The 288,358-nt window shown below is 37.8% G+C and overlaps 5 protein-coding genes across 25 annotated transcripts; 3 read left to right on the top strand and 2 right to left on the bottom strand.

Annotated features, from left to right (window-relative positions):
• The first annotated feature begins 1,871 nt into the window (after window positions 1-1,871).
• Window positions 1,872-66,998, top strand: HEATR5A (HEAT repeat containing 5A). 4 transcript variants are annotated; one of them, XM_066188390.1, is made up of 38 exons: window positions 1,873-2,012; window positions 11,446-11,529; window positions 13,026-13,292; window positions 14,310-14,521; window positions 17,248-17,356; window positions 17,888-18,037; window positions 18,295-18,466; window positions 20,263-20,423; window positions 22,906-23,161; window positions 24,270-24,425; window positions 25,110-25,360; window positions 27,748-27,859; window positions 28,725-28,877; window positions 30,110-30,209; window positions 30,892-31,001; window positions 35,180-35,343; window positions 35,461-35,636; window positions 37,012-37,117; window positions 39,366-39,556; window positions 39,979-40,138; window positions 41,232-41,421; window positions 41,995-42,164; window positions 45,357-45,383; window positions 47,266-47,404; window positions 48,238-48,417; window positions 49,295-49,534; window positions 50,245-50,426; window positions 52,132-52,200; window positions 52,627-52,806; window positions 54,769-55,003; window positions 55,343-55,591; window positions 57,223-57,350; window positions 58,265-58,412; window positions 59,061-59,333; window positions 61,747-61,971; window positions 63,286-63,440; window positions 64,839-65,052; window positions 65,330-66,998. In XM_066188390.1, the coding sequence occupies exons 3-38, from the start codon at window positions 13,167-13,169 to the stop codon at window positions 65,629-65,631; spliced, it is 6,171 nt and encodes a 2,056-aa protein (XP_066044487.1). In that variant the 5' UTR covers window positions 1,873-2,012; window positions 11,446-11,529; window positions 13,026-13,166; the 3' UTR covers window positions 65,632-66,998. The 4 variants fall into 4 exon arrangements, with proteins under 4 accessions (XP_066044490.1, XP_066044487.1, XP_066044489.1 ...); XM_066188391.1 differs by lacking the exon at window positions 1,873-2,012 and adding an exon at window positions 2,511-2,604; XM_066188393.1 differs by lacking the exon at window positions 45,357-45,383 and having other exon boundaries at window positions 1,872-2,012; window positions 63,289-63,440.
• Window positions 66,999-84,849: 17,851 nt separating this feature from the next.
• Window positions 84,850-145,086, top strand: HECTD1 (HECT domain E3 ubiquitin protein ligase 1). 8 transcript variants are annotated; one of them, XM_066188383.1, is made up of 42 exons: window positions 84,850-84,961; window positions 86,980-87,259; window positions 101,257-101,491; window positions 102,402-102,629; window positions 105,158-105,439; window positions 105,739-106,009; window positions 106,330-106,406; window positions 106,493-106,591; window positions 106,918-107,032; window positions 107,578-107,752; window positions 109,076-109,214; window positions 109,398-109,568; window positions 110,636-110,858; window positions 113,351-113,614; window positions 113,730-113,806; window positions 115,196-115,330; window positions 115,551-115,697; window positions 116,068-116,162; window positions 116,556-116,661; window positions 117,586-117,720; window positions 117,806-117,945; window positions 118,432-118,755; window positions 119,173-119,339; window positions 119,507-119,683; window positions 122,433-123,269; window positions 126,689-126,910; window positions 128,603-128,736; window positions 130,879-131,035; window positions 131,885-132,107; window positions 134,560-134,614; window positions 134,854-135,036; window positions 135,388-135,598; window positions 135,682-135,767; window positions 137,304-137,431; window positions 139,127-139,328; window positions 139,473-139,610; window positions 139,869-140,476; window positions 142,002-142,080; window positions 142,195-142,288; window positions 142,596-142,746; window positions 143,592-143,736; window positions 144,133-145,086. In XM_066188383.1, the coding sequence occupies exons 2-42, from the start codon at window positions 87,120-87,122 to the stop codon at window positions 144,268-144,270; spliced, it is 7,713 nt and encodes a 2,570-aa protein (XP_066044480.1). In that variant the 5' UTR covers window positions 84,850-84,961; window positions 86,980-87,119; the 3' UTR covers window positions 144,271-145,086. The 8 variants fall into 8 exon arrangements, with proteins under 8 accessions (XP_066044480.1, XP_066044479.1, XP_066044481.1 ...); XM_066188382.1 differs by having other exon boundaries at window positions 113,351-113,626; XM_066188384.1 differs by having other exon boundaries at window positions 105,721-106,009; window positions 113,351-113,626; window positions 122,574-123,269.
• A 1,237-nt stretch (window positions 145,087-146,323) lies between these two features.
• On the bottom strand, window positions 146,324-166,316 carry AP4S1 (adaptor related protein complex 4 subunit sigma 1). 5 transcript variants are annotated; one of them, XM_066188379.1, is made up of 8 exons: window positions 166,236-166,316; window positions 161,004-161,149; window positions 160,469-160,553; window positions 159,122-159,323; window positions 157,644-157,730; window positions 156,503-156,571; window positions 153,414-153,437; window positions 146,324-147,056 (listed from the first exon to the last, which is right to left on the bottom strand). In XM_066188379.1, exons 4-8 carry the CDS (start codon window positions 159,257-159,259, stop codon window positions 146,928-146,930), a joined length of 447 nt encoding a protein of 148 aa, XP_066044476.1. In that variant the 5' UTR covers window positions 159,260-159,323; window positions 160,469-160,553; window positions 161,004-161,149; window positions 166,236-166,316; the 3' UTR covers window positions 146,324-146,927. The 5 variants fall into 5 exon arrangements, with proteins under 5 accessions (XP_066044476.1, XP_066044475.1, XP_066044472.1 ...); XM_066188378.1 differs by lacking the exon at window positions 166,236-166,316 and adding an exon at window positions 165,916-166,229; XM_066188375.1 differs by lacking the exon at window positions 166,236-166,316 and adding an exon at window positions 165,966-166,229.
• A 103-nt stretch (window positions 166,317-166,419) lies between these two features.
• STRN3 (striatin 3) lies at window positions 166,420-227,890 on the top strand. 4 transcript variants are annotated; one of them, XM_066188372.1, is made up of 18 exons: window positions 166,420-166,840; window positions 186,075-186,178; window positions 192,179-192,252; window positions 192,886-192,964; window positions 193,248-193,427; window positions 193,887-194,019; window positions 195,606-195,747; window positions 201,022-201,132; window positions 207,421-207,561; window positions 212,533-212,666; window positions 217,904-218,079; window positions 218,208-218,255; window positions 220,000-220,121; window positions 221,191-221,358; window positions 221,609-221,749; window positions 223,604-223,711; window positions 225,995-226,081; window positions 226,194-227,890. In XM_066188372.1, exons 1-18 carry the CDS (start codon window positions 166,520-166,522, stop codon window positions 226,361-226,363), a joined length of 2,439 nt encoding a protein of 812 aa, XP_066044469.1. In that variant the 5' UTR covers window positions 166,420-166,519; the 3' UTR covers window positions 226,364-227,890. The 4 variants fall into 4 exon arrangements, with proteins under 4 accessions (XP_066044469.1, XP_066044468.1, XP_066044470.1 ...); XM_066188371.1 differs by having other exon boundaries at window positions 192,883-192,964; XM_066188373.1 differs by lacking the exon at window positions 207,421-207,561 and having other exon boundaries at window positions 192,883-192,964.
• Window positions 227,891-236,098: 8,208 nt separating this feature from the next.
• Window positions 236,099-255,456, bottom strand: COCH (cochlin). 4 transcript variants are annotated; one of them, XM_066188367.1, is made up of 14 exons: window positions 255,339-255,351; window positions 255,214-255,258; window positions 254,535-254,608; window positions 254,216-254,310; window positions 250,052-253,185; window positions 249,543-249,699; window positions 245,881-246,014; window positions 244,722-244,787; window positions 243,834-243,878; window positions 243,594-243,741; window positions 242,573-242,676; window positions 240,971-241,197; window positions 238,776-239,292; window positions 236,099-238,148 (listed from the first exon to the last, which is right to left on the bottom strand). In XM_066188367.1, exons 5-14 carry the CDS (start codon window positions 250,146-250,148, stop codon window positions 237,973-237,975), a joined length of 1,671 nt encoding a protein of 556 aa, XP_066044464.1. In that variant the 5' UTR covers window positions 250,149-253,185; window positions 254,216-254,310; window positions 254,535-254,608; window positions 255,214-255,258; window positions 255,339-255,351; the 3' UTR covers window positions 236,099-237,972. The 4 variants fall into 4 exon arrangements, with proteins under 4 accessions (XP_066044464.1, XP_066044465.1, XP_066044467.1 ...); XM_066188368.1 differs by lacking the exon at window positions 254,535-254,608 and having other exon boundaries at window positions 255,339-255,369; XM_066188370.1 differs by lacking the exons at window positions 250,052-253,185; window positions 254,216-254,310; window positions 254,535-254,608 and having other exon boundaries at window positions 255,339-255,456.
• Between the last annotated feature and the right edge of the window lie 32,902 nt (window positions 255,457-288,358).

Raw genomic sequence — 288,358 nt, 5'->3', positions numbered from 1 at the left:
GACAGACTCTTACCCTTATGTAAGCACTGCTGGCACAAAGCAGCCCTAAAGCTGATGTACCAGAGATGGAAGGAGCATCCTACATCAATATGCCTTGTTATTCCAATTGATTCACATCAGTTTAGCATTAACAAAGCATTACTGAGATCTGATATCATGTGTCCTGGGGGGCTGGCCAGATAATTCTTGGGAAAAACTGAGCAAGTCCTTACTTCTTAATGAATGATGTTTTGTCTTGCCCTGTGTTCATGTAACACTCAGCATTATGAGATACTAATTTTGAGTAGGTCTCTGCCTGCTACCATAACGGAGTGAATAATAATAATAACAGCAATAATCTTCCAAAAATTATTCTAGATTTGGGGTTGTTTGTTTGTTTCTGAGTTAAAGATGATCAATCCTTCACAAATATTGACAGGACTTTCTAGTACCTCAGGACTGTCAGAGAGCCCTTGTTTTTCCTTATGGAAAAAGTAATAACGTAACAGTCTTTGAATATAAATTGTTCAACTGACCTTTTTGATAAGTGAATTGCAAACCACTGTATTCGTAACAGCAATTCAGTTCCTGATCAAAATGAGGTTAACTTAACAAATAATTCTTTCCTGGGAATGTATATGATTTTTTGAAAACAAGTTAACACCTTTACATCAGTAGGAGTTGGTTGAGTTGATTTCTGTGAAATGTAATATGTAAATAATTTCCTGTTTCAGGTGTGAGCCATATTCTTCATTACCACATCCATCGTCAGAATTTTTTTTAAAAGGTCATTGCATCGGTGCTCATGTTTTTTATCACAGTCAGTTTAGTAAAAATGAAACCAGTCTCCATATATGGTAACACAGCCTAGTGCTCATGGCATCTACAGCACAATGTAATCGGGCAGCCCTGCGTGTGCTCTTTGGAATATTTCTCAGCAGTATCATCTGCATAACTGAGTACAGATGTTCACAGAGGATCCCCTGCATGTAAACTTTACATATTGAAACTATGTGGAGTCGAATGTCGAAGCTTATGCAAGACACAATTTAGACACAATTTCTGCCCCTGTGGTTTTGTGTCCCAGGCATTGTTCCCTCAACACAACGGTTCCCTCTCTACAACTGCCTGGAAGGAGGTTGTAGCCAGGTGGGGGTCGGCCTCTTCTCCCAGGCAACCAGTGATAGCACAAGAGGACATAGCCTCAAACCGTGCCAGGGGAGATTCAGGCTGGACACCAGGAAGAATTTCTTTATGGAAAGGGTCATTAAATATTGGATTGCTCAGGGAGCAGGTTGAGTCACCATCACTAGAGGCATTCAAGAAATGTCTGGTACTTAGTGCTACGGTTTATTGTCATTGTGGTGATCAGTTAAAGGCTGGACTCCATCTTAAAGGTCTTTTCCAATCTTAATGATTCTGTTTGCACAAGTTAAAAGATAGTCCCAGAGAACACAAGCTTGTGGAGAAAATTACTGGAACCAGATTCCAAACATGGCTGGGCATCAGCTGGAAAACTATAATAAGATTATTGTTTGTTAATTTTTAAACTAAAAAATGATTGAGAGACATATGCTTTCCTCTTATTAAGATAGAACTTAAACTGATCACAGAATATGTTAAAGAAAATCCCTCCAATAGATATTTTTCTCATGACCAGTGAGTTCGCTAATGAAAATTTGGAAGGGTGAAATTAATTCCCAGTGAAAAAGCAACGTCCTCCAGCTGGACACCTATGCAGTAGGAGAAACGAGGTGAAATTCCTGAAGAAGTTTCAGCTGACCTTGCCTGTAAGACACAGAGTTACTCCTTGATTTGGGATTCCATATCGATTTGGGATCACAGCTTACACTGATGAAACCCAGGAGTAACAACTTCTGCAAACGTTAGGTTTGACGACCGCCTACTATAAAGGGCGTGTTCCTGTCACTGTCCTGTGCAGTGCCCAGGGGCCCTCCCAGGGAAATACGGACGTGGATGCCTGAGGAGTGGAGTGGAAATCAGAAGCCATGGAAGACGCTGATCACAGCCAGGTACAAGTCCCAGCAGTGCCAGCTGAGCTACCTTCACAAAGCATCACCAAGAGAGATCTTTTGTTGCTGTTTTCGGTGGGGCAGCGCTGAGCGCGAGCCCCCGTAGCGCAGAGCCGCTCACGGCCCCGGAGGCTGCGGAGCCCCGGAGCGCCCCGGGGCGGAGACTCCGTCCCCTCCGGCGCCGCGACGCCTCGCCCCGGGTTGCGCGCTCCCCGGGCCGCTCCCGCCCTCCTCCCGGCCGCCGCGGGCGCTCGATGGCTCCGGGCCCGATTGCACAGTCCTGAGCACCGGAGTGGCCCTCATACTCCTCCTCCTCCCCTTCCTCCCCCCTCCCCGCCGGCGGGCGGCGGCAGCTCGGGCGCAGGACCCGCCGCCCCCCCGCGCTGGAGGAGGGTGGGCGGGCGAGCGAGCGGACGGGGCCGAGCCCGCAGAGCGGCGGGGGAGCGCTGCGGCCGGCAGGTACCGCGGGCTGAGGGCGGCCAGGGGCAGCAGGGGCTGTGTGAAGGGGCGGCAAGCCGAGCGGAGTCCTGCGGGGCTGTGCTTGCCCGAGGCCTGCGCCCGAAGAGTGCAGGATCACCCCCGGAGCCGCCAGGTGGGTCGGTGGGTGTCACACACACACACACACACACAGCCAGCTCTAAAGCCGGCGGCCGGGCGGCTCCCGGGCTCCTGCAGCCCAGCCCGTGCCGTGGCGTGCCGTTCCCCGGGGCTGCGAGGCAGCCCTCAGCCCCGTAGCGAGGGGAGGGCAGCGGGGCGGCAAGGCGGGCGCCGCCCGGGTGTCGCGGGGGCGGCGGCGGAGCGGCCGTGCCCCGGGCTCGGGGTGCGCCGCCCGCGGGTGTGTGTGTGCCTGGTGCGGGGCCGGACGGACCCTGGCGCTGCGGGCAGCGCTTTGGCGTTCACCAGCGCCCGGGTTCCGTGAGTTTGGGGTCTGGTTTTATATTTTCTTATAAACCTTGGTAATTAAGAATATTTGGGAAGGGGTAGCAATATTGGACATTCTCATGTCTGGGAATGTTACCGCAAGCTTTTGCAGTTTGAATTTCTGGTTGTCTGGATAGGACAATGACTAAGTTTACTCCACGTAACTGTTAAAAACCTTGCACGGGGACGTAAAACCTGTAAAGGTGCATTAATGTTGACGTTTTTGAATGTGGGAAAGAGTAATATGTGTTGTAACTTTAGTTAAGAGTAAAGTTTATTGAGATATGGGTGGAAGGATGACAGGAGATGAAGAAGGCAGATAAAAGTTAAGTCCAGCTCTGTGTTTCTACAAGTGAAATTTGATATCTTTTGAATTTTGGATTCGTTAATTGTAGTGATTCTTTGAGTGTGGGGTTTGATTTAGTAGGATTAGGTGTTTGCAGTTGTGACCATGAACTGTACATTTATTTTAGTCTCGCATACCAGAAATATTTTCCCTGTCTTCAGAAACAGTCGAGCTGTATTGTATGCTTTAATGTTTTGCTACAGGATATGAAATATTCTCAATTCATGTATGAAATAACAGTTGAGACATAGAAGATAGATTACTTCTGGTTGTGTGATGAATGGAGCTTGGGTTTCTTTTCCTGATGGTTTGGCACAATGCAAAGGAGGTGGGGAAGGAAGCCAGTTTACTCTTACACTAAGTCTGGCTATACATTGAAAACTTGTCCTTGATTATTGAACATAGGATTACTTTTGTAGTCAGTAAAGTATCTGACTTACTAACTAGTTCGTGATGCTGTATGCCAATACATCAAAAACTTTATTAATCAGTGCAGGATGATCTTCTGTTCTAAGATTCAGAACACCCTAATGAGGCAGGAGATCAGAAACACCTTCTCACAGAAACATTTTCGGACTGTGGGATGCTTGTTTCATTCAGCTTTTACCTCTATGGTTTTTACTGGGTTCAGGTAGCAGAACCTTTAAATAGACACACGCTATATCTATGTCTACATTCCAGACCAAAAAGGCTTGAAACCTCTGGGCAGTTACAATTTTTGAGCTGTTTTGGAGGTGTCTTTGGGGAACAGCCACATAAAATACCTATGGAATGAACCATTGCAGTGAGGTATGTCAGTGATTCGTGCCCGGATAGTGATCTCTGATCTGCCAAACAAGTCTCCTGCAGAGTTTGCATCTGTGAGGGCTTCTGCTGCTGCTGCTAAATTTCTGTGTCGGTGTTTCAGTGCAGTTGACGTCTGATCATAGTAAAAACAATGGTGATTTTCAGGAAAAAAATACGTATCCTTCTCTGGGATTTCAGTGTATATTCAATAAAAATTCCCTGTGGCTTAATTTAATGCTAAGCTAGACTGGATTCAGCATTTACCTTAACAGAAAATTGATAGCTAAAATCAACCTGCTTTTTGAATAATCCATATACATATGTATCACCTACTGTAACTCAATTTTGTATTTCAACAAATAATTTTGTTTCCTGAAACTTCTGTCATTGTGACAAAAGACCCCCCAAATAAACAACAAACCTCACCCTCTCAGGAAACTTAGTTTGGTATATTTTGTTTATATAAGATAAACAATATTGTCTAGAGCTTTCTCAGGACTAAAGCTGTGTTCAGACGTATATTGGAATTGTTATATATTTTTGTTAGTAAGTGGATGTTTATACTTCTGTGGTTTTCATGCACCTGCCTTGCTATCACACCAGGTTTCAAATCTTCAAAGAAATAAACCCAAAGCATTCTATGCATTTTTATTCAGACTGAAGCTAGTTACTGCTTTTTGAAGTTTACTTAGTCCAGTTTGGGCAAAAAAGAACATGTTTTAAATACACTTTGTCAGTATCAGATATGATACTGTTTTTCTGACTATTAGAAGCATTGGTTAATTATTTATATGCAGTTTGCCTGGTTGACTGTAAACAGAATAATGTTCTGAGGTCCCTATAATAGAACTAAGTTTATCTTTTGGCTGAAACTTTCAGAAATTAACCTAAATATATTCAAGAGTTGTGAGGGCCAGAGAGGTCAGGATGTGCCAGTAGTGCCCGCTGTGAAGATGAGGAAATGGATGTTTATATTTCTCAGTAACTGGATGTTGTTGTTTCTTGGTTTCCTGGAATAATGCTTCTCATGAGAAGATAAAAATTAAAGTGAGAATAAGAAACGTGAAAGCAAAGTGTATGTAATTTTTAACACGATGAACGAATGTCTTCCAATTAAAAAAAAAAAACCCTCTTTAATATTTTGCATTGCTAAAACATCTATTGCATTTTCAGGCACTTTGTTCAGGGTGTTTTTCTCTAATTATGTCAAGCTTTGTCCTCAAAACTTCACAGAAATCATTCAGCATTCCTAGAAGACATTGTCTTGTCGTTTCTTTCACACTTCAGCAAATGTATATTGTGTTGTAGTTCTTATCAATGTCACTGTTGTGTGTAAGGACTGTGGGTGGTCACATTCTTTGAGTGAATATTTTTAAAACCAGGAAGCTCAGAGCAAGAATTCTGATAGATTTCACATAGGTCTTTGTTGCCTTTGAGCTCTATTCCTCTTACAGAGTAATTCCTCCAAAACTTGGAAATCAATAACATTTGATAAGCACTTAGGTAGGAAAACCAGTCATTTGGAACTGTTCCTGTGGGAGTAAACAAGTACTTTGTGTGAGCATCATTGTTCACAAAACATCAAAATACAACCCCTTTGTTACGCAACACAAATGGAAGTAGCTGAGAAGTTAACAAGAATTCTGTTTGGGCTGCATGATATTTGTTCTGTAGTACAGCCTGAAACACCGTGGGAACACTGCAAGACCTACATATGTGGAGCATGCAATATATGGAGATGCACTTGGTTTGCATCTTTAACAAGTCCCTGCATAAATACTACCAGATTTTCAGTGAGAGAATAGACACATAGCATTCCTGTGGCTATTTTCTTCATCCAGAGCACTATTAAGAGGAAAGACTGAAATAAATGTGCTTGTTTCAATATCTATGATTTAAGAGTCATGTTTCTAAGCAGAATAATTGCATACAAAAATATGATGTAAGTGGAAGTTGTCCTAGTCCAAAATCTTTAGCAATAACTAGAGGAAGTGGTTCTGCAATCTTCTGTTATTTTTTGTTGCTCGCAGTCAGACAGATTCTTCATTGCTTTTTGCTGTTTGGCATAAGCATGTGATGCAAGTGCATACATATTTTTATTTAAAATGAAGATTTGTGAGGGAAACTGAATTCCACTGTTGCATAGAATATGCAATAAAACATATGAGTACTCAACCATGAGATTTATTTTCTGTGTTTTTCACATGCTAATGCACTCAAAATTTGATATTACGAGTTATAGTTCTGCTTGATTTAAAGGCCTTAAAATTTTGAACCTTCTCCTCTGTGGCTCTGTGCTCTGAGTTGTGGTCTTGTGATGACTTTCTCTTGTGGCTTGTTCTTGCAAACTGCTGTCAAATGTCACTGTTGGTCCCATCTTCTCTGTGCTTGGCTTCAGATTTCTCTGCTGCTGACCAATGTAACATAACACTGCAAAATACCGGGCATTTTTATGGCTCTGCATTAATTTTGGATGAAAAGCACTTGTCAGTTTGATGCCAAAGGTAATTTGTCTCAAATTGATGGGACCAAACAGTGGCAAATTCAGGTATGTGTGTGTATGCATTGAAAGACTGGGCTCTGGTTTTGTAAGTTGTTCTTAAACCTCTTCATGAGATATTTAAACATACCAATGTTTCTGCTAAAGAAACAGTCTTCAGGGGAGTTAACTTTATCTCTTCCTCCACTCTCTTCTTCTTGTCTTGATGCTGATATTTCCCAGATTTGCTTGTATGTTTCTTTGGAAATGCATAGAAGAAAGCACTAAAAGGGCACAGGAAATTCTCAGCCTTTTTTTTTTTTTTTTTTTTTTTTTTTTTTTTTTTTAAATGAAGGGCCGAGAGGAATAAGCACTACTGAACATAAAATATGTACAGAGGGGTGGCTGTTATCTGTTATGTTGGGACCAGCAGTTACCTGCTCTTGCTTCGTGTAACTCTGTGGACCAAATATTTAAAACTTGTGTATGTAGAGAAAAGGTACAAGTTGGCTGAATGATGGGGATCCTGCCACACAAAGGATGTGGAAGTACTGATTCACTTACACTGAGGCTTTTATTTAGCTTTGCCTTCTCTAACTGAAGATTTTGAGGTAGACTTTGGTTCTGTGAGTTGGTAATAGTTTGTAGAAGTCAATAAGTAAACAAAGGCTGCCCTGTCTTTCCAGTTATTATAAACATATTTATGCGTTGAATATTCCCATTCCGACATATTTCCAGTGTCTAAACTCCATACTCATTTAAGCTGAAATTTTACTTCTTTTTTATTCCTTGTGAAGTTACTGAAATTCTGTAATTGTTTATTTAAATCAGATTATTTCTGTGTGTGCTTTAAATTTCCTGGGCAGGCATATCTCCCATTTGAAGTTGCTGGAGTTTGAACCTGCATTTTTTTGCCTTCTCCAGGCCTGGGGGCCTCTTTATTTTTGCCTACTAGCATAAGCAGTACACTGTAACTATTGGATTTTGGTCTATGTTTCATTCATTAGTAGCTGTGTTTGGCTGCTGCTTTCAGGTTTTTCTGCCTGGCTGGCAAAGACCATCATATTCAGTTTCTCTTGTCAGAAGTAAATCCAAGGGAGCTGGGCAGGAGTTTTTGTTTATGTTTGGAAGACACTAAACAGGTACGTGCAAGAGTGTAACAAAGGTTTGAGCATCTCTGTCTCTCAGTGCAGCCAGCTCAGATGCATTGCTAACGATCATCCCATTAAACTTTTAAACAGTGCTGCAGGAGCAACATTGATCTCAACTGTTAATGGCTGGAATTAAACGTGTCAGGCTGGAAGGCTTTCACTTAAACGTATTGGTTCTCTTGTTAGGCAGATGATAATAAATCTTGCTTTCTGAAGAAAAGAACGTGGATTTGAAGTCAGTTAAAATACCACTGCGGTGCAGTGAGGGTCATCTTGAAGCTAGCAAATGTGCTTCAGCTCTGTTTTGCAGCAGATGGATGGTTATGGTATTGATTGTGTAGTCAGCCCAATGGCAGCTGTCATGAAAACACTGGTTGTTATGATTACTGGTTATTTTTCATCTTCATTATTCATTATTCTTTTTTTTCTGTTACTCATTACTGTCAATGAGTAACAGCAGTTGTTTCTTAGAGGAATAATATGTACTTGTGTCTCTGCTGGATTAGTCATTGGTACAAAATTGAATCCAAGGTTTATTATCTTATGTCAGATTTAGTGCAGAATTATGTTAATACTTTTGAAATTAGAAAAATATAAATAATTATTACTATTATGGTAAGTTAAATTGCACTTTATTTTCTTCACTACAAAGTAGGTGTGAAAAACTCAGACCCTCCTCTAGACTGTGCACTAGATTCTCACCCGAGAATCATGCTCAGAGAATTGAGATTGGTCAGATTTCTGTTTGAGCAGCACTTGTTCCTGGCAAAGAGAGGCAAATTGCTGCTACAGAGATCAAATATGAGAAAAATTTAAAGAAAATAAATTTGTGAGTACAAACTTGGTCTGTGTGGTAGTTTCCATTACTTGTGTCAGTCTTCACTGAAATAATGAGCCCTTATTCTAAGGCTGACATTTTAGTGAGGAATCAGTTAAGAGTCTGCTTTATTGCAGATAACCTTTTTTTGGTACTTCTTTTTTTTCTTTATGCATAAGCAAAATATGCCAAGAGTTGGAAGGAAGAAGAGGAGTGAAATTCATTAAGTTTCCATTATTGCTCATAGCTTATTCGTTGGTAATGTTATAATTTTTGACTTAGGTTTCCATGTGAAAGACATACAGCAGTCTATGGTCTGCTTCCCTCATCTTTTAAAGCCTGAGGAGATTACTTGGCTTGGAATGATCTTGATCCACATAACAGATCTATTTGGGTTTTTTCCTCTGTTACAACTCTATCATGGGTGGTCTGTTGGTTCTCATATTTGAAGGACAGTTGCTGAAGGCAGCTACTCAGATCAGTCTTACCTTTTATTTAAAGACTATAGGTCCCTTTTTTCTCATTGCGGTTTGTCAGAAACTTCAAAAATACAATTGTTGTTGCCTTTTAGTGATTGATGCACCTCGTATTCCTTTCAATTTATGGGTTAGCATTCCGTCTAGTGCTTGCTCCAAGAGCTTTTCTGAGGTCTTTTCTGACCAGTCTTGAACAATCCTGCTTGTCAAATTGGCAATTGATAAATGAAAAAAAAAATTTTTAATAGTAAGTAGGAACAACTTCTGCCCTGGCCAATAAACGTTTCTGCCAGTTTTGAAGCATAGTGTAAATGTAAAATAAACTTAGCTCACAGGAAAAAAAGAAGAGGGATTTTTGATTGATCTGTTCTTATAGTACTGATGGAAAAGTAATTCTCATAATTGCTTCAGTTACCTAAAGACAAAACCAAAAGGATGGTGTACCATGTCAGTTGTCAAATGAAAATATCATCAGCCATGTATGCCTTTTTATTTTGGTTGATGGCATAGTATACATCTAATTTAATTAAATTTCACATTTTTTCCCCAGATTTCTTTTTCATGTTGAGAAGCATCAAAATTATAACACCAGGGGAAAAGCACTATCAAGTAATTCAGCATTTCTAAGCATGGGTTTCTTGTGAGGTGCATTTTTGCATGCTTAGGTTGTATTTGCATTGTTTTACTGGTGCTGATGCCAAGCAGCTCCAGTTGCTGACTGAACGTTCACTCTTTCCTGGTGCTTGACCAGCCCAGAGTGTGACTGTGCCACGCCTCCAGTTAGTGCAGAGGCCCACCCTGCTCTGGACAGTGTGGCTTTGGGTTTGATGTTTTATTCCGGACTTAGAAATTGCCTGGAAACGTCTTGTATACATAACAAGGACGTATTTATTATTAATCGAATGCAGCTGGTCCCCAAGTTCTGTGCTTGTGTTCAGCTTTGCACTGTGAGCACTGTGCCTTTTGCTCTGTTCTCTGCAAAACCACTATGCTGCAGGAGAACTTACTGTCCTACATTCTTGCCCTGCTTCTCCCAAGTTTGTATGCATGTGCCCTTCTTTTATCATTACTTTTGAACTTCATAAATATCCCTGGTGTGCAGGCTTACAGGTAACTGAAGGGAACCTCAGTGTTTGGAATAAGTTTTTTTTTTTTGCATAGGGTAGGGAGTATGCTGCTTTCCATACAGGTTCATGGAATTGAGGTTTGCTTGTTATCAGCAGTGGAAAAATCAAGTCTGGGATTTTTTTAAATTCTTTTTTACTGCATGGATGGTTCTGTTTCTACAAACCAATTCTTGCATAATAAGCAGTCAGTCTTTATAATTCAGTCCCAATAGTCTTTTCTTTGAGAAATGCTAGTGTTTCTGGCCATGTTAGCAGGTGTTCATTGTAAAGATCAGCAATTACACTAGAACATTTTTTCTTTCTTTAATTTAGGCTAAAAACAAATAAATAAATACATTTATATTGGCTTTGCAAATGTGTGCTTATACAATTGAAGTGTTTCATTTAGAGGCAAATTATTATTGTAACTTGAGATGGTGTTGCTTAGGGCTTTGTCCAGTCAAATGTTAGAAACCCCTGAGGGTGCAGGTTCTGTAATTTCTCAACATCAGTCCCAGTGGCTGATAATCCTTGCGGTGAAAATATTTTTTTTTTCTATCAAGAGGGAAGCTTCCTTGTTTTAATTACGAAGTAAAGAATCTGTCTTCATTTTCTTGGTGACCTTCCCTTTTGAAGGCTGTGAGGTCATTTTGAACCTCTTCTTCAGCAGGCTGAACACTGGTTCACCAGGCAAAAAGAAGTTTGGATTACTCTGATATCTACATGTACTTTTTATTTGGTTTCAGCGTCAGTCTTTTGAAGAGTGAATGAAAAGTGAATGCTTTTAAAATAACATGCAACCTGTATTTCATGTCCTGCCAGAATAAGTTCAAGTTGAAATGAGTTTTGAAAGGAAATGTTTTTGCCTGTGAATTCTAATATCAAAACTATATCTGGAGGCTAGGAGTATGGATTGATAATCCTCATGTCTTGTATTGATAGTATTGTACAATAGTATTGTACAATTTTTCAGAACAGTTGAATCACCTTTGCCAGTTCTGCTGGTTGTTGGATAATCTTTCTAGAAAATTATTATGGTTATGATGCTGTTTGAACTTATGTTTCACTGGTTTAGAATTAAACTGAGTTAACAAAACAGAAATGAGAAAGGTGATTTCAGTAGTTAAATGAACCCAGTTGCATGGTATATGTGGTGGGTCTGTCAAATTTAAATGTAGCGTATAAAGAGGTAATAATATTCATGGAGGTCCAGTCTTTTTTTGGTGAGCTATTACTTAATAAACATTGTTGGTATTGCAAGACTTTGGAATTCTTTTTTTTTCTGTAGAAACGCTTGTATCTTATGTGCTTTCATTCCTAACATTGTTCTTTGTATTAATTATTTTCCTAGAAAATTGAGTTCCTAACATCTTTTATCCAAAAGCCTGGAGCAGCAGAGAGACAGTTTTTACAATGAGAAGAAATTATCTGCTGAGTAAGTTAAGTGCCAATGTCAGGTAACAAACTGATCTTTTCAGTTAAGGAAAACAGCTGTGAGTTGTAATCCTGAGATGGGTGTGTAAATTGGATAAGTTTCTGTCATAGTAGGTGGTTTAGAGGTTGGTAGGCATTGGAACAGGCCTTGGGTGAGGGGGGAAAAGGAACATGTGTGACCTATACATGTAATTTTCATGCTGAGCAGGGATGAAACTCTACACTTGATCCTACTTTCTTTTGTTATGTTTTGAAAAATGTGAGGATAGAGCTAAATTCTGTGAGTGTTCTAGGAGTGAGAACTGGTAAATTGTGAACTTCTATGTACCTAGGCAGACAAAATATGTAGAGGTATAATGTGCTATGTATATTTAGATCTTCCTGCCATTTTATAGTGTGTTACCTTGTCAAATTACTTGGTTATTTCAGGTAGATTTGAAGTGGCAGTTCAGTATAGTAAATTAAATGTGACTAATTTTTTATTTGTGAATAAATTTTACATAAAAATATGTAGAAAGTGGTAAAGGTAACCTTCTGCTCTGTGTTGGATGACAACCTAAGTACTGAATTATTTACTAATGCTTTATATTGGCCATCTACTATCTGAGGGATCATTTTACACTATAATATTGTTACTGGATAGGAAAAACTGTGTTCAGCAGTCTTAGTGACCTCTAAAAAGGATAACTTGCTTGAGAGTTTAAAATATGGTAGACATTTTACCAGAATCTCCCTGACTGTTTTTATTTGTGAAGCCTACAGAATATTCTATTTTGTATTTTGAGGCTATATGGCATTTAGATACTGAGGGGAAGATATCATTAGAAATATTTTCTATCTTGGTTTGCTTATGAAAAATGTGGAAATTCCTGAAATAGTCTGAGAGACATAAGTAAAACATAACTTCTTTTGAACTTTGAGATTTGAAACCATCTTTTCAGGTTTGGGTTCGGGGTTTTTTTCCCAAACGAGATTATTAGAGGTTTGCTCAGCAATGAAGTTCTGGGGGCTTTTTATGCCTTGCCTTGGCACTGAGAATACCTGAAGTGTTTGAATAATCTGTCAGCATTTATATTTGTGAATATAATTAACAGGGTTAATTGTGGTTGCTACTTTTGCCGTACTTTGTTCTTGATAACAAAATCATTATGTTTGACTTTGTTCTTGATAACAAAATCATTGTTTGAGGTCAGTTGGTCATTACTTTCAGGTATATGATTAAGGACTAGAAAACCTCACTTCATGCAAAACAAGGTGAAGGAAAATCCTGATATATTCAGAAGTATATTTAGCTTCAACTGGCATATGACATCAATACCGTTATCTCATTTTCAAAAACATTTGGTATTACTAAGAACATATTAATAAAACTGACATAACTTCCTTTTTATATTAGGCTTTCCTTTGAAATTTTCATTAAATTAAGTCAAGCATGAATATTACGTATGATATGATTGTTGACTTTTTATTAACTTTTTTTTCCTTTTTTCTTTTTAGGTGTTCAAACTTCCAGTTTGCTGGATATTAATGAGGAAGAAAACTGATTAATGTAGTTTTGGTAGTTCATTGGAATTTTTTTTTTTTCATTTTTTTTCATACTTTTTGCACTGTTGGGAGATTTGAGGGAAATTTCAAGGAATGGAGTTAGCTCACAGTTTACTACTTAATGAAGAAGCATATAACCAGCTTGGTGAATTTCAAAAAGCAGCATTCATTTTTGAATGGTTACAGTTTTTGGAAAAACTTTTACCAGTGACTAGCAGGGTAAGTGTAATGAGACTTGAGAAGAAAAGCCTGTCTTTTTGTTATTTTGTTTAAACTCAAAGAGCAGTATACAATGTTCTTTGCCTCGTGTCCTGTATGCACAAGGAGTAAAACTATAGCAGTGTTAGCAGCAGCTTTCTGAATGTTCTAAGTTCTTGGTCACAGCCCTTCTAGTGACAGAGCCACTTGTCCAATAAAGGAATTTTAATTATTTTTTAACTCCTATTTTGGCAAGATTTTGCAACCCCATTTTGAAGAATATCATTAATGCTTCCACCTAGTGTTGCACAATTATTTGAGGCTTCTCTACCAAGAAGAAATGTAACATCTTTCTCTTTGTTTTTTTTTTTTTAAGTTTTCTTAGTCAAGTGATAAAAGATCTGTTTCCAGCCAACTCTCCAATTGTTTGATTCACTGTTTAGTGTATATTAAGTAGGTTATGTAGACATGTAAGAATAAACTAACCAAAATAATGCTATTAAAGGGTTTTTATTTTTGATGAAAATACATAAATGAAAAACAGTGCCAGGTTCTTTTTTTTAAGAGTATTAAAAAAATTATATAAGACTGGATAATTGTTTTAAGGGAAATTCTTTCTTTTCTAATGCTCAAGTTCTTAAAAGTCAACTTCTTCTTTAAAGTTCTTCTTTGCTACTAAAATTTCTATATATCTATGAAATCTTTTATTTTAAAGCAGGCATAAAAAAATAAAGAAAAGGCAGCTTTGTTTGAGAAGGATTGAAATATATATCATTCCACAGGGAAAATACACTTGAAACGCTACTAGTAATAATTGTGCTCTGATAAAAGTGTTGGACTTTTTTAAGAAGAATAAAATAGTCACAAACTTGAAATGTCCTTTCTTTAAGTATAAAAATGTAATAAAATATTCATTTGTAGTTCAGAATGTCATTATCAGAATGGTAATAATGAAAAGTAAAGATAATTTACATTAATTATTTGTAACTAACTTTTAAATTTAATTGAACTTTAACTGGTTACTGATTTTATTTCCAGGCTGAAATAAGGGAAAACCAGAAGAAACTGGTTGAACAATTGACTTCTTTATTAAACAATTCACCAGGACCTCCTACCAGACGGCTTCTTGCCAAGAATTTAGCTGTACTTTATAGCACTGGAGACACTTTTTCTGTTTACCAAACAATTGACAAATGCAATGAACTCATTCGGAGTAAAGATGACTCACCAAGTTATCTGCCTACAAAACTGTAAGTGTGTTTTTACCCTGAAGCTTCAAGTCCAGTAATAGGCTGGACAGGTTTAAGTGGTGAGATGCATCTGAGTTCACTGCCACAAATCATGTGAAAAACCAAAAAATTGTGCTGGTAGTCCATGTTGTGTATGTGCGTCAGGAACCAAAAGCATAGAAGACACTGGGTGGTCTTCAGCCAGACAATTGAAAATCAGACCAGGGAGAATACCAACAATGGACAACAGAGTTACGAGAGTGCAGGTGCTTCAAAAACAAGGAAAAGGTAATAATAGTGCTGAGAAGAGCAGTCAAACAAGTACAACTCCAGGTATAAAAAACAGTTGCTGAGTGCATTTCTTATTCAGATGAGAAACTGGGTATAGTTAAAAACATCTGAAGTGTTTGTAACTAAATACTGAAAGCCTAAGCAACAGAGCAGAGAAACATGAAATGTTACTTCAGAGTGGGAAGCCAGATCTTTATGTGCAGAAATGTTATGAATAACCTTCATTCCTGAAATTATACACATCTCTCACTATTGTGGAGCAAATTGAAGATGAAGGTAGTAAAACATTCTTGTGCATTAATGATATGGTATTGAAAGCGGAGTAAGATCTCTCATCCTTCTTTACTTCACATGCAAAACCTGTTCCTGACAACACAAGTAAAGATTCCTGAAAAGAGATTTTGCAAGGAGTCAGTTGTTTTTTCTAATACCCTTTTTTTTTTTGTTTCCTTCTTGTTCCAGTTGACCTCTTGTGCATTCTTTTGAGTTAAGAATAAGTTTGCTATAAAGGTCTTAGTCTTGCAAAGTAAATTACTGCTATACTATGTTCTTAACAATGATGTGCATTAACACTGGAGTTGACTTGTGGGACAGTGCTCTGCAGGTCTTCCCTCTTCAGCTGTGATGTGCCACACTGGAGGAAGTGAGATGATGTCAGCACAGCAAGGAGGGATGGGGGAGGCCATTGGCAGTAAAGCAGAAATGGGAGATAACCAAAGCCAGAATGCAGAGTAGCAGCAGGGGGGGAGAGAGAGAGGTGGCAGTGTACAGAATGTTCCTGGGCATGTAAGTAGTGGTAAGGAGAGGAAGAAAGAGATGAACAAAAAGGTAATTGTAAAATATGATTTTCTTCAATAAACTTTTGGTTAAGGGATTTCTGGTAGAACTGACATGGTGACAACAGGCTACAGAAAATAATTGGAACTACAGAACTGTGTGTTGAGTAAAATTTTTTGTCCTAGGCTGCAAGTATATGAAATGCTTGGTGTTCAGTGTAGAAAATCCTTGCTTTGTTTTGTTTTGTTTTGATCTCGATTAAAGTGTTGTCTTGCCATCTGTCCATATTTAGCATGCATGCCCATGTTGTCTCGTAGCAACACTTCACCATCAGTGTTCACAATATGTTGATACACCTGTGAACTCCTTTAAATACAGATTCCAGTGAATTGGTCTCTTGTCTCATAAATTATCACTTTTCTTCTTTCATATAGGTGGAAGACGAAAATGTTTTAGGCAAGCATTTTAAACACAACCTTAGTTAGGTGCTCATCTGCTACTAAAACTCAGCATGATGGGAATGCTCTACCAAATCAGATAAACAGGTCATGCAGCATGAGTGCAGCTTATTACTTTATTAAGGAGAGTACCTGTGACCAATTTAGAAGGGAAATTGGAAAATTGTAATTTTATGCCAAGGCACACCATGGACAAAATTTAAATCCAACTGTTGGTGTGTACTGAGTTGGATAAAAGCAATAACAAAACTGTGTTTTTAATGAAAGTAATATTGTGGTTTGATAAGAGATATAAGATACCAGGTTTGTTTTTCTTACTGAGCCTTTAGGGAATTACTGTGAATATTAAATGTATTTTTTTAATTAAGAATATGTTCAGTATGAGAGTTTAAAATTATGTATGTGGAACTTGAGTTCAGTTGGGGAATAAGAAAATGTTTTGTTGAAGGGGATGCTGAGCAACGTCTGCATATTTAAGTAGGTCTGGAAAAGAGCTGAAAGCTGATTAAACATACAGTTCTTTTTCTCCTTGTATTCAGGAAATTAATTGGTTTAGTTATAGGTCTGTCAATACAAAACCAAAGGAAAATAGAATTCAAAGGAAAATGCTCTTTCATTAGGCACCTCTTTCCTTCTTTTTTTCCCCTCAATATTAGCAGTTTTTGCTTTTGCTAAAGGAAAGGCATTGAGCACACAGGTCCAGTTGTCAGGTATTTCACCTGAATGTTAAATTCAGAATCTGTCTACAGTGAAAGGGACATGGGTTTATAGTTTCATTGCCTTCAAGGTATTTCGTTATTGCATATTGTCATACATAAATGACAGAATTGTAGTTACTAGACCATTTGCAGTCTACTGTCAACCATCAAGTTGTAAATAAACCTGTCCCTGACTACATCTGGCAACATCTGCTGCAGCATGACGCAGAGCATGTTTAGTAAGAAATTAAAGTTGAAAATTGCATTCCTCTTGTGAAATGTACTGGAAGATTGTATTACCTGAATTCTTGTATTTTCCAAGTTACTTTAGCAACCCTTGTATCTGCATTTCTTCTAGAGGGTATGTGCCACATACAGACCATTTTTTCCCTTTTGATGATCCACTTACATTTTTGGGACATCCTGTTTAGTTACTTTGCTGTTTGCACATTGATTACTTCAGATGTCTTTCATCTCTTACTGCATTCATTTTCACGCGTCTTTGGATTTGCTTTTGTTTTAGTGCTGCGGTGGTATGCTTGGGCTATTTATACAAAAAATTGGGAAGAATTTTGGGAAACAGTTTTACTGACACCGTTGGGAATGTGCTTAAAGCAATGAAGAATGCAGAGGTATTGGAACAGCATGTTTAAAAAATGACTGGAAAAATAAAAGGATTTTTACTGTTGGTAGCTGGACCAATGAATAAGAGAAAATGCATGATACCAAAATACAAAAAAAAAAAAAGTTGTGAAAAGTCAGATAAAAATCAGTGTCTAAATTCTAAAGAAGTACTAGAGTTAATAGATTATGACTATAAAAGGATGGATCACAGCTTTTCTTTATCTGATTTCATGAAAGTACTTGATTTAGAAAATTTAATGGCATTATTATTGAGAACATTTTTCTATAGCTCATACTTTTTGTTTTGGGTTTTTATAATTGTAATTATTGCTTTTCAATAGAACATATAATTACTTTTTTCCTTTGCTTATAGAGTTTTGGGGAGAGTACGTGTTTTAACTTATTTCAGTATAAATAGATGTCTAAAACACTCAACCATTTTTTACTTATTTCAGTAGTTGTATTGTCAGTAGGTATTTGGTATATCCAAAGAACTTAGGGGTAACAAAACTTTAACAATTCTCTTTTTCATTTTTCAGTCTCAAGGTCGTTATGAAATCATGCTTAGTTTGCAAAATATATTAAATGGTTTAGGAGCTGCTGCTATCCCTTGTCATAGAGATATTTACAAAGCTGCCCGATCATGTTTGACAGATCGATCCATGGCTGTCCGCTGTGCTGCTGCAAAGGTAAACTGCTCCAATAGCTTAGTAGCTCCCTAAAACATAAAATTCTGTTCTAGTGATTAATGAACACAGAAGTAAAAGCATTGTTTGCTTATCTGTGTTTCTTTGATACTAACTTGGCAGAAAAAATTTGAGTAATTTTGATGTGAAGCAAGGTGCTTATTTTGTTAGGGAGAACTCAGTGTATTATGTAGAAAACTAAAATTTTTACTGAGTGCTTTTCCATGTCAAAACACTTTTATTTCCCTTCTTTTGTCTAGTGTCTTCTTGAACTTCAGAATGAAGCAGTATTTATGTGGAGTACAGACTTGGATAGTGTTGTTACCTTATGTTTTAAATCCTTTGAAGGTTCCAATTATGACGTACGATTAGCAGTTTCAAAACTTTTAGGCACAATATTGGCTAGAGCTCTAACATCTAAGCAGAAAACAGGTAAAGTATGTGCTTTCTTTGCTGGTTCATCATCTGTAAAAATTTGTCAAATGGTAAGAAATTCTCAAGTTGTGTAGAAGCCTGAAGTAAAATCACATTGGAAATTTCTTCTGACTGTTCATATTTTTGGTTTGGTCATTTTTCTAACTTTTTTCTAGTGAAGTGCTGTGGTTTTGGTTCTATCTATCTATCTATCTTTGTAAAACAGTGAACAATGGGAAGTAGTTAGTAAAACTTTTTCTCTGCTATGAGATTGTTGTTGTATGGAGAGAGATTAGTTACTACAGGAATTTAAAAGCAAGACTAATTTAACCAGTTTAGAAATAACTAAGCTTTGAGGCGGTCTCTCTGTCAAACTAAAAAGTTAAGGATACCTTCAAGCTGTTTTTCTGCAGTAATTGATACAACATCTGGGTTGTCAGTGGATAGGAGTATAGATATGATCAGAAGCAGAAATTAGCAGGCAGTTTTGTTCACACAACAGCCATATAACACTTTTTTCTGACAGACAGTACTTGTGTTAGCTAAAGTTACCTGGAACAAAATTATCATCTCCAGTACTTCGTGTGATTCAGACTGAGTGGTTTTAGTCTTAGAAGCCTCAAGTTAAATGCCTAACTGTAATCTAAGCAAGGTGTAACAGAATGCAGGATAAGTGTGATTCAGACTGATTGTGCTGCTTTTAATGGCAACAGAGGAGACCTTCAGTGCAACAACCAGAAAATGCCAAATTTCATGCCTTTAAGTACAACGTACTGTCTTTCAAAATACTTGAGGCTGTGTATTTGCATTGTAGAATCTGAAGTCTTGGTTTACAAAGTATTTCCTCCAGAAATTTTTGGAGAGAATTACTGTGTTACAGAAAAAAAATCAGTACTTATCTTTTCTAAAAAAAAAAATATTCTGACCTCTTTATAGACTCATTAGTTTCCTTTAATCTATGTAAGCAATGTACTTGTTATTTCTAAGGCTCTAAGATAAGGTTATATAAGAAGCTTATAAATTATTTGGTTGGCTATTTCAAGGAGTTTTGTCCTTATTTTAGTTATTTTTAGTTAAAAAGAAGTTTGAGCTAAGTGGGGCAGAAGCTAGATGGGGACTGTAAGGGGCTGGGGGAGAGGTGGAGGGAGCAGTACATGAAGAAATTTGTAATCGTAAAAATGTGTGCATTGGGTCTGATAACCTGCTGATATTGAGGGGGGTTTGTTTAATTTTTTTTCTTTGACATCTTTATGTCAAATCCTCTCATTCCTTTTCTCATTTAAATCCTTGAGAGAGAATGAAAAATGCAGTGAAAATTCTAGGTCAGTTTACACAGTGTGCTGTCATTGTGCTAACTTTACATGTATATGTTCCAGCATGTATTTTAAATGAACTTTCTATCAAGAAATAAAGCATGGGAATAGGAATTGGGAATGGATAATTTTCCTAAACAATTGCAAGCATATTTTATTTTTCTCTCTTTTAGAGAACTATCTTAATGCTAAGGTGACTTGATATTTTTTCTAAGAGAACCTGTAGCTGTGCCTTTACCTGGCTAAGTGTAGCAGAAAGGGATCTGCCCTGTCTGAGGTTTGGAATAGAGGTTGTCTTTGCTGGTAAGCTGGAATATGTAAGAACCAGGGCTTTCGTGAAGCTGTAGACCTTTTTGCAGAGAGAGCACAGATAGTAAATACCGAGGGTGCTACTGAGTTTGTGCAAATTATTTTTACTAAAATCAAGAGAGTTGAAACTCTACTTCTAAAATGTGGCAAGATTTTTGAATTATTCTTCTAAAGATGTATATATGTTCTTAGCGTCCACCAAGCAGAACTTCCGCAGAATCTCTTTGGAAGATGTGATGGAGCTATTGGGAACTGGATTTCTGCGTGGAAGTTGTGGCTTTCTACGAGCCAGTGGTGATATGTTGAAAGGCACCAGTTCAGTCAGCAGAGATGTTAGAGTTGGAGTCACCCAGGTTTGGATTACATCAGTTATGATTTTCTGAGATTGCTAAGCATTTGTATAACTGCTTTGCTCTGTATATATCTCTTCTTTCAACCTTTTTTTGTATTTTTAATGAAATGTATATATTTGGAAATAAGGATTTATGTCTTGAGTCACACTAGAAAGAAAAGAAGATTTCTGATGTTTATTGTTTACCCGAGAGTTTGTCATTTTAAAAATTAAATATGTACTATTTGTGAAAGCTTCACATGATATGAATTTCAAATGAGTGATATAAATAAATTCCTCAATTTTTGAATTTGAAATTTATTTCCTTATGTTTGAAAATTAAAGGAGAAGTTACAAGAAATGTTTGAACTGGAAGTATTTTCCTTCTGTATAGGGAATTCCAAGTCTACTTCTGAAAGGGTGGTTCTGCTCTGAGGAAGTGCATGAAAAGTAAAAAAGCCAGAATTTAGTCGAAAAAACCCAACATCTATTTTTCTGTGTTCCAGGATGCTCAAAGCATAGACTCTTGTAAACTGAACAGGACTGAAGCCAGGCCATGTGGTGCCTGCTAGTAAAAACAGTATAAATTTTTCAGATAACATTAGGTTGGCTTCATCCTGTAAATATTACCTTAAATGTAAACATGTTGAATTACAGATATTCAAACGTGAAACCTGTGAATCAAGCCTGAAGGTCATGATGAATATTTATGTATCAAATAGCTGTGATTATTTTAGTGTGTTACAGTCCCGCAGGTATATGATAACCACCTTTGCCAGTAAGGCAGTTTGTCAGTACATTTCAACTTCTGTGCAAAAGATCTTTAAATTAGCTTGAATTGCTGATACAAACTGCCAGATTTTGCAGTGAAACAGCTAGAAGGTGCTACAAATTGTCTTCTGTGTGGAGGTTGTGCTGAGTGGAAGCGAGAGAACAGAAAAACTGGGAAACAATAATACCTTGACAGCTATTTGCCTAGAAAATGCATGCCAGAGATTCCTAGGGTGTTCTATATACATGGCAGTTTTATTAGTTTTCCAGGAATATATCAGGTATCTTGGTTCAATGTTTTGACTATTTGTAGTGGGTTTTGGAAGTTGTCTCCTTTTCCATGCATATCTATGTTAACACATCTAGTACACCTGTACTAGATGGTACACTCAAACTGTACCGGAACAGTTTAAATAGTGCAATATTTCTACCAAAAAAGCTTGAAAAATTGTGAATTTATCATTGGTTGTAAATAGAAAACACTTGCAGTTATAAAATGTAATAATTAGTGAGTTGCAGCTTATAATGAATTAAAAAAAAAAAAAAAAAGAAAAAAAAGAAAGGCTCTGAAGATGACTTCTTACATATGGAAGATTTTATATTTGTTCAAGCCAGGTTCAAGCCAGAGTTTAAAATGAAGCCAGGGCAGTATCACCCTTCACAAGTCTTTATCCTGTTAAATTCCTCAGGTTTCAAATCTGTAAAACCAGGGTGATGTACTGATGCATTATGAAGCCTAAGTGGTATTTATCAAGAACAGTAAGCTGCTAACAGGATCTAATAGTATAATTATTTTGTCTACAATAGTTCCCTTTCTTGTACATGAGTAATTTTGTTGTTAATGTTAGACACAAGACAAAGTATGTTTGAGGCAGATACAGAAATTAATTGATATAAGCAATAGTTGTGAACTTTCTTAAGAGGGATTTTGTGTGTTCATTTGCATATTCTCATTTTTTGTATTCTGTTTTCTTGATCTAGTCATTAAAAAAGTCCAACATATGCACATAGAAGGCAATTGTAGGGGAGCTTATTATGTGGCAAAATAAATGGTCTTGTGGTGATCAGATTTGTAAAGTGATTCTGCATTCTTTCTCTTTGTGGTGACAAACATAGGCTTTTTATGGTACGTCCATTGCAAGGCAAACTATTAAAATTCATTCGGTTGAAGAACAGTGCTTGGGGGCTGCAAATATTCCCTGATTCAGACCCTTTAATAACCAGATTTTCTCTGGGTTATGGGTTATAGTTTTGTAACATAGTAGTTCTTAAAATGCATTCATACATTAAATTTGGGTTTCATGTGCAGAATGTTAAATAGCTGGAAGCTGTTGTTCAGTGAGACCAAACACAATGTTTTACATAACAAGTGCCTGTGCAGGGTAAACTGCCATTTCTCACACTCTGGAATGAGATGACATGGGCAAGCAGCTTGAGATAACTTACAGTCAAAGCAGGCTGCAATATTACTAGTGCAGAATCACAGAATATGCTAATTTGGAATGGCCCCTTAATGGTTTTGATAGTAATTTAAATTACTGAAAAAAATTAAAATTATATATATATAAAAAATTGCAGATACCTCAAAGTGAGAACCCATGTGATTTATGGATGCATGAATGTATAAATATTTCAGTTTAGTGAGGATTTTAAAACGTAAGTATGTAGGATAGTTAGCAGCGAATTACCAGATATTTTGCTCTAAAATACATTTCTTTTCAAATCTCTTTCAGGCATATGTGGTATTTGTCTCTACATTAGGAGCACAATGGCTTGAAAGGAACTTCTCTGCCTTCCTATCCCATATTCTAGATCTTGTGTCTCAGTCTCACCCTAAGGCTGTTCAGAGTCCCATGGATGCTATCGGCAGTCGCCGGTGTGTTTCGTTCATCCTTCGAGCTACAGTAGGAGGCCTGCTCGGGGAAAAGGCTCAGATTGCAGCTGCCAAGGAGATTTGTCAGGCCATCTGGAAACTGAAGAAAGTTGTAGGTATGAGTCTAACAAGATTATCTATTCAGGCCTCTGGTTTTCCTTTTTTAAGTGATTGTCCAACTACCTAATCCCGAGTCTGCAGAAATAGAATATATAGTGCTGATTTGTTACCATGATAATGTGCAGGGCTTTTGATGGACTGGTTTGTTTTAAGCTTGGGCTGCTTATTTGCTTGTGAGTCTATTTTTTTTGTATGTGTGTACCCACACAAGTATTTACAGATTTTTTAACACTCCATTCCAGGAAATTGTAATTTTAGCCATTAACAAATGAAATAATTGCAGTAATAGTATACAGACAGTATTGTGAAGTAGGTTAGGCTGGCAGATAATGTATGTCTAGTCCGATCGTGCCTTCCTGTTTAGAGAAGTTGACACTACTGAAGGTTCAAAAAAGAAGCAATTGTTCCTAAATGACAAATGAGCATTTCTCCTGGAGAAAACAGATCTCTTGCATGATAAGGTCTTGTACACTGCTTCCGGAAAAAGCCTCTGATCTTCCACTGTTGTCCTTCTGGAGGAGAAGAAAGAGAATTCTGGACATAACCTGTTGTCCTCTGGTGCACAACCGCATGTTGTATCTGATTTAAGTATCTAAATGTTTTGTGTCTAAACAGGCATAATGATTTGTGTCTCAAAAGATAAACTTTCGAAAAACATCGTATTTTTCCCTCCCTCTTCATTCCGTGTCTCTACCTTCTCGCTTGCTCTTGCAAGATTTCATTCTTTTCTTCCCTTTCTTTTTTTCCTACGGTGCAGTAAAATCTGACAATTTAAATCAAAGCATGTCTTCTTCAAGTTACTGTTGGTAGGGCAGACAGTAGCACTCTTCTTGCTAGCTACTGTTCCCCATCATATAAAGATAACAATTTGGTATTTTCCATTTATTCACACTCTTGCCCTCACAGATGTTACTACACCATCCTTTCAGTAAAAGAAATGTACTTGTCTCAGTGAAGGTAACCCTTTATGAAAACAATAGTAAAAATAGTAATGTTAAAAGCTCATTTAGTAATATAAACTACTTGGTCAAAAAAACTTTCTCCCATCTGTTTGTTTGATTTTGGTAGTGATTTCATGGTGATTTTCTTTTATTGTGTTATTAGATGCTGCAATGAGTGATGGTAATCTGGAAACAAAAATTAATACAACAGATGTAACAGTGAGTCAGCATGTGCTTGTGTGTGCACTTCAGGAACTTGGAAGTCTCATTCATGGCTTGGGAACTACAGCAGCACCATTACTGCAAGACTCCAGTACAGGTACAAGCCCTGAATTGTTTTGTGAACCGGAGTAAATATTACATTTATATTTGTTTGTTCACTGTGATCTTCTTTGATTTCTTATGTGCTCAGTCTCCTAAACAGGATCCTCCATAGTTCCTGTATTATTTTCTGTTTTCTTCCAATAAGTCTTTAAAAAAGGGGAGGAGGAGGGAAAGTTGACTGTCTTACGTGCTGTAAGAAAATTTCAGACATTGCCCAAAGAGTTCTGTAGAAGTATGTTACTTAAAGAAAAAAAATCATCTTAATCAAATTTTACTCAATTAAGGGTTGTATTTAAGGTCCAACACTTCATAATGTTTATAATAAAGCAGTTAGATTGGGCTGGGTACCTTTATTGTTCTTATTTAGCTGCATCCATGGCATAGATTTCTGCTTCCTTGCAAAAGCTTACAGGTATATTCTATGCATGTTGGGGAATAACTGTGCAATATGTTATGTTTTCTCCATGGTGTTACCTTTCATCCAGGATAAATTTTTCTAAAAAGAACTTGAACTTAATTATTTAAATTTCTTACAATTACTTAAAAACCAGTAATACGTGTTCAAGAGAAGTATAGAAATTGGATTGTGTTACGTTTGCCAGTCCCTTGTATACATTTTTGCTTGTTTGACAATGTGCTTGCCTCTCTCTTAAGTGTGTTCATGCATTTTTTTTTTCAGGCGTTCTGGAAGCAGTAATTTCTGTCGTTCTTCATCCCAGCATTTCAGTTAGACTGACAGCAGCTTGGTGTTTGCGCTGTATTGCAGTAGCACTGCCCTCCTATGTGTCCCTGCTGTTGGATCGTTGCATTGAACGTCTCAGTGCATTGAAATCCTGCCCAGAAGCAGTAACTGGCTATAGTTTTGCTGTTGCTGCTTTGCTGGGTGCAGTAAAACATTGTCCCTTAGGAATTCCACATGGAAAAGGGAAGGTATGGTCTGAATACTTTACATATAGGCTGTTCTTATATTTTTTTTGCAGTAGTATTTGCATGTTTTCTTTGTGACATGATCATAATACCCAGTGATACTGATGAGATACTTCGGTTCCTCAAAAGAGGACTTTGAAGCATACCATGACCCAAAAATGCATGTATTTTTCTCACATGTATCAGGTGCAGAAGTTCCCGTTTCTTGGGAATGACTCTCAAATGTGCAGGTTAGTCAGTCTTACAGCAATAACGGCAATTATGTATTACCTTGAAAATCTTTGGTCAGGTCCAACAGTTGCGCACTTTTATTTTGTTTTCAAGAATATAATAAAATCAGCTTCTTGCATTAACTCAGTCTAAGATGCCAATCTCCTCACTAGTGCAGATAGAAGATGCTGTGCTCTGAAGTTTTAAGAATACGAAGCTGTAGAAATAAAGACTGGTGGAAGGAGCTGTTTCCATCTTATTGGGAACTTTATCTGCTGAGTTACTCATGTTTGGAAAACTCTGGCAGATCACGAATGTCAGCAGTACATGCCAATTTTTGCATAATGTAGAAACTTACACTCTTTCTTCTGAAAATAACTGTTTTAGCATCAGTGGACATTAAGAACATTCTGGACATTCAGAGTCCTGACTGATGAACTTTTCCTTGTGATTGCTGAAAGATCATGTGGAGAGAACAAAATGAAAGTACTTTTCCCACTTATATAGATAAGAAGTGCCATTCAAATACTATGCACCTAAGCAGAGCTAAAGTTTCTGTTTAACAGAGAAACGTAATTCTTAACAAAGATTTCTTTTAGAGGAATATAATAGGATGAAATAGGGCTAGGGAGGAGGTATGGGAGAGCACAAAAAGAAATATGGGAGGAACACTGTATTCTGTATTAAGCTGGCAGGGGGAAGAACAGAACAGTTGACAAAAGCCCTTTTCTGCTCTCTCCTAGGAACACTGCCAGATTCCACACTAGTTCCTCTTCTGAGGAGCGGGTAGAGACCACTGTTAAGTAGAGCAATTTTGAGAAGGAAGTATCAAACATAGACAATAGTGATCTATAGAGAAGCTGTTTTATATTAATGGATTATCCTTTGAGAGGGCAGTTAGAGTTGCAGGTGGAACCTAAAGAAAATAATATAGTGAGTTTATATATATTTAACGTTCAGTCCTATTGCTTATAATTCAGTTTAATAAAAATCCTTCAAATCTGAAGCATTCCTCCTAGTACACAGAGCAAAATTAAAATCATTAAATTGCATCCTTTCTAGCATGTATGTTTTACAGGTAGTTTAAGTATACTAAGTTTTTAGTGACTTTTATTAGTATACGTTTTAAAAGGTAATTTTATTTTAGAATCAAATGCATTAACTCTATCAGAAATCTGTACAAATATGTTTCTTCTTTTACAACCACCTGGTAGCATTATGGAATTGGGGAAACTAATACTTTCAGATTGGAAAAGACTTCAGATGAAGTTTTGGAAGTGTAAAAATCTCAAACATTCGTGAAACAAACTTTCATATGCAACCTTTCATGACATTTTAAGTGTGAAAAAATTTATATAAGGATGTTTTCTCTACTGAAGCTTTTAAATTATACTTTTGATAGTGACACTTCTTACTTGGAATACTGACTTCTGAGCAGTTTGTTTTGGAGAGTGGACATAATAAAATTGTAAGGTATTTTTTAGCATCTGTGAAACATAATTGAAGCAAACTACATGCAGAATATTTACAGCATTTGTAGCCATACTGTGGAAATTGTGCATGGGCACAAGGGTGTTCCTCCATGTAAGCTGTAGGTACCTTTTGGTAACAAGCAGAGTCACCTTGCATTTAGCACACAGCAGGCACATGCAATTATTCTGGAGCAGCTAAAATAGGATTAATTCTAACTATACTGTTTTAATATTTTTGTCAGTCATACCATTTATTGATTTGAAAAATGGTCAGAGAGAATGATAGACTTCATTCTGAAACAAGGATAAAAAGATAATTAATTCTTCTGAGCTGTAATTCATAGATGTCATGCATACGTTGTGACATAAATAGAATATCAGAACATTTCTATCCTTCCAATGCATGTTCCTGTGGAAATTTTCAGTTGTCCTTTTACTGCTGATAAAAGAACAAAAAAATACAAAAAAAAAAGATACAAAGCAGTAGCTTACCTAGTACTCCAGAGAACTGCTGAAGCCATCCCAGAGAAGTACTGAAGTCGGGAATTGCAACTTCATGAGCCTGAGTTTATTGCCATAGCATTAGAGGAAGATGGCATTCTTCCTCTTGGAGCAAGAGAGTAGGATGAGGCATTTTACCAAATAGTATTGAAAAAAATTTCATAGCTACCAAAACGTGATGCTCTGTTTTTCTCTTTTACTTTGAAGGTAATCATGACAGTAGCAGAGGATTTGTTGTGTTCTGCTTCTCAGAACAGTCGCATTTCACTGCAGCGAATGCAGGCTGGATGGCTCTTGATAGCTGCTCTCATGGCATTAGGTAGTAGCTTTCTACATTTTTTTCTTAATCTACATTAAGGTGTTCAGTGTTCTGTCTCTGACTTTTAGTTTGAGATTTTGTCTAATTTTGTCTAATTTACTGCTGCAAAATAATTTTTAAAACCCCAAAAGTTGGAATATTTAGAAAAACTTTATGAGACAAAAATGTTATTTCAAATTTGCTATTAGTTCATTGGGAGCAATGTCTGAAAAATAGTGATTGGAGTGGGACTGCTATTAATTAAATGTAGATAATAAATTTCAAAGTGAATCTAAGCAAACATCCTAGTGGTCATGAAGAATTTTAAAATATTTATCACAGCAAAAAAAGAGCTAATCATTTGTATTTCCCTCTTGTCAGGCATTTGAAATCTTACAGAACTTTCTAAGATGTATTAATGGTCAGATTATTGACTGTGATCTGTAAATTACTTATGAAGAATGTATTTTATTGACTTGGTCATATTTTTAATGTTTTCAGGTATTACTTGGCCCAACAACTCCATTTTTTTTTCTTATGTTATTATACTTAATTAACCTAAAAAAAATGTTTGCTTTTCTGAACATCACTGTCGGTCCTTAGATCTCTTTTATGCTGGTGATCCACAGGGTCTGTACTTTGTAAAACAGAGATTGTAGTTGGTTTGGTAACATACAAGTAAATGTGTCAGTGGGTATTAGTTATATATGACAATGAAGTACTGTAACAGTAAATATTTGAGAAATTACATATGAGAAGGCTGGGAAAGTAGCATATGGTTTTGTTCACTCCTGTAAAGATTTTGTGAACACATTAAATATAAGAAGGAAAGAAAATTTAGCTTTATTTATCCTTGCATTGGCCTGACAACTGCCAACATTTGCAGGTCCTGCAGTTGTCCAACATCATCTGCCACGAATGCTGTTACTGTGGAAGTGCATCTTTCCATTATGTCCTAAAGACCTAGAAACAGAGAAGACACGAGGAGATGCATTTACCTGGCAAGTAACACTAGAAGGTCGTGCTGGTGCCCTCTGTGGTAAGCAGGATTTACTGTCTTTCTCTGCATATTTACGATTGGGCTCTTAGTTAATTTTCCTTCTAAAAGAACAAGGACACTTGACCTTGATTTTTTTTTTTTCCACTGGATGGTACAGACTATATTCACTCCCCAACATACATGCTCGTATATCAGTATTTACATATAAATATATGTTTCATTTTTATGGAAAAAACAAAAACAAATAACAAAACAACCAACCAATAAAACAAACAAGAGACTTTTTCCTCTCCTTCTAATCAGTTGATTTTCAAGCAATAAATGGTAATCAGGGAGGTTTCTTCTCTTGTTTAGCAAACAAATCACAATAATGACTGAAGATCCAGAGCATATGTTCTGTTGTTTATACAGTCTATTATATTTGAAAAATAGCAGTTCTTTTTCCTGCCCCATCACTTACTATAAGCAAAATAGAATTCATGAGTCATTCAAACATATTTGTGAAAGTGGAAGGACTTGGGTAAAACTTAGAAATAGGTAGTTGCAATTCTCAACCAGGAAAGAGCTTTGAATGTGGCTGCTCTCTGGGAGGTTGCAATTTTTTATCATGAAATACTATGAAGTCGGGTTTCCAAGACATTGCCCCAGTGATCTTCAAATACTTAATGTGTTTCAGTCTTGTATTCTAGAGTAATAAACGGTTCTTTGCTTTCTGGAAATGTGAACCCTAGTATAGTAAGCACCCCTCTCCCTCACTAATAAGATACATCACAAAATGTGGAATTCAGTAGTAATTTCATTTTAGAAGTACATAAACAACCTTTAAATATTTTTTCTTTAGAAAATAGGTATTTAACATGGTAAGTTCTCTAGGTGCTTTTGGAAATTCAAATTTAGTTTCCTGTAAATTATATATATATTAATTGGTTTCTTGAGTATGGTAATTGAACTAAATTTTAATGGAAAACTAGTAAAGTAAGCAGTAGGTTACTTGATCATCCTCCTATTTTATTATTATGGAATTATCATGAAACCGAGTTACATACCATCACTTAGTTCATAATAAAATGCAAAAAATAACTGCATTTATGTATGCAATTAAAAGTCAGGATATGAATGTCCAAGCTGAGACCTAAAACAGTGCATCTGACTTTTTTCATTTCTACTTTTATACATTATTAGTGATGTAGTAATGTAATTACTTTGCTAATGTGATTTTTTTTTTCACCATATCTCACACTAAGTAAATTGAAATCTAATTCCTTTTCTAGCTATTAAAAGCTTTGTTTCCCACTGTGCTGGTCTTCTTACGGATGAAGTTGTTCAGAGACTTCTTCCTCCTCTCCCAAGTGCTGTTGATTTATTGACACAGTAAGTGTGTGTATAAAACTGTTATTTGAAAAGCTAGAGTAACCTGTATTTGATGAGTGCACTTTCTAAAGACCTTTCTTTTCAAGGGGCAAAAATCAGACTTTATGTGTTTGCAGATTCCAGTGTCATATGAAAAATCTAAAGAAGACTTTCTTGCAGGGGTTTTTTAAAGTTAGTTTTTATATACTGCTTTTTTAATTAAACATACACATTTGCACTTATATACCATTATTTTTTATTAAATAAGAAACAAAGTTCAAGAATATGCTTGGAAAAGCATCTTTTAGACATGGATATTTTTCATTTAATATCTAAGCTGGAAAAGGTTTTATTAAACTTTTGCCTTTTGAATATAGAACAATTTAATGCATTTGGGTTCTAAGCTCTAATCTAGAGAAATATATCCATGAAAGTTTTTTGTCATAAATATAGATACAATCAAAGCAAAGAGAAAGCTTGTTTATTTCTCTAGTATTAAATGAAAATAACACTTGGAAATGGACAGAAGACATTCTGTAAGGACATGTGAAATTGGTTTCCTTTTATTATTAATTATGGAAATCAAAATGTACTTCTAATATATATAGATTTTAAAAGCATTCAGTAGTGTGGTACAAATGAAACAGGGTGTTACATAAAACTTTAAATCCCTACTATCTCTGACATGCTTTTTTATTTTAAGGCTTTCTTCAATATACAAATCATATGGAAATTCCTTAAAAACACCATCAACAGTTTACAGACAGAAACTTTATGAATTACTAGCAGTATTGCCCCCAAAGGCCTATGAAGGTACGTATTTCCACACAAGGAGAAATCCATTAAAAATACTGTGGGCTCATTTTTAAGTTTTTGTCCAACATGTATTCAGCCAGCAAAAATTAGTTCCCCCTTTTCTAAAAAACAGATTTTTTTCCCTCAAGTTTAATGAATTGTAGCAAAGTCACTGCAGTTTTGAAAAGCTAGTAGTGTTCATGATTTTTTTTCCCTTTTAATACCAATACAGACCTCTGTTATAAATAAACACTTCTGGTTTTTTGGTTAAATTTGAAATTAGACAGTGTTTCAAATTCAAACTAGATGAAAAATTTCTTTTCTTTGATGTCTGTTTTATTTTTCCAGTAAATCTTAATTCCCAAAGGTGTAACTTTAACTAATTGCGTATAGACCTTTGAAAGAATTCAAATTAATTGATTTAACTAAGCATATATTACAGATATATTAACCTGATCCTGTGCAGATTGTGGATAAAAGGTTTGTATTTAAAGAACAATTTCAATGAAATCTGGGGATTGACTTACTTTTTATAGAACATAACAGAATCTAGGCCTCTGACCCATTCACTGTGCACTGTAGTAGGATGGGTCTAACTTTCAGCTAAAATATTTCGTATCTTTGCTGTCTTTAAATCATTTGCTGTACAATAGGTTATGGACTGCAGTAAGGAACCATAGTGTTTCTGTCAGCTGTAAAGAGAGGTACAGGGTATTCTTCAGGACAGAAACAATATGGAGCAACCATGCTTTAAATTAGCTGTGTCCTTTGTATCTTGGAGGGAATCCTTATTTAAATAATCTGCTCCATCTAGTGGTAACTGCTAAGAGAATTGGGAGAAGTCCCTGGCCTGTGCCTTAAGCTGTTGGCACATTAGAAGTCTATATATAATGTAGCATAGCGTGTAATACTCATTTGTGACTGAAAATTACACCTCCACCCCTGAGAGCAAGTTACTCCTTTTGTTCATGTATTACAGGAGCGCCATGTTACAGAATACAAATATTTGGGTATGGCTGGGTTTGGCAGTTTCTTGGTGTGTTTGGGATTTTTTGGGGTATGTTCTAACTTCATTGAAAATACGCAGTGTTTTACAGTGTGACCTGCAAAATGTACCTCTTGTGAGAGAGCAGCCTAGCTGAGGATGCTGCCTTCTAGTCCAATAAATAAAGAAAAAGCTTGAAAAGTTTGTTATAAATAAGTGAGCTATTTGCTGAGATCTTGAAAATAGCCTTAGAATCAAACCAGGTGTAGTCTCAAGAGGTGTCCTCTCATAAAATACAGCAGTATGAGAGTGTGGAAGGAATGGCAAAGCATGCATTGCCAGAACTTACTTTTCTGTATCTTAACATACAGGTATGCATAATTTAAAAACGCACTGAAAAGTTTCTAAGGTAAAGCTTGAAACAAATACCATTCTTTGCATATTATTTCCAGTATGATAGCTTAATGCAGACACTGTATGTCTTTGCAAATACTGGGAATTTAAAAAAAAATTCTTTGGGGAAACAATATCACTATGGAACTCAGGATGATTTTTGCAATGTCTAAATTTAGTCATTATAAATAGGAACAATATTAGGAGTATGCCTGTGTTGCACAGCAGGGCTCAGTTTACATGGCTCAGAGTGTCACACTGGTTGAGAAACTTTCTTCAGTTCGTGGTTTCATTTATTTGTTTCCCAGGTAGCTAGGCAGATGATAGAAATCTGTAAATTGTTTCTTTTTGAGAAAATTGATGATGGAGACATTTACCAGGAGCTGTAACTCAAGCTTTTAATATATGTAAATAATGTGCAAAATTGTTTTTCTTTGGTACAAAAGTACTTAAGAAACCAGAACAAAGAGGAACAAAACAAAATAGCCCAGAAAATTAACGGTTGAAAACAGACTATTCATATACCCAAGCTTCTTTGTCAATGCATGCCTTTAGATTTCTGAGGCCTGAGATATTACGACTGTTTGGGCTTTGCTTGGTCCTTTCCTGCTTACTTTCTGCCTTTTTGATGTTTCTTTTACTGCTTTCGGTCATCACTAAAAATCGTATCTGCTCAAGCAGCAGAATTTTGCAAAGTTTTACCATGAGTATGCATGAATCATAATTGACTTTTTGCATTATTTTTGCAGTGACAGATATGAGAAGAATATATTAGGTAAACTTGAACATCAGTGAAGTACATTTGACATGTTTTAGTTGCTGTCTTCCACTGTGTATGAATGGATAAGACTTGTAATTTATCTGATCCAAAGTATGAACTTGTTAAATGGAGGAAAGCTTGACAAAGATGACAAATCGTATTTGTGGTCATCTTCATGTGTCATTAGTTTTGGGTTATATTGTGCTCATGTGTTCAAAGTTAAATATTTATTTCTTGTAAGTTAATATAAAAGTTTTATATTTTCCAAATTGAAAATGTCACAAAAATAATTTCAGTAGCTTGAATTCTGTTAGATTTCTTGATGTTTTCTGCTGTCTGAAATAATTATGTTTTGTCAGACAACTCATTAGTGTTCTTTTCTTCAGCTTTTTATGCTTGTTATGTTTCACTGTTTAAACCATAAAATTGAATACAGGCATTCACTTCTCTTTCTTAATAGGATGAGATGAATAGCTAGAATGCTGAGACAGCATTCTGGCTTAAAATTTTGAACTGCTTTACTTTGGGGTAATATTGTTTGAAGTGCTGAGGATTGCCAACTGTCTAGGATTAAAATAAACCTTTATTTGGTTAAAAAAAATGCTGGGTATCTCCATGAAATTTTATTTCAAAAGGTGGTATTTTTCATAGGAAGGGAATTTTTAAAAGAAATTTTTGTCATGATGAGTAATAATGAAAGAACAGTTTCTAGTTGTTAACTATTGTAGTTGTTTTAAAGGCTCAATTTCTGTTCCTTTCACACATTATCTGTGTACCTTGCAATATATTTGATAGTGCAAACATTTTGCATTTAGATTTGAGTAAAGTATTTTGGAAAAATTACATACTTGCTTAATTAGTCAGGGGGCAGGCAAAGCAACAGATGCCTGCAGGGGAGACAGGCTGATAAGGCCAGGAGTTTGATGGGTAGGGGAGAGAAAGTCAACTTCTCAGAATAGATTCTGTTTCCAGGAAGGGTTAAGTAGCTGGTTGCAGCTGCCAGCTCTAACTATGCTAATAACTCTGCTTGTGCACATGAGGTGCTGAATACTTTGTTGTCTCACTTTTTGAAACTTCCATGTGCTGAAAAATTATAAGCAACTTCAGTGCAAACATGTAATTGTGTGATCAGCTAACAACAAAAGTGAATGCAAGGAATTGGATATGTGGTGTTAAGTGCCCATCTCTCCCCCCTCCCCACTTCTTGGTGCTGCTAATTCCCAGTTCATGAGGACTTGACTTTTCAATCTTAATGCTCTGGAGGTAAATTCTTATGTAATATTTGTATAAAGACTGAGTACTTTCTTTAAGATCAGTTCTGCAGTGTTTTTCAACACAATTACAAACCAGTCCTTTCTCACCACATGTGATTTCAACTGGAAATGTTCTCTCACTACAAAGACTATTTTAATGACCTAAATAGTCTGACTCAAAATGCCCAGTGTTGTTGTCTTTGTATTTTGTGCAACCTTGTCAGAAATATTATGTGCAAAAATATATGGAAGTTTTAACTACCAGTGAAATTTATCATAATGTAACCTACAATAAACTCCTCCTGCTTCGGGTTTTGCATGCAAACTCCTAAAATAGGGGACTGCATTCATGAGCTTTTGCTTATTTATCAAACCAATGGATGTTTTAAATTACTTCTGTTTGCCAAGTTCAAGTATTCCTTTGTGATTACGTAATTCGTTCTACAGCATTCATTTTCAGGAATTAGAAGAAAATATGGCTGTGTTCATAACTGCCATTTCCCCTCTCTCTTAATAGTAAATATAACTGATTTATTGGCATATCAGTTGTATGGCACTATACCTTCTGTAAAGAAAAAAGTCTCTGTTTTTCAACTTCTAGCTTGCTGTGGGTGGCTTAACTTGCTTATGTCAGGTACTGCTCTGTGGTTTCCCCTCTAACAGAGAGTCTTCTCTAATTAACTATTGGAAGACTAAAGAGAAATGTTACATGGATATTACTATTTCAGTATAAATATTTCTCCCAAAGTTGGTTGTGGCAAGTAAATAACCAATAGTTTTGAATATTTTTTTCTTTAATTTAAAGGGAACTTCAGTGCTGTTCTAAAAGAGTTAGTGACTGACCTGACTGTCTCAGATAGCCAGAGTGATGCCTCTGCATTCTTGCTTCCATCCCTTTGTCATGAGAACGATCTCCTTTTACTTGGTCCCTTACTGCAGGAGACTGACCACAGATTTATTGAAGAGCAGGTACTTTTTTGTTCTATTATGAAGGTATTCTTGTATTTTCATACAGTTGTAGTTATTTAGGTCAGTGCTCATTTAGACTTGGTCAAAAATATGGTTATCACTTTTTCCTTCTTACAGCTCCTTTTAGGTAACAGCATAGCTGGTGGCAGCCTGGAGTATGACCCTTACTCAATTTATGAGAAATTTGCAAAAGGGGATTCAGTTCCTAAACCACTACCTCCTGCATTGTCTGTTATCTGTGCAGCAACTCGACTTTTTGGAGTTATGTTTTCCCACATACCAGAATCTCACAGGTAAAGTAGTAACTGTAACTGCTGGGGAATTTAAGAGATGTTGTAAGATGGTCACAGCGTTTAACATTGGATGCAGAAGAAATCAGTTCTTAAAAATGAACTGCATAAATGGAGTCTGTAAACCATCTGAATAGCTTAATTCAGACAGTCAAATTATTGAGCTTTTCTCTTTAAAGTTACTGACAACAAAAAGGCACATCCAGCGAGAGGTTGCTGTCATAGCAAATCTGTGGACTCAGAAGAATAATGTTTTGCTTTGATAGCCACATCAAAATGGAAGCTATTTTGAGAGAAGCTATTACACAATTTTTGTGGTGCTTAATACACAATGCATTCTTTATAAAAAGTGGATAGGGAGAAACAAGAGGGCATGTCTCAACACAGTTCTGTCAAGGTATAAGAATGCTTGAAAGAGATCAAGAATGTCTCTTGGGTTTTTGTCACTCACTGCATACATGGCATTTTGGTTTGTTTCACATTTATAAGCATGCTGATTGCTAAGGTATAAAATTCCTAAAGATTTTTCATGCAGTTGCTTCTTCTGTGTGCTTTTGTGTGGTAATGCTTTTGAATGCAGCTTTAGAGCAGATGAATTATTTTGAAATTAAATAGCTTTATATTTTCAAACCCTGCTATAGTTAGACCTTGATCGTTAGATCTTGATCATTGTAGCTGGTGATGGTTTAATAGTTTCCTGTGTGGGATGTATGTTTAGTCTTGATGAGTCCTGAGTCTTGATATCTTCACAACTTTGAATGCTTGGGGTTTAGTGTAGGTTCCAGGCAGCTGTTTGTATATGAGAATGTCTGCCAATAACATTGCCAAATGATTTTATTTGTTCTTCTGACGTGTCATTACTTCTTTATTCTGTCTTCATTGACTGCTTTTATTATGGATTTTTTTCATTTTTTTCTTGCCCCCCCCCCCCCAATCTGTGACCAGCTTGTTGTTTGGTTTTCTTGACTTGTTTCTCAAGACCTGAATTAATTGCTGCGGATAAATGCATTTTCATTTTCTTTTTCCTTTGCCTCCTCCTTTCTCAATTTTAAGTCAAAATGCATTATTCCCATACATAGTTCCTTTTAATAATGTCTGTTCAATGTTACTTAGATATAAGTGATTATCTGTGAAAACATGTAAGGAAACAAATGTAAAAAATTCATCTTCAAATATGGAAGTTCATATTCTAATATGGAATACGCAAACTTTTTTGTAGTAGATGGGGATGCCAGTTGAAGGAAAATGCTCAAGAGTTAATTTATTCCACATCTGGTTTTATATATAGATTTTGTTATGGGTTTTAAAATTAAATTTAAAACTTTGATTTATTTCCTTATTTTTCAATTCTGTGGTTTCTTTTCTGATTTTGTTTAAGGCTCCAGGTGTTAGAACAGTTGTTGAATTCCATAAAGCAAACAAAAGGATCTCGACAACAAATAGTGCAACTACATGTTGTGTCAGCCTTTTCTACTTCCTTAAAGGTAAATCTGCTTTCTCTCTCTTTCTCTCCTTTGTTTCTCTCTCTCTCTCTGTTACTAAACCATAGCATCTCTTGGTTCAAATAGATCAATTGCTGTGGTTTAAACCCAGCCACACAGCCATTTGCTCACTCCCTCCACATTGTGATGGGGGAAAGAATTGCAAGAATAAACATGAGAAAATTCCTGGGTTGACATAAAGACAATTTAATAGGGAAAGCAAAAGCCATGCTCACAAGCAAAAAGCAAATCTAAACAAGGAATTAATTTCCTACTTTCCATCAGCAAGCAGGTGTTCAGCTGTTTCCTGGAAAGCAGGGCTCTATCATTCCTAACAGTCACTTGGGAAGACAAAAAACATCACTGCAAACATTCCCTTGCCTCCTCCCAGCTTTATATGCTGAGCATGATTCCATGTTAAAGGAAGAGCTGCTGTCCGAGCATTCTCACACTGTTCAAGGAGTCGCACACAGACCACCCGAGACTTTAACTGCTGGGACAGGAATCCCTGTGCAATGGGCAGCCCCAGTGAGCAGACTTTGTCTCTTCATTGTCAATACACTCACACTCTGGTGTGCTTCCTTCTTCTTCCAGCTTGACTCTGGATTTCTCATAGCAGAGTATCAGGCATCAGATCTATAAAACCAAGTTATTTAATAGAGTTATACAGCAGCAGTTCAGCTCAGGCTGGGTGCCTGTGGAGAAGTACTCAGAACAAATATCCCTAGGCAATTATACCCTGATGATTTATGCACCTACCCTTCATATGCTCTTTACGTGCCTTGCACATGTCTTTGGGTCCAGTGGTGATTTTTGGTAAGCAGTCTTCTAATATGTTATTGGGTTCTTTCCTCCTGTCTTGCATGTAGGTGGTTCTTGGGGAATTGCAGCTTCTACTGTCCTGATCTTCTCGTTTTCATTTCTGATGCATCTGCTCTCTGGCAGAGCACGGAAAGCTAAGAAAGCCCTAGGCTTAGGTTAACCATTACCTGGCAACAATTAAAACATCAGTGTGTTGTCAGTGTTCTTGTGCTAAAGACAAAACACGGCATTGTACCAGCTACTAGGAAAATTACTCAGAAAATTAACTCCATTGCAGATGAAAACATCTCTAGTTATAAGTTCAGAGCTATGGGCCCAGGGCTCTATCTAAACCAGCTACTCATGCTGAGCCAGAAAAGCTGGGCAAACAACATCCTAAACCACTGAGTATTTTACCTCTATGTAACTCATTCTACTTAGACTTATTTATGCTAAACAATTATCTCTTGCCAGCCATGTGGTCTGTTGGGGTCATCTGTCCCAGCTGTGTTTCCTCCCAATTCCTTGTGCACCCCCACTCCACTCACTGGTGGGGTGGCACAAGAAGCAGGAAAGGCCTTAGCTCTGTGTAAGCACTAACAAAACATCTCAGTATTGTCAACCCTGTGTCCAGCACAAATCCAAAACATGGCACCATGCTAGCTACCGTGAAGAAAATTATCTCTACCCCAGTCCAAACCAGCACAGTACACAGAAATTTTTGTTTGGATTAACAATCAAGGTGATCAGTCCTATTTCCTATGGCAATATATTTTGTGATGTCATAGCTTTTTGGAGTGTGAATGAATCACTGTTTAATTTTTCCCCTTTTTTAATATTAGATTTAGGGAAACCTGTTCTAGTACACTCTAGTGAAGTAGCATACATACTAGTGTCATTCAAATAAGAGGTATGGAAAAATTCTGTTTGTATCATTCCTGTCTTTGTCACTATCTTTTGTATTTCTTACTGTGCAAATAAAACGTAACAATTGGTAAAATAAAATTATCTCATAATTATCTGCTATTTGTTCATTTTCCCTGATGCTTTATTTGTATTTTTCTCTGTTCATGTGCAGTTTTCATTCTTCTCTTCTTAGGCAAATGTTTTGGACAAAGATTTTTTTTTTTTTTTTGGTGTTATTCTGTTCTCACTGGTCTTCTTCTTGATATTATTTCCTGAATTTTATGTTAATATGGTGGTTTATCTGGTTCTACTGCAATCTATCCAGTATTTCCTAAAATCATAATGTTGATACTGTAGTGTTGTGCTGTGATGTACAGTTATGTAGTGTTAGACGTCTCTCATAACAGCAAATTGAAAGAGAGGAACTCCTCAGACAAGGGGGAAGAAAATCAAAATCTTCTGGAAATCTTGTGTTTTTTGCATGATTGACAAAAAAGCACACTCTCATTACTAACTGTTTAATATATTTAATGTCTATTTTTAGCATTTGGCTAACTGCAAGGGAAGTTTAGGTTCAGAAGAAGTTAGAAGATCTGCCCTGATGTTGGTAATGGGTGCCTTGGAAAGCAATAATTCACTTCTAAGATGTGCTGCTGCAGAGTGTTTGGCCAGGTTGGCACAGGTGATTTCCGACAGTGCCTTCACTGCTGGATTAGCGCAAGTCAGTTTTGACAAGTAAGTTCACAATAAGCATGAAAAGGTACTGCTTGAGTTCTTTAAAATGTTTGAGAAATCTGCCTGATACCTATTACGTTAATTTCTAAAAGCTGGTTTCCTTCATGAACTTGATGTTACTTCAGAAATTAACAGGAAAAAGCACTGCCTGAGTTCTGCATGTATGTCTTAGTGTAAGTGAGCATGTAGACTTTCAAATTAATTCAATTGGCTGCACTTCTAGCAACATCATTTAAGCATATCTAAATTTTTTTTGGTGCCTTCTTCAGATAAAGACAATGTATGAACTAAGAATTTTGGGAATGTAATACTGTCTAATAAATTTTTTTGCTGATTACATACCAGAAGTTTCATTTGTAGATGTGCTTATTACATAGTAAGAGTCTTGGTGATTAAACTAACAACTTTGTTTCAATTAATAGGCTAAAATCTGCTAGGGATGTGGTATCAAGAACAGGTCATTCTTTGGCTCTGGGATGTCTGTATAGGTACCTAGGAGGAATAGGTTCTACTCAGCACCTGAATGCATGTGTTGGAATCCTTTATACTTTGTCTCAGGACAGTACTTCTCCTGATGTACAGGTACTTGTCACTTATATAAAAATGTTATGTTTCAAATTAACTGAATTGTATTCTGGAGTTTGAGGGTTTTTTTCTTGTAAGAATAACACTTCACAACCTTGTAGGCATACCTCACAGGTAATGGCTGGAGCAGCAAAGGCAATTTAGAAGACAGCCCCTGCTCAAAATCCACCTTCAACAACTTTGATAGCAAGAACTGTAATGAGATGTGGGAGGTTCTTATTCAATGATCTGCAAGACTGATAAAGATCTCTTCAAAAACAGTTTCTGATGTTTTAGGGATTGATTCATTTCACCTTCACCTGTATCTTGACTTTGACTAGATAGCACCTAGGGTTTTTTGTTTATGAGGGGATTTTTTTTGTTTGTGTCAGTTTTTGTTTTTTTTACAGTATTTACCTCACAGCATGTTTTGTGGAAGGGTCATATAGTAAAAAGGAATTTGTAGCCTGCATGCTGTAGAACTTGGTGGATATACATCCTTGAGTAAGACAAGAAATTTTGGATGTTATTTCTGTGGCTAAAACTGTTATCTATTGGAATAGCTTTAAGAGACATTGAGTGTATTTAATGTGTTTGTCTAAATATCAGTTAAAGAATTTTTAAAGCTTTTTGCACAGTATCTTTGCACAAAGAGGAACTGTTTGTTGACATGAAATAGATGTGGCTGTTGGTACAAAGTAACTGTAACTACAACAGTAGGTTATTTCAGAAACTGTAATATTTTTTTCCACAATTCTGTTCTTGCACAAGGAACTGTAAGAAATTTTTAAAATACTAGAATATAATAATCACTGTTAGACTAATTCACTGTTACATTCAATTTTTTGTTTATTAACAATGACAGATTTTAAATGGTTGTTTCATTGCACAACATACAGTTCCATGTAAAATATTCAAAATGGCTTACTCAACTTCAGATTCGTAAAGTTTCTTTGTATAACCTCTCTATTGGTTCCTTTGGAACCTAGAAGTGCAACTTCTGTTACTTCTCATCACTGAATATGACTTCCAACTATCAAATTTTTAAAAGGTCTTATGTATATAATGTATCTCATATAGAGATTACATTACTGCTTCTCTTGTTTTACAGGCATGGGCACTACACTCTTTGTCACTAATAGTAGATCTGGCTGGGCCCTTGTACCATGTGCATGTGGAACCTACCTTATCTCTTGTTCTCATGTTGTTGTTGAGTGTGCCTCCGGCTTACGCTGAAGTTCATCAAAGCCTTGGTCGCTGTTTAAATACACTTATTACCACTCTGGGCCCTGAGCTGCAAGGTACAGAGCATACAAATGTGTCAACTTGGTTTTCTGTGGCAACCAAATTGCTAAACATTGAAAGTGAGTGATTGCAATTGTAGCAAGTAAGCAGATCTAAGTTTCTTTGCATAGTTGTAAGACAGTATTTCATAGGCCATGACTTTATGCAATCAAGATGACGTGACTGCAAGTTTTCCAAAAAGAGTGTTTGACATAATTTCCTTTGTTTGAACTGGTTCTCTGAGGTTTACCTTGGGCTGAAATTTCTAGCATGAATTTTACATTTCACATTTCTTACATTCTAACATCTTATAATTTTAACATGATAACTGAAGGTGTTCATATTTCAAGAGTTAGGCACCCATCTATGTCTTAGTTGTGATGCAGACATTTAAAATTTGCATCTAAATCACCAGAGAGCAACGTGATCACTACTCTTAGACATCACAGTGTAGCACAGATACAAGGATCATCCTTTAGGAGGATGAATGTTATGGCTGGCTTGGGAAAAAGACAGGTTACCATGTTTATTAAAAATGAACATATGTTTTAAAAAGAAACGAAGAATAGCCTTCTTTATTCTCAATATAGGCAGCAGTACAGCAGTGTCAGCCTTAAGAACTTCCTGCCTTTTGGGTTGTGCAGTGATGCAGGATAATCCTGACTGCCTTGTTCAAGCTCAAGCCATCTCTTGCCTTCAGCAGCTTCACATGTTTGCTCCTCGACACGTCGACTTGTCTAACCTTGTAAGCTGCCTCTGTGTGAGTATATATTTACTAGTTTATATCCATGTATTTTAAAATTTGTTTGTATTTTTCATAAACGCTTAAAAAATGCAGGTATTTCTTCAAGCAGAGAAACTGATCACTGTGTAGGCATGAGGTGTTTCATGTTCTCCTACAGGCAAGTATTCTATATATCTTCATGGTTTTTTCCTCAGTTTCTGCTTCCCCTTTACAAGATGAGCACATTCTGTAGAAATCTTGGCCTTATGAACTGCTTGCAAGTGCATTCTGCGGTTCTTGTTAAGGCCAGTTCTCTGGCCAGAAATACCATTTATTACAACTTTTTGCTGGATTTTTTCCAGCTGGTTTATGTTGGCCAGTTTTTTCCCGCTGCTGCTTTTTTGCCTTGGTTGAAGGACTGATTTTTAAAAACTGTGTGTACTAATTACTGAGGTTGTTTAGTTTCATTTTGTTTTTTCACGATGCTGAAAATTTGTAGATTTCTCTGTTTTGTAATTTCTGTAGCATTAATGGTTCAGTATATTGACATCTTGGCAGTCACATAAGTTACAGTCAAATCAGGTCTTTGGAAGAAATAAAATTTTTTCAGCCCTATTTGACAAGAGGTGGGGGAGTTTATTTGCTGGGTGGGTTTTGGTTTTTTTTTTTTTTTTTGTGTTCTTTTCACCCAATATCTCTCTGGTTTTGAATAGCTGCTGTTCTGAAGCACTCAGTTCTATTAATATAAAACCAAAACAACAAGATAATTTTCTGGTAGCTATTAGCCTTGGTGGATTTAGGGGGCTGGCTGCAGGGGTAGGGAGGGTTGGTTGGAGGTTTTTGAGGTGTTTGTTTTATTGAGTTTTTTTTTAATACTGTCATGTCTCACTGTCAGTCAGAGAGAAACAAAAATCCACAGACAGTAAAGTGTGGTTGGATTTTGTTTTAATCTCATCTATTGCAACACAGTTTTTATTCACATCTTCCATTGGTAGCACTTGTGTTTCAATAATAAATATATATTAATTTTGTTTAAGGTTTAGATTCCTTACATTTTCTTTCTTTAGTTTGACTAGAAACATGATTGTGGGAGCTAGGAAAAACCGAAGAATGTTTTTCTGCCCCACACTGTGATACACATGGATATGCTAGTTACAAAAGAGCTCAAATTAATCTGAAGTGTTGTTTTAACGTACACTAACAATTATTTTCTGTTTGTTGAGTGAAACATAGTTTTTCTTACATTGATAAAATCACAACAAACCATGTCAGTCAGTCTCTTGCTTGGAGGGTGTGGCAGCATTTGGGAGCATTTGAAAGTCCATGTACAGTCTGCTTCTATCTCTCTAAGAATATCAAATACCTCCTAATAAAGAAGATGTCATGACAAAGTTGTCTTGTCTATGTAATATTACTGATTTTTATTGTTTTTACAAGTTGTCTCAAGGTACTTCATATAGCAGTTTATGAACTTCATAATACTAAATTAGTCAATTAAGAAGCAGGGGTTATGGCTTGAGTGTGTGTGTTCATGCATCTGAGTGTGTTCCCCTCTATCCCAGAAGTGACTGTAGGCTTCCTGGGAGAGGAGTCCACCAAGTCAGTGGCATCACATGGGGCGATCTTTTCTCATTCTCATTAGCTTGCACAAATAAGGCAAATTTTACTGGCACTGACAATACAGTAATGTCAGTGTGTCTCTGAAGAGTGTCATAAACAAGGTTTTTAGAGTGTGTGCTTTGCAAGTCTGTGAGAAGATAATTGCACAAGCAGAATTCTGCATTTTTAAAACTCGACATCCATCCATGTAGTTTCCATCCACTAAATCACCATCTCATTTGGGAAGCAGATCCAACAAGTTATTGAATCTGAAATCTGCACTTCACTGTGCTGTTTACTTGGAGAGTGACCTTCAGCTAGTTATTCTTCATGAGTTTAAATGTCTGCAGCTTGGATAACAAGGTGTGACGGTCCTCCTTTGCCTTGCATTTTGAAGTCTTAAGGGGAAGTAGCATGCAAAAGCTAAGCCTAGATCATGTGGATATTCTCCATTGCATTCTCTATTTAGGAAGAAAAACAGGAGATGCAAAGGATCTGCAGTCGGATGAGTGATCTTTTCCTCCTCCATCCATAGAAACATGAATTTTCTCTCAAAATCTTGAAAACAAATGTGCAAACAAGTTGTTTTTACTTTTTTTTTGGTAGCATTTGAACCACTGCCCCTCTCCACCCTCTTTCCGCAAGGATTCTCTTAAATGTTTGTCTTGAAACTTGCCTTTTTAAAATTCTCATTCTCCTGCCATTCCTCCCCACTTCCTCTTTGTCTCCTCTTTTACCTCCCTCCACTCTCTCATAACTCACTCTTTCTACCCTCTCCTCCCTCTTAATTTCTTTTTTCCATCATTAGGCATGCTAACACAATTTCTTGTGCAGGCAGCTGCAAGCTACCTCCTCCACCTGTCTTCCCAGCCCCTACAGCATGAGATGGTTCAGGTCTCCAGTGTATTTAAACAATTCAGGTTGTAACTGTGCTAGCACTCAAACTAGCAAAAAAAGTAAAAGATGACTTAGGCAATGGACACACTGCTTCAATGTCTCATGTTTTGTGGGCTTGTTTTGGTTTGGTTTGGTTGGTTTTTTAATGTTGTGTACATGTGCTTGTCATTATCTAGCTTCCCTTCTTCAGCTTTTGAGAGTGTTCCCTCTTTGTCAATTGGATCTCTCATGGGGCTTCTAACAATAATGCATATTTGTCCTGCTATTTGAATTCTTGACTCCAGCAGAATACAAATCGTTTGCCTTTAATCATGTCTAAATTTAGCTCTAAAACTAACTTAGGTGAGAAAGGACTTCTAAAGAGCTTATCTGTGTAAGCTTATGGTGTAGTACTCCTCAACACAGTGAATGCCAGTTTTCACATCTAAGATATTAACAATAAGATCAGTATTGAAACACAATAAGTATACAGTGTTAATAAGTATGCTGTGCTGTTGTCGTGGTACTGTTTAAGTATGAATTTTAGGGACAGTTGGATTGGAATTTAAGTGTGTTCAACATGAAAAATTAGAGAAATGGACTAAGCAAATTAGGCTTTTGGTATGTTTGAGATAAGATTCTGAATTTTACTATATGCTGAACTTACATGTTACAGTCTCCATGTGTGGTTGATATCACTGTGATATCTATTTTGGTTTTGTCATGACTGGCTGTCGTTTGTTTTTTGTGCAGGAAATCTTGTTGGATAATTCTGTGTTGGTAGGTCCCTGTGCCTTGTTAATCCTAAACTTTTGCAGTTTGCAGTGGTGTTTTTATTTCATCTTTTATCTTTCTTTTTAACCATTTTAATGTAATTTCTTTTAGCATGTCAAGTGATATTTTATTGTCATCCTAACCAGAGCCTTCCTAACTTTCTGCAGATGGCAGGAATACATTTCATTTATGTGCTTGGTGAGGGATAATTTTGTTTTTAATGTATAAAGTACAGAAAGGGAACTGTTTCTAAATTTAAGTTTTAATGTGATGCTTGCATTTTGTGTCTGTCATTTTTTCCTATCCCTTGCTTAGAATGTGGGAGAATGAGAGAGATGAAAAATGTGCATCTTGTGTTATTTCAGTAGCCTCAATTGGGCCCTCTGTTTTTTCCCTATTAAAAATGAGCACGGTATTTCTGCATGTCCAACTTGAAGTAGAATGTGTAGCCTGCTTGCATAAATGTTGCATTAAAAGTCTCACTTGTTTCTGAAATTGCAATTAAAGTACCTTGCAGTTATACCTATTGGGCCAGGTTATTTTCCTTGTAGAAGAATTATGAAGAGAGTATATCTTTTTGTGCATAATTATGTAGTTCTCAGTACTGTAGATTCATGTGCATGCATAGAAATTCCAAAGATGAAGCTTAGTTTTGTTAATCTAACAAAGCTAAAATTTTTATTGCTTTTTCTTTTTGTCCTTGAGTTGTTTTCTTTAAGCATATGTTAACTAATATATATTAGTCATTTTGACTAACATATATTGGCCTGTTGGTAACAAATGAGAAGCAGAGCCTAACACAAGATTTTCCTGCAGCAGACACTCAGCTCTATCTGTTTTAAGAATGGTAACATCTTAGGGTACACGACTGCTTAGTTGTGGAGAACAATTTTTTTTTAATGATAACCTAAACTTAATTTAGAAGAAGATGCATAAATATTTATGTAGCCATCTTGCCTGACCACAGAGCTAATTTATCATATCTTTAGGATTTCCTTCAGGGTTGTCTTAAAATTGAAAGAAGCAAATAAAAATCAGTAATCTCCACTCTTAACAAAAACCCTTGAGGCTATGTCTTGGGTTTTTTAAGTGTTTTTCCTTTTTCCAGTAATAGTGGATCTACGATCATGTATTTTCCAGTAAAATAACCCACGGATTGGCCTGTTGGTGTTAAAATATGATGGTACTGTGAACTTTTTTGCTGGAGACTGCTCAGGAGAGCTGTCCTGTCTCAGTGTCATACATTCACCAGTAACTCTTACCCTTTCTCTAAACTTCTCTAAAACATAATTTGTTGTAAACTGAGAATATAATTTTTTTCCAGTGAAACTGCAGCAGTGTTCTCTTTACCCTTTCTTATAAACTTCCTTTCATGCATGGAGTTCTGTTTTACTAAAGCCTGTTTGACTCTCTCACCCTTTGTTTCACTAACATTTCTCTAGTTACATCTGATGATGACTTGTACTGAGTTTTCAAGTCCATTGTATGCATATACCCAGTAGTCAAAGAGTTAGTTGTGCATTGAGACCACAATTCACCTGGCATTGAAGTTAATGGCAGGTTTTGTTCTGTATTGGTTGAGAGGTGGATTCAGCCCCAAACCAATATTGTAAGTTGCCTTTGGAGAGAAAATGCTGAAAGTACTGATACGTTTTGTAAAATTGATTACAGGACTTACAAAACATTTCATTTGGGTGTTAAAAACAAAAAAAAAACCAAAAAAACAAAAACAAACAAAAAAAAAAGGTGAGCAAAAAGAGCATCAATTACATGTTTACTGACTTGACAGATTTGCCATAGCTGCAAGTGTTCAGGAAATACCAGCCTTACTGAGGTATTGCCACAGAGGTTTGTTAGCCATCTTACTGTATCTTCTTGCATGTTTCAGATGAATCTCTGTAGCTCATACTTATTACTGAGACGAGCAGTGGTAGCTTGCTTACGTCAGATTGTGCAAAGAGAAGCTGCTGAAGTATCAGAATATGCTGTTGCACTAGTGAAAGAGAGCAAAGAAGATTTTACTCCAGGTAATGTATTGAAGTTTTGAGATCTAAGAGCTTGACATTGAGACAGTGAATTTTAAGCACACTTTGCTATGGGTGTGAAACGTTTTCTACCTCAGTTGTCTATATAGTACCAAATTATGATAAAATGAAAAAAATGAGGAAATGCAAGGAGAGTTCCAGGGAAACTTAAGCCTATCTAGCCAGTAGCTGTTGTATTAACTTTTTGCTAAAAGGCCTGAGAGTGATAACTAGTTTATCCTCATGTGCATTTCTGTGAGTGAGGAGTGAGTGAGTGGTGTTAAAAATTTATTTCACTTCAGCTTTCAATTCAAGCTCATTTGGAATTTTTCAGAAAAAATAGACCATAGCCATTTTTAAAAACTGCTGATATAAAATTGTAATATTGGTCAAGTAAAAATTGGTCATATAATATAATAAATTACTTCCATGTGTTTGGTTTTGTGCTTTTTTGGAGAATAGTTTAAGCTTCCATTTCAAGCTAAAACACTGCCTTAGAATTACCTTAGGAAGTAAGGTGAGTGAAATAACTTTTTTCAGGACCTGAATGCTGTGGAGATGGTAATGCTGTGAAAATCAGAGTAGGAGTCTTATTTTTTGCTGGGGTAATTTTCTTCCTGTTGTTACTATGTTTCTGTAAAAGCTTAACATTTGTTTTGTGTTCATAAGTTAGCTGTAGTGTTAAAGTGAAAAATATAATTGTTTCAAAAATATTTCAGGGCTAGTAAGTACTTGTTCAGAAGCTACTCTGTGTTCAACCTTCAGTGGGGTTTCTGTTATCATTACTTCAGTTTTGTGATGTACAGTACTCAGCTCACAGATTTTGTTCTTAGCAGATGTGAACATCAGAGAAATAGGCCTGGAGGGGGCATTGCTGGGCTTGCTGGACAAAGAATTGGATCCAAGATTGTGCCAAGATATCAAAGAGACTCTGACTCATATGCTTACTTCAATGGCAGTTGAGAAGCTCTCTTTCTGGCTGAAGCTTTGTAAAGATGTTCTTGCTGCCTCTGCTGGTAAGTCTTAATACACTGTAGTTGAGAACACAATCAAAATAAGGCCTGCAGCAGTCACTGTGTCACTGAGGGGAAGTGTTCAAGTTGCTTGAATGTTTGCCATTTATGAAGTGTATAATCATCATTGATACTGAAAGATTGGATCCTTTAACTTACTTCCTTCAGAGGAATGCCTTCCTCTCTTCTGATTGCCTTTTCCCCATTGAACAAGTTCATGTAAACATCTTAGTATGTGTTGTCTGTTCATATTCTTGTTGATTTATACTCCTAATATTAATTAATTTCCATATCAGGAATGGAAATAGAGAATAGGTTTGAGCTTGTGAATTCTGTGCAATTACCTGCAAGAAAAGTATTCTGAGCAGCTCTTCTGTTAGTAATAGAACTGATGCAGGTTTATTATATCATAATGGAACTCCTGACCACACAAAATCAATTACTGTGCCAAATATTGGCAGGGATGAAGAAAATTCTTTCACCTGCAGTGCAGGAGAAAAACTTCTTGCATTTAGACTTTTTGATTTGAAACAGTACTAGCTTCTAATGCATCACACTTATTTTAAAAGGGCTATTTTCTTTTTGGTTCTTTCACTGCAGTTCTTAATTTACTTTTGTGGTATTGATCTTGTCTTCCAGTAAGTAATATCAATCAAACATTGACAGTTTCATTGTATTTAAATTCTAGCATTTACTTTAAGATACCAAGATTGAAGGGAGTCATCATGAATTTGAGGCTACAGATAGACTTTGAAGAGATTTCTTTCTGTAGGTTTCAGTTACTGTAAGAAAGAATATTATGTTATGTTTGTTATATTATTTTATGTTAAATGTTATGTTATTTTATGTTATTTGTTATATTATATTCTGTTAAATACAGATTTCAATACAGTAGCATCAATAGATACCACTCAAGAAGAGGAAACTGTCAAAGGGGATGATGTATCGGTATTAACATCTGACAGTGATGACAGGTTCCATCCTTTCCGAAATCCACGATGGTCCACCAGAGTTTTTGCTGCAGAGTGTGTTTGTAAAATTATAAGCCAGTGTGAAAATGCAGGCAGTGCACATTTTGACATAACTTTGGCTCAGGAGAGAAAACAACGTGATTCAAGAGGTATGTGTTAAGCACTGGAAGAATTTCATAGAATGCAAACTATGCTTGAAATAAGTATTAGCTCTTTGCATCTTAATGAAATTCATCATAAATTTGTTGTTTGTAGTCAATGAAGCCTCTAATTACTCTGTTTGGAAGCCTGTAATCTTTAAAGTGTAGAGAAATTTTTATTTGCTAAAAGAATGGCATGACTGCAGCGTTTACACTCAGTTTCCTGGTTATAGTGCCATGGTGTATGTGTAGGTAGGCGTTGTTTCTGTGTAAGCACTGCCAGTCACAAGTGATAGCTGGCACCAGCCTACAGCATCACAGTTTGGTGTCTGAGAGTATGACTTTAAAAAATGCCTCTTTTTTTTCTTTCCATAATTTGCATAGCTACCAATGTCATTTTTCAGTGCCTCTCTGTTTATCTGGAGGTGTTTTCCTCAACACTCTTTTAGAAAATCTGTCTCATACATGAAGATATTTATACTTTCTTCTAAGTACTTTTTTTTCCCTACATTTAAATGGAAAGCAGACTAGATCAGCTAACGTAAGGAAGCCAAGTAAAACTGATCTATGTGTAAGCTGCCTGAAGTGAATCCTTGATACTTATTAAGGTAAAATGTAAAATACGCGTTTTGAAAACGTTTAGAACAGTCCTATAAAACACATTATGTCTGAATTTAAATCTAATGGAACTATTTTCTTTTTTAAATTTCTGTTTTCAGATGACTTTTTGGTATTGCATTTAGCTGACTTGGTCCGTATGGCTTTTATGGCTGCCACAGATCACAGTGATCAACTTCGTCTTTCTGGGCTTCAAATGTTGCAAATCATTGTTCGGAAGTTTGCAGCTGTTCCAGAACCAGAGTTTCCAGGTCACGTAATCCTGGAGCAATATCAAGCCAATGTAAGCCGCATTGATAATAATTTACAAAAGTTTAGAGTAATTTAGAGTTACAGTCAATTCTAAAAGATATTTCCATTCACAATGTGTAGGTACAGAGCTGGGTTTCAGTTACTTTGTTACTGAAGTATTGTTAATTTATTCAGAATTAACTTCCTTAGAAATCATCTTTTCAGTTGGCATATAATTTTTTAGCCCCAAAGTTTTTCAAGTTTCAGCATTTTTCCCTCTTGAATACAGCAAAACCAAAATAGATCATTGGTGGGGCTTTTTTGGAAAGCATTGGTTTTAGGGTGCAAAACTATTGCAAGAAGTGTTAGGAATAACTACAATTTTAAACTCTACTTAGAAATAAGTAGATTTTGCACAGCAGCCATCGCATTTGGAGGTCTTGGCCAATAAACAAGCTAGAGAAGTGTGGATGGTATTCATAAGGTCCATTTCAGTTAAGTCTTGGTTTAGATTTAGAGAAAAAATGTCCTGGTCATTTAGCATTCCAGACCACACTTGTGTTAAATATGACAGACAGCTGTGTTAAGTCTCATAATAGCCTCAATTTCTAGCAGACACTGAACAGAGCAGATCACTTTCTCTCTTAGAATTGGAGAGACACTGAAGACTTCTTGACCTACTTTGATCTTGGTTTTGCCCTTGTAATTCTATTTTTTTGGCACTCCTTCGTGGGAAGGAAGTGCCTTGGTCTAGTCTGAAGCTATCAAGGTAAAAACAAACCATCTGTCCTTGCTGTCCAAAACCATCAAGCAGGTCACAAGTAAAGCTAATAATTTTCCTTTTAAGCTTCAGTACCTTTAAAGTGTTTCTGCTAATACTGTGTACAGATCTCATCAGCTGTTTCATGTAAGTTTAAGAGATGTGAAACTGTTAAAAAATCAAGTCTACATTGTCTGATCTTTTTCCTTAAAAATATAATAATCCAGAAGAAGATGGATATAATTTTTCTGGACTTAAGTAATGACTTCCTAAAATCTTGTTCAGAAGTTCCATAAAATGAAATCTCAGCTTTAGAGGGTCTTAAGAAATAGTCATTAATTGCCATTAAAAACAAATCCTTCTCACTTATTTCACAAACATTTGTTATAGTACTTGCTCTTTGGGATGGAAATGTAGTACATCAAACTTAAATGTGAGTTTTCAAATATGTGCTAAAGCAGCTAGGGAATCTTTTATTAGTGAAATGGTTTTCAACAGTGCGAGTAGGTAAAATCTCTGTGTTTGTGTATTCTTCATTAGGTAAATGGGGCTTGTGCTCTCTCCTTTTTTCACTTTGCAAAGTTGACCAGCTTCAGTTGGCTGTTTTCTTAAATCTGTATTCCTTCTGAGTAAGGAAATGTCACTCACGAGGTGTATTGCAAGTGTTTCATGGTTGAGAATATTGCTTTTTCTTTTGTGGGCTCCTCATCAAGTCAAGCATCCAGGGAGGAAGACATTACTGTTTCTGTTTTAGACTGCAAAAAATAGTCAACTCTGAAGACCCTTCTCAAAGAGAACGATGTCTTCAGTGTAAGCAAAACAATAGAAGTGTGACTGAAACTGTTTCTCTGCTCTTTAATCTCACTGAATCAGTCTGTGAAAAAATGACGAAGGAGCTGAGCTTTATAAAGGAAAACTGTAACAAAGTCTGATTATGAAGGGTAAGTCTTTAGTTGATTGTTCACTGTGTATTAAATATTGTGTAACTTCTTTTTAGGTTGGAGCAGCACTTAGGCCTGCCTTTGCTCCTGAAACTCCTCCTGATGTCACAGCAAAAGCATGTCAGGCAAGTGTTGAAAGTTAGAGGTCTCTTAGGTAATAGACCCTCTGAAATTTTTTTTTGCTTGATATGCAACACAAGAAAAAGGAAAGAAACCCTCTAACTTTAAATCCTCCATTCACAAAAGATAACGTCACCTGTGTTACCTCTATATTGTGACAACTCAAAGATTTTTAAAGTCATTTTAAAGTCTTTTGAGAAACTTTGTTGCAGCTGATATTTTGGCCATTATTTGTGACACCCCACTAATGTTTTGGTTTTCACTGCTTAAGTATATACTAAACTGAGATGTCATGTAATATTTGTTATTGTCTGAGAGTAACTGTATCTTGGTAGAAATTAAATCTGGCTCTCATAATTTTAGAGATGGAAAAAAGAGTATCCAGTGGTGTTTTTCTCTTGTTCCTCATTGTTTCTGTTTCACAACACTAGGTATGCAGTGCCTGGATAGCAAGTGGTGTAGTAAGTGATCTTAATGACCTTCGAAGGGTTCACCAGTTGCTTGTGTCCTCTTTGCTCAAAGTGCAGGCTGGAAAAGAAGCACAAAATCATCAATATAATGAAAGCACCTCAACGATGGAAGTACTAGCTGTCCTTAAGGCTTGGGCAGAGGTTAGTATAGCAGCTCTGCGATGTTAGTCTTGATATCAGGTCGGTGAGTTAGAACCTTTCAGACAGAATTTTCAGGAATTTCTAACATTATTCTTCAAATAGATGGTACTGACCTTTTGCTTTGCTTTGCTACCTCTAAAAGTACATGAACTTTGTAAACTTGACAAAAGTGCTGGTAATTAAACTGGTTTTATTATACTATACATTAAGAATAATGTATCATACTAAAAAATATGAATTCCTTAATATATTCGAATAGTTCAATATTGATTTGAAATCGTGTGTTATAAATGGTTATGGTGATGGTCCACTCAGTGTGCTATTTTAAATAGGTGTCATTTTTTTCATTATCTGTTGGCATTTTATATTTTAGAAATAGATCTTTTAAACTAATACTGTCAGTTCAGTACTGCTTTAGTTAAATTAAAATCACCTCGTGTGAATGAATACTTGTTTTAATATGTGTAAATGCAAGGTTAATTATTTAAAAGTCAAAAATGTGAACCATGTACGCCACCTCCAAAAGATGTGGCCAAGATAATGGCCTTGGATAATGATGGTTGATAACCAGCTAAAGATGAGCATGTTATGAAGGTGGATGATATTTCAGTGTATACCTGGGAAGGTACTTTGGAGGAGAAAATAGGCAATAGGTAGTTTTTATGTAAACGTTTGTAGAAAAAAATTCCAGTGTTAAAAGTGCATATTTGGGAACAGATATTGACAAAATAACAAAGCCCTTGGAGATAAGCTAGCAGGTGGGAATAAAAATTTTGAAAACATTCTTACATTTAGAGGTTTAAATAGATTGGTCTGTTAAATGTATTCAGGAAAAGATAAAGTACTGTGATCAATTTAAAATCATTACATGAAGAAAAGGTATTTAATAGCATATAACAACCTTTCACTGATCAGAAGCCAGGACAAAATTCAGACCAGATGTGAGGCTCAACTTTCAGAAGTGAAGATCTGTGGATTGTTCCAGCCTATAAGTAAGATCACTAAAAGTCTTCAAAGGCAACTCTGTCAAGCTTCCTATAAGCTTTTGTGACCTGTAATTTACGAATATTTCACTAAAGCCCTAGGTGGTTCCTTCTCCTTTAGAATCTTACCTATTTATTGTTTACAGAAATTGAAGGAATTCCCCTATCGTGTTGCTGCAGGGAGGTGGGAGACAAGGACTTGGTGTGTGTTTATTTGCTGGTCTGGGACAGCCTCACTACAACTAGCAAACGTGAAAAAGATGCAGAAATCATAATTACAGGAGACTAGTATTCAACATAGCTGACTTGAGATTCTTTGAATCTAAATGTGTGCTTTATAGTTGAGAAGAGCTTCCCTCCAGGGGCATTTTGGAGAGACTACAGAGAGCTGTTTGTCTGAAACATTCTCAATTCTGTCTTTTTGATAAGCAGAGAGGTATCTAGGGAAATGAACACTGAAATTAACCCTATAGATGGTAACACCCAAAGTTTGCAAAGTATGCAAGATTGTACTCTTCATTCTTTACTGCTAACAGAAAGTAACATAATTTTGAGAAGTCAGTTTCAAGTGCCATATAGCATTTCAGTTAAAAAGAACATTTAGGAAGGAGTTAACTTGTTTCCAAATCATTATTACTGGTATATTATTTGAAAATTCTTGCGTTTTGTAGCTATAACAGGGTTTGATGGTTGGAAGCAGAAACTGGACAAATAATACATCAATTTTTAAGAACAGGGTACTTAATTACAGATAGGAATTTTAGTAGTTTTCCCCTTTTTGGGGATTCTTGCATCATGGTTAGCTGGGGAAAGGATTCAGAACGTTTAGAGAATAAGTGTTTGTTCATCCATGCTTGCTGGACTTGAAGCAGAAATAGATTCTAGGAAATCTCATGCCTGTTCAATAGGCAGTCGTGCTAATGATTACAGTAGTTTTCCAAGTATTAATATTTGTAACTCTATCCAAATATATCAACAGGTTTACATAGTTGCAGTTGAAAAGCAGAAAAACCAAAGTGATACAAACAAGCACTGTTTAAAAATTGCAAACTCCTCGGAAGAAAGCTACAGAGATGCAACATTTTCAGCCAGTGGTCTTCTGGAGTTGGTACAGACAGATCTGGGAACACTGAGCAAGCTCTGGCTTGCTGCACTTCAGGATTTTGCTCTCTTAACTTTGCCTCCAGAATATGCATTGCAACTACCTGCTGAAGGTAAAAAGGCAAATGAGTTGTGTTTTCATTTTTATAGAGAATAAGCCTACTTATGGACCTATTTAAAGATCAGGGCTGGTTTTGAGAGCAGAGGTTTCGTAGATGTGAAGAGTGGTTTGGTATTCTTATTCATTGGTTATCTTTATGGTTGAAAGAAGAAGTGGGTAATCTGTTGCACTCTGTCCAAATAAATCTAGATGAAGTGCCCTCATTGGTTTGAATTTTAGTACCAAACATTGAAAAAAAATTCATACACAGAACACAATCCCGTTTTAAGAATGAGAAAATACAGTAGTTGAAAATAAATTACACCCTTAAAACTATTTTTTTTTCTTGTAGGTGGTACATTTTATACAGCGGAGACAATTGAAAATGCCAGACCTCATTACTACAACTCCTGGGCACTGATACTTTATGCGACAGCTTTATGGCTCACTAGCACAGGTTTCGTTGTTCTTGATCCAGATGAAGGAGTTACAAATCTCTCCAGACCTGTTACCCCAACTACCATGTGTCAAGATTCTTCTACCAGGCCCTTGGTGAAATCTCCTGAGGATGTGAACACTGACAGATTTCATCTTATCTTGGGTTAGTGAGTGCATAGTCTTAGTGAGTGAGTGCATAGTCTGCCTAGATGCTGTAACTCAAAATGTAGATAAAACGGTTAGCCAAAAAAAAAAATTATTCAAATTTAACTGCATCATTCAATATTGCATCTTTCAGAAAAACATACAGTCAGAAGAATTTTAAGTCCTAGTAAGAAAATCATAAGGCATTTTCTCAAATGTGGTACAAAAACCACTGTGAGCTAAACAAGGCCTAAACATATACTTATTGCTCTGCTCATAACCATGCAAGTTCAAGGGTGGATTTTACAGTGTTTGTACCAGTACAGTTACAAAGTATATGGATTAGTTTCACTGAAATACAGTTATACATCACACAATAGTTTATAGGTTGATAAGGACTTGGGGAGGTCATTTTGTCCACCTCCTGCTCAAGCAGGGTCACATAAAGCCAGGTGCCCAGGACCATGTCAGCTTTTGAATATCTGTGTGGCTGGAGACTCAAGCTCTTTGGACAGCCTGTGACAGCGCTCAGTCACCCACACAGTAAAACGTGTTTCTTTACATTCATATAAAGCTCTGTTAAGCCTCCACTACTGCAGGAGCTAATCAGGTAGTTGAATTCAGTCCCAGTTTTTCTAAGTTTGCACAATCAGGCATTTCTGGTTATATTTTTTTCTTGATCTCTATTTTGTATCCTACTTTTGTAACCTCTTTTTGGAATAAGTTTGTGTGACTTGATGGCATGTGTCTTCTTTTGAATCCCAGTCTTTCTGCAGAGAGCCAGCTCCCTTTTGAGCTCCGTTGCTCTGTCAGTTAGAAGTGGGACTTCTGATATAAAAGCTGCTCATTTCCCCTTCTTCCTCTACTGCTTAGTGCATCAATTTTCATGCACTTGACCGTGGGTATCTGGCTTGTTTATTCTGCTTTTGAGTAAAATAGCATTTTAATTTTCATTCCCTACAGAGAAACTGAAAGAATTTAAAACTGCTTTTCTGTTGCACAGCTATTGTTTAGTGGACATTAATTGGTTTCTCAAGTCATCACACATTTTGGAATTACAGCTGTACAACTGGAATGAGAATATGGATTGTAGTTTATATGAAGGTTATCTCCAATAAGTCCTGAAAGCTAAGAAAAAAGATAACTCTTATCTACTCTAGGATTTGCAAGCTTTGGCTTCATGTAATTTACTTACTGCTGGTTATCTAGTTGTGGTAGTTAGCATTTTTAGGTTGTTTTTAATGGGAAGATAAAGCCTCAGCCATAGAGTTTGTGAACTACTGTTACTTTCAGCGTTTTCTTCTATTACATAAATCAGAGTGATCAGGCAATTATTCTGCTATATATTCATTTTGAATTGTCCTGTCTGCTCATTAGATCTCATATTTTATTCAGAAATTGCTGGGGGTTTATTTATGTTAGTAGGCAGTTATAATTGGTTCTTATACTGTCTAGATGGTGAAGTTTTTTGTATTGTTTGATGGAAATAAAGGTCTTACCCCAAGGTATTAGCAATAGGAGATGAATCCACTTAAAATGCTACTTCTGTGGTTGCTCAACCTTCTAACCTTCTGTGAGGTTACTTAGTAATGGAAAAAAATACTTAAAATTTCAAGTACACATGGATTTTTTTTTTTCTGATGCTTACAGGAATTAGTGTGGAGTTCCTGTGCTCTCCTCGATCAGATGCAGCAATGGAGAACATTATTGCCTGCTTACATGCCCTGCAGGCACTCTTCGAGGTTCCATGGCCAAGGTCTAAAATAGGTGGTGATCAGGTAATGCATAATGACCAAATGTCCCCTAGAATTAAGGCATAGTTTCAGTCTGGACTTAGTTTTAGTACTACTGCAATCTCTTGTATTTCCAGGAATCTTCAACATATAAGTAGTAGGTAAATTATATGCTTTACCCAAATCCAAAACTGTAGAGGGAGAAGATAAAAAAAAAGAACACAACATGGAACCTGTAAGGTGAGGGGCCGAGAATTTGACGACATTTCACCAGGAGGGAGTAATTAGATAGTAGGATGAGAGCGAGGTAAAGACAAAATTCTGGAAAAGAGAGTTCTCTTTCTCTCTATAAAGGCATAGTTGAATTAATTCTGTTGTAAAAAAGTTGATAAAAGGAGACTGGACTAAAGCAGTGATACTAAAAAAAACCAAAACAAGGCTAAACAAAAAAAAGAAAAAAAACCCCATACCACAACAGTGATCCTAAAAAGAAGTTGTAATCTGAAATTTCTTTTTTTTTATTCTTTGAATTAAGGTTTATACCATCCCATCTGCCATGCAGTTGTCTAACCCAGTGCAAGTGATAAAGCCTGTGGACTTGGCTAAATTCTGTGATTGTTGATGCTCTGTCCAAGGAAATACCATGTAGTAGGGGTACAGTGTAGTGTCCCCACCTTCAAGAGTTAAGAAACCAGAAGATAAAGATTACTTCAGCTTTTTTAGTTGCCCTATATCTTAAATAACTCTGATAACTGTTTTGTTGGGAGAATTGATAGGGACTGCTGGTACTGGGAGCCAGGAGCTGGATGGTGAAGAAAATGCCAACTCCTATGATTGTATCATTTACATTGTGTTTCGTAGATCAATCAGAGTAATACTGTTGGCTTTAACAAGTATGAACAAGTTCCTAAAACTCCTGCGTTAAAATTAAAATATATTAGATGTTTTTCTCACTGTAGGAGTTGGGGGTAGAGCTGCTGAATGTTTTGCATCGACTGATACTGACCAGGGAGTCACCTGATATTCAGCTTGCTGCCCTTGAAGTGGTTCGCTTGATTCTTTTTGCAGCTCAGGAACATGTGAAGGAAAAGCGGAGAAGTGCAGAAGGTACAGTACTGTATGAGATGTTTGACTACCTATTATCAGCTATTCAAAATTAAAGCAATTCTTTCTTTCATGTGTCTTTCTTGAAGTGTTTCACAGTTGGATTCTAATTCTATTAAGATGGTCCAGGTTCCTGACATTAGAAATTCAGGTGCTACGATAGATAGCAGGTGGTTTAGGTGTTGAACCGAGGACAGTGAGGAGAAAAACTGCAGAAACTGCCGCTGGGTGGCGTCAGGGAGAGAGGAGTCCTAGGGAAAAGCTGGGGTCAGCTGCAATTGAGCAATGGACAAACTGGGCACACACAGCTGTTACAAGCCAGGTTCCAATAGTTCCTCTGATTGTAACTTCCTAACATCCATTTTCTAAAAGGAAAAAACTGCGAGAAGAATCAAAATGCTTGTATCAGGTGACATCATATTGGCTTGGTGCCTCAGGATCTCGTATGGCACCCTTTTGCCTTTTGGCAATCACTGCACAGTTTGCTTATTCAGAAGGATGGGTGTTTGCTTGTAGAATTTTGAACACATACCCATGCACGTATATATGTGTCAAGATTATAATTTGGTGCTGACACAATCTTAAGAAGTAAACTTTTTGGAAACAAGTCACAGCCTGTAGACTTCTGCCATATTTTTGTTTTTCTTGCAGTTGATGATGGTGCTGCAGAAAAGGAAACATTACCAGAATTTGGAGAAGGCAAAGACACGGGGGGACTGGTGCCTGGGAAATCATTAGTCTTCGCAACATTGGAGCTGTGTGTTTGTATTCTTGTCAGACAGCTTCCCCAGCTCAACCCTAAATTAACTTACAGCCCTGCAGTTCCGCCTAGAAAACATCTGTTGCTGTCAGAAGATGGAAGTAGACTGGTAGCAGCAGCATTAGTTATTCTCTCTGATGTTCCTTCAATCTGCTCTCCTGAAGGTATGCTGTTTCATCACAAGAAAAGATAAATGAAAGAATATTAGGCCCTTCTCTCCCTTTCTTATTGCCTAATTTTCTTAGCCAAGTCTGGCAGCAAGTTTTGTTGATTTGCTTGTGACAATTTCCTTTTCTAATCATTTTTAGACTGTCAAATTGCAAAACAAGTTACAAAACTGAAGCAATTAAATTAGTAGTTGCTCTTTTCTTCCCACCCTAAAGCAGTGCAATTAATAGATTCATTTTTTACTGGGAAGTATACAACAGCCACATGATTATATGGTACTTGAATTGTCTGTTCTGGAACATACAATGCAGACAAATTAAATTTAAAAGGGAAATGTTACCTTTCCATCATTTGAGCATTAACAAACAGCTGCAAGGAATTACGGTTGAATTCTCAGATTACTTGACTTTTAGCCATGATTCATTTTGGATTCGCTCCAAACTTTAGGATGGTTCCCCACCACCAAGCCTCAATATCATGTTCATACGTATAACCTTTTCAGTACTGTTACGGCCACACAAACCATTTCTGCCCTATTCCTCTGTTCCCACCTTAAGTATTGTTGTTATACCTCATGCAAATTTTTGGCATTTAACACCCCTAAAAATTTATTTTTAAAAAAAGATTTGTTCTCTGTTAAATGATTCTTCTATAAAATATGATACTCCAAATGGAATAGCTGGCAGTCCTTGCAATCCTTATAAGGTGATGATATGCTTTCTCATTTCCATCTGCCGCCTGTTATTTATCAATTCAAAGTGAAAGGAAATAAACATAGCATCACCTAGATCTGAGGACAACTATCTTGTATGAAAAATAATCTGTGATTTTTTTCTCACTGTAGTTGTTTTTGTATTTACCTGTCCATGTTTTTCCACAAACAATTAGCTTGCAGAAACAGACCACAGGGAATGTTTACACTAGAGAAGTTAAGCATTTTGTTCAGGTGACTAAAAAGAGGAGCTTAAGCTTGCTTATACAGTCAGTTGAATAAGGAAGCAGCTCCAAAGGTCATCTCATAATCAAAGAGATGAGAATTCCTCTGTGGAATTGCATAATTTTTTTCCCTTTAGTAGGTAACTAAGTTACTCTACCCTACCTACCCATCCCCTTTAGTAGGACTGAAGTTACAGTCCTGTGACTGCCGTGTCTCTTACTTCAGGCACCAACATATCATGATATGTTTGCATAAAAAGATTTGCAAGTAAATTATGTTCATGACCTACATTTCCTACTGAATTTCAACTGTAAATTTTCAAAGACTTGGCTGTTCAAAAATAGATGTCCTCGGTTTCAGGAAGTACTTACACATAAGTCAGAGACCCTCATTATTCAAAAGGTCTCTCGTGAACATCAGTGTATTAAAATCTTAAAAGCATAAGCATTTTGCTGTTTAGGCAATGAGATAAGCATATTAAGTCATATGGTTTACTCTGTGCTTTGCTGCGTCATAACTTAGGACAGGAGGAACACATAAGTATGCAGGTTTCTAGATTGCCAATATGTGCAGAATTCTGTATTGCTATTAGATTCCAAGACATCAAAATAAGCGAAACTGCTATGCCACGTTATTCCTGTAAATTTTAGAACATTTTTAGGAGTCTCTTGCTATGACTGATCAACTATCAGATTCTCAGGCATGAAAATCTCTTTAGTAGCCTATGGAGCAATCTGCTTCTCTCCTTAGGTCTTCTCTTTTCCAAGATTTTTTTAGAAGTTTCTATTTAAATTCTAGGGGGTTTTATACATATATTTATTCTGAATTCCTTATTACCCTTACTAAATTCTTGACTTCAGTGATTTCCTGGAGCTATGGCATGCTTAGCTAACCACACATCATGTGGTAGAAGGATTTCCTCTTGCCAGTTTTGAAATTGACCCCTGTAATTTCCCTCACTGTATTGTCTTCAGGTGCAAAATATACTTAGATGCTTATACTTTGTTTTCTACTCTTCTTTCTATATAGTAGTATATACAAAGAATATACTATGTACCAGTATATATACTAGTATATACTGTATACACTACTATACTTTATATACTTCCATGGCTTCTCTTCCATGAGAACCACCTCCTCAGTGGTTCTGATCTTTCTGTTCTTACTTTTCTCTGAATATGACCTAAGTCCACACTTCATGTAATAAAATCATCAAGGAAAAGATCTACAATGCTTTTTTTAAAGGGGAAGAAATTTAAGTTCCCTTAAGCAGTCCAGCTCCCTGTTTGCTGCAGCAGGCCACATGATATTTCAAATCTTTTCTTCAAATTACCCGTTCATAGATATGCTTAAAAGTGATAAAAAATTATAAATAAAAAAAATAAATTCAAGAAAACTGCCTCAATTTTTAAAATATAAAAGGTACCTGCATTTTTAAAATTTCTGTGAAATTAATTTGCATTGTTTTACAGGAAGTGTTTCGGTTCTTCCTACTATTTTATACCTAATTATTGGAGTACTTAAAGAAACTGCTGTGAAATTGCAAGATGGCCAGTTACCTCTGACAGTTGCTGCATCTCTACAAGCTCTTAAAGGACTCTTGTCTTCTCCAATGGCTCGAGCAGAGAAGAGTCAGAATGCTTGGACTGATCTTCTACGTAGTGCTTTGGTCACAGTGCTTGACTGTTGGGATCAAGGTAAGCAAGAATTTTGGGTTTTTGAGTTAAGAATGAGAAACGTTTGTGTGAAATTTTGTTTGGTTTTATTTAAATTGAATTCATGCACACCTAAAAAAGACTTCTCTTTTAGTCACAGGAGAATTAGCTGGTTACCAAATACTGTTGAAACTGTAGTTTAGTCTTATTCCTACAGTCCATATGAGAAGTCACCATATATAAAAGTATAGATGTGGGTGTTGTGATTTAAGCCCAGCTGGAAATTAAGCACCACGTAGCCACTCACTCAACCCCCACTCCCTCTTCCCCCCACCCTAGTGGACTGGGGAGAAGAGTCAAAGTAAAACTTTTCTGTTGAGATAAGAACAGTTTAATAATTGAAACTAAAGTAAAATAAAGTAATAATGGTAAATGATAGTAATAATGAAAACAAAAAGAGAAAAACAAGTGATGCACTGTTCAGTTGCTTACCACCTTCTGACCAATGCCAGACCCCCCTTCCTGCACCAGAATCATCTGCCCTTCCAAGTAACTCCTCCCAGTTTATTTACTGGGCATGATGTTCTGTGGTGTGCAGTATCCCGTTGGTCAGTTCGGGTCACCCATCCCAGCCATGCTCCCTCCCAGTTTCATGTGCTTATCTTCTCTCTGGCACAGCATGAGACTAGGGAAAAAGTCCTTGACTCAGGACAAACACATCTTAGCAAAAGTCAAAACATCAGTGTGCTATCAACCCTATTCTCATTCTGAATCCAAAACACAGTGCTGCAACAGCTACTGGAAACAGCTACTAGTGTCTCTAGTGAAGCAAAGGGTATTAAAACAGTAGTGCAAGAAAAGAATCTTTTGTCTTGAATCTGTTTACTGTGTGCTGCTGCTTCAACTTCCTGAGGTTGTAGTATTTTCATTATTCCTTATGTTTAATCTCTCACGTTGTAATTTGTTGTTGGAACTTGTCTTTACAAAATTGTTTAAAACATATAGCAAAAGAATATACATTCTAAATGCAAATTTTATATTATTCTCAAATAGATTGTATTCTAATATGTCATACCAGCTCTTCAAAGATATTTATTGGACTTTATACAAAGAAACAATGGAATAGGAGTATGCTATAATTTCAAAATATGCATATGATCACCCCTGAATTCCCATTTTGGCCTTGACTTTTATTGCAGTAAAAGTCCATCTCAGTGTATCAGAGGATGTCATGTATTTGAGAACAGAGGTTCCTAAAGAAATGTAGACCTTGATATTTCTATTCCACCTCTTTGTACCACTTAAACTCATACGATTTTTAATGCAAATCTAACAATTTTCTTATTTTGTTGATAGTAGATGGCCTTCTCCAAGAACTCGATGAAGTCAGCCTTCTTACTGCTATTACAGTATTTGTTGTGTCTACCAGCCCAGAAGTTACTACTGTGGAGTGCCTTCAGAAGCGTTGTATTGAGAAGTTTAAAACAACACTTGACTCAAAAGATCCTCTTGTATGTACGGGTGACTATATTAGAATGTCACTACCATACTGAGTGCATATTAGCTTATTTTAGTTCTGTTGCTAGTCCTGTGTGTTGATGGAGGTTAATTCTCTCCTGACTATATCTGTTGTATTTTAAAATACAGTTTGGACAAGTGAGCAAGAGCATGTCCAGCAGTGCATTTAATCATTGTTCTGTATGCAGTTCTGTATTCCTGTTATTTTTTTTTTACTGTGTTAGACTCAGTGCTCTATACATTGCTAAGTACACATCACAGTTGTGTCGTGTTTCAGGCACTTGTCAAATTTTATTTTTTCATTTTATCTTCAACACACAGATACTGTCTTTTGCACAGGAAATCCCTCAGCTGTGAGTCTTTGGGAGCTGGAACAAGTACCACTACAAAACCATTACACTCCCATAAGTATCAGCTCCTGGCCACTGCTGGATGCAGCTTACTGAACTAGATTAATGCTTTGTTCTGACCTAGCATAAGTATTTTCATGTAGTGGCATTAGATTATAGTGCCACAATTTATGTATTACTGTCCTTCACCTAAAAAATATAACGTATTGGGGAAAAATAGTATTTATACAAATGGCTTTTTCAGGTGTTGGGACTACCTCACTTTCAAAGTTCAGCTCTGAAAACAACATGCATTAGATTTCATATTTGTTAGAATTCACTGTAAGCTGCTTTTCTTGCATCTCCTCTATATATATTTGTGTAGTAATAAAAAATTAAACAAAGTTTCATTTACTTGAGAAATAACTGTAAGACAATACTTTTTTATTTATCAGTACATTCCTAATATTGTAAACTTTGGTTTTCACTGTTAGGAAACTGAAAATGCCAAATATGACTGCAAGGAAATATTAGCATGCATTTGCAAATTTCATCCAAGTATTTAGGCATCAGAACTGTTCAAAAATTATGTGGGAACTTGGCAGTTTCAGTCCTATTGACTTCCAAAGAGATGCAAACTACTGCACCATTTAAGGCATTTTAAATTGTGCCTACAATTTGACAGGGGTGTTGGTTATATTTTAAGCACCACTTTTTTGGTATTATTGCACTTTTGCTAAGAAGAGAGTATTTTCAAAATAATACTAATCTTCAAACAAGAGTAGGGGTTTTTCCTTAACTCAGAAATGTCAGAAGATATAAGATTTGATGGAAAGAAACAGAATGCATTATCTGGTTTCTAATAATAGTTGATTGCAAGTTATAATGCTCTTATAAAATATTATACATGAGCAGCCTACAACCTGATGAATTTTCAAGTTGTGAGGCACATTTTTTCCCCCTCCCAAAAATGTTATCTGCCAAGCTGTTAAGATTTAGAACACCCAGAGATGTATTTTGAACTGAAACACTTCGTAACTGCAAATTTCATTTTCCCTTTAGGTACAGTGTAAATGCTACCAGCTGCTGCACTCCATCTTTCAGCATCCAAACAAAACTGTGTCCTACCCTTACATCCATTCTTTAGCACCATCCATTGTGGGGAAACTGCAGGAAACAGAGAGAGCAAAACCTGAAAATGCTGCTGAACTTCAAGTCATTCAAGAGGGAATAAAGGTGGTTACAGCTCTGACAGCTGCTGCTGAGGAACAGCACCGTAAGTTACTTCCATTTCTTGTACCCAAAGCATTAAAGATGCTCAAAGTTGCCATAAATAACAAACTAAAACCAAAGCGACCACTAGGAATTCAGTTCTGAACACTAATTGCAAACAAACTTGCTCGCAGGAATGTTGGGGTTTTTACCCTACAGTTCAGCTAACATTTGCAGCTTTACAGTTTGAATTAAATGCTCACTGAGAGAAATACTTCCAGTTAGAATTTCACACTATTTTTACAAATTGTGTATTTAAGTTCTGTTTTCAATGTTTATAGGTGCTCACTTGGTGGCCTGCTTTCTTCCCATCCTCATTTCCTTTCTTTTGGATGAAAATGCACTGGTGTCTGCTACAATCTCGGCAAAAAATCTACATGAATTTGCTTTGCAAACTCTGATGCAGATTGGTCCACAGTACTCATCAGTTTTTAAAAAACTAATGGCCTCCTCTCCAACTATGAAAGCCAGGCTTGAGTCAGCTGTTAAAGGCAATCAAGAAAGCATCAAAGTGAAGACTACTAAACAGGCAAAAAATCCTGGGAAAGGTTCAAGCATTCAGCTAAAGACCAATTTTCTTTAAATCCCCATATTGTCATTTTATGCACTTTGATATCAACAGCAAAAAAGTCCCTTTTAATTTCTAATCACAAAGGACTGTCTTGAATTGATCTCGTGCATTTCAGTTTGTATTGAAGTATTACAGAAAGTTTTTAAGAGAAAGCAAGTCTCTAGATAACTTTCTTTTAGTATAAGACTTCTTAAATATCTCTAAACACTAAGAATAAATCAGAGGTCATCAAATCTGTAATTTTTTTTTTTTTTTTTTTTGGACTAAAATATCCAAAATGCACATGCCTATGCTAAAAAAATATAGTGAACTTTACCACAGATCTATTTAGGAGCATCCCACACTTAGCCATTAAGTAAAGTTAACTATTTTTTTTAAATCCATATTTGTCGAAAATAAGTTACTGTAATTGGTTTTTGGATTTAGCTGGGACATAAATTTACTTACAGGTTGTAATCTATGCTAATTACTAATTTAACACACTGCATCGTTCATTAAACAGATTAAATATCCTTGTAAGCCTTATAATAGTTTATTGTTGATCTCAGAAAATTCAACTCAGTAAAGGTAATATGGATAGCTTTAATCCTAATAACATCTTGAGCTGGCCAAGATGTGAGAAATGCTGTGAAATGCAGCTCTACAGTGCCTCTCTGGGGACTGTGGTTCCTTCCAGAGTGGGACTGTCATGCATATGGAAGAATTGACAGGCTTGGTGCCTTGCTGCTTGACACAGTCTCAGTTTTCAGGATGTGTGCTTTGATCAGTTTGTGTTAGGGGAGCCAGGCAATACTTACATATCCTGCCCAGGACTGGACAGCAATTCTAACGTACTGTGCCTCAATTCAGACCTCTGCTCTATCTGGATGGATGTTCCCTGATCTTTGAATGATCGCTGATATGTATGTGTAACTTAATTTCTGTATCTCTGCAGTGACAGATGGAAGTATTTGAAGTCACCTTGTTTTGTGTCTATAAATAGAGTGCAGCAAACTCATAATAAGTATGTAATTAACGTTTTTAGCAAGGAACATATTTTAATAAAGAAAAATAACTATCAAAACGGCAATGGCTGTAAAGTATTTTCTAAGGACAATGTATTGACTTCTTTCTTAATACCAGTATTACCTAAACCAAACACTGTCAAACTGAGGATACTATTTCCTTCTTGAATCTAATTGCTTTAAAAGGAAGAAGAAAAAAAATATTTACAGAACTGAGAAACACACTGTGACTCAGGAAGAGTGTGATGTACTGTATTTTATTAGAAGTTTTGTATATAAATATAATTGTAAATTGTACAGTATTAACAATTTGACCAAAGTTCTAACAATTCTTTTTTCTAATTTACATAAATAAAGCTAATTTTCTTCACTTAATATTTGTCTTGGTTGTTTTATCCAATAGCAGAGGAACTCTGAGGACTTGTATATCAGAAAGTAAGTTGTTGTATGCTGCCTCAAGGAAACTAGTAATAAATGTTTGGGTTGGATGCATCAAGGTCTGTGACTTGACATTGCTGGTCTTCCTCTGCTGTGAGTAAATAAGTAGGATCAGGAAGATTTTTTTGTGTAAATCCCTGTTTTGTGCCAAATGCTAAAGTGTGCGGTCTGTGGGAAGATGGTTGAGATGCCTTCCATCTATCCCTGGAGAACCAGACATCCTTTGTTCCATCTCTTCATTGAAGCCATATTTGTAGCTGCTGGCTGTGTGGAAAGTGACTTATGTTAGATTTGGCACTTACTCATCTTTATCTCATTAGTATTTTTTTATCATGTTGCTTTACCCTTCCAAGTTTACTGGTGGGGTGTTTTGTTTTGTTTTGTTTCCCAAGGCTGCTTCTGGAAAATCATAGATTCTTAGCAAACTTAAAACCTTTAAATGAAACTCAAGTCATGTTTGCCATCAAAATGGCCAAATATATTCCTGAGGCAGTTAGTTACTACCAAAGGTATTTGTGGCTACTTTTTTTTTTCTGTCATGTTTAGCAATGTACCAACATTTTTTTAATGTTGAGAAGACAATCTATTGAAAACCTACTTTGCTCAAAAACTTCTAAGAAGCATATTCAAATTGCAGGAGCACCAAGGAAAGCTGTTAAAAGCCAAAAAATAAAGTTTAGTGCAGCTTAGTCCTAGATTTCTTAGAATGTCTTGTTGCAGTAGCTCACAACTGAGCCATTGAGAAGTGCCATAATTATGTGATTTGACATTTCTTGATCAAGTCTTGTGGCCACATGTGGAAAAGTACCATTTTCAACATGTCTGTGTACTGCAGAAGCAAAAATTATTCCAATAAAGAGAACAGCTGCTAATCCTAATGTCGGTTGTAAATTAGGACAAATGTTTGAGCTTTATTTACCCAGATAATTAATTTATTCATATAGTTAAAATACCTGTGCCCTGAGTTCTGCTTTCTTACGTACACCTAAAACAATGAGTTGCATCACATGAATGATACTACTCATTTAAAATTTTATAAAAGAATCTTACAGATATTATCTTGCTTCAGTTATGAAAAGATTTTGGCCTTTAAATATCAGGTGTCTTCGATGCAGTCTAATGAGGAACTTGCATAATTCTCTTTTTCCTGAAGAAATCAGCAAGACCACAAAGCAGTTTTGGTTTTAAATCCACTGGTTCTTTTTAGGCATTGCTTGACATGCAAGCCCTCATGTTTAGCCAAGCAAAAGAGCCAACATGTGTTTAGCCATAAACCAGAGCCACATTTTCGGCACTCCTGCTTCCTGTGTCCCTTGCCTCCTTTCTGATTTTTTTTGTGCCATTTCTCCACAAGGACCAATACATCTTTTTTTCCAGTAAATTGTCTTTGCAATGAAGCATGTGGCCTGCATGCATGTTTATTTTGTATGTTTCCACTGTTTATACAAGAAGTTTAATGGGGTTGTGTGACTGAAAGATCCTGTCTATGTCTAACCTCAAGTGCATATATACACATACGAGTACATCATGGAATGTACTATTTAAGTGCTATGCAAAAATTATTTGCAGACAACCAACCAGAATTGGTCAAAACTGTGCAAAAGCATCGCATAGCTGGGAATCCATCACACGTGTGGTTCTAACTGGATACAAGTCTGTAGCATTGCAGCTGAAATAGCAGCTTCCCTGTTAGTATTGCTCAGACTAGAGTAAGTCTGAGACTGACTGGTATATTCCAAGGTGCAGAAGTCACCTTCAGGCTGAGAGAGGTATCAGTCCAGTGATGCACATATCACCATAAAATAGGATTACCAAATGCATAGGAAGCACAGCAGATTTTTCTATTAATGGATGTCAGTTGCTAATTGGAATTTCCAAAGAGAGTTTTCCCCTCAAGACTGCCACAGCAGTATCAAAATGAGTTGTTGCAATTGCTGAAGTGATGGAGGGTCTAGGATCGTTTGCTGGTTTATCAGAAGTAACAGTAATACTGCTTAATAGGGAATCAGGTGGAAACTTCAGGAGCATTTCAATATAGCTTTAATTTGAATAAAATTGGATGGATCTGTGACAATAACAACATATGAGAGGTCTCTGTGACAGTCTCCTCTAAAGCATCATCCCTAATCTCAGCACTAGGTATACATGTTTTGTTTTCAGGTTCCTGAAATGTAACTCTCTTATCAGTAGACAGTGAGTCAGAAACAGTTTCCAACTGTTTCCAACATGATGTTCCTTGACCAGTACTGGTCTACTAAATAAACCACTTGTGCTTCCTGCCAGTGAAAACCCTAGCCAATGATACTTTAAAGTAGGCAAGAAAGCAAGGGGGAAAAGCCTTAGACAATTAACACTTTGTTTAGGAAGAACATACAGCAGAGTCTCTCCACTATCTCTTGAAAGTAGCATTGCTTGGTCAGCCCTGATCCCGTGGGTGATCCTAGATACCGCTTTTTGCACATGAGAACCTCTTATCCTAAAAACTGCCTAATAAACTGACTTTTCTGTAGCCAAGTCTTAAAAGAAGTGCTCAGCTTTGTCCACAGCACTCAGGCAGGAGCGACCCTGGAGCCGTTGCAGTAGATGACATTTCACAGAGGACTCCCATACAATTAGCAAGGAGTTGGAAGCAGTTCAAGCTGTTTAATGACAGTGGGCTATAGACTGAAAGACATAAAAATTAAAAAGCATATTTGGCCAAACATGACATGCTCTACCTGCCTTTAACATATTTAAAGTAATGAATACTGAAACCTGATTATGCAAAATGAAATAAGCCAGCTGCATTAGATACATGATGTTATCTGCACAAGGGAACCCTAAAGATGTCAGTGCTATGCAACCAACTTATCCAAAATGTTTGGTTAGTACTTTGATTTTGATGTGCAGTTGTGGATTTTTGAAGCTTTTTTTTCCCCCTAAAATATTCCCTGGATTCTCTGGAGAATAAGTGGTTTATTCCATATAACAATGGAAGGGGAAGTTACATCTAAATATAGAAAAAGTAGGGCTGAAGATATTGTCTGAGAAACAGGTCAGTGAAAAAGCAGGGTTTTAAAACCTCCTGCAGTAACCTCTGTTACATTAACCCAAATTCACTCACTCTGCAGCCAAATATCTGTTTTGGTCTATGGTCCTGTGTCACTTCCATACTCCCGTTTATCTGAAGTGCAAAATCTGACTCTAGAATTCTAGAAGGAAGAATATGGCATCAAATCCCCTTCATCTGTGCTTGAATTCCAGCTGCTTAATGGTGGCACATGCAGGAGGAAAAAAGTTGTGAGGATGAGGAGCAGGCAGAGCAGAGCATATGCACAAACTGTGCCTGTGCCAGTTTGCCAGTAGTGCCTAATATGGACTACTTATTGCACAGAAAAACTTATGTATATATAGAGGTTTGCAGATGAAGAATGATCTGTTTCTAAAAGTTGCTGATAAGGAGCTAAATTTGGTAATGACGAAGATTGATAAAGTCCCATTCTAAGCTACAGCCTTATGATTTGCCATTGTGTAGCCTAAAAAAAGCGTTTTTTAAACTAGTGTTAATATTCATGTATTAAAATTTATGTGAACTATCTCACTGCCAATACAGAATTACTGAGAATCCCTGTTGCCACTAGTGGGTATTTTTTTCTTATTATAACCACCTCTGGGGATGATTTTGTTTATGATGTTTTTGTAAGCATTTTTTCTTCCCACTACATCAGTTCTCTGTGTCCTTTTCCACAAAAAAAGAAGAAGGTTTTGTATGAGACACATTTTCTGTGGAAGTATGAAGTACAGGCCTCAGGGATTCTGGAAACAATTTTGATTTACCTCTAAAAATAGAAATATTATGCAATTTGGAAATACAACCTATCATTATGAAGGCAAATGCTCTTAACGTCATCTTCCCTCATGTAAAATTCATGTCAAACACCAAGAAAAAATTGTCACAGATGTATGCATGTTTTACGAGAAACACAAGGATAACTGGTTCAAGCTGCTGCCACCAAATTAACCTGAAATCCAGTTAGAGGAATAAAATAATTTGCTTATAAGAAAAAAGCAGGTACTTCTTCAAGTGCATATATTAATCAAGGATGGGATGAAGAGAGGAAATAGAAGAGGTAATACAAGTGAATGTGTTTTCCCCTCCAATCTCAGGCACAAGGCAAGCTGGTGTTCAGCTGCCAGGCCACATAGCAATGTGGCCAGGGGGAGGGTGGGAGGGTAGATGGGCTTATTTTTAGTCCATTCCTCCCAGTTCCCTTTTGAAACCAACAAATCTGGGTATAATTTACTTTCATAGATGGAGAATTCTTAAGCTGGTTGGAGAAGGAGTTTCAAGAACGAGTGGTCTTGAGTTGGAGCCACAACCAGTTGGAGCATAGTTCTAGGCACCCTCTAAACCATACAGTAAATGCAGATACATGCAGACGCTTTGGGCTTAAAGACTTGCAGTCTTCTATCCTGATTTTCCCACATGATTTAGGAGATGTGTCCCCATCCGCCTACGGGGAGGAAAGACAGTCAGTGGGCATGGTAGGAACCGCCAAAGTAGCTTTCTCTGTGTGAGGGCAGCTGCACCTGGGGACGATATGAGAGAATTTTTTCTGAGGAGGCAGTTTCCTGCCTTTCCAGTAGGCTTCTGTAGCCACCTGCTCCTCACACAGGCACTTGTGTGATGCCACTGGTCCGTCTCTGTGTGTGTGTGTGTGTGTGTGTGTGTGTGTGTGTGTGTGTTGCTCAGTCACTGACTGTGGCCCAGGTCTGTGCTGAGACTGTTTCTAGTCAAGTGCTACCAGACTGTGTGGATAAATTCAAATGATACATGGCAGTGAGCTGCTCTTCACATTGGTCTGGGCCGCAATGTAAGCGTGTCATTCCCTGAGATCCTTCAGAGCAGCAGTTCCTGAAGCCTGGCAACACACATGTATTTATCCACACAGTGTCCTGCTCATTCTCTGCACTTGCAACAGTGTTCAGAACCATCAGCTGCAATGATTTAGGACAAGAAGCACTCATTCCTAAAGACTCTGGGGATTTTCCTGGCCAAGGCAGAGAAGAAATGGGTATTTGAATGTATTGGCTAGAGAGCAGAGAGACTACAGAAGCAGCTACTGCCTGTGAAAAGCAGCTACTGCCTGTGAAATACGGCTGTTCACCCTCTAGGTTTGTAAAGCTGTGCCTAGACTACACAGAATTCCCCCAAAACAGTTGAATTTTTATTTTTTTTTTTTTAAATCTATGTATTTCTAGTAAATGGAAGGACTTAGGCAGACATGCAAGTATCTAAAATTCAGTTCGTCTTCTTGCTAAAACTCCAGAACTATGTGCAACTTGCTGACAGAGATCTTTTCTGGTTGCGTTCCTTATGTTCAGGTAGCCAACACCTGCCCATGACTTGCTGAGTGGCTTCTGCTGGGTACAGGTGCTAGAGGGCAATGTGCTCCAGGGAACCAGGAGAGATGGGGCAGCTCAGAGGAAAAAGCAGCAGGAAAGGAACAAGTACAAAGGCTGCTGAAGGAAGCAACAACATTCTAGGAAGATTTTTCAAATCAAACAAGTGCTGAAGGATTAGGACTGGACAGAAAGGATGGAATGGGGGAGAACAAGAGGCACATGCCTGGGTAGTAAAAGAAGGAAGAGAAAAGAATAATTAAATCAGTCACCTTGTTAATTCATTGCTTCAAAACAGCCTGTGTGAAATATAACTTATTATTTGACTGGAATCCTAAAAAATATTTTACAAATTAAACTGCTCTGATTTGTAAAGTTCACACTATTTTCTGTTACATGAGATTTTCTTGTTCTATTTTGTACTGCCTATTATTTGGGAAGAGACTGCCAACCACCCATGAAAATCAAAGCAAAACGCTTAGTAGTAGCAGCACAGGATGAGACAAGTTAACAACATTACTATAAAAAGTAACACAGTTACTTGCATACAATACTGGGTGTCTCTACCTGTTACCAAAACGTGCAAAGCCGCCACAACAGGATCACATTCTGTACAGTCTCCAAGTAAACCATGAAAACAGCCACTGCAATAAAGGAAACTTATCAGAAAGCACTACTTGTTACACACACACAAAAGGAAAATTCTCTCTATTATGCAAAGTAGGAGGACAAGTTAGCAGTGATGTAACTCATCAACTGCAAGAGCAGCCACACGCCCTGGTTTCCATTGCCCTTCCAGACCTGTGCATACACACTTTGGATGTTTACATCTACAGATTTTCAAATTGCTTATAAGGAGTGAATTGAATGGCAAAATTTTCACCACTCTTCTTAGCTTAGGACTTTGACCTAAATGAGTGGGTAGCCTTTGGAAATGGAGAGCATTCCTTGGTGGGTGTTCAGGAGCCAGAGGAAAGGCAGGGTTGGGAAGTGTCACTGTTCAGTGGCAGAGGAGATTTTCTAGGCCGGGTAGATGGGACCAGAGTGTGCTTACAGGTCCCTGGTTACTGTGATCCCAGGGAACTGCCAGCTGCCTGTAATTGCTGGCAACAGTTCAGGCCCTTCAGGGCAGGGAAGAATAAATACTTTCAGCCTTTAATTATAGCTTGTTCTTACTCCCCAGTTAAGAAGAAATAGAAGCTGCTGATAACACAGTCTGCACAAGGCCTGAGATTCGGGCCTACATCTAGGCCTGAGATGGGAACTGATTGTTAAAAACACAAATAAATGTGCTTGTTGTCCATTTGGGGAGAGAGGGGCAATGGAAACAAATCCTGGAGGTGACAGAGAAAACATTCCATGGAGAGTAAATACTGCTGCGCCCTTGTTTGTGCCTCCCCATCCCAACCCCACAAAACAGGGTCTAGTTACTTGCCAAGTGCCAGCCTTATCGACCTTGGCAGACACGCACTGAGGCCACACGGACCACTGGCATGCAAATAGGATTCTTGCTGTACAGGTTATCTGCTTAAGAAGTCCTAAGAGCAGCTGGTAGCAAATGCTGTCTAGAAATCAGAGCTTCTGAATTTCTTCACAGCTACAGCCAGGCCAATGAATTGGCATTGATAACAGAGTTGTTCCCTGGCAAAATAACGTTTGTGGAGTGGTCGAGGTTTTCAGCTTTTCCCGTTTCGAAATCCAAGATTATCCTGTGTCTTAACTGAACTGTCGGTGTTAGCTCCTATTCTACTAACGAGATTGCCAGAACTGGAGAATAAATTCTCAGTAATTAACATTGTACCAAGGTAAATGTTGTACTAAGTAAGACAGAATCCTGAAAACAAAATAATCCCAGGAAACCTCCAAAAATTTAATAACAATTTATTATTTGTAAACTTGAGAAAATTGACTATCACTACGTGGTAAAATATTTATGTAAGGTAAGTGTAAGGAAGATTTTTTTTTCCTGGTTTGTTTCTGGTCTAAAATCACATTACTCCATTTCTTCTTCACCTTTTACATTTTGGTATCTGATAATTTTGTTTGTTTGTTTGTTTGTTTGTTTGTTTTCAAGCTGGACTTTGTAGAACTGTTTAAGTACTGAAACATAGAAAAATGTGTTAGCTATTATTTTTTTTCCTGTAGGTCCACCATTAACTGCTTTCTTCAGACATCTTCTGGTGTGATCTGAACTTTGATGTAAGGTTGAGCTTAAGGTTATCCACAAAGAGCATCCTGACACCATGGCTCTGAAAGCTGAAAGCAACATTTAAGTGCAATTTAAATAAAATCCAAATGTTTTGGTAGCCAAACTTTGATTTTAAATACTGGAATTTCCTGGAATTTCAAGTAATTTTGCACATAAAGCTTAGTCTGGAGTGAAAATGGGAGAGAGAGAGAGGAAAAAAGATTTGACAGATTGGGTGGCAGAGGACAAGTGTACTTAGGAGTGCCTGCAAAGTGCAGAGGGTACTGTGGGACTCCCAGCTCCCTCCTATCCATTCTACCTGATCTTAATAGAAGTTTTTGTGTAGGATATGTCTGTCATCTGAAGGATGAGATGGGAGAGGCCTGTTTGAAAGATGGAAAACCCAATGAACAATTTTTCCCATGCAAGCTATATTTTTGGAAATCTATTTAAGGCCCTCTGGAGACCAAAATGTGTTTCCTTAAAAATCCTTTAACCTTCTGTGAAAGCTGCACCAGAGAGTTGGTATTAGTGGTATGGGAAAGGGGAGAGAAAATGGGAAGCTCTTGGGGCAGGTATTGCTACAGTCCCAGAAATACTCTACATCTGACATGAAAGGCCCTGAGGAACAAAATATTGTATAAGTCAGGTTTGGTCTTAAATTGACTGTGCCAGATAGCTCTACCAGTAGAGGCTACCTGAAAGGAAACCCAGCAGCATCACTGTGAAGTGATAATGAAACTGTAGTTTCTATTTACATAATTTATACTAATAAAATTAACTCTAATATTTAAATTGTCAGTCTTTTTTTATAATTATCCAAGGCCATCAGAAAGAGAATCCTTCTCTGATGCAGCTTCATATTTCAGATCAGTAGTAAAAGACAGATTAGTTTTACATGAGTTTTTATTGTGCTGTTCTATGTTTTTATAAACTTCGACTTGTACTGGCAGGACTGTCCTTTGATAATAATTATTAAGCTCGCTTTTAGTTCTCATCTGAGATTTGTGCTTAGTCTTGACAGCATAAAGCATCACTGAGCTAAGCCAAGAAATGTCAGCATACACCAGCACTGTGTTGGCTCCTGCCAGTGCAAAAAGCTGATTAATTTAGCTACAGAAGCAGAGTGGGGAGGGGAACAAGCCTGGAGTTAATGCAGAACCAGCACCACCATATTAATGACACACTGACCCAGGGTGCCATTTTCTCTTTGTTTAAGATAAATATGTAATGTACCTCACGGTACAATTCAAATGAGCTACCTTTTCATTAAGAACCATGAATGCAGATGGTGGTGGTGTTTTCAAATCCTCTTATTTTGGATAGTCTCTGCTATGTCCCTAGTCAACTATGATTTGCAGAACACAGTTGACAATGACACAAACACTCTACCTTTGAAATTCTGCTGCACAACTAAAGCAGCCATGTGGGGTGCCTAAAACTGCTGTGTCAGAGCACAACATCACCTTAGGTGCAGTTAGGTACAGGTTAATACTTGAAGGCAGCAAGGAGTCAGATATTTAGCTTATAGGAGACACAAAACTGTATCATTTTACAGCTGAGCATGGTTTGATGGTTGCATCTTCTAACCATTTTAGGAGACACCAGAGTATCAGTGTCTACCACAACTGTTTATCACGGTACAGAAGAAAAGCAGGTATGGCTACAGTCTTGAAGTCTTCATTATCTTTATTGTCTTTATTATTTAAAACAGGATATTCTATTGCTACAGCATAGTTCTGCTAAAGTATATGTGAGGCACCAGACACTGAACACAAAGATCTCATCTTTTTTGCCTAACACCACGGGAGGAAGCCTCTCACTTTCAAATGTGCTTTTGGGTTAATTTCTGCTCACATTTACATGCACAAGCCGATTGAATTTCATACATTGGTGGGGTACAATATTGTTATGGAGGGCACAATTTACCTCCAACTGTCAGTGTTAAGCCTGCTTCCTAAGGCTACCTGCTTGAGATAACTTGCAAGTATATTTGCATATAACTTCTGGGCCAGTAATGAATTGTTTTTCTTGGAATATTGCTTACTGCTTTCCTATCAAATGATAAATAATGCTAAACATTGGGCAACCTTACCAGCCCTGCCTGTGAGATGGGGCTGGATTCTGGCTTTGGTTTGTTGTCTAAGTTTTCCAATAAGGAAAGAAGCCCTTGGCTGATGTGACATCAGGAAGGCCAGCCCCCTTCCATCTGTGCTCCCTTTCTTTCCAGTGCTGAGACAGAATCCTTTCCTCTACGTCTTTCCAGTGCTGAGACAGAATCCTTTCCTCTACATGCATGTTCCTTGTCTGTGGGTCGCCCCACGGCCAGGAAGTGCAGGCTAGCTTGGAGCCATGATCCATTTAGAAGTGCAAATACAGAGCAGCTTCTGGTTTCCTCTTGGCTTTTTTTGCACAGCCAAAAGAGTTAGCTCAATAGAGTTGGGAGACCATTAATATGTAGACTTTGGAGTTAAACTACTGAGCATCTTATCAGCATGGACTGTGTTACTCTCTCATCTGCTTTGTAGCCTTTGTCTGAATTTTCTGTTTACTGTTAATTCTGAGGTGGAGATGTCTTTTATCTCATATGTACAGTGAGGCCTGAATCTTCACTGGGGCCTTTCAATATTTAAAATGTCTGTCAATGACACGGGTCCTCCTCTGTGAAATACTTGGGAATCATTAGCATAATATTTAGCAGCCCCAAGCTATTCCTTCTCTCATCAGGGTCAGAGTAGGGACTGGGGCTAATTGTTGTATGTGAAATGTTATTGCAAAAATTACATAGACAAATGTTTCTCCCCCAAAATAGCTGCTGACATTGTCAGTGCAGCACACCACTTACTTTGAGAACATGTTGTAAGCAGATAACATTTCTCGATCAAAATAACTGTCCAACACTCCCTATAAATTGGCTTGCAAGAGGCAATCTCAATGGTGCTTCTCACTGAGATACAAGCAAAAAGACTTTCAGGTGTTTGTACTCTTTGGATCTGCAACTTGCTGCTTCCTAAATGAACAGAAGAGAACTGCCACTAGATCTTGTCTGGGTCTCACCTTAAAATGTCAAGCCAGCTAAGAAGCTTGTACAAAACTTTAAATTTCTGTAGACTCAGTTTAGCTAAACTCCTATAATCAGTGCTAGTATTTGAGCCTAATCACATGCTGGCCCAAACTGGTGAGGCCTTACTGACATCTGTAGAATGGCCTTTCTTTACAAAGATGATTTGGCCTGCTGATCTGAAAGCTGGCACTGTATGAAAAAATGGGTAGAGTACATTCTTGCTTTGATGCAGATTGACACACAATACTTAATAATCATTTTAATAAGTTATCACTGTCCACTGAGATCAGAAATTTTACAGACAGAAAAGCCCCAATGAACTAATGTTTCACAGTACAAAAAATACAACCTTATAACACAGAACTGATAGGAAAAGCACCTGCAATATGCTTGGATAAGAAAATAATGCTTGTGTCTTACTGTATATAACTAAGAGTCAATGCAATCAGAACACTGATATTAAAAGCTTAGCTGCAGCAACTTGGGCTGGAACTGGACTGGAACTACTTTACAGCTGACTTCATTTTTTGAGGTGTTGGTACCAGGGGCACAGGAACTGAAATATAAAATCCTGTGCACAAATGGAAATAATCTGTAACCTGCTCATAGATATTCAAATTTACCTGCATAAATCAATGGGTCCAAAACAGGTAAAATGTAGGGTACAAAAAGAAAAATGGATATGAATTGTTTATCCTGTGCTACTGACTTACTCATCAGGTGGATCTCTGAACTCCTAAGGAGTAAAAATACCAGTAATGAAACTTTAAAAATATACATCAATAACCATGCCTTAAAAAAGAAACAACTTGTAGTTTCCCTTATGTTTGTGTTAGATAGCTAATTGAAAGCTCTTAAGCAAATGACCTGATAATTATACCAATTTTCTTCCATGGCCACTTATTGTGCTACAAAAATGCAGCTCTACCACAAAGCTATCTACCATCAAATCAAAAAAATCCCCTTAACCGACCTGGGTCACAGTTTGAAATGTAGTGAGCAAAGATAGTGTTTGGAACCTTCATAACTGCATATCCACATCTTTTCTCCCACCAGAAGTGCTGTTTAATCCAGTGCAGTCTGCCATAAGGACATTTGAGACATATGAGTTTCTCGTTCACAGTGTTTCTTCTAAGATCTTTCCTAAACAGGAATGTGTCAATTTGTGTCTAATGTCCTTGTTGTGTTTCCCATCCTTTTCCTCACATTCAACATAACAGAATGAATTTCAGGGCTTTGATCTTTAGAAGTTATTTCTGGTCTTTTAAAAATATTTCTGCTAAGGAAGTTTAAAAAAAAAATCAACAAAAGGAAAAAAAAAAGCTAAGAAATTAGGAGGAATCCCTACAGCATCATTTACTGCGTTCACTAGCAATTGGCAGAGAATGAAAATCTACCCTGTTGATGTGAAAAGTCCTTCATCTGTCTTTGCAGAATCAGTTCCCCATTTTCAGCCAGTTCTATTTAATACAGTTCGTAGCCTGGAAGTAAGTTCAAAGGTTACAGTAGAGGGCAAATCCCAATACATGCACAATGTGGTCTTCATTTATTAATAAAAAGTAATGAAGAGAAAACTTGGTACAGAGTTTATTGCCTGTAATACATTTCTTTAGGAATGTGCATTCTTTCCTTGCAGAAGTATAGACTTGAGGATGTGCAGAAACCTGGTTTCACATCGCTAGAAGAATTCGAAACAAAGTACAGATTTAACTTGTTTGAATGGCACCTTTCATACAAACCCAACAGTCCAAGCTTAATTGAGATTGCAAAGTGCTAACTTTCTGATAAAAAAAACATCAGTGAAGTATACTACTTTCCCATTTTCCCTAAATGTCATCACTGGGGCAAGGAAGTTTTCCTCTTTACAGTAGTAAATGATAAGATTTTCTTCTTGTCTGACTCATGTGCCCTAGGACAGTGCTATTATTGAATTTTGCCATGTTCTACCACATTATTCTGATTATTTTTCCTGGTTTGAGTGGATGATGTAGCCCTTTTCAGTTAACAACTTATCTAGAAATTCAGATTTTAGAAGCTCGACACTGTTTCTTTATTTTGTGTGTCAAGATATTCAATGGTGTTGAATAGGGCATAATTTCATGACAAGAATAGTAAAAGGCTTTAGTAAGCTTTTAAGTATGTAAAACTTACAATCTTTTCAATAAAACCCTAAGATGGATTTTTTTAAATCCCTGAATATAGAAGAATCATTTTGTGATAGACACTTTCTTCTTATTGTAAGTCTTCTTGTCAAAAAAGATCATTCAAATGAATTCATAATACTTCATTGAAGTTTTGGGAGCCACATCAAATGCTTGATAGGATTACATGTGTTTTAGTCCTGTAACAACAGAATAGAACTATGAGGAACAAATACCAAATCTTAATTAACCTTCTCATTCAGAAAGTCATAACATAGTCTGTGCCGTTAAAACAGTAAGAAGTCCTGTGATCTGAGTCACTGATCTTTCCTGGCATTTGTCTTGGATGAAGATTTGTTGCTGTTGCCTATGGTCCTAGTGGACAGGGTCGAGCTAGCAGCCTGCAATAGAGAACTCCTGCCTAAGTTCTGCCTCACTTTCCCCTTGGCAGTTGGAGGTAGAAGGGACATAAGGGAACCTTAATTTCTGTTTTCTGTCCGAAGTAGTGATATAACTGAAGCTAAACTGAGGTGGAAAGTAGTTAACTGATGCAAAGTTTACTTACTTCTCGCTCTTCAGACTGGAACAGCAAAAAAGTAAACTTGAAATTAAAAGCGTTTCATGAACAACTCCCCCCCCCCCCCCCCCCCCCAAGTGAGTTTACTTAGGAAGAAGCACTGTGATTTGGAGCAATAATTTCAGAAAGAAGAAAAGATAATTTCAGAGTATTCGCAGATTTCTGAAAAGCACGCACTTCTGTAGTCAGCCCTGAGGGTAGCTGACTGGGGAAGAAGCTTCCAGGAAGCGGAGCCTCTGCCGAGGAGGAGTCCCAGGAGCTGAGCAATGACTCAGCCCGTACCTCAGCAAACACCGGCATGTCCCTCGCATTTTTATCGCGTCAGCGTCACTCGTGTGCTCACCACATGGACGCGTAATTGCAAGAGCTGACCTCCCAGAGAGGAAACCTCTCACCCAGCTCCTGCTGCAGGGTTGCGTCAGAACCGCACCATAAACACACCCCGCCGTGCAGCAGCCCGGGATTGTTTGCCCATTGCCGCGGCTGCAAAGGCTGGCACGTACCTTTGGAAAGTCAAGACGCTGACACTATGTTTGTGCTCCCCAGGCTTGTGCAACACTGGAGTGGCTAAGAAGGGACTGTGGTAACGTGGGAGGATTTAAATCCAAAAAGCTTTTCACAACTGCATTTTTTATGTAAAAAAAAAAATTTCTTCACGAAAATCTTAACAATATACTTAAATAGCCACATTCTATAAACTAAATCTTACTTGGTACAGCAAGAAAGCTTCTGTAATATATGGCCTCACTGCTTTGCAATCTGTAATAAATATTTAGGAACTTTTTCTTTGGAAGTATAATATTCATCCAAAAAAAGAAATGTATGGATTGATTCATCTTCTGGATTTGGAGGAGTGGGTATTTTCAGTGTTTTCAACTATGTTGTTGTGTGGGTGGCAGAGAAAAGTGTTAAAGAATAAATAATCCATAAATAACCTAACAGTTTTATTTCACTGGGCACAGCCCTGATCTTCAGCATAAACTACTCCCTTAAATTTATGGAGGTGTTCAGGGTCTGCTTATATCACTCTCTGATCTATTTACTACAGAGGAGTGATATTTTTGGAAATATCAACTCGGCATGTACACCGAAGTAGGCAGATAGCTAACAAAAACATCAGTTATCCTGGCTTCTAGTTGCTGTATCAATTTAAAAAAAAAAATGAAGGAATCTGAGTCTTCTTGTTTTGTTTGAATTGTAGGTGTATTTCAGCTCGATTATTGGTTATTTTCTGTAACAAAAGCCCAATAATTCCAGTCTGAAACTTTCAGCCCTTACTATCACACAGTGACATTAAGAGTGCCCATGACATTCCTTCTGCTCTCAGCTAAAACCATATAGAAAACACCGGCCTGAATATAATATAAAAGCAGCAATAAATGTTATTCTTCTTGGAGCTGTAAGTGAAAAAACACTTGGGTCTTTTCCCATTGTGAGAAGATTTTGAGGAATCCTAGTCAAAAGTGACTTCTTTTCAAATCGAATGAAATCCTTTTGAGAACGCCTGCAGTGTCTTCTTGCTGAGAAGCTGTCTGAAGTGGGGTGTCCTTTACAACACGTCTTTTACAATCCCTGATCCTTGCTACCCTCGTGGCATATTTTACTGTTGTTCATGTGTCCCTGACACTATTCTAGTAATTGTGCTGACATTTTCTCTTTTAAAGCCAGGTTTTAATTTTCAGGTAAATACTCAGCAGAAATGACGGTAATTGCTCAATATAACACTCTACAAAGATCAATCTATGTTGACCCTTTGTGGCCTAATTTCCAAAGGCATTGTCAGTCACTTGTATGTGTGGTCTGCTCAAGTGTCGTCATAAATACATGGCATTATTTAAGACTTAATATAGTAACATGCCTCAGTAACTCACAGTTCCATAAGTGCTAAGACATTTCTGACTCCAGCATTACTATCTCTTCATTTTGTAAAGGAGGAAACAGAGAACACACAGTGATTAAGGGATAAGGCCAAGGTCATACATGAAGTGCATGCCAGCTAGAGTTAGCATTTGAGTAATTTTCTAACTCAATGAAAGATATGTACCTTGCACAAGCACTGGGAACAGGAGTTGTTTTTCCAAGTTTCACCCAATGCTCAGTGGGGCTTTCCTCAAAGCAGCTATGACAGTCAAGGTCCATTACTTGTCACTTGAAAATATGCCATCACTTGCCTTCCCCATCTGGCTGCACTACTCCTCATAAAGTTCTTCCTTCTCAGAAGGCTTAGGCCCAGCACTAGTGGAACGATAGACACGGGCTGGAAATTTGTCTGAACAAACCTACACTCATGTGAAAACTCAAATGAACGTGAGTAATTCTGTACAAAGGCAATTCTGATGTCTTTCTTATCTGCTAAGTGCACTCTTACTTGCTAGTGATTTCCTTCTTAGTAAGTGTTGAAGAGCAGTCACTTTTGAAGAGGCAGGTCTAGTCTGGATCAGTGCTGTACACAGAGGGAGTCTGAAACAGTAACTTCAGGGGTATCACTTGCTGTGTTGTATTTCAACGGAGTACTCTCTGACAAAGAGAGTGTCAAAAATAACTTGAATGTCCATCAGCCCAGGAAATGAAAACAAGTATGAATCAGTCAATGAAAATTAATGTATTGTAAGAAGTATATAATCAATGAAGGAGAAATTATTTAGTCAGCATTATTTTTCAGATTTGTTCTGGTGAGAAGAAATCGCATAATAAGGAACAAAAATCACTAGCAAACTCTTAAATATTGTAAGTGTATCAGAATGAGAAAAGATCCTGATTCCTGGTTGAAGCTGTAATACATTACTCAATGTACTTCTTTGAGTAAAAAAAAAATTGGATATATGAAATTGGGCAATTCATGCAACAGGACATAGAAGTATTTATGTTTCTCCTTTTAGAAATAGCTATGTAACTGAAAGACATTTCCAGTATTTAAGTTTTGTACTCCTGCTTAATAGTACTTTAAATCCATGATTCATCTTCTTTTCAAGTACAATATTTAAAATTTTGATTTTGTTCCTGAATTGATCTGTATTTTTATATCCTCATATTGTGTACAAATAACCATGTATCCATCCAGACACCTGAACCAGAGACTACATTCTATATGAAAAGAGTGAAACGTTTGTTTGATTTCAAGGTTTTTGGTCTTCAGAAGAAAATAATATTTCTTTATCTGAAACTTCTCTTCACAAAAAAAAAAAAAAAAAAAAAAAAAAAAAAAAAAAAAAGCGCAAAGGCAACTGTTCCAGCATCATGCAACACGAGTGAGGTCACTTAGCAGATGCAGATCTCATAAGCCTGGCCTAATTCTGCTGCTTCTGCTTTGGTGAAAAGTTAAAGAAGACCAAGTTTCTAAATTAAAAGGCTGTAGACTCAGTCCTCCTACTGCATCGTGTCCTTAACTCTAAGCATATCAGTCTTCCTGACGTCTGAAGGACAAGCATAGGCAAAGGATACACGTGTAAATCTTGGCTGGGCTGGAACAAGTTGCAGTTAACGGAGATGTGATATGGTAAGACATAAAGGCTAAGCTGCCTGAGAAATCAGAAACAGACAAAAGAACCGCTGTTCATGTGTTCTGAATAAAGATAACACTTTCTAGAGGTGTTATTACAACACTGACCAATAAAAATGTCGGCATTCGGCAAGTTTTAACCAAGCATGACTGCTATTGCCTTTTTGTTCAGTGTGTAGTTTTAGCCTCCTAATTACAGGAAATGTCAATGATGTAGGCAGGGGTGACATTCAAATGTACAATAATCTTATTTACTGTACTTATATTAATAGGCTTAAATTCCTTTGTGAAACATGTCATACTACATGGAATGAAATTATTTTGAAAATCCTTCATTTAAAATTTCTAGCAGTTTGCTTCCTTTGTCTTTTAATCGTTTGCAAGGTAATTGCACAGCATTTTGCAGCACGTATGGCAGCGGACCACTCTACTGCCAAAGGTGTCTCAAGCTACACGGCGTAGTCGCAGTACGTCGAACTCGGTGCTTGGTAAGAGCAACCCAACGCCTCCGCTCTGTAGGACCCGGCATTGCGGCGCTTCAATCCGCTCACCACATGGATCCCTTTTAATGGAGGTGCTGGAGGGGGAATCGAAGTGTTTCCAAGATTGGCCCCTGAAAAGTGTAAGTCCCACCGTAAATGTAAAGAACATTATATTGAAGTAAATAACCAGAATACGGCAAGAAATAAAATGACCTGTAAACCATAAAAAATATATAATCCCCACGCGCCAGCCAGGGAAAGGCCACCCGAGGCGGGAGGGCCCTTGGCCCCGCAGCTCCGCAGCGGCGGCGCGGGGCGGAGCGGGCCCGCGGCGGCGGCGCCTTCCCGGGAGGCTCCGGCAGCGCCCCCAGCGGCTGCTCCCGCCTCAGCTCCGCCCCGAGCGCGGCTCCCGCCCCGCCCGCCCGCCCCGCACCGGGCGGAGCGCCATGGATGCCGCTGGCCGCCGCCTGCCGCGGGGCTCGGGCTGCCGCCGCCGCGCCGTTGCCGCGGTCTCGGCGTGGCGCTGAGGAGGGCTCGGCTCCGGCGAGGAGGCTGCGGGAGGCTGAGGTGAGCGGCGGGGCTGGTGCGGGGCCTCTCCGGCCCGCGCCGGGACGCGGCGCCTTTCCCGAGCAGCCAGGCCGGGTCACCCTGCGCGGCCTGCGGCTCGCCGGGAACTCGAGCGTCGCTGTCCGGGCCTGTCGGGCCGGGAGGGAGCGGGCCGGAGCTGCGGGCGGGGGGGAGGCGGCGGGGGCCGGAAAGTCTGTGCGAGGGGCCGGGGCCAGAGCGAGGCGGCGCTGCCGGGGAGCCCCTCACGGCCGCGGGTGCCCCGTGCGGGGGCGGCGGGGAGGGGGAGGCGGTGCCTGCCCTGCTCCGGGCGGCGCCGTGTGGGGAAGGGGCCCAGAGCGCGGCCGGGCCCGGGGCCCGCCTGGTGTGTGCGAGCAGGCCCGCGCGGCGCGGGGTGAGCTGTGCTGCGGCCTGGCCGCCGCTCCGGGGCCGCTGTCCCGGGAGTCCCGGCCGCTCGGCACACAGCTCCGTGTGCCGGGGTTCCTGTGCAGCCCGGCTGGGGTGTGAGAACGGCAGGTGCCCGTGTTCGACTGACCCCGCTTTCTCTGTCTCTTAATTTTCTTGTTTCTCTCGCTGTCACCCATCTCCCCGCTCCCGGAAATAACTATTTAGTCGTGTTAAGGAGAAGTAGAATACTTACAATACGATCCTACTTTGGCTGCCCTAAAGTAGTTTTATGTAGGATTAGAGCAGGAAATGCTGTCTGTAAACATCTTGGAGAATCGCAGGCGTTGTTTAAAACACAGAAAATCAATTTACTAATATGAAATTACTTTTTAGGGTAAGATAATATGGAATACATAACTGGCAAGCAGTAGTTGAGTAATCTGTAATATTATGGTCCTGAATTATATAAAATCCCTATCTGTTGTATTTGTGTCACATCTTTGAGTTTGAAGCTATTGTGAAAGAGCTGGTTCAGTGTGTGTTTCTTCATATAATACTAATTTCTGATTCACTTTTGTAGACATGCCCTTGATGGAGTTATTTTTTAACTATTAACTCATTAGCAGCAAGTAAACAAGTAGGCAGACTTTGTCCAGATCAAGCTTTTTCCTCCCACATCACCTCCCCCCTGTTTGTGGGGACATTGTCCAGCTTTTAATATTTACCTATGAATTTAATAAACGAATTCTTCTTCTCTAAGCTGTATTTTTAAAGAGTATTATTTTTCCTGTATGTCTAATTTGGAAAGACTGGTTTGTCACCCATTAGTTTTTATGTGAAAATTGTCATGTTTGCTGAGTTTTTAGGCAAGGGAGGTGAATTTGACTGTTTCTTAAACATAGAGCACTTATGTCAAAAATATCTTAACATTTTAAAGGGACTTTTTTGGTCTTCAGCTTGCATGTACAGCTATGGCATTGGGCCAGCAAATAATGTTGTTTTCCTTATATGTATGTGAATTATTTAAATTATTCACCGGATTTTTTGGAAAGCTATAAAGTAAATATTTTTTCCAAAAAGTCCCCAAAATAACCCAACAAACCCCGAGCTCTTGAAAATGGAAGTGGTTCTTCAGTTGTCTTTTTTTATTCTTTGACATAAAAAGCCTGTTTTCCTTACTTTTGAATGCTGTTTTAAAAGGTGAAGGATTCATAAAAGGTTTCCAGAGATTCTGCAAGTAATTTTATTTTATGGGTTTCTATTTAAAATCTGAAAATCATTATCTTTCTTTATTTGAATATTTTCATGAGGAAGTAAAGCTGAACACTGTATAATAAAGTAATATTAAAGGAGGGGGATGGGCAAGACATCACTTTCTTTTAGCTTTAGTAGTACACAAAAGGATTAAGCACAATTTTTCTAGCTTTAATTTTGAGTTATCCTCAAAACAGAACAAACTCATTACTATATACTTGCTTATAAAGCAAGGAAAAAAGCCCCATTTGCTGATAAAATATGTGAAAATTTCCTTAATTTCAGCCCAAACATAGGCTGTACATTTTAGAGAGGACCAAATATAGAAAGCTCCACGACAAGTTGTGATGATGATTACTTTTTTTACTTTTTCTTGCCAGGTGAAAACTGCAAAAGCGTGAGGCTGACTGAAGAGAGAAGTTCATTGTGCTGAAGTTAGTCTGGCTTCAACAATTAAAGGATACTTTTGGTACTTTTTAATTGAAGTGGAGGCGGCTTTTTCTCTTTTTTATAAAAAACCATGGCAGATGTGGATCCAGACACGTTGCTGGAATGGCTGCAGATGGGGCAGGGGGATGAAAGGGATATGCAGCTGATAGCCCTGGAGCAGCTCTGCATGCTGCTCCTGATGTCAGACAACGTGGATCGCTGTTTCGAAACGTGAGTACTCCTGGCTTTCCTTTGTGGAGTGGGATTTTCCCCCTTCTGCAGCCCAGTGTAATATTTAACGTTCCTAGAAACTTTCAGCCTCAAACGGTTTTACAGGCTGAACTTCAGTTTAGATCACTGAAATCAAGTGTTTGTGTTAAGGCCATGTGAGGTGCCCTTGTCTGATTAAAAATGTAGTGTTGTTTGGGTGATGCCCGGTGCCTGTTCTGACCCAGGAGCTGACTGCAACTCTTAATACATTTCTTTAAATTAAATGATGTGGATATGTGTATGTGTGTGGGGGGGTTGGTTTGGGTTTTTTGTTTGCTTTGGTTTTGTTTTTTCGTGTGTGTGTGGGGGGGTTTGGTAGAAAAAAACCTTCTTTTTAATGATCATAATTTTTAATGATTGTCATCATCACCTGGATATATTTAAGCATCCATACTCTCACAGTACTTTTATCAAGGGGTATAGTAGCTTTGTTTGAGTTCTGTGAGTCCAAGCAAAAATCACAAGCAATAACCACTGTTCACACAAATATTTTGCCCCTTCTTTGGAGCATGTTGCTGTTCATGCCACCTTCCTTCTCAACTGCATTTGTACAAATCATATAGCACAGTCCCTGCACTCAGTCCTTTTTGTATTTCTCACAGCACAAAACGCTGCTGTAATCACTTCTGTTACTTGAGTGTTGCTGTGCTTGTTACACTACTTCCTGTGAGAGCCCAACACTAGTCTGGAAGAGGTAGCAAAAGTGTAAGCAGTCACAACTTCTACTTTTGTAGTTGGTTTCTTTAGTTCTGATTTTCATGCTCGTGCCTCTCTTCCTTTCCATGTTTTTTTCATCGTTCTCGCTTTCTTTTTGTAATAAAATATGGCTAGTGTTTTTCAGATACTTCTGCTTTTTAGGTGTATGGGTTCAGAAGCATTTGAAAAGGTAGCTGTCTGTTACACTGTTTAGTTTTGTAGCTCTGAAGGAAACAATTTTCAGGCTTACCTCTTAGGCTTCTAAGTTCTCCTGGCTGCATTTATTACAGGAAATGTAAAATTCAGACATCTCTAAAATTTGGATTTGTAGTAGTTGCAGAGCATTGAGCACAATTTAGTACAGTGCTTTAGAATGTGAAGCTGCCTGTTCTTTGCCTTGGGGAGCTTACAGGTAAAATTTTGACTTGAAAACCCCTACTGTAGTGAGATCCATTAGACTTCCCTGTCTATCCTCGTGCTACTGATACTGGGGGAGCCTCAGAATTCACCATTGTAGAAAAAAACTTGGTAGTTAAGAATGAATTTTGCTGATGAATTTGGGTGAAGTGCCTGCTTCAGGATATTCTGTTCTGTACTGGTGTAGAATTAGGCGTAAGCATTTTTTAAGTTATCTTCTGGGTATTTGAGAGTCAGGAATGAAATGTCAACTTTAAAAAATACAAACCAGTTGTGAGTTTTATGCATCTTAGTTCAGACTTTTATTTCAATATAAATGAATTAAATAGTCCAAGTACTTTTTTTTTTTTTAACTGTATATAATGAATGCTCTGTTATTGCACTGTTGTGGTTTTAAAATTATTTATGTCTGAAAGAAGAAATATTTAAAATGCTATTTGGCATTTTAATTTTCCTTGTGAGTGTTGGTATACTTTAATTTTACTGGTCTTCTAAGTTCTCTGTTTCTTTTGCTCTTGTAAATTTTCCTCAAAAAGAAGAGAATGAAATGTAAATAGGAGAAGAAGTTACCAAAGTTCTCTGCCTTGTGGAAGTGATTTTGCAATAATGTGTAAACTGCTACTTCTTATTGGCTCCGGGAATATACTGAGGTATATGATGTGGTACCATGGTGTTTGGTGAGCTGACATGGCAGCTCATTGCTTTCTTCCCTTTGATCACCCACCCTTTTTATTCCTCCCAATCATTGTCTTGTTCCTGCCACAGTCAGGGCTCACTGGGCTCTAATGTTCTGCAAGTGCAAGCTGCTCTCTGAACCTGCTGAGGAAGGTTGTTAGTTTGCTGCTGTTACAGTGATTTACAGCAGCTAGAAAGGTGTCTGATGAGTCCCAGAGGTGGAACTGCAGCACTGGAAATGTGGGAGAAGCAGAGAAAGGTAACCAGGCCTTAGTGGAGAACTTCTCACTGCTTGTCTCGGGTGCTTACTGGGGCCTGCGTTTTGAGGTGACTTTTTATTTATTTTGGAACTCTGTTAGAAACAGATGACACCTTGAAAAGTATTTTTAAAATCTTTCCAAATTATAGTTCAAATAGCCAAAATTGTCATGGACTGAGAGGGTATAACTAAAATAATAATTTTTTTAGTTCCCTTTCAGCTTGCTTTTGAAAGGAATTGCTGTTTGCTGAAATAGGAGATTTACTTGTGACAGAAGGGCTGCTTAACCCCCATTTTTCAGGAACTAATTTTGAAAATATTTTCAGTGCATGCCTGATCTAGAATATGAATGTATTTTTTTCTCTTGGTAAGAAAACCAGCCCTATACTTTACAATTTTTTTTTCTTCTACTAAGTAAGAACAGCATTTCCAAGTTTTTTGATGCTGTGCACGTGTTATTTGAAGATCTTGAAATTGTTTATTGCTATTAGCTATATGTTGGCAAAATGTTAAAGTTTTTCATCTGTGAAACTCAACCACTTTGAGATGGACTTTTGAAACAGTTTCTTGGAGAATGAAATGGGACATTTTTCACAGCTTAGTTAGAGTAACTTTAAATATTAAGTATTAGTCCACTTTTACATAGGAAATTATTTGCTTTTGTAATGTAAACTAAGAAAAAGCCTGTCATTTTAGTGAAGTACATCTGGTGATTAAAAGCTGCATATTGTGAGGACTGGCAAAGCTGTGAAACAAGACCACATTAAAAATTCTGACAAGAATGCTATGCACCATCTCTAAATCCACAACACAGTTTCCATACTGCTTTCTTAAGGAGTTAAGGGCAGTACACAATCTTACTTAGCAAAGAAAGCACAAAGTTGAACGGAAAAAAAAAAGCATTGAAATGTTGGATTCAGAATCTTGCACTTCATTTTTGCAGTGAAGTAACAGGGTTACTTTGCAGACATGTTCTGAAGGAAATAATACAGCTAATGATAAAACTAATAATTTGCTTTTGTACAAGAGTAATGGATATTGAAACTAGTGTTTCAGGTCAGCTCCAAACTGGAAGCAGGCACATGTGCAGGGTGGTGCATTTCATAATGTTCTTGCAAAGTTCTAGCAGCATCACAGCAGATTTCTGGGTATGCAGCTGATTGACAGGTAGTCCTGCCAAATAATCAATGTTTCTTTACTTATTCCCAGATTTACATTATACATCCAATTAAATTATTTTGCAAGTTACTCATATGTTAACATTACAAAGATCAGTGGCGTATTCATCTTCTGGTGATAATGAATCACAGACACTGCTAGTCACTTGGCATGAAGCATGGCTAACATTTTACCAGCAGCAAAAGCCACTAACCTGAACTACAGAAACTTAATAAATGAGGAGAAATGGTTTTGTTAAGTAGTTGAGTTGGAGTAAAACAGGTAAAAATTGTTGTGATTATAAGTGTTAGTCCCAAACTGTAGTTATACTGTGTGCTATTAAATCCACTTGAGCAGGAGTTTCAAGAATGAATTTAATAGAAATTTAATTGAAATGATGGGTTTCTGATTTTTTTTTTTGTTTTTAAAATTATCTTTAACATTTTAAATGTATATAGAGGCTCTTAGTTGCAATCTCATCTTATTAATGTAGCCCTTTTCCACAAAGGTGTTTCAGTTTATTCTTTTTTCACCTTGTGTGATTGTTTCACTTTTTTTTGGTGAAATAAAATTAGAACTCTTCTGGTCAGGCTTTCTCTTTACTCTTGTCTATCAGAGTAAAAGTACTTAGCAATTAATTCCAATGAAAATTTGTAGATTAAGGCACTAGCATAACAATGTAAGCCATGCTTAAAACCTTTTTTACATAGCAGATTAAATAGGCCTTATTAATGCTCAGAAGGAGAAAACATCCTTCTCTTTGGCTGTTCTTTAAGTTACCTCTGTATATTTGGTGTTAACAGATTTGGTAAGCAAAAAATTATCAGGAGTAATCAGCTCATTTGACAAATAAAAACCAATTGCACAAAGGGTCATTGGCTAGGGTTCTAATGTGTAAAATAGAAGTCCTTTCAGTTTATTTTTTAGATCAAATACTTTAATTCAAACTAAACCTTTTTCTTTCCAAAGTATCTATTCACTAGAGAGAAAGTATATATATCTTTATCCAGTATTTGCTAACAAGTATAAGAAGAAATTCTAGTGCACCAAAGACTGCTGATGTGAGCTAGTGAGACTGTTATGTGGAACAGTTTAGCTTTACCTCCACCTGCTTGAAACTACATTCTCCTGTCTTTATCAGGATTGTAATCTCCAGTAAATCAAAGTTAGATATATCGAGGAAAACAATTTTTCCTTTAGAGGTGAGTGTAGGAGTCCAAAGTGCTGGTTTTCAGGAATATGTTTACAATCTGAGCTGTCTTTAAAAGCATCTTTGTAATTCAGACAGTAAAGTGCTCTTTAACAGGTCTGACAATTGTGGAAAAACTTACAGGCTGAGAGAGCAGCTCTGTTGGTATCAAGGTGGTTTCACATTTTTTTTCCTAAAGATTTGCTCATTCTGTTATTTTAAGGAAAAAATAAAGTCCGATCATTGCTGCACTTTTGTGCCGGTGTGCAGCAGTGAGTAAATTAGAAAAAGTATTGCTGTCAACAATAGACTACAGTTTTCATTATTTTAAATATGAAATAGTGAATTATTGTAGCTGTTATAGTGACAAGTCTCATGTGATTCCTACTAAACTTTTTTTCTTTTAATGGGGGCAGAGGATATGGCAGCAGTGAAATACCAGTACTGGAGTAATTTACTCTGTGGCCTCCAGTATAGTGGGATCTTCAGCATCTTATAGAGGGATTTTCTGACATAGAAGTAGGGATGTGCTCTGTACTTTTCAGGGGGCAATCTTGTTACAACATAATGTTGAGAATTACTCCTGATATTTAGGGCTGTTTTGTTGTTGTTATTTTTGGGTTTTTTTGTTTCTCAGTTACAAGAATTTTAAAATACTAATGTCTTTCTGGTTGCTCCTTGTAAAATGGGAATTGTGGCCTCATTGTCACTGGTATTGTGGAGATTAATTAACCTTGTCTACTTATTTTGAGAACATCAAAGGTTGCAAAGGTGAGAAGGGAAGATTAAATTGACATCCTCTCTTCTGTCCTGGTCCTTATATTTGATCAGGTTATTACCGGATTGAGCATCTCCTTTGATACAAGCATAATGTGTAGCTAATGCTTCTGAGAGGGCATCCTACCTAATTTTACCCTCTCTTTGCTATTAAATCTGCTGCCTGAGTTGCCTTTGTTGTTGAAATTTACTTGCTCTTTCCGGTAAGAATTGGCCAGTCTGATGAATTCTAAATAGCAGTCAGTTCACCTTTTCCTATTTAGGTTAAAAACCAGTAGTGTTCTTATTGTGAATATACCTGCATGCAAAGATTTCATCAGCTGTGGATCTTCCTCCCCTTATCTAGTTCTTCAGTTTACAAGTTCTTCAGAAATACTTTCCAGTGTTGCCTTCATCCCTGCTGTTTATATTAGTGCCTTTGACTTTCTGTTAACGGTTAAACGTGCCAAGTTGAGTTAGTTGTTTCCAAAACTTTATACAGTAAGTGTGGTTTTAGTTAGCTGTCTTCAGAGTTGCTTTCAAGGATATGAGTGCTTGCTGCTTAGGTATGGCTTGATGCATTACCTACACTAAGATCTGTGACTTGGCATTTGTGTGTGTTAAAATACATTTTGTTTAAATGAGCCCGTGCCTCTGAGTATTCCAGACAATTCATCACATTGTCACTATTTACTAGTCTGACATTTAAAAAAAAAAAAATCTTTTTCTAATGGTATCGTCAAGTATCCTTTGTTTTTGTTCAGAATTTTTTGTGTGAGATAAAACTGTAGTGATTCTTTCAAGTACTGTGCAAAAGATGGGTGCAGTGTTAAGGCATCAGGTTAATGACCTTTTGAAAGTGTCAGCTCCTGACAGATTGGATGAGACCAGTAAAAGATGTTACAGGAATTTCAAATTGCAGGCTTCCTTTCTTTCATGACTACTGGTCAAGTGAGTTTTAATATTGGCCTCTTAAGAAGAAGTATATATAGCACAGATGTTAAGTAGATTGCTAATAGGGAAGTGGAAGTTTTCTGGTGTGAGTCAGTTCTGTTTTTGAGCACCTGGGAATCCAGTAGAAGCTAGTGAGGGGTATTTAGGCACACATACAAAATGATACTTTTTGTTTAAATTGCCTTTTTCCTTTTGAAATGTTGGTAGATGTGATATGTACTCAAAGCATTATCTGTTTGCACAATTGAGGTTGCTACTAGTGGAAATCATCGGAGAAAGACCTGTGGTTTCACATTCTTTAATTTATTCAGCTATTGTGGACTAATTGTCTGTAAAATATTTACAAAATGCTGGAGATTGGAGAACAAACATGTGGAATTATTACCCTGAGGTATGGTTTTTATAAGATGCTGAAAAATGCAAAAGGCAGCCTAACGCATCCTTTATAAATTCAGGAATAAAGCAAATGATGATCTATTTAGAAATACAGAAATTACCTATCCTGTGGAAGCTATTTCCTCATATGGATTTTTCTTAATTTTCATTTTACACAATGGATATTTATTGAATGTGTAGTTGAAGACTAAATGTCCAATACTAATTGTCTTCCTGCCTAATAATGAACCCTCAGAAGAGGGTTCAGCTCTGGAATTTATTTAGCTAAAAGATAGTTTGAAAGTGTTTTTAAATGTCAAATTCAAATTCTAATTGATTTCTTTCAATTTCTAATAAAGTGGGGTTTCTACTGGAATGAATACAGGATGGAATTGTTAATTCTCCAGCTTAATTTTATTGGTCTGGGCAGTAATTGCAATTAAGAGCAGAAATTCAGAGTTGTGCAAATTTTAATATTTTGTAATTCTGGTAAAAGTTTCTAAATTGCCGGTTAATTTTTAGTCGCTTTTTCCTTGAACCTTTAAAATACAGTATGGTGTGTCTAAAGTCTTATATATGAGTGATGTTTTCTGGACTTGTGTTGTAACAGTGCTATATGAAAACAGTGCAAAATGTGTTTTGGTAATGAATCCAGAAGAATACATACAGGCAGTGCAGGTGTGTGGGTTCTCTTGTGGATGGTCTTGATTACCCTGCTGCTGGTTTTGGTTCATATGTGGAAACAAAACTGTCTTCCAGCAAAAGAAACAATGAGGGAAAGTCTGACATCTCTTCCCATAGGAAGAACTACAGAAAGGAAAAGCAATCATTAATCAAAAATGAGTTGAAACTGCTTTTGCTTTAAGAAAAATTAGGTGTGCAGGATGTTCTTAACAGTGTCAGAGTTGTGTGATGTATTGTTGTAAATGTTCATCTGGTATATTTTTCCTCAAAAACTGTTACTAATGAAAGTTAACATCAGTATTTCAGTTTTTATTTAAAAATTATTATATATTAAGTAGTGTATACACATATAATCCCTTACTTTCCCACTTTTAACTGGCCTCAGCAGATGGTATGCGTTAAAGATCCAGCTATTGCTGGCAGGCAGCTGAGCTTGGTTTTCTGCCACAAGTCACATGTCTTGGAGCAGGCAGCTTCGCTGAAGGCTTTGTCACATGCCAGGGGCTCCGAATCGACTGAATCCAGCGGTTACTTTGAAATTGAGTAACACACCCTAATGCTGGCAGCAGTTGTTAACTGTTTTGAGGATGAACTGGACTGTCTTTTTTCCTTCTTTAAGTTTTTTGGGTTTTTTTTTAAGCACGGCAGTAGTGTAGTCTTTACTATCATTTCTGTTTTAGCTAAGGATTTTACGTGGAGTAAAATATTAAATGTAATTACAAAAATGAGTTTACAGTGCCTATTTTTACTTCCTTAGTATCTTTTTACATTGGCAAGCTGTAAAATCAGCTGAGTCATTTCATTAGAGTTGAAGGGATTAGCACTGACAGGAGCTTACCGCTGTAGCTATTTAAAAATTTTGTATCCCTATGGATATTTCTGTTCCTAAAGAGGTTGTGGGTGTGTGTGTGTGTAAAGGCTCAGAAGTGTGTCAGCATATGGACCTATGCTGATCACAGTGCTGTAAATTCTGTAGTAATATAATTATACTGACAAATTTTCTTAGCCTTTCTTGACATCAAGATGATTATGATAGTTAGAAATATATTTTTAGATTTTTTTTTGCAGAGAAAGAATGCATGTTAAAGAATTTGTCTATTGTGCTCTTTACAGCTTAATAACTCATTTTAGCACAGAAATTATGAATATATTTATTTAAATATAAATTATACAGAATCAGCTTTTTTTAGTGTGGTTTACTTCTTGATTTCAGTACAGGAAACAGAGAATGCTCTAGTGCCCTAATCTTAGTAGATCATAATATAGATGGGAAATATTGATAAGAAACATTACCTATTTTGGACAAATCTATCTTTCAGCAAGATCTCTGAATCATGGTAGGTGGAAAACTTGGAAGATAGTAACTAACAGCAGCTCTTCTTCTGGAAGTACAGGAATGAACTTGGGTGGACATTGAGAGCTGCAAGCCTTAGAGTAATTAGCAAGAGCTCTAGTGTGGGTTGTAGAGTAACCTCATTAACTTGAAGTCGGTCTTTCACTAAGGAGTAACACAGAGTGACCTCATTAATTCACTAAGTAGTCCCTAATCACTCTTTTGAAGTACACATTTTAAGTACTTTAGGAAGTGCCCCATATGATATTAATACAGCTCCCTAGAAATAAAAATCTAAAAAGATATTCCTTTCATTTTCATGTTTATTTGAAGAAGGGCCTAAATAGAAACCTGAACTTTGAGGGTACGTATTTGCCATTATTTTCTGATTTGAATAAACACTATTAAAGAAAACTCACCACTATCTTTTTGCCTGTTTCACTGCAAATAGGTCATTGTGAACAGTGATTCCTCTCCTACAACTTGAGGATTTTTTCTGTAATAGCTTTTTTTTTTTTTTTTTTTTTTTTTTTTTTTTCTTCTGAGATGTATTACTTGTAGTTAATATATGGTCTAGATAAAAGCGACATGTGAGCCTGGTTTTGATACTGGGATGTTTTAGAAGTTATGCACTTACCTTTCTTTTTTTCCTTGGTGGGTGTTGATGCTTGCAGTAGCTGCAGGTTTATGGGTGTATTTTTCTCTTGGAAATCAAAGGCATCATTTGTCAGTAGGTGGAAGTGCACTAAAAGCTGATCATTGGTTGCTATCCTGTTACATCAGTTCATTCAGTGCTGTAGCTCTGACCTCAGTTTCCCTTCTGTCCCAGGAAGTTTTCACAGTCTTGTTTTTCCCATGTAGACTGTTTTCTGAAGGTGAGTCCAATGTTCAGCCTTTGTCTGTGTTATGGACACTCCCAGAATGCTTTGTTTTACTACCTGTCAAAATACATTTTAGTTCTGAGCATAGCCTTAGTTGGAACAGCAATACAGTCTTTATTGCTGAAGGGCCCTAATAAAACAGTTTTAGGTCCTTTTGATCCATTTTGGCCTGCCTAAGAAAGCCAGTAAGGATTTACCTTGGAATTACGGTGCAATAGTGATGCATATATAACGTGATGGGTGTGATTCATTCTTTGGTTCCTGCTGGTGTTGAGTCCATTTGCTTACTTGGTGCCTCATTAAAAAGAGGGGCTGGTCCTGAGAAGGTGCTGTGCTTGGCCTGTTTGGTAGAATTGCTTCTAGGCAAGCACTGTATTTCTCTTCCCTCTGCTGCTTTTGCATATACTTTAGTGCCTTTACTTGGGATTGGACTGAGTGAAGACTCAAGGGCTACTCTGAAAACCCGTTTTCATAATGTTGAGGCATAAAGACCATCCACTGAATAAGGGCAACACTTTGGTCAAATGCCTGCACAGAGAAATCCCCAGTGGAGCTGTCTGAGCAGAAGGGAGATTTTTGTGTACTTTGGGCATTTGCTTTATGGCTCTAATGGTGTTGCACCCCATCTCTTATTGTTGGGCAGATGTTCATGCCTGCCCCTGTTAGTTCTTTCTCTGGCACTACTCCCACAGGCACATTCTTCTCCCTGAGACAACGTTGAGCTGATGCTCATCCAACCACAGGAGACCCATGTCATTGCTTAGTGCAGATTTGGGGATTAAAGGGTGATCCCTGTAAAGGTGACCTGTGTCCTTTTGTTTGTATGCAGTCATTGATAGAAAAGTTAGTTACAGCATAAAGACTGAAGTCCTTCAAAATGACAGCTAGTCAATTTTATGCTGTAATTGTTTAGCCACTTGTTTGAGAAGATCATGGCTGGAGCACCAGGGATGTGTTCATATATCCTTCTTGTCTGCTATCACAGGCTGAACCATTGATCTAGACTCTGTGTGAATGACAGAACTGGTACTTCTGGTCTCTTGTTTTCAGGAACTTTAAGGGAAGGCCTGAGGGAACTTTAACAAGCCAAAATAATGTGAATTTATCTGTATGGTCTGTGTATGCTTATGCGTGTCATCTGTATATCTCTGGATATGTCTGGAGAGGAGACTCCACAACCTTTCTGTTTGCAGTTGCCAAGCCACTCTGTTGCTCCCCTCTTCAATGGACAGGAGAGAGAGAATATAAAGGTGTAGGGTTCATGGTTGAGATAAGGTGTGGGAGAGAGATCACTCACTAGATACTGTCATAGGAAAACCAAAGTTGAATTTGGGATGTTAACTGAATTTATTACTAACAAAATCAAGGCAGAATAATGAGAAGTAAAATAAATCTTAAAAGCACCTTCTCCCCTGCCCTTTCTTCCTTCTCAATCTCTACTTCCTCCTCCACCAGTAGTGCAGGGAGATGGAGAATGGGGGTTATGGTCAGTTCATCACTCATTGCTCCTGCTGCTGCTCAGCAAGAGGAGTCCTTCCCCTGCTGTAGTGTGGGGTTCCTCCCACAGGTGACAGTCCTCCAGGAACTTCTTCAGTGTGAGTCCGTCCCGTGGGCAACAGTTCTCCACAAACTCCTGCAATGTGAGTCACTCTTCCACGGGGTGCAGTCCTTCAGGCATAGCCTGCTCAGCATGTGTTTCCCCTAGATTTGCAACCTTCTCTTGGTCATCCATCTGCTCCAGTTTTGTTCTCCTGTGTGGGCTGCAGGTGGGTCTCTGCGTCCCTGTGGTCCTCCACAGGGCGGAGGGGAATCTCAGCTCCAGCACTTCCTTCCCCTTCTCCACATTGGTGTCTGCAGAGCTGTTCCTCTCACATAGTCTCACCCCACTATTCTCTGGCCACAATTACATCTGTGCAGTGACTTTAATTTTTTTTTTTTTTTTTTCTTGAATATGTTATCACAGAAGTGTTAGCACCATTCCTGATTGACTTAGCCTTGGTGAGCAGTAAGTAAGTCCAACCTGGAGCCACTTGGCATTGGCTTTGCTGGTCATGGGGGAATCTTCTGGCAGCTTCTTACAGAAGCCACCCTTGTGGCTCCCTCTGCTACCAAAACCTGGTAGTCACACAAACCCAATACAGCTGCCCAGAGAAGCTATGGATGCCCCATTCTTGGAAGTGTTCAAGGCAAGGTTGGGTGGAGCAACCTGGTCTAGTGAAAGGTGTCCCTGCCCATGGTGGGAGGGTTGAAACTGAACGATCTTTAAGGGCTCTTTCAACCCAGGCCATTCTGTGATTCTGCAACGAAGCCTGGTTTTCATATGGGATGAGGGGAAATCATTCCTCTAAGTCAGAAAACAAATGTAGTGACAGCAAGTGGAGATTGTTCCATACTTGCTGATTGAAAGAGTGGTCTCTGATTAGTGTAGCTAGAGGTTCTGGCAGAAAGATAATTTTTAAAAACCCTCAGCCCTTAAGCTTGTGCTGGAGAGCTGTGCTTTTATAAGGACAGTATTGCTGATACAGTGCACTGGCGTTTGTGTGCTGACAAAGAATTCAATATAAATGTTATGCTCTTAGTAACTTAGTATTTTACTGTGTCTGCTGGGTAATTGGCTCATAGGTGTTTTAAGGACAGGAATTTTAAATTTTTAAATTTCCTTTAAAAATTTCCTTTTGAAAAAACAACAGCCGAGTTCCTTTTGTGTTGTGTTTCTTTATAAGCTGTTAAATCATAGTAAAAAAAAGTTGGTTTTAGATTTGCTAAGTATAGCTTTTAACTTTCTGCACCTGTGTGGCCATCTAAGAAAAATGGTGCACTAATCTTGCTAGTATTAAAATAGACAGTGGAGCTTCCTACCTTCCACTTGGTAGTATGTGTGTGGGTTTGTTTGGGGCTTTTTAAGATTTGTGCTTATTGTTTTTTTTTTCTTGCCATATAGTTTGAACAACATTGTTCATAGCAATGTTTTAGTGATCTGCCTGGCTTTGCGTAAAATTCAGTATAAAAGATCCAACACCAAAAGCCTTGAATACATTGTCCACTTTAAATTTTATGTACTGAAATGCTTATTGTATCAGCATATGGTGGTCGTCTAATAATAAGTAAAAAATTTCAGACTTTTTTTCCCCCCAGTGGATCATGTCTACAATGCAGAGTTACTGTATAAACCCTTCTTAAATATGTGGAGTTAAGTAACAAATTCCTGAAGAATAGCAGACAGTGTAGGCTGGATAGCCCAGTATAAGTTTTACAAATATGGTTGAGCTTTATTGAAGCTTCACTTACTAATTTGTCTTTAAGTATTGTTGGGTAATGTATTTATTTGTCAGGCTGCATTAGGAGCTACTTCATAAAACATGGTAAGATCTTGAAGGAAACTATTAGCATTTTGCTGTCCCAGGATTTGGTGTTTTTCTGTGAGTCATTACATACCACATGGGATGCCGAATGACCTCTGAGTCTTCAGAATGATTCATCAACAAGTACTTCACCTGTCTTCCAGACTAAAAAACATGTTTTATTCTTTCTTCTTTGGATTTAGAAAAGTTTTGGGTCATCTTTTGAATACCAAAACCCTACTTGACGGAAAAGTTGCAATATTTGCTTCCTGTAGATTTAGTCTGGTCTCCTACATCTAGGGTTGAGGTATCCAGCTATTTTGACTACTATCACAGCATATATCCCCTTCACTTAATTCCCCACCATCCCCTTGGAAGTCTTTTACCACTGTGGTGAGCCATCATAATGCTAACTTATGCTAAATATGCTGCTTGAAGACAAATTGAGTTAAAATATAGACATGACATATAATCCGTGTCTTAGAACTTTTGATCCAAATCAGTCTCCTTATCCACAGCTGTTCTAATAATGGAAAGTATTGTTTCAGTTTATATTCTGTAATGTCAGAGGAAGAGAAGGAAGTCCACTGAGCTTGCTTTTTTTGTTTTGAAGTTTTGGGGCTATTATTCACCATTCTTGCATATGGAAATGAGGCTAACAATAGGGAGGAGAGCCAGAGGCTACTGAGACATGGAGATGGAGAGAAAATGCAGTAGATGCAATCTCTATTAATTAAATATGTTCTCAGTGTGATTAAGAGGAAAGAATGAGGTGGGGGCGGGGGAGGAGACTGAAATAGGATAAAAAGACAAGGGAAATAACATAGGGAAGAAGGACCACTCAAAATTAAATTGTGTATTTAACCCAAATTCTTTAGTCTTTGTGTATAAAATTTTATGATTAAGTAGCTATTAATCATCATGAACCTTGCAGCACTGTTAAGAAAATATGCATTCTGTTTGGTGATGTGAGGTTAATGCCTAGAAAAAAATCCCAACAAGATACATTTTTTCCCCTGTATGACTGTAAAATTTCAAGAGTATCTTTTTCTGCTGGCTTCTTAATGCAACATCTTTTCAGATTACCTCTTCGAATTTTCATGTTCTAAATGAATGTTCTGAACCAACTAGTTGAGCAAATGATGTGTGTGTGGAAAGTGTTAATGTGGAAGTGTATGAAATTGCTTAATGTAGAGAAGTGTGCCCAACATAGTAATGTGTTGTGGTTTTTTCCCTGCAGATGCCCTCCTCGAACTTTTTTGCCAGCACTGTGCAAAATTTTTCTGGATGAAAGTGCTCCAGACAACGTGCTAGAAGTAACAGCTCGTGCCATAACGTATTACCTGGATGTGTCGGCCGAATGCACCCGGAGGATTGTGGGAGTGGACGGAGCTATCAAAGCACTTTGCAATCGTTTAGTAGTTGTTGAGCTCAACAACAGAACGAGCAGAGACTTGGCTGAGCAGTGTGTGAAGGTAAGTATGCTTAAGAACCTCTTGTTTTTAAGAAGGAGTTGGATAATTTGCTATTTCTGAAGAGCACCCTCATATTCCAGTCCTATTATTTTTATTCAAATGTAATGCAAAAACAAAGACTATGACAAAAGTCTACATGCCAACACTGCTGCTTATCCTTATTGTCAGTCTGGTGCTCTTCACAGCTTGATTTTCTTTCAAAAAAAGTACAGAAAAGGAAACAAAAAATATTAGAAGAAATTTCCTGTTTATCTTGTATGACTAGAATACTAATAGAATGCCAAGGGCTATTTTTATGCTACCAAAGAAATGAAGAGTTGCTCCAGGTATAGATGAATTACCTGGTATGAAAAAATAGTCTGCTGCCTCTTCAATAGAACTAGATATAGCTCCCCTGCACCCTTGTGAAGTTTTTAGAGAAATTTAGAAGACCCTTACAGTCTATCATTTAAAGCATAACTCATGGCCATGTGGGAGCATATAGTTGGAGTTCTTGATTACCATGGCAGCAGAATTTATGCATGTATTTCCTATTTACTATTTCCAGTCAACTCACAAGTGCATCACTGGGGTAATAGTGCTCTTACAAGTTTGAAAACACTCAATTGTGTGTTTCTCTCAGGATGAGAGATTATTATCTCTCTTCATGAACATCTGTTGTGACCATGCCTTTGGGGGGTTGTTCTTGTATTGGCTGCCATGTTTTTGAAAAAAGCTGTAACTACTAACTGGTAGAGTACTGGAGGCTTTGGCCCCTTCTGGGTGTTTGGGAAGAGAGGGGTTTTTCTTTTTTTCCTGTTGTTTCATTTTCTTAACCAGTTCTGTAGATGGATATAAGTGTCTGACTATGGATGTAAATAACTGACTTTTTGTGTATACTTCATTCAAATTAAATTTCTTTTTGGCATAGGTGTTAGAATTAATCTGTACCCGTGAGTCAGGAGCTGTGTTTGAAGCTGGAGGGTTGAACTGTGTTCTGACATTCATTCGTGACAGTGGACACCTTGTTCATAAAGATACTTTGCATTCAGCTATGGCTGTAGTGTCCAGACTCTGTGGCAAAATGGAGCCTCAGGATTCTTCATTAGAGATCTGTGTGGAATCACTGTCTAGTCTATTAAAGCATGAAGACCATCAGGTAATGTAATAGTTGGCTCAATGTGCTGTGAATTTAACTTTCAGTATGTTTAATAAAGGAATGACTAGGTAACTTTATACAGCCTTCCTAACAGCATGTTTACATAGAAGTTGTTATATTTGGGTATTACAATAGTTTCCTTTATAGTTGTAATGATAAGAGAATACAAACACTGCTTAGTGTTTGGCTCCAATTGCTGGTGTTTGAATATAGGCATATTTAACCTCTGAAAACTGTATTGAAAAATATCCTGCAACTTCTTTCAGTACATTTTGAGGCAGTTTCTCAAGTAATTATTGTTCTATGACTGTACCTCAATCACTCTAAAATTGAGCATAACTAAGAGGCAAAAATGATTTGGTTTGTGTTTTTTTTTTTTTTTTTCCAAACTAAGAGAAACAATAAAAATATCCATAGTTTAAATCTATCTATAATTTAAATCTGAAGTATTACACTGGAAGCCAGCTTAAATGATACTAGTAGAAATGCTGCTCCACTTCTTTATTGCAGTTTTACTAACTTGAGATGAAGTAGTCCTTCTAAAAGCTAGAAAATGAATCCCAGAGGAATTATCTTTCTACTAGTAGAATCCTTTTGTGTATGTCATACTAATGCTCTGGAATAGCCATTTCGCCAAATTCTTGCTCTAGCCTAACCAGGCTTCTTGTCCATACTCAGAACTGAGTTCCCATTTCACTCTGACCTCTGTCCTCATTCCTTTCTCAATATGCACAGATCCTGCCTCCAGTCTGGTTAATTAAGCACAGCATATTTGGGAAATGAAATCTTTCTGTCTGTGAGATAATTTTTTAAAAATATATTTTTAGATCTTAAAAATTTTCAGGGCCCTGTCATACACCACCCATTTCATAACAAGCTATCATGTTGTTTAGCCATTCAATAATTTTGTTAGTACACTAATCATCTGAGGCAAGGTAATCTTGAAATTCAGACCATTAAGTCTGTAGTATTTAACTGTTTCCAAATTTATAAGGCTTTAGAGGAAAGGAGTTGCTGGGGCTGTTGGAGATGAGAATGAGAGTTGATGTTAACTTAATTGTTCAGCAGTTAAGCTTAAAGATAAGCATGCTTAAGATGGGACCCAGATAATAGAAAATAAATCTGTACTGATATCTTTGAAAAATATGTCACGCATTGAACAAGCCTCAGGATTACAGTGGATGTTGGATGTGTGTTATGGATTTGTCCGGTAATGTCCCTTTTCAAGTTTGTTGCTCCCTATCTTGTCCCACTGTTGGGTTTGGTCACTTTTTGTGTGGGCTGCCAGTTAGTAACAGCACTTGATGAATGAGTTCAGACCAGATTGATGTGGCCCCAAGAACAGTTTATCTATAATTTTTGGTTTTTAACCTTTGTGTTACACTTGCAATTTGGGAGAAGAAATGTAAATACTTTCCAAGTACTCTTTTGCCTTTTGCTTTGTAAACTGATGCCACTAATGCAGTGTGTTAATAAACAAGTGAACCTTCTTGTGTATTTCTGCCAGCTGTTAAGGTAAAGATCTATGGAGTATTTGCAAAGTATATAAAGATGGGCAGAATTGTTTATCTGTGTTGTCAAAGAACTGGAGCAAGATGCCAGAGGACAGAAACAGTGACCATTACACATTAAAGAAAAACATCCGGTGCAAAAGAGTACTGATAATGCAGAATGTTTGGCATACACAGAACACACCAGAAGTCTGCAAACTTAATGGAGATTTAAGATTTTTGTCTTCATCAAGTCTGGCTAATACTCTAATCTTGTTCTGTGTGTTGATGAGTAACTGTCTTGAAGTCCTTGGTCTGTGATGGCAGACAGTTGTTTTGAAAATGGACTGCTGAGTTGACATTTTAGGGAATAAGAACTGTAGTGATTCAGAGTTTGGTTAGAGAATAGGTATTGGGGGGGATTGCTACTGCACATCTTTAAAGGCAAATATGCCTGGAGCAAGTTATCTCGATAGGCTGATGCAAAACCTCCTGATCTAAAAGAATGAGACACTTCTACTGTAGAAGAGATGTTAAAGGGAAAACCTTCCTTTATTTTCAGTATTGACATGAAGAGATGTTGGATCCTTTCCTGGGCAGTTGGCCAGCAGTATTTTTTGCTGGATTGTTAAGAGGATCATCAGTAAGCCTGGTTTCCACAGTGTCACTGGGGTTTTTTGTGTGCAGTTGGTTGGTTGGATTTTTTTCCTCCCTTTAGTGTCAAGCCTAAATTTGGAAGTTTGTATTTTATTGTCACAAAAATTCTTGTGTGTCCCTGTGTCAGGTGCTCAGCGGATAATCTAAGTTATACAAGAGTAAAATTTGCTTTTCCCAGTTTGTTCTATGTTTAGGCTTGGTCCAGTTGAAAACTTTGTGCTTAAGAGAAATACATAGACCTTTAAATATAGCTCGAACGATCAAGCTTCATGGCAAAATCAAGTTCTTGTATGTGTCCTGTATTCTTGTGGATATCCCCTTAGCGTCTTCTCATCTTAAGTAAAAGATATTTCATCAGGTTTTTTTGCATGTCTTTCTTAGGTTTCAGATGGAGCTTTGAGGTGCTTTGCTTCATTAGCTGACAGATTCACACGGCGTGGAGTTGATCCAGCCCCATTAGCTAAACATGGATTAACTGAGGAGTTGTTGTCTCGCATGGCAGCTGCTGGTGGGACAGTCTCAGGACCATCTTCAGCTTGCAAACCTGGACGGAGTAGCACTGGAGCACCATCTACAGCTGCAGACTCTAAATTAAGTAATCAGGTGTCAACTATTGTAAGCCTGTTGTCAACCCTGTGTAGAGGCTCTCCAGTAGTAACACATGTAAGAAATCCTTTTATGCTACAGCTTTTTGTTTTCAGGGAGCTTTTCCCTTTGTATAGTTTCAATATATGCAAAATTTATGTTGCTATTTTATAGATAGGTATACATATATGTATTTAAAGATCTTATATTTTTATGGAGAGATATGTATACACATATGCGCACACACATGTACATATAAGTTATTTTTAAAGAGGGGGAGAAAAGGAAACATTTCATATGGAAATGAAACCCAATTCTGATAGTATTTTCTAAAGCCCTGTATATTTTTTATTGTTCAGACTTTTAATTATTTCCAGGATCTTCTAAGATCTGAACTTCCAGATTCTATAGAAAGTGCGTTGCAGGGTGACGAGAGATGTGTGCTGGATACCATGCGGTTAGTAGATCTTCTTTTGGTACTACTGTTTGAAGGCAGAAAAGCCCTGCCAAAATCCAGTGCTGGATCTACAGGCAGGATCCCAGGATTGCGAAGACTGGACAGTTCTGGGGAACGTTCTCATCGGCAACTGATAGATTGCATCCGCAGTAAAGATACTGATGCACTAATAGATGCAATTGACACAGGAGGTAAGCAAAAATACTCTGAAAAAGAAAATGAGATGCTTGCTTTACCTTTGATTTTTATAACTGAAGTGTCATGAAATGCTGAGGTAGTTCATTGAAAATTATTATATACAAGTTCTCTTACTTTGTTAAATACGTAACAGGTCTTGTTAGTAATCATACCTATGCCACCTTTTTTATTGCAATTAAGAGCATAAATGCTTTTTCAGAATTATTGAGGATGCTTACTTTTGTTAAGACCTGCTTTTTATTTCAAGAATACTGTTGAACTTTAGTTTATAGTTGTGGGAACTTTAACTATTTTTTAAAATTTTATCTTTCAGCTTTTGAAGTGAATTTTATGGATGATGTAGGACAAACTCTTTTAAACTGGGCCTCAGCTTTTGGAACTCAGGAAATGGTAAATTACATTTATAGACTCTAAGAAATTGCATTATTCATGTAAAGGAAGATAAAAAAACGATTTTCCTTTTTCTTGTCTAACAGGTAGAATTCCTCTGTGAAAGGGGTGCTGATGTTAACAGAGGTCAGAGGTCATCCTCGTTACATTACGCAGCATGTTTTGGAAGACCTCAGGTAGCAAAGGTATGATTTAAACTGACCCTTAAGAAGCATTACCTGCTGACTTTCCATCTTGTTCTGTTCAAAATGTCTTTAATGCCGTATGCTGGACACATGCCCTGTCAAATAATTACATATTCTTTAAAGTATTTATCAAAACATAGATTTTTCGTTATAGGGCAATAGGGCACTACTGAATAAAAGTAGTTTATATTAGCTCTACAGATATAAAAAGCACAGAATACTTACAAGCATGAGAATACTGGAGGAGTGGTATATGAAGAGCACATTTGCTATTTTGGAAGAAGAAATCCTAATTTTTTTTAATACATAAAAATATTTGTTCTCAGACTCTCTTACGACATGGTGCAAATCCTGATTTGAGAGATGAAGATGGGAAAACTCCTCTGGACAAAGCTCGGGAAAGGGGGCACAGTGAAGTAGTAGCTATTCTTCAGTCTCCAGGTGAGTGCAGTATTTAAGTCCATAACACTTGCTATAATAGAAATGCTGTTAGAAATAGAAATATGTTAAGTTATGCAGTTATTAGAATTTTACTCAGTTAAGGTTATTAAAAAAATAAATTGGGATTACCTTCCTTAACCCATAAATTATGCATAAAAACCTTAGTATTTTAAGATGTTGTTAAGTGGGGGGAATTACCAAAGAAATAAATGAGTAAGCATGAGCAGTGCCAGTTGTTCTGCTCTTCAGCTGTGGGATCTGGCTAGACTGGGATTTTGTTGTGGATTCAGTGTGTGTCAGCCTTGGTGGCTGCTCTGGGAACTGCATTTTCCCTGTTCCTAAGAATTCTGATGTCACAGGTGATACTTGCTGTTAAATACTTTTATTCAAGAAGTCGTGCACGTGTAAATTTTACACTTTTAGGAATGCATGTTCATGTTGAGGTACTTGGATGTTAGTAAAGAAAACTTGGATGCTTTGAAGGGGTTTTTGTTTGGTTTGTTGACTTTTGCAATTGAATGCATTGGGGGAAAAAAATTTTCCAGGGGATTGGATGTGTCCTGTCAACAAAGGGGATGAGAAGAAAAAGAAAGATGCAAACAAGGATGAGGAAGAATGTAATGAACCCAAAGGAGATCCAGAAATGGCACCCATATACTTGAAAAGACTATTGCCTGTGTTTGCACAAACATTTCAACAAACTATGTTGCCTTCAATAAGGTAATAATATCATGAGAGACAATTTCTTAATACTTGCTTAAAAAAGCCAAAGTAAATCTCAAAGTTTAAGTAATGCTAGTGACAATATATGTTTGAATAGAAATGCTTGTTTGGAAAGTGTTGCAAGAGTCGTTTTTGCTTAGCATTTTAAGCAGCATTTTTTCCTTTCTAGTGAAGTGATGTGTTGGAAAAAACCTGCTTAGTCATGGGAGAGCAGAGCATACTCTTGACTGTAGCAGCATGATGAAAGAATGTTCATATAGTATGTCGTGTACACTGTGCATCAGGATTTGGTTACAGCTGTTTGTAGCCACTGTCATGAAAGTTGTAATTTAGTAGAGGAAAACTAATAAAATGATATCAAGATGCATTCACTGAAAAATCAGCAAGACTAGAAAAAACTATTTTAGAAGGTTTTAGAAGGCTTACTTAACAGGCATGTTAACTGGAGAAGATGCTCCTTGTAATTCTATTGACTTGGGAAAATGTAGTCTAATTTATTGCTTAAAAGGGAATACTGTGCATGGCATAATGGTTGTGATGAGTTGCATCTGATCATAACCTCTTAGCCTTTTGTACTACAAATATGACATTTATTCCAGTCTCTTATTTATGTTCCCAGTGTTTACAGGTACTTTGGGTGAAAATGCAAGATCAGAAAGGCCTCTAGTGGAGACAGACTCCACATGAGCTGATGACAGAAAGCTTAAACTAGGTCATTTTAAGTAAAATAAGTAAGAATCTACGTTAATAGTCTACTTGAAAGTTATCTTTATGAATCAGAAAAATTATGTTTTTGGAAGTCAGTCAAAAAAATCCATCTATTACCCTACAGGATTGATTTGCTTTTAGATTAATTATGGTTCTTAGTGTGGAAAGCTGCATGATCTAATAGTATGTTTAGAGTTAAAAGTTATAGGGATCTCAAAACATGGAAAATATATTACTAAAATGAAAGGCTGAATACCTCTGAGGGTGACAAAGTGTTCAGAAGTGAATTGCCAGCACTAAAATTGGATAAAGACAGGACATAGAATAGGTTTACCTAGGAAAGGGTTGAGGAGAAAAGTATACATTAGACTGATAGTGCTGTAGAATAAAAAAAATACCGGAGGTGCATTATTCTTAAAGATAATCTAGGACTTAGTATCAATAACTAATTTTGGTGCCAATAACAAGAACTAAAACAGGTTAAATTTCTTGTGTTTTGGAAACATCCATTAATAGAGTACAAAAGAAGTCTTATCTTGAACTTTTTTGTTGCTTTGATTATTTCTTGCTTTATCACTGTAAGAACCTTTTTTTTTCTGCAATCTTTTAAAGGAAAGCAAGTCTTGCGCTCATTAGAAAAATGATACATTTTTGTTCTGAGGCGCTACTGAAAGAGGTTTGTGACTCTGATGCTGGCCACAACCTGCCCACAATACTGGTTGAGATAACAGCTACAGTGCTTGATCAAGAGGTAGGAAGAATGAAAATGTTATCTTTTATGAAACCAGTACTAAAAAGGGAGTTATTGACTCCATGTATTTGTTAATAACTAACCCTAAAACTTTTAGCGTCCTTCTGTGACCACATGTGCAGTCCAGCTTGTAAAGTAACAAGATCTCCTTTGTTATTTTCTTTTCATCCCAATGTATTACAGGATGATGATGATGGCCATTTGTTAGCCTTGCAAATCATAAGGGATTTAGTGGATAAAGGTGGTGATCTTTTTCTAGACCAACTGGCTAGACTTGGTGTAATTAGTAAAGTGTCAACTTTGGCGGGGCCATCATCTGATGATGAAAATGAAGAGGAATCTAAACCTGAGAAGGTAAGCGTATGGAATTGATTTATTTGCTTTATTTGTTACTGTAAAACTGACACTTCTAGCAAAATGTTCATTGTTAGAAAAATAGCCAGGGCAAGGAAGTTAGGATATTGAATTAATGCTTATTTTATCCCACTTGTTTTAATCATTTTCTGTTAGCATGGTATTATCTGCTGAGTTTTCCTATTCATACTTCCTTGTGGTCAAGTTGTTGGGCGCTTGATTTTGTCTAGTGTTTGGAAAATGACTGGTAAACAAAATGAATCCTTCCTAAAGTATTTGTGTCAGAAGTGTATCTCTTTCGATATTCATGCATTAAATAATTCCAGATGTTTTAGATGGTGTTATCAAATATACTAAATATATAAAAAAAGAAAATAATTTTCTGTTAATGAAAGCCATAAGTGCATACTGAAGTTATTTATCAATTTCCAAGTCTTCTTGCCAGTCAGGTGAGCTGAATGGATAACAGACATATTCTGTTACCAATTCAATTAAATTTATATCTCAATCTTAAGTGTGTAGTTAAATCTTATTACTGTGGGGTTTGGGTTGTCTGAGGTTTCTTGAGAGGGGCGTTGATTTTGTTTTTTAGTGGTTAGACATTAAAAGCCATATGGACGTGGTCCTCAATAACCAGTCATACATGGCCCTGCCTGAGCAGGGGTTTGGACTAGATGGCTTCTGGAGGTTTCTACCAACCTCAACAATTTTGTGATTCTTCTGTCACAATTCAAGTTCTGAACAGAGGAGGATGTTGCAGGCAGTAGGCTGTTGTTGTTGTTGACTAGATAAAGCTGTATGTGAAAGGAAACTTCTAAGAAGTATCTTATTGTGTTAAAGAATACTTTTAAGGATATGTTTTACAGGCAGAAGTATAGTTCCTACACTTTCGGTTTGAATAAATCTTCTCTCCTTAAGACAGAGATTCTCCTTTTAAAAATGTCTATGGTTTTTGTGTGTTGGGGTTTGTTTTTTTTTTTTTGTTTGGTTGGGATTTTTTTTTCCTTTTTTTTAATGGATTGGAAATTTTTTGGTTCTTGTTATTGCTTAATACAATGTTATTACAGGAGGATGAACCACAAGAGGATGCTAAAGAACTGCAGCAGGGTAAACCGTACCACTGGAGAGACTGGTCAATCATTAGGGGAAGGGACTGCCTGTATATCTGGAGCGATGCTGCAGCCCTGGAGCTTTCTAATGGTAGTAATGGATGGTTCAGATTTATCTTGGATGGAAAGCTGGCCACAATGTATTCCAGTGGGAGCCCTGAAGGAGGATCCGATAGCTCAGGTAGAACTTTTTGCATTTCAAGTCCAGATTAAGTTTTGAGACCGTTACATTTGTTTATATAATTTGATTTGAGCTATTTTGTTTTGCAGGAATTGGCTTACTAAATAGTAAAGGATGTAAACAGGTGGAAGGTGGTCAGTTAATTGTGATGCATTTTATCAGATAGCATGTGGCCATAACTTGACTTTCTTGGTGAATTGTGTTAAGTAAACATCTTGCCAGTAAAAGCATATTAACTTTTTGTTTTGATTCTTCTCCATGTGTACTTAATTTTTTCACCCCAGTCATTAAAAGCACTTTGTAGTGGCCATCCCAGGAAAAGCAGGTTGAAATGGTGATTTGTTGTTTGCTTCTAGCTAGCAGAATGAATTTGCATGTGTTTGAAGACAAAGTAATGGAAAGTTTCTCACTGAGATTGGGAAACAAATTACAATGTCTTAATTATTTGTTGGAGAGAGGATAAGGGAACAGACCTTATGCACTGGCAGTGCACAGGTGGTTCTGATTTTCTGTACAGAATACACAACTTGTTAGGGATAGAGAAGCAACCCTCCTTTTATTGTTTCATCTTTTTTTGCAGCAGTTCATGCATTTATGAACCTGCAGACATAAAATGCTTTGCAATATTACTATGTTTTCAATGAGCCATTGAATAAAATAACAGAACATATTATGATTCAGGATGGAAATGAAGTGCTAATGGCTTCATGCATCAATTTGGGGGCAAGAAGACAAAATACAATATAGTGTTTCTGATTGTAATGCAGCTGGAAACCACTTTTAGACTTATTGACTTTTTGGTCAAAAATATGTCTTTGCATTCCTTTTAATAAGGTTAATGCTTTAAAAAGTAAACAAGTCTTGTGTTGAGACTTGTTTATCATACAGTTTGTCATACATACAATTTTAAGAAGATTCATGAAGATAATTTTTTAAATTCTCATAGCCTGTGGATGCCAATTTTTTTTTGGTTTTGCTTCTGAATGGTTTAGGCAAGGGGATGAGACTGATTTCTGTATAAGATGAGTGGAATGGCAACTGCTCAGAAGAATTTAAAGTGAACTTAGAAGAAGTCAGATTGAGCATTAAAGATGTTTCTTCAGATCAGTCTTTTGAAAAAGATGGAATAAATTTAACAAGATACCTAGTCTGAATATCATGATGGAAAGGAGCTAAATGTAGGATTAAATAAGGCTTCTTGCAATATGTAGTCAAATAGGCACCTACTAAGATTGCTGATGTTGCAGTGTTATTTGACTGACCTTTAACCGTGAGCTCTAAGCATGTGCAGCAGCCTTTTTTCACTTAAAAAATAATATTTGTTGACTAAAATTACTACAGTATAGTATAGACTCAGAGTAGTATCTTTAAGTCCTGAACTGTACTATGTGTTCTGCTATCCTAAATCATTACTGATTAATCTCATGGTATACTTTTTAGTAACTTCACAACTGGCAAGAATATAGAAGATTGAGTAGTGAAATCTGTTAGTGTGTATTGCATGATGGAAGTTGGGGTGGGTGATCAAGTGTATATACTGTGAACATTTTGGAAGGTCTGTACTCACCCCTCTCCACATTAACTCTATACCTGTTTTGTTTAAATTTTTAGAAAAAAAATTCAATGCAAAAATTGAAATTTAATGGTAATTCTGAAGCTTTAAGTAAGGCTCAAAATTCTGTCCAAGGGAACCTGACATAATTCTCAATTATGTAGAAATACAGTACTTTCAGTGCAACATGCTATATAATAAATTTATTAAAATTTAATTATGGAAATATGTAAACAATTAAATTTTCATCTTGCGTATCAAATCTCAATTATTTTTATAAATCTTCTCCGTGTATGCTATGAAATTTAAGCAACGAAGAATGTTTTGCCTTGAGTGCATATTTATTTTTTGCATTATTTTGTATTTTGAAAAAAGAGCAGATTTAAAAAGCCTAGTGCTTGTTGTTGCAGCAAAAGGCAAACACCAGTAATCTTTAATGAGGTGTTTCCATTTTTAATTTAAATGGAACTTTTTAAAAGTTATGTACTCAGCCTTTTGATGATTAAAATACAAATATATGATTTAATAAAAAACTGGTATTTTTTGGAGTAGTTTTTAAAAATTTCTTATTTCTGAAAACTCAGAGATTTGAGAGTAGTTCATGCTGGCCATTCTGAGACCCATTTTTCAAAGACTAAAAATTTATTCTGAATTTCTTTGATCTTCCTATTATCATTATAACGATGAATTAAAACATTCGGATTGCATCTCTCACAGGGAGTTGCATTGTTGCATTGCAGCTTTGATGGGATCGTACAATAAATCACTGTTGAAGTACAGAAATGTACCACCCCAAAATTTAGCACACTTTAAGACCCTTAATTTCAAACCTAATTTTGCATTGAATGTACTCAGTTGTTTTGCTCTTGAAAAAAAATAAAAGCTACATAATGATGGAAGCAGTTGTTGGAAAAAACCAAATTTGTTTCTTTTTAAATAGAAAGTAGGAGTGAGTTCCTTGAGAAGCTGCAGAGGGCTCGAAGCCAAGTAAAACCATCTACCACAAGCCAGCCAATTTTATCAACACCAGGGCCAACTAAACTTACTGTAGGAAACTGGTCACTGACCTGTTTAAAAGAAGGAGAAATTGCTATTCACAATTCTGATGGTCAGCAAGCTACAATACTGAAGGAAGACCTGCCAGGCTTTGTGTTTGAATCCAACAGAGGAACAAAGCATTCGTTTACAGCTGAAACTTCCTTGGGTAAGTATGTAGGTATGTGTTATGTGCAGGTAGGAACAAGTGTCTATGAGATAGTTTTATTTGTTGCTTTTCATAGCTATGAGAAAATGCGACTTTTCTAAAACACATGTTGCAGGGTCAGAATTTGTGACTGGCTGGACAGGCAAAAGAGGAAGAAAACTCAAGTCTAAACTGGAGAAGACAAAGCAAAAGGTTGGTGAGCATCTGTATATTTTATATTTAGAATTTAATTGAGTTTGTTTTATATTATAATATTCCTAGGGAGGTGTAGTTTCCTCTTAGAGGAAACTACAGATTTCAACTAGATTTCAACTAGATACAGTTTTATGTAAGGCTTGAAGGGGAAGTCATCAATCAGAACAAAGCACTTCTTTGGGTGATTTCATCCAACAGTCTGTAAATTCTGTGCTCTGTTAGAGGAAAACGATTTTTTAAAAAAAACCTTGCATTTGTATAGTTTTGTGGGTTTTTTTTTTGTCTTTGTGCTACAAAAGAAAATGTTAAAATTGATCCTACAGCTGTGTCAGAGGCGTGTAATACTTCTGTTCATCTAGATACTGATTTCAGACTGGATATAGTGGCAGGGTGCTGGGAGTGAACAGTCAGCATTGCTAAGAGTTGTGGTAGTGAAGCAAAATGAGTAAACACCCTCATTTTAGGTATCTTTAAAATTCTTTCTCCTCAAAGTGAAGGAGAAAGAAGAGGAACTAAGAAATCACGTATAAAGCTCTTCACAAAAACCCACCAAATTTTGTGGGTACATTTTGTGATCCACTTAGGCCAAGGACTCAGGCAAATCTTCAGTCTTGAACTGTCTTGCAGTTTCTAACAGTGCAGCCAATATATTCTGTGCCTTGGATCTGCAGCATTTAAGGACACATATCTTAGGAAATGTGACACTAAATTGAAAATTGAAATACTGTGGGTGAACAATAATAGGTGGGATGATAAAAGAAAGGCAGTGGTCTCTTATACCCAAGATTGCACTGTGTAGATCTGAAGCTTGTGTAATGTATTATTGTAGCATAAAGAAAGACAATGAAAAGGAAAGATTTTTGGGGAAATTTCTTACAAAAGAAAGATGTTGTTTAATAAGAACTTACTTAATCTGCATATTTTGTGAACTATACTTTGCGGAAAGAATAATTCTTACTGTAAGAGGTTGTATAGGGACTTCGTGTGAATTGGTTTAAGGAATGTTGATAGAGCATTCAGAAACCATATTAAACCTGCTTAATTTTACATTTAAAAAGATTACCTGATCCGTTATACCGTTCTAAAAGAAAGATTGAGAGATTGAGAATCATACCTTTTCCTACTACCCTTTATGCTGTAACTTAATACATGATGGTAAATTTATGTCAATAAGATTTTGTGTATTTCCATTTATTTCTCCTGTACCTTTTTTTTCCTTTCATAATCTTTGCTATTTCATGATGCACATGGATTTTTATTCTTCTCTATTTGTCTGCCTGTTGTGGACTTATTTTTAAAAAATGACCAAGGTTGCAGTGTCTGGGAGTATAGTAACAGTCTCATTACAGGAAGATCTGATTTCTGATTGTCAAAATCCATTTGTAGGTACGCACTATGGCAAGAGATTTATATGATGATCATTTTAAAGCAGTTGAAAGTATGCCTCGAGGAGTGGTTGTAACACTGAGGAACATTGCAACACAGTTAGAGTCTGCATGGGAACTTCATGCAAACAGGCAGGTAAGTGTATCTCCTTTATTTTTAATGTGTGACATCAGTGGAAATCAGATCATACTCAGACTAGTCTGTCATGATGTGAAGAAGAGTCATAGCATGTCTAAATGTGGGGAGTTTTAGTGCATGTATTACCTAGTTAGGTACTTCCCTAGGACGTTATTTTTCAACTGAAGCAAGTGGACAGATTACTTTGTTTCATGATAATGATCTTTTTGTCTTTCAGTGCATTGAGGGAGAAAATACTTGGAGAGATTTAATGAAGACTGCTCTGGAAAACTTAATTGTACTCTTGAAGGATGAGAATACTATTTCTCCATATGAAATGTGCAGTAGTGGCTTAGTTCAATCACTGCTGACAGTTTTAAACAATGTGAGTTTATAGACATAAGTGTTTTAAGAAAAGCTTCCTAAAAAATGAAATTCAGGCATGTGCTGTAATTTAAAAAATCTGTTATAAATCTGTCTTTTTCCTGTCTTGGTGAAAATTGGGCAGACCTGCTCCAGTTACTGGTCTACCAGCATTGAAGCTTATTGAAGATAAACTATCACAATAGATGACTTTAGTTTGAATGAGCCTTTAAAAATCTATAAATCAATTATGTTCAGGTCTAGTGTCTGATGATTAGCTTTTCACATACAGTCTTCAAATTGGGATTTCAGTGAGACTACATAGATGTTTTTGCCTGTATAAAAAATTACATAAATTATATTAAATGTAACTTGTTTTTTTTTCTTCTTAGAATGTTGATTTGGATGTGAAACAAGACTGTAGTCAACTGGTAGAGAGGATAAACGTTTTCAAAACAGCATTCAGTGAAAATGAGGATGATGAAAGGTAAAAATAATGCCAAAACAAGAACATCCCCTTTGAAATTGTGAAGCAGTATGGTATATTTAAAATAATTTAAAGTCAAAGTACCTGTTCTTTCCATTTCAGTGGAATAGAAAATTGATCTTAAAAGACAGCATCTAATACTGAAGTAGCAATTGAAAATTCTTATCTCTAAGAGTCAACCTATAGAACATCTATTGACAAAATAAAGGTGACTTGTTTATCACTCTGCAGATTAGTATCTTTCTTACTGTGCTGTAACCATGTGATGAGAACAGATACCATCAGTAGAAATAGCATGCTGAGATAGTTTCCTCAGCTGGATCCTGTTTTCTGAGATACTGTAGAATTTTTTGCTTTGTTTTGTGGTAACATAATAGCTGTTCTCTTTCACAGTCGTCCGGCAGTTGCATTAATTCGGAAATTGATAGCAGTGTTAGAATCTATAGAACGTCTACCTCTCCACTTGTATGATACACCAGGATCTACATATAATCTTCAGGTAAATGCACAGTGATAACAGCATATCACACTGAGTGGTGCACAGCTGAAGGTTACATGCTGCACACCTTGTCTGCAAGAATCACATTCTTGCAGATGTGGATCGAGTTAGGTAAAGAACAGCCAAATTTTGGCATATATTTCTTCTAACACTTAAATGCACGGCTGCTCCTCTACTGTCACTTCAACACTGTGAGGTAAAAGTAAATTTTGATTGAAGAGATAATGTGTTTGTTCTTTCTTTTGTCTTCAGATATTGTCTTTATATAGGAACATGCCCTCTAGTTAAAGGGCATGTTACTACGATTTCTGGACAATTAATGGTAAAACAGGAGATAGGCTTTATAGGGTCCTGTCCTGTCTACGGCTCTAGGTTCAGTTGGTAATGCAAGATGCCTCCAGGCTCTGCAGCCTTGTACAGGAAACTTGGCAGTTTGGCTAAAATACTACTTGTTTTTTCCTAGTTTGTGTGGAGTCTTAATTTTTTTCTATTTGAAAGCACAGTTCAGGATTTTGCAACATTGGCAAGGAAGTATAAATCTGTTTTCTTGTTATATGTCTTGGAAATAGTTGCAAAACCACTGTTGCTGTTCAATATTTTTGAAAAAAATTTTCAGTTTCTATATTATTGTATTTGCTAGCCAACAAATAAAAGCTATGAAAACATAGGAAAAGTGAGAAAATATTAGCTGAGTGTGTAACTGACTTGCACATTGTCATAATAAAGAATTGTTTGGATAATTAAAAAAAGGTAGTACTAGGAAATACTTTTTAAAACATTTCATTAGAAGAATATAGTGCATAAGTTAGAGCAACAAAGGTACTTGATAAGCCACTAAAACGGTTGTAGTGAAATACACTGTTTTTATTAAACTTCCAAAACCTAAACAGGAAAGCCTATATTAATGTTTAGCTGTTCTTTCAGATACTGACAAGGCGCTTGAGGTTTCGTTTGGAACGTGCCTCAGGGGAGACATCTTTAATAGATCGAACTGGTAGGATGCTCAAGATGGAGCCATTGGCAACTGTCGAATCTCTAGAGCAGTATCTCCTGAAAATGGTGAGCTGCATACCACACTCAGAGTTCACAGGGAATAGTTATATTCTGCTTCTTTAATATTTGATTTCTTTTCTTTCATATGTAGGTAGCAAAGCAGTGGTACGACTTTGATAGGGCTTCATTTGTTTTTGTACGAAAGCTACGAGAAGGCCAGACATTTGTGTTCAGGCATCAACATGATTTTGATGAAAATGGAATTATTTACTGGATTGGAACAAATGCAAAGTGAGTTTTTCAGAGCTAGATAATTTAAAGTCAGACACAATAAGCTATAATCCATGAGGCAGGATGGGGACAAAGAATTCATAATGAAATGAAGTCTGTTATTTTCTTAGAAGTGGGAGGTATCTTTTAATCAATAGAATTACATTTCTTTTGGATCTGCTTAAATAATAGAAAAATATGAAACACTTGTCTTGAGAATTTATATGCTTTCCCTAAGAAGATGAAGTAGTGGGGAAGTTTGGATCTTTGGGGAAGTTTGTGTTTTTGCTTGCCGTGATTCTGTTTGATTTTGTTGGTTTGGGTATTTTTTCTTTGCTACAGTGTTTTAAAAAACACAAAAAACCAAAGTGATGTTTGGAACGTCTCTAAAGTTATCTAATTAGCTAAAATTGTATTGATAATTTCGGTGTGTGATGAACTCAGCTGTTCAATGCAATTTACAGTAAATGTCAAATGTTGCTGAAACCAGTTTCTTTTTAAATACAGAACTGCTTATGAGTGGGTAAATCCAGCAGCTTATGGATTAGTAGTGGTTACATCCTCAGAAGGAAGAAATCTGCCTTATGGTCGTTTGGAAGACATCCTGAGCCGTGACAGTTCAGCTCTCAATTGTCACACTAATGACGATAAGAATGCTTGGTTTGCCATAGATCTTGGCCTTTGGGTTATTCCATCAGCCTACACATTACGCCATGCTCGAGGTTATGGGCGGTCTGCTCTCAGAAATTGGGTTTTCCAGGTATCTAAGGATGGACAGAACTGGACTACTTTGTATACTCATGTTGATGACTGTAGTCTCAATGAACCAGGGTATGTCAGTGTATTTTATCACTTTTCATAAAATTGAGCATGGTTAAAAATATACTTGACTGTAGACTAATTTAAGGTGTACTGTGGTTGTAATAATGGATCTATCTAAAGGAGCGGTAAGTGATACAAATTATTGAGGATGGGCTGGAGAATAAGTGATTCCTAGGTTTGCTGTGTGGTTCACATAATGGTATTTGTGCTTTTCCATCATTGTAAATTTTGCCTTTTGTTTTTTGACAAAATCATAACACCCAACACTGATCCAAAATTCGCCCTGGTGTTAATCGGTTTATCTATCTTGTAATGTGCATAAATGTTCAGTGTTACGGTTTTGTTTGCTTTGGTACTAAGGTTTTCTGGTTTTGCCTTTTTTTTTCTCCTATTACCTATGAACACTTCTTTCTAATAAACTTCAAGGTCTACAGCAACATGGCCTTTAGATCCTCCAAAAGATGAGAAACAAGGTTGGAGACATGTTAGAATAAAACAGATGGGAAAAAATGCCAGTGGGCAAACACACTACCTCTCCCTGTCTGGATTTGAACTTTATGGCACTGTGAATGGAGTATGTGAAGATCAGCTGGGTAAGAAAAAGAACATGTATATCCTATTTGCTCCTTTAAAATGCTAATGAGCATACAATATAAAAATCAGTGCAAAAAGGGGGTTAAGTTTTGCAGTTGAACTTGCTTAGAAAGAAATTATTTCCTATTCAATACTTTTGAGTCTTTTCAATTTCCATTTCTTGTAGGAAAAGCTGCTAAAGAAGCTGAAGCAAATCTGAGAAGGCAGCGACGTCTGGTCCGTTCTCAGGTGTTAAAATACATGGTTCCAGGAGCTCGTGTAATTAGAGGAATTGATTGGAAATGGAGAGATCAGGATGGAAGCCCGCAGGGTGAAGGCACTGTTACAGGAGAACTGCATAATGGTGAGCATGGATTGCCTGAATTTATAAATGTCTGTTGCATGATTACATCGTGCAGAATGGGTGTCATTAAAGTACTTCTTCTGTAATGCCTTGATAAAGTTGATAGAAGTTTTAATACTTTGGAGGGAAGAAGCTTAAAACCCTACAGCCGTTGGGGTCCATTTGTGAAATTCCATTTGAGTGCATGAAAAAGATTCTTGCTGTAAATGAAACTTTTATACAGCTTTGTTTAATTAAAATATTAAACTGGTATTCAAAAATGAAACTGTTATTTAGACATCTGTTGCAAACTATATGAAGGTGAGTGATGCAAACTGATAAATTAAGCTTTGGGCCTGCAAAATCTATAATTACCTTCCTCATCTCTTCTAGCTGAGCATTTGCAATTTTTTTCTTGACTTTCGTTATATCCTATACCTTTCCTACCTTGCAAGCTTCTTTGGGATCAAGTCTTTGTTTTTTAGTTAAAGCATGAAAATTTACTAGCTTAAGGAACAAAATAAAATCCTGCAACTTGCAGGCAAGTCAGTACTCAGGAATTAAGTTATTGAAGAGGCTCCAGGAGAGGTGGTGATCTTGTCAGCAGAACATGCTTTCCACCATTTCCCCTCTCTTCCCTCTATTTTGAGGTATATAAGGCTTTGCTTGTTTCTGAAGCACCTTCTGCCACTTTTAGATTCATTTTTGGCTAGACTTGAAAGTTTCTTCTAGTTTGTTGAGTTGCCAGCTCTCAAACATGCATAAATCTTCAAAGTACAGCCCCTTAAAATGATTTGAAACTGGAGCTTTATTTAAGTTGTTCAGTACACCTTGTGGGGAAGTCTGCCATCATCCATACATTTTTCTTATCAGATGCAACAGTATCCATAGCTACATTATAACTGAAGACTTTAGGTATTATTGGTGAGTAGTATTCTATAAAATCAGTGGTTTTGTTCCTATGTTCCAGTAGCGCTTTCCCATTTAACAATAGGTGAAATTGAGGTTTGTTTATCAAATGGTGATTCCAAACCATCTCGTTCCTGTCACAGCTTTCTTTCATATAGAATTTTGAAAGTAGTACTAATTTATTTTTTTGGTTATTGTTCACAAGTGTAGACAAATGTTGAGTTTTTTTAGGCCTGTAATGATGGAGCAGTACAACTTTGGGCACATAATATGTACTTAAAAACTTGTTCAGATTTAAAACTGCTTGTAGTTAATACTTTAGGGAAAGGAGCTATACGAAACAAAACCAGTTATTTAGTTATGCTTTGAAAAAAATAGCTGCTTCAGACATTCATAAAGGGGAAAAATTTTACTGTTGAACTACAGTATGGAACTTTTTTTGTATTTGATAAAAAAGGCCAATAAATCATAGAAGAAAAAAGTTCAGATTTGCTTCACAACTTTACTCTTCAAAGGTTTAGTGATGTGAAGCTGCTCAACTATAGCTCATGAAGAAGGAATAAAATCATATAAGAATAACATTATCTAAACCTGCTCATTTGAGAATAAGCTGTCTGCTTATCATATCTGAAAACTTTATCCATTTTTAACTACATTTCCTCCAGAGCGATATTTGTAAATAGCAAATTGCCCATGATCATCTGTTTTGGTCTAGGAGTGGTGACTTCTGGATAGTTAAAAGCTGAAGGTGCACATGACTGTAATAAAAAGAGTATTTTACTTGATATTAGCTCTTTTCTGTTTTAATGAAGAAAAATGTGTGTATTGACCTGATATTTGTTTTGAGTTTGTCTGAGATTGCAGAAGATTACTAAATTTTAGAGATTTCATTTTTGGATTAAATATGTATCAATTAAAGTAGTTACAGCAATATTTGTTGCAGTTAAGATACAGTGAGAAATATTAGAAGCAATTTTTTAGGTGACTCTTAGATTGTGGTACATATTTAGACAAGTAAAAATAAATCATTTTGCCCCCATTTCTGTCCTAGTTAGCTAAATTTTGTATGTAAGCCTCATTATTGCAGATTTATTATATTTAACTGTTAAAAAATTTTGCGACTCAAAATAATAATTTAATAAAAGAACTGAATAGTAGCATCTCTTTGGAGTTTTATTCTGGTCCCAGGATAGTTTTTTTTCTATGAAACAGTTCTCTTTGCAAACCTGAAATTTTACTTGATGTAGCCCTTACCTGATTGCCATTTTTTTTTTTTAAAAATTAATAAGGACTGTTTGAGTATGTGTAACTTACTGAACTAAAAAGCTGTGTATCATTAAATTCGTTCTTTCAATTTAAGAATAAGAAATCTCAAACTAAGCAGTTTCATGATATCTCTTCTGTTGGGTAAATATGCTTGTCCATAAGCATCCAACAAAGAAAAATGATTTTGAATGTCCTTGTAATAAGTACAGCTTTTTGACAGATGCTAGTAAAGCTATGATACGTTTTAATGTACGTCTTTGTTATTAGAGAATCCAATTTTGATAGATGCCAAAAAAGTTTTGAGAGATTCTAGTAGGTCAGGTCCCTGCCTGAAGGAAACTTTATTTTTGCTGGATTCTGTAACCTTGGAGATGAAGGTGGCAAAAACGAGCAGCCTCTAAATTGACAGCATTATGAAATGCTAAATTGTTTAGATTTAAACACTTCTTTTTAATTGGCGTTAAGGGTTACTTAGTGATTTCATTGATCAGACATAGAGCCCTTATGAAAAGCTGATCCCACATTGTGGAGCTACTGTCTGACACGCCTCCTGTCTGCTTTCTGCTGGATCTCACAAACTCCTGTCCCTTTCCAGGCTGGATTGATGTCACCTGGGATGCTGGTGGCTCTAACTCTTACCGTATGGGCGCAGAAGGAAAGTTTGACCTCAAGCTTGCACCAGGGTACGACCCTGATTCAGCGGCATCACCCAAACCTGTTTCATCCACTGTTTCAGGCACAACGCAGTCATGGAGCAGCTTGGTGAAAAACAACTGTCCAGACAAGACGACTGCTGCTGCAGGCTCCTCAAGTAGAAAAGGAAGCAGCAGTTCTGTGTGTAGCGTGGCAAGTAGCAGCGACATCAGCTTGGGTTCGACCAAAATGGAGCGGAGATCAGAAAGTGTATTGGAACAAAATATAGTTTCAGGCACTGACGTCCACGAACCAATTGTTGTTCTGTCTTCCGCTGATAGCGTGCCTCAGGCTGACATAGGGTCTTCTTCCAGTGCGAGCACCAGCACCTTAACAGCGGACATGGGAAACGAAAATGCAGAGAGAAAGTTAGGTCCTGATAACTCAATACGTACTCCTGGGGAGTCCAGTGCTATATCCATGGGAATTGTTAGCGTAAGCTCTCCTGATGTGAGTTCAGTCTCTGAACTGACTAATAAAGAAGCAGCTTCCCAACGACCCCTAAGCTCTTCAGCGAGTAACAGACTCTCAGTCAGCTCTTTGTTGGCTGCTGGGGCACCCATGAGCTCCAGTGCAAGCGTTCCGAACTTATCATCTCGAGAAACTTCTAGCCTGGAGTCCTTCGTACGAAGAGTGGCAAACATAGCACGTACCAATGCCACAAACAACATGAATTTAAGCCGGAGTAGCAGTGATAACAATACTAATACTTTGGGAAGAAATGTTGTGAGTACTGCAAGTAAGTAAGATTTTTTTATTTTTAGTTAAGGATTTTGTTGTTTCTTTGCCTTTTGTTGCAATTGAGTTTGGATTGTGTTGGCCTAATAGAGAAATGTACTTAGAGCAGCCTTGATCTCCTGTGTACCTGTAGAACTCATGAAGGACTCACAGAGTTCCTGTCAGCTGAGAAGTGTTAGATTGCTCTGTGATGTCAGATCACAAGTACCTATCAAATAGAAAGAAATTTGAAATTGATGATTGAAATTGATGTTGATGATATGTTTAAGGAGAAAGTATGGTTTAGACCGAGAGGATGGAAGCCTAGCAACAGTAGCTGATGTCAGGTACTTAGGCTTTTGATCAGTGTAGTTTTTGCATATTTCTGTTATTTTTCCATTTTCTTCAGGAAGGGCAGTTTGTGCATATTGTGAAGTGACTGGGTGGAGGAGGTAAGAGCACAGTACAAAGGAAAAAGAGCTAGACTATAATGAAGTGTTAGCAGATTCCTGATTCTGTCAGGCTGTATAACATATAACTCTAATACTGAGTGTTTTCTAGAGGTGGTATGGTCATTAGGGCTTAGTTTCAGTGAACTGTTCAGGCAGTTACATTATTAAATGTAAGGAAGTTTGTAGTTAACAGTGTTTTAAATAATATTATGTACATACTTTAACATTTGCATGTTCTCAGATAATATGTAGGAGCAAGGTAAGTTGTAAACCTTGTTCTGAGTTCTCTCTTTTTGAGCGTGCTCCCATTAAAGTTGTTACTTGTTAGGTATTCTGTTCTCTGATGGTGATAGTATTTTAAATAGAGAACTATTTAGAAAGTAGGGGTAGGCAAGTTAGAAAAAGTGAAATTACCCAAGCTAGCAAAAAGCATAGATATCTTGTTAAGCCTTCATGCTTCTCATGATTATCAGTGAAGCTGATGAGGGGTCTGGAGCAGCTGAGGGTTGTGTAGCCTGGAGAAAAGGAGGCACAGGAGAGATTTTTTGCTCTCTACGTCTACCTGAAAAGATGTTGTAGTGCAGTGGGGGGCAGCCGCTAACAACTGGACTCAGTCTTTGAGATCTCCACCAACCTTAACAATTCTATGACTCTATGCTTCTTTATTTAGAAATGTGGTGTTTGCTTCTAGCATTTAAAAATGTTTTTAAATACTGAATGTTTTATTTTTTTGATGGGGAGATTTTTTTAATGTATCCTTACATTCATGTTGTGGTACTGGGGATGGGGGCAAAGTCTTTTGCAACTTGCAATAAAAATGTAAATAAGATACTCAAAGAAAGCTCTCCAGTAGTTGATCCTCTTGTAGACAAATAATGGCTCTGGATCTGAAGTAGTTTTGTATTGAGGGGAGAGAAAAGGAGACCACCTTTGTAAAAAATGGTGAAATATTTCAGCAGCATATTTAAAATTTCATGAATGTTTGATTCTATACACTGCAAAAGTTAAAAATAAGAATGAGGCAACTCTAAATTTTAAATCTGTGATAAAAATAGTCATACTTTATATTATCCTTCATGTAGGAATTATTTTGGTTTATACTTTTTATATGGATAGAAACTGTAAATGGTAACACATGTTCCTAAAAAAGATCAGAGGCTAAATTTGAACAATCTCATCAGAGTTCAGTTAGAGCATTTTAAAAAGCTTGATTTTTTTAAAAATATTTTTTTTTTTATTTTTTGGGTTTTTTTAGCCTGTTCAGGTTAAAAAACCCAACCAACCAAACTAAAGACCGACCACACCTAACAAGAAACCCCCACCATCAAACACAACAACCCAAGACCCCAGAAATCAAGACTGAAATCATCATTAGTGAAATAAAAGTCAGTCTGGACTTTCTGTACTGGTTGCATTGAAAACATCACTATTTGCCAGAAGCTAAATGGTGTCTAGAGTAGCCAGTTTCCATTTGCTCTTGAATTCAGAGCAAATGAAATGCTGATGCTTAATGGCTTTTTATGTTTACTGTAAGAGCAAAGAGTTTGCTGTTATTAATTAGCAGAGGGTGAAAGATGTGTATACTGAATGACTTATTTTCAAGCTCTTGAACAGCAAAAGAAAAAAACTCTGTTTTTTCATGTCCTTACTTTCATAGAGAGGAACATAAGCTTATTAACAACCCTAAATTTAAAATTTACACTTTCCCTCATTGGTATAGTATTATTTCACACTCCCCCTGCATTATCAAATTTTTTTTTGCAAAATGTTAGCTACGTTCTTATGGGGCAAGGATGTATGTAGTAACTGTATCTAACAGAGAAGGAAAGCAGAGACAGTAACATTTGTTTTTCACAAAAAGCTACCAAATTCACTTAGGAGAAAAAGCTTTGTTATATCCTTCTTCCAAGGTAGCAACCTTTGTAAACTTTGGTAGGAATAATATGAAATGCAGAGGTGTTCTTTTTTTGTTTGTTTGTTTGTTTTTAAGAAAGCAATTTTGCAGTTTACATAAATGGTAATAATGAAAATTTTGCTTTTAAAATTCAAAAACTTGCATTTGATGAAGTTCAGAAAAAGTAGATTGAAAAACCCAAGGCTTAAATTCTTACTATAGATGATTCCTCAACTTTTTCCCTCCAGACTCGGGCTTAGTCTGCTTTTTTAAAGATAAGTGTGTGAGAACATGTTTGGCAGACCGGGATATAAATGTGTAGTTGCACATAGGTATAGCTTATACTCAGTTATGTCACTATCTGAAGTTATTTTTATTGAGGCTACTGTGAATTCAATTTTGTTTCAGTTGTTCACTAAAATGCATTTACTGTTTTATTTGAATGTACAGTAAGGTAACTTTCTAGTTGTTGCTTGCTTATTCTGAAAATTATAAATCATCCGATGTAAGTCATACGTTTCACAGTACTGTCAGTTCAAGCTTGTTGACGGTGATGAACATATATTTTAGTAGTTGTGTGAAAAATAACAAGTCAGGGCTGATTTAAGAACCTTAGAAAAATGCACAATAATCACAAGTTTCACATTTGTTTTAATATGTTCTGTTCCCAATTCACTTATATATAATTACCTTGTTTGCACTATATAATATTGTAATTTAGATATTAAATTTCATTTTAGGCTTAAAGGCAGATCACAATGTTGGAGTAGCAGATTTCAGAAATTCTTTACATATGTTGAAAATGAAATTGAGTAATTTCAGATTTGTAGTGGGACTTGGGGGATTTATTTGATAAAATTATTTATTTTAAATGTTTGCAAGGGAATAAGCTCAGAAGTGGGCATCTATGTTGTAAGGTGCATTTTTGCATTGGGAAACTCTTCCCCTTTATAGTCTGTTGTTCTTTATTATAAAATAACACACTGATAATTTTTCAACCCCAAATATATTTTTCAACACAGGAGTCATGCATGTAAGTTGTACTCTTCAAGTCATCAAATCATTTATTTTATCTTACCATATCTTTATCTATAGCTTCTCCTCTTATGGGTGCCCAAAGTTTTCCTAATCTGACTACAACTGGTACCACATCAACAGTGACCATGTCTACATCCAGTGTTACTAGCAGCAGCAATGTAGCTACAGCAACTACAGTTTTATCTGTTGGTCAGTCGCTTAGTAATACTCTAACTACTAGCCTAACATCAACATCTAGTGAGAGCGATACAGGGCAGGAGGCAGAATATTCTTTATATGGTAAGTTTCATTTTTAAATGAACATAAGCATTAGACTTCCCATTAATGACTTTTCCTTTTACCCCGTTGTTACGATTTTCTCATATTTACTGAAAAGTATTTGCAAGTTGAGCTGTTCGTATGTTACTAGTTCTGTAAGGCAGTAAGTAAAATTATGTTAATGTAGTAGTATTTCCTTGTGTTTTCAAATCTTTATTTTCAGCACTTTCTATCCTATATTACTATTATTTGTGGTACAGTTTATCTAAGCACTTGAATATTTTCCCTCATCAGGTTTAACTCCTAATGTAGTTTGCATATATGCTTCTAATTACAATCAAAATATTATTTTATGTTTTGTTATATAGGCATGCTACATGCACAGTCTGATGTACCTTGTATTACTCTGATTGAAAAGCATCAGCATTAGGCACATTGTACCCTTAAAATAGCTTCCAGGTATCTCAGTACCCTAATAGGAATTGCAAAAAATTGGACAAAACACAAAAATTGACAGGAAGAATGAAATTACATGATTTGACAAACAGATGTGGACGCTGTACCCTAGAAACAGACTTTAGGACAGGGGTTGCTTGAGGCATATGAATACAGTGAAAGAAGATTTAGATAATTCAGTCAGTAATACATAGGAATTGAGCTGATAAAATAAAGTCAAGAATAACCTGGGTTGGATATGGGAAAATACTTCCTAATGTAAAGTTTATTGAATTGATACTTGAGAAAAAAAGATACTTGATTTATTTAAATTTATTTAAAATACTGTTGGATTACGATTGTGTTCTATTTTGTTGCCTGTTGAAATAGCTTAAAAAATTTCTGGTCATTTCAATGGGTATTGGAATTGAACTGCTTGGCGGCAGTTGATTAATAAATATATATATGCATATATCATTTCCCTTTACTCTTTTAATTAAGTCTAATTTGATACTTTGGGTGACATGTCTTGAAATATATCACCAACAACTGAGCAAATAGAGTGCATTCAAGTATCAGCAGGGGTGGTAGCAAAAATACAAAGAGTGTTTGAGTGGTATAGGTGGTTTCTATGTGCATAGAAAAATGTAAAAGTTCAAAGCTTCATCCCAGTCCACTTGGATTGCTGTGAACTTCTCTGGTTTTGGGAGGTTGTTTTTTAAATCTTAGTACTAAGTGAGTAAAATAGAACTTTGCCTTCAACTTCTTGTTACAGTAATTAATTGGCAATCGAATCTTTAAAATATCACTCTTAAATGTTTATCTTGTATGTCCTTTACATTGTAAGTTAAGGTCTAAACCACACATTTTTAGTGGAAATTACATTACTCACCTGTTTTTAAATTATTGAGACATAGAAACAGACAATATGCATTTGTGCACCATTTTCTGGTGATCTTTCATAATCTAAAATAAGTGTAATTATAAAATGTTATAATCAAATGAGAAACAGATCACTCTTGCTGATCACTATTGATTGTACCAATAGTAAGTGCTTCTATAGTTATGCTGTTGACTCGATCCATGGATGTTTTAACAGGTACATGCTTTTATCACAGCTTTTGCTCCTGTTATGCAATAAGCAATGTTTTAGTTTTCTTTTTCTGGTTTAAATGAGTTTTTTTTTTTCACTCTTTCCAATGCTTTTTTTTTAAATTCTGCATTAAAAGTTATTCTTGTCTTTTGTTCTGTATGTAAATATATATATATGTGTTATAGATTTTCTTGATAGCTGCCGAGCTAGTACTCTGTTAGCAGAGTTAGATGATGATGAGGATCTGCCTGAACCAGATGAAGAAGATGATGAAAATGAAGATGATAACCAAGAAGATCAAGAATATGAAGAAGTTATGGTATGGTATGGTATGGTATGGTATGGTATAGTTAGCATTGATAGTATCTTAATTGACTAACAGCTGCTTTAAAAATCCACAGATATTTTTGGCAATAGGAAGTCCTAGCTACAGTATCTCTATTAGTTAAAACAAACTTATTTAGATTTATTTAGCTTCTTGCATGTAGTCAAAAACACAAAAAAAGTGTTTTTAAACACAGTGTAGCCAAGACCTTCCAGGTAAGAATTAATGTCTTAAAACCAGGCTGGGGAACAAGTTAACAGACAGTAGAAATGATGGGTCACTAGTTCACGGGCTGATGAAATGGTGTAACTGTGGATACACTGCTGCATTTTGTAGTGATTCAGTTCTGGAGTGTGTTTAACTGTAGGCCTATATGAAGCAAGTGTTTGCCAGAGGAAATCTCTCTCTTCTCAAGAACACACCCAAAACCCAACAAAAAACCCCCATGGGCTGGGGGCTAGACAAAACCTGGCATGGTAGTTCTCGTGGTTCTTGCCTACATTATCAGGAGTTCTGGCTTTTCATTTGGTTGTTCTTTACTGGTATGAATAGTACTTGGTCTTCTACCATGACTGAAATGATCAGAATGAATAGTGCAAGGTCTAAGAAAAAAAATAGAAGGCTTCACTAATGCTAATTTAATGCTTTACAGAATAAATATAAACATTGTTTTATGGAATTATAGAAACGTCATCTTTTAATAAATATGAAAATATTTATTTCATTTGAACCAAAATATTTAGCATTTTAACTTACTGTGTTTATGGTTTTAATAGAAACTCAGGTACATGACTAAACATCTTGTTGTTTTACCTTCTGCACAAAGATACAAAGTTAGGAAAAAAACCAAACCAATGTAACTTTAGTTTGTAGAATGTTGACCAGTTAAAAAAAAAATTATTAAATTGAATTACTATTGTTGTTCATGTGAAGTAGCAGAAATAGCTAAAATAGACTTTGCTTTAGATTACTTAGCAAGAAGCAGGTCTGAAAAAGAAAATTTTCCCTTTTTGGGTTCCAGTACTCTTCCCTCTGATATACCATGCAATTCTTCTCAATGAGAAGTTGAACAGATGAAAAAGCTGCTTGTAGAAAATTCATGACCAACTGATACTTGTTAAAGTTTATTGAAAATTAGACTTTTTCCCCCACCAAAGGAATTCAAGTATTTTGATACTTGATTTAATCTCTGGATAAAATGTGTATACATTATATATCAATATATGTATACACTTTGGAAAAAAGTGCTTCTTGTTTTATGAAAAATCAATATGTTTATTTTGACATCATTGGGTATATTTGAGCCTCTGGTAATGCAAAGTTTGTGGAATGCACAAAATATCTACATCAAGTTTTCTGGTCTGCAACACTCTGTATTTTCCTGTCTTTTGGTGCTTCGTGGAAAGTTTAATTCTTTCCAGAAACTATAAATACACCTATACCAGCTTTGATTTAGTTTATGTTGATTTTATAGAGAAAAATAACATAATGGAGACATAATGAGATGACAGAATGAGTGAGATTGACAAGAAGCACAGTGCATCATCTGGTCCAGCCTCCCTGCTCAATCAGGGTCATCCCAGAGCACATGGAACAGGATTCTGTCCTGATGGTTCTTGAATACCTCCAGGTTGACACACTGCCTGTTCAGTGTGTGTTAAATCACACAGTAAAGTTCTTCCTCATATTCAGGTGGAATTTCCTGTGCATCAGTTTCTGTCTCTTGTCCTATTGCTGGCACCACTGAGAAGTGCCTGGATCCATCTTTTTGGCACTGTCTCATCAGATACTGGCAGACATTGATGAGGTCCCCTCTCATTTGCCTCTTACTAAGGCTGAACAGGCCCAGCTCCCCCAGGCTTTCCTCATAAGAGAGATGCTCCAATCCCGTAGTCATATTTGTAGCCTCCATGAGGCCTCTCCAGGAGCTTCATGTTTCTCCTGACTGAGGAGCCCAGAACTGGATACAGCACTCCAGATGCAGCCTTACCAGAGCTGAGTAGAGTTGCAGTTTAGTTTGAGACTGCTGTATTCATGAACTCTCAAATTTTTTATCAAATATTCTCTTTAGCAGAATAAAAAAAAAAACAACTAGGGTTTTTTGGTTTTTTTTTTGTTTGGTTTTTATTTTTTTAGGAAGAAGAGGAGTATGAAACCAAAGGAGGCCGTAGAAGAACATGGGATGATGATTATGTGTTGAAACGGCAGTTTTCTGCTTTGGTTCCTGCTTTTGACCCAAGACCTGGTCGTACTAATGTGCAACAGACAACTGACCTAGAAATCCCTCCACCAGGTATGCTGACAAAATATGTGATGCTTAATCTGGCTTTAGGATGGAGATTCACTGTTAAGGGCCCACTGAATCTGAGGATGCCATCACTATTAATCAGTACAATATGCTCTCATGGCTGTGTGGCTTTTCTCTGTTTGAATGAGAGTTTCATCTACCTCTACGGATCTAAGCATTGTTGAGGGAAAAGTAAATAAAGTGCTGTGTAAAATAAGCCAATTTAGGAATGTAACTAGGATCATCTCTTACCATGATAAATAATAAAATCTCTTGGTATGTTAAAGATGCGATAAAGATGCCTGGTTCGACGTGCAGGGACTTAACCATGTTAAAGCTACCCAGAACAGATTTGATTGGATAGGGTGTGCTGAAACAGTGCAAAGCTGAGGCAGGGGCAAGGTAATGAAGCAATGGAGCAGTGTGTAGGGTTAGCAGCACAACACCTGATCTTGCTCCTTAGTTCATTCTTGTTCAGCACTGTGGATGTACTCCATGTTCCTTACAGAGAGAAATAAGTAGGTTTTAGCATATGTGGAAATAAGCTACTGCTTATTTTGAAGAACTGAAAGGAAGGTACTGTGTAGGAAAAGAGAATGGATGTGCTGTGATAGTATCTAAGATATTACCAAGATATAGGGATCAGAAGGGATTTCAGAAATTCCTCATAGTTTTACTCCCATAAAGAAAGGGTTCAGTCATAATTTAGTTCATAGCTAGAACTCCATCTCATTTCTTCGGCATGTGTGCCAAAGTCATTAAATTTCTTTATTGAACCATGTTATTGACGTTTAATCCACCTTGTCATGCATTATATGTTTTGTGTTAAGTGTTCTTAAAAAATAATTTTTGCAGGTACACCTCATTCAGAGCTCTTGGAAGAGGTTGAGTGCATGCCTTCGCCACGTTTAGCACTCACCTTGAAAGTTTCGGGTCTTGGAACAACTCGAGAAGTAGAACTACCCCTAACAAACTTTCGATCCACCATCTTTTACTATGTACAGAAATTGTTACAGCTCTCCTGTAATGGCAGTGTGAAATCTGACAAACTTCGACGTATTTGGGAGCCAACATACACGTAAGCTCACCAGTTCGTTATTCTGTGTAGAGAACTCTGTGACTGATAAGGAAAAGGATGTTAATTTTTAAACTCCTCCTCTGTAATAAGCAATGCTAGAATTAGAATTTTTTGGTGTTTATGTCAGAATGTTAGTGCTGGTTTTAAAAATACTGCTCTGCCTGCAAAACCAAGGAAAAAAATCATAACCTTTAGGGATGTGCTTGGAAAAATCCCATGGGGTTATAGTCCTGGCGAAGAGAATTTCAGGAGAGTTGATTGATTTTTTTTTTTTTCAAGGATCACTTATTCCAGACTCAAGAACAGTCCATCCTAATATGTAGGAAGTCAGGCAGAGTCAGTAGGAGACGCACACGGATGAACAAAAAAGCATGAAAAGGAAGCATGCAAGGGGTGGAAGAAGGGTCAAGTGATCTAGGAGGAATCCGAGTTGTCCAAACTTGAAGGCAGAGCATTAGGAAAGCCAGAGCACATCTGGAGTTGAATCTGATGATATGTGAATGGCAAAAGGTTAATGAACACTTACTCGACATACAAGTCCATGGGACCCTATGGAATGTACCCACGGGAGCTGGTCATTCTCTATTATATTTGGAAGGTCATGAGGATTGGGAGATACTTCTGAGGACTGGGGAAAAGGAAGTGTCATTCCTGCCTCCCACAAAGGCAGGAAAGTTCTTGGGAACTATGAACTGGTCACTCTTTCATCCCTGGAAAGGTGATGGAGATAGTCCTGGAAACAATTTTCAAACGATGAAGGACAAGAAGGTGATTAGAAGTAGGTGGCATAGATTTATGAAGAGAAAATCATGCTTAACCAGCCTTATAGCCTTCTCCTGTATGCCTAGCTCAGTGAACGAGAAGAAAGCAGCAGATTTTTTTTTCCTCAACTTTAGGAAGGTTTTCAACGCTTTCTCTCTCACTGACAAAGTTAGAAAGCATGGACTAGATAGTGTCTGAAAAACACCTGAACTGCTGGGCTCAGATGGTTGTGGTCCTTGGTGTAAAGGCCAGCTGGTGTACCCCAAGGGTTGATAATGAGTCCAGGACTGTTAAAACATCTACATTAGTGGACTGTATGATGGGACAGAGCAGACCCTCAGCTTCTAGACAGAACAAAACTTGGGGAGGAGTCACTGTTGGATCAGATGGTTGTGCTGCCATTCTAAGAGACCTTGTCATGCTGAAGAAATGGGGAGACAGGAGCTTCATGACATTTCACAAAGGAAGAGTCTATCAGCTGGGGAAAGGTAACTATGTGTGCTGGTTCAGGCTGGGGGCCAGCTGGCTGGAAAGGAGGTTGGTGAAAAAGGCCCTGAGGGTCCGGGTGGACATAAAGTTAAACGTGAGCCAGCTATGGACCCCAGTAGCAAAGTAGATCAGTAGCTGCCTGGGCTGCATTAGAAAGGCTGAGTGAGGTGATCATCCCCATCTACTCCGCACTGGTGAGATACACCTGCAGGGCTATCTCCCAGTTCAGGGCTCCTCAGTACCAGAGACATGGACACTGGAGTGAAGTTAGCAAGGAGCTGCTAGTATGATTAAAAGGCTGATTGCTTCTGTCATACAAAGAAGAGTCTGAGAGATCTGGATCTGTCTAGTCTGGAGGAAAAAAGACCTATGGGCTCTTGCAGTGTGTATGAATACCTGATGGAGGACATAGGGAAGCCAGACTGTGAACTTTACTTTGTTGCGACGTGAAAGGACAAGAAGAAAAAAGGACTCAAACTGAAATACAGGAAATTCTATTTAAACATGATATTTGAGGGCCCTTCCTACCTCAACTAGTCTCTTGATGTTAAATTGACCTTACTAGCTTTATAGTAATAGACAGAAATTGTAAGACTAAATGATGGGGAGTGTTTTCCATTTACTACCCAAATGTAACTTCTGTCATACTAGAATAGTGTGTATGAAAGCGACAACTGCAACAAGGAGTGGTGCAGTATTTTTAACTGTAGTTCAAATTTCATCAGTGCCTAATATGTTGCACCTATTTTCTGAGTTGCCTTCTGCCAAAAATTGCATGCTGTAACTGTTTTCTAGTTAGAAAACATGACTAAGAGTTGTAAATGTGCATGTCTTCTAAATTAATGTGCAGCAAGCTTCCCTAAGACTTCAAAATTTTAAAGAGTTGGTGCGGGTGTAGTGAAAAATCTAAAGTTGGTCTAGGAAATTGGCACAATAAAGGTTGTTTGATTACTCAAGTCTCACTTAAGGATACATTAATTAAATCCTTTGCAAGATAAATACCAACATCATGAAAACAAAGCTTAAGAAGTTTGCTGCGTCAGAGTATCTCAGATGTTCTGTGCAGCAAAGAGCAGCTGCTGTTGCTGTTTTACATCACATTATCCAAATGTCACTGATACTTTACAAGACAATGTATAACCTCAGAATTTAGAGGATGTCCTGTGAGTGTGAAATATTAACTCATTGTTTTGATGTCTAGAATCATGTACAGAGAAATGAAGGATTCTGATAAAGAGAAGGAAAGCGGAAAAATGGTAAGACCTACTTCTGTGCCTTTGTGTTTTATGGCTCTTTAAATAAAAGCAAAAGAAATATTATTGCAGTTTCTGAAATGCTACATTAAAAAGAACTAACAGTTTTCAATTACTTAAAGAATATTAGTGAGTATATTTGTAAATGCATGCTCCTTTAAAAAAAGACATTATATATTGCATGTGAAATCTTAAAGACTTTACAATCAGGAAAAACCAACATTTGGTGGTTCCTGTTGTAGGGTTGCTGGTCAGTAGAGCATGTGGAGCAGTACCTTGGCACTGATGAATTACCAAAGAATGACTTGATAACCTACCTGCAGAAGAATGCAGACTCAGCTTTCCTGCGCCACTGGAAATTAACCGGCACTAATAAAAGTATTAGGAAAAACAGAAATTGTTCCCAGCTCATAGCTGCATACAAGGTATATGTCTGCATCCAAACTTTTTTTTTATTATGAATGGCTGTGTGCTTTCTTTTGCAGCTTTAAAGATTCTTGTGGAGGGAGAGCCATGGTATTTACAGGGATGCTGAATGTTCAAAAGACAGTTTCAAGTTTAGGTTTTGCTGCTCTTGCCTTTTTATTTTAATGTCTTTTGTTAAATGTAGTTGTGTTAGAATGCATTTGAATCATGAATTGCACCATGCACACTTTGATTAAGTGTTAAGTTTGAACAAAGTAACTGTTTTGATTTTTTTCAAATCAACTTGGAATACAGTCCTAAAGACAGCAACACAAGCAGTTTTCATTCTTAACCATTCTTCTTTTTTACAGGATTTTTGTGAACATGGATCAAAATCTGGATTGAGTCAAGGGGCCATTTCTACTCTTCAAAATTCTGATATCCTTAGTTTGGCCAAGGAACAACCCCAGGCCAAAGCTGGCAGCGGACAGAACTCCTGTGGAGTAGAAGATGTTCTGCAGTTACTTAGAATTTTGTATATAGTTGCCAGTGACCCTTACACAGCACGGACTTCTCAAGAAGGTAGCTTAGTTATTTTGCAAAGCTTCTGAGACATTTTAATGGAAAAAAAAATAACGGAAAACTCTTCTCTTGATTTTTTTCAGAAGGAGATGAGCATCCTCAGTTTAACTTCCCACCAGATGAATTCACAAGTAAAAAAATTACTACAAAGATTCTGCAACAGATTGAGGTATTACACTAATACACTATACACAGCGTATATATGTAGAATTGTTTTTAGGACTCTGTTATTCTCTTTCTTACCTTAACTGTTTGAAATTACTGTTTTTTTGCCATTTTTGATTTTTGAATTGTTTCATACATATTTTCTTCCTTTATTTTGAATGAGTAAATTCTGTAAGAACAGACTAGTCTGAATAAAACCATGCAGTTTGTTTTTGTACAAAGCATACAAAACTTTTTTACTTGACATATTTTGGTTATGAATAATAATAACCTTTTTTGTGTACCGGACATCGATGTTACAGTTCAATGTGTGTAAGTCTGCCTGATGACAATGTAAAAAGGACAATTATGTTAGGGTTCACAGACATTTTATTACTCACTCATACATTCTATATAAAACTTTCATAAATAGCATTTAGAAAACATCCTGTTGGTACCACGTTAGTTAGATACATTTCAAGGAAAACTTTAGGATGTAGTTCTTCAGCAGAACTGCATTTTCTTCAGCAAAGATTAAAGAAGATTCTCAGCTTATTTAGCCCTTGTGTACTTTTTGAGGTTCGAGGGGGTTTTTTTACAGTCACATTGTCCTAATTATTTGTTTTAAAAAAGTTTCAATTTTTCACGTTCTTTCAAAGAGTGTTCTGGCACCATGAACATCCTTGTAGTAATAATTTCTGTATTATAGTTTATTATAATTGTATCTCAGAAGGGACTTTAATAATATTTCAAGGGGATAATTTTCTACCATCAAGTTTCTTTCATGTCTTCTGATATTGAGATGGTAATATCTAATTTCTTTTGGGTAAAACTCAGAAATAATTCTTAGTAATTGGGTACTTAGATCTCCCCACAGTGCTTTGAGTAGTGTATATCCCAGAGATTTAGCACAGCTTTTAATGGCTGTGTCAAAGCACTCCATGTCCACTCTTAAGTCCGAGAAAATTTATGAACTTAGAATCACAAAATATGCTGAGTTGGAAGGGATTCATTGGGATCATCGAGTCCAGCTCCTGGATCTGTGCAGGACATCCCAAGAGTCACACATTGTGCCCGAGAGTATTGTCTAAATGCTTCTTGAACCCTGTCAGGCTCGTGCTGGGACCACTTTCCTGGGGAGTCTCTTCAGTGCCCAACCACCCTTTGGGTAAACAGTCTTTTCCCAGGATCAAAGTCTCCCTGACTCAACTTGAGTCCTGTCACCAGGCACCCCAGAGAGCAGAGCAGTGCCTGCCCCTCCTTTTCCCTTCAAGAGGAAGTTACAGATCGCAATGTTGTCTCTCCTCAGTTTCCTTCTCTCCAGGCTGAACAAGCTGAAGTGAGCTCAGCTGCTCATCATACAACTTCCATATTGATAGCATTTTTAATGGGGAAAAAAATGTCAGGTGCTGAGAAGAAAGAAACTTATTCAAACACGGATAAAAACTCTGTACTTGGGTGTGTTTGCTGTGTATGTACTTAGTTGCAAACTTGTTGGGACCACTTAAGTCAAACATTACTAACTCTAGTGGGTTTTTTTATTCCTTGCACTAAACTATAGGAACCCTTGGCACTAGCAAGTGGAGCTTTGCCAGACTGGTGTGAGCAACTAACAAGCAAGTGTCCTTTCTTGATTCCGTTTGAAACAAGACAGTTGTACTTCACATGTACAGCATTTGGAGCATCAAGGTAAAAAAAAAATTAAAAGTACGACTGCTTCCTTTTTATTTTTTACATATAATAGTTCCTAGATTGCTGATTTTTTTAGGACCTTAAATCATAATGAGACAAATTCTTCTTGCCAAATCTGAATAATTTTGGATAATGGAAGGAAGAAGATGGAAAAGCTCAGAATGACAAGGAATTTCACTTTTCTACTTTGGCTGAAGACTTGCTCGTGTACTTATAGCTAGGTTATCCTATTGGCCAATTTGTCTGGGTTGCAGTTCATTGCATGAAGGACTGCAAAATAGAAAACATTTGGAGAATCATATGGACTAAAAGTTTTTTGGTAACACATTTTTACAGTTCCAGCAACTGGTGATTGTTTTGGTTAATTTATTTTTAATTCATTAATGTTTTAACAAAACAGGAAAAAAATAAGAAAAAGATGCTGTTTTGAAAGTTACTGTAAGCTGCATAATGAAACTGGAACAAAATCAGACTTTAAAACATTTAAGGGTATCCTCTGGAGTTCTTTGTTAACTCAGAATCATTAACATTTTGACTGCAGCAGTTATAACCTTGAGAGTATGTAGACGGTGTAAACCTTTTTGCTGGTATACTTTTTTGTAATGAGAAGGAAGAATTAGTTTTTGAGGGTTTTTTTGGCTGTTGCTACACTTTGTTTTCCAAATCAAAGGGTAGAGAGAGAGTTGCCAAAATTACTGTTTCGTCTTACATGTAGTAGAAGTGCCTCATGAAGAGTATAAAATTAGGTATTTGAAAAGAAAGAAAAAGAAGAAAAGGTATTATCTGGCAATACATCAGTTTAAATCTTTTTCTTGTGTGAAAATTTTAACTTCTACAGAAAAATGGTCCATGTGTTGGGGCCTGTTTTGTTTTGGAAGAAGGTAATTTTTAGAGAAGCTGTATTTTAAAGAGATCCCTCAGGAAACATTGCATGTTATTTACTTTGTAAGTAAAGAGCTTTCCTAAGCTCTTAAAATACTGGAAGTAGGTCCTAAAACTCATCTATTCTTTATGAACTGTGGGTGTGTACACTCTGTGTCTGTCATGACACTTGGGTCTATTTGCAAAGCAATCAACAGATGGTAGCTTTGTAGATTGTTTACTGCTGCATAGATGATAATACATACAAAAATTTGGAAAATTGAGTTTGTATAAGTACTGTTATCAAAGGCAGCTATTCTTCACTGATATGGGTCTATTTGTCTATGACTGCACTTGAACTATGATTCTGTGTTTTTCCAAGGAGTGTGTAAGTAAATCTGCAAAACTTGGTCAGTATCAATGGGGTGATTTGCAACTGCCCTACAGTATATAATGAAACGGGTAATACATGTCTGTAAAGTTTTGAGCATCTGTGATTACAAGTTCAACAGTAAATGCTACCTTTTGCTCTTCCCACTAATGTGAAAACTATAAGAATTCAGATCAAGAACTGTGTATTTTCATTGGTGCTATCATCAAGCTGGCATTTACATTAGAAATTATTTAGTTTTCTGACTTCATAAAATATGAAGCAGCCCATATTTTGGGACATTTCAGGCTGTTAAATACTTTTGTTTGGTTTATACCTAAAAAATAAAAAATAGGAGGCATTTAGTACTTAAGGAGTCACTTTTTATTTGTGACTACTTTCATGTTTTCATGCTGGAAGACATGTAAGTTTTAAACAGCTGGTGTTTGGTTTTTTCCCAGAGCAATTGTATGGCTGCAGAACAGACGTGAAGCCACCGTTGAACGGACAAGGACCACGAGCACAGTGCGACGTGATGATCCAGGGGAATTCAGAGTTGGGCGCCTCAAACATGAGAGAGTGAAAGTTCCGCGAGGTGAATCCTTGATGGAATGGGCAGAAAATGTCATGCAGATTCATGCAGACAGAAAATCTGTTCTAGAGGTAAAGCATATCTGCCTAGCAGAGCAAGGTTAGATAGCTATTTCTAATGTACTGGACAGGATATTGAATATCCTGTTCCATAACCAATGCTGAACGTTTCACTAGGATTTTCTTTTGCTATTAACTTTCCTTATGTTTTTCTAGGTTGAGTTTTTAGGGGAGGAAGGAACAGGCCTGGGTCCTACCTTGGAATTTTATGCATTGGTGGCAGCAGAATTTCAGAGGACAGATTTGGGAGCTTGGCTTTGTGATGATGATTTTCCAGATGATGAGTCCCGTCAGGTATATTTCAATTTATATTTTAAACTGAGTACTTGTGTAAAAGAAATGAAAAATGAGCTAGACATCCAGGAAGGAAGAAGACCTGTTCATACAGCAGCTAGTCATCATGGTCAAGAATGACCACTCTGGTCCACAGTTTGTTTTTTTAACTCTTCTCTTTTTAACAGAGCAGTAGAGTATAAGAAGTTAAACAGTACAGATATCTAATTAAATCCACCTTTAACTGTGTCTGCTTTTTTTATCTGTCTCTTAAATCAGGTTGATATCGGTGGTGGATTGAAACCCCCTGGCTACTATGTACAGAGATCATGTGGACTGTTTACAGCACCATTCCCACAAGATAGTGATGAACTTGAAAGAATAACCAAACTCTTTCATTTCCTTGGAATTTTCTTGGCTAAATGCATTCAGGACAATAGACTGGTGGATTTACCCATTTCTAAGCCTTTTTTTAAACTCATGTGTATGGGGGACATTAAAAGTAACATGAGTAAGTTGATATATGAATCACGGGGTGACAGAGACTTGCACTGTACTGAAAGTCAGTCTGAGGCTTCTACAGAAGAAGGACATGATTCCTTGTCAGTAGGAAGTCTGGAAGAAGACTCCAAATCAGAATTTATTCTTGATCCACCAAAACCTAAGCCTCCTGCCTGGTTTAATGGAATTTTGACATGGGAAGACTTTGAATTAGTAAACCCACACAGAGCTAGGTTTCTAAAAGAAATTAAGGACCTTGCAATTAAAAGACGTCAAATTTTAAGTAACAAAAATCTGTCAGAAGATGAAAAGAACACAAAACTGCAGGAATTAATGCTGAAGAATCCATCAGGTTCGGGGCCTCCTCTTAGCATAGAGGATTTGGGGTAAGTTTTTGTATTTATTTTTAGATAGGCAAACGGTGTTGTGTTAGAGACAGAAGTCAACACATAATTAGAAGTGAAGATTTCTTAGTTTTAAATAGCATCATTGCAAGGGGGAAATCCATAGAGATGCAGCCATATTATTTTTCATTGGTTTGAGGATTTTCTCTTCTCACTTGCTCAGTTTCCTAATCTTAAATGTGGCTATGCTGCAGTGATGTATGACTCTGGAAACATAAGTACTTGTAAACGCAAGTACTTGTAAAATCACAGCTTTATAAAAAGGGTGATTCAGTAATTTCTTTGCTACGATAACTTGAAGTTTATCAAGTTTTTTGGAGAGCTTTTAAAGAGGACAGATTGACATTTCAGGTTGTGTTCCTAATGCAGTGTTTGAATCCATGTTAAACAGAGCACATGTTGACTTTTAGTGACTGTAAAAGACAAAGTACTCATAAGTTTACTTGTGTAAACCCAAGACAGGATGTTATCCTCCCTAGTTTTAAATATTTCCTTTGAAACAACAGTTTTTTCTACCATTAATATTATGTGTTATTTGTTATAATCATGTTGTGCCACAAAAACTGTGTAGTGTCAGAGTTCAGTGATTACTTATGGCCTTGGAATCACAGGCTGTCCTGAACTGAAAGGAACCCCCAAGGATCAACCTGCACAGCACCATCCCCAGGAGTCACATGCCGTGCCTGAGAGCATTGTCCAAACAGTTCTTGAACTCTGCCAGGCTGGTACTGTGACCACTTCCCTGGCGAGCCTCTTCCAGTGCTCAGCTCTGGGTGAAGAACCTTTTTCTGATAACCAATCTAAACCCCCGCGACACAGCTTGAGGCCATTCCCTTGTGTCCTGTCACTGTCACCACAGAGCAGAGATCAGTGCCTGCCCATCCTCTTCCCCTCATGAGGAAGTTGTAACTGCAGTGAGCCCTCCCCTCAGTCTCCTCTTGTCCAGGCTGAACAGACCAAGTGACCACAGCCACTTGTATAGCTCTAGACCCTTCCCCATCTTTGTAGCCCGTCTGTCAATGATCTGTAATAGCTTTATATCCTCAAAGGACTTGTTGAATTTAGCCTGGCTTGTTATGGAGAGAAAGCAAGTAGCACTATTCAAGGGCCTAAATGCCTAATAGGTTAAGTGGCTCTGTAATTGTTATTGCTGGAATTTAATGGAAATTATTTTTCTGAGTTTGTGAACTAAAATGGTTTGAGTAGTTTTGAAGCTGATAGCTTAAAGATATCGAATTTATGAAATTTTCAGTGGTTATCAAATCCAAATAAATAGGAAGTGAGAATATGCATTTGCATACCATATGTTTGAAACACATATTATCGGTATAGTCCATTACTGTTTGTAGTTCTGTGCTTATGTATACATATGAACAGTGGTTCAAAGTGGTCCAATGGTTTGAAATCCAGTGAGGTGCTTTTGGGTGTGACAGGTTGTAAATCCGTTGTGTTTACAAAAGCAGTAGGAGACATGTTTTCAATTATTAACTACCTTTGTATTTTGAAGTTTAAATTTTCAGTTTTGCCCTTCATCCAAAGTATATGGGTTTACAGCTGTGGATCTCAAACCAGGTGGTGAAGATGAGGTAAGGAAATAACATTCCTTTACAATTTAACCAGCAGTTATATTTTTATTGTCTCAACAATAACTTTAATGAACAGTGAATTCTTACAGTTCTATTTATCTACTGTCTTTGCAGACTGTAACAATGGATAACGCAGAGGAGTATGTAGATCTCATGTTTGACTTCTGCATGTATACTGGTATACAGAAACAAATGGAGGCCTTCAGAGGTAATTGTAAATATAACAACATATATGCAGTCAGGTGGAATAATGGGTGTTCAGGGCATGCTGGTTTAAAGTGGTGGCATGGAATGGCTTTCAAAAATAAACTTTTTACTTAAGAATGCAATAGGTAAGATACTAATTTCAGAATACCTTTGCATTAGTTTAGGCTGTTTTTAATTGTGAAGATGTTCCATTTACCTTAATTAAAAAACTATTGATTGAGTCTGGTTTGACTAAAATACAATTTAAATGCTGGCAATATTTTATAAACATCATTTGGACTCATAACTGTATCTTGTGTAAATTAAAGATGGCTTCAATAGAGTTTTTCCAATGGAGAAGCTGAGTTCCTTCAGCCATGAAGAGGTTCAGATGATTCTTTGTGGAAATCAGTCACCTTCTTGGGCAGCTGAGGATATCATCAATTACACCGAACCCAAACTGGGATATACAAGAGATAGGTACTTTTATTTTGAGTGATTTTAAAATAGTAACTAAAAGAAGATGTTAAGTGATAGAATGTCCAGAATGTTCATTAGATGAAGATGCCAAATTGGATGAAACTGGTGGTTACTGAAGAGCAGGCAATTGTCTAAAACTGCATGAAGTAACCATGTGTTACAACAGATAAGTTAGAAGGTACTTGGTAGTTCTGTGATGAGAGAGGATAAAAACATTATTCAAATAAAAGTGACTAGTGAAAACGTTATGGCAGCTAATACAGATTACTGAAAATAGATTTTAGAGTTTTTATTCTCATGTTTGATAGCAGTTATAATTTTTTTCTGGCCGTGTACTTTGCCCATATTTCTTATTCCTTTCTCTTGAGGTGTAGTTAAAAAAGAAAGTGTCCTATGCAGGGGACAAATATACTTACTGGTGGTTGACTATCAGAAGGTGGTCTTGATGTTTTCAGGTTTGTTTCGAATGGGATTTGTTTTTGCTGCTTGTGATGTTTTGGTAGCAATAACATGCAAATTACTTCTGGAACTGTGTTAGAATAAGCCTGCTCAAAGTGTTTGAGCTCTACTTCTCTACCCAGTCATAGGCACTCAAATGCAAGATACCCAAATAACACCTCGAGATAAGTATGTACCTACATATTTTTGTGTAATACTATGCAAGGAGATTAAAGACTATTGTTTTGGATTTCAGAATGTTTTATTCTTAATACTCACCAGGCCCTAGACTCTTAAAATGTCTGCTTGAATGTGACTAAAGATTGTAATTCTGCTGTGCCAGGTATTAGAACCCCCCCACCTCTCTTGTAGTGTTATCAGAACTAATTGTTGTACTTCATTTTAAGCCCTGGATTCCTTCGATTTGTGAGAGTCTTGTGTGGTATGTCTTCGGATGAGAGGAAGGCTTTCCTGCAGTTCACCACGGGTTGTTCCACACTCCCACCAGGAGGGCTGGCAAACCTCCACCCCCGGCTCACTGTTGTGCGCAAGGTACGGCACCTCCCAGCCACCCTTTGAACCAGCTGCTTTGGCTTGGCAGTGCAAGAGTTTCTGCATTTACAATGATGAGTTTTATTTTACTTATTTCATTTGTGGCAGTATGCTAAGGTTTTGATACTAACCTCTTGTTTCAGGTCTGCTCTCTGATACCATATATATCTCTCATATATTTTCATATATAATTCAAATATTTAAATATCAAAGTATCAGTGTACATATAAAGCAAGTATATTTATAAATTGACCTGTAGCTTTGCTGATGCTATTGTTTCTTGACAACTGGTGTTAGGTATGCAGCAAGTGCCATGCATCAGAGGACTTTACAGCTTTTAAGTTCCATACTGAGTGCTGTGAACAACTGCAGTAAACATTCTTTTTTTCTCCTCAGGTTGATGCTACAGATGCAAGTTATCCATCTGTGAATACATGTGTGCATTACCTAAAGTTGCCTGAGTATTCTTCCGAGGAGATTATGAGGGAGCGTCTGCTAGCTGCTACCATGGAGAAAGGCTTCCACCTCAACTGAGCCACTGGCCGCAGCCTGGGACATGGAAGTGTTTTTGATCCTAGCGAAGCCTCTTGTGTTTGTGTGCAAAAAATACGATCTCCACGCTGTGCTCTGACAAGACTTGCCTTTTTTTCACCTGTGAGGCTTTAGGAAAATGTGGAATGTTTGTTAGCTGCTAATGACAAAATAAATCCTTGTAACTACACAGCCAGCAAGAAATTGGCACAGAACACTGTGTGATGCTTCAAGGGCTTGCACAACTGGAAATTAAGGTGTTTCTGTTTGACTGTTCCAAAGAACAGATCATCAGATTTTCAGTGTTCACTGATACAAATTTCTAACAGTGTATTGTGTAAAGTTTGTCTTTTAATACCCTGTACACTACAGTTGCCATCACTGATCCCTGTTTTGCTGGGCTTTAAGCTAACTGGTCAGAAACTTGCTTCCTTTAAAATTTAGACTTAATGGGCATCTTCAGCCTTTTCTTTTTTAATGGTGCCTGCACTATTGGAGTATTTTAGTGGGTTTTTGCGTATAATCATGCACAACCATTTTTTTTCTTCTTTTTCTTTCAAGTGGGAATATATTTTGATTTCTCAAATGCCCTGCTATAAAGATCAAATCCTTAAGTGTGTTTGTGCAGCTCAACAATAAAGCTATTAAAAAACACTGGTTCCTAGTGCAAGGCACACTTAAAGCAAGTTTTACTTTCGGTTGTATTTTCTTTGTATATTATAAACATTTATTTAACTTGTTGCAGTTTGAAGTTTAAAAAAAAAGCACCCAATGTGTAAGCTCAAAAGTAATCATTAAAATGTTTGCAACATATAAAAATGTCTCTTCTGAATACTTTATTAGTACTTACAAAATCTCTGTACATCTGAACAATGTGCCATGCTTTTTTAAGGATTCCAAAGGACGGCATAAGACAACTACTGATCTCACAAATTCATCTCTGTGTTCAAATCTTTTCAGAGTATGTGGAACTTCTTAAGAATGAGTCTGGCAGTGACAACCTGCATGTGGCAGGTTTTGGTGCACTTAAATGAGCCCATGTGACCTGAGACTATAGTTCTTTATTACACTGGAATAAAATCTGGGTCAGATGATACAGCTGATTCACCTTTACTTGAGATGGACTGGCTGTCTTGGTGTTAGCACATGATATTTATTGGAAAAAAAAGTGGCTTACAGTATGATAAAGCAAGATGACATTATGGTTTTAAAGATTTTTAAGTAGTTGAAACCAGGAAAAAAAAGGCTATTGTAGTTGAATCTATGTAGTAAGTCTTGCTTTGTGCCAGTTGTCTTTGGTAACAACCTTTTCTCGAGCCACTGCTGTGAAGGGCTTGCCAAAAGACTCTGCCTTACACATAGACATCAGGTTGGTGCCAGATTTCTTTTCATGGCATTGTTTGTAGGACTTCACAGCATTGTTTTTTAGATTTTCCCTAATGCAGAATTGGAGGGGAATATCCACCATCCTGCCTGTTGTGCTTCAGACAAACACCAGTATCCAGGTTTATGCAACTTTGCTCCAGTCCCATCATCATCTTGCTTTGATAAATGTGTTACTGTGTGAAAGCCCTGTGGATTATTCTCACACACAGCGCTCTTTGCTCCTTAGACCCTGGTGTCTGAGTGGCATTCATGCGAGCAGTATGTGCTTTCACCCAGAATATGTTTGTTCATATATCTGGTTATATGTAGGGTCGGGCTGGAGGTTAAGAAGGAGGCAGATGACAGTTGAAGAAAGGTAAGTGGCAGTAAGTGGAGATTGCCAACTGTCCCGACTTACAGAGCAGTGTGCAGTGTGAATCAGCACGCTCAATGCCTGGGAAGGCAACTAGCATAGCTATGGCTTCCTGCTCAAAGGAGACTTCATTCAGTACCTGCCTGGTCCTGAGAGCTTGTACATCTTTTATTACTCATCTTCTGTAAGAGTTTTAATCTTGAGGCACAGATAGCGTATGCAAAAGAAAAAAAAACACACTGGTGTGCCAAAATGGAAAAGATTTTGTGTAATTTATGAAGCCAACATGACAAAAGAGCATTAAACTTCTGATTTTAATTATCTTTTATTAATAATATTTAAGTGCTAAATAATTCCAGTTACAACTTGCAGAGTATGCAAAAATACTTAATACATCTGTACTTTTCTTTTTGTGTCCACAACTTGCATGGCAAAGGGAGGGAAACCAGCTTTTTGATGAAGTATGAATATAGTTTAAAGTGGGCATAAAAGTCACAGGACTATTATTAACAGTAAATTTGTATGAAAATAAATCAATTTGGTACTTAAGGGAAGGACTAAAAGTCAGTTTAAATTGGTATTTCTGTTTTTTGTCTTCTAGATCTGGCATGATACTACATAATTCAAATTGATACCTAGTCAGTCATGGTAAGTTTCCATTTCTTCATCCTCAAAATGTTTAAAAATTATTGACCATTCTAGGAGGATTTCTGTTGGGTCAGTGAAGCTGCATCTGAATGCATCCACGTGTTTAGCTGTATCTTTCCCATTGGGTACACAGAGCATAAGAGAAATGGAAAATACTTTCCAACTAATTTGAACGTTGCATGAATCAGTCTTCCAACAGCGGAAAACTGCTATAGGCACATTCTTGATGCTGTAGCCATCTTTTGTAAATTGCCTTAGTCACTCTTGCATCTTCCTAGCCTTCTGCTACTTTGTCAAGCACAAACAGAGGGGCAAGAATTCTGTTCCGGTTCGTTTCCACGATGCAACCATTTAGCACCATTTCATCCAAAATGATGTGCACCCTGTCCAAATTGAACATGATCTAGAAACATTTCAAGTTAAGTACATTTTGAACAATGTGAAGATAATGCAGAAAAAGAATCATAGGCACCTAAGTCTTTACTAAAAATCTACAAAAATAGGTATTTCCTAATTTATTCTAGCGTATTTACCAGTATTTTAATAAAGCTAGGGAAACAGTTAAGCCCCAACAGTATCCTGTCCTGGAATATAGTAACAGTACATAATGGCAAAAGCCAGGTAAACTTACACTGAGATGTAGGTGGTTAATTTTACTATCTGCCTGAGCACCAGGTATTGTCTGGATATGAAATGTTAACAACAGGTCATAACTTTCTATGTGAAGATGCAAAAATTCTGCATTCTTCCAAGAGAAGTTACTACCAAGTTCTTAAACACTAGATTCTCAACATCTCCTTGCCCTGAATTACTAACACTATTACTAACAAATTACTAACACAATTACTAACTAATGTTCACCCAAAGGAAAATAATATGCAGCCATACAAATTTGTACAGTTGTGATGTATGAAATTTGTCCATAAGCACATCTGTCTTTCCTTAACTTTATCTAACAGCATCTGTCTCCAAAAAAAAATGATGGCAGGCCTTCCAGGGGTATGAAGTGGTGGGCCGTTATGACACATGCAGATACATACAGACATAAGTGTCCAGTGCATCCACTGAACAACTGCCAAGGGTTATGCTGTGAAAAAAAGACTCAGATGTTGCCATTTATCACCAGAACCTGAAATGGAAACAGGCACAGCAAAGCAGCCTGCTGGGTGCATCTGTTTCTCACTGACACACACAGAGCATGAATAACCCTTTATCTCCCTTACTCTCCACCTGTTGCTGCTCTTTACATGTGTTCTATGCTAAGCACAACAGATCTGCATTGCCTTCATTTTGTACTTTCCAAATCTTGCCCATGTATTGAGGACTGCTGCAGTGGAGCTAGCAAGACTTCCTACAGTAACTGCTAAATACATCTCTCAGTACTTTTCCCCCCACTTTGATGGGTCTCCTGAGTGCCTTCTCTCCCATTCTGCTCTTTATGACACTATGAATTGAACTCAGGAAGACAGCCTGGTTTTGCTTGTCTTTGTATTTATGTTAGTGGCCTTCCCTGCTCATCAGATCAGTGGAGTTGCAAGAATCAGGTTTTTGAAGGCATCAACAGTTTCCTCTGCTCAGTGTGATAAACACCAGTCTTATTTTTTGGACACGATTCAGGCATTGAAGAAGACTGCTCTGTCTCCTGACTGCCAGGGGATCTGACTTTGGCAGTCAGCCATACTGCTCTGCGAACGAGCTGGAGTAGTGTGAGTACTGAGCTGCAAATGACAACAGCTTAGGATCCAGGTATCTATGTGTTTGTTCCGGCTTGCTGTGAGTGCTCTGGGCTGAAGTCGGTGCTACTGTGTACTTGTGCAGAAGGAGAAGCAATTGTAGCACTGCTCCAGCAGAAGTGTTGATTGACCAAGAGCACATCAGGTATGTGTAGTAGCACAATTCAGGTCCCCATATAACTTTTCCACTAGTTACTGCTAGGTGAGAAACTATAGCTGTCAACAGGGTCTTAGGGATGGCCACAGTTCATCAGAAAGCTTCTAATTTGCTGACCTAAACTTAACTACCTCATTTAATTATTAATTATTTTTTAAATACCAGACTTCTTCCTGAATCTGACGATAGGCCTGCATTGTTTCTAAAAATCAGACTTGTGCCTTTTGATACTGAGGAGCAGTGCTGTCCTTACAACCTTAAACAGTCACCACTTCTGTGGTATCAGAGAAAAAGGTGGTAGCATTACTTGGCTTGGCAGTTTAAAGATTGAAGACAAATTTCTTGCTGTGATAAACTCATTGAGTAAATCAGCCTTTACAGAAATATTTTAATCTGAGAAGTTAGGATTTCTTTATTACAGTAATGTGAGAGAATTTTTAGAAAGAGAACTGTTTTGCTGCTTAGTTCACCTCTGGCACTGCTCTGCACTGGGCTACAGAGGATCTGTTAAGGAAATTAGATAACATTCCATTTAGGTTTCAAGTGAGAAAGCAAATTCCTCCTGGCTTTTAATTTTTACACTCCACCACTGATTCACACTGCCCCAGTTCCCATGGCAGAGTCCAGACTTTCTTCTTCCTTTAACAGTTCCAAAAATGTAAAACCCGGACAACTTAATCAACCAGGATCAGTGGTGATGCAGCAACCTTCCAGTCCCATCTTATTTTTCTGCATCATCCTATTTAAGAAAACATTTAAATCACATCTAGCACTGTTTTTTCCTCCACTGTACTTCCAGAAGTGCCAATACGATGTCAAAGGAAAACTGTACCCACGCCAATAAGAATCTTGGAGCTGTTCCACTTGGACCCAGTGTAGTTCAATGAGATGTCAATTCCCCTGCAAGCTATTCCAGGTTATTTCCAAATGGCCTTATTCCATGGCAGAGAAGTGGTATGACTTCTCTCCATCTCTAATGTGGTAATCTCACAGTCATCACTCCAGAAACAGTAATTTCATCTGCAGTTTGAATGGGGATACTAACACCATTCTGGAAAGATCTATCAACTTGATTTTGGCAGGTCCCAAAGCATTCTTTAAACCTCTACCCTCAACCCAACATCCCACCTCCCTTCACCCCATTGTTCTTGGCAAATAGTTGAATTATACATGGAGCACCCCTTGCTTTTTTCCCCTTCCTGTAAGTTTCACCTATGCTTTATGATTACATCTTGCCCAACACAGCTCAGCCATTCATGTCTGAATGCCCTGCCCAGGGAGGGATATGTATTTGATCCTTAGCAAGGCTCATCTTCCTCACCTGTTACTTGTTTGGCAAGTGACCGCAAATTTCAGGGTTTAAAGCCCTGGAGTCATAGATCCGCACCCAACTGAAAGCAGCAAAGCAAACCAGTTTGAGCAGCTGGCAACAGGAAAAAGCTGTATTTGGTGTTTGCATTGCCATATGCTCCACCCAGAGCTGTCATTTGAGGTCCTGCTTCCAGTAAGAATCCTGGCTGCCCACAAAAAGAGCATTAAGGGACTTTCATTAGATCCATGCAGAGGATAACAGAACAAGAATGCAGAGGAAAACGTGTTAATCTCTGCATGCCAGCCTGGGAAAAGATGAGCCCCCACCCTGGCTTTGGCTTCCCAAAGCACAGCTGTGTACCAAGGAGCAGAAGTAAATGGTACCTACACAGTTGGCATTTTAAATGTTACTGAAAGAGCTCCCCTTCTGAAAGAAGGTACTTTCTTAAAGAATGGTACTTTCTACTATCCCAGAGTTTTCATGGCAAATGCATACTAAGAGGAGGTACATGTGACACAGGTATTGTGTCTCCTGTCCCAAAACATTACATAGACAGTTGAGCAGGGAAGAGGGGAAGGAAAGAAGGGGAAAAGGCACAGTTAGGACTTGCATGTACTAAATAACTTCTTCATATGGAGGCATTTTAGAGATCTCAGGGTTTTCCAGGCAAGTAATTCAAGGGTGTGTCCAGACTTAAGAGATGATGAAGTGCACCTTGTGATCACAGAACACACCCAGGAGCACAAACAAAGGCTTTGTAAATTACAGTACAGGTATATAAGGGGCAGAGGGTTTGCTACTGAATATATAGCACTGCAAACTCTTGATTTCCATCATGTACATTCATCTTCAACTAGAGATTAGTTGGAGTTGCTTCTTTATTTAGTCTAGACTCACACATTCTGACTTACCTTTGCCAGTGGTCACTTTCAATAACTTTTAGCCTGTCTAATGGCAGGCATGTTTAAGGCACTGAAACCCATGAAATGCTTTCTTGACCATTTCTTCCTCATGACTATGCTGATATTAAATAGGAGACAGAGGTGCATTCAAGTTCTGTGAAATTCTAGAACAAGTAAGCTGATGTTAAGCTAGTCTTTATAGGTTTCCATTTCACCCACTTATGTTACAGTGCAAACTGAAGTGTATCCTTAAAAATTCTCAGAATAAATTCATCATTCAATTTTCTCACTCCTTAAATGCACTGGATTCTCAGTGTTATCCACAGGAAACTGAGGAATAGTTGATTCCTATGAAGTATTCCCTGTTTCAAAGCTTCTTATCTGTCCTAGGAGCAGCAGCAAAAGCTAGTTGCAATGGAATGTAATGACTTTTTTGGATCAAGACAACATTCTTCAGATGCTTAGTCCTAGAGCACTGTCACCCCCTCCCTTCCCACAAGGGGAGCATAAGTACCTGTTTCTCTAGAAGTTAATAATGTGTCTTCAAGTAAGTTTTGCTTCATTATTTCAAGCAATAGAAAAATTACCTTTAGTAATTTTAGAGACAGTCATACTTACCAGTGTTCCCTATAAAGCTGCTGTCCTAACACTTGTGTTTTATAGTCTCTTTTGTCCTCATCATAGCAAGAAAGTAGTTCCTACACCACCCAAGCTGGAGTTTTAGTGCTACAGACCCCCCCTCCCCCTGCTTATTTTATAGACAAAGTGAGGCTTATCCAATGCTATTAACACATTAGGGCATGTCCCCGAGGACAATTTCAGTACTTGTTCAATCACAACACTACTTACTGGTACTTTAAAAACAATCCAAACAACTTTAGGAATGTCATTCCAGCCTAGGTACGCTTAAGTGTGCAACTGACTCAAAATGAAAATGGGCATCATATAATGGCTAAGTGGTTCACAATTCACAGGTGAAAGCTTCTGTAGAAAGCTGGCTATTCTCAAGTACTTAGCCAATAGGTAATCTGTGTTCATTTCTGCAGAATACATGAGAGAACCGTGCAATCGTTCATGCATTGTTTAGCATCAGTGTCATACATACCAACATGATGTAGAAATCCTGTAGGGAAGGGTTCAGATCGGACCCAGTCCCTGCCTTGTGCCCAAGGCACCCTTCCTGACATGAGCTACAATGTGGATGCCCTGGATGAATTCAGGTGTGGACCTCAATGAAAGCTGGAGTTCTGCCTCTGCTGGAGCTGCGTTGCCAGGAATATTGGGGTAATGCTCTATGTCTGGGAACTGCAAGAACCAGAGTATGTGCTGCAGGCTTGGTGGGGGCTCCAGGGACATCTGAATTGTGTGATAGGCTCAGCCTTTGGATTTAACTGGGCTTTGCTCTGTACATGGCTGAATAACCTTAGTAATTATGGTCTATTTTAGATGGGTTTTGAGTTCATGTCGTTTCCTGCTATTTTTTTTCATGTTAGTAAACACTACTGGCTATATAGAATTGCCACTATCACATTTAAAATAAACTTCCTATGGATCTGTACACAAAAATAATAGCAGAGAGTCAGGAAATTATGAGAGTCTCCTGCAAGATATGCTGTAAGCAGAGATTCTGTAAATGCTACTTGGTGTTCACTGTTGCAGACCTTCAGATGATACCTTCTCTGGCAGATATTTTGCATCCAAGCTAACTGCACTGAGCACAAGAGTTATTGTGAGACCATCTGGCAAATAACAGACTTTTTCTATGTTCTTCATGAGTGGGAATTCATAAAGTAAATAAACTAAATTACTTGATTGCAAGATTTCAGGTGTGTAACTGAAACTCTTTGTACCAGCAGATTTGCATTTAACCAACAACAAATATAAGCATAAGAACTGCTGCAGTAGAGTGAACATGCTGTGGAATTGGAAGAACTGAGAAGGAAGACTGTGCTACATTCTCCTGGTTTAATTTTTCCAGTACTGTGTTTTATTTACTTGCTATTTGTGTTTAATTGTTTAGGACTGTATTTTAGTATTTGTATTTGGGTGAGTTTTAAACTGTATTTTAATTAATACCCTGCAAAACACACACACGAAAATACAGCAGTGTAAAGGGAGGAGTGGGAAAAGAAGTTAACACCTGGTTTCCTAAATATTCTCCTCCCAGGTTTTTCCCTCCTTCCAAAGATATAGAAAGTAAAACTCACTTACTGGTTTCATTAAACAAGATCAAATTGCAAACATAATCTTAGAAACAGTGCTGCTATTTGGCTCAAGACACAGTTGTAAGATTCAGTTGTTGTTACAGTAATTTCAATATCTATTTTATTGTAAACTCAAAGTGAAACCTTAAAGTAGTAACTAGTTAAGCCTGAAAATTCCCCATGAATCTAACTTTTCATGTATTTAGTTCTCTCAAAGCAAGCTCTCTGTGTCTTATCTTAAATGGAACCAGGCTTATCTTAATAATGGAGGATTTAAATAGGTGACCCATGTGAACATCAGCTATGCTTTCAGAAAGGTGCCCAAATGGTGCTACTTACTCCAAGTGCAAAACTGGTGAACATCTGCATTGACTTGAGTGACAGTCAGTGCCATGAAGACAGTGTGAACTGGAACATACACCAAAAAGCAATAACAAATGGATTTCTGATACTGAAAAGGATACATCTAATTCACTCTGCAAGGAAAAGAGATAGACAGCCATTAGTTACTTATCTCAGATGATCTCATAATCATTAAACATCACACATCACTTCAAAGGATAAAGAAAATCTTCAAAATAACAACAGAAAATTTTAGAGTGATTCAGATTTCTGTTCTGGACTGGACAATTACAAGCTCTTCCCTGCAACGCTGCTTTGCTTTACATTTGTTACCTGTCTCTGTAATCAAAGCTAATGTTTTACTTAAAAATACCCACTGAGGTCACCTACAAGTAACAATTTGAATATAGGCAGTGCCATCTGAGTGAGTGGGTGGAAAACCAGCAGCTCTAATCATGGCTGTTCCAGCCCTATATTCTCTCTTCCTCCTTCTGCAAAATTAGAACATTAATGCCAACTTTACACAGTTAAAGTTGTTGCTGCAGAGCATTTCAACAGCAAATCTAGACAGTGTATATACCCATGGCTGTGGCTGCATATATTAGGAAAGGCAAGGCAATTCCAAGCTTTGGACCCTTAGCACTTCTAAGTATTCCCCAGGCCCAGCAACACAATTCTTCATATAGTCATCATTTCCCTTCTATTTTTGGATTTACCCCAGGCAGTATTACTCATTTAACCAAAATGTCTGAGTTAGGAGCCCTCCTGGTCTCTCTGCAGTCAGCAGAAGTGATGGGGATCTTCTCCAGTTGACTCGGCACACTTGAGGCATGACTCACGTTCTCGAGATACTCATCGGTCTCCACTGCCAGTAATGGGAGCTTAGGGTGACCAATTTTCTAACTTAGGTGCCTCAGTTAAATAGCTAAACTTAGAAAGAATTAATCAGCCTTAGCACTTAAGATCTTGCAGCGTTGGGTGGAGATTCCCCAGTCTCTACTAAAAGAGGGAATCTTTACCTGCTACCTAGAGAATTTAGTTCGATAACGTGGTTTTCATTCATGGTCTAAACCTGGTTTTAAGGCAGAGTAAAGCTGGTAAGGTAAAATTGCTACTACTTCTGTGGTCTAAAGATGATCTAAACTGGACTTATTCTAGTCTACAGGCCTCTGCTGAGTGACTGGCATTCTTCAATTAGAAGTTTTTAATGCATCAGAAAAATTGCATTTTAAGGGCCCAAACGGTTTAAGGTTTTCAGCATTAAAAAGTAGTTGAAGACATTGGAATTCTGAACAGTATGCAGAATTCTTCCTGGACAGCCATATAAAAGTGAAGGGGACTCAGAATTATATCTCACAAGCAATTTTGAAAGCTTTCCCCCTAATTCCATTAATGTTTGTTCTCATATCTGAATTCAAGCTCTGTAAACTCCATTAGATAAAAATAGGGTATGTGAGAATGTTTAAAGCTCTCAAGTCTAAAAATAATAGATGACAAAATGTCCTAGAGTGAGACACATGTTCTCTCTTTTACCAGAGTTCTGTCTCCATTGCCACCGTCATAATTTGGGATTCTGCTAAAATTCTGCAAATCCTAAACAGTAATTTGTACAAGTACAGATTTAGACTTTCTTGCTCGGTGGTTACTGCCAGAAACCCCAGCTAGAATTACAGCCCTTGTCTTAGTGCTCTGCCATTTATCGTGTTATATGATATGAAAACCAGAACCATCAAATGGCATGAGATTTCTTTCAGCAGCCCCCTTTTAGGTTCCTCCAGTCTCAAACCCGAAATGCTATGGAAAATAAAAAACAACCCTCGGGTATGATGAACTCAGCAAATTTCTAACAGCTATCAGTGGTTGGGTTATATGTGTGGTCAAAGGATTATATATATACACTACATTTATATGTATAAGAACTACATCCATTTTTGCTCTGCTTTAATTGAATAAAATTTGAGAGGTGCTTGGCAGCTACTAGCTCAATCAGACAAATAAGATGTGACTAAATTTTATTGTGCATTCCTGTGCTGCCAAGATCTAATTCCATTCCTGGTTATCACTGCTTAGGCTGGGACTACAGTCAGCAATTTTAAGAGAAGTTCTAAATTCAGTGCAGTCAGAAAGTGATATACTTAGTACCAGCAGTTTCAGTGGGCTGGGGCAATGTCAGTTGAGATAATACCCTAAAAGATTTGCCAAGCATCTGAACAGGGAAGAGTGCAGATGACTTTTTCCAGCATGTCCTTGAATTCACGGAGGGAGCTCTGCCATGCCTGCTATGGTACTGGAACTGGGAAAGCAGTTACAGACCCTGCATACTGACACCTATGTGTGTACAGTGTAATGCCCTCAAGTACATGGACTGTAGAGGAAACTATCCAGTCCTCTTTTCCAAGAGGGATATCCAACACATTTCAGCAAAGGTTTACTGAAACTGCATCAAAGCATGATTTCAGGTGGTTTTTTTTGTTTTTTTTTTTTTGTAACAAGATTATTACAAACCCTAAATTAAATAGCAAATCATCTAACCAGAATTGCAATGCTGCATTTTTCAAACTTTGTAAAAACAAGCAAGCAAAAAAAAAACCTCCCACCAAAAGGAACAGTGTCATTTTAAGTGGAGCCATGTCTGATGTTGAATCCTTAACAAAATTACTATCTCTATAGTAGCTGTTTTATCAGATATCCACTGTTGCCTGACAACAATATGGGGACTACAAGTACAAACTGGTTTTTGGGGTTTCTTTTGCTCCATTCCTCTGATCTTGTTCAGTGAGAGTGATGTCAGTTCCCTGCTTCATGCTTACACCATCCTAATCATGAATGAAGTTCATTTGGGGAATGCAGTGCTGTAATGTGCATAGGAACTGCAAAGTAAAGCCTCCTTATTTCTTTAAAACATATAAAATGCCCATGGCTAATTTAAGAGAATATGACCCAAAGAAACCCCATAATACCTATAAACCCATGCTTTTCTAACAGAAATATTTCTGGTATTCATTGTCTGATAATTTATAACCCATGTATACTTCTCTGAAAAATCAGCTCATACTGCCTTTCCCCACAGTGATAATATTTATCAAAATTCTAAAATATTAAATATTTTTCCCCATTTGATTTATTCTCTGAAATGACACTTTCACCAAAGTTTTGAAAGAGAAAAAATGTTTCGTAACAGATTCAGTGTCTCACTCACCACTCTGCTGAAGTATTTGTCCAGAACTTCCACAAAATTATGAATTAGTTCATATACTGCCATCTCATTCTGAAATTAAAACCAACTGAATATTAAATCAATACCTAGAAAATGTAATAGTATTCCTGGTGTTAATTCAGTTTGTGGTGAATGAAAAGCCACAAGACAACAGAGTAAGCCCTCTGCTCAGGCCATGCAGCGACCCAGCTGAGGTGCCCAGAGCTGGGCAGTGGTCAGGGAAGAAGCTGCAGGCCAGCCACGCAGAGCAGCTCTGCACCAGCCAAGGGATTCTCTTGCTCGGGCTGCTGCCATCCCACTGCAGCCTTTGTTCCACGCCCTCCCAGCTCAGCTCCATGGACACACACAGCTCACTAGGTTAAGCTTACCCGTGCTGAAATCACACCAGCCAGCTGTGGCACACAGCCAGCCTCTGCTGGGCGATCTCTGTAGCAAAGCCAAGATAATTTGTCCCAAATTGCCTGCCATGATAACCCTGACTTGAAGATACTGTGGTAGGCAGCAGCTACCTTCCACACCACCCTGTTAAGGTCTCCAACAGTAAGTGCTGAAGTAATTTCTGAGAATCAGTTATCAATGCAAACACTAAGGCCTCCCAGGTGCAACCTGAACAAATAACAGTACTTGTCAGCTTACAGATACCTTTCTTTTTTTCCCTTTTTGAAAAGCAAAATAAATGGGCATCTTTGTAGCCAGCAGTATAGGAATTTTTTTTTTTTGGCCAAGGACACTAAAAACAGTGAGAAGTCACCACAGATGAGACAGCTGACCTGGCTGTAATGCTAACGTTTGTTGAGAAACCCCATCTCACATAAATTAGTGCAGAATTAGTACAAGGCTCAGGAAGACTATCTCATGGTAACGATTCATTCTACTGCTAAAGACCAAAGCCAAACATAGCACACTTGCTTTTATATCTCTTACATCACAGAAATAAAAATTTTGAGGGGAGGGGATTTGTTTGGCTTGGTTGGGTTTTTTTTGGTTTATGTTTTTTTCTTTTCAGTGACTCCTTGAAATTCTCCAATTGCTATTGAAAAATTCTATACTGGATGAAGACTTGAGCTCTAGCCTGTGACTATCACTTTAAAAGTTCATTGCAAGAGGGTATATAATTTCTTACCTCTGTCTGGTCGATCCCAACAACTATGAATAGGGCTGCATACTGTCGGTACACCAGTTTGAAGTCCTTATACTCAATGAAAGAGCACTAGGCAGAAGCAAAATGAGTCAAATATAGCAGCATACAACAGTATAAAGCATATTGTATCAAAGGGCGTGAGCTTTCAGGTTCGTAAGACCCACAGAGAACGTGGATTTCCTAAGACTCATCAATTTTAACTTGAAAGAAATTTAGTACAGTAACTGTTACACCACACTTCTCATCTGCTGGCAGAAAACATGCCACCACTTTTTAAATGGAAAAACTGAAACACGCAGAACTGAACTATTGTTTGGGCTTATAAAGGCACCCAGTACTTTCCCGTAATGTTCATTTGCAAGCCCTTTCAAAAAGAAACCTAGAGGTAATTTTCCTATCTATTAAAAAAAAAAAAAAAAAAGGTCAATATTTTAATTAAAAATTAAGCATATTGGCCTTCCAAAGCCAGTGGGGAATTAACACGTCTTTCCCCACAGGAGAGAGCCAGGAGATGGCGCCGTTTCACGCCGCTACAGGAGATGCCGCCGCCTTTTCCGTATCATTTCGCTCGGTGCCCGAAATGGCAGCGGCAGCTACTGCGCCGAAGCCTGCGCTCGGAAATGCCCTCGCAGAAGCAGCACGAAGACCTTCATTTCATTAGCCATTGTCAAAGCTGCGATTTAAGGGGCTTATAAGAACTGCTATTTTTATTGAGCTTTCCTAGAATGAAGTATGTGAGGAGTGCTGTGGAAGAACACACATCATTAATGAAAAGAAGCTGACTTCAGAATGCAAACCAAAAAACCTTAATTCACTGTCCAAGTCACATATTTCTCCTCTAATTCAAGTCAATGTGCAAAAGTTTGACGCTTTTCTTAAAGAACCAATGCTTTAATTAAGAGAGCAATGAAAATCTCAACTTCCATCGAAAAAATTTTCCAACTTCTGTGTTTTCTGACCTTATTGCAGAACACGTGAGCACTTTTTTTGAATGCAGAAGTCTAATACAGAGGCCTAAAAATTTGTGTTTCCAAAATCCCCCGTGCTTTAGATAATATTTTCATAATTTGGAATCCTCTACCCTAAATTTAAACTTGGAGCTGTCAGTACTCTGCCTTCTACCTCCTGGCAAAACAGTAATATCCCTCTATCCATCTCTATCAGACAAGCAATACAAGGATAAAATGAGTTTTTCCTGGACTTCTGAGCTTCTTCAAAGAAAGAAGAGGAATCTTTATGATAGTGATACACACAACTCCAAAATCTCTGTAAGCCTCAGAAAAACATATTTATTCAATACAGAATAACAGTTCAATTCACTGAACTGAATAATCTAGAAACTCAATCTTTTTTATCATGGGTACAAATGACATAATGACCTGCAATAGACAGTTATAGGTTTCAGAATTATTAATGGGAAAGGTATGAGATGTGGATAAAATAAAACCTACAAAACCTACCTCATCCTTTGAACGGGAGAGACAGTTTTTAATTACTTCAGCTTCCAGCATTGTCCGTTTATTAATTTCTACGTGCTCATAATACCTGGACAGTCTTGTTTGACCTTGTTTGTTAACCATAAGAAAAAATTTTATCATTTCTTTTTTTGTTGATTTCAGTGGCAGATTTCAATTTTGGGTGCAGGAATCAAGAAGAGTATTTCTGGGAGCAGGAAAAACAAACAAACAAATGAGTAGTAATACATAGGAATAAAAACATCCTAAAAGCTACCCAGCCCAGGTATACATATATTTATGACTGTGTTTATTGTCAAAACAGAACATTGAAAAAATATCTCAAATCTTTTGCACACATCCCATGGAAAAACTCCCTTTTTTCCCCACACAACTATTCACAAACCATCTGATAAATAACAGGTTTCACATTTGAAATTTTCACATTTCAATCAAAATAATTTCTTGATAGGATTTGGGAAATTGGAGGAGTAAACAATAACTTCTTCATAACCATAAATCTACTCCCCATTTTCTTCCTGCATGCTAACTTTGCGGACATCAAAAATTTGCCCAATACCAAAGCACGCTAATACAGCTCCTAAGAGCAAAATTTGCCTATAAGCACTTTTTCTCTCCCTGACTTGTATTAAACAATTACATTCATACCACTGTCATATCAAATTGAATGGAAAGATGACAAAGGGAAATGCATGGGCCACAACACATAATCATTTCTTTAATGCGGAACGAGAGATTCCTAAATATTTGGGTATCTACAGTATCAACACATATCTTGAGCTGGACCAGGAGCTACTGAAATCTGTCTTCTGCTGTCTGATTTCCCATACTGATGGAAAAGGTAAATTCTGCACTTACTGAAAACAAAAGTGTGGGTCTTCAACAGCTAAAAAGAAATCAGTTGACATTAATTCCTCAAAAGACCTTTATCGCAAAATAAATATATATTAATCCACTCAACACCACTGAAATATAGCTGTAGAATATAAATATACCACATGCAATGTACAGTGAAAAAGGGCATTAAAGAGCACGGCATATGTCAGAATCTGCTTGCTAAACAATTGACATCTCTGATGTTTTGAAAAGCATGAAAATAGAGTAAGCTGCAGATGTAATTTTTTGAAATAGAAGTTCTGGGTTATTTTCTTTAATGCCAGAGAACAATCACTGTAACATTTTCCATCTGACTCTCTATTTGCATCCCAGATTTATTGGCCAGAATAATCTTGAGGTTTGTGCACTGGAAATAAAGCAGCTACTGCAAAAATTATTCCTTGTTTTCCCGTTCTGAAGAGTTGGTCCTTATTTGGACCATCTCAGGTCTCATACCTTCTGTGACGAAGTCTAAACAGAAAAAACCTTTCAGGAATCCACAAAACAATACAGTGTAGCTCTTTGAGTAAAAACGGTGTACCTTAAAGTAAAAAAAAAACAAAAGGGGAAAAAATACAAGGCAAGCTCCATAGGTGCTGCATCATATTATTAGCAACTTGAATAAGCTGGCTATATACCATCCACAGGTGACAAATCTTTCATGACAGTGATGCAACAAGTCCCAATATATTGTGCTGACATTAATTATTGCTTACTTCTAATTCACAGTGGTCACTGTTTTCAGAAAGGAAAGCCACCTCTTTTACCATCACTTGGATCTCAAGAAAGTGACCCTCTTCTTCTCAGTGTACTGTGGTTTATTCTATCTACAAAGAAGTTTAGATGTCCATATGTAATTTCAAATGTATTTTTACTAATTTGACTTGATACTGAGAATTCATCTTAGTTGAGTGACATGTAGTTAGTTCAGGATCAGTCCTCAAGACAACAGAATCTATTTGGAATCGTGACAATCTCAGAGCTTTCTCACCTCCTCCAGGCACGTGAAGCCTCTTCAGGAACGTGTTTCTGTTGCGCCACTCCCACAGCAGTCGTGGATGCTGGTCAGTGCTGCTGCCCTGCTGCACGCCGCTTGTGCACTGCACCCAGGGCTTCTGAATCGGCACAAGTTTGTCTCTGAGAAAGAATGAACCAGGTCATTACCATGAAAAAAGGGCCCAGATAGAAAGGTATGATGGGATCTTCACTGTTGGATGGCAAGTAGACTGACATTGATGACTAAATGGGAGACTACTATCTATACAACCTTTGCTGTGTTTAGTGTATGGCTTTTTTCCCCCCCAAATTCTATTTTCAATTGCTGCCTGAAGTTAGAGTTGCAATAAAATGTCTTAATACTTTTAAGCATAAAGTTGAAATACTAAGGTGATGTAGTCAGTTTTTGATAAAAAACCTTCCAAGAAAGACAAGAATGAACAATTCCTTCCAGCTCAGAATGAGGCTCCCATGCAAGAGCCAACCTTCAGACAGAAGGAACCTGAAATTTTAAAGCTACTTAAGAAGGAGCTGTGGCATGAAAGAGAAATAATCTGAGAAATGCTGCCCATTGTTTGAAGCAAGGCACAGGAGACCAACTGCAAAAGACATCTGTCCATGCTAAACAGATAAGAACAGTGGCGCAGACAGCCTTTCCTTTTTCACCTGAATTTTACACTTCACCTTTGTGTTGGCACTGCTGAAACAAGAATTAACAGTTCTCTGTTTTGATCCAAGCTATTTTAATAATTTTGTTATAAATGGTACCAAGTGCTTGAGAACAGGAGGACAAGTAGAACAGTACAACTACCCCAGGAGCACTGACAGAGCTATTGTACTTTGAGTTACTGTTAAGCAATATGTAACACCAAAACATACGACATATCCATATGTATTATCCTATTGCAGGATTGGCCCCTAATCCTAATTATTCCTTTATTAACCTAATCTTTGTACATGGTTAATCCCTTTCTGATGTTATGACTATTTTATCTGCATATATCCTTATGAATGGCCTGGATTGTTTTACAGATGAAAATATTTAGACCCGATTGTTGGGTTTTTTTTAAATCTGTACAAATGCTCTTATCCAGAATAGATAAGAAAAAGAAAAAACTAGTAATGCAACAGAGGGAGAACCATAATAGCACTCAAAAGTATTATCTGTAATTTATGAGACAATTATTATTCATAGGATTGGAAAACGTAATCAACAGGTTTTGAATCTGTAGGAAAGCAGTCCAGTCTTTCTGTAGCCATTTCAGTATTTTCCCACCAGCCCCAAAGATAGCTTTCAAGATTTTAACCAGAAATTTTGTTCATATAAATGGCAGCACAAGCACACACTTTTGTGCAGAAAAAGTGGAGTAAATTAACAAGTTCAAATAATAACTTTGTAAAAATATACAAAAAGTATGCAAGCATAGCTGACTTTGAGAATAATGCTAGTGTTAAAAATATCTTAAGGGGTTTCTTTATTTCCTTTAGAAGTAATTCTGAAAAAAACACTTGTAGTAGTAAAAGCATTTGCTTGCACAATTTATGTAAAAAAGGGAAATGACTGAGTTTTGTTTCTAACAAACAAAATTTATTTCTTCTCTTTTCATCTTGGCTTTCAGATACAGAAAACACGTTAAAATGAGTTTTGCATATATAGGATGTAAAGAAACCTGTGAAGTATAATAAACAAACAAAAAGCATATCTGTGCATGTTGATGGGTAAAGAAACTGCATTCCTTCAAGTTCTTTGTATTTGAGAAGCTACCTTTTATGATCAATAATCAGTACTGGACTTAAAAAGCCAGCTACCTTTCTTCTGATACAAGTCTTACGTGCTTTTCTGAGCATTCTCACGCACATGTCTGAGTGTATCCATGCACACACACACAGACTGCGATGCTTTTATGCACGCAGAATCAAATGGTTCAAGGGAATTGGTGACAAGATGCAAGCCTTTCATATCTCTGCCATTATTTTGCTCATTTCAGTAATGAAAAGGCACTACTATCTGAAGGCTGTTTGTCAGAAATGAAAAGGCTGTCTCATTCCAGGTCACTGGACAACTATCTGCATCACAAATGCGCTTTGGAACCGAAGACTGGAAGAGACTATCGAGATCCTGATGGACTGTCAAGTCCAACTCTCTCCATCCCAGCCAACCATGCACTAGAAATTTTGTCCAGAGCAGCCTATGGTATACGCTTCCTGCATGTCCTGCATACCCAATATACAAAACACCTATGGAACGCTATTACTGAAGACTCCCTATAAACAAAAACCTCAGAAGGTGTTGCTTCAGGAAGATGTAAAATTTTGGAAACTGCAAACTTTCCTTCAAAAGAAATTACCTTCTAGAGTGACTAAGTAGCACTCTCCTCTACTTCCCTTACAAAATACATCTTCTGTAAAGATAATTTGGCATGCATACAGATGACATACAGCTTATCCACTGCGATTTAAATATGAGTGTTACAGTGTGTTAGATCTCACCCGGATTAAAATATCTCTTGCAGATTAATATCTATAAGAGAAAACTCATATTGTGACTGGCCTGTGTGACTCACACTGCCAGGCTGACATGGTTCAGGAGCCGCTTCCAGGACATGTCAGCTCTGCAGGCTGCATAACCACATGAGACACCTCAAAGTAACTTGTCCCTGTTTGAGTGACACTCCTTTTCAGATAACAGCTGAGACCTCACAGAGAGGCAAAGCCTGCAATACCTGTTCTGCAGATAAAAAGATCTTAATTCTCCCACGAGGCCAACCCAGCTGATTTTACATGCTGTAATATAAAGCATATTTTAAATATAATTTTAATTATTCCTCTGGTATAGATACAAGCACTGAATTAAGTTTGTCACAGATTTCACCAATATTTATACATAATTTGACACATAAATTATAAAAAAAGAAACACAACCTAAGTTTGAATTGTACTTGCAGTACAGCTGTAATTCAAATAAGACGTGTCTCTCAAACTACAGCCACTCTGGTCAATGTCTACAGATTTAGAAATATTTTAGTTATTTCAGTCAAAGAAAGGTTTGCAACATTCTAGGGCTCTTAGCTAAAATGTAAGAGATAAAATCTCGCAAAGAAGAAATGGTACAAATACATATTTACAGAACTGCTTCACCAAGAATTAAAAATAAATGTTAGATAGAACTACGGGCAATTTTCTGGATGCAGGGATCTAATGTATATGGGTATGAAATGTAGAATCACAGAACATTCTGTGTTAGAAGGGCCCCACAAACATCACTGAGTCCTGACCCTGCACAGAAAATCCTGAGTCACATCCTGTGCCTGAGAGTATTGTCCAAAAGCTTCTTGAACTCTGTCACTCACTCAGCGCAGTGACCACTGCCCTGGGGAGCCTGTTGTGGTGGCCAACCACCCTCTGGGTGAAGAACCTTTCCCTAAAATCCCACCTAAGCCTCCCCTGGCACAGCTTCAGGCCATTCCCTCGGGTCCCTCAGGTCCTGCCACTGGGCACCACAGAGAAGAGATCAGTGCCTGCCCCTCCTCTTGCCTTCAAGAGGAAATTGCTGACTGCAGTGAGGTCTCCCCTCAATCTCCCCCAGGCTGAATGGAGCAAGTGACCTCAGCCACTCCCTGAATGCTTTCCCCTCCAGGCTCTTCACCAAACGTACAACAAAATTGGTTAAACTGGAATGAAAACATGAAAATTTTTAAATGGCTAAATGACTGAGGCATGAAGCACGAGCAGGTGTAGCACAGGATCAATTATTTTTATATTTTTGTTTATTGAGCTTCCTATAGATTTATTGCACAAAACCATGCAGCAAATGGAGACCACACACATAATCAGAACCCTTGCTCTTCCTACTTTTGGTCTGTCAGTGGACAAGGCTTTAATAAAACCACATACTATTTTAAATTTACCAATAAAAGTAATTTTTGCATTCTAGTTTATTACTGTGCCCATAACAATTCATCAAAAAGATGAAACAAGTATGTCTGTGTGGCTTTAAAATAAAACACTGTGTACAATTTCAAGACAGGGATTTTTTTAAAAAGCAACCTTAATTATCTAGGGAAGCCAAGGGAGGAAGGAAAGAATAAAAACATTTTCCTTTGCCGTTGTCAAAATGCTGGCTGAATATAGTAACAGAATTAAACTGCAATAACTCCCATATACTCAGGAATGAGGAATGTCCTGGACAACCGGAGCTAAACAAAAGGTTAAACTATAGTTATGAGCTAAGTCTCAGTTTTTAATAATGATTAGGTAACTGTCAGTAGACAATGAAAAGAAATCAGCTGAGGTGGGAAGGAGCTGGATTTAGATTGCCTAATTGGTATGGAATCAGGAAGAATGGACAATGACTTTTTAGTAGGAAATGATTTAATGGAGAAGAAAGGAAGGACTGGCTGAACTAACTGAAGCATCAATATACACCTAATGAGAGATTGGTGAAGAAAGGAAACACCAGTACTGAGACAAACATTATTTTTTTCCAGTAATTAACAGAATTCCAGGTCTGTCAAGAATGGACTTTTAGGAAACTACCCATGTAGCGAATGAGTACAGCACGTAAAAATTTCGAAGAGACGCAAAACCAAAGACCTACCTTACTTAAAATGGGTGACCAATGGCTCATTTGAAATAGGATGTGATCATAATTTTTAAGTATTACATTTCAGAGTAGTATTTTGCAACCGAGGCAATTTCACCATATTCAAACTACGGCCTCAAACACTGCATTGCTGTCACTGACAAAACTGAGCCAAATAAAACAGACCAGTAATTTCGCGCAAAACCGTCCTCACGTGGAGGAGTTCTGAATAGCAAACATGGTGCACTCTTCCTCCTCAAGGGGGGAATGAATAACCGAGGTATCATGAAGCTGACCAGAGATTAGCCAGCTTCCGGAAACATACCATAAATTTAATACATCTACTCTGAACCCTGTAGGGCAAACTCAGCGCACCATTAAATCGCGCAGAGTCTCAAAAACCGAAGCGTCGGACCCGCGCTGCGCTGGTAGCGAGCCGCTTTAGGACGCAGGCCCCAGCCCGGCCGCATTCCCGCCGACTCTTCCCAGGGCGTCCGGCACTCCCGAGTCGCGGGGCGAACCTCGCCGCCACTTCCGACCGTCACCCGGGGCAGCCGGGAGCCCCGACACCGACGGAGCCGGGCCCGCCGCAGGAAGCGCCCGCCGGCCGCGGGTCCGTCCCGCTCCCCCGGGCGCGGCGCTCACCTCCCTCCGCGCAGGCGCGTGGGGCGGCGGGAGGCGGCCGGGCCGCGGTTTCCCGGCAGGCGCCGCTCGCTCCCCGCCCGGCCGGCCGCGAGAGTGGGAGGGCCGCGGGGCTGTAATGGCGGCTGGCGGCGGCTCCGCGCTGCGCTGACACCCGGACCCGCTCGGCGCAGCCCCCCCGCCCGGCCCGCCCCCTCCTCCCCGCCCCAGCCAGCGCCGCTCGCCCCCTCCCCGGCCCCTGCTCCCGGCCCCCGCCGCGGGACGAGGAGGAGGGCTCCCCGCAGACAATGGACGAGCACCCTGGAGCCGGAGGAGGCGGTGGGATGGCGGCCGCCCCGAGACCGCAGCAGCCGCCGCCGCAGGCGGGTGGGAATATGAACCTGCAGTCGGGTGGGGGCTGCGTGGGGGCCGGAGCCGGCGGAGGAGGAGGGCAGCAGCCACAGCCCCAGGGCCCCGCGGCCCCGGCCGGTCAGGAGGCGGCGGGCCCCGCCGAGCTGTCCCGGCCGCAGCACTACACCATCCCGGGGATCCTGCACTACATCCAGCACGAGTGGGCTCGCTTCGAGATGGAGAGGGCGCACTGGGAGGTGGAGCGGGCCGAGCTCCAGGTACGGGGGGCGAGGGCGATCTGGGACTGGCCCGGCTGGCCCCGGGGGCCGGGCCGCGCGCGGAGTGCGGGGGCAGCGCTGCCCGGGCGAGTGGGGCCCGCGGGGCCCCCGAGGCCGAGCCGGTCGCCGTGGCCCGGGGCCGGTCCCCGGGCGAGGTCCGGCGGGCGGAGCGGCGGTACCGGCGGAGGCCCGAGCCGGGCTCCCTCCCCGGGGCAGCCATTTTGGTTTGTAGCATGGCGCCCGCCCGGCTCCGGAGCGGCCCCGGCCCCGCAGGCCGCTCGCCCCAAGCCGCGGTGCGGGGCCCGGAGCGCGGCCGGGGAAGGGCGGGCGGGCGCTGCCGCGGCGCGGGGCTGGGACCCTCCTCGCCCTCCTCCCCGCTAGCGGGGCGAGCTGCGCTGCCTTGACAGCTGCGGTCGGCTCCCGCAGCACAATGACTCCGGGGCTGCTCGGCCCCGTGCGGGTTACCGACAGCAAGAGCCCCCGGGCCTGGGAGGGAGGACTGACGCCTCCCTGCAGCTCGGCCAGCTCCGGCTTTGGAGGGAAAAGACGGAGTTAGGAGTGCCTGCCTCCCCAGCAAGGGCAGGACGAGGAAAAGGAGTTCAGGTAAATCCTAAGTAAAAGACTTAGCCGGGCATGCAATTTGAGAGAGGTCGAATCTGTTCTCTCTTTCTTTCGGACTCGCTTCTTTGGAGATTTCCAATCGGAGAAGAGTGAGGAATCGATAAGTCTGCGGCGTGGTCATTTCAGTATACAAAAAAAAAATACCAGCCTCGTCTCCGGAATGGAAATTGAATAACTTTTTGGGATAGAGAGCAAGTGTTGGAGTTGCAATATATATTTCTTGCCACTAATGTTTGCTTTTAGTACAAGGATAATTTTACTAATTATTTTTGCAAGTAAAAAAACCATGCGTAGACTATTACCAGTTTATGAACAGATTACAAAATCCACTGAATGTGAGGTATCCTCACAGAAGCCATTATCTTCTTTATAGGACAGAAATGTACATAGTAAAAATGTAAAAATGTGTTGGCAAACTTTATTGCTTCCAAAGACTTTTTTTTTGTGATTTTTGTACTGAGTGAATGTTTATGGTCTTGAGGTAGCATTCCATCAAATTGCAGTGTAACAGCAGCCGACGTTTGCGAAGCATTTACTTTTGGATTTCAGAACCAAGAAGGATACCCGAGCCTGGGCAATTCTTTAGGAACTTCTTGGTTCTATAATAAGCATGTAATTTACACTATTTTTGTTATAATTAGGAAAGAATTTAAAAAACCCCAAAACCACCAAGGGAAACAGATGAAGAGGTTTTACTGTTTCTTTCACTTACTGCTAGTTTTATCAGTTTCAGCCTCGTGAAATGGCTGCATTTAAAATCTGTGGTGGACATGGTTGGGTGTTTTTAGCGGAGAGCTGTTGACTGTTTCTCCTGTTTTCTCTAGTGTCTGAGTGTTATGGCATTGTCTTTATAAATAAGTTGCTTAATGCTGTTCATTACCAGAAAAAGCCACCTTGAAATTTGTATTTGTTTTAGGTATGGGCTTGTTACTTTAAAACCAGGTACTGCTGTACCCTAACGTGAACAGTAGTCCTGAGACTTGGAAAGTTGTGTCTGACTGATAAAGTGCTTCTCTGCACCCACGTGGCCTCTAGATTCCCTGATGCACTCCAGCCAACTCTGCTGCTATTTGTTTGTGGTTGCTATTTCTTGTCCGTGGTGAAACCATTTCTTTTGCGTGTCTGTGTAGGGACGGTAGCAGTTCTGACCCTGACTGTGTATGTGTTGATTCGTATGCGTGTGCCAATGTCATGGGGCTGAGACAGCAGAGCTGCTGCACAGAGCCTGTGCACGAGGGTGTTTTTGGTTGGTTTTGTTCAATTACTTTGGAAGCCCAGGGTAGAAGTGGGGGAGGACATTAGCTTTGGATTTTCGGTCTCAGCCTGTACAATGGTGAAGACTGATACAGGAATGTGTTGTGAATATATTTTGAAGATAGATGTTTACCAAGTCTGTGGGGTTTTTTGTTGGTTCTGCAACTTAAGTTGTGAAGTCACAGCATATTTTGTGGCCAGTAAAACTGTAATAGTTTGGACAAAGAACAGTTTTGTCTGTTGAAGCTAATAAAAATGTTTTTCATGATGTTAGGTGCAAGTGTGAGTTTTTGTTGATTAGGCCTCCTGGGTTGAAAGGAAAACAGTAATTCCATAGCATGACAGTAGATAATTTGTACGGAAGTGAGCGTGGGATGATTTAGCTGCAACTCTCCTGGTGCAGGTAATTTCATTCTTATTTCTTCATTCTTTCGAGATCACAGAAAAATCTCTAAACATTGTTTCTCAGTGCTGGCAAATGCAAGCTCTTTGTAACTTTTCTACCGATGCTTCATAGAAACTATGTGGAAGACCAAAGGACTTGGCAGTAGGTGTGATTTTATTTATGTGTTCTGAATCGAAGACTTTATTATTCTGAAGAAGAAGATACTTTCTTATGTGTGGTATGAATTAATGGACCTCCAGTGTGGTTTATCCACCTACCCCCTTTCTTTACCTGTGTAGCTCCAGTGACTGGAGGAATTGGCACCTCTGGTAGGAGTGCTCTTTGCATGGAGGGGTGATGGTGAAGAGAGAGAGGATCTGCAGTAACAGTTTATTCTTTCTGGGTTCTTGTAACGACTTTTTTTTGTTCCACCTATGGGACACATTTTTATAAATAAAGCACATGGTATTTCGTTGGGTTGGGTTTTATGCCATGGTTGTAATGACTGACTGAGAGTCTCAAGCCTTTTGGATCTGAAGTCTAGTGCTGATAGACTTAGATCTACATTTACATCAGACTTTGAATCAAAAATGTTTATAGTTTTATGCTGTCTTTCCAACTCCTTAGGTGCATGCTGTTCTGCTTGAGTGCAGAAGTGAAGCAGCATAATCATTAGACAAACCTGTGTGTGCAAGCCATTATCAAGTACAGAAATGTCAAATATCAGGAGTGCAGTACTTGAAACATAGTACACTTGTAATACTGGCTGCTGCAGTGACTTCTTAAGAGTTCACTGGTTGCTGTGTTGAAAATGAGCTGTCTGGCCTTGCATAGTGTCTTGTTCACTGCAAGTAATGGACACAATCTGTTCACTATTTAGTGAACTAAAAGATTTTCACTGAAGCAATGTAACTTTGATCTCCCAATCTAATGACCTTGATGTTGGTCAATAATGACCAGCTGTTTTGCTGAGATAAATGGTCTTTTCTAAGACATGTATGCACTTTAGAGGAATTACAGCAAGTCCATATTGAATGTTATGTGTTTGGTAGAAATTGCCATTTGTTCAAGGCAGTAAGTGGCTCCATAGTATCATAAAAGAGAAAGAAATTTGGGTGGGAAAACACTGTAGAGGTGCACAGAAACTGTAAAGGAAGATAAAGTTGTGTCAGAGAAGGAGTATCATAGGAAGGCTTGTAACTTTGGGGGAAAAATCAAGCGAGCCGCTTTCTCATGGGGCTTGCAGGCTGATAATGTTTGTCTGGAATAGAAGTCTCAATTGTGCAGTTTATTCAGGTTTTCTAAACTGAAAACCAGATGAAAATTTTTGATGAAAACCACATTGAATATTTTCTCATACTTCAAAATCACACAAGAATATGTTGGGAGAGAATTGCCAGTAGATGCTAATTTCAAATGCTTTAATGAATAGGAAGAGTTATTAAGAAACATGAACTCTCAGAACAAAATATATCCAATTTTGGTTTAAACATTATACAGCCTCTAAAGCAACTTAGGTGTGCATACAGGTTGCCATGACTGTTAATACATTTTCTGTCCTGTAAAATGACATGTTTGATGGCACACAACTGAAGTTCCTAGTTCATCTTATTTACAAATGCTTTTTTTCCCAAATATTCAGAGACATTATGGAAGCATGTTTCCTAATATTCTTTGTATAGGTGTTTAAAAATCCCAGACCACCAAAACCCATAGATTTCAGGCTTTACTTGCATGCCTCCCCGCTACCCTTTCTGCTGGGGATGACAGAGCAGACTCATTGTATTTCATACAGGAAGTTCTTTAAAACAGGAGTGTATCTTCCGATAACACATGTAACAGTCTTGATATCATGAACAAAATGAGACCATGTATATATATATATATATAGTCATGCTGTACTTCAGCATTTCCAAAGTGTATCAAGAATCGATTGCTGAAATACTTATCTGTATGTTCCTTGTTTTAGTTTGTTGCAGATTTGAAGGGGTGATGGGGGCTAACGTTGGGAATGTTTCTGTCTTAAACTTGGAGGAACAATTAATTCTTCTCATAACAGACTTTGCCTTCCTTTTGGCTTGCAAATAATTTGTTTTGATGATAGATTGCAAGTGGAAGTGGTTATGAGGGTTGTAGAATGGTCATTAGTTTGTTGGCCACAATCCCTGTCTCAGCAACTGGGGAGCATACAGTAAAAATTAAGTATTTTTTAAAAGCCCTGGCTTTTCAGGAATTAGTGCAGGGGACTGTTGTAAATGCTGACATTTTCTTGGGTCAGAAAGTGTTTGGGTAAGTTCATGGAAGAAGATTTCCTGTGGGTGGGTGTCTAAGTAAAGATACTGTCTTTCTGATTTACAAGTTTTCTGAGATTTGAGATGTTTTGTGAGGTTTATTCTTTTGGTTTTATGCTAGTCCTGTGGAACTGCCTGTTAGCCTGTGGTTACGAGTGGCATACTGAGGTTGGTGGTCTATTGGTCTGACCAAGCAAAATGTTCTTATATTCTCTTGACCAATGAGGTAGCTTTGAAATGGAGTCACATAATCATTTGAGCTTGAAGGAACCTTAAAGCTCAAGTAGTTCTGACTTCTCTGCCATGGCCAGGAAAATGCTTTGATTTGATTATTTGACAGCATGTTTAGTGCTAATTTTGATGCTGCTTCAATACTGTTTTTCTTAAAAAACAAACCCTGATTGATATCAGGGGCATTAATTGTGATATAATGCAAAGTTAAGGCAGGAAATTCAGATGCTGCTGTTGTGAAATGCACAGTGCTTTTTAACCGCATGATTATCAATTGCATTCTAGATAGCTGAAATTGTAAATATGATTAATAGATAAACTGCTATTTCATTGGATCTTACAGGTGAATCTCTGTATTTATTATGAAATTAGCTTAACTAAATCTAAATCAATCCTTTAAAAACCGCAAGGGATACTTGATCAACACTGACTGGAAATAAAATGAAGTAGGCTGTAAAAAGTTGGTAAACATTCTTATTTGTGATAGTTATAAATGCCATGAGGTGTGTGGGCAATGCATGCATCTGAACTGTCAAACCTCTTTGTGCAAACTGTTCAGGTGCTTGCTGTATTGGGAGTGCAGAAGTACATCGTGGTCCAAATAACTAGTTTTTATTCACATGATAAAATATTTGAATATTTAATACCTTTTTAATAATGACAACCTTTTTTTCTGTATAAAATAGCATACATAAAAGAAGTTAAAAATCCAGAAGCTTCTGTTCATTAATCATTTTCTAAGGTATCAGTGAAAACAGCTACATGTTTTATAGAGTTAAATCCCTTTTAAGTTCAAAGCACTGAATTGAGCATTCTGTGATTTTTGGGTAGAGGGCAATTAGACATAATCAAGGGTTTCCCTACTGTGGCTTCCATAGCTATTTAGTCAACTGCATTAACAGGCATATCACTTCTGGTAGAACTTCAGGTGCCTGTTCCCTGAAGGTTGGAAGTCTGTTCTTCTCTGTGTCTGGGTAAATCTTGTCTTTCTTCACAGGCTTCTTGGCAAGACTTCCAAATTAAAGTGTGCAGAGATGCTTTCTTTTTGTGTAGGGATAACCTCAGTCTTCCCATTTTATTTTTGATTTAGATCTTTAACATTTCTGTAAAATTTTCTTGCAGTATTCACCTCATGGAGGCAAAACAATAAAAGAGCGCAGGACATGGAGTTACATTAAGCTCCATGTAAAAACAGGAACAGGAAATACCTGGATAGCTGTGAGGTTTATGTGTGGGATACTCGTCAGTGTAGTAGTTGTGTAACTTTTTCTGGAATATTGTTTCTAAATAATTCCCTTCTAGCAACACTTGGTGTAAAAGTGGTTTTTACTGTGTAATAATTGCCTTTTCATAAATGATTATTTGCAATAATAATACTCTTACTTAGAATCAGTGTACAGAACAGTCATTTTATAGCAGTTACTCTGGTGAGGTTTTCTTTTAGGTACACTGTAGAGGTGTGTGGCAGATAAATTATATAACACTTCCTGGTGAAGAATTACTTCTTTTTTTAAACTCTGGGCATGCATTTTACTTTTTAGTTTCATTGCAATTATACCTATGCATATTTAATATCTCTTTGAGAAATCACATTTCATGGAATTTTTTGTGAGGGTTGAAATATCTGTGGGTATAATTATTTATTTCATGCTGAAAGTAGGTTTTGAGGTAGTGGTGGGTGTTCTTGATCCTTGTCATTAAAGAAATTAGGAGAAGGTGATAATGGATTTATTTTTCCTAACTGATGAAGAGAGTGGCTAGGGAAGTTGGATCCTCCACTGATTAGATGTATCTTCAGGACAAATGTATGACTTGCAAGAGCTTTGTTTGCTTATCTGATGGTTACTTTTTGTCACTCAGGCTGTTCTGAATTTTACTAAGCCATGCACAGCAGGATACTTAGTTTAATGATATCTTCTGCCTTCATCAGGGCAACTCCAACAGATATTAAGAGCCAGTTATGAAGTCAGCTGTTCTTCAGGACCAGTCCTGAAGGTTCAGCATAAATTTAAGCAGCCTGTAGGATTTTCTACAGTATCTTCCACAGTATCCACTGTAGTGTCATTGTTAAAGTGTCTGATTAGAGGTAGCCTGCTGTTGGCAATTAAAAAAGGTAAAAAATACATTTTTATGAGTCCAGAACAAATTCCACTTAATGAGAGATGAAGTGCTTTCCTAGGTTTATTTGAAGTTATTGTGCAAGCAGAAATCCTTTATGTGTTGGCTGTAACATTCTGAAAAAAGTGTGCTTCTCTGAATGCTGATTGAAATGATCCTGAAACAGAGAATAAATTTCAGTAAGTTCAGATGCCTGAAGGTCTCTCTGATTTTATATATATATATATTCAAATTGGTTGACTGCTCTAAAATTTCTTCAGTTGTTCACATTGTTTTCTTTTCACCCAAAATAGGGTCAGTCCTTAACTGCTGTCAAATTTGAGGTTGATGATCCTATAAGTATGTACTACATAACAGTACTCCTCCTAGAAGAAAAAAACCCAAGGAAAGTCCTTTGCCTTTATGCCCGTGACCACTGCGAGAGGCTGGAGAATGCTTGACTCCAGTATTTAACTTGAAACTCTGATGGTTTGCATTCTTTGAGGATGAGACCCTAGGGTGCTGGAACAGAATCCTGCAATCCACCTTGGGACCCTGGGAAAAGAAAGGATCCTGCTTTGGCAAACAGAAGTCTCAAAAGACAGTTTAAGCAAAGCATTTAAACAGGTTTACAGTTTTACAATTTCATTACACCTATTCTGTTCCATATCTTTAGGAAGGTTAGTAAAGTTGTTTGGGTAGAAGGCAGGACTGCTGTCTGTTAACTCCCTGGTGAAGCGGTGTAAATTAGACAGTGCTGGTGGTGTTCTGTGCCAGGAAGCCAGATTAACATTTAGGAGGTGCAAAATACCTGCTCCTTGTCAACTTTCTGTCATGCCTCACTGAATTATACACATTTATTTTAACTCTTTTCCATAACTTGAATTCCATTAACTTGATTATATTCAATTTTGTCATTGTCAGTGTTGCCATTGCCTTAATGCAAAGCTCTGTACACTCTGTGATATTCTATTCTTATATATATATATATATGTATATATATTTTTTATATGTATGGCTTCTTACATTCAAACACTTCATTACTTTTTGCTTTCTATGGTCCTTTAGGAATGTGTGCTACTGACCTGCAGCTGATGAGCATTGACATGAGTGTTCATCACTAGAACAGCCTTGGTCAGTTTGGATCACTGTGTTCACAGTCTGCTGTGGCTTATGCTTTTGTCTTTATTCCTAAATAACAAATAGGTGTGCCTGATTTTGGAGAGGAAGGGTATATTCTTGAGGATGTTTTGCCGCACTGCAATTCCTGTCCTCCCTTTTGAACTCTGTAGTAATCATAAGAACCTGCCACACTACAAAGTGTATAACTTCACTCTTATTTATGGGCTCTTGTACTACAAATACGAATAATAGTAAAGAGGATGAGCTTAATGTTCTAATTTCTGTTTAGTATTAAGTATCTCACGAAGCTCCAAATGTGGCACTTTGTCAAAAGTAACTTCATGTTAATGCAGTAATGTGCCAATGTAATGGTGCTGACAGTAAAGATATTTTAAATTTTGCCAAATTCAAATACCGTCTTTTGGTGTATATATAATTAGTATTATTGGTTGTAGTTGTAACTTTACTGGAAAGAAATTCCTTTTATGAGCAAAAAGTACTCCCAAAAATGCCAAGCACTTTAAAAAACTCTGTGTGAATCTTTTTAGATAGCAATGGTCCAAGGTGTGGAACTGCTTTTGGTTTTGTTTCAAAGATGTTATTTGCAAGATTTATGCATTTAGGAGGAATGCAGAAAATAGAGATGATAATTACAGAATGAACGACTGCAACTGAGGATAAACTTACACTGAAATAGTCATGCTGAGTTGTTGTCTTCTGCAACTTCTGTGAATTTCCTGCTAGAAGAAATTAATAAACCCCTGAATGATCCTTGGCTTTAGAAGTGCTATAAGGGAGTTAAAAATACAGAAATTGGGAAGTGATTTCTTTTGTGATCTGTGCAGAACTGGCAGAATGAACATTGCAATGTAATGTCCCATTGTTTAATAAGTTTTGAAAAGAATGCTGAAAATTTGACATAAAACCAGTTTGAGGTCTGGAAATAACATCTTGAAGACTGATCTGTTTAGAATTCAGTCTTCTTGCTAAATCAAAAAGCAGTCCGAGAGGTAGCCTTATTAGGTGCCTCACTGGGGTTTAGACTTATTTAGAGGTTTTTTAATTCACAGTAGAAAATTGTTTCATGTAAGGGGTATGACACAGAGACTGGAACATCACCTTAAAAAAATAAATCCCAGTGAGAGCGTGTTAATAGTGTGATAGATATATGTGTGAAGCTGGGTAACTGCTTTTTGTTTCTTGTTTTCATTTGTGGATATTTTTTGGGTGTTTTTGTTTTGTTTTGATCTTTTGTTTTTTTGGAGTTCTTGTTTTTTGTTTTGGTACAACAGCCAGAGAAATAATCAGGCAACAAGTGTAAAACATAGTGAAATAATTTTTATACAACAAAAATTTATGAATCCTTTCTGCATGGAGACACAGAGGTAATCGAAATGGATTCACAAGCAGCTAGCTATGTGTTACTCTGTAGTCTAATGTACTGGTATTCAGTTTGTATGGTCTTCCCATGCTTTTTCTTAATGTATCAGACTTGAGTGAAGAACTGGACGCTTGAAATTGAGTGAACTAAGGGATTTCTTGGTTCTCAGTAAGGGATTCTCAAGAATGGCTGTGTTAAATGAGAAGGAAGCCACTGCTATCTCTACTGTAATAGATGGAATGTAGCCAACATTAGGTCTCTACTAAGAGAGGCAATGACCTTTTTGTTTAATAACTAAAGCAGAGACCTCAACAGGTTATGGATAGCAAGTATCAAAGTACAAGTAGTTTGTTAGTTTGTTGCTGGATTGTTGAATGTGCCTGTCCATGGCTGGAAGCTGTTCTTGAAAAATTAAAGGTAGAAGAAAATTTACAAGGATCTTTGCAGTGTAAATTCTAAGACTCAACAATTGCAAAGTAATTGAAAGTAACCTTTCTTGAAGAATTTTCTTTACAGTTGTTCTGGTTCCATTGTACTTCAGTCTGGTTTTTTGCAATTAGTTTGTGCTGTAAGTTGGGGCCATTCCATAGCATTATGTGAAAATTGCAGACCTATCTTGAACACCCTTATTATCTGTATTTTAGTAATATAGAGAGAAGATAAAAGCATATTCAACAGTTTCCTTTGAATCTCTGATTATTGTTGCATGGTTAAATATGAGAGTTTGCATCTGGACAGACAACTACTTCAGAGACTTCAAAGTTAAGTGAAATTTCTTTAGGCATTATTTTAGCATTACTTTATGTAGAACATGTCATTAATAAATTACATCAGTGATGATGCTAAATGTTTTCAGAATACATGCTGCACTGTGGTGTGATGGCCAGGAGTATTTCTCAAGTGTTTGAAACACTATGTAATCTGTGGTTAACAGGGTATTTTGCCACTGGTTGTCGAAACTGGTGACTTGACTCATACTTGTCCACAAGCTTGTCTGTGTCTGTTTTCATTAGTTTTTCTGCAGAGAAGGTAGTGCTCACAAGCTTTCCATCTCTTGAGCAGTTGATACTGGAATAATGTACAAAATGTTTAAAAATAGAAAATTTACATAGGAAATGCTGTATATAGACTTGTTAATTGGCAGAGGGAATACTTAGAGTTGATCACTGATATTTTTGGCAAGAATCGACTTTTGTCATTGATGTTGAAGCTGTGTTGTGGGTTTTTTCCAGCACAGACATGTGGAAAATACCATGACTTAATGGATTTTAAAAGTGCAAACCTGCAATAATTTCTCACCAAATGACAGTCCAGTAAGAGTTTCTTTTCATCTGTGAAAAAAAATACTAATTTTTGGCTGGCATCTGGAGATGTGCCAATTGACTGGAAGCTGACTTTAACATCCCAGTTTTCAAGAAGGATGACCCTGGTCACAACAGGCCTGTCAGACTCTCTTCAGTGACTGGTAAAATCATCAAGAGGATTATTCTGGGCACTGTTGAAAAATACCTGAAAGACAACACAGTCACTGGTCACAGCCAGCACAGCCTCATGAGAGGAAAGTCCTGCTTATCGAACCTAATTTCCTTCTATGACTGGCTAACCCACCTTGTTAATCAAGGGCAGCCAGCTGATGTAATCCTTTTGGATTTCAGTTAAGTTTTTGATACTGTCTCTCACAGGATCTTTCTGGACAAAGTGTCCGGCACACAGCTGGATAAACACATCATGGGATGGGTGATCACCTAACATCTTGTATAAACTTTTTTCTGTGAAAGGCATATGAACAGTTAGATTTTTATTTTATTTATTGGAAAACCTAATTTGAAACAAATTAAAATTCCATAGAAAGTCTGTTAAGAAAACAGATTTTGGATTATTAATTTTACTTTGTGACTCAAACTTCAGGAAGTTCTTTGAGGAAGGATACTTATATTGTCAGTTTGAATTGTAAAGAGAATTAGTTTGTGTTTGTTTGCAGAGCTTTCTTAAATTATTATTAGGAACATGATTACCTTAAAGTCCATGGAGCTTGCTTTCAAACATGTTTCATGGATTACTCAATCTGCTGAAGAAATGCAATTGAAGTACGGTGTTCAGACACTTCATAGAATAATGTTTCTAACTAGTAAGAGTTACTTTTGCTGCTTATGTTTTACTTGGCTGTTTGATTATCTTGCATGATGGCATTCGATATTTGAATGGAATGATTGTAATTCCTCAGTAGAATTATATTGATACTGGTGAAGAGAACTTGGTGATAAAAATGAGTAAGCATTTTTTGAAGTTAAAATGAGCATTTGTGTCTACTTAGTGGCTCCAAGCATTCCTGTTAACTGTCAGTTGAATTAAGAAATAGTGCCTGCTTAATGGCCTTCAGATTATTTTAAATGGTTTGATTAATTAAATAAATAGTTAATAAAGTTTGCTGGATCTTGGGTCTGATGTCTGATTGTGGGGAGAAGGAGAGCTGGCATATAGGGGCAAGTGACTGTTATTCTGACTTGGTGGCATGGAGCATTTTGGTAGTTCTTTTACAGTCTGTTGTTGATAATGACCAGATTATTTTCACTTTTCCTGAAGTTAATGTTATAAAATAGTGTTGCAGAGTAGAATGTGCTTTCGGGAAGATGAAAGTTCTTTTACACATTCCTAGGCAGGAGGTTACTTTTCTGAACGAGGTTACTTTTCTGAACGAGTGTCTCTGGGAGTGGAATTGAAAGGAAGACTAATTTATAAATTAAACTATGGTCATTGTTTGGTAAACTTTTAACTGAAACAAAATTTTAGAAGTCTGTTCTTGGGTGTTTAACAGTACTACAACAGTGGTCAATGGATCATAAACTCCCAAGGCACTTGCATTTGTTATTAAAAAAAAAAAAAGGTTTTATAGTTTTCAGTTTTTAGACTTGTACATTTTAGTCCTTGAGGAGAATGCTACCGGAATGTGAATTCGTTGTCTTTAGTGCCTTCAGCTTCTTCTGGACATGTAGTCTCTCTTTTTGTTCCCCCCTCACATCCACTGGCTTCTCTGTACTGGATGCAGGTTTATGGACAGAGAGTTGATTTACTTTGTTTACAAAATGTGATGTTTAGAGGCTTGTTAGACTTTAAAAACACAATTATGAATTGTATGAGTTTTGTTACTGTACTGTTCTAAATACCATTTTGGTTAAGAGAGTGGCTGTAAAAATCCTAGGAAAAAAATGATACAGTGAAAAAATTCTAAGGAAGAGTGACAGAATGAAGGCAGTCATATGCTGAATGTGAGTTGTAACTTAGAAGTTTGACTCTAATGCAGAAGAGGATGGAATTGACAGCTGGATTTTCTCTAAGTTGGTCACAGAAGCTGATTAAACTTGACAGTGCTTGGCCCTGTAGTGAAGAGGCCAAACTTTGGATGTGGCTGATGTGGTGAGAGTTGGAAAGAGGAAGGACAGGTTAAGGAAAGGAGAAAGTTTTGCAAGCCTGGTCTTCCCCATATGCACTGCAGGACTGATGGGGATTTAGGGGTGAGTAAATCCTCTTACATGTCAGCTGTGTCATTAACCTCCTTAGAGCTAGCTGGATTTCTTGTTTCTTCTACTCTTGTCCAGAAGTTACTCCAGTATGGTGCTTTTCTGGTGGTTAGGATTTGCTTTTAGCAAACTATCAGAAACAGATCACTTGAGTCTTCGAAAAAAGTATAAACTGGGGAGTGAGAAATGATCATCAGCTCAAATGGAAAAGATCTGTAAAAATGTAACCTTTGGGAAACAGCTTTGCTGCCTTAAGTGTAGTAGGTAACTGCGCTCGTATTTGACTGATTGTTCATAAGACTGTGTAGAAAATTACCTTCTTTATTTGCAAATGTTCAAATGTACACTGGTATTTAACAACTGCTAGTTGTTAAAATCTTTTTTTTCCCCCCACATCTTTAACCTGAGCTTATTTTATGAAGCAAAGATCTTCTGTTAATATGTGAGGTGTTGCTTCTATTTTTTTTGTCTTCCAATTATTGTTTGTTCTACAGGGTCTTTAAAAGTAATATGCCTTCGAAACATGTATGATCCTGATGTTACCAGTGACATCTATCATACTGTGCAACTTACTAGAGAGGGAATTTCCAGACTTTAATTTACAAAATAAAGATTTGTTTTTATATATATGTTTATTTGTAGTAGTCAAAGTCTCTTCTTTTAGTTCTCAGTTGATAATTTAAGGAATATCTCATTCACAATAAATATATAAACATAATCGGATCTGTAAGAATGCACTATATCTCACACTTTTAGTTGTTATGAAGGAGTGGAAGTTTCAAACTGTATTTGTTGAAAACTGTTGGTGAAGGCCTCACTTATGTTCAGTTTCCCTTTTGTGAATGGGAACTGGAACACTGATAGCTGCACGGGTGTGTTCACCCTTAAATGACTGTTAGGAGTCAAATCTTCCACCTCCCCAGTATTTTTTAATATTCTAAAACTGTTCTACTTCACCTTCAGCATAATAAACATCTAAAAATCAAGGTTAGAGTAGTATTATTGTGTGATAAAATGTTCCTGTTGTTTTGATGTTTGTGATGTGCCCTAATAGGATAAGCATACGCCTAATGTGTGCACAGAGCAGTTTCAGTGTATTGCACTTCTTTCAAAAATACTGCATGCCTTTCCTGCCTTCCTTCTAGAAGTCTGAATGGACTTTGGAAAAGCAAAACTCAAGCAGTACATAGCTGGCATTACTTCACATATAGCTGAGTTTTTTCAAAGTAGATTTATTGAGACTAAGAGTTAACAATGTTTAGGACTGAAATAGAAAGAAAGTATTTTCTGAGTGTGGTCCTGTATTGGTAAACTCATTAGGAATTGATTGTTGAATTGTAGGGGAGAGTGTTCCTGTATCAACAGTGGAAGAGAAGGATTTAAACAGTCTTCCATGGTTTACCATTCAGGTTTCTTTCTTGCCTCTTTTTCCCTTTTAGTATGTTTCACTAGCTTTGAAATGCTGAACAAGTATTTTAAATACTGCATGTCAGAATTTATTTATAAAATAAGACTATTGAATCCTATATGGATATCCTCACTATTATATAACCTTGAGGTTACATATGCAATTATACCTCCCCAAAATGCTGTAACAACTTCCCTCTTTTTTCCTCAATGGCTAAGAGAAATACATTTGATCAGTGTGAAGTTTGTCAGGCTTTTCTGGGCAGTTAAAGCAATAAAGTGCAATTTTAATGTGAATGCTGCCATGGTTGGTGCTGTATGAAGTAAGGGGAATAATTCTGAAGTTTTAAGAGTTTCTTTCAAAATGAGGGAGAAAAAAATCCTCATTTTCTTCCCAGGAAACTTTTTCTGAAAACTTTGATACATGAGTTTCCAAATGATATACAGTATTTTTAATAATTTAAAGTTACGTGTCGGTAATTTAGTAAACTACTTTAAGTCTTCTGTTACACTTTCATCAAACAGTATAATTGCATACTAGGGATGTTGAGTATCAGTCAAATAAGTGATTTTAATTATTCCTATCATTTAAGGGAAAGTTTCTTGTTTGAGATCCTAGAGTTCTGGTAAAGACTGTTGACTGTTTTGAGTATGGTCAGACTTCCTATTTAAAAGATAAAACACCTTTCAACTACAAAATGCGTGAATGTCTGAAATGCAACATGCTATTAAAACAATACTAAGTTTACAAAGTGTAGAATATTACATGTTGGAATTTTTATTTGTTCCTTTCTTTATGTACATTCTGTAGTTTTTAAACCCCAGACGATTCTTTGTCCTGGGATCCATACTGTTCAAGAAGCTATTCAGTAAATCTTTTTATCCTTGAATTCTATCTTGCCTAGTTTCGGGCATTATTTAATGCATCCTTGCACAAATACAAAGTATGTGTCACTCTAACTACTTCTCAAAGCTCCCTGAATTCACTTTCATAATAAAGCTGAGCAAGTTGGTGTGGTGGTACTTTTACTTGCAGCTGAGGGCCAAGGTGTAGAGGGAGCCCAGAGTTATTTAAATGTCAATTTTGTAGAAACATAGTGGATCTCAAGCAGGCTGGTAGAAGAGAAGGAATCTGCCCTGAAAGTGAAAGCCTTGGTTAGGCTTTGAAGAATCCGAAGTACAGTCCTAGCCCGTGTTGAAAACTGTTCTAGCAGAATCTGTGCACAACTAAATCCAGCTGAATTTTTTTAAGCCATGAGTGGGCATATTTTTACTTACAGAACTATTACATGCTTTATAAAGGAATGTGTTTTTCTCGCCCTTAAGAAATGTTCTTGCTAATACATTTTTAAAAATGCATTTTGATTGAATTTCCAATGCAGAAGAGTTAAGACTTGTATTGTATTTGACTTTCTTAGTCTCTCTACTCATGTTTTTTAAACCCTTCAGCCGTAGACATGCAGGTTATGGTATCGTGGTCAGGCTGATCTAAGACAATGTTGTCGCTGAAAGGGGTTGTTACTTCAGTATCCTCTTTGCATCCCTTGTGCCAGCCTGAGTTACTCCCGTGGCTTTACAGACAGAGTAGGAGCAGGAAACTGATGTAATTCAGAACCAAGTAAAAAATAAATAGAATGATTTTCTCAGTAGACTTGATGTCAACACAAGTAGCCAAGTCAGCACAGTAGAAGGAACAGAAAGGGGAGGAGGAGGAGGAGAATTGCTCCTCTTGGTATCAGCTCTGGAGACTTACAAATTAGTTTAAGACGGGAAGAATTCTGTTGTAACTGAGGAGGGTGGAAAGGTGAGCACGAAATTGTTGTGTGTCATTTTGTTTCCCAGGTTTTGTGTTACACAGTCTTAAGTCATCAGTATATTTGCAAATTGTATCAAATCTATCTTGAGAACTGTTTCAAAGGAAACGAGTTTGTTAGGATTGTGAAAGGTGTGTCATGTAGATGAGCATTTTTCTTTGTGCATTGAACCGAAGTTCAGCACCCCTGAGGGCAATTTGTTTACTTTGTTTTTATCAACCCTGAGATTTACTGCTTTTCAAAAAAGGAGGTGTGTTAATTCATAGGGCTCATGGTCATGCGGTGTATCAGGGGTTAGTTTTGACACTTGTCCTTTCTCAGTGCAAGACTGAAGGAAGCAAGCTGATTAATTTATAGAGCAGATTTTTGGTGATCTGGTTCTTGGTTTTGTATTGAAGGTCTTGATGTCTAAGTATTCCTCAAGTCTAAAATGATTTTCTGCGTTTCTAAAGATTGAGCTCTTAACTTCTGCATAGCTAGCTTCTGTTGTGGTTCAGCCATGAGATGGTTACAATGAGAAAAAGTAATTAATCCCAAAGTCAGTCAGACGTGTATACAAACAATTACAGAAATCAATTCTAAGAGAAGTCTGATAATATTGACAAAAATGTCAGGGCCTCAACTGCAGAGTGTGTTCTTGTGTGGTAACTTTTCTGTTCAGCCTATTGAACCCTGTAAAGATTGTTATAAATACTGCTCTATATAAAAGAGGTTTTTAGGCTCTTTTGTAAAGCAAAGTTTTGAGGTTTTATTATATTTTTTAATTTTCTTTTTATACCATTATTCTGTAGTATATTAATTCTCAAGATCATGTAGCTCATTAAACTGTCTGATTGAAAAGTATGAGATCTAGGCAATACCTTTTAAGTATGAAGACTTGATTCTGTGTGGCCAAATACTCCAGAAGCATTTCTATAAGGAAGAAGTTTGGCTATGAGCATTTAGGAAGTAGATGCCTCTCTTTGTGTAGGTTACAATTACATTGTTTTCCTTTCTGAGGCTGAAATAAGGCTCAACAGTTACAGCTAAGATTTGTCAGACAGTTACGGAAGGGTGCTGGCCATTGGCAGAAAAGTAAAGGAGAGAAGCCCGTCACTTACAGAAGACCTTATTTTAAAAGGACGTAGGAGCTTTCACAATCCTTATTAGATAACTACCAAAGTAGTTCTGAGTTTATTTTTGTAGATGGAGTCTGTGGGAAGTCAGTAACTTCCAAATGTTTGTAGTATGCTGTTGTGCGTATGTGCAGGTAACATTTTTTAAGAACCCCCACGTTTGTAACTCATTAATGTGTGCTGTGGAACAGCTGTGCATGGACTAGTGATAATCGGGATGGTCTGCAAGGCTTGTGAAATTGGCCCCTTGCTCCTCCCACAGAGGAGTGGAAATTACGTTTAATTGTAATTTTCTGCAGAAGGCTGTTAACTTTTTGTTTGATTAGAGTAATTTTTGGAGTGTTTTTTAGAATCTAGCATACTTGCAGTTGAGCATAGTTGGGTTTGCTGATTCTGGATCTCGTTCTCTGCCTTTTATCTTTACATATCTGTGCAATCAGTACAGTCTGTTTGGCTATGTTGAGGGTTTTTTGGTGTCGAGTTGGTGTTGTTTCCTCCCCAGCCCCTCCTCTTTTACCATACACTTCGGTTCCTTACTATTTCTCACCAAGTGACAGTGATTAGTTGAGTGCTTTCATGACATGTTTATGAAATACTCATAACTGCCTTGTTCTCACTAGGATTTTAATTGATTAAATCAGTAGTTAGCTTATGCAAGGTAAAGGAACATATTTTAATTTGGTTCACCATTGAGCACAAGGCCAGAGTGGCTAAAATCAGGGTTGACCTGTGAGGTCTTACACGGTGATATCAGTTGGGCTCAAGAAAGAAGCGATGCAAGAATGCTCTCACCCTGGTTAGACTGTTTCAGGCTGTAACCACTGAGTAATGCAAATGTGCAACCACGCCCTTGACAAAAATCTTCAAGGATAGATTAGGTGCACTTCCTCCCTGCCCCCGTGCCTCCTTTTGTAATGAAAAGTGGTGGTGTTGTTCTTGAGCTCGGTAGAGCAATGTGGTCTCTGCTGTACATTCCTTACTCTGAATCCCTCTTCTCAGAAATTTTATATTGAATCTAGTACTGAATTGGTTATTCAATGACTTCACTCAATTTAAAGTCATAGAGAGGACAAATGAGTTTGTGTGATGATGTTCCTGTGATGATGGCTAATCTGCTAATGTCATTAACTGTTTAAATTTTGTATTCCCATCTGCTAATTCCCTTGTCTTCCCTAGGATTTTGACTTGCAGAAGTCAAAACACAAGTCCTTTCACTTTGTAGTGAAGGGACTACTTTTTTCCTCCACAACCATCTTTGTCTTACTGTCTTTATTTTTCAACTATAAATTTTTTGCGCTAGTTGAGATGGCCTGTATGTTCTGCTGAATTTATTACCATCTACTAGGTTAGCAGGCAAGTAGGAATCTTCTTTCCTTCTTTTTAAATTAGGTGGGTAGTATGACTGATGCTTGAAAAAAAAAATCATTATTTTTCTCGATACAGAGCAGCACATTAAACCCAATTGTTCCTTGATATTCTAACACTCAGCTGTTTTCAGTAGCAAGTAAAATGTGAATACATAAACCAGTTGTTTCCTGTATAATGGATTTGTAAATTCTGTATTTGAATTTATGTAATCATTTCTTAACTTGTTCATTAAGGTGGCATTAAAAGCTGAATTGCTAATTGCAGTGTACCTAATTTAATATGGCTTTTGGTTTGGAAGAAAATATATAATAGAACTTACACTAACAATGCTGTAAGGACAAAAGTGTGTGCATATATCAAAATGTTTCTTATGATTGCTCTTTATGCCGCCTTGTAGAGTTACTGTACAGGCTTTAATACCTGTTCATCTTGAACAGAAAATAATACTCAATGGCTGGGGTAGAAATACTTTTGTTGGTACTGACTTGCTGAAATAATTAATGCTAAACAAGCTTTTTTCTTTTTCTTTCTTCCTTTTTCTTTTCTTCCTTATGTGACAGACGTTGTTGCTTTGTTTTGGGTACAGAAGGGAATAAAATATGTTTTTGCTCTTTTTTTGTGTGTTTTCAGGCTCGGATAGCATTTTTACAAGGGGAAAGAAAGGGCCAAGAAAATTTGAAGAAAGATTTAGTGAGAAGAATAAAAATGTTAGAATATGCATTAAAACAAGAAAGGTATGTATACAAATTGTTTAGTTTTTTTCTGACCTAAAAAACCTAATAGACTAAGATGAATTCCCTCACATTAAGAAAACTGTCTTTATTAGATGATTCTGATTTACTCTTTGTAAACTGTCTTTAAGGTTGGTCATCTTCACCTTGTGTTTTCTAACAAACTTTAGTGTCTTCTATAATAAAAAGTTGCATAATTTTCGAAGTTTTTGGACTTGTGTATTAAATAGACAAACAGGACAGTTTCCCTTATCTGGGTTCAAGTTATGGTATAGTGAGTAAGAATGAACATACCCAAAGGGCCTATACCTTATTACTATACCTTTATCTGTGCTTCAGTTGTATTAAACTGGAGAGGATGAAAAACACCGCTCTCTTGATCCCTTTCCACTATGCTGTATGTGTTGCATGATGAAAACTTTATTTTTTGAAGGAACAAAATCCTTTAAAACTTGTTTTTTCATTTTGAAGGGGTTTTTTTTCCTGTGGTAGATGCTTGCATATTTAGCCTCACTAGGTGTATTTTCTGTACTAATTATTTCCTGCTTAAAAAAATTAAAATTCCATTCAGTCTGTACAGGCTAACGTCCTTCAAACCTACATGTTCTTTTGTTGCCTGGTTATTTCATTTAACCAAAATTGGTAGTTAATTTTGTAAAATCACTTGGGAAATAATCTTGTCAAGTGCTTATACTTTCAATAGAGGACTCAGTTCTTATTTTTAATTTTATCTTGCTCCTAAAAAGTAGCTGAGTCCAATGGTGAAACATCTTGACAATCAGGCAAGAAAAGATGTAGTCTTTATTTGTGTATTTTGATTTTCAGGGAGCCTTCCTGCCAGAGTAAAGTTAAAATTTTGTATCAGAATGTAGAGAGGTTTCACTTGGATATTTTTAAGTTAGTTGTCCAACTGTAAGTATGTCTAAATACATTTTACATTATGGATCACTCTTATGAGTGAGGGACTAATACAGAAGTAAGTTTCAGTTGTTTTCATATTAAAACCTAATGTTTTGGCAAGGTGGCTTTGTTCTTCTGTGTGAGGTGTCCAGTATAGAGGTGCTTCAGAAAACAGTGTATATTCATACAGAAAGCCATAACAGCACATCATATATTTTCTGGTGAAGTAATAGGCAGAAAGGATCTATTACTTCATTCAGCCCTGTCCTTTTAATGGAAAGCAACTCAAGGTTTCCAGCCAGTGTATGGCTAAAACTTGCGTTGTCATATCCTACAGGTAATGTACAAGTCACTCTGGGTTCAAGGCAGATAAAAGATATGCAGGGTCTTGGGATGTAAAGAACACTGAGCATATCAAAAAAATAATATGCTGTTATGGCAGATGCAGGTGTCTTGCATGTAGGTAACTTTCTGAAGTTGAAGGAAAAGGTTTTGCCTATTTTGGCAGTAATGAACTGTGTGCTGCACAGGGACTTTTTGCGAATGTGCACCATAAAGCATTGAGCATTGCCTGCTTATTGAGATAAATCAGAGGCACTTAATTTCAGCTGGTGTGTGAAGGCATGCTATAACAGGATGCACAATTTGAAGTTGAATGGCATCGGTGAAGCCTCATTCCTTTCCTGAAATGAAGCTACCTTTATAGTCTTCCCATGAAATTCTAAAATTCATCTGATGGCTAAGAACGTTGTAAACATGTGCACTGGAAGAATAACAGCAGGAACATACTGTTTGCTTTAGTTCTTGTGGCTAATGGGTGCAATCCAACACTGCAGTAGTTTTCAAGAGGAAGCTCCTGGCTTAAGTTTCAGCCATAATTCTCATGAAGATTGTTAGAAGTGGGAATTGAAACTTGAGTTGTCTGGTGAATGTGTGGGAGGCAACGAGGAAGCTACAAATGCCTAGTAGTTTGGGGGATCTAACTGTGAAAGTATGATGGATTGAGTAATTGAAAGCAAGCAGGTACTGACTTGCCAGTAAATCATTCAAGAATGATGTCGGTTTCTTGCTTGTTGCACTTGGTGTTCAGGAAAATAGACTTGATTTTTTTGTCATTGTTCCCGAGTGAAGAATCACAACTGATAAAATACACCAGCTCCAAAGCAAAATAAATCTGAGAATTTCAGACCTGAAGATTGTTGACAGCAAATTTCAGTGTTGCACCTGGTTCCTCCCACCCTCTTTCTTTTCTTGTTGCTAACTCCATGATGCCATCAAAAAGTTTCATGCAGTGAAATACCAATTAGAAGGAGTCAGGAACAAACTCATTCAGACAACTGTTGTGATTTCTCAGAAAAAGGTTATGAAGCAGAACGTCAGTGTGTAAGATCAAATAAAATGCAGTAGTTGTTACAAAGTAGTTTGATATTTTTAGTGTTTATCTCTAAGTATGTGTAATACTGTTTTAGAAAATTAAAACGTTATTTAAGTGTCCTTAAATGCTTTGATAGTTGATATTTTTTTAGTAATAAAATTAGGTCCTGTGCAGTTATAGGCATGGAGTTTTTTTGTTTGTATCTAGTGTGTATTCTTTTATGGTGCTTTGCAGACCCAGCCAGATGTTGTCTGTTGTGTACTCTGAGCCACTCTGCTCCAAGCTTTGTTACCGTAGTGGTGTGCTTAAATTAATGAGACTTGCTGAAATCATAAAGCTGTGGCTGTATTTTGGCTCCACGTGCTTTGGACTGGAGCTAACTTACACCTTTGCAACTGAGTGGTGTGATATGACAGTTAAATAGCAGGAAACAGTTAAATCAAGTTACGGTGTTGTTTCTTCTACTCTTTTTTACTCAAGGAAATCTAGCCTTAGGTCAATACTTCAAAGATTGAAACATTACCCCTTGTAGAATTCAGTTACTCTATTGTCACTGATCTGTCAATGACACTGTAGCTTGTTAGTGTTTTATAAGTGATGGCCCCAACAGGGAAAGGAATAGATGTGCAAATATATAGTTGATTGGAATTTAATAAGATTAATTTTTGCTGTGAAATTGAAGTTGTGATGTGAAAGACAAGTGGTTTCATTGCATGCAGCAATATTTTCTTATTTATAGTGGCTAATTATTGGTATAACTCTAGATCAGATGCATCATCATCTGTGCTAAAGAACAATTAAAGTAGAATTTTAATGAACGTTTTGAAATTGTAGCTCCAAAATGGAACAACTGCTTCTAAATAGTATGTCACGGCTCTAAATTGAACAAATTTAGGTTGGCTTTTCAATTATAGTCCTTTATTGGCTTCACTCAAGAATTGAGCAAGAAATACTTTGTCAACTTTATTTAAGTTGAATTATTTTTATTTTGGTTGTTTAGGGTTGCTTGGAGTTTTTTACCCCCCCCGCCCCAAATGGACAGTACTTTATAGGGCATATAATTTGTAGTGTGTGCTTGTAAAGCCCCAGTCTAGCTTGACAAGTTTCTTATAGGGGTTTAGGTTTTTTTAATATCCTGAAGCAGGTGCACAGGAAAATGTGACAAAGTTCTCAGGAGATTAAAGAACAGACTTTTACTGGCAAAATTTAGAAACTAAGGGCAAATTTTAAACCAATCAATCAAATGAAAGCATTTCACAAGGCATTTGACTTAGCAAACTAACCCATCCAACTTCAAGTTAACCAGCCACACTTCAGTTGTCTTGAGCCAATAATCATTTTCTCCAGTCTCTTACTGTACTTCGCATATTTGGGAAGCTTGGTGGAACATTGCCCTATTACAGTGTGGCATGAAGTTTTGCCTCTCAATTTAAAGAGAGGGCCTGAGGTAGTCCTAGTGCAGGGATGAGCTATGAACATATTCATAAATAGTTAAAAAATATGATTCTGTTTAGTTGGCAGTCAGATTCAGGTCAAAAAAAGTCTTCACGAGCTTTACAATTTTTCAGTTACAATGTGATTGCCACGAAATGAGGAATTTTATCTTGCTAAAAAGGGTCAATAGTGCCATCTAGTGACAGTTTGTTAATGAGACTTCCTAATGGCTATTTTAACAAAAATTTGTGTAAAATATAAGAAAATCCTTGCCATCAAATATATAAGGCACCATTTGAGATGTTCCTGTACTATCAATTTGAAAACACTTGCAGTAGTGGCTCAGGCATTGGAGAAGTATTTTTTTGGAAATCCTTGATTTTGTCCAGCACTTGTTCCATTATGTGTCTTTTTACCTGAGAAGTTTCATATTCAAGAATAGTTTTTATGATTGATGGGAGCTAGGTTTTCTTCAGCTATTCTTAAACTTCTGGTCAGATGTTTCATTTAGAGTGATACACAACTGTATTGCTTAGAGAGTTCTTTAAAATATGGCTGGTAATGTTTTTATGGAGATTTTTCACTTTGACTCTACCTGTAGCTCTTTACCTTGAGATTTTGAGCATTTTTGCAAAGGATCTATGAGGTAAAAGTCAAACCATGAAAGATCAATGATAAAGTTTGAGAAATCCAGGATATAGGCATAGGTAGTTCAGATGAGATTCCTGATTGTAAAGGGAGCTGAAGACGTTTTGATAGGCACGCTGGGTAGAGGATAAGATTTTGAAGGCTCATGCATACTTTCATGGAAATAGTATCACCAAGACCAGTATTTTACAAGGTGATGGTGTTTTGCCCCCATCGATGGGGATGGTGAAATGGGTACAGACACCAGTGGAAAGAATCATCTTGTTTTACTATTAATATTGAGGCAACATGGATGTGAGAAGATACATTTGATAAAACAATAAGCATATTACTCAGCTTTAGCGACAAGCAAAAATAAGCAAGGTAATACATCTAATCATTACTGTATGAGAGAGAGAATAGTGGTTGAGAAAGATACATCACCAGTTGCCTAAATACTTCACCATCATCATCCACAGTTGCAATCCTTTTGCAGTGAGGACCTGGAGAAGCTTTCCCAGTGATTGGGATAGTCCTATGCAGGGTGTGTCCACTCATAGGGGAGGTCTCAGGTTCACCCAAAAGGGGATCCAGCTTTTATAGGCCCAAGTCAACAAATCCAAATGACTTGTTAGCCTTTTGTGCGGAAAATACCTGTTCCTGATGGCATACTTCCTGACCGGCCAGGGCCAGAGCCCGAGCCCAGGCAATGGCTTGGAAGGCTTTTTACCAAAAATACTCCACTAACAAGTCTCTAGGGATATAGGTTGGGAGGATCTCTCCTACTAACAAGCCTTTGGGGACATTAGTTGGGAGAATCTCTTAATATATCTTGCACAAGGTTAAACAGATGTCTCTACAACAGCCAGTTTGGCATTAGGAACAACTAATATAAATACTTTGCTCGTTTATTTTTAACTAAAGAACCTTCATGGTATTGGTTGCATCATGCTCAAGATTAATCTTGTGAGTCAACTCAGGCCTAGGCTTGCTGTTCAGGCCTTAGCATATCAGAGGGAGGAGAGATTAGGGTTAGGGAATCAGGGCTCAGAAGATGGGAAGGACTGAGGCACATTTGCATAGGTGGACTAAGTAGAAATTGGAAGCTGAGCCTCCAGTCACTGAGGAGGAGAAAATATGGAAGAGAATACAGGTGATGAGAGAAACAGCCACTCTAACATGGTTCTTCAGAGGGATACGTGTCATAAGCAGAGACAGAGCAGGAGACAAATTGAAGTGGAAATCAAAAGTAGTAGCTAGGCAGGAACCCCAAATAAGAGGTTCATTTGTTGTAGTGTGATTGGCTACCTATGACAGTGGTACAACTGGAAAAATGATTTCTGCTAAGTTCTTGCACCTGCTGGTTTTTGAAAGATTCTCTTATTGGCTGATACACAGGAAAAACCCCATGTTCTTAGAGAACACGCTGAACTCTTGCCTGTAAGTTACTTGATAATTGTGAGTAATTGTCAAAATACTACATCAAAGCTTGAAGGACTAGAAATAATTATTTGATGAATTGTTGTTTGTTGAAGAATTATCACAACAGTTCTATCCGGATTAATTGTACTGTGTTGGTATGGTTGCTTTAAATGGGGACAGTAGAATGTTTTGAATTGATCAAAGTCTTGTCTGCTAATTTGATAAACATCTGCATACTTTTTCAGGGCAAAATACCATAAATTAAAATATGGCACAGAATTGAACCAAGGTGACTTGAAAATGCCAACTTTTGAATCAGGTAACTTTTTTACAATAAAGTTTCGTCTGTTTAATTTATTGCAGCTTTCTTCTCCTCAACCCTCTCTTAGGTCTGTTATAGGGAATATATCTAGGAACGTTGAGGCATGAGGTAAATATTTTTTAATCTGAAAATCAAAATTAATTGACCTTTTTTTTTTTTTAAGGAGCTCTGAATGTTTTTATTTTAAAACAAGGAAAATACTCCAAAGAAGAAAAAAGCAGACTATCTTTACTGCTTTTCTGGAGTGTATCTGATAATGCAGTTGTAAATGTCAAGTTGATAATACCATTTTTGCTCTTCAAAGTATTGCAGATGGAAGAAAGCATTTCTCCTAACAATGCTGGGCTCTTTAAGTAGAATTGCGTTTGACTTCTTTTGAAATGTTGGTCTTTGGGAAGCCTTTTGGCCTGTATTTAAATAGTGTGCCTTAAAATTGTGGTCTGCAGATTTATATGCCACCCCCTCCCTTTCCCCCCTGCCTTCTGTTTTACAAGTACCACATTTTGGGTACATTTTTAACCAGTTGAAACTAGAGATCACAGTGCATATTTCTGACTTGATGGGAATTTTTGTTTGTGTCTAAAAACAGTGTAAGTTAGATGTTAACTGTGACACTGTGTCTTTCAGAAGATACCAAAGATACAGAGGTTCCTGCAGTACCTCAGAATAGCCAACTGACCTGGAAGCAAGGCAGACAGTTACTGCGACAGTAAGTAGCATTGTGGGATATTGGTGTATTCATACTTTTCCTTGTGGTTTGAGGAGCTCTATGAAACAGAGTAGCTGAGGTAGGCAAATTGTGATTTGTTCTTCAGGACCTTGGAGTCCTGAGCTTTAAACAGTACAGAGTAAAGTTTTCCATGTGAGATGGATAGCAAAGCTTATTTTTCCTTAAAGGATACAACAGTGGCATTCATTTTCAACAGTGAATACTAAGTTTCCTTTTTCATCAAATGTCCTTTCCTCTTTCTTTCTTCTCTTAACATCTCTAGGTATCTTCAGGAAGTAGGTTATACAGATACAATATTGGATGTACGCTCCCAGCGAGTAAGGTCTTTGCTTGGGCTCTCCAATTCAGAACCAAATGGTTCAGTAGAGACAAAGAACTTAGAACAGATCCTGAATGGGGGTGAATCTCCTTCATCAAAACAAAAGGGACAGGAAATCAAAAGGTAAGGGAAGAGATAAGAAATGCATAAAGTTTGTTTTGCCTAGTCGTTGACATGTACGGGTCAGTTCACACTGGTCTTTCAGCTGGAGAGTCTGTGAACAGCTGTGAGTGTAGCTGACCACAAATGATTATATACTTCATTAAAATTGATTATACATAAGAACGTATACACCTATTACATACATACATGTATGTTATACTAACATGATATGCAGGAAAATTGTGTGTTGATGTTGAATTATGTAATACGATCACTTTGTTATTTTAAGGCAAGAGTCTGTTGACTGGTGCTTTTGTAATAAGGATTTAAGCAGATATAGAAACTTCCATTCAGTAATTTCTTGTTTTGCTGGTTTTAAAGCTCTTAAGCTATCAGATGGCAGTTTTGTTTGATCTGGTTAATTTCTAAATCTCTTCATTAAGTAAAATGGATTCTCTCTTAATGTTTTTATTTTTACAGGAATTCTGGTGATGTTCTTGAAACATTCAATTTCTTAGAAAATGCTGACGATAGTGATGAAGAAGAGGAGAATGACATGATAGAAGATATTGCAGAAGGAAAAGAAAAGCATCGGATAAATAAAAAACACAAAGTAAAAGATTTTTTTTACTAGATCTGAAATTCCCTTTAAAAAAGGAATTTTTTTCTCTGGAAATGACATAAGTAGGCAATGTCAAAGTGTTTGTTGCAGTTCTGTTATCTGAATGGATTGCACACAGATGCATTACTAATAAATTTGGTGGTTTACTTAATAAATTACATTGTGAACTTTAAAAAAAACTAACTAAGCTGTTTGCAATTATGAATTAAGTGATGAATTGGCCATTTCATCTTCAGTTCATACTGTGTGTCCCTATATGAGGTAAATTCAGCACAATACATTGTGCATCCTTTCTGGATTTTGAATAAGGTAGAAACAATTCCTCAGAGGAAATGCAGCTATGTAATGTGAAAAAAAATTTGCTTCCATATCAAATACATGTGTAATTCTTCTTTTTAGACAATTTTTTGCTAAATATATCAAGAACCTAGCAGAGACTTGTCTCAAATAACCTTTTGTTTAAGGTTCTATCAGTTGTGTTCCATTTGTGTCTAGTTTTCCGTTCTGTGGATATCTTTCTAGAAAGGGTAGACAGTGTTTACCTGTCCCATTTTAATTCATTCTCCTGTAATGGATCCCTGTCTTTGGGGTTTCTTTATTTAGAGATAGTGATTTATGAATATTGTACTAACAGTTTTGTTACTGTTTGCTCAGAACAGTATTCTGTAGCATGATGACCCTCTGGCTGCATTGGATTTTCCTAAATAGTTAGCAATGAGCTTGGCTTGATGCAAGTCTTACATCTCCCATACTGACTTGTCAGGAAGGGGTTTTCACCCTTCCTTGGACTTCCAGTAGAGAGATTAGTCAAGCATTGAGTTGAATCCCTTTTTTTCTATAAAAAGTCTGATAAAAAGACTGTCAAGTAAATATCTAAGCATATATGAAGAGTTTACACCCACTTTTTGACTTTCAGCAAAGCTTGGGGTTTTTTTATAGAAAGCAAAAGGATCATTTATAGTTCTAGAGTTTATAAAAATTGTCTCTTTCTGAAAAAGTAAGAACATTGTGCAAATAACCTCACGTGGAAAATTTCTTCACCTGAAGAATGAAATAAAAATTTTCACCAATGCTTTAGTAGAGGGTTTGTTTGTTTTGTTTAAGGTGGAGATAGGGTTAGAAATGGTAAAAAGACAGTTTTCTTAAAATGCTCTGTATTCCAAGCTTATGCTTAACACTGAAAAAGAACTGGAAAGGAAAAAGAAGGACAGGCTTCTGGACCAGTAGAAAGCATAGCTTGTAAGCTTTCTCTGTAGAGCTATTGATAGGGCAAGAAAATCAACAAAATTTTCTAATTGTTATTTGTTAAATAAAAAACCTAAAGACCGGGTTGTATGGGATTTTTGTTGCTAAAGCTAGTGTCAGTGTTTTTATTTCCTAGTGTTCACTAGACTGCACTGTTCTCTTTTTTGTTTTGATAAGCCAACTGAGATCTAAGTTATTTTTTCTGCATTTTAGATTGAAAAAATGCTTTCCCTTGCAAGACATTACTCAGAATTGTCTCTAGATTTTCTGACCTGAATGACTAGAAAATCTGTTTGTGATTCAAATGCAGGAAAATATTTATCTTCTTGCAGATTGGTAATGAAGGTTTAGCTGCTGACCTCACAGATGACCCTGATACTGAAGAAGCTTTGAAAGAATTTGACTTTTTAGTGACAGCCGAAGATGGTGAGGGAGCTGGAGAAGCTCGAAGTTCAGGAGATGGAACAGAGTGGGGTAAGACACTAATAAAAGCATTTAAAAACAAGGGAATACTTGTTTCATGATAGTTCCTATGAGTTTTGTAATACCTGCTAAAATGGTGTGAATGTGTGGATGAATGTGATGATCAAACGTTGAGGCTTAGAAAATTACATATATTTTTGGTGAAACTTTCATATATATATATATTTATGTTGTTGTCAGTGCTGCAGGTACAACTGTGATTACATTTGTTTCAGGTTTTGTTTTTGATTTCAGAACCAAGAGGAGAATATTTTCTTTCTTAGATAAGAAAGGCTTGAATTCTGAATGTTTTTATACCTGGATTAAATTTTCTTTCAAATACAGTTTGGGTTTTTTTTTTTCCCCCCCTACTTGTTTCTTATCAGGACCTTCAAACTTTTTGTACCTAGGTTAAATTAATTTCTTTGGTGTACTTGAAAAATGGACAATTAGTTCTTCTGTTTTTCTGACTGAGATTTTCAGATGTTGTTGCTAATATAGCTTATATTAGTAAAATAATAGAAAAAAGGCCAAAACCATTTCTAATAGCCTAACATTTTTTATTAGTAATTTGATGTGAAACAAAATATGTTAAGTCAGTCACTTTTGCAACCTACATGTTTCAAAAGAGGAGATTGAAAGGAGAAATTTTTTATGGGAAAAAGAATAGTGACCCAAGTAATCAATATCTGCCTTTAAATGGGAAATTGACTATCTTGATTTCTGAATTGTGGTACAAACAATTTTGTAGTTACATACCACAAGTCTTAAATCGTAAGCCCCAGACTGCCTTTAGATCATGTTGTTTGAGCATTTTATGTCATTGTGATAATGAAGTCATACTTCAATAACATCCCAGTGAGCAAAGAAAATACAAAGATTTACAAAAATTAAAGTAATGACACATCTTCCAGGAAAATTATCCAGTCTTGATTTTGAAGGTACCAAGGATTAGGAAGCATTCTTTCCTAAAAACTAGTATCAAAGGATTAGTCACCTTTGTTTTTAAAACTCGGTCTTATTTCTTGTTGGAAAATGAAGCTGAACAAACTATTACCTTTAGTTTTGGTGGTAACTGTCTTATTTTTAGTAGCATTTTAGTTGCTTGCTGTTGTTCCCTTTTGAAGTTGATGTTATTTGAACAGTTTCTTGATGGTCTTTTCATTTAGGCAAACAGGCAGATCTCTTGGTGTAAGATGTGTCATAGAACCTGAGGCAAGAGTTTTTGACTTTGCTTGCAGCATCCCTTCAGATATATAGTGACGTCGAAAGTTGTGGTTCTGGTGTCAGTCTTACTATTGTATATGAAAGACAAGATAGTTTGATACTGTAATTCATGCAGTCAAAGATTTATCCATGGCAGGCTACTGAAACCTACTGTGTTGAACTAGCTTGTCCATTGAAATTCCTAGTCATTGTTTCCAAAGATTACTTTCCAGTGTGTTCTTTGTCTGGCATTTCCTCAAGTAGTTACCCAATTTTAAGGTCTGTTTTAAAAATCAAATTGACCCACCACGCTTTTCATAGAGCTGTTTGAATGTTTTTTTATTACAGTTTAAATGAACCCATAGCAAAGTGAGGCAGAGCATTATGGGAGTTTGTGCACACTTGTGACAGCTGATTTAACTGCAGCAATCCCATTGCTATCAAAAAACTCATATCTGAGACAAGAAAGTGGGAAGGAGGAAATAAAACATAAGCCTAGTTTCATCTTTCGAAGTATGTTCTGAGTTTTGCCATATGAAGACAATTTTCATAAGTCTTTTGTATGTTTTGTAACTTAGTATTTAATTCAGTCAAAGACATGCCTACAACTGTAGTAGCAGTATTTTTTTTCACAGTATGTCACTGATTTTAGTAGAGATGTTATTGCCTTAAATGGGAATTTAAGGATAGAATCCATCAGATCTTGGGGTTGTGTTACGTTTTAAAGATCAGTGTAAATATGACAAGACGTCCTTGTTAACTATCACAAATAACATTTTAAATACTGTCCCACTTAAATGCTTTCTTAAATAAAACAATACACTGCCTAAACCAATTTATTTTAGCCTATCATGTTATTTTGAACTCTATGAAACTTGTTACTTCAAATATCCAGGTCCATCCAGTTAGTTATTTTGAGGGGAAACTTAATTTAAACAAGTATGTACTATTACTGCCTAAACAACTGCATCAGTCATGAACTTAAATATTTCAGTTAAAATTCAGATTTTTTTTTTCATAATGTAGTAGTTGCTCCGCTCTGTTTTCATAGATTTTTTTCTTCCTTCTGTTTTAGTTTTCCTGTCATTAGCCTCCTTCTATCACTTCTTACTTTTGCAAGCATTTAAGCATTCTGAAACAAAAGTTATATTTACATCTCTAATTAGTTATAATGCTTTTATTTAGTATCTGGAAAACCTCTGATGTTTAGGCTCTAAATATATTGCCTAGTCTTACTTTAGTAATATTTACAGTACTTAATTGCAAAGTATTATCTGTAGGTCCAACTTTCAATATCCTAAAATATTCCAGCACCAAATTTTTTGCTATTGAGGATTCTTCAAACCTGTCAGTGTGTGTCGTGAACTTTGGATTGCGTTTGTTTTCTTCTATATTACAGCTTCTTATGAACAAATTCTTTTTTACGTAAGTGCCTTAGTTAACATACTTTGAGTGTTAAATTAATTCCAAACATTGTGATTTAAAGTGTCCTGTCATGCAACACGTTTTACTTAGGAACAGCTTATCTTCAAAATACTGAAAGATGAGCAAGTTCAAGCAATGTTAAATGAAGAGTCAAATTGTGTGACATACTGAAAAAAGAATGTACAGTTTCAGATTAAAAAAATTATAAATTCCTTGTGATTTAGTATCAAGAAAAAATGCATATATAACTCAGTTTGCTTAAGCAAACAGCAGTATATACCTACTGTTATATATTGTGCTACGTATTGCGGACTTGACATATCATGTAGTCTCTTTATTCTGCTTCTGGTTTCATGTGTTCGTCACTGGATTTCTTTTCCCCATGAAACACAAAAGTTTTCTTTACAAGATGGACCATGAGTCAGAGAATGACTGACTGTGCCCAGAGTGTGACTGGAATTCACAATCTCTTGGATCATTTTCAAAACACTTTTAAAAAACAGAAAAATTTAAAGCCAGACTTTCTCCACTCAATTATACTGGTCAGTGGACATCCTGAATCCTCTGTGCTGTCCTGTATCAGTTTAGTGCAGGGAAAGTCACTGTTGGGGGCAATTGCAGAGGTTTTCTAGTTACATGGCTCTGTTCTGAAGTAGCCCAATATATGTAGGCATAATGGAGAGAAACACCGCTCTGTTTTCCTAAAAATCTTGTATGAAATTCATTTCACAGCCTACCCAGATATTCTGAGTTTGTGTTTTATCTAGTTTTCTATTTACAGCCTACATTTTTGCAGCCAGCAGTGTTGGTTTTGAATATTTATGTTTGCAGGCTTGTGCTTTTCCTGTTTTTTGTTGACTGAATGAGCCCAGTTCCTTCAGATTCTTTGTCTTGATAGTTAATGCCCTATTTGTTTTGCACTCTGCAGACGTTTTCTAAACTTCCAGTGTAGAACACAGACTGAGCATGTTACTTCAATTTCGTCATTACCTGCACTGTCCTGGTTTAATGCACTGCACCTTTTTAAATGTTCCAAAAAGACATTTTTTAGAGTAACATTACATTGACGTTACATGTGGTCATCTTCTGGTTCAGTTTAATTACCTAATCCTTCCCTACAATGCTGCAACCTAGCTGATTATTTTCATTTTATTAATAGTACTTTGGAATTTTATTAATTAGTTTTTAATGGAGTTTTCTTTTAATTGAGTTTTAGTGGGTTTGATTTTTTTTGTCTTTGATTGGGCATATTCTCTGACTTATCTTTCTGTGCTTCTTGTGTTTCCTGAGTAATCACTATTCCTCTCTGTCAGTGCTTAGGCCCAGTGATCAGAGAGATTGAGGTCTTAGTGTTTGCAGCTTGGTAGGTGTAGCTGTAGTTTGGTGTAGGATGTCACTGTTCCCTTCTCATCACCAGAGTTCTTTGTGGGACTCTGCTGTTACGCTCTCATTTCATGTTTCACCGCCCTTGCCATCTCTGTATTCCATCTCTTTGATCAACATTGTCACTGAGTGATGGTAGACGCATCAGTATCCTAGGGTATCTCTCTTCTCATTTGTTGTCATGTTTTGTCATGAAGCATGTACTTGGAATAACTCCTATTGTTTTTATTCTAAATGCATGTTACTTTGTTTCTACTGTGTATGACTCCTCTAGTGCACTTTCATGATTATAATGGTTTTAACTTCTAAAATGGGTACAGTCATACTGTAAGTGATTGGAAGTTGGGAACTGAGGAACTAAGTGTTGTGGTTTTATACCTAAAGAATTTATGAGTATAAAGCTGAACTGGCGCACAAACCAAGTTTGGTTGCTGCCTGGTTGTCTACTAGCAGAAGTGCTTCTGCAAATGTTGTTTGCCTTGTGTTAGAAACAGGTTTATCTTTTTACTAATTCTGAGCCTCCAGAAATGATAGAGATAGATAGTTCAGAAAAGTGGAGACCTGACTTTTCGTAAAGAATAATTAACTCTGCAGTATTTGTCCAACAGAAGAAGATACGTCTTCTGAAACTACTGTGGAATGTTGTATTTCTGCTAATTATGACCTAATTTCTGGAATGCAGTGGGATGTCCACCTGTGCAAATTACTTTTCTTCATCTTTATGTGAAAAGCTGTATTTGTAGACTTGTTTCTCTGGTTATATGTAGGACCAAGGTTTCTTTCTTGTGCATGTAGAATGAATGCGAAAGGATGCATGGTGGTCTTCATGAATAAACTGGCACTGACTTACTCAGCTTGCATTTTCATGGGAAATACAGCATGAATGCTTTTATTTGCTTAGTCAACACTGGCTGAATAATTTCTTAACACTGTCTTTCTAAAGATGCAGTAATTGTTTCTGAACACCAATGAATTTTTGTGTATTTTGAAGTATCTAACATAAACAGTTACTTATGAAGCATAATTTGCTTGCTCCTTGGTAACAAATTAACGTACAATTTTCAAATATGTAACTGACAATATACAGTGCCTTGGAAAACTGTATTAAGTGAAACTTGGTCTTTTATAAACTTAAAACTGAGACTGCACCTTTAAAATAAAGATTTATTAATAACTTTTATTAATGCTCTTATACAGCTATGACAGTAAATCACCAACAGCTTGCATTGCCAATTGCTGATTATTTTTCTTTTAATAATATGCTGCATGTAGACAAAGATGACCTGTCCCCAACTGCTGAGGTTTGGGATGTAGACCAGGGACTAATAAGTAAACTGAAGGAACAGTACAAGAAGGAACGAAAGGGGAAGAAAGGGGTAAAGAGTAAGTGCAGATTCTGAATCTTGTAATGCAACACTTTTTTGCCTGTCTATATAGAAGACATTTTTTTCTCACAAGTTCTGTTGTTCGTTTTTGTTTGGTTTTTTGTTTGTTTTTTTTTTTTTTTTTTCCATTAAGCATCATTTTCTGTAATGGGGGCAACCAACTTTAACTTTCTACCTGCTGAATGTGAAAATATCAAAATTTTGACAGCCATTTCATAAATGAGAAATGTTGAAAAGACAAGAATTCATGGTTAAAGAGGTCAAGAGAACTAAATGCATAGGAACGTTAGTGTAAAAATAGTGAACAACTTGCATTTTGAGGACATTCCTAGTCTGAAAGATTTAAACTTCATCTGCTTCTTAAAGTATAGTATTGTAATACTGTAGTGGGACTGGTGGTTGTTGGGCTCTTTCTGGGGGTGGTGGGGTGGGTTTTTTATTTGCTTTTTGTTTTGGGAGTGTTTATAATAAGAGCTTGAATCAGACTGTAATTGCTGTTTATGGGTTTGTAGTTATTTTTACAGCCTCATGCATAGAGAATTAGGAAATGCCTGTAATGTAAATATGAACTTTTTGGTGGCTTTGTTTAGGAGGTCATCTTTATTTTATAGTGCCCTTACTTCCCTGTGCATTTACCAACATTTTATTTGATATCCCTTTATTCTCTGAGTTTTCTGACCAGTTGACCTATTTTTAACTATGTAGTTTAAACCAAACTTAAGGGTTAAACTACCTGATAAAAATGCTTTTGGAAATTGTTATCAACTATACAAAGTTCTTAGTGCCTAAAGTTGTATTAAATCTGTCATCATAGAATGGTTTGTCTTGGAAGGGACATTAAAGATCATCTAATTCCAACCCACCTGCCATGGGTGGGGACCAGATTGCTCAGTGCCCCATCCAACCTGTCCTTGAACACTTCAGGGATGAAGCACCCACAACTACTCTGAACTCCTGTACCAGTGCCTCATCACTCCTACAGTAAAGAATTTCTTCCTAATACCCAGTTTAAACCTACCCTGTTAGTTTAAATTCATTCCGTACTTCTGGACTCATTCCGGCAGGTCCATGTCCTTCCTGTGCTGGCACCCAGAGCTGGATGCAGCACTGCAGGTGGGGTCTCAGCAGAGCAGAGCAGAGGGGCAGAATCCCCTCCCTGGCCCTGCTGCCCACGCTGCTTTGGATGCAGCCCAGGACACGTTTGACTCTCTGGGCTGGGAGTGCCCATGGCTGGGTCACGTCCAGCCTCTCACTCTCCAGCACCCCCAAGTCCTTCTGGGCAGGGCTGCTCTGGGTCTGTTCATCCCCAGCCTGTGCTGGTACTGGGGATTGCCCCAACCCAGGTGCAGCACCAGCACCTGGTCTTGTTAAACCTCATGAGGTTCCCATGGACCTGCTCCTGGAGCTTCTCCAGGTCCCTTTGGGTGGCATCCCATGTTGCTTTAGAGAAGCTCCCATGATTGCTGTGCTTTTATTTTGGAAGTATTTTTTAACATTTTCTGGAGATAACTACTAAAATTTTTTTTTCTCAGTTTGAAAACTTGTATAGGTATACACTAAATAAATTCATGATAATTAAAATATAACACTTCCTGAAGAATTCTGTAATTATTAAGGTTTGAATTTACTTTGTAAATTGTAACATTTACTGGGAGTTAGTGCATGTTGGATGTTTTTTCAGCATTTTTGCATGATTTGTACACACACATTAACTTAAAATCTTGGACAAAGCAAAGATTTTCACCTAGTCTTTGCTTTAATGAGAGTCTACAGTAGTCATCTGCATGCTAATGTGTATCAACATTTAACATGTAAATCAGCAGTTGGCATCAAATTCACATGAAATATTTGGTAGGCTTAGAAATCTGTTTTTAATACCAAAATGGACTTCTTTTATATCTGAAATTTTCTTAATAAATTCTTTACATTTTAGACATTTTGAACCATAGTGACTGCAAAGTAATAGAAAGTTTTCTTCATCTAAAAGAATTTTGGAGTCTTTGGTTCACAGAAGACAGTGTTTAGGAGACAACTGTGTGTCACTGTGCTGAGAAGTGGCATAAGTCATTGTTTAGCGTTTTAAGTTTGAATTCTCCTTTGGGAAACCCTGAACACATAAGAGTGTTACTTGGTGGTTTGTGAGATTGTTTGATTGTCACATTCATGATAGTTTCTGGTTAAAAATTAGCCTCTAAATCACTGAGCTAATAGGAGAGAACTCCACACACAGAGTAAAATCATGCATTCAAGGTTGGGCAGATTTATTTAAATATGATTTTGTAGGCTTTTTTTAGCTTTTTAACATTCTGAAGCTGAAAATAATGTTGAAGGGCTCTTTTATTCCTGCTGCTCATGTCTGGTCATTTGGGAGCTTCATTCTGAATACATATCTCTTGCTTTGCTCTTCAGTGTTTTGACTTCCATCAGAATTCGTTTTGAGTACCATCAGAACTTATCTGCATGGTAGTATATATAATCATAAACATCAAACAAATGTGCATTAAATGTCATCTCTTGCAATATTTTGAAGACAGCATAATAGGACAGACATTCTGATATACATTTGTTGGATATACATCTGGTGTCTGCTGTAATCTGTATCTGCACTGTAACATCAGCAGGCAGACACAACCCTGTCTCCAGGCAGGGAAACTTTCATTCCACACATACACATAAATAAGTGAATAGAAGTAGATCTGATTCTATATTGATATTTCTCCAGTCCCTATGTCTTCTTTTGGGTGAAACACCTTAATTAAGGTCATCTTCTGTTAACACATGTTTTCATTAAGTAATACTCTTGTTTGCTGAGGAGAGAGAGGGTGTCTGTCCAGGTAGTCACCCTGTTATGTAAAAATACTACCTCTTTATGAAAGGATCTTTAAAAATACCCCACCAGAACAACAACAAAAATCCACCACCCCACTCTTTGATTTTCTTTACAATGTCAGCTGTAAAATAATGCAAAATCTGTTCATTGAAGAGTTCTTGTGTTAAAAAACCCCAGAAGCAGAGAAACAAACCACAGCTATCCTGGACTCACCATGATACATAGATAAGGAGTTAGGTTTGATTTTTCAAAAGTAGGTTTCTCTTTTCAGTAGTATGCTGAATTTAAGGCCTATTTCTTGCCCAAGTTTGATACGATCAATTTTGGCAAGTAAGTCAGGGGATAACTGTTTCTCAGATATAGCCGTCACCTTTGCAGGGTATAATAGTGGAGGTAGTGTATATCTCATTTCATTCTATCAGGTCAGCATAACGGGTTCTCAGTTCAAAAGTTTTCACATCTTGTTTGTATATATCTATATCTTTATATCAATCACTGTTGAAATCAAGATACTTTTGCTGTTTTTCCTTAGCTTTTTGCTCTTTTTTGACTTTTCTGCTCTTTACCTTCTGTTTAATTTTTCTGTACTTACAAAACAGTATCCGTTCCATTCACTTTCCTACCCTTGATTTCTGGAAATAATGTGATAGTTGATAAGAGTGAAAACAAATCTGAATTTTACCATCTTCATTACTGCCACCTGTCCTTGATATGTAAGAATCTCTGTGTTATATTCAGACTTGGGCTAATACATCTTGGACCTAATAGAACTCTGCTTAAGGCTTCTCAGACTAAGATTTTTCATCACTTAATACTCAGTTATCTTTTTAACTTTTGATCTCTGAAGGACAGTACACTAGATGGTAATGTAACTTTTGCTTCTGTTCATACCAACTCTATCAAATTTTTTTGTCCTTGGTGTTTCTGAGGGTAAAAAGGTTCAAGGCATTTTGTGCCTTGAACATTGCTTATGCAGAGATGGCACATTCTTTTCTTTAGAAATCTCCTTGTAACACCTACAATACTTGAACAGTATTATGTTCAAGTACAGTTACTTGAACAGTAATATGAAGGTACACTTGCACTTTCTTGAGAGCAGAAACTTGTGCAGTCTTCTGTAGTGGTGGCACAGTCTTGAATATTGGCATATTTTTCAGTGTGAAATGCGCAGAAGTTGTTCGGAACAGCAGCTGCTCCTTTGTAAACTTCTCTCTGTATTGTAAAATGATTGAAGACTGTTCTGAGGTTATGCTTGAAGGGCAAGAAGTGCCCAAACATACTGAAAAAAAACGCTAAAAGGCAGGGCTATCAGTCCCCTAATAAGTGACAAACTAAATGAATGGCTGCTTTAAAGGTAGCAGAGCAGCAGGGCTACTTTTAGTTTCTTCTGAGTATGCTTCAAGACAAACTTCTCATTTTCATGTGTTTGGCAGGAAAGCACCATGAGAAGATGCTTTCAGCTCAGATAGAGTAGGAGTTTATAAGCCATTTTTGGCATTTTACATCAATGTGTTGAACAGTTCAGACATATCAATATGGAGAAGACAAATGGTTTTTTTCTCTTCTGGAAACAAAGGGTTTGTTAAAGTAAGCAGTTTAGGGTTCCAGTCATGACTTTTATACTGTCATTTTATTGATTGCTCTATAATATCTCCGAGAATATATCTGCTGCTGGTCACAGTAGATGCCTGGCTGATGGCCGATTGGGATAAAGACAAAGACAAGCTTTGTAGTCTATATGGTGTAGAGATCTGGCCATTTTAAGAGTGACTTTTCATATCTGAGATCTGACCTGCTGGCTGCAATATTAAGTACTATACTTCAGGAATTAAATCCTTTCAGTGTAGTGCCTGTTAGGAAAAAAGAGTGTTGGCTCAAAAGAGATTTCTCATTAATATTTTTACATTCACTTCATTAGCTGGGATTGCAGGTTTCTAGACATACTTCTCCAGGAGAGTGTAACGAAACTTAACTGCTCAAATGATCTGTTGTTTGAGGAAAACTTTTGGAAGCCAGTTTTATTCTCAAATTGCTTCTGGGTAGCAGTTTTTGTATATTTAACTAGAATACTAAGTGTTCCATAAAGGAAAGAGAAACATACCAAAAGCAGAAAAAAACCACAAAAATAGGGAGTTTATTACTTGGCAAAATGAGAATGTTTTGCAAATATTAATGAGAATAGCTATGTAGCATCCTTCTAGGGATATGTGAGCTGTATTTGCTATAATTCTGCTTCAAGAAATATTTTTTGTTGTCATCCCTCTCTGCAGGGAATTCTCCATTATCTTTAGATAATTCTGTTATTCTTGGACACTTATTTTTTGAACACATTGATTTAAACTAGTAAGATCTGAAATGATCAGATACTTTTTGAAAGAGTATATTTTAGTGTTTAACTGTTTGAATGAATAGTTCTGATTTTGATAAGTCATCTGTAGTCGTAATGTTTATGTTCTGCTTTTTTGACAATAAAGGCTTTGGTTTAGTTTCAATTTCCTCTTTAATAGATTTGAGACATCACCTCAGTATAAGAACTTGTTCACCAATGCTTCCTTTGCTATATGGTCTGCAGTATCTCTGCTTGCAGTCCCAGGAAGGGCTGTTTTATTGGTTAAAATTTGGTTATGTCTTTCATAATTATGGATTGTTTTCTTTAAAGATGTTCTCTCACTGAAATACACTTTATGATTAAAACTTTGACTTTTTGACATGGAAGCTATAAAGGTGAAAGCAGGAATGGATTTAGTAATTTAAAGACATTTTAAATGATATGTTTTTGTTTGCTAACGTCTACATATTAATTAAACGTACATGTAATTCAGAGTACTTTGTTTCTAGAAACTTGCTTTTAGAATAATTTTAATATAATATACATCTGCAGTTTCATACAGTGGTGGAAGTATTCTTGCTCCTGTGTTTAACAAGCACTTCATACAATTTGAATACCATTCAAAGCAGGGAAAGTTAATTGTTTGTTGCACCCCCATTATGAGTTGTCTGTACTTTTGCTCTCATTTTAAAGCTTATTTTTAATTTGCGCTCTGTTTTTTAATGTTAAATTGTTTAGTATAGTTAAAGTTGTGTAATATTATTAGAAATGTTTAATTCATATGTTTTTTGTTTAGTAGTGAATGTTCTTTTAGTATTTGACTTGACTTTTCAGTAGGACTGTAAGATGATGTTTTTCTCTTTCCTACAGGAAATTGTAGAATAGATCTGCAGAACACAAAGGAGTTATTCTTTGATTTAGTGAATTAAAATTGTTTGCATGTAGTTTTCAGATTTGTTGTATTAACTCCTGCTTTTGATTTCCAAAATATTACTAAACAAAAGCAAAGCACTATTTATTTTAAGGAGGTCCCATCAGTAATTATTCTTATTTAATGGATTTTTAGACTTCAGTCAAGTCAAGCGGTAGCAATCAAATGAATTTTTGCTGCTGACATTAATTTACAGGAGTCAACAGGACAAAACTTCACGACATGATAGCTGATCTGGGCGATGATGAGATACCCCACATCCCTTCAGGAATCATTAATCAATCTAGGTCACCCTCTTCTAGAATGACTGATCATGAAGGTGCAAGAGCAGAGGAAGGTACAAAAAATTCAGCTACTTACTATATTTCAGGAGATTTCTTTTAGAAAGCACACACTGTAATTTATTATCCCCTCTGTAAAGCTTAATGCAGTTGCAGATTGCCACATTATTATTTTACTTGCAATTCTTCCTGAATGGTTTTATGAGAATATGGCTTGAGTTTCTGTGGCTTATCATAACTCACCATTATTTCATAAGTTTATTTAAATAACTTCATGTACAGCAGTGTGTTCTGACACTATTCACTATTAAATCCTTGTTTAGAGACACACCCCCCCCATTAGCAAAACCTTTCACAAATAGGTTGTTATTTATTGAGGAGAAAAAAGGTGAGTATTAACATTTGATACACAGTTTGGATTTTAAAATGAAAAGTGGTGATTTAAGTTATGGGATTAATTAGTTTCTTTTCCTCAAATTTCATGTTCTCTTTTGTAAAATTCCCTTGGTCTGCATACGCAAGTTTACAAAGACACTATTTATTTCTTTACAAAAAATTTTTTTAAGTTTCAGGATTATCTTTGGCAATGAAAATAAATGGCAAGCTATTATATATAAAGTCAAGAATCTTGTATTTGGCTTTTAAGTTTTTTGTTTTAAAGGAATGATTTTTCATGTATTAGCTTTGAAATTAGAATCCCATTATGTAGATTGGCCTCTACTTAAAACATATTAATTCATAATACTCATGTGTTTTCAGATTTGGCTCTTTCAGGATGATCTTTGACCCATAAGGCCTGGCACGGTATCAACTATAGCAGAAATGGAATTTACATTACTACTGATTCCAGGAATCTGTTGGTTCTCCTGTTCTTTTTCACCCTTAGTCTCACAAATGCCTGTCACCAGGCAAGCAGAAAAGCACCCCAAACCACATTTCAAGGAGTTTTTTTTGTTCCTCCCCCAAAACTGTCATTTTACAACAGTCATCTTTTTTACTGCTTTCCATTCCATTTTTATTTCCATTTTCAAGATGAAGCAGTATCAAATTGACCTGTGGAGTGCAATTGAAAAATCTACAGTTGAAAATCCACCTGCTGAAACTTGTTTAGGTTGTTTTTGGGTTTAGTGTTTACATGCTTTAGGTTGCCTTTTAGCCATGTTTGGGTATTAAGCCCATGTCACCCTACAGTTAGGATTTTCTAGATCTGTCTTAGGCTGTTTTTCTTAGGCCATACATGTTGTACAAAGGAACACAGACACGGACCTTGTTACAGACAGGGATATTGTCTCAGGTAGGGGCCTTATATCTAAAATAATACAGGACAAATTAATCTTTTTGAAGAAATAGATGCTTGATTTGAATTTGGTATGGACTGACTTTTATTGCCTGGTTCTTGTAGCACAAACACTGTGTTACCCTTCAAGTAAAGATTGTTCACGCTGTTTAAATAAACTGCTTTCATGTTTATATTTTCATGCTATTTAATGTGTCCATATGTTTTTAACTTGTTGGTGTAGTTTGCTCTTTATTTATTAAGAGTAATAATAATTAATATCTCCGTCATCTTACTGCTCATTGTGGTTGCTGCATAGTTTTTAAACTTGAATATTAGAGTGTAAATTCTGCTATTTCCATCCTGAATGATATGTGGCTTTTTGAGTTTTTGTCTGTACCATATGGTGCAAAGCTGTGAACAAACAGGCTGTGTTGTATTTGAATTCCTTCTAGGTGTGTTATGAGGCCAAACACTTCATTATCATCAAATACAGATTTTGTACCATGGAGTACAAATAGAGATTCTACTCAATTATTTATTCAGCTGTGTTCTAAAAGCTAAGATTTTGCAGGTAGCTTTAAGCTTACTTCCTGAGATATGCTAGCCTATGCTGATCAATTTTATCAAACCACAATTTTCTTGTGACTATATGGAAATTTTGTGCTACACTTTGGAATATTACAGTTCTGAGGCAGTGTTTGATAATTTTTTTCTTAAAGGGAGGAACTGGCCTTAACTGGCTTGCAGTGTCTCTTTCATACCTCTAAAGGTGTGAGAGTTTGGCTTTTGGCTTGGGTTTGTTTGTTTGTTTGTTTGTTTTTTCACTCTGAGCTGCCTGGTTTAGTATGATGATATGCCATAATCACACTTGATAATTTTAGCCATGAGAAATTGCAGTTTTCATTTCAACATATTCTATTACTTTCAGAAATAGTATCCACGTGATTTTCCATCCAGTGTAGAGAGAATTACTTTCTTCTCTGGTTGTTTTTCAGTTTTAATATCTATAGATTGTGGAGGTGTCAATCTACAGATTGACAGGAAAAAAGCAGTAACAGCTAATTGCTTGGGTATGAACAGCTGCTTTTGGTGTACCACATAATAACTTTGTGGGAAACAAGGTTAAGATGTCCCTGTTGTACAGTACACATCCACAGCCTATATGAACATACACATCTGATCAGATATTAAAGCAGTTTCAGTTTGTACAAGTATTACTGCTTGATTTTGACTTAATTATGCATGATGTCAAGAACTTGAAGGTAAGAAGTGCTGGTTAGGATTGGCTAAGGAAATATTTAATTAGACAATTTTATATTTCAATATTTATTTCACCTAGTTTTACCTACAAAGGAACTTGTACTATCTCATTTTTACTTTATACTTCCTGAGCACAAACTCAGTTAAGCATTTATATAGTGCTATGAGAATAATACTGTACTGTGTGTTTGAAAAATGTTTGAGTTTTTTTTCCAGATGAAAAGCATTCAAAAGTCATTTATTTAACTGTCATTTGCATATATCTGTTGATGCATTGTTTTGGCATGTGAAGATGTGGGTCTTTATTTTTAGTAGCTGTAACATCATGCATTTTTCATTGTGTTACTATTCTGCCTTTTCTTTTTTACTAAAGCAGTTTGCAACCATTTTTTAGAATTCTCAGATATGCCTCACTTTAAAATATAAAATTCACAAATAAATTACAGAATGCACTGTACATACATATGGGCAACTTTAGTATTGAGAAATAGTCTTTGGAATTTCAAGTAGCATTAATTTTGAAGCTTCAGAGCTTCAAAAGAGATAGTCACTCATGCAGACAAAACTTGATGAATTTGTAGTGTAGGTTTTTGATGTGGTGATCCTTAATTTTTATTATAAAGCATAGGAAAGTTGATCTGTTAAGGTCGGGTGACATTAATTTCACAAAGAATTAGAATGACAGGTTATGGGGCTTATCTATACCGTGTGGGCCTGTCCTAAAGATCAAATAGAAGTTCACAGGAAAGTAAATAGGTGTTTTGTAGGAATATGTCTTTTTTGAAATACAAGTGGTTTGTAGTACACTGTCAAATGTAGAGTTTTAGTAAATTACTAATGGAAATGAAAAGCTTATTCATATCAGGGCATGGTAAGCCATTTTGGGCTGTTAATGTAATGTAGCATTCTTAGGAGTCAAACCTCTGTATAGATTGCAAATAATTTTACAAGAGGTGAGTGTGCATAGTTAGAATATTGTTTGCTCTTTTTTTACAATTGTAGGAACAACAATCTGTATTTTTACATAGATTATGTTCTTAGATTCTCACAAATGGTTGTGTTGACTAATGTGCTAATGAGGTTACATCTCTTTATAGTACAGTAGTTCTGAAGCATTAGAACCTGTTTTATTCTTGAGAAGCGGTGTATTTTGATCTACCTGGACTGGCTCCTCTTTTCCCAACCCAGCAGTGGTGCCAGACATCTATAACTTTACACCTGATTTCTTTCACCTTCCTTCAGTCGGAGTGGACTGGAGCTAGGTTACCATGCAGATAGTGGCCATATAGAATAATGGAGATGTGTATTCTAAACAGGAGTGTGTTAATTATTAGTCCTCTTGTTTGGAACTACTTTTAGAAGACAAAAACTGCAGGAAACTGGAATGATTTTCTCTGAGATTGAAGGGTTTTCTAGGAGGATTAGAAATAAGGAGTGGCATTAAAAGGGAGGCCATAACTCTCTCTACCAGATCAGTGAAATTCAAAATCAAGCAAGTTTAATTTTTCAAGATGTCAAATATAATTCAACATATTTTGCAGATGCTTATACTTTGCTAAAGTTCACACATACCTTAATTTTACATACTCCACTTAACAAGTGTTGCTATTTCTAAATGGAATAGAAAACTGAGAAGTAAAAGTAGCTTCTGAAATGTGCTGAAGTGTTACAATGTTTAAGCTTGCATTCCTGTTCCTTACTGCTAAATTGGTATTTGTGGGTTGAGGGAGATTTACAGAATCATTGAAGAGGGTAAAAATGTGGGTGAATATTTTAAACTTTTTTATTTAGATGTGAATTCATAGTGAATGGCTATATATAACTTTTATTCATTCTAAATTATAATTAATAGGAATGTTAAATTTTAATTTGAGGAAGGCATAGCTAGATGACATGGGTATCGCTTGAGTGTACTTTAAAATTAGAATCCAAAATCATGTCGAGAAACTAAAAGAGAAAATGAATAAATAATAGGTGTTTCAATTTTTTCAGTTGTCTGAAAAAACTCAAAGTGGAAGAGATTTTTGCAGGAGTCTTTTGCTTGAGGAATTAAAAAATATTTCAGTATACAAATAGAAATATTTGACAAGTATATTAAACACAAAGACTTATTTGCAAGTGGATAGAAGGCAGGAAGCATGGTGTAATGAATGAAAAACTCAGCTGAGAATTTGAATACCTGGGATGTACATTTGATATTGCAGTGTAAAGTAATGTCAGTCAAGTCACTCGTCAGTATCAAAACCTCTATAAAGTAAGTTGAGATGAAATGACAAAGCATGATACAAGAGTTGTGTGTATAATGTGTGTGTGTTTGCACATGTGTGTGTTTTCATGCTCTTGTTTTTTTTCTTTTATTTGGGGCTGTATGTAGTACATAAAAGTTCAGTTTTAAGCTCTCCTTTGCTGTTAAGTGATGAATAATGCAGCTTTTCATCAGTTTGAATTACTCTATTGAGACTTAAACAAACTGTTTTGTTCTTTGTAGCTGAGCCAATAACATTTCCACCTGGAGGAGGCAAGTCATTTATTATGGGTTCTGATGATGTGTTGTTAAGTGTACTGGGCCTTGGAGACCTTGCAGACTTGACAGTAACAAATGATGCAGACTATAGTTATGATGTAAGTGCAATTTTATTTTAAAATTCTTTATACAGTTTAACCAATAATAGTTGAGTCCCTTCTCCTCAACCCTGAACGTTACTGATGCACTTCTTCATTCCTTTAGTAAAAGCTGTTACTTTGAAAGAAAAAGCACCTTGTGAATGAACTGAGTAGTTCGGGTAACCAGAATTGGGTTTGTTCTACGTTAATAATTTAATTCAGATTTTGTCACTGGGAGGGTATGTGTTATGACATAAAATACATATTCATGTCTTAACATGACCAAAATGACAGTTATACATTGAAATGGAGTGTTGAGTAGATGTGGCATGAAACATAAATATTGGTATTATTTATTTGCTGTCCTTTTGATGAGTAAGTAGTGTTAACAGCATAGACTGTATATGTAGTAGTATATTTTAGATGTAAACTTTTAGAGGGTATTTTTATTCTAATCCAGTGTTCTGACATTCCTTTCACCATGTTCATTAAGCTTCTACCAATAGAGTTAAACAATTTTTCATTGGCTGGTTAGGGAAGTGTTCAGGTAAGTTTTGCATGCAGTATTGTATTAAAAACATTGTATTGGCTTAACCACAGATGGCAGTTTTGTAGTGTATTTTGTAGTGTATCTTTTGTGAACTACAAATTCTTAATAAAACAGCGTGTAGCTGTTTTGCTTATTCCGAGATGGAGAGGTACTTGGAGGTAAGCCAGGACTAAACTCAGAAAGCATTAAAATGAATATAATTGATCCCAACTAATGAAACTGTCACATGAGAGAGAATCTGTGCTACTTGTGACAAAACAGTTTTTGTGATGCAAAGGGTGATGCAGAACAGAGGTTACCTTTGCCCTTGGGAAATTTAAAGCAGAGAATAGCTGATAAATACACAAATATGTAGTGCTGCCTGAGCTAATAAGAAATTTGCAGTAGAAGCACACATTTGTTGAAGGTTGGAAGGTGTTAATCCTGTAGATGAAATTGATCTTACTTTTTCAATGTAGTTGAATTCTCAAAATTTTCTCACTGAAAGCCTTTCTTAGAGGCTCTTTTAATTTCTTTGATTTGGGAGGTGAGTGGCAAGAGGCTCTTTCATGCTCCAGTATCTGGAAGTATACAGGAGACAAAAGCCAGAAGTAGTTTTGTTTTCTTACTGGACCATTCACCGAAAATGAGTTGAGATTGACTGTAATTGTCACTTGGTTTTGCTGCTTCTTGTCCAGTCCTCCTTTCCCAGTGCTCTTACAATGTTTTCTTCCTTTTAAAGCATAGCTGAAAAATGAACAGTGGCTTCTGACTTCATGTGTCAGAAAAAACAAATTATAAAATAACGCAGGTGGCAACGATTTTTTTGTATTTAAGATGACACTGTCCTGTTACGACTTTGAAGAGACTGAAATTCAGATGCCATTAGTTCTTCATCACAATGTTTCTTTGGGTTAAAAAGTCCTTGATAGTTTTTAATTTCTGAAATTGTTCCCTCATAGCTATGGATTTGCAGCACAGTAAGACCATGTCTTGCGTTGTACCTTTAATACAGTACTTGCAGTGCATCGTAGTCTAATGCCCTTGTAAGCTGAAGGCACCTCCTTCTCCAGTATATCTCCAGACAAGCAGGTGTTACACTCAGTTAATGTGCAAGTAAAACGAGAACAACTAAAAAGACCTCAAACCAGAACACTTAATGCATTTGCTCCCAATAGGTCCATGCTCTTCAAATAGCTTTTGTGAGGCATTAGAGTGCATGAGTAAATTAGGCTGCAACAGGCTTCCAGTAGCTTTCATGTATCACTCCTTGATGAGTGTTGTATTTTGAAAAGGAGAGGATATGCATACAGGATGGGGGTTAAGTATAAATCTTAAGTAGGAATTTCAACTATAACTCAAAAGATTTCTGTATGCTTGATTAAATTCACAAGTTGTCTCCAAGACTAGTCATCTGTTAAACAGTACAGTCATCTTAAGTCATGTCTTTCTTATTTTCTAGTTACTTACATTGTCTTCAGTGCATGCAGTTGTTTGTACACTGAGGGAGTAGTACTGCCAAATTGGATGCTCACATTTGTATATTTTTGGATTCTGTAGCAGCAGACAATGGTGTTTTTCTGCATTAGGACTGACTGAAAAATGGCAGGCTTTCCTTTATCGGGGCCTGTAAACTTGGAAATCTCCAATAAGTTGCAACATTATCAAGAAAAAAGTAATATTAAAACATAAAAAGATATTGACTGCAGTTATTAATTATTGTTTTCTAAAATTTTTGTTTGCTCTTGGGGAGTACTTGTTTGAGATAGGGAAATGAATGTCTCCTTACAGTGTGTTAGGATTCTGCAGGGACAAGGAAAAGGTCTTCATCGCCTGGTGCCTTTTTTGTTGTTGTTGTTTAGAGGGAGTTGGTTTTTGGTTTTTTTTTAGCTCAGGTGTAGTTTCAGTCTGGTTTGCCTGTTCTTTCAAGACAGAATGAGTGGGTTGGTTGATCCTTCTTGATTTTTAGTAAAGTCCATGGAAAAAGGGAAGAGCAACTAGTGAAGTTGTATGGTTCCATGGTCTGTCTTCTCATGACTTTGAGTGTCTTGCCAGTGTGTGTTTATGAATACACACTTAGAGTAGAGCGCCCAGGCTCAGTGGGGCAGTCTGTCCATCTACACCTCCTGTTTTGAGAGGCTTTGGAGATGTCAAACTTTCGAACATTGATATACACTGTCACATTTCACTACTTTTCCATTATTCCTCTAGCCCATTTTGTGAAATAATCTCACATTTAGCCTTTGTAATCATCAAATCCCTTTTCCAAATCCTTGACTGTGTTTTTCTGAGATGGAGTTGGGTTTTTTGGAAATATATTACTGATTAGCTTTTTTTCTTAGAGATTGCAAGGACCTCTTTAAAAACGTATCAGCTGTTCTCTAACTCTTGCAGTGAGGATATCAAGATCCGTTAGAAACATGGATAGGGAAAAGAATTTTAAAAAATTGGTTTTTTATTACTAGTTTTCTAGTAAAGTGTATGTGGTGTCTTCTAAAAGAACCAAGATGTTCCAGTCCATTTTAAAAAAAGTTGAAACTTCAAAGCTGTACTTAAAATAGGGGATGTACCTTACTTTTCATAACTTGTGTAAATTCTAGTAGATTTTAGCAGATTTCTCTGTACTGCTGAAAACTACCATTGCAACAATCCTTTTAAGAAAAAAAAAGAAAGAAAAAGAGACATAGAATCAACTCTTTTCATATTTTGAAAAATAAGGATCACTGTATCCATTTCTGACTTCCTCAAATGAGTTTTCATCACAACTGTAATAGATATTATTGTTGTGTGGATGCACATTGCACCCAAAAAATTGCAAGTCTTCTGCATAATCTGGGACATATCGTGCTAAAATTAAGGATTGCTATTTCAAGTTTTTGACTTTAATTTCTCTAAGCCCCAGATAACCGCAAATGCAACGCAATGTGAGTTAGCTAGGTGGGTGAATATGTAATGTAATGAGGATTTAAAATATCAAGGAACTCTATTTGCTAGGAAAATACCTTTTTTGTTTCCCCCTTTCTTGTTTCCCCCTTTCTTTCCTCCCTTCTCTTTTCCATTTGGGGAGGGAAATAAATCAAACAGTTTGGTCCAAATTATGTTAATGCAGAACTCCAGAATTCTACTCTGTTTCCTGAAACAAAAGATAATTCTTTTTATGAAGCTTGTATATAATATGCAGTGTATTGATAAATAACTTAAATCTCAGTAAAAATATTGCAGTATTCAGTGTACTCTGAAGTAGGAAGACTGGAAACAAAATGCTTTTTTATTATATGTATTTCTTGGTTGGTATTTAAAAAACCCTAAAAATTCAGGTTACGTGTCTGACTTGATTGGAATTAGATAAAGTTTGCACTTACGTCAGAAATTTACAGTAATACAGTGGAAAAGCTAATGTCTGCACATCTGTAACTCAGAACAGTAAATTTTATTGTCTGAACCTCTTTGCTTTGTTGGATAGAACTGAATTTGGATTGAGTGAGTCGTGATAATTCACTCCAGGTTATAGACTTGTTCCAGAAATACTTACTGCAGTACATGTTACACTGTAATCTAATTATTTTCAGTCCTGACAGATAAAAGGTAGTAAGATTTGATTAGCCATGGGAGATTTTAATTTCTTATTAGTGTTGCTGAAATTAGTTTGAGATGTCAAGCTATTCTGGCCTACAGTCAAGAAACATACTTTAACAATTACATGCTGAATAGGTAGTGTGTAAGACAAAGGATACAATTAGTTTCAATTAATTCTTAGTTTGCTTATTTTGTTCATCTAATTCAAGTCAGTTTTCTAAATTGCCTTTAGGGGAAGAGAGAAGTACTCAGATAAACTCATGTTATTTCTGTATGATGGAGGCTTAGGATGGGATGTAGTCTTTTAAGGGTCTGCTTGCTGCATAAATATAAATTATATTCAAAGCCGTAAATTAGTCTCTTGCAGTCACTAGAAGGGCTTGGATTTTTCTAGTAACTCTTCTGAATTACCTATAATTAATATTAAGCAGCTGTAATTATTGTATTTTAGCCTAACAGTCTATAAGTTAAGAGTATGAATTGAATGTTCACAGTATATAAGTTTGCATATATTGTTTCACAAAGCTAAATTATTGTCTCACAAATATATATAAACTCATTAAAGACTTAAGCATATTTGTGTAATGTTATGTTTAAAATCTTGACAAATGTATATTGAAATTTTGATTAGCTATTTGTATGTACATAACTTCACCTGTAGAAGTATTCAAGAACTATGTATGTTTCTTTTCAGTCTCAGTCAGGTTACTCATCTGAGGAAGATCACGCACCTCAAGTTCATTTTTATTGTGTTTAAACCTTTTGATGGCTATAATCTCTTTCTGGGGTGCAGACAGCATGATACACAATGAAACATTTCTCTTTCTGCAAGGAAGAATTAGTGTCATTGCACAAAAGTATTAAAATCAGTTCTGAAAATCAAGTCTTCTTTTTTGTGTGTTTAACATTATATATCACTCCAGCCTGGGTCAAAGGAAATTATTACAACAGAAAAATTTGCAGATTGTCTAGCTGGCCAGATGTGGTTGTAGATTTATATAGATAAATCAATAGATAAATGCACACTTAAGGTTGAATATATATTAGCTGAATCAAGCATAGGCTGTTTTCTAAAAATATGAGGGGCTATATATAAAATACGTATTTTAAAATCCAAGATAAAATCACTCCTTTCCTTTTCTCTTTTAAGTTGCCAGCTAATAAAGATGCCTTCCGAAAGACATGGAACCCTAAGTATACGCTACGCAGTCATTTTGATGGAGTGCGAGCATTAGCTTTTCATCCTGTAGAGCCTGTGCTGGTTACAGCCTCTGAGGACCATACTCTAAAACTTTGGAATTTGCAGAAAACAGTTCCTGCCAAAAAGCAAGTATATGGGTTTTTATAAAGCATCAGTTGTGTTTTAAACGCCTTTGAAATTGATTAAACTCTTATGTTTTCAGAGATTTCAGTAGAGAGTTTGTGTGGTATAATAACTCTTCTTTTTCTTTCAGGAGTGCCTCTTTAGATGTAGAACCCATCTACACATTTAGGGCCCACATGTGAGTGTTTGACATTATTCATGGCTGATGAATATATTATCATTATCTCATGTATTGATAAAAAACTTCAGTGTAAAAGCCTCAAATTATACTGTTTTTACATTGTTTAGACATGGTGCATTATACTTTGTAAAGCAGTTTAATACCAAGTCCCTGTCATGAATTGCAGAGTCCATGTTAACAAGAACAAGAAAGTGGCAAATTTGATTAGTTGCAGTGGAAAGGAGCGATTACAGGTGATTATAATGAAATCACCTAAGACATGTCTCAGACTGTGGATTTTATATGTAATATGTGGAAAAGATGAGTAAGGTAGAGGCTGGTCTTGGCTAGTAGCTTCAGATCAGGTCTGACTCTTAATGATTTTTCAGCTTGTGTTAACTGCTTTATTACTGCCTGAGTTTCTCTTGCTAATTTTGAATTCTGCTTTCTTTCGATAAGAAGGCAAGATAAAAATGCACAGTTGATAGCCAGAGTAGTACTTTGCTTATATTAAGTAAAGATCCACCCTCCAACCCAGTTAGCAGGCAAACTTTAAGAGGATTCTTTGATAAGCGTGCAAGTGGATGGCTCTTCTTGTGCTGGCCTCAAAAAACAGCAAAAAAGAAAATTAATTCATAGTTTTTATTAGGAAATTTACGCATGCTCTTATCACTCTCTCCTTCCCTTCCACCACATGATAGAACATAATGTCTTAGTTTCTCATTTATTACCTAAGGCATAAAACACTGTTCCCCAGGATTGGGTGACCAATTTGTCCTCATGAAATACAAGTTCTTGTGAGTGATACAGAGGGTCACTGACCAGTTGAATTCTCCAGATCTCTGTCCGCATTTAAGCTGTTACTTGTGTGTTTGTTAGTGAATACCAAAAGGTAAGGTTTGGGGAAATTCTGATAGAGAACTGATCCCCACCCTGTGACTTCTAGTGTGATGAAACAAAATAATTTTACTGTTTTTCCCCTCAGGCAGTTACTGAGCAACATTACCTTTCTGCCCATCTTTACTCTTCGCTTTTCCAAATGCATAGGTGGATTCAACCAGTAGTCTTCCTTTTCAGCATCTTCAAATATGTAGTTCTAGTTTGTTTAGCTGCACTCATTTATATCATGAGCGTGGCCATCAGATGACCCAGGCACCTAATTTTGGGCGTATGGGTTTACAGTACAGTTAAGCCTGTGGTGGTAGTAGTGTGTCCATAGTAGTAGACCTGTTTCTTTCTTTGGGCTACAACTTGTGCTTGTCTGGTATCACAGCAGGCAGGTTGAAGAAGTTAAACCAGTAGGAGTCTAACTTTGGCCAAAAGGTACAGGTTTTAGGATCATTTCTCTGAACCAGTTTCCTGGGGCATAGGTTACTATCTGTTCCTAAAAAGTAGGATGAGAAAATAGTTGCCAGGGAGGAGGGTTGCAGCCACCTCTGTCTGCACAGCTAGCTGTTAGGTTGGCACAGACGCTGTAAAAGCTCACTATTTATAGGTTCTAGTTACTGTTGCTTCTGAGAAATACAGTGGAGTTCTTTGAATAGCTTCAGTTTGCATAGTGTTAGTTAATTACTTATGATTATTTTAATAGAGATTGCAATCACTTGTGGAGGCTTTAAAAATGTTTTAATAGACTTTTTCTATGGAGTTTAAGGGGTTCTTGACTGCTTGAGCCAGTCCAGATTTTTTTTGAAAATAGCCAAATTTTCACTTCTATCCTGTAGGCAGTTACCAATCAGCTTTTTTCTCTGTCTCTCAATAGTGGACCTGTATTGTCATTGGCAATTAGTTCCAATGGAGAACAGTGTTTCAGTGGTGGTATTGATGCAACCATCCAGTGGTGGAACATGCCTAGCCCTAGTGTGGATCCATATGATACCTATGGTAAGTACCTTTTAAAAGATGAACAACTTCTGACCATTGTCTTGTACATTATTTTTCCGCTTGATGTTAATCTGTTTTCTAGAACTTTCGTGAAATATTGCTACCATTTCCCAGCTACACTGTGTGTTTTCAACTACTTATGTGTGGCAAACATCAGCTATTTATTCCTGCTTGCACTGGTGATGTACTTTGTGTAGAATAGTAATAGGGACACTTAGCAATTCCTGAGATCTATGCAGTAAAGAAAAAAAAATCATAGTGTATTTTTGAGAAACAAAAAATTTTGAACCAGAATTACAACTTCTTAATGATTATTTATTTCTTCTGATGGAAATTTGCAAGAAAACTGAGATAAGTATGCTCAGATTCTATGGCCCATGTTTCTGACTTGCATCCCTAACTTTAGATATCTTTAATTTTAGATGCCTCTAAAATTAAATAGCTGATAACTGCTTGGAAAACTCTGCATAGATTTTGAAACCCTCTATAAAAGGCAACTATAAAGTATCAGGGAAGTGGAAATAAGATTCCCAGCTCCACAGGAAAAAATTAGTCCTTTTTTAATTATTATTGTGCTTGAGAGTTTTAGACCGCACCTATGTGTCAGCAGAGTGTGCTGAGTAAAAACCACATGAAGTGAGCATCCAATATTTAAGTAGAAAGCTGATTTTCTGCACCTTGTACAAAGGAAGGACTGTGATCAAGCGTCTTTAAGATGTTGAATTTGGAAGGAAGAAATTAGAGAGGAGGTGATAACAAGAGTGTATAATTCTGGAAATGGGGACATACTTGTTTGAGTTGTTTATGGGGTTTTTTTTTTATTGGCTGCTTTGGTACGGTAGGGTTTTTTGGTTTGAGTTTGTTTGTCTTCCTGTTTGATTGGTTGGTTTTTGTGAGATAGATGGCAGTGGTTGTGGAAAATGACTTGTGTAATATTTTAACTGTTACTTAAACAGGAAGGGCAGGAGGGATATACAGCTGGTTTATGTGGAATTTAATTTAGGTTGAGGTACAAGAAATACTTAATGCTTCTTCACTAAAAAGGTTTCCTTTCTGATTTTTTTTCCAGAGCCAAACGTTCTAGCTGGCACATTAATTGCTCACACAGATGCAGTCTGGGGTCTTGCTTACAGTGGTGTAAAGAATCACTTACTCTCTTGTTCAGCAGATGGCACTATTAGGTTATGGAACCCACCGGAAAAAATTCCCTGTATTTGCACTTACAATGGAGAGAAAGGTAAGTTTTTGCAGTGGTTTTGAAGATCTGTTATGAGGCAGCTGATGTTGCATCTAGGCTCGTTATCTCCATTTATCCAAACTAGGTAACATAGCTAAAAGAGTAACTTGTAATAAAATAACCATGGTGCTGTAGCATTACTTTAAAGAAAAGAGCAAATATCTTCTTTAAGTATGACCTTAAATGTTTAAACTGTCAGGAATTTTGTAAGTGTTTTGTTCTTTCTAAAGATACTTTTTGCTCTTTCTAGAGCATGGAATACCCACATCAGTCGACTTTATAGGTTGTGACCCTGCTCATATGGTGGCATCTTTTAACACTGGCAGCACAGTCATCTATGATTTAGAAACATCCCAGTCAGTGGTAATGTTTTCATCACAGGTAGAATCTGGTGAGTAGAGGTCTTCTGTAATTAATCTTACCTATCTTGAATGAGGTACCTGTTGTTTTATTAGGGTACCTCATTGTATGGTGCAGTAAATAAAAAATTTTACTTGTCTACTGCTTCATTCAGTTTGAAAGATGATTAGATGCTTGAAGATACTTGGAACAAACACTACAGAAAGGTGTTTTAACCCCTCTACTCTGCTCTTGTGAGATCCTGCCTGGAGTGCTGCATCTGTCTCTGGGGCTCCAGCATAAGAAGGACACAGACCTGTTGGACTGAGTCCAGAGCAAGGCCATGATGATGATCCCAGAGCTGGAGCACCTCTCCTGTGAAAACAGGCTGAAAGGCCTGGGGTTGTTCAGTTTGGAGAAGGTTCTTGGGAGATATTATTGTGATCTAAAGAAGCCTACAAGAAACTTGGAGAAGAACATGTTTGTACACAGGCATGTGGTGACAAGACAAGGGAAATGGCTTCAAACTGAAAGAGCAGGTTTAGATTAGGTATTAGGATGAAGTTCTTTACTGTGAGAGTGGTGAGACACTGGCACAGGTCGCTCAGAGAAATTTGGGATGCTCCATCCCTGGGAAGTGTTCTAGGCCAGGTTGAATGTGGATTTAAACAGTCTGATATAGTGGATGGTGGTCTTGCCTGTGGCAGGAGGGATTGGAACTAAATTATGTTAGAGATCCCTTCTACCCAAGCCATTTTATGACTCTGTTAGCAGGATTTGAAAGTAGTTGGAGATAGTGAAAGCAACTATTCAAGCAAAGATTCAATTGTCTGATTTGTATAATAAACCAGTTTTCATTGTATAGGCTCGACGTGGAGGATATTAAGTAGGTAAATAATAGATGAATTATACAGAATATTCAGTGTGGAATTCTTCACAGTTTCTGTTGGAACTTTTTAGGAATCCTGTTGCTGCAAGTAAAGTGTTACAGAGAGGTAGCTCATCAAGGATTAATTGATGAAACTCAATATGGATGGGACTTCTTTTTGTGAACCTCCTTAGGTGTTTTGTAAGGAAAACCCCCAGTTTCTGCTCATTCCTTTCTATAAAATGTGATCTAGAAGGATTAGTGCAAGGGGAGAATCTACCTCTCCCCTCTAAGTTGTGTAACTTACTTAATAATTAGACTTCCAGACTTCAACACAAGTTACAAAACTGTTTAAAAGCTATCTTATAGATAGCTTCTGCAAAGCCTAGTTTGAAGAGAGACTTTAAAATGGAATCAAGAAAAATGAAGCACAGAAATTAAGATACCAAGATAAGAAAGGGTTTTTTAAAAAGAGTATTCTGTAGACTTCTAGGGTGATTTTAAACCATTCATTGTTGAAGTTGAAATTGAAGACACAAATATATGTGACAGAATGTAAGAGAATTAGGTTGAGTTCAGTTGCTTGGATTCTCTGGTCTAATAGAAGGTACCCCTTCCAACCCAAACCACTCTGTCCTTCTGTCTTTTTTTTTTTTTTTTTTTTTCCCCAAAAACTAAGTATTTTTTGATGTGGAGCTGTAAGAGCTGTGTGCTGAACATAAGTTACTCATGCTACAGTTTGTTTCTACTTGGCTAGTGCTGCCCTGCAGTACTTGCTGGGTTTTATCTCTCAAGAATCTTTCATGGGTGTAAATTACTTGCAAGCTTTAACCTTACAGTACTTTAGCTAGAGTCTATTTCACTTTGCCCCATCCTGTAAAGCAAGAAACTTTATTTCTTAGGAGATCTGTTGGTCTTAAAATATTACTTACACAGTATTAAATAATATGGTAATATAAAGTGCAATGCTAAAATACTGTCATTTTAACTTTAACATTTCCTTTAAGGCTGATGAATATTCTTTTATTTTATTTTCAGGTGTACAATCAAATAATCATATTAACAAGGTAGTAAGTCATCCCACACTTCCTGTAACTATTACAGCACATGAAGATAGACACATCAAATTTTTTGACAACAAAACGGGTAAGGATAAAAGAAAACCTAATTTGTACATATGGATATGTTTAAAGAAATCTGGATGACATAGGGAAAATCCATTTGTAGAAAACTTACAAGGGATGTAGTCTTACACAAAACAGAACTTTCGGTATCTCTAAGATTAAATCTTTTCACTACCTTCTCTGTGAAGTACCTTCGCTGTTGCAATTGTGACTTCAGAAGTCAGGAAACTCTCAAAACAGGCAGAGATAGTTATGAGGGACAAGATAGTGGTCTTTAATTTGGAGTTTTCCTAATTTATAAAGTATGTCTGCTTTGTTCCATCTTTCATAATTTCCATGCTTTTAATTCTAAGCATGTGTCACTTATGTTTTTCAAGTCTTAGTAGTAAAAAAGATCACTTAGTACCTATTATGAAAGAAATAATTAATTAGAAATACCTGTTATTAAGAAATAATCCTAAATTCATCATGGTAATGAAATCCTGTGTTATACTTAAGTTCTTGATAAGGTTTATAAAACAGAAAAGAATCTGAAAAACTGTACTGTCTCTCATGACAAAAATGTTAAAATAATTGTAAGAACAAACTTAAACTTCCTATTTGTGAAATTGCCTGTCACTTCCTACGTGTTACCTATCAAACTTGGAAGAAAAAGAAATCAAGCTCACTTTAAGTAAGCATGTGCAAAACCCCTGTTTTAAGTGTGTTTGGTTTGGGTCTAGTTGGGGATGGTGTTCCTGGGGTTTTTGTTTTCTATGGCAAAAAAGCTGGACATTTTTTCCACTTTTCACCTGCCATGAACATATGTATTTGAATTGTGATCATTAAATGCATTGTGTTGATGTTGCTGAGATTAAGATTTATTACTTCAAATAAACAAAGAATAAGTTTTAAAAAATTGCATGAAAAAATAATTGGGTCAAAGATAGGAAACAGAGGGTAGAAGTAAATGGTCTTTTCGTGGAATAAAATATCAGCAGGTCTGGAGGGATCAGCAGTAGTTCAGCATAGTGAGTCATCTGAACAGGGAACAGTATATTTGCAGTTAACTTTCATTAATTCAGGTTATTAAACGTGAAGGCTGACTAGGAAGAACTGGAGGTCTTAAAAGACATAAAAGCAGCCAAATTAAATTCCATGTGGATAAATGTGAAATTATACATGTAAGGAAAAATAAACATTGTAATATAAAATAATAATCACTGGGCTGACTGTTCTTATTCAAAGTAAAACCTTGGAGTTACGATAAGAGGTTGGATAAAAATACTAGTTTGTTGCTTAGCAGACAGAATAGCAAAATGCATATTAGAAGGAGGGAAAGGAATGAAAAGCAAAAGGGAACATTTTGAATACTTCTGTATGAATACTTTGAATGAAGTCTCCCTTATCTCAAAAGGGATATAGCCAAATTAATATGTTTCAGAGAATGGTTAGAAAGATGATCAAAGATCTTCAGTAGCTTTTAGCTTCTTCAGGAAGAATCTTAGAAACTGAATAGGCTGAGATTCTTCAGGAAGACAAGCAACTGAACAAAGCTGATGTACTTTCTTCATGTTGGTCATGGTCTTAGAGGGATATATTTGCTCTCTTTTTCAACACATGAACTGAGGTTCAGTTGCTAATCCGCCCAGCAGGTGACAGGCTCGAAACAGGAGAGAGGCAGTGGTTCTTCCATGGAGATAAAACATTCTGGAGCTCCTTCCCAAAAGCATAATGAGGTGCTAAAAGATGTTTTTAAGAGGCCAGAACAGAGGTCAATGTAAAGAAATGCATTAAGAGTAGTTGAATGCAAAGTTAACTATTCTGGTTTGTGACATAACCAAACAGTTGTTAGAAGCTGGGGGAGTATTTTGTGCAAGTATCACCTATAGTTGTCTTATTTTTCCTCACCTAGCAATGACAGAGATAGATGGACCATTGATATATCTCAGTACATCTTGTTTTACAAAGCTTCATCAACAGCGCCCTACTGGGGCAGTTATTAGGGCATTTAAGAGACAGAGATTCTCACCCAGTCATTTTAGGTCTTCATTGTTGTTGCTACCAGTAGAGATGCCAAGTGAATAAAAAGATTGCTTACAATCTTACAAAAGAACACCTTTTTGAGAGTTGTGTGTCTCTTGCCCTTAGGTTTATACCAGAGTCTGGAGTTGAAACTTCATAATTTCTAATGGAATAGAACCATTCAAATATTACTGGAATCTAAATAAGCATGTTATCTTATGTTGCATTTAAGGGGAATGGGTTGATGTTTTTTTAAATAAACAGTACTTCACAGGAAATTCACTGTTCATTTTTCTTTTAGGTAAAATGATCCATTCTATGGTTGCTCACTTGGATGCTGTCACAAGTTTAGCTGTAGATCCTAATGGAATCTATTTAATGTCTGGAAGTAAGGGGATTTTTTTCATATTCTATATAAATTATGCCTTTATGATGCGCTGAATTTCTGACAAATATAACCTTGTCTTTTTGTCTTTTTCCTTTTTTTCTTTCCTAAACAGGCCATGATTGTTCCATTAGGTTGTGGAATTTGGACAGCAAGACGTGTGTGCAAGAAATAACAGCTCATAGGAAAAAGCTGGATGAATCAATTTATGATGTAGCATTTCATCCATCAAAAGCATATATTGCCAGTGCAGGAGCTGATGCCCTTGCCAAAGTATTCGTGTGACATAGCAGAACAAACCTGCATCATAACGGCAGGTCTGTTTGGACAAAAAAGAGGGAATGCGTCACTGCCATCAATTATAAGGTTACCAATAAGACACTACATCTGATCTGCCTGGGTGAAGGCTCTTAAGTGGGGCAGGTGGAAGTTGGTGAAAAGTCACCACATTTTGAACAATGTCAGGCTCATTCATTTAACTGTAATTACTGTATTTGGGGGGGTGGGGACAAATACAAAAAAGAAAACCAGTATTTGTAGCCTTGACTGGATATGAACTGAGCGTATGTCTGTTCTTTAGGTGTCTTTAAGCAAACGTGGAGTCTGATCTTACAAAAGACTTTTATTTTGGACTCTGTGTGCTGCCTTAGGGTTAGGAATGTGGTGCTCTTGTGGGGGGAAGTGAGCTCCAAGAGTAGCTTTCTTTTCATCTCTTAGTAATCTTCTGTTTATCAGTTGAATGCCACAGATTCCCCTTTTAAACTTTTATTTTGCTTTAAAGAAAAGGAAATTTAACTTAAAATATTTTAGCATTAGTTGCACAAAATGTTTGGATAAAATTCTAGTTTTTATAAGTCTTTTTATATATTTAGCCTGTCACAACAGTGCTCAAGATTGTATTGATAATGTTTTTCTGCATTATAGAACCCTAAAACACAGAGATCTCACTGACCCGCTGCCGTGTAACCACAATCTTCCCTTCTTTTGCCTAATACAGCTCAGCTAAGTCCTTGCTTAAGGATGCTAATTCATCATCATTGCATAACTGTCTTCATCAATAAAGGACTGTAAAATGTGTTCAAATGAAACACAGAGGGGTTAACACCCCTGAATGAACTCTTAAAAAAAAAATTAATCTTGGCATCCTATCACTATGTGATATTTTGTACATCTTACTGTATTTACGAGTTTATTTATCAAGGATTACCCATCTTGCTAATGGCCTATTGTTATTTATTTCACTTTTTGTTGGTCTTTATATCCTTTTATGTAGTGTGTTAAAGGGCCCTGTATATCTGTTATGGCACTCTTTGAACAGTCTAAAATAGATGAGAAAATGGGACATTTGATAATTCTAAAGTTGCAAACCAAGAAATTATTTTTCCTCTGGTTAAGTACCTGGAGTGGAGTTGATTCCAAAAAAAACAATCTTGTTTCAGAACCTTTGGAGTGAAAATTATTTTTATTTGCATTTCAAATAGAATACAAAAGTAGTTAATTCAAGATTCATAAATCTGCTGTGTTTTGACTAGTTATTCCCTGCTTTTATTTTATTTTTCAGATGTGCTTCAGTTTATGGTGTAACTAAAAATTTTGTTTGTGTAATGCATGATTAATACAAAAAAGTATTTTTTCTAGTCTTCCACAAAACTTTTCTGATCAGTTTGCGAGTTTTGATGAGTTTTGTAAGGTTTCTGTTTTACAAACTATGAATCAGCAAATTTTTAAGATTGTACCACATAGCAAAAGTACAGCTGTTGAAAAATAATGTATATAAAATGCATATAATAAATATTAAATGGTGTACCTGTATGTTACTGTTGGCTACATTATTTTGTGTTGCACATATTGAAAGAGTCATTCTACAAATTACTAAATTAGGTCTTAATTTTAGCAAAATGACCATTTGTTTATTACGCTTATAAGCTGCTTTGCTTTTGCAAGATTGTAATAGTTGTCTGGATGTTGAGCAACTGTTCAGTTTCAAGCAGCAGTACCCACATATAAGAACATGTTTCCACGATGTTTTAAAAGATTTTTACAAGAACAAATCAGAAATTGCTAGTGTACTCTTACAGCCCTTCTAAGATGATAATCTCAGTGTTTTTCATTATCTTTGCATATGAAGTGATTATTCTGAAGTGATTTAGGAGCCAGAAAGGTACTCTCTTTTTATTTCAAACTGCCACTGAGTAGTTGTGTTTAATTAGAGAAAAAAAAAATTTCTCAATACCTAAAATTTGCCCATATATCTTACCTTTGTCCATTTCTTTCCAAGTCTTCCCATAAAGTTGATGCACAAAAAACTAAATTGAAGGTCAACATTTACCTATTCTGTGATGAGTCACTTTGCTCTAAGTGTATCAGCCGAAACAGAATATCACAATATGAATATTTTCATGTAAAGTAGTACGTTTAGGTATAAGTTAACTAAAGCTAGAACATGTTCCTATAAGTGGTTTAACTGCATTGTTCCATGTAAGTTTCCAGTTTTCCAGTAAGAATGTATTTCATGCCATCTCATGTCAAGCCAATTAGAACTTTAAAAAAAAAAGGAAAGAGGTGCTCATGGTAGGCAGAATACTGCAGTTATATTTTGGAATTAATTTTGTTTTAGTAATAATGTTGCATTGCTTGAAATGTTACAGTAAATTATAATTGTGTAGGAATTGGGGAATTTTGTCCTTTATCATGAAGATTGAGGTAAGGCCTTCCAGTAATTGCTTGTAGGACACTAAGACTTTACTTTTGAAAGTAACATTCAGCTGATTTGCACTTTTTGTTCTTTCCAGTCTAAAGCATTCAACTAATCAACAGACAAGAGAGTATTTGAATTTTATTGGAAGTAATTTCATAATTGCCTTTTCTGAAGCCAAACATTGTTTCTGGCAGCTTTTCCAGACTGCTGCATTTTAATGCTTAAATAAAATGTGATTGTTTAATAAACATTACCATGCATAACATTTACCTTTTTTTTTAATTGTATTAAAATTGAAATGATAAAACCAAAACTATTTGCTTATTTTCCTTAATTGAAATCGTAATGATCATCTTAGTTCACTGATGCATAGTGGATCAAATGCTGTAGTGAGGCATCGTTTATTGAATATTACCAATTATTTCTATGTCTTAGTTTATTTGTTGTGGGGTATAACATGCTCAAACGTTTATTTGCTGGTTTTGAGTTTTTTAGAATGGAAGAGCTGTAGTACTGGTGATGGGGAAAATGATTATGCTGAAAGAAATGGTTTTATTTAGCAAAAACATCTCAGCTTATGAAAGGATTTACTTCTCTTTTGTGAGACCCAAAGGACTGGTGCTCAGAACCTGAATGGAAAAATATCTGAATGTGTTTAATAATGCCTTTAGCATTTAGGGTGTGATTGATGTTAACAGACTTAGTCTCCATCTTGCTTTTTCTTTTAGGAGCTGTTTTAAGCAGATCAGTGGTGACTGTAGCCCACTATAGTGTAAATAGTAGTATGCCATCCACATAAATAGCAAATGCACATGAAAAAGAGTGTAACAAGCCCTGGTTAAGAACCTTCCCTAATTTAGTAATACTGAAGACAAATTTATTTGCCAGGAGAAAGTTGGTAGATTTTCCACGTGGAAAAACTGTGGGCTTGAAGCTACACTATCAATGGCCACCCATTTCACATATTGTATGCTAATTTATTTTGAAACTGATGTTCTGTTCTAAAAAGGCATGCTCTTTTTATTATGTGCTTTAATTTACTTTAAAACTGATAGCACTCTGCTCCAGCACTTCCCATCTCACATCAGTGGAAAGCCCTTTGGCCTGTAACCCCACCATGGACAGGGGCAGCTTCCACTAAAAGTGTTTTTTATTGTCCCATCCAGCCTGGCTTTCAACACTTCCAGGGATGGGGCATCCACAGCTTCTGTGGGCAATCTGTATGCCAGTTATTCACCACCCTCACAGTAAAGAATTTTTTTCTAGTATCCAATTTAATCTGTTCTCTTTCAGTCTGAAGCAGTTACCCCTTGATCTGTCACCACATGCTCATTTTAAAAGTCCCTCTCCAGCTTTCTTACAGGCTCTCTTCAGCTACTAGAAGGCCATCATTAGGTTAGCCCAATGCCTTTTCTTCTCCAGGTTGGTCAGCCCCAACACTCTTGAGATGTGCTCCATCCCTCTGATCATCTTGTGGCCCTCCTCTGGACTCACTCCATCAGGTCCATGTCCTTCCTGTGCTGGCACCCAGAGCTGGATGCAGCACTGCAGGTGGGGTCTCAGCAGAGCAGAGGGGCAGAATCCCCTCCCTGGCCCTGCTGCCCACGCTGCTTTGGATGCAGCCCAGGACACGTTTGGCTCTCTGGGCTGGGAGTGCCCATGGCTGGGTCATGTCCAGCCTCTCACTCTCCAGCACCCCCAAGTCCTTCTGGGCAGGGCTGCTCTGGGTCTGTTCATGCCCAGCCTGTGCTGGTACTGGGGGTTGCCCCAACCCAGGTGCAGCACCAGCACCTGGTCTTGTTAAACCTCATGAGGTTCCCATGGACCTGCTCCTGGAGCTTCTCCAGGTCCCTCTGGATGGCCAGACTCCATCCCTCAGGTGTGTCGACCACACCACTCAGCTTGTCATGCAGTGCATGTATGTGTGTGTATATACAAATATACACACACACGTGTGTATTTATGTTCTGCCTTCAAGAACTTTAAAAAAACATCAACTGAAGGCTTCAGAATTGTTTTGAAATCCTACTTTTGAGATGAGCAAGAAAGAATGTTTATGAATGTTCCATTTTCATACTTGCCCTGTTGATACTTTGGGAATGTACACCTGTGGGTCTTACACAGATTAAATTAGTAACAGATTTTTAAAAATAAATACTTCAAGCTACAAAGACTTTAAAATGTCATAAAAATGTATTGGTTTGTTTTTAATTTTTAATATAGAAACAAACTTTGAGTTGATAATGTAAAACAATATGCTTTCTTGTTAGTCCTCCCTCTTCCTCCTGGAAGGTCATGTCGTGTTTCAGCTGTCTCAAGTTGAGGATGACTTCATAAGCTCGGTGCAGTCTTGTGCCCCACCTGCCATGGGTGGAGGGAGTTTATAGGGCCAGCTGGGCTGTGATGGCCACTTCTGGCCTGGAACAGAGCAGGGCTGCAGCAGTCCCACAACAAGCTCTGAGGAGGCAGGGCAGGAGAGGTTCTGCCTTCTGTGCCTTCAGGCAGCATGGTGTTGGCAGAGAGGGAGAGCTGCTTGTGTTGTCCACTGTTGGTCACCTATCCTTTGAGCTGTTTCCTGAGGCTTGTTTCCACCTCACCTTGGCTTGCCATATGGCTGTTGGGAAGCAGTCACTGATCCTGGGGCACTTGGAATGTCCGACCGGTTGCGTCTGGGCACTTCTCAGACCATACCTGATGGCTACTGGGGTTTTGCTCGTGCACAGCAGCTGGCCAAGGGGATGTGGTTTTCCATCATGTAAGGAGGGGCTGCCCAAGGTGATGATATTCTTGAGTGACTTCGTGGGGACTGGCTTCATTACCTCTTTTAAGCACCTTTTTTTTCTATTGTTTCGGATATCTTTCCAGTTGCTCTTTTGTACCTTGAAATGGGTGGGTATCTGTTTTTTCCTTTGTCTCTTAATTAATATGTGGGGCTTTCCTTTCTAAAGAAAGAGCTGCTTAATTAGGGGCATCTTGCATCTAAGCTCCTGTGAAGCTTAGAGTGCTCTTGCTTCATGCAGAAGTAGTATGTTCCTTCTCTAAAATCTCAGCAGTGGCTGGGAGGAAAACAATCAGACCCTGTGGCTGTGTTGGGGAAAACCCTGTGTGCTGCAGGCAGGGAGGAGGGTGCTGGGTGTGCAGACCAGGCTGCTGCAGCTCAGCTGTTGGGGGAAGTATCAGGCCTCTGGGAGAGGGGCAGCTGGGGGCGGGAGCTCAAAAGCAGAAGCTCTTGGAAGGGCCTTCGGCTGCTCTGCACGCTCTGGTGCTGTGTTGGAGTTTGAATCATGGCTCTGTCTTACGTGCCCTGAGCTTTTGGTGAACTGGCTGGTAGCCAGAGGTTTCCCCTGGATTCCCTCTGCTGGAGTTTTCTGGTGTTAGAAATGCTGTTGCACCTTAATGATAGCAAGTCTTTTTCAAATACTGATACATCCTCATTACTAGAGTAGATGTTTGCAAAAACAGGAGCTGTGTGCTGGCTTCCTGAATTACTGATGTGTTTCCCTTGCCTGAGATAACCCACGTGACTGACTCTGCTATCTTAATAAACATAGTTTTCTGTAAAGATTTAGCTGACAAATGCTATACAGAATAATTTCTTAGAGGCTGGAAATATTTTTCCCGTGTCTGACTGACCTAACACCTGACAGTTTCCATGGTGCACATGCATTATATTCTGTCAGAAACCTTTTTTTTTTTTTTTTTTTTTTGGCAGGTATTTGGGCTTAACAGAAGCAACTGATCACGGTCACTTTCTCCTAATTGTGTTAGTCTAGTCTCTGTTCAGATTTGAGCAAATCTGACCATTGGGGAGTAAATTCCTTGTTGATATATTTGCTACCAACATGCTGTGCCAGACGGGTCTGGGGTTTTTTTTTCTAAACTGGCTCCTAGTCCTCACCAGAATCAGTTCAACAAATTTGTGTCTCTCACCTAATTTAGAGTGTTTAGATGAGAGAAAGCTGTTTTCCCACCTACCTTCTCTGAACAAGTAATATATTCTTAAAATACCCAAGGGTGTCAAGAGAATTTCAGAAACTACGTAATTGTGAATTTGCTTTTCATTTGAAAAAAAATTACTATTTTAATTATATAGTTTGTTTGATTTGGAACATACCAAAAATTTGGAAGTAGTGCTAAGTTAGTAATTTTTGTGATTTTCCCATCTAATTTAAAGTGTTTTCCTAAATCTTGCCAGTCTTTTTCTCAATCTTTTGACTTCTTGTTGTCTCTAGCTTGTATTCTTTGGCAGATAATTGTTTATCATACTTGTAATCTGATCACATCCACCAGGGCAGAAAAATAGCTTTATATCCTTTTGCTTACATTCTGCCATACTCCAATTGCCGTTAAGTAGTAAAGGCCATATCTGACCTCAGCAAAGGTTGGAAAAGTTTAGTTAACATTTGCTAGCAAAAACAGCGGTGCAGGATTCCCATGCTGGTGTCTTAGGAACTGGTCCAGTGTGAAGTTCAGCTGTAGGCTCAGTTCTGCCCCGGGGCTGAAGGTCTATTCCAGCTGAGAGCGCCGGGCTCCCAGGAGAGCGCCCACAGCGTGAGCCTCAGCAGCTTGGCGGCGGGGAGCGATGCTGCCTGCTCCTCCTGGCTGTGGCAAACCCTCACCCTTCCCTTCATCGTCCTGGGATGGCCAGAGATCAGCTGACCCTGCCCTGCTGCTGTTTACAGGTAACTGCTCTGGGTGTGGAATGCAGAGAAAAATAGGACACAATATTTGCTTGTGTATAGATGCAGATGAATGTAAACAAATTAGAGAGTAATGAAACAATAAATACCCTTCATTTCATGAAAGCAGCTTATGATCAAGGACACTTCACTAACCAGACTTGATTGTTTGAAAGGAAAAGAAATTTTGATCCTAATGCGATTAAATTTAAAGTGGTCATTTACTTCAAAGCAGAGATTAAAACTTGGGATTTAATCATAGACAGCGAGTTTTCAGAACCTATTCTTTCCTCAGCTGAAGCTAGAGGCCAAATTTTTGAGGCCAATGAGGGAAAAGAATGTGTGCTTCAGTTAACAGACATATATGACTGAAAAGTGGCTGATACTTCAGTTATAAACTGTTCACTGGAAGTTTCCACGTGTTTGATGTCTCTGTTTGGATGACTCTGATGATCACAAGGTACTCAGCGACGTTCTGCTTCCATCTCCCAAAAATGCCACTTAGATTTACTGTCCCAGGACCAAACCAAAGCCATGGATTTTATTAGGCTGAGGATTTAAGTTCCCAGTTTCCAGGCAGTTTGTTTAAGAAAAAGGTTGATCATCTTTGACAGTGTGCTCAGGCCTTCTGTGACACTTGCATGGAACAGAGAAATTTTCTCTCATTTTTGTGGCTTTGATGCTTTCTGGAGTTGACTTACCCTTCAGGCTAATGAAAGGAAGGAAAGTGCTGACAAAATTGGTGGAGCTAGCTAGTGATATTGAGAGTTGCCCCATGAGGAAAAGGGCTTAAAAGCAAGGCATAAGCAGTTGTCCCCACTTTCCTTCTTCAGAACAGGGAAGGTAAAAATACTGTATTTTATGAGGCCGTGCCTCATAGAAGGGAAAGCTTACATGACAACACTAATATGAAATGCAAATGGAAGTAATTGAGATATTTATAGGAGAATCTACTGTTCTGATGTGACTATACTAATGTTCCAAAAAATACAACCCTGTTCTCTCTTCCCACTTCAAAACTGCTTTGTAAGTTGTAGAGAATTGTAATTGTTGACTTGTGATGCAAATGATTTTGGCTTGTTTCTACACAGCTCTTTATTGACATTGATTTTAAAAGGCATAGTATTTTCAAAGTGACTATTTTCTCTTTAAAATGTTAGGATGGTCTTTTGGGTCTTTCTCGTTCCCTGCTGATTCAATATTAATAGTTTCACAATGATAATAAAGGTTGGTCAACTTCTGAGACCCATTTTGCATTCTGCTTAAGCATATAATGTAAAAGGCTTTTGCTACCAGGTTGCAGGTATGGCTATATGGAAATTTCTCTGCAGTTTACTGACCTTCATTCCTGGACTGTATACCTGCTTTTCATATAGACCTCACTTGTCAGAGATAGAAATAGCTATCAAGAGATGTAAATACAAGGTGATTCATGCTAAAGAGAGGCCCTAAATGCCTAAGATTTGTGCAAGGTGCAAAATTTGAGGTGCAGAACATTTGTAAGCAGAATTGGAGACATGGGCCTGAGTTTCCTTCTAAGACTGAGAAAGATCTACTGCCAATGACAAAGGAAGTGATACTCCTTTCTGTTATAAAATAGCCTGTGAGTGGAGAATTTACCCAAGAAAGATCTTGTGGCAGGGAATGCTTCCAGTGCTCAGGCATGTGTCCTAATCAAAGCATGGGTGTTGGTCGTAGCTCTTCCTGGAAGTAACCATGGCACAAAAAGGGATTCCAATTTATTTAGGACAGCAAATTTATAAAACTTTGTAAATTTAGCTTGCTCTAAGTGGGAAGGATGAGTTTTGAACTGTGCTAAGTACTATTTGATGTAAAATTCAAAACAGAATGGGAGTTACAGTTAGGTACCTAAACCCCTAACCTCAGAGCTTTCTACTCTTTTCTAAATAAAGGAATCCTACTTTTTTATCAGGACTGGGATTGCAAATCTGAGGCCCCCTGCATCTGAGTACTGTTCAGGGAAATACGGCATAGAAAATCACAAAGTGGTTTCAGTTGGAAGGGACCTTTTAATAGTCCAGTCCCTTTACAATGGTTTTCATTAGTCTCACAAGAGAACAGAATTGATCCCTTGACTGACAGCCCTAAATCTGCAGCAGTTTTTCCCACTGGAGTTTGCATAACTGATGATGGCTGTGGCTCTCTTCACATTCTTTGTACTGCTTGTCTGTCAGTGTAGACCTGAGTCCTTGTCTGTGGCTTTACTTACCTTGTTTAACAAACCAGAGCTTCAACCCATGTCTGCTACCCTCTGCCATGCTGTTCCTCCTCCAAATTTGCCTTCTAACAGCACAGTCCACATCTTTCCACCCTGCCTCAGCATCTCTTTTATCCATATCTCACCCGTGTTTTTCTCAGATAGAAACTGCTCACAAATGTTTGCTGGCACATAAACATTGTATCTTCAAAAAGTATTTTCTATACTCCCTATCCAAGTGTAATAGGAGTGTATGAAGGGTGCAAGTAGCATGGCATCACCATTCCCGTGAAATGGAAATATGTGGACACTTAGCTCTGCAGCTTTCAGTGTCCCGAGGTTGCAAACCTGCTTTTTGTCAGATGACTGACATGAGTTAAAGTTGCCTATTTCTTTGTAATAGCAGAAGCAAAGTAGGAGGGAAAATGTGATTTTATCAGCCAGCACACAATTTATATTCAGATTATTTATCTAGCATATTACCTAATATGAACAATGACTAAAACGTTGATGTTGACTCATACAAATTCAAATATTTGTAAAAATAATACCCTTATTATTTGAGAATGATTTGGACTTTAAGATAATAGTTAGGAAGCACCACATACAACTTACTCAAGCCATACTATATGAGGATCATCCTAAAAGAATTTCTGTGTTATGAGATATTAAAACAGATAGCAGCAGCCCCAGCTTTCTTGCAGTATGTATTTCTATAAAAAGTTTATAAACTAAATTAATTAAATTTTTGCACAAAGTTGATACAGCATGTGAATTTATACAGCAAAGCTTAATACTCTTATCTATAAATACATAACAAAATTAAGGATAACAATTACTAGAAAAATACAAGGCATCTTTGCCATTTATGTTTAGAGTAATATATAGCCAGTTATAAGTTATTAAAAAGTGCACAGCAAAAGCCCACTGAATACAATCCCTTCTGTGCCACTCCGTAATACTTGAAATTTTACAATCAATAGTGGGGGAGAGGAAAATAGGGAAACCCCAGATTGATAGGGAAAGTGCTGTTTTGTTTTCTACTATACATTTTATTTGCTACCCCCCTTTATTTTGTAAAGAATATTTGGAGTATGTTATTTACACCAGGTCTCTGAAATAACTTGGTGAATATCACATCATTTTAACCACTTGTGTGCACATAAAAATATCAACATTACTAGGTATGTAACCAAATGAAAGCCCTTTTCAAGAAAGCTATTCTTTCATCTTTAGAAAACCTCACACATCTATAAAGATGGTTTTACTACCATTATGAAGTTGTTATTCTGTTTACTACTAAATCCCACTTAACATGTCTGTGTACTCTCTTACTCTCTTCTTTTCTGACCATGTAATCCGATATAAATCTGTTAGGTTTAAAGACTGAAGATACCTCTGGACTTGAATTTGAATGCTTTCAGTTCCCACTGTGTGGTCTAATTTAATCTCTTGGCCAAGATTCCTGTCTATAACTGTCTGGCCAATAAGAACTTTGTCAAATCAAGACAGTACAAGGCAGCAGACAGGAAATACCCAGTTGTCAGTTACATTTGGAATATCACTGTTGACTTCAGTGGTGCAGAAAGCAGTAGTAGTAGCTAATATGTTAGGATCCAGATCCTCAAGGAACTACTGTGCCTTAAATACCTTTAAAATTCTGTGCCAAAAGAACCAACCAAATAGATTCACAGAAATCAATGGGTAGAAGTTAAACGACTTTTGATGTAATAATTTGCCAACCAAATCCAGAAAAACCCCAACTAGTAAAAACAGACTCTTTCAGCTACAATCTGTCATATCTTTTCTTAAGCTGCCTTACAATAACGGATGTTGCACAACAGGAGCACTGAAAATACTTTGTGTTATCAGCAAAACTCTTTGAAAAGATACAGAATTGTAAGCTACAGAAAGCTTATAGAAGGTTGTACCTTGTATTAAAAGTTATATTATTTTTAATTTGTATGAAGGTATCTAGCAAGTGGCAGAAAAAAAGAGCTGTATTATTTCCTCTGAGTATCTGCTATTCTTAAGTGCACGATATGCAAAGCTTTAAACTTTGGGATGCTATATGCTTGTAGAAAATATTAACTGTTGGCCAAATTCTGCACTTCAGTATCAAGTACAACTTCTAACCAGCTCCCAAGAATCTTGGACTGATTACAGAAACAAAAAGTAGCCCTTCTTCTTCCTCCGTATTATGATAGCATATATAAGAATAAAACCTCTGTACTTTAGAGGGACCATTTCAATTTCATGATTTTTAGTTTCAAATAGTAATAGTAAACAGCAGATTTTTTTATTGTTTAGAGTCCAAAAAATCTTTACAGATGCCTCTAATAATATCAGGAACCATCTGCTCCAATCCTGTGAACTCCCTGGTGAAGAAAGTATGGGATTCTCTTGGTTCAGAAGCCATGTCTTTCAGATCATCCAGAGGTGCCCAGGCAATACCAACAGAGAAGACTGTTATTCCTACAAAAAGAAAATAAAAAAAGAGACCATTTTGCCTGTAGATACAAGAAAACACCAGCCATTTCTACATTAATGAATCAATGTGGATTTGAAAGGCATGTTTCAACACCTGCAGTCTAGTCTGTCGAAGATAAATACCAGGAAACAGACCTGTCTCAGCAAAAATCCTGAAGGAAATATGAGGTATCGTAAGAGCTAATGTCTGAGTTGTTCTTGTAGTGACACAGAGGATTGTAGCAGTTACAGTGTCATTCTTGAAACACAAGTAAAATTCTTTTATATACTTACACTTCAAGCATCATCAGCCCAAAGAGCTTTTTGGCCACAACTGTTTATTCCCTTCCTAGATGATGATGGAGCTCCTTGGCTTGTTATTCTTACTCTGCTGTTTAGGGAAATGAGACTGGGTATTTGTTGAGCCCTAAGCTGCTGTAAGTGAATCTAGTCGTACCTGGCTCTGTAATTCTGGTTATTTTTTCACCCTAATGGAAAACAGTTCCTAGGGGCTTACATTTTGCTGAATTCAAAGCAAGTGTGATACTTTGCAAGCTTTAAAATCTTAGTATTTGCAGTGCAGCAGAAATAGGATTGATCAACTCCCAGCGCTTTTCAAAATAGATAACCTACCTGCTTTTTGTGCAGCTGCAGCAGGTCCTCTAACATCATCATAAGACTGACCATCCGTCAGAACAATGAGGAAATTCTTGTTAGGTCCGTCCTTCACTGGCCCAAACACATTCTTGGTTGTGAAAGAAATGGCGTCGCCCGTAGCGGTGCCCCCGCTCATGTAGCTGATGTTGCGGATGGCCGAGAGAACCTTCTCCTTGGTGACGTGGTCGGTGAAGCCGAACTCGGGTCTCTGGTCGTAGGTGAACTGCACGGCCGCCACCTTGGAGCCGATGTCCGAGATCTCAAACGCCTTGGCCACGTTGCTCACGAACTCCAGCACCAGGAGGAAGTTGCTCTCGCCAATGCTGCTGGAGCCGTCGATCAGGAAACCGATGTTGACAGAGTTGTAGCAGGTCTTGCTGCACAGCATCTGCTCGTGTGAGCACAGCTTTTGGACAAGAGGCTTTACGTATTTGGTAGTGCCAAACCAGGTGGGCATTTGGTAAGAGAAGAAGCCATTGTTCCGACAGACAGCCTGTTTGAAAACATGAAGGGAATGGGTGAATGCCAACAGAGCAGCTGAATGGATAATACTCAGACACCTATGATTTTTCTTTCAAAAGCAGGTTAGAAATGAAGTCTCATAGTGGGAGCTTAGGATGGGTTTTTGTGTGCACATCTTTAAAGAAATTGAAACAGCTGCACTCAAAAGTCAGTGAAAGCTGTAGTACAACTCATTTTATCCAGTAATAAACCCTGCCCCCCAGGCTCTGAACGTTTTCAAATAATTTAACTTTATTCACAAGAAGTGCAACAACTGAAAATTGTAATTTTGTTTTGTGTATGTGAACTCAGTCATGATACTAAATATCATGAAATACTAAATTCCAAAGGACTGAAATTTCTGTATTTTTGCTTATACACTGAAAATTGGCCTCTGCGTTTTCCCTTTGATCTTTGGATTTTTAATCTACAATGTGTTATGCAGACAGAGTTGGGTAGAAATATAGCTCCAGGTCATTCAGAGTAAACTTTCTTTTCCCTTAGCTTCCATCAGATGCATGAAAAGTACAAGGCAACTGAGAAAGGGGTTAAATTCAAAATCAGCTCCCCAACTAATCTGCCTAAGATCAAAATGCAGAAGAGGAAGAGAGGCCTCAGCCACTTAAAGTCATGTCTTTCTGTGCCTCTGCAGGACAGACAGTGATAGTACAAGGGAAAGAGATCTCCTAAAAGAGGAGAGATCTAGATTAGATAGTAGGAGGAAATTCTTTACCGTGAGGATGGTGAGGCACTGACGCACTTTATTCAGAGTAGTGGATGCCTCATCCCCAAAATGAGGAACTACCTGGTCTATTGGTTGGTGTCCCTGGCCATGGCAAGGGCATGGGAACTAGATGACCTTTAAGGTCCTTTCCAACCCAAACCACTCTATGCTGCTTCTGTAAGTGGGTAAGGGTTGGACCTGCCTGCAATACCTCTGGGATCAGCAGCTAGATATCCCTAGAAGAAGCAGAGCTTCATTCTGTTCATGCCATTTCTGCTGAAATTAGACATCTACAACCTCCCTGTGGAAAAATGACCCATTTTCTCACTGCAGAGTAAGTAAAGACCTACTGATCAGAAAGCTCACGTGAGAGTAGGTGATCGGAGTTTGAATTCCTGCTCTAACTCAAAAGGAACAAGATTCAAAACTCTGCATACCAGATCAAAGTCTTGTACACAGACTTGCTAGGATATGTTTTTCCATATTTTCGGTTCTCTTAGTAGGGAAAGCAAGTAAATAAATATCCACAGAGCAGGTTCTTACCTAAGCACCTCCCTGTCTGCTCTTTCAGGAGAGAGAATGTCTCACATCAGCATTTCATTGCTTTGGCACATTAAACCATACCTGAGACAGGGGAATGTCCTGCACTGAGAGTCTTCATCTTCATGCAATTACAAATTCCAGGAGCTACAGCATGGCCAAGCTTCTGAACTGGGAGGACAATGGTACCTTTGTGTGGCCCCTTCAGCAGGGAAAAATCTGCAGTGTTTCTTTAACCTTCCATCTGCTAGTCTTTTAAATCACTTATGAGCAGGGATAATTTAATCAGCTGGTTTGAGAGAATATTTTTATGTCTATATATCTATATGAGTTATTATATATACATATATGAGTTCATTAGAATTTTACTGTAAAGTAATTTCTCCAGAATGATATTCATTCTTACTTTGTCAACAAAACCAATGTCTTGTACCATTCCCAGCTCCTCTGTTGTGGGTTTTGCTACAGACACAATGAACACGTTGACTCCAAATTCTCTGGCCACTATGCCAGCTTCTTCTAGATCATCTGAGGGCCAGCCATCCAGAAACACCACAATGATCTTGGGAATTCCCTTCCGTGCTCCATTTTCCAAAGAGAAGAATTTCTGAGCTGTGTACTTCAAAGCTTTCCCTTGTTTTGAACAGAAAAAGAATGCGAAGAAATGATGCATACAGTGATAGTACATTCTGGGATCAGCTTCCCATCTGAAATTGTGCAGGATTTATGTTATATTTACAAGATGAAGCTAGTGTAGCATTGAATTGGTGCCCCAGGAAATTTGATAATAATGAAGCTTGGGCAACCTCCAAGTTAAAAACTAATTACCCCAAATCAACACCACCCCCTCCAAAAAAAAAAAAACAACCCACAGATAAAGCTGAGGTTGAATTCCCTGAGATTTTTTTTTTGCTCATGGGTCTAGTTTTCTAGTAGGAAGTGGGTATATGGAAATGGATTGGAAGGAAGAAAATTCAGGAGCTACCTAAATTTAGCTTGTGAAATGCAATGTCATTAGATGCTTAGTTTAAATGTCTGGCTGGTTTTGTCTGTGATAATTAGTTTTCTTCAGATTAGCTAGTAGGGACTGAGTTTTGGATTTGTGTGGAGAACTGTGTTGATAATAGAGGGACACTTTTGTTATTGCTGAGCAGCTCTTGCACAGTGCCAATGCCTTTTCTGCTTCTTGTGCCACCCTGTCAGTGAGAAGGCTGGGGGTGCGCAGCCAGGACAGTTGACCCCAACTGACCACAGGGATATTCCACACCATATGGTGTCATGGTCAGCATATAAAGCTGTGGGAAGAAGAATGAGGGTGAGGTGACATTTGGAGTGTTGGCATAAACTGCTACATGAGCTGGAGTCCTGCTTTACTTGGGATGACTGAACACCTACTTAGCCCTGGGACATGGTGAATGAATTCCTTGCTTTGCTGTGCTTGTGTGAGTGGCTTTTGATTTCCCTAATAAATTGGTTTTCTCTCAATCTACAAATTTTCTCATTTTCCTCTTCCCAATTCTCCCCCCATCCTATTAGGGAAAAGTGAGCCGCAGCTGCATGGGGCTTGGTTGCTGGCTTGGGCTAAACCACAATGTCTTCTCACAACCACCTACTACTTATTCCTAGTCTAACTCTTTAATTCGCCACCCAACAAGAAAGAAACACTAAGCGTTTTATGAATTTGTCTGAAGATATCATTCTGTTACTAGTGAAAAGTCAATTACTGTTAAAATGCAAGAAGCATTTATACAGATAAAAACACTCGAACTCTAATAAAATGTGTAATAAGCACACCTAAGTTCTTGAAATTAAATGTGAGATGTGACCATGTTCTAGTGGAAAATCACTGAACCTGATTAAGGTAAGTGTGGTATCTAAAACACTTTCAGACCTATGTGAATTATAAGAACTTCAACATTTACACCCACACATACATACACACATATACATGTATAAAATATATATATATAAAGGAGTAATTTCTGTTTTAGGGGGAATATGAACTCACCTGTATTGGAATTGCCTCCTCTGAACCCTAATTCCTTTATGGCAAACAAAACTTCTTTTGCAGCAGTAAAGTTTTTCAGATAGAATTCAATTTTTGGATGTTCACTGTGAAAAAATGAAATAAAGTAGTAAGGTTCACTTTTCATATTGGCATTAGCAAGCTGAAACACACTTGGAATAATTTTGCTCTTGATAATATATATCTTTCTCTGAATTTTAATACTAAAATGTAAGTATGCTCCTTGCTTAATAAATCTTGCAATCCCTAGCAAGAGGAATTATCTACCTGAATGGGTAAATTAAGGACAGCCTGATTCTCATGATTACCAAGCAGCTGAAAACATTAGGCTGAAAATACATAAAGAAAAAAAATGAACATACCAGCTAAACTAAATGCATCTGCATAACTGAAGACTGGCAGGTTTTCTACTATTTGTATGACAAATACCTTCCTTATAAAAAATTCCTGCAAAATTTGGTTTGAGTTTTTATTTGAGTTCAAGGTATGCTAGCTACTGACTAAGAAAGACTTTAAGTATTCTGTGCCCAGATTTCATTCTTAATTTACAGTAGAAAGCAAAAACAAGTGACCAGGTACAATTTGAAAAAACATTAGCTGTAATATTTTATCAGTTGGTATGAGCAGGTTTTTGTTTTGTACATGTACATGGCCATTAGGGACTACTCTCTCTCTACAATTTTTAGAAACTGGCATCTCTCCTTTGCAGGTATTTCCTGCTGTTCTATTAAGATGGGATGCAAAGCTGCAGCAGAGGGGCTGTGAAAAGTCCAGCTGTTCTCTAGTCAAATATCAGAGACAGAAGATATTCAAATTTGTCATATCCTCTCACATGCACACCTTAGTACAGCACAGAGCAAACAATGCTACAGCTCAAGAGTTTCTTTCCCTTGCTATTCATCAGCAATTATTGAGTGATATTTTTCTGCAAAATGAGAAGTGATATATTAAATCATTTCTCTCATCAATTACTCCATTGTATTTTGTGTAGATCTGTTGTTACCTGGCCTGTACGACTCCAACATGAGGCCCATCTGTTCCAATTCCCAACATTACAGCTACTTTTCCAACAAAGTTTTTCTGCAAGTTAAACCTACGTTGGCCGATGTTGTAGCTTCCATCAATGAGAAATGCAATATCAGCTTTACAGTCTGTGAACATCCAAAATAGTTGGACTTATTAACACCAAATAAATGTTAGGATTCTACTTTGCAAAAGTTAAATCTGTGTATTCTTCTGTTACCTTTGTTTCCAGCCTTTTTATCAAGAGTCTTCTTAGGTCTTTTACCTTTGGTGAAAAAAACAGCATGAATCATTTAAGAACTAGACGATGAATGGATTGAAGTAAACCAGAAAAAGCTCTGACTCAAAAAATTACAGTGCAATCTATCTGCAGTAGAAGCTGTCAATCAGTTTAATAATTAAACTTGTGCTACTACTGCTTTACTCCTTGGAGAATATTCTTTTCAAATGAAACAGCTTAACCTTCCTTTCTACACCTGTCTGACTGATTACTGAGTTGTACAAAGCTGGGTGGATTTCTGTACCTCACCTTCCTATGTGTTTCTCAGTTAGCAACTCTGCTCTACAATGGAGTTTTAATGGTTTGGAAGCAAACCATGACTTAAACTCTAAACCAAGTGGTCTATTCACAAACAACATCCAAGTCCAGTATTTATATAGCACTAACATTCACAAACAGGGTTTGATGCAGCATTCTCTATGGTGAAATTCACATAACAACTGAATTTCTGCTATGCATGTCCTGACAGCACTCAGCTGTTCTGTAAGAAGGAATGCATTAACTCTGTCTTCTCCATCACTTAAAAGAATGAACATCACATGAGCTCATGAACTCTTACCTTCCTTTGTTTTATCTGCATTACTTTTCAAGAATCATTCCATTTTTTTCTAATTTACATGAACATTAGTGAGATCAGAATCAATCTCCAAGACTACATATGACTCCTCTTTCTTTCCTGTGAAAGATACTCTGCAAAACCACATACTGCATCTGTTTTCCTCTTTAAAAATGAATGACTCATATGAAACAAGTTCCTTTAGCCATGGGCTGGCACACTGCAGTGCATCCCTATCTCAAGGGGCTTCCCTCACTGCGGAGATCATGTACCTGTAGAAGGACGTGCTGTCGAGACCGAGCGTCCCACTGCTTCGAGTGCTGTGCTCTTGGTACCTGCTAAAATAACAACACTTTACTGGATTTCAGTGTATTTAGATGAAGTTACAAGTGCTTGAAGAATTGCTGTACTTGCAATAACCTTTCTTTGTCATCTGCCATTAGCTACTCTGGGAGTAGGATATAAGCCTAGACAAGCCTTTGGTGTAGTCCAGTATTGCAGTCCTTATTTCAGCTGATGAGTAATTACAGCATATATATCTGATGAGAGGCTTCAGGAAAAGCACCTGTAATTCTAAGTGCTTAGCTAGCAACTTGCAATGGGCACTACACAAGGAATACTAGTATCTTAGAGACAGTAGGCTAAATTTTAGCTGTGTAAGAAGTAAAAACACATTACAGAGATCTGCTTCACAACTTTTCTATACCAGCAAACACACATGCTTCAATATTTTTGAAACCGCATCAACATATACAACCAATATGCTTCTGCATACGATTTTATGAGAGTGGTTTAGCCTTACCTGAGTGGCAAGGCATGATAACTGCTTTGCAATTAGGCAAGTAATAATTAACAACTACCTCAACAACGAGGACAAAAACCTCTGGACAAAACCACTACGTTGCACTGTAGCCTAATGATCACATCACATGTAAGTTGACATTATTACTAGTTTTTGGAGGGTCAGTCTTCTGTTTGCATAGAACACTGCAGTTCAAAGGTATTTGAAGGGCCTGACAAAGTGCTGTTGTCTGCACAAATGCAGGCAGAGGGAGAGAAGGAATAAAACTAAATGGCTGGAAGTGGCAGGAGGACCAGACTGCAATAGCAGGATCTAAGCATTGACTTTTACATCAGCTTAAACTGTCATGGAACTGTCAAGTGCCTGCTATCATGTCATTACATTCTAAATAACTGATCCATTTTTATGTAGGCGACTGTTACAGACTAGCTACTCTAGCTGGAATAGTTTTTCTTTAGGTAACTGAGGAAAAATGAAGTTAAAATAATGAATTAGAAGTGAAAACTCCTGTTACTACACATCAGATAACAATCACTTTCTTTATGCATACAGAATCACAGAGGAAGTGTCCTACAGTTCTGCCAGAGCTTCAAATACAGTTTGCAAAACAGTAAGTGTGATCCGCCTACCAGTCACTGAGAAAGATGAAGCCCATCTAGAGAGCACCTGAGACTGGATCCCATTGGCATTTACAGCAGGGTAGTTTTCCTGTCCTGGGAGAGTCTTTATCCTTACAGCTCCTCCTGCGTTGGTAATCACACCGCTAAGGTTCAAAAAGAGGTGATATAGATCAGACATTTTAGTCACAAGAAAATGGAATTCAGGTAATGCCACCATTAGAATTTTTGTCACCAGCCTTCTCAAAAAGATGCAATAGAGGCAAGCAGTTGTGTTCAGGCTAGAACAATCTGTAAGTTGCTGAAAAAACTTTAGAAAAAACTATTCTACAGAGCATCACACAGATTTATTAAGAAAAAAAAAAAAGTCAGGAAAGCCTAAAATCCTGTCATTTAGACTAATGCAGAATAGTAACTCTTCAGGCCATTATCAATTCCTAAGTGACAATAAAAAGCATCAGAACTGTCAGATCTCTTTTTATGTGCTACTGAAAGAACTGTTATTTTTAGAGGCCAAAGGTCAAAGTTGAACTTCTCTAAGAGGCAGCAAAACTTGATGCCTTGTAGTACATGGGGGGGGGGGGGGGGGGGTTTACAGTTCTGTGGGAGACCAGCAATTATTTCAAGACTATTTAAACACAGCAATGTGTGCCTTTGTGTTTACTTTTTGATTCTGTTTGGCCTCCTGCTTGAAAAGACAACCTGGTCTAATCTGATTTAACAAATTGTGAAAGTAGAATAATCAAGACCAGAGTTTAGAAAACTTTACATCTGTTTCTGATAACATGAGATCTTGATATCTGGGCAAAAGCAATTTCCACAAAAAATTCTATGTGGATTGCTGTTAAAAGACATTAATTCTTCATGGATGTGACTTGCATTTCTAAATTGAACTGTAATTATATATATTTAATTCTTGTAGCCTGGAACAGTTTCAAAATACACAGATACATTCTCATCTAGGAATACTTTATAGAATATATAGACAAACGAGCTTTAATAAGGTTATCCTAAATGAATTTAAAATCAGACTATAAAATTAGCAAATACAAATAACACTTTATAGGTCTTTAAAAAAAACAGTAAGAGGAAAATCAGACAAGAGCAGAAAGGCTTATAAAATACAGGAATTTCATCTAAAACATACTTGAAAATCTGAATTGAATTGAGGTAAATCACCAGATTAAATGAAGCTTTTTAAGATCCCCATGCACTTCCTCAATTTCATTATTATTCCTCAATGGGCAAGAACTGTTTATTTGCACTATTGGAAAAAGAGATACAGAGGGTTGATGGATTTTGAATGAATTTTTCAAGGAGTCTACACATCAAAACTGATGCCTAGACCACAAAGAGAGTCCTCTGGCCATGGGACGTGAGCTTTATAGATGTAACTGCAGTCAGCTGATCCTCGGGGACTTTAGACAAGACAGCTGAATTGCCTGAATTCCCATCTTTCCTTCTTACTATCACCATCTGCAAACTCCTTCCAAATAATCAGCCTTTCTCCATCACCCCAGGAATTTTCCTCCTCATTGGAGAAAGCATCCTCTGGACCCCTAAGCTGTGTTCCATTCTTTCTGTTTTCTCTGTATCCCTACTGCTTTTGGCAGGAAAGAAGTTTAGCAGCAGAAGCAGGCATGATACCAAAATTTCCCAGGGATCTACAGCTGCTCAGAAATCCCTTTGGCCAGACAACATTTTTGTCAATATTCTTCTAGCAAACACTTGGGCAGCTGAGGTGCCATTTGTGTTTATGGGCACTTTGTGGCCAGCTTTGTAATACCATTATATGCTTTTGTTCGACTTGAATTCTGGGACCCCAATGCTTAATGAGGACTGGTTTCACCCTTTGATAAGTTAGGAAAGTTATGAAAAAACTTACATGCCTATTTAACATCTAAATATTACCACATTGGGCTAGGTCTCCATTTAGTGGAATTGGCACTAGAACAGAACTGCACAAGCTGCGAACCCAGTCCTTCATTTGACCTTCTGATTATTAATCCAATTAATCACTCGGTGGTAGATTTAACTCAGTTCTTCATGCCTACATAGTGTCAGCCTGGTAGGAGGTTCTCCATTCTTCCCTCAACAAATCTTTTATCCCTCTGCCCAGAAAAGGAGTAATATTAAATAAATATTTTGTTTCCTGAGAGTAATTACACACAAAATGAGAGAAAAAGCCAAATATAACAAGCTAAAACAGGCAGAAAACTTATCCATCTGTAGTACACAGAATTTTTTGTAGCTGAATTCTGCTAAATTATTTTCATGTATTACATAGTGTTTTCTTGCATTATTAATTGCCTCATAGTAATGCAACTACTCATAGGACTAATCACTATTTGATTTATATAAAATTAAGGAATCCAGCCTCAATACGGAGCCAGCATGAAAACTGAAGTGTATGTGGAAGGGGAAGAGACCCATGCTCACACAACCATTTTCAGCTTAAGAAAACTAATGAGCCCTGCTCCCACGACTGATATTTCCTGAAATGCTGGGTGGTTTTCTGACACATGGGAGGTGACACAGGGCCAAGACCCAACAGTGCTGTAGGTACTGACCTATCTGCACCCACCAGGCAGTGAAATGGAGGGCACACCTGGTTTGAAACAGGTGGTTAGTTTGGTTACTTGGAAGAAACTTACAAAATTTTCAAAGCTCACATCTACTTATGTCACAATAACAGCAAACTCTGATCACCTATTGGGAATACCTTCTTGGAAGTTTCTTGCATGCCAATATGGATTTTAGACAGTGCAACACAGGGCAAGAAGGAACAAGCATTTTCTATGTTTTTGTTGGATTTTGCAGCCTGCACTGAAATTACCTGAGAACTAAACAGCTATTGCCTCTCCTCCATGCATCAATCCTTTTTTGCCAGCACTAGTCATGGCTGTTAACAGCTGCAGCAAAGCCACCAAAATGTTCTCATGTAGCAAATTCTGTTCTGAGTATGAAAGACCAGCAGAACTAATAGCTCCCAAGTTAAAGGCAGTCTACAGAAACAGCAGTTCTCCTAAACAGGTAATTTTCACCTTTAGTCTGCTTTTTCAATGCAGAATTCAATAAATGCTTTATGGCGTTTAAAGTGTCAAGCAATGAATACTAACTCAAGATTAAGTTTTATTTTCCTCATTTTTCTTCTAGCCATTTATAGTTCTGCAAATTTTAAGTTTATAGTTGTAGGTATTTAACAGAAAAAATACTCTGATAGCTGCAGCATCACATCAAGATATTCTGAAAGAGCTTTCTTCTGTTGCTTCATGATAAAAAAAATATTGAAACCACTTTTCCTCCATTTCTTTAAACAGTTTGTTTGATGCAAGCTTTTAAGAAAGTCAGAAAGTGAATCTGCTTTTGTTCTTCAATTAGTTACTATGTATACTGTATCTTTCCATATCTACTAGTGATACAAGTGGTTTTACAGTGGAAGTCAATCTGTGGACAATGCTGGGCCATTTCAGAGAAAGTTAACAAAGTGGTTTTCAGGAACACTCAACACAAGGCAGATAACTTGGGAGCTGCACAGACAGTCTTTGTTTCCTCTTCTTCCAGTGACATTCCTGTTGAGTTAATAGGACCCAAGGTCCAGAGAGAATTTTGCTATGATGCCACCAAACAGTTAAGATTTGTAAGTGTGACAAAGACCGTATAAACTCACTTACCTGTGTATGGCAGCTCCACAGACACTCGAAAGAGAGGCATAAACTCCATCCCCAAAGACATAAAATTGCCACAGAGGACAGTTTGCTGGGCAAAGGACATCTTCTGTCCCCCTTCTAAGGTCAAGTCCTCTTGTAAAGCACGTGATAGCAGTAGAAGCTAAAGAGAAAAGAAGAACTTTTGACCTGAAATCTTAAAGCTTTGTTGTTGGTGGGGCGGTTTTTTTTTGGGGGTTTTTTTGGGTTTCTTTTTTAATGTCTCTACAGTTTCCAAGTTTAAAGCAATACCTGAATTTGAAATCAGGTATAATGCCTACAAAGATGTCTTTGGAGCTTACAAATGTACAGTTATGACATGGAAGCACACACTCCAAAATTACTATTACGAAAAGTAACAGGAAAAAAACTCCCATGAACAAACAACATTAAAATAGTATTCATGGAACATTACACAAGGAATAGCAATTCACATCTGTAAATTTACTGCAGAGACACAAGGGCAAGGGGAAGACCTTTGAGGGCTGATGGACTATAGATGCAGGTGGCACCTTCCAAGGAAGAAGTTAAATCACTCTGACATCCCCATAGAAATCTCCAGCCATAAGACATCTATGAGTCACGTGGGAAATTCTGAATCTTCTCTCCAGTGGCATTAATGAAGCAAGCTGACAGCAGCATTTCCCTTAGCCTCTTGCAATAAATCCTGCTGAGGCCAGTGTTAACAAAAAAACAAAACAAAAACAAAAACCACCCATCCCTTTGCTCCAGTAATACAATAACATCTAGAACATTGGTATCAATTCATTACAGTGAAGTTTATGTCATTATCATTGCGCAGAGAACTGTCAGATTCATACAGTGATACAAAAGTTATTTATTCAGCTGAGGCACATGCATTTTTTATGCAGAACACTGCCATTTTTCAGAAGTTGCTCTCCAGGCTATCATCATTAAGCTTTCACTGTGCTTGCCTGTGTGCAATGAAGGTATGCAGACACAGATTAACATCAGTACACAATTTCGCTTGGCAAACTGATGCTTTTTCTTTTGAAAACATAGAGGTCTTTATCTTGCATGGTAACTACCATCCTTCTACTACACAGGATAGCACAATCCCCTGGTCTGTTGCACAGCAAATTAGAGATCTGGCTTAGATCATTATCAATTCAGCAGCATAAGTCCAACCCATGCCTGGCTGTTTATTCTGAACTTCCTAAGGCACATCTTTCCCTGGCACCTAGAAGGTGCAAGAACCTTTCCTAAATGCACCTGGAATATTCTCCTTGCACAGTGTTAAGATAAAAGCTGGCAGATGCTGGCCAAGGTACCAGTGCATGCATTGGCAGCATTATATGCCAAGGACTGTAAGTTTCAGGGGTCAGTGATCTGTTTCTCACCTGCTTTTCTGCCCACTACTTTCATTCTTACCGTGGGGGTGTTTCCTGACCCCGACATAGGCTGCTTATAAATGAGAGTACTTGGAGCATATGCTGTTCTTCATCAAGGGGTGGAAAAGATGATACCTCCAGCTAATCTCACTGCTTTAGAGCTGAAAAGCAGAACAGTTGCAGCCAGAAATGCAGAGGGAAGCACGTCTGTTCATTCTGACTGCGTAAATTGAGCACACATTCATCACTTATGCATGTATTTTTAATCATATACAATAGTCATTAATGCTACACTGAAACAATGTTAAACTATCTAATCACATCTTCCTGAAAAATCTTTGCTGCTACTTGTTAGCACAAATACAGGACTTGTATATGCTTAATCTGCCTATAAAGTTCAGGGTAAGAAGAAAAGAAAGCAGTAAGTACTTCTTGATTTTTCTCTTCTCAAGATAATAGAAGTTGTCTATCTAGCAAGAACTGAATTGATTTTATCTGATTCTCAAGTATTCTAAAAAGTAAGAGTTTCTTTTAGGACTTAGTCTTAACTACTCACATCCTAGCCATGCTTAGTCTTATTTAACTGCCTTAAAAACCAAAGAAGGAAAAATCAAGCAGAATCAATGCTTACACCTAGAAGCTCCATATTTTCATTGTCAAAAGGGCTATATTATTTGTATGCTAAAAGAAGACTATTTGCCTTGCTTTTTGAGTCCCCTAATCCTTTCTGGAAGTTCTACAAGTGTGTTTGCTAATTACTGGGCACTGAGCACCAAATGACACCCAGCGAGGCCATCAAAACCAAACAGCAGCTGGAAGGCTGGAAATCCTTGGGGGAGTAACTGCAATAAGCACCACTGGTACTCTCTGCTCTCACAGCACTGATTGTGCCTCTCACCCTGCAACATTTTTCCAGCCTCTGAAAGTGCAAGACACCACAGGAAGTTTTAACTCCTGTCATTTCTAATGTAATGTACTTGACTGAATTCCTTGGCTGGCTGTCACAAAGACAGTAATTAGACGTGTCTAGTTAACAAAGCCTGTATCGCTTGGAGATCTGTATTTCCCTCATCACCAGGTACTTACTAATTACCGTCATGTGGCAGGCTTTTGCATAGCACAGAAGATGAGGGGAAAAAAATAATCTTTCTCTGTTTTCCCTGGCAATCAAAACACAGAAATCCATTGTAGCCCAGCCACAGGATTTTTCTGTACTGGCAGCCTAAAGGCTGTCATGATCATTGTCTACCCGAGAAGCAGGCTTCCAAGGGAAGGGTGCACGTTGCTGCTGTGTGAAGCAGCACCTGAAGAGCTGACGTGCTGTAGCTAGGGGATTTAGCAGTTTATACCTCAGCTGGATCATCACTGATGTAAAAACACACATTTTGAGGTAAACGATGTCGTTAATTAACATCAACAATTTCATTTTCGTTTTCTCTGTAGGTAGATACCGTTTTCTCTAAGCCATAATTTTAAAACAGAGACTAACACTAGAAGTGTTTAGTGAAGTATCGAAATGAAAGCTAATTTTTTTGCTGACTACCAAAATTAAGACTTACGATATCAGCTCTGCAGTGGTTTTTGTTCTTCCCTGTTTGTTAAGGCATCATCAGCCATCCAACCTATAAAACCTCAATGATTTCGTTGCAAAGATGAAAATGTATTAATGAGGACAGAATACTAGAATATATAAAATTGTTCTTTGACAGCTTACATACTCATCATTCTCAAAAATTTCATCCATGATATTACTATTGAAATTGAAGAAGTGCTTGCTTTTGTTAGTCTAGCCAAGACACTTCAATGTGGCAAACTGCCAAAGAGTTGTATCTATATATAAAGTGACTGAAATAAAACCCCTAAGTTTTAATCACTGTAACTGAAGAATGCAAGAACAGTAGCAGTGGAGACATTTCTTTCAATACTTATGTGATGCAATACTCTAAATCCAAGTATTTTTGGAAGAAATGAATATAAGCTCACAATTTACAGGAAAGGATTCAGTTCTAGACCCCTACCCATTCTGGACTCTGGTGAAGACATGAGACCTATGGTCTGTTACATTCAATTAAGCCTTCAGAACCACAATAAAACAACTATCATCCCATCTTGTCAAGACACACACTCTTCAAGCTTCACAGAAATGCACTACATCAGAGTACCCTACAAAAGTGAGGTACAAAGAAATGAAACTGTAATTCTTCCTGATTCAGGCCATGTTTAAAGTGTAGGGATAAATATCTTCCATCATTGTTGACCTAAAAAAAAAGAAAAATAAAAAGCAAAGACTCACTTCTCTCTTAAAACAACCATGTTTTCAATCATTCCATCAATTTCCATCTTTTTGGTGCCTCTTCCCATGTACTCTGATTCTGCCATGAATAGCTGCCTCTCATGTCAATCTATAAAAGTTCTGACTTAATTTTTAGGAAGAGGCACTGCTTTAAGCTATTCTAGGGAAATAAAACCCATAGGAAAATCTGATCTTTTCTAATCTTGAAGCTTCCATGAGTTGCTTTGGGAAAACAGTTTATTTACACAAAAGAAAAAAGAAATCCTATGTACATTATTACAAAATTAAAAATAGGGGTTCCTACATGAGTTGTAGCATAGAGGAGTACATCCCTATTATGCTTCCTATCCTTTTAGTATTTAGGTTTTTTAATAGAAAAATTTTAGGTCCTTTTTTAAAAATTTTGAGGCTTCAAACAAGCCTGCTTTTTCTATCTTATGCAAGGAATATCGATAGTTGGAAAAAAAAAAGACATACTAGTAAACCTACACTTGTTCACATTTTGGAAAACATGTTCACAGATTGCATACTAATTCATGCAAATCTTTAGTACATATCCTGATCTGGACAAGGGCAATGAGATTTACAGAAACCTGGTCAGGGCTATATCATCCATTTCAATCTGAGAACTGCCCTTTTCCCAGCAGTGTCAGGCCAGTTGCCATGACACGGCAGCATTCACCCACCCACACAGCCTCGTGTGTGGCAACCAGAACTGCTGAACTTGGCGGCATTTGCATCCATACCAGTGCAAGCATAAAGAAAGTTTTAAGATCCTCCAAGATCTTCCCAAATGTTATGAGCCTAAACACAGTAGATTCTTGAGGAAATTAATGCTCTTTCATTACACTGAACAACAGAATTTAGGCACTTTTATAAATGCAAGTTTCTAGTTCTATAAAAAATGCTGCTAAATTTAGGCTCAGAATAATGGCAACAGGCAATATCTTAGAGAAACTGTTCACATTAATGCTATTTTAGCTGGTTCCAGATACCTTCAGGTTACAGTGGCTTCTTCAGCCCTGAAGGAAGCATCCCAGAAAATTTTCATGTTTCCTGCCAGACTGTCAGCACTTCATCTTTAATGCAGCTGTAAAATAAAAAAGGGAAAGGAACTGGGGTTAGATAGCATTTTCCATTGCTGTGCATTTTTTCCTTTTTTAGCCATAGCACTCCTGTCACAGATAGCTTTTATCAGTTTAGAGCAAAAGAATTTTCCAAATCTTTGATTCAACACGAAACGAGCAGAAAATCCCGATTCCTAATAACTGTGAAGTTGTTATCAACCATTCAGAAAAGCCTGGGGTCACTCACCTTCTGCAGGCCAGGCCTGCATCTGAAAACATGTTCTTCTGGAGGCTCCTATCCTCCTTCGGTGAAAGGTTCCACTGAAAGGGGCAGACAAACTGCTGCGTCCTTCTGCCACATATTTCTCCAACTGCTTCCCGTGCCTCCGGGTTCCCACGGATTTATTCCGGTTCTAGGGGAGCCTGCTCTCCATCAGCAAGGATGCAGTCCAACACAGGATGGTACAACAGGCAGTCCCTGCCATACCCTGCTAGGCATCCTAAGAATGTTCTTTTGCTTTCCAGGTCGAAATAACGGCAGGGCAAGTTTAAAATGCTTTTAATCAATTCCATGGTCTGAAATATGCCAGAGATCCTCAAATTCGCCAAGCACCGTAAGAGCGCCTTTATAACACACACAAACACACTGCCACTCACTCTTGCTACCGGCACTCCCCTCGACGGGGACACTTGTCACCACGGCGCTGCTGCAGCCCGTGCCAGGAAGCTTTCCGCCCCGTTCCGCAAGCGTTCCCAGACACGCTCCGTGCCCCTCCGCAGTGTCCCCCCGGCCGGCTCCGCGCACCCCTCCCGGCGGCGATGGCCCCGCGGCCCGTCCGCGCCCGGCGGGGCGGCTCAGGCCGGGCAGAGATGCTTCCAGGGGGAGATCCCTACGGGATGCGGGGAGGGGACAGCGGCCAACTCACCCGAGGCGTCGCTGCCGCGCACCGGGCCGGAGAGCAGGAAGGCGCCTGCGAACAGACAGGGAGTGTGGGTCTGGGCGCTGCTCCGCGCCCGCCGCGCCGGCCCCGCCGCTCCCCGCGGTACCCACCGAGGAGCAGGGCCGAGAGCCACATGGCGGCGGGGCAGCCACAGCTGAGCCCGGGAGAGCGGCGGAGAGCGCGTTCCGGCCGGGTCACCGCGCCGTGCCCTGCGCGCTGCCCCGCACCTCCACCGAGCCGCGCAGCCCACGGCAGCCGCCGCTCCCGCTTTAAACCTCCGGCGGGCGCATGAGCACTGGGGCGGGCGGGAGGGAAGGAGGACGCGGGCACGGGGCTGGGCAGCTCCGCCGCCGGGCTCGGCAGGTGCTGCCGTCCCTCCCCCGCCGCGCCCCCCGCCGGCTTCTTCCGCCGGGAGCGGCGGCCCGGCGCTTCCTTGAGCCGTCGGGGGCAGCAATTCGCCTCCCCGCTCGGTACCCCGCCCGCTCCGGACGGACAGTGGCGGTGTGAGGACGGTCCCGTGCCCGGTGAAGCGCCTTTGCCGTTCGCCTTCCCGTCCCCTCGATGTCCCTTCCAGCCGCGGTTCTCCAACACCTCGTGGCCGGTGCCTTTACTCCAGATGTCTAGGGAAATGCGAGAGAGATGTTGGCTGCTTCGCCGCAACCTCTGCCTCTTGCTGGAAGTTGAGGAAAGGACAAAGCTGTCCTGAGCACTGCGAGGGGCTGCCGAGCTCTCCCCGCCCGGCCCGGGCCCGCCGGCTGCAGCCGCCGTGCGGGGCCTTACCTGGTCCCTTACCTGGGCGCTGCAGCGGGCTCAAGCGGGGGGCTTCAGCCTAATTGAATCATTCGAAGAGATGGAAATACCCGAACCGGCGTTTCGGGTATCGTTTCCTTTTGATCTAAAACGTTAGCGCGAATACTGCAGGTGCCTGCCTTTCATTTAAGTAAAATTTTGCTTAAATTAAATTAAATTAAAGGGGAAAAAAACAAAGGCAGCAAAACCAAAACCATCACCCCCCTAAAAACCGACCAACCAACCGAAAACCAAACCAAACTAATCAAACCAACCCCCCACTTTACAGGCTAATCCGTTTCCGCGGCTGGATGCACACACGCAGGTGTGCTGTGAAGGACCGGCTGGCGCTGATGTGCACTGGACAGGTCACTTGGAATCGTGGGCAGAGGGCAGAAGTGCGTGTATTTTAACGAATGCCTTAAAATCGTATTTTGTGCCGGCCGTCAGCATACACTGTTTGACCTCTGCCGGGACAGCTGTTCCCGACATGAACTTTTACAAATAAATAAACTTTCAGATTTCATAGGAATTAGGATTTGCTGGGACAGAAGATTAAGTGCGGGCGTTGCAGACAGCCCTGAGAGCGACCGGCTTTGGAAGGCAGCTGCTCAGGGCAACTCGCTTTAGGACTTTTTTAAAATTATTTTTTTTAAGGTCCCATAAGAACGCCCTTTGTGAAATATCTCTTGGTATGATTGAAAATAAATATATTTCAGAACTCTGCTCTCTGTTCAGAGATATGTAGCCCGTGAAAGCAAAATAGGAAGCACGACCAGGTAAGTTATTCGTAATTTATTGCTTTTCCGGAGTTTAATTCAAGCGAAGCGCGGAACTGGTGAGAACACGATACCCCTTTCCCCCACAGCTTTGATCGTCTCAGGAACACATTTCTGTGCTTCCCACACAGGATAAAGGTGGCGATATTTTCTTCATGACAGGGTCTTCTCCTACGGGAGCATCTCAAATGGGAAATTATGCAAGGTGGATGATGCAGATGTCAGGAGTTTCTGCGGGCGTTTCTCTCAGCTTCTCAGGATCCCGAGATACTGTCAAGAAATTCCTGCTCCCTCCACAGCTCGATGTGCCCTCGGGCGGGTCGGTCACACTTCCCCTCCGTGACAAAGGCCGCCCAAAGGTGTGTCCCTGAGCTCTCCTCCCGTGCGGGGTCTCCCGCAGGTGCAGTCTACTCGGCACAATTTTTGTGGCAACCCTCGGTCCCATTTCCTTAGAGCTGAGGTATTTAAGAGAGAAGAGACATTTGCTCGATTTTTAAAGAAAACGATCTGTGCAGGCCAAGGGCGCGCAGGGGGCGATGGCAGCGCTGGCGGCGCCGTGTCCCGCCTCCCTGGCAGCCACCGGGGCAGCCCCCGCTCCCTTCCCGGTGCCCGCCCCGCCGATCCCGCCGCCAGCCCCGCTCCAGCCCGGCCTTCGGAGGCGGCACAAAAGCGGACCTCAAGCCCGGCCGGGGCGGGGGAGACGGTGCTGGCTTGTCCTGGGTTAATGTTTCAACTTCTCTGGTGGCGAGAGCAAGTTGCTCCGCAGAAGCTTTTGTCACACGGGCTGGGGTGTTTGCCGCAGTGAAATGTCCCGGGAATACCTTCCTCCGGCGGTCGAGGGACAGGCAGGAAGAGCAGGGAGAGGCATCCCATTAATGCCGGGAAATACGGGAAATGCCTGAACCGAGGGAGACTGGATGCCCTGCCACACAGCCCCACAGAAACCTCTCTGTCCTTTGTGTGAAGAAAGGCTTTGTACAAAGATCAAAAGGACAGAAGAAAGCACTAATTAAATTTTAAGCCCTATATTCCACTTGGGTAGGAAGGACCCTTCCTGTGCCTTGCACTTCACTCGCTGGGAAAATACATTCACCCATCCTCGTTGCACTCCTCCTTCACCTCCTTTCTACATTTTTCTTTCATGTGATTCCCTTCCTTTTCTGGAGGTTTGTGTTTCTGGCTTGTCCCTGCATTCCTTTCAGACCTACAAAGCTTTTCTTTACACCTTCTTCACAAAGGTTACTTAAATCATCTTCCAAACTGTTTGGCACTGACTTGTGCATGTCACCTTCAATTTTATGTTCAAGAGGTTCTGAGCTGTGTTTGAATTTTTTGGTTTGAAACCATTCTGTCTTGGGAATGGCATTAAGAAGTTGCCAGGAATGCTGCTGTGAGACAGGCAAAGCGATGCCAGGCTGACGGAGCACACACATGTGCCTGGTGCTGGGCAGCCATCTGTAGCAAGGCTGTTTGTTGCTTTAGAGACAGGTGATTTGGAGGGACTTTAGAGAGGTACACGCAAATGTTACATGGCCTGTGGACACGGCCCTTTTCCTGACATCATGGGGCTCAATTTGTTCATTCACACCATCACCTTAGTTGGGCTCCTTTGTGAAACATTAGTTTTTGTTTTGTTCCCAAATTACTGTCTTGCTAGTAAGACAAACAGAATCTTAGGAAAAACACATCGAATAAATAGAAACATTCAAGCCAGAAGAAGGAAGCAAATGATTGTGGAAGCAACACCTAAAGCAAAGACTGTAACATGGGATTTTCTGATACCGTCTCTGCTGGGTGGCAGCGGAAGAGATAGTTTATGTAAATATAAGAGCATGCATGTAGATATTTAGTATTAAGCAGCACCAGGGCACAGGCTGGAGCATTGGAGCTCTGCCACTGTTCCTGTCCCACTGCTAAAATGCTCCTTGGCAGCCCTTTCTCCCCTGGCACCTGCTGGGCTCCTAGCACAGGGGTTACTCCAGCCTGGAATCAACGCTGCCTCCTTCCTTTGGAGCCAGAAAGTGCTCACACACATGGACAGGCACCAGACCACGGCTGATGGCCAAGGCCCGTGGGGACACCTCTGCAGGGGCTACAGGGACAGCAGGCACCTTTCCTGGCACTGCCCAGCCTGGAGTACTCTCCAGGAAGGCTTTTCTGGAGTGGGTTTTTTGCCCCATCCAGAGGCAGTGTGGAATCACCTCCAATGCCTAGCAGCCTGAGCACTGAGAGAGACAGGTGGCTGCATGCAGGCCTCCCCTTTCATGAGTTCAAACATGTCTGCTGGCAAAAACTTCCTGACTCCACAGGCAGCAGACCCTCATCTACCTGCAGTTTATACCTTTTAGATTAGCAATTTATTTTATACAGTAACTGCAGAGCTCTGTGAGGAGGGACTAGATGTAAGCATGTCTCCTCTCCTATCAGGGCTTTCCCCGTGAAAAGGGAGAAGACTGCTCACCTCTCACCAATGGTTGGTACCGATCTCACCTCTGTCCTGTCCTGCTGTGTGCTCTCCAGAGTAACCTGAGGGTTGGTCCTTACGATGATGTCTGAAGAGATTTTCCTTTTCAGGATAAAATTTTAACTATGTTTGTTACTGTGAGTTCTGTTACTGTATTAATTCAAATAATTATCTTATATGTTTCACTGACGTTAGGATAAAAAAGAGGCCTGGAGACAAAATAACATTAATAAGGGCAAACAGATTAAATTTACTTCACACGAGAATTTTAAAAACATGTAAAAATGTAATGATTATTTCAGAAGTAGTTGATGGCTCTGGATTAATCCTTGGATGCTTAGCTTGGGGTATTATGAAGACCTTCGTTAGCCAGGAGGTGTATTTTTATTAACATTTTGAAAACTTTTTTTTGTGTTAAGACATTGAGGACTCTTAAATAATTCATGAAGACAAGGATGAGGCCCTGCTTCCCTTTGCTGCCCATTCACTCTTCTGTTCCACTTGATGCAGCAATGCCATCATGTGCAGGAGTAAACTATCAGTCAGAAAATCTCTTTTGTACACTGAGACCTGGGGATGCTGATCTCTGTGGGGAAGCACAGAGAAAGGTGTGTGCTTTCCAGAAACAGAATTTCAAAACTAGTTTCTGTAGCCAGCGCCTGTAGTCTGAGGGTTCATCCATCTGTTCAGTCAAGAGGCTGCAGGTACTGCTTCCTGTCTCATGGGCACACATTTCTTGGAGAAATATGTGTCTTTCTGTAAGCAAGGGGCATTTTTCTGTTTGATATAAACATTATGTTATTCCTGAATGGAAGTGCCCGATCAGAGCCTGCCTGTGGTCATATGGCTGTTGTTGAATGTGTGGCTTCTGTTATTCCTGGCTCTGGAGATGGTGAACATGCTGTTCCTTCCACTTCCTTCGGTAACGGTCATCTGCACATTTTGAGGGTAATCCAGGGCACCACACACACACACTGTAGCCATTCTTAAAAACACAAATTCTTCATCTTTCCTTCTTGTGCACTTCCATTTGCACACAATATTTGCAAGTCTTCATAAATTAAAGACATTTTCTGACTAACTTTATAAAGTGGAGATACAGTGAATTCAGTTTATCCACTTTAACCCCTTATAATTGGAATAGAATGGGACAAGCAATATCTGTGGATTGGAATTTCAATTGGTACCTTTTCTCTTAATTGTTGTGAAACATCCAGGAAAAAGCAATAATTGAGAAATATTTGTAAATGTGCATGACATGCAAAGATCCTCTGTGAGGTACTTTTATTGGTAGTCCAGGAAAGTACATATTGCCAAAACTAGCCAGTGTTTGGCCATTTTGACAAGGAGAAATATGTCACTGGTAGATTGTCCAAAATAAGAATCATGCAAATCCACTTGTAACTCTTTTATTTCACTGGGCATTTGAAAGTAATAAGATCATGGTAATGAAACCTAGCTGTATTTCCTTACTTGAATAAGAAAATCCATGGTTTGGTGAGCATGATTTAATCATCTACACAGATGGCTGAAAAGGGCCACTTTTCAGTTGCTAGAAAGAACAAACATTATGATACCCGTATCTCTATATTATTATAATATTTTGTTTAAAATATTTTTTGCAGAATTCTAATGACAGCAAAGTAAACAGATTTATGGTATCTATTTAGGTACCGTTATTTCTTTTTTTAGTACTGAGGTTCTGATAACACTCAGAGATTTCAGATCTCATTGTGTTTCTGTCCTGTTCAATGCAATATAGGCATGCAAGAGAATAATTGTTGATCCAGGGCAGTTTGTAGTCTCTAGAGATGAAATGTCTCTTTGAAAATCAAGGGCACTATCATCTGTCACTTATAGGAATGACATTTCAGTTCAGATTTCACTTTGGCTTGTATTGTGAGCATTTATGTGGGTTTAAGCATATTTTTATATTTTCTATTTTGATGATTAAAAAAAATCTGACACTTGTTAAATTGCTATTTTTTACACTTGGAGCTTGATTTGTTCTCCAGAATTTAGCCCCTTTACCTAGAACTTGTATCAGTCTACCAAGTGGTAGACTTGGGTTTTGACTTTTTTGCTGCTGAATTACTACCCATCTCCAGCAACAGATGGAGCTGTAGATATTTTTCTCTCTATTAGTCCTTAATTTTTCTTTTTTCCCCCTTCAGTAGCTATTTGAATATATTTTCTTAAATTGAATATATATATTTACCACAATACTAATTTACCTCTAGCTCCAGGTTTTGTACTACTAGAAACACAACTTCTCCTGTAACTTCATCCAAGATATGGAAAGGGTGGGCAAATTACAGAGCTGAAAGCAAATTGCTTGCATTTGACACAATGGCAAGTGTCAACCTTTTTTCTTCCTGCAAAAGTAAAGAGCTGTGGAGAATTTGTGGCATCAGAGAATGGTGGCTAAGGATGCCTGAGTTTATCTAATGGGCTGGATTTGTGTAAGGGTGAAGGGGTTCTTGGTAAGATTGTTTAAGCCTTCTTGAATTAGGCAAAAAGAAGACTTCCCCCTGTGCATTTCCTTTGCAACAAAAATGATGGTTTAGAACTAGAATTATTCTGAAATCCATCCTCAGCCAGGTTCATCACTCATTTCGGCTTGGGCATAAAACTGGTGGGCAGCCATGGATAAGAGAGCAAAAATGCCACCTACCCAGGGATGTGCAAAGTGATGGTTTCCTTGAAGGGTAGAGGCCCTAGTCTGAATGGCTGAATATCACAGCCACAGGCTGGCTCTGGGGGTGAAATACCTTTGGTGGTGAAACCCTGCCTTCCAGAGGAATGCCTGATACTGAGGGTAGATGGTTTTAAGGTCCTCTAAGGATGTACTGAAGGCTTTTTATATTTTAAGCTCTAGGAGCATGTATGTTTGGCCTTTTGTGAGGCCGTTCTTTGAGCCATTTCAGTGTATGCACTGGTATGGGAAGAGACAAGCCTGGTTCCTTTTGAAAGAACACAAGTTTGAGAGGAGAAGGCAAACAGTAAATTGGCCTCTAGCTCTGCCAGTTCCAGTCAATTCAGAGAGATGATATATTGTACAAAGAGTATTCAGCACAGTGTTGGAATGAATAACTAATTTCTTTAAAACTTCTTCAAATGAATGGTAGTTCTGAGATACCAGAGCTTTCTGGATTAATTCCTTTAGGTTTTATTGATTTTTATTTCTGTCTTTTAACACTGTATTCTGTCTTGTTAAATGGGTCTTAAAAACCTATTCAGATCATGAAATCAAAGAGTGGAAATATTTTCCCCTCCAAAACAGCAGAGATTAAAAGATAGAAAAAACAATGCTTCTTTTATTTTAAAAAGTCATGCTGAATGATGAATACAGATTTTCACTTTGGTGCAAAACTTTTTTTTTTCCCCTGTCAGCTATTGCCAGTTTGAAAGAGATATAAAATATTTTGATATTAAGAAGGAATACAGAAATGAATGGCCATTCCTTTTCTTCCCATGGAGAGATTTTTTAAAATCCAGTGTTGCTGTAACCCTTTGAAATAGAAATTCAAGATATTTTATTCACATATGGCTAGGGTAGTTTTGTAGGATCTCTCTGAGCCCCTAAGTTCAGAAGCGCTTGGAAAAATATTAGGAGTAGCATGGGTTATGGTAGAATTGCTGGAACAGTTTAGGATGACAATGTTTACTTTGATGTCTCTGAGACTCACACCCTGTAAAGGATTTAAAGGCCATAAACTCGTACGCTTTGTTCTCAGATTTTTGTTTTAATTCCTTCTGGTTTTACTGATATTTATTTCCTTTCTTTTGACACTGCTGTCTGTATTGGCTCTTAAAATCTTACTCAGATCATGATATCAAAAGAGAGGAAGTGTGTTCTTGTATCGTCCAGCTTGGCAGGCAGATTGGTTAATTCTGAAAATGGGAGTGTGGCAAAGGGTTTGAGGTTCCTAATTTGTTACCTCAAGTATCATCACTATTCACTATCTCTGAATTGCACATTCATTTGTGTATAGTATGACTCCTGCTACTGTAATTTAAGTACTTTCTTTCTGTAGTAACAATTGTGGCACAATTTGTATACTGTTGCTAGAAAAGAATAGAATTTAAAATTCATATCTGAACCAAAAATAAAACCATTTTATTTTAATTTGATCACAAACTAATTATTGGTGTTTTATTTTACATTAGAGTTTCAGTTAAAAAGAATGAAATTTTGATTGAAAATGTGAGCAATTTTATTTTTAAAGCATTGAAAATCCCCTGCTTTTCTGAAATTGAACATCTGATTTTGATATATTAGAATATTCTAATATTACTATTAGTTAAAGATAAAAATAGCAGATTTTTTTCCACCACATATATTTTTTTTTTGCATTTGCATTTGCTTCTGTGTGTGAAACAAGTACTGTAAGAAATATTTGCATATCAAATATTACATCACCTGATAATTAATGTTCAGTACAAATACGTTAATCCATAGTTAACCCTTGTGGGACTCAAGTGTCCACAAAGTCAAGTACTTTTTGGTACTTTCTTGCCAGCAGCAGATGTGACAGTCTCACTTTTTTTTTTCCCATGGATGTCTCTCCAAGATGTCTGTTTTTATTAGCAGCATTTGATCTCTCTCTAATGAGGTGACCACATTACAGCTTTGTCAAATTCCTTCCCAAGAATGGTACTTCGTGTTCAGATTTTTTGTTTGTGTCACATGGTGTCACAAAAAGGGCTGCTGCAACCCTCAGAAGTTGATTTATTGCAAGTACTCCTTGCTGGGAAAGATTGTTTTTATTTTTTGGTAGTATACATATTTTTAACTTTTACAGGGAAATATTAAGCTCCCAATTTTTTTTGTTTGCTTATACTGCAGCCATTTAATTAACATTAATTGGTTACATTAAAATTAAGAATGTTTTCCATGAAACTATGCTAAAGGAATGCTTAAATACACTTTTTAATGTTTCTGATCCAAATACGGACAATTTCTTAAAAGAACACTGGTAGGAGGTCCATTCTTCAGTTTTATAAACATTTCTGTGCCTCACTAAGGCCCACAAGACCTGGGATAAGGCCAATGTAGACCAAATACAAGTTGGCTGATACATGTGCAGGACTTTAGGCCAATATAAATGCATCTATGAAATGCATGTGTATGAAAAATCTGGGGAAAACAGTTTGAAGAAGGCCACCAACAAATAGATCACACATGAACATTCCTTTCATGTGCCTGAAAGAGAATCATTACAAATATATTTGGACAGTTTTATTTGTAGATTGTAATTTACCATAGGGCAGGAAAGAAAATGGTGTCTTACAACTATGTCCAATTTGAGAGATGTAAAAAATAACCCATTGTGCCACATTGTAGAGGAACATATTAATTTTTTAAAGAAGTTTTTGTAAGTGAAGCGGTTGATAGAATGGAAGAAATAAATCTCTAAATTTATGATGTTACTTTGTAATTTGTGTCTAAAGAAATGTTCAATCATTTAGCAAACGCTACATGGAAATGCTAAGCTAAACTGATAAAATACGTGCAAGTTACCACTACGAAGATTGTAATAATGCATTAGGTGCTCGAAAGATAATCCAAATATAAGAAAAAGCCAATTCTGTCTGCTAGGTAGCAGATGAAAGTGTGTTTGGTAAAAGACCCAGGGGCTGCAGCCCGTAGCTGTGTTCACGAGTCATTCTGAAGTCTGTGACAGTGACCACTGTTCTGCCTTACCGAGGGTTGCAGATTTGCATTGTTTATTAGGATTAATTCTGTACTCTAACTTTCAAAGGGAAATGTCACACTAGTGCCAGCATTTATCGGTATCCAGCAAAATTTAGAGACAATGAACCCTTGCTCTTTCAAAATCAAACACTCCATGAAGCAATTCTTTCCCCAGAAAGGGATTTGAACTCATTGTCACATCTGGCATATGCAAAGCCACATCTAACTGTTTTGGTTTTTTTCTTTGCTTCCAGGAGAAAAAAGACCAAATGCAAAAAAACCCCAAACAAACCACCTCACTTCATAACCCAAGCTACAAAAAATATATTGTGCTCCAGCTGTCCCTCCCTTCCTGAGTTTCCCCATTCTGTCCTTTGTTTTTGGAGATAATGCTTTCTTTTTATTGTGAACAATTATTAGATTCATATTTTATGTATTTTTATAATGCAAATCTATTTATTTATTTGAAAATCTCTACAAATTTAATGACATATAAGTTTTTACTTTTTAACTTTGTCATTCAACCAGCAGTAAATTCAAAACCCAAACTGTATAATTTCATGGGGACAAAATGTAGTGCTGAATTAGACAAGTTAATTTCCTCATTGGGAAACAGTGGTAAGACACATTTTTTTAGGTTTTTGAATAAAATTTTGAAGAAAACAGAATGTCTAGGTTGTATTTCATAGTATAAGTTTTGTCACATACTTCAAATACAAGATGACGCCCTAATGATCTCAAGCCATATTAAATGGGATGCACATGAATGCTGTTGACAAGTAGAAACTGTAATGGGAATGTTGGATATTACTCTCTGAGAAATATTCATTACCCCCTCATTTTGGACTACAAGCTCATCTGATAATTTAGTAGTTGATTTCCTTTGCATTTCTCTGCAGGTACTACAAAATTTGAAGGAGTAATTTCATTCAGATGTGCTTCATTGGAAAGGGAAGGGAACAAATGGAGCCTACCTTCCTTTTAACGTGGGGACCCCTCCCCAGTGTGACTGATATCTGGCAGAGATGTACAGTATGAATAGTATGAGGTTGAACAATGCAAGTGCTGAATCCTGCTCTTGGGTCACAGCAATCCCAGGCAGCACTACAGGCTGGGGGCAGAGTGGCTGGAAAGCTGCCTGCTGGAGAAGGACTTGCGAGTGCTGGTCAAGGGCAGTTTGACATGACCCCGTGCCTAGCTGCCAGGAAGGCCAGTGGGATCCTGGCCTGTATCAGCAATAGTGTGGCCAGCAGGACCAGGGCAGGGATTGTCCCCCTGCACTCAGCACTGGTGAAGACACGCCTCAAACCCTGTGTCCAGTTCTGGGCTCCTCAATACACAAAAGACACTGAGGGACTGGAGCACACCCAGAGCAAGGTGAATGGTCTGGAGCACAAATTATATAAGAAGCAGCTGAGGGAGCTGGGGGTGTTTAGCCTGGGGAAAGGGAAGCACAGGGATGACCTTATCCCGCTCTACAACTGCCTGAAGGGAGACTGTAGCCAGTCAGGGATCAATCTCTTCTCCCAGGCAAGGGGCCACAGGACCAGAGGAAATGTCCTCAAGCTATGCCAGGGGAGGTTCAGGCTGGACAACACAGAGAATTTCTTCATTGAAAGGGTGGCCAGACATTGCACCAGGCTGTCCAGGGAAGTGGTGGAGTCACCATCCCTGGAAGTGATGAAATGACTGGCCACGGCACTTAGTGCTGTGATTTAATTGACATGCTGGTATTGGGTCCAAAGGTTGGACTCAGTGGTCTTGGAGGTCTGTTCCAGCCTTAATGATTCTATTCCGTGATTATTTTCTATGATTCTGTGATTCAGGAGATGATAGTCCTCTCTTATATAAGTAAGTGTCTTTAGTGGTCTTGTGCCTGGGGCCCCATTTGCTGTTTCCTGCCATGCCATGGAGACCCAGGGATTCTGGCCACTCATGAATATCCTATCTCCATAAATGATAGGAAGAATAGATTTATTTTGCACTGTGTGTAAAACTGAGTTCCACATATCAGCACTGATGAAAGTTATGGAAAAGGCTGTTAAATGTGTGAGGTGATTTTGCACTGAAACTTGAAATCAGGGTGGTGGTGTAGCAGCAGCCAGATGGGAGTTTTCATGTGCTAAGGGTAGATTGGATGTTGGTGGATAGAGGAGCAGTCAGGAAAACTAGAGATGAGCGTACAGGTGTTAGTAACAGAGGACTGGAGGAAGTAGTCTGTACATGTCAGCGTATATACTGGCCCTTTTGGAGGTGTTTAAAAAACTGGTATTTGTACTTATATAAATATACGTATCTACACATCATATATAGACATTTGTTTATAAAGTGTGGTAACTGCAAGGGTAAATATGATGGGTTAGCAGAAGGCTTTAGCGTGTTGAGGATAACAGAGAAAATAGTATGCAATGCAAATATTAGCACTGAAAATTTTAAGGGCAAATTCACAAACACGAGCATTGTAAATGAGTTGTATTGCTACAATCTTCTGCTGGAACAGCAGTTGGTTACAGAGGTGATTTTTAATGTCTGCTTTGCTGTGGCAACAAGATGCCAGCAGGAGTTCTGAAAAAGAAGCAACACACTCTTGAAAATAAGGGTCAGACCAAATGAGAAAAGCCTAGAAAAAGGAAGAGGCAGAGAGTGAGTTGTTGAGAAAAGATGACAGGTGGGATACAGAACGAGAGAAAAGACAGGAAAAAGAGATCTGACTGCATAGCTCTGGTTCTTGTTCTTTTTCCCTGCTTACCATTTGAAGCACTGATTTTCTTGTACTCTTCTCAAATGCTTTGAGGTTTTTGTCCAACCAGGAGTTACAAGAAGAAGTAGGCAGACATGGTGACTATTTATTGACTTAACAGGAGTATAATATTGACAACAAAGCAAAAGCCTTTTAGCTACACGGTAAAGAAACAGGATTTTATAAAACCCCAAATTCTCTTTGGCTGCAATATCAATCCCAGATCAGTCTCAAAGTGCAAGAGCTGTGTAAGTATCAAAAATAATCTAAAATTAAAGACTAAAATAGCCAACATTGATGTCTTGTTTAGGTACAGAAACACCAACTGAATCAACTGAAAACCACTTTGTTTATGCAGCCAGTCCTTCAAATAGGCATCTAGGAGCCAAATAACCATTAAAGAACACACGGGAGTACTGAGAGAAAAGACAGTCCAGGGAGTGGGTTTTTCCTTTGCTGCTGCTTTCTGAGCTAGGAAATGTCCTCCTGATTAAAAAAATTCCTCCTAGCAGCTAGTTCCCAGAAACCTGGAGAAGAGAGTTGCTACTGAGAATGAAGGGTAGTCCTCATCAAGCAACAAATAAAGGAGAGAGAACTTCTTAGGAAAAAGATTTCTTTTCCTCCTTCTAGTGTTTATTCCGTGTTTATAAGTAATGTAAGTACACGAACACCTTCTTGGTCTCTGTGGACAGGAAAGCACTCACAAGTCTCAAGTACAGCTCTACTCTCCCATTTTTTTTCAGAGCAGTGCCCCTCTTCATTCTTGATTGAAAATGTCGTATTTTTATCAGTATGCACAGATTTTTACTTTTATCAGAAAGGTACTGGTATTTCCTCTCTGTGACACCATCATCAGAAAAGTGGTCTAGAAGGCTGTGTCACTCTCACTGGAATTAAATGCTTCTGCTGTGAATCACAGCCATCCAGTTTATTAGCAGAGATTTCTCTTGTCAATGTCTCTGACATCTCAGGACTCAGATTTGATGGAGTCCTTTAGAAGAGGCAGTTAATTAATTACACTGAGAGAATAAAAAAAGTGAGGAAATAGTTATTTAATACTGCAACACATCTCTGTGTGTATATTTAACTGTGGGCACAGAAAAAGGAAGGAAAAATATTCTGATAATTTTTAAGCTTTTTGGAAAGTTGTGTTTCTCTCATGGCTTTGACAGAAAGACCAGTATTTTTCCTGCCCTATGTATTGTTCACGCAATTTTTAACCCTGGATGTAGTTTCACCATTCTCCACCTTCAGGTGGAAAGCCAGATTAAAAGGTCCTCTCTAACCTCCGCCTCCTGAGCGATTTATCATCCTGCACTTCTACAACCACCCATGTGCACAATGGCTTGTGATGCCACCCTGACAAAACCTGAAGGGATCCAGGTTAAAAATAGCTCTGCTAAAGGGTTATTTTCAGCAATCCTGTGCTCCTGCAAGCAGTTGTTGTGGCATAGCTGGAGAGGGGAAGCTGCAGCGGAAGAGCAGGACCACGCAGCCGGAGGTGGGAAGGAGAAGCAGATGCCAACCTCCTGTGGCCGGATGAACTCTGCTCCCATTAACACCTTTGGAGCTATGGGTGTGATCCTGCTCTTGCTGAAAACAACGGGGTTAACCAGGGGCATGAAGGAGGTGGTCTTCTCATCTCAACTCCCTAGAGCTGGAAAGGTTCTTTGTTCGTGGCTTTTTTTTCTCTGAGAATCCTTCACTGTATTAATAGTTCTACAGCTAGTTAACTAATAGTTGTTAATAGTTCTACAACGATCTTACATGAATCATTCCTTTCTGCGTTTGTGTATTGGATTATTTGTGTCAATTGTATAGCTACATGTAAAACTAGAAATCGACTGACAAAAATTAGCAACTGAGAATATTCCAACACCAATATTTAACATTCCATAAACCAACACATATTTCACCTCTCTTTTGGGTACATATCTAAAGGATATGTGGTTAAAATTTTGTAGATTGTTTTGGATATCTCCAAAATATTTGAAACAGCTGAATGGGTTTTCTGTATCAACAATTTTTTCCTGTTTCTGAAGCATAAAATTGACTACATAAAAATAATTTCTAAAATTATTTTAAAAATTGTATTTAATATACAATTTTTAATTTTCAAATTTTAAAAATAGAGCTTTTGGGTATATCCACTTTGTCACTTTTAAAATTAACTGGATCTGGTTTATTCTCTTAAAGTTTTTTCTCTTAAACTGTGACTCATGGCTTGCATGTTGCTTAAGTGCCACAAGACAGTTTATTTTTATAATATTAAATTTGGGAATATTTATAGATAGTCCACTTCACTGGGAATAGGGGGCTTGTGAAGATGTGCAAACACAAGAAACGTGAATTCACCCAGTTTGAGTGGGCCCTTAGTGAGCAATGCCTGGTCTCCAACCTGACCAGCAGGGCACACTTTGAAGCCGCTGCACAAATCAAAGGATTTGGGCCCAAAGGAAAAACAGCAGAGGGAGATGCATTTGATTTCATTATGAGCAGCAAAAAATATGTAGTCTTTTAATTCTTCCCTTCTCAGTTATTCGGAATTAGTTATTAGGATAAAAATACTGCTTGAATTAATCTTGTTATAAATTAAGAACTGCCATAATTTTCAAGTGTTTCCAATCTCATAGTCTCGTGGTTACAAGATCTGGTCTGGTTACACTTTCTCTTCTGAAGCTCAACTGTATTAATTCATGGGTTTCAGTTAATAAAACTTTTCTGAATAATTTTGATATCATCAAACCCTTTCCTCTACCCTCTGCTCTTTATCTGCTGTGGCGGAGGATGGTTGTTACAGGCACATCCAGAATCTGGATCCATATTGACCTGTTTCACATTTTTTGCCCAGCAGCCTCTTCTCCATGGAAAGACAAATTCCCTTGTATCCCTATCTTGGCATCAGGTTGGTCATGTCTGCTCTTTCAGATCTGCAACAGCTGTATCCTGACGATATGTATAGACCAGTCAGAAACTGATCCTGGGGATTAAAACAGTGGGTCTGGTGTTTAAAAGGTATCAGCCTACACAGGGATGAGTTTCCTCTGACCACCTGTCTCTCCCACCAAGTGCCATGGGAGTCAACAAACTTGATGGGATTTGGCCCAGGCATGAGAAGAGCAATTTGTAAAATGAGTTGTCTGATGTGAATTCCCCATGCACATGGAGACTGGTCTGTAAAGCCTGTTGTGTGCAGAGAAGTTGAGATGCCGACAGAGAACTGATCCTTATGCTACAAAACTGACTGGGCATTGGTTTGGGTATTAAAATCATTTCTATGGTGCTTCCCTTGTACTTCAGCAATATTTAATGAGAAAATTGAAAAGTAAGGCTATACTAAAGGGAAATTCAAACAAAAAATTGCTGATAGATAAATGTTTAAAATTTTAGTTGATGTTTTTCTTATACCTAGAAAAATAATTAGTGACATTACAGGGAAAATGGGGTTCATTTAGCTGTTTTGTCATTACTGGTACAAGGATAGGTACAGCTTCAGCAGTGTGACAGCTTGCTACTTGTCTTAGTGCAGATGCTACTTCATGGAGGGAGCAGAGATAGAGGAAGCTGCATTTCCACAGACTTTTAGATATATATTAAGAGAAGGATTGAGTGTTTTTAAAGGGAGGATAGCTGGCCAACAGTGGAAAGTTGAGTGTCTTAAAAGTACTGTTGAAACAAGAGATCTATGATGTTGCCATTTTAATGAGGCCATTACAGTGCCAGTAATCCCTGCAAATATAATCTGTTGACAGACACAAAAATGAACAGAAAGAAGCCAATAATCACTTATAAAATATGGCTTTTAAAACCACATTTCTAACACTGATTTGTTCATCCAAAACAGCAGAAGATGCTAATCCCGTCAGAATTTTTCTGATACTGAGAATTACTTGGAAGGAACTTTGAGTTTAACTTTTCAAATTAAGAAAACTTCACCAATGGAATGCCAGCAATTGGAAGTGTTGAGTTCTGAGAATTTCCTGCAATGGTGGGAGATGATCCTGAATGTAAGTTAAAATATGTTGTGTTTTTAATAAAAAATTATGCTCCTGATGTCTGAGGACGTCTCAAGGAAGCACTGCAGTAATGTAGGGGTGATTCAGCAGAGTTTTGGACTTTCTCTTCACATAATGCAAACTGACTTTAATGCAGCACAGCTATAGTATCAACATGAGTAATTATACGCCAAATTTTAACATTACATTTCACCTTACTTTGCTGAAACCTGTGGCCCACCTTTGTTAGTTGCATATGCCTCTCTTGCTCCAGATTCCTGCCTGGAAAGTGGTGACTAAGTGTAAAAATAGATGACAATAAGTGTATCTAGATGCTTTTAGCCAAATCCAAACTACCCGCTACTTGCAAGCTGACTTGCAGCCTGTAGCAAGCCAGCTGGATCAATAAGCAGTGAAAATCCATCAGGGGCAAAGGAAGAAGGGGAACAGAATGGGTCTAGTTCAAGCTACACAGTGTACACACACATGGCTCTGTTCCTGTCCACAGAAACGATCTGAACAACTATGTGAACGTAAGTCATTAAAAATATGGATATAGTCTATATACCTAGAAACCTAATTCAAACCATACAGAGACTTGAACGTTAGGAGAAAGAAGTTCCATTTTCTCAACTTATATGAAGCTTTTCATACTCCTTTTTCAAAAGTAAAATCCAATTACATTTCTCTTTTTAGTCTTCATAAATAGAGACAGATTTATATGCAAATATCCTCTTGCAACTAATCATAACTAGAGCCTCATGTCTGCCAAACTGCCAGAATTTTGTCCAACAGTTACAAGCCTTGGCAGAAAAGACACATGTACACATATACATATAGGTTTACAGAACATTCTGCCTTCATGTTACTCTGTGGCCTGGAAAAGTGGACTGGAAGTGACTTGGAAGTCCGTGAAATTTTACTAATAAAGTCTTGACTTGCAATGTAAATGGATTATACCACAGAAATTAGAACTCTTTCACAAAATTTTAGGGCATGATAGGTCAACACTTAAATTTGCATACATTCATGAGGGCTACAAAGTAAGAGATGAAACAAGTCATTTGCAAGAATACAGGAAATTGCTAGTTTCTGAGGGTTTTATGAGCCTTTGGACAAACTTGGATTTCTGAGAGGGCCAGATGGAGCTGGGGTCTGGACTGGCAGCATAGATCCTCATTAGCACTGTAGAAGCCTCTACTCTTGTGGGCCTTGATCTCTTGCAAAGCTTGCATTAGTTCTCTGCTGATCCACTCAGTCTGCTCTGACGAGATCAAGCCTTCGGTAGTTTTGGGAAAAAGTCAGCTACTACCTCCCTATTCTGCATTTTCTCACACTGAAAATATTATTATTTGTGGGTTTGGGACCAGCATGACGGGAGTACTCAGCAACACCTACAAACCAGTCAAAACTTCAAATTTTCAAACATTCCCTTATCCTCAGATAATAGTCATTTTCCCCCATTATCTACTAAACCCCAGACATGAATCCATTTACTAGTCAGTCCTTATGTATATGATGATGCAAGCCTGATGCCACATCACTGGTTCTGAGGGTTTTGGTGATTCTTCGCTCTGAGACTGGGATGGCTAGGCTCAAGAACTTTTCTCTGGGGAAAGCTTTAAGCTTTCCCAAGTTGCACAGTGTATCACTGACCTGTAGGTCAAGATCTGCCTGGCCCAAAGGATTGTTTTCTCCTGTCAAGGATCAACATCTTTTCTGGCTTGTCAAGGGTTGTGTTAACAGCTGGATGCCACTGGTTTGTGGTGTCCTATTCCATCTTGTGCAAAGCAGTGCTACCTGCTGGCAGGTGGTGTGCCAGGTCTCTGATTCCTTTCACAGTTGTGGACTGGGTACTGTTAACTTAATTTTCACAATTTTTATGCACTTACGCCAAACAAAAGATACACTTTGCTTCCTACTCTAAATCACAAATGCAAATCATAGTAAGTCTGGGTATGAGAAAATCAGAAATAAAGTCTGAATGGACCTTTATGCTTCATTGAGATCATCTGATGAAAGCACCCTAGAAATGTAAAATGTTAGTGTGGCAGCATAAGAATATAACATTATGATTAGAAATATAGGACACTTATTTTCAAAATCCATTACAAAATGAAAATTCAGTAGTACTTGAAACTGACTGGCATGCAGAGCTATGACACCGCTGCCTTTTTGAGTACTAGCAGAAATACTTCATACTTTGTGTGGAGAGAAAGGGCTGCACTGGTACTGTAGAGGTACCAAATCTCTGCAGGTTTAATCTCTGCTGTGTCCTGTTTGTGTCACTGGCTAATTTTGAGGGTGTGCACTCTCCCATCATGCGTTCTGTTTTCCTGCAGAAGCAATCAGAAGCACATCAGCATGGAACAAGATAAAATTCTCCCTGAATGCTTCCTCTGGATTGTCAGTGGACCAGGACTGTGGAAACCCAGTTGCCCTAAAGCTGGGCTGTGCCCCAAGACAAGGACTAAGTGGTGCCCTAAGGCACAGCTGCTTTACCGTGCAGGTACAGCCAGCACAAGCTGCATCATGGTGATGACGTAGTGTCCTGGGCTGATGTTGTATCCCCCCTCACCTCTCTGCTTCCATGGAGTCTGAAAGTGCCCCGTTTTCCTTTCTTCAGTCCAAGCACACCAGCGTGCCCACACCACAGCTGCTTCTTGCCCAGCAGCCCCAGATCAGTGGGCTGCAGAGTGCAGGATTTCAGGGCACACAGCTCGTTGAGGCTGACATAAATGAAGCAATTTACTCCAGCTGTGGAGTCCATTTGTCTGCTAGTTTGTTCCATAACCCCTTCTGGAGTTTGGCTAATTACTTACTTTTTCTATTCAGATGAGTGAAAAATCTCTAGGCTTAAACTAAAGCTCTGTGTCTCAAATGACCTCTTTCTTCTTCTTCTTTTTTTTTTTTTCTTTTTTTTTTTTTTTTTTTTTTTTCTTTTTTTTTTTTTTCCCCCACTAAATCTCTGTTGAAACAATTGCTCTATCTAAGGTCATTCTGAAGATTTGCATATAAATACCCACACCAAGTAGATGTCTGTTATACTTGTGTTGTATCACGTTGCACTACATCTGTTGACATTTAATCATTCCAAATACATTTTTTATGCAGGCAGAAGATGTAAAACATGTAGTTAAGTAAGAGAACATGTTGTATATTTTGTTGTATTTCAGTGAAACATTATACCTAGAATAAATAAATGTAAGTGATACTTGGGGGTGGTTTGTTTTGTTTTGTTTTGTTTTGTTTTTTTTTCCTGTTAGGCCACAGAATGAAAAGCTGTAGTATTCCTTCATGCCATTTCTATTTTAATTATGTAATATTCCTAGGGCAGCTAATCTTAGTAGATATTGTAGAAAAAATACTATCATTCTTTTCCCTTTCCTTTCCTTTCCTTTCCTTTCCTTTCCTTTCCTTTCCTTTCCTTTCCTTTCCTTTCCTTTCCTTTCCTTTCCTTTCCTTTCCTTTCCTTTCCTTTCCTTTCCTTTCCTTTCCTTTCCTTTCCTTTCCTTTCCTTTCCTTTCCTTTCCTTTCCTTTCCTTTCCTTTCCTTTCCTTTCCTTTCCTTTCCTTTCCTTTCCTTTCCTTTCCTTTCCTTTCCTTTCCTTTCCTTTCCTTTCCTTTCCTTTCCTTTCCTTTCCTTTCCTTTCCTTTCCTTTCCTTTCCTTTCCTTTCCGTGGTGGTTTTTCAGTATTCATAAGGTTGGGTTAAAAACAAATATTACAACTTGGAAAACTGATATTCATGACTGACAGAACCGTTTATCTGAGTGTTCAGGTCCTCTGGTACTTAAAAATTTCCATAGCTAATCTGATTCATTCAAAAGGCTTCAGCCCGCAGAAGTATGCCTAGAAAAAACACACTAAAGCATTTTAGAAAAAGGGTTGAGAAGAAGTAACGTGGCAGGATAATAAGGAGGACTGGAAGAAAAGAGTAGTGGGAAAATGCATGAGATCAAAGCTTTACTTTGTTTTAGTCATTTGTTTCGCTGGTTTCAGTTAGCAAATTGCTAGTGTAGTTTCCTGAGAAATACTCTCCTATATAAAGCATTTTTTCTAGTGACAGTTTAGCATGTCAGCTAAATAGTAGCTGGAATTATTGACTACAGTCTTCTATGTGAGGAAAACATCTGGGCTGTGATACCTGGGAAGACAGGAATAAATAAATAACACTGGAGAGATCGGTGCTTGTAAATAAGGACAGAATGTAACTGGGCACTTTTTTTTTTTTTTTAAAGTTTGGGAAGGATCACTGTTTTGAAGATTAAAGGATTAAAAGAATTTTATTAGATCTGTGGCAGTTTTGGAACATTTACCTAGCACATAATCTTCAACTATTTTTAATTATGTTTCCCAGGCTGGTAAAGTAGATGAAGAATTTCACCAGCACATTTACAAGAGTGGGAGAAGTGCTAGTGAAGAATAAGAAGTAGTGAATGTGGTGGGTGGACTGTCTTTAAACCAGCTACAGACAGGAGTGAGTGTTGGTAGAGGGAATTTACTGTAAAGGCATTTTCTGTGTAGAAAAGGTGTGTCATCATGAACAAGGAAAAATGACCAATCTATGCTCTAGGGTGAGAATGCATCCATTGCTTTTCAGATCCCTGCAAAAGTCTTGCTATAAACCCATGAAAACCACATTCCTGACTTCTCGGGGTGATTGCTCCACTAACTGTAATGCACCTCTGGTGATATCTACTTGCACTAGAGCTCTGCTGGGAACTGGTCAGGAATTGGCAGAGACGGCATAGCAGAGTTTGCTTGGATGGATTGGAGATGAGCAGCAGAGGGAGAGGCATGCAGGAGTAAGTCTCTACTAAGTAGCAAGATGACACCTGCATCACAGATACACAATCCAGCTGTGATAAATCAGCTTTACCTTTGACCTACCACCTCCTTTTCAACTAGTGTCATCCTCACCAGATTCCATGGTGTCAGCCAAAATACTACTGAGCCACACTCTCCCAAAGACCTTCCTATTTGAAAGCAATTGCATTGAAATAAAAATAAAAATGTTACAAAGACCATATTTTATCAGGTTTCATTGTTTGTGCAACTCAATCAAAGGTTTGTTTGTTTGAGTTTTGATAAGATTAGTCTAAGATATGCTATGATCGTTAGTTATATGCTGCATTTTACTGCAATTACATCCTTCATCAAACTATTTACATAATGTATTTAATAGAGTTAATTGTTCTCTTTGAGTAAGAAAGATAAGGATATAATATCAATCTAAGACCAGTGAGACTGAGGGAGAGGAAAAATTAAAATTACAGTTTTCAGAGTTCCAGGGGCTAAACCCAAGCCAAAGACCTTTCTGATCTTCAGCTCTGAGATTTTTTTCTGGCAAGATCTCCAGAGTACTCTGTCACCAGATCTACTCTAGTTACTGTAGAGGTAGCCCTGAAGTCTGTTGGGTTTGGGTATGTGCTCTGAAGAATGTGCCAGTTTTTGAGGAAAATGATTTGGATTAGGTCGTACCCTTCTTGGAAAGCCTTTTAGTGCTGATGGAAGTGCTCCACAGTGCACAAGCGTTCCCACAACTCCTTATTTTAGCAACAAAGCCTTGTTTGACATTGCCTTTCCTGCCTCTTTTGTGGCCCGTGGCCACAGCCGTAAGGCACAAGGGCCTAAGACTCAGTTTTCCCGACACTCTTTTGTATTTGTTCAATTCTGATATTGTTGCAGCTGGTTACTACAGCGTGAATTGCATCTCTCAGAGCTGCTGACACCCTAGAGAGCAAAGGGCTCCAAGTGATCTGATCGATGGTCTGGAGTGCAGGATCATCAGTCTCTCCTTAACCCTGGACACTGAATGCAGATATTCTTGCCCTGCATAAATCAACTCAGCTCTGCCTTTTTTTCCAGACAGATTGATTTGCAGGACCTAAGTCCTGCTTGCCACCAGCCATCTTCTGAGTGGCTGTCAGCTGTAGAAGAAGAATCAATGTAGAATGTAGCAAAGGACAAACCCTTTGCAGTGCCTTGATGTGCACGTGACCGACGGTTTTGGTGTTAAATCAGGCAGAAGAAAAACTGCAAACAAACTTGAAGAAAAAAGACAGTACTTTGCAGGGTGTGTTGAGTAACACCAGCATTAAGGTTTCTCTGGAAACTGAAGCAGCGTGGAAACATTGGATTTTCCTGTGTATTTATATGTCTTTACACATCAACACTACCCCCTGACAGCACTGGAAGGTTGTCATGTAAATCCTCTTTTCTTCTCCTATCTTTCCCAGTATATTTATCAACTTCATAACTAGCCCATAAAAGAAATTTAGGATCAAAGGCAATAAATCTGGGTAAATAAAGGGTTTTTTAAAAAATACTCTGGCTTTAATATCTCTCATCATGTCAAGTAACTTCACCGTCAGTGGCTGCAGCGTTCACTGAGTGAACATTGTGAGTGTTATTAAAAATCCACTGCCACTGTTATGCTAAGTCTTTACAGAAAAGAGACCAGTTTTAGGATGCTGTTGGGATGAGAGTGTTAAAACAATAAGAGGAGGGAGTAGTTTCTCTCAAAGTGACCTTGAAGCTGGGAATGCCAAGAATGTCAGTGTGGGAAAACTCTATTTCTTATGCCTAGTGTTGCTCATCCTCTGGCTGCTTCGAGGAGCAGAACTCCTGTGGGGAGATAACACACTCACACGCAGGCTCGAGGATAAACTGAGCCAAGCAGAGCCGCTGTCCCCGTGTCTCTGCAGCCTGGCTTTGTTAGTCAGGTAATGAAACAAATCTACTCATTAAGTTTTGGCTGTGGCTTAATGGTTGCTCTTGGTTACTGGTATGTGTTGATTCACACAGATGTGGGTAATTGCAAATTCATGAGCAGCCAGAAAAAAAATGGACATTTTAATGGACATCATCTTCCAGGAAAATTTTAGGTAGCCCCCCTCTATCCTTATTTCACTGAGCTGTTAATTTATTTGATTTCTGTCTCATTTCTCAGTGACTGATTTTTTATTATTATTATTAGATTGTTAATAATAGATTATTATTATTAGATTGTTAATAATAATTAATAATAATTCTCAAGCAAGTTTTGAAGAATGCCTTTCACCTGACAGTCTCAGTAATAACTGGTCCTCCAGCAAATGCCAAGCAAGATCCCTTCCTTTACTGTAATAAATACTACTTGATATTTTCAAGAGGAATTTACGATTGCTACTTGGTTTGCACAACATCTAGTAACTAGGTCTTTTCCCCCAGACTTAGTCTCCAAAAAACTTTTGCTTTATTTAAAGCATGATTTAAATTTAACATCTCTTTGTCAGGAGTTATGGAGAGGATCTTTCCTGATGGCCATTAGTTAAACAATTCTTTTCTTTCTTTAGTGCCCACATCTTTATTTCTCCATATGAATTTCTTCTCAGTTTTGTTCTGCCCACCTTTTACCTTTCCTTATTTGTCACCTGTGGTTATTTGTTCTGTACTTTGAGCTTAATCTTCCTTGCCACGGGGTGGGGGGGAAAAAAGCCAGAGGCCAAAGGCCTCTGGAGGAGAAGAAATCAATTTCCTACCCTGAAACTTAAGGTCTTTTCATTTCTCCCCTTTTACCAGCCTGAATTTTCTGTGAACTCAAGGTCTTGGCTAATTAGAGGGAGATAGTACCTGATTCTTGTAATTTTTTACTTGCTTACTTGCTAAGAAATTAATCTTATTTTGTCTCTCCTGTGGTATGGGGTAGTAGGTATGGAAAATTTCTGTGGATAGAGTTTTAGTCTTATAAATAAATTTTCTTTTGTTTTTATTCCACATTCACTTTTCAGGGACTGACTTTACTTCCATGTTTAAAAATATCTTTTCACTTGTCAAATTCACTGATTTCACTGTAAACTTTCACTAAGGATCATTTTATTTTATGAATATTGAGCTAAATTAGAAAAGGCATTTGGGAAATTTTCCTACTTTAGAAAAATAAGATTAACTCACTGCTTGAACACTTTCTGTTTTGGCTCATTGTATCTCCAAAATAGCTCCATACAGGACTTCCAGATGAGTACATTGGCCTAATCTGTTAGCTTTGGCAACTACTAGCAGTGTTGAGTTGACTCTCTTTTCACTGATAATGGTTAAGCAGTTGTGGTTAAAATGACTTTGTTGATAGAACAGTTTCCACATGCATAAAAGGCTCTGAAACGTTCAAAGCTGTGGGTAGTACAGTAATCAGACTCTCCATTTTGTGTCACTATTTAGAAATTCTGGAAATTCTGTAGAAATGTCAAATAATTTGTTTCCATGTGTTGTTTTTGACTGTTAGTTTTTGGTTTAGACTGTGAACCTTTATCTTTGGATTTCGATTTTTGAATAATATCCTAACTTTAAATTAAGGGCAGGATTGCTTGAGGGTCAGGAAGAAACAAAACAGTTTTTACCACTAGAATTTTACCTTCTTATATTTAAGGTTTTAAAGTGTAACTTCAAAGTGTAACTCATTCTTTTCAATATTTAAGTGGCTTTGGGAAGGAAAAAAATTCAAAGTGTTCCCTTGGCCTTTCTTCCTTCACGGCCTCATTATGTTACTGATTTTCAGGCTTCAGAAATTAAAAAACCTCTTACCCTCCCGGCATGTAACACTCTTCAAACTTAAGAGTCTTCAACCATTTGTACTTTAACTGTAGTGAAAACTAAATTGAAACAGATTAGGTTGGTGTGGCATGGACTAGCCCCCTTGCCTGACAATAGGTGGATGTCTCTATGGATGGCTGTGCAAAGAAGTGGGGCAGAAAATGCCTCATTACCCTTGCTTGCCTGAGAGAGGTGTTTAAAGGCTGAGGATGTATTTTAAGATTGCCATATCTCATGGTTCTTATTTCATGTGAGTGAATTAAGATACTCGTAGAGATCTAAATAAAAAGAAATATTCCTTTACAAAGATGCTGATTTTTTTTTATTATTCTAGTGAATGCCAGGTGGCATTCATTGTCACAAGTGAATGAGAAAGAAAATAGGTCTGATGAGTGAGAAGAGAAATGAGAGAAGAGAACTTGGTAGAGTCATTTGCCTGGAGAAAATTAGCAAATCAGCAATGGGTGATACCATTAGCATTAATAGGAAAATAATTTTAGTACTTCTTAGGACCTGGGCCTGCTGGAGTGAGTCCAGAGGGCCACAAGATGATAAGAGGGAGGGAACACATCTCCTTTAAGGAAATGCTAAAGGGTTGGGGCTGTTCAGCCTCAGAGGAGGCCTTGGGGTCATGTAAGTGTAGCCTTCCAGTACATGAAGGGACCCACAAGAATTCTGGAGAAGGATTTTTACAAGAGCAGGTAGTGACAGGAGACAGGACAAGGACAAACCAAAATAGGGTAGGCTTAGATTAGATATTTGGAAGAAGTTCTTCAATATGAGGGTGATGAGGCACTGAAATGGGTTGCCAGAGCTGCTGTGAATGTCTCATTCTTGGAAGTGTTTGAGGTTCTGAGCAATCTGGTCTGGAGAAAGATGTTCCTGCCCATGGCAGGGGGTTTGGAATTAGATAATTTTTAAGCTCCCCTCCAGTCCAAAACATTCTATGATTTCGTTTCCTAGAAGCAGATAATAAGAGCCGAAATTCTAAAAGTCACATTTAGGATTAGTAAGCATGTACAGTTCGCACTTTCAAGGAAATAAAGACACTAAGAATTTCCTTGCATTTAAATTGCATATTTTTCTGACTCTTACGGTTATGAACATAGCCTAAGTGACCCATTAGCAGAGGCAGCATCCTTTTAAATTTTGGGTTTGTTCCCATAGCTGCCAATGAATTTGATTTCTAGAAGACACATATTATTTCTGTTCTTTTATTCAACTGTGAGGAAGTAAGAGAGGTGATTGGGATATTGTAATGTTGATCTCCCACTAACTTATATCATGGGCAGAGATTTTTGTTGTGCTGCCCTCAGTGTTTGCGAATGCATGGCTCTGAACTTGCAGTTGGTGTTGTAGTTTTCCTTGGAAAAAAATGACAGTGTGTTTTATGCAGGTAGATTACAAATTTTCAAGGACTTAAGTCAGACTAATAGTTTGACTGCTACCATTAAATTTGTGATTAAAAAAAAAATCAAGCAAGCTAGAACACAGCTGTCCTCTCCACAAAATGTCAATGAAATCAAATGTTCAAATAGAGTAAGCATAATGACAAGATTTTTTGGCTATGAAGTATAGAATATAAGGCTGGAAAAGACCTCTGAGATCACTGAGTATGTCCTATGAAATACAGGTAGCTTGGATTAATTTGTTGCCACCAGTCAGCAGTGGATATGAACCTGCATTAGAACTGAATTCTGGGCTGCAGAAATGTTTTATCTCTGAATATCAGATATATCAGAGTATCTCTGGTACTGACTCGGCTGGAGGTGCCGAACTGGATCTCTATACATATGCCTGATATCTATAATATGGCTGTTGCTGTTGCCAGTGTTTTTTCTGATTTCACTTGCAGTAGAATTAAGATAATAAACAGCCCTTTTGAAAAATCTGATTTTTTATAAAGCATGGTCTAGTAAAATCAAAGTAATTTGCAAATGCCTTTCAACTTGCAAGCCTTTAGAATACATGAAACCTGGGGACAGTGAACACAAACCTGCAACAGACTTGGCTGAAAAGAGTTTTAAGTGCTCTTTGTTATTACTAAGCACTTAAGGTTGTTAAAATTTTCTTAGTGAACTGTTTGCATAGATATCAACAGTTGGTAGTGGTGGTGTCTCTGATTTCTTTGTAATTGATGGAAATAATTTAGATGACCATCAAAAGTTTGATAGATGGAATAATTTAAGCTTTTTTGTAGTTTCTAGCTGACTTAATGGCAGAATATGGTGGCTGTGTGTGTGTCAGCTTGTTGCAGCGCACGCTGGTGCTTACCAAAGAGGCTGCTGGAAGTGGAGCTTCCTCAGGAGCATGGATGCCACATGGGCACATGCAGCTGGACAATGTCCTGTTTGTGTCAGGACTGCTTCAACCCTCAGACAGGAACCATAAAAAACTGTCTTTCTCCTGTGATTTTCATTGTGGTTGCAATTTCTGGGATTTAAAATAGATTTAGCTCAGCTGATTTTTCTTAAATGTTTGGACTTCTTACTAGAAACATGATGCATTCAAAAGCTCATGGCATTAACTCAGGACTTTGGATACACTGGGTGTCTTCAGAGGTAGCTCTACAGCGCCTGGATAGGTGTCTTTTCATAAGGGCACTGCTTGAACATTAAACAGCTTTTTGTGTTTTGCCTCTAAATGAAAGTGCTCTTTTCCAAGAGGTTGCTGTAGACAGAAGTAATAGCACAACAGTAAACACTGCTGGCCATTATCAATTTTTTTCATAAACATGCATCTTCATAAACATTATAAATTATAGCAAATGTGTTTGAATATTTTACTGTTGCTTGTGCTGGTGAGAGATTTGAAGTTATGTTATTTTAATATTTTTCTATAAAAGCATTGATAGTGGAGCAGCATTAAGACAAGGTTTTTTGGGCAAGGATCTTTCAGGCAGTGATGGGCAAGAACAGCTCTGAAAATAGTTCAGCCATATTGATGTGAAAGTTGCCAGTCAAGAACAGAGGCTTGTCAGCAATATATTTATGGTGGGCTCTGAAGAGTGCCATAAATGAAGTGCTTTGCTGCCCACAAACCTACAGAAGCTCTGCATAGGACTTGGACACTGACTGCCACAGTCTGAGCACTGTGAAGGTACCTGCAGATTTGGCCCTGTAAACACTCCCAGGCCTCTGTCATGTAGGAAGAACTAATGGGAGAGATCAGGGAATTTCTCAAATTTCTTTTTACCTAAATAACGGTTCATTTATTCAAACTTCTGAAAGTTAAGTTCATGGTGAGCGACCTTGTTTAATTTTTTTCATTGTGAATAGTGCCATTTCTTCAGTGAAGACCTGTTTCAAAATGAGAGCTGTTTAAAGGTCAAACATAGTTTATAGCATCACTATTCACTTCATGTGCTCATTCTTTGGGAAGTGCATTCAGACACCTGATTGTTGCAAAAATATTTTTGCAAGGCAAAAGCTCTTTTTCTATGTGCTAGAAGTGTTAGTTTTGAATACAAGTAAAATATGCTATTTTACCAAGGCTTCAGAGTGATGTGTTAAAAAGCAGAGTAAGATTAGTATTTTTTGTGCATTCTGATTTGATAAAGCCCATTTTCCTTTTGGAGGTACCTTTCTTGGCCTCCTGCCCCTATTCCTCAAACAAAAGTCTTTAGCTGCACATGGCTTACCAGCTTAAGTACACTTTCAAAATGGTAATTTAAGAGCCCTGTATAGCCAAAATAGCTCTGTTCCGGAACGACTCACAGCATGGTCTTCAAAACAGAACACCCAGCCACTAAACTGTTCTGTGTCACCTCAAAACATCTGCTGGAAAACAAGGCTATAATAGATACATTGTTCTCAGATCCTTTTTTCTTTTTTTGTTAAGTCCTATTAAGTAGCCAGTATTTAATTTCAGTAAAATAGGGCCCTTTTCTCTTGAAGTAGGAAAAACTTTCCTTCTACAAGGATAATTCTGTATGTGTGCGTGCCAGTTCTTTTACATCTTTTCTTTTAGAGTTTCCAGTTAAGAGCTATTCTAACTGAAATAATGTCTGTTTACTCCTCTTGGATGTTTCTTTCCTACCGTGCATACGGCTCTCTCCTTCGTTCCTGTTGTCCCAATGCTGTTGCCTCACTGCCTAATAAAGGGCAGTGTTCACACGGGTGGCTGTGGTGCTGTGGTTCCCTTTGCTCTTTGCACCACCACACGAGATGTCTGCTGCTCTCTGGGTTCTGTTATGCATCCACAGCTCTCAAAACAAGAAACACGCATTTTTCCTGCAAACATAACCTCTTTTGTGGCCCATGGGACAACACTGTCCCATGGAGAGATGTCCAGATCAACTGGATGTTTATGCTACAGCACTGGCTTCCATCCATGATTCCCCTTCCCTCTTTCCTCAAAGGTAGAGTGTAAAACAAGATGAAGTATTCTTAATCTACAAGGAAGATTTGTAGTTGTTTTTAGGTCTACATGTCTAGAAATTCAGAAGATAAAAAACCAGAAACTATAGGTAGCTTTGGGATTCAGAGAGCTCATAACCCGAGAGGACCCTTTGGAGGTAGCTGGCTGAGAAGGAATCTCCTGAGGCCTTTCTTTTTATTCATCCTTTGATCAAAAGTGCTTGCCTCTGAAATGGCAAAGTTTAAAGACTGTCCACAAAAGCTTCTGCTCTGAGCCAGCCCCTCAGAAGTGACTGTATCTGTAGGCACACTGGAAACAACATTTCCGCTGTCAGATGAACTTTCAGCCAGTTACATTTTGATTGCAGTGGGGAAAGGAAAAAGGAACACTGAGTTATGAAAAACACTTTTATTAAAATAATAATAAAAAGATCTATTTCAAGTTAATTGCATTCCATTTAAATTATAGACCATAATACCCACTTACCAGTCAGGTTTAAAGTAAACAGCAAGCAAAATAACTTGATGTAATTTGATGAGTAAAAATTTATTTTAATTCACATCATCATGTCAATTCTTCCTGTTTCAAAATATTTGACTACTGACTTCTAAAATTTAGATGTGGGGATCTTTCAAACATGTAATGAAATAAAAACACTTCATAAGGAAGGCAACAAATTCGTCTAATTATAACTGTGATACAGAAAATCTTAAGATTCACAAAACCATGTTTTGTATTTAATAATGGAATGTGGGTGTGGAAATATATATTGCAGGTCTGCCATTATAGTATATAAAGTATTGATGTTTCTTATGAGTTCTGATGAATTTGGAGATGAACAAAAGAACACACAAAACAGCATAAGATGCTGCAGTTAAATATGCCTTGCCTGTTGGTCTTTCACAGAGTTGTGTATCTTTGTAGGAGAACCAGTCTCTTTAAAAGGCTTGTGAACCAGATTGTGTGCATTGCAAGGCAGTCCACTGGCACAAATTGATGCTTTTGTGTGCTTTCTTACAAAATAGCTGTAGTGGTATTTGTACCAAAGATTAGTTTATATCCAACTTTTGTCTGATATGTGGACATGGCTGAGATTTTGTTTCCTTTTAAATCCGGGCTTTCCAATAAAACAACTGTAGTATCAACCTAATGTTTTTCATCTCCACCTTTATTTTGCATACCTATGAAGTTTTATAGGGTGGAACTGGAGCTGTGGCGCCAAACAATGTGCAAGATTTCAGAGGCACCTGTAGTCACTCGAACTGCATTTTCTTTGTGCCCAACTTGACAACAAATACTCTTTGTATAGGTGGTATTTGTCTTTTCCTGGTATTCAGTACTGTGCTTAAATATGTCAATCTATTCACTAGTTCCGTGGAAACTGATTCTTCTAGTGAAGAATGCCAGCATGGACCCAGTCTCATAACTGGCTCAGCAGTGTGTCATTTTAGATCCTGGAGTTTCCCTCCTGACTCTGTTTGGTGACTGATGTTTGCTCTTTCCCTGGCCATCCTCCTGTGAAGCAGAGAGAAGGTCTCTATCCTGGGACCCCGCCTACTATGGAGCCCACTGTTATCTCTTGGTCCCCTACTCATAGCTGTTGTGGGAAAGGCATGGGAGCCTGTGTAGTGTCTCCATAGGTTTGCTGACTGGTAGGATCACCTTCTCTCCTTTCATTTCAGGGGAGAATCTCCCCCTTGAATTTGTGCTGGTGTCTTTTATGGTCCCTCCCCCTTCACACACTGCTGCTGGTGCGATCTCTACACCTTGATGCCTTGGGAATGGCCTCGTTCTCCATTTTCCTTCTATATGACAGGCTGAAAGCACTTCAGTTACCAACCCTTATCACACTGGACAGTGAAAATTGCCTTTCAGTGAATACACTTAAAGGTTCCTTAGATTTTCTATTGCCATTGTAGAAGAAGTAAATATATATATATATGTGAACAGCTTCAAAGTATGGCATATTAACTAAATTATAGAGACATTGGTCCTTAATATCTTACTGTGAAAATTTCCAAAGAATGCAGTGCAGATGTCATCCTTTCTGTAGCCAGAATTGCACTTATTTTCTTAGCGCTGTTTTTGTTCCCAAAATGTGTGTTTATTAGAAATAGGTAACAGAAAGCAAGGTCACGTTGTGCCAAAGGATTCTTCTAAATGTGATGTGTTTTTGCTTCAGGAACTTAAGCTGTACAAATATTTCTGTGGGTTTGGGAAGGGAACTAGTTATTTCCTCTGAGGTATCACTACAAGTATTTTGGGGCTAAATCCTTGTCTCTCCTGGGACACTGGAGCCTGGCTTGGATACAGGTGAACTTGGCACTTGAAGCCCAGATCCTGACCAGATAGAGACTGCACACAGGGAGGCTGGGCCAGGAGAATAGCAGAACAAATTACTAATGACACCTAAAGGAGGAAAAGCAATTTGGAAAATATCACTGTTTGATTTGCTGTTCATGATTTGACTGCCACAGTTACAAAACATCAGATTTCATGAAGTTTTCACTGACTGTTTGACTAAGCAGGACCCTAACCTACAGTACAGGGACTGCTCTTTTGATCATTGATATTGCAGTCAATTGAGAGGGAGATTAAAAAAAGACAGAAAATTAATTCTAACTGATAAGCGAGACGTATTACCATTAAAAAAACCCTTAAACTGGCTCTACAAAAGAGTGACCTCTTTTAGGTTCACCTGTTTCCACACTGGCCCCCGAGCAGGCACAAACTCAACTTTTCCAGTGAGGAGAGTATGGCACCATTCTCCTCCCTGAGCACCCTGGGCGGGTAACAACAGTGCTGTTCCTTGTCCCATGCAAGGCAGGGTTGACAGACAGATGCCTTCTCTGGGGAGAAGTGTGATCTGCAGAAACATCAGAAAGCTGGAGATGTGGTCAGTGAACACTTGTACAATTTCCCTGTAAGAATTTCAGAACAGTCCCACAGCATGAAGGTTTTTCCTCCCTATTCTCCTTCAAACTATCACTTATCTCTTGTACGATGATAAAGGTGATTTCCAGCCTGACAGAGGTATAAAACCCACAGAAGGTAGATTTATATAGTTACCTTCCCTGTGTTGTAGTCTTTATCTTCATACTTGCATGCTTTCAAAGAGCTCATCAAAGCATGATTACAGTGAGGGAAGGCTGGCTAGGCAAAGCTTTTCTCCCTGGGAAGACAAAAAACATCCTCGGTACTGCAGCTGGACAGACTATGACATTTAGGAGTAGGTATCTTTCCTTGTGAGTTACCAATTCAAACTATATCTGAATGGGGCCCATGGCAAATTAGTTATCTATGGGAATGGACTCATGTTCCAGTTCAAGGGCAAATTTACACCCCAGCTGGAGCTCAGCTGTTTAGCTGTCAACAACCCCAGGAAAATGAAGCAAAAGACATCCTCCGAGATGACTGGAACATACTGGTAAGGGAAGCTAAAGAAAAAATTGCACCAGCTGTGTTTCACCTCTTTGACATGTAAAAAGAGAGGGTTTATTTCAATGCTAGCAAAACTGGCAATACAATTAGCTTGGCTATTACACAAGCTCTACATGAAAAAAGTGCACTTGCCTGTGAAACATTTTGTGTCATAATCCATTATCTCTCCCTCATTTTTTTTCAGTTTTGTGACTTGATCTGAGAGTCTGTTATGGACACAGAGAACATACTGCATAAAAGAATGAACAAACCAAGTAGGAAGACACTGATCCCAAGGGATTTGTAGATGGAAG

Source organism: Chamaea fasciata, unplaced genomic scaffold, assembly GCF_029207755.1.
Source record: "Chamaea fasciata isolate MVZ Bird 193981 ecotype frontalis unplaced genomic scaffold, bChaFas1.0.hap1 SCAF_7, whole genome shotgun sequence".
In the NCBI taxonomy this organism is placed as follows: Eukaryota; Metazoa; Chordata; class Aves; order Passeriformes; family Sylviidae; genus Chamaea; species Chamaea fasciata.
The sequence above is the reverse complement of the archived record's forward strand: the minus strand, read 5'-3'. Positions and strand labels throughout refer to the sequence as shown.

Coding starts and splice junctions, on each gene's coding strand:
- HEATR5A (XM_066188390.1), top strand. CDS start 13,167: ATGGAGTTAGCTCACAGTTTACTACTTAATGAAGAAGCATATAACCAG. Junction 52,807..54,768: donor TCCTTAAGGCTTGGGCAGAG/GTTAGTATAGCA, acceptor ATATATCAACAG/GTTTACATAGTTGCAGTTGA. Junction 55,004..55,342: donor ATTGCAACTACCTGCTGAAG/GTAAAAAGGCAA, acceptor TTTTTCTTGTAG/GTGGTACATTTTATACAGCG.
- HECTD1 (XM_066188381.1), top strand. CDS start 87,120: ATGGCAGATGTGGATCCAGACACGTTGCTGGAATGGCTGCAGATGGGG. Junction 113,807..115,195: donor TGGAGAAGACAAAGCAAAAG/GTTGGTGAGCAT, acceptor ATCCATTTGTAG/GTACGCACTATGGCAAGAGA. Junction 123,270..126,688: donor AAATGTTGTGAGTACTGCAA/GTAAGTAAGATT, acceptor CTTTATCTATAG/CTTCTCCTCTTATGGGTGCC.
- AP4S1 (XM_066188379.1), bottom strand. CDS start 159,259: ATGATAAAATTTTTTCTTATGGTTAACAAACAAGGTCAAACAAGACTG. Junction 157,731..159,121: donor TCTCCCGTTCAAAGGATGAG/GTAGGTTTTGTA, acceptor GCTTCTGCCTAG/TGCTCTTTCATTGAGTATAA. Junction 147,057..153,413: donor AATTAGATGTATCCTTTTCA/GTATCAGAAATC, acceptor AAATGTTTCTAG/ATCATGTTCAATTTGGACAG.
- STRN3 (XM_066188371.1), top strand. CDS start 166,520: ATGGACGAGCACCCTGGAGCCGGAGGAGGCGGTGGGATGGCGGCCGCC. Junction 192,965..193,247: donor GGCAGACAGTTACTGCGACA/GTAAGTAGCATT, acceptor TAACATCTCTAG/GTATCTTCAGGAAGTAGGTT. Junction 226,082..226,193: donor AATCTATTTAATGTCTGGAA/GTAAGGGGATTT, acceptor TTTCCTAAACAG/GCCATGATTGTTCCATTAGG.
- COCH (XM_066188368.1), bottom strand. CDS start 250,148: ATGTCTTATGGCTGGAGATTTCTATGGGGATGTCAGAGTGATTTAACT. Junction 249,700..250,051: donor TAGTCCATCAGCCCTCAAAG/GTCTTCCCCTTG, acceptor TTTTCTCTTTAG/CTTCTACTGCTATCACGTGC. Junction 246,015..249,542: donor TGTGGAGCTGCCATACACAG/GTAAGTGAGTTT, acceptor TTTGAACCTTAG/CGGTGTGATTACCAACGCAG.